The sequence below is a fragment of the Mercenaria mercenaria genome, chromosome 1 (genome assembly GCF_021730395.1).
Source record: "Mercenaria mercenaria strain notata chromosome 1, MADL_Memer_1, whole genome shotgun sequence".
NCBI classification, from domain to species: domain Eukaryota; kingdom Metazoa; phylum Mollusca; class Bivalvia; order Venerida; family Veneridae; genus Mercenaria; species Mercenaria mercenaria.
In genome coordinates this window covers 84,181,167-84,460,682 of record NC_069361.1, presented here as the reverse complement: position 1 = coordinate 84,460,682, position 279,516 = coordinate 84,181,167, and the positions used below count along the sequence as shown (strand labels likewise).

Here is a 279,516-nt window from a genome sequence, read left to right as displayed (position 1 = left end):
CTGGCATGCATTAAATCTCCTTTAAGAAGTCAGAACAGAAACACTTAATATACTAAAAGACAATTTCTAACTGACTTTTCTGGAGTCTGAGAAAGAGTATTAAAATTTGAAAGATAATATTGTAAGAGAAAATGTGAAAGTCTGGGGGCTATATGAAGTGAGAAACCATGCAAAATGGTTTGTTAAAGGGGCATGCTTCCAGATATTAGAACTTTTAAATAGATAGCAATATCTGTAAACAAAATGGCATAAATAAAAACATGTTATACTTTTTTAAGTTGAAAGCTTAAAAGTATGAAATAGATTTTAGCTAAATTCCTTCAAATTTATATGGCTTTTCACTGTGCCACTGACACTACAGTTTTTATAAATAAACATTCCAGAATTCACTTTTTTACTTAATTTTTACTTTTCATTTAAATTTAGAATGAAATGGAAGTTCTTTCTAAGTTTTTTTTTTTAAAAAAGAAACATTAAAATGGAGGCATGCACCTTTAATACATTGTGTTTCTATTATTAGAATTGCTGTCCTTGTAATCTTGATCTTGGCTTCTCTGGATTTGGAAGTTTCAATGCCAGACACAGCCATTAATGATTTCTAGTTGTTATTCCTCTAAACATAATTTCTGGCCTGGAAAGGATCTTGTCTGTAACCATTGAGGAGGCAATTCTGTATCTAAAGTCACTTTATCACAAAATGCACCATATAGATTTGCATTCGTAAATATGCATGAAATCTGTTATTGTGGGACACTCACACAGGTGGTTCTTTTGTGTTGTCATGGAGAATCCATGGGTATCATACAATGATAGATTTCTAGCATATCAAACATAGTTTTAGTTATCATGACCATGGTGTGTCTCTTTCTGATATATGCATGAATTTAATCTGAGAAGTTTATCCAGGATAGAATTTTTATACACAAGGGGTTTTTATACTGAAGGTATAGTACTCCAGGAAGATTCATGCTACTTAAGAAGTTGTGGTATCTACAGAAGCATTTTCATGCAGTACAGAAAGGCACTGAGACTATGCAAGGAAAATTCATGCAATATAGAAAGGCATGGTAACTATGCAAGGAAAACTCATGCAACATAGAAAGGCACGGTAACTATGCAAGGAAAATTCATGCAATATAGAAAGGCATGGTAACTACGCAAGGAAAACTCATGCAACATCGAAAGGCATTGTAACTATGCAAGGAAAATTCATGCAACATAGAAAGGCATGGTAACTATGCAAGGAAAACTCATGCAACATAGAAAGGCATGGTATCTATGCAAGGAAAACTCATGCAACATAGAAAGGCATGGTAACTATGCAAGAAAAACTCATGCAACATAGAAATGCATGGTAACTATGCAAGAAAAACTCATGCAACATAGAAAGACATGGTATCTATGCAAGAAAAACTCATGCAACATAGAAAGGCATGGTATCTATGCAAGGAAAACTCATGCATCATAGAAAGTCATAGCATCTATATATTTAACAAATAATCTAGGCCTTCGAGTGGTTTATCGTCTGATTTACCACGGTTCAGAGTTCAGATGCATAGGAATTGAACCACGGGGGCGTTAGCCCGAGTGGTTCAATACTGAAGCATCTGAATGATGAACCGTGGTAAATTAAACGATAAATCACAAGAAGGCCTAGATTATTTTCATTCTGACATGCTCATTGATATATTTTAATAAATATTATGCTGGAATTCATTTACGCAAGGAGTAATGTATCAGACGTCATGCGGCAATTTGATGTCATAATTGACGTCATAATGCTCTCGTGCGTCAACTGTTGTTTATCGCAGAATATACAGAGCTTGATTTCCTTCTTTGTTTAACTGTAAATCAAACAGAGTCATGTTAGAATAAGGATTTCATGCAATACAGAAGGCATGGTATCTATGCAAAGAAAATTAAAGAAATATAGAAAAGCATGGTATCTATGCAAGAATATGGTATCTGAAAAGTACAACTGATACAGACAATCACAGAAAATTTATTCAAGAAAAGTAACATAATAAACAAACAATTTCAGATATATAAAATTTCAAAGTTTGGTCTAGCTAAAACATGCACAAAACTGCTAAAAGCTTGACAATATAATATTTCTATAAAAAGAGATAAAATTCATTTCTATGTTCTACATATTCAGATTTTAGTTCTAAAACACAATACGGATCAGGCAATAATAAATAAATTGCTAGATTACAAACTAAGTTTCCCCTAGGCTGGGACTTGTTAGTTATGTTTGTGTGTTTGTAAGTCTTAAGTCGCTAAAATCTAGGGATGGCAACAGTTAACCGGTTAACCGAGTACTCGCTCGGTGTTCCGAGTATCGATTATGAAATTTAGTTCTTGAGTACTCGAAAAGAAACAGTAAAAAAAAATAAAAGAAAAAAGACTAGAAACACGTCAATTTTAACACGGTTGTTTAAACAACACCAAATTGTCTACCTGCCATCTTTTCGAGCAATTACCCAGATTATACAAACACAAAGGTGTGAATTGATGCACAATGGTCAATAATGACCCTTGACAGGTAACACGTGTTCGCTGTCAATTGTAATTATGCCGCTTATTGCAGTACCGCTTATATCATAAACAATTAGAAAATCACACCACATCTGTGTGCAAACATTAAAATTAGCAGTCAGCTCCAGAAGTTCAGCTTAGCATTTTATTAGTCGCCGAATAGTAGAATAATTACAATTTTAAATAAGCTATTAAAATTTACTAAATTTTCGCATGTCTTTATTTTGATTATCTTACATAGTAAATTATAATTTACAACTGTATCCAACAAAAAGAATGGTTTTGAAACATTATATCACTGCTTATGGGAGCCATGGTGAAACAACTAATGATTTTCACATATCTCCCTTTAATAGTGAACAAATGCTAAATACGACCGACTCTCGCCTATTCCGGTTATGGAAACCACTTTTAATGAGTAACCGAGTACTAGCTCGAAAAAATCGGCGAGTACTCGAGTACCAAAATCGGTACTCGTTGCCATCCCTACTGAAAACCTAGGTTACTATTTTTTACAGATTATAAGACAAAATAAAATAAGCATGTCTTTCCTTGGAGTTGATACTAATTAAGTGGTGGGTTTTACAGAAATCAAAGCATGGAGTATGACATTTTCCAAGTATATTCACATACGAACCCATGATAAATCTAGCAAAAGATTTATAAAAGCTAAAGAATTTTAAAAGAGAAAAAGATGAAACTAGCTATTAAAATACCTGATGGTTCTGTAGAATTTGCATAAAATACCATAGTCAATGTAAAACATCATACAAGTTAATGTAAAAACTAAAAACGTAGATACAACTATATCTTTGAAATATATTCTGCAAGCTCTCATTAGTAGGCAACTATGTAATTTAACATAAAAAATTATCAACCTCTAAAAGTTATTTTTTTATGTTACATAATTCAGAGGTTTCTTTCTCTAATTGTTTAATGTTTGGAGCCAACAGAAGATATTTTAAAGATCACGTATATTAGTACTGTAAGTGCACATGAATCTGCATATTATGCTGTTATTGAAACATAACAAGTACACGTGGTTATTACTTTATTTTTGAACATGAACATATGAGCCATGCCATGGGAAAACCAACATAGTGGGTAAGCGACCAGCATGGATCCAGACCAGCCTGCGCGTCCGCGCAGTCTGGTCAGGATCCATGCTGTTCGCTAACAGTTTCTCCAATTCCAATAGGCTTTAAAAGCGAACAGCATGGAGCCTGACCAGACTGCGCGGATGCGCAGGCTGGTCTGGATCCATGCTGGTCACATACCCACTATGTTGGTTTTCCCATGGCACGGCTCATATATATATTGTGTGTCTCCATTTTACCAATGACATTTACCTTTTCTGAAGTTTTCTTTACCTGATATAAATACATATCATATAATACCTACATACATTTATAGAATTTGCTATTTTAATTACTTCAATCCATTTGTATAATAAAACTCATTTTATCACGCTGTAATAAAACTAAAATATAAAAGAAATTAAGTAGAATGAAGGCAGGTAGTTTCAAACTGTGCATCAAATTGGAAATCACTTCAAAGTGAATACAGTGTTGTGTTGAGTAACATCTGCAATCAATGACAGTATAATTTGCTACCATAAGATCAGAAATTTTTGTACAAGCAAAATCCCTCCCCCACCCCTCCCCACAAACACACAAAATGAATAAGAGGACCATGATGGTCCTGAATCATTCACCTGTTCCCACATGACCCAGTTTTGAGTATGACGCAGTTTTTTCTATTATTTGACATAGTGAACTAGTTTTTGAGCTCATGTGACCCAGTTTTGAACTTGACCTAGATATCATCAAGATAAAAGTTCTGACCAATTTTCATGAAGATCCATTGAAAAATATGGCCTCTAGAGAGGTCACAAGGTTTTTCTATTTTTAGACCTATTGACCTAGTTTTCGAAGGTACGTGACCCTGTTTTGAACTTGACCTAGATATCATCAAGGTGAACATTCTCACTAATTTTCATGAAGATCTCATGAAAAATATGGCCTCTAGAGAGGTCACAAGGTTTTTCTATTTTTATACCTACTGGCCCAGTTTTTTAACGCACGTGACCCAGTTTCGAAACTGACGTAGATATCATCAAGGTGAACATTCAGACCAATTTTCATGAAAATCCATTGAAAAATATGGCCTCTAGAGAGGTCAAAAGATTTTTCTAATTTTAGACCTACTGACCTAGTTTTTGACCGCAGTTGACCCAGTTTCAAACTTGACCTAGATATCATCAAGATAAACATTCAGACCAACTTTCATACAGATCCCATGAAAAGTATGGCCTCTAGAGAGGTCACAAGGTTTTTTTATTATTTGACCTACTGACCTAGTTTTTTAAGGAACGTGACCCAGTTTCAAACTTGACCTAGATACAGTGAAACACCGCTCGCTCGAGGTCGCAAGGGGATGAGCAAAATGCTCGAGTTATCCATGGTTTCGAGCGACCCAAACATTGACCAACATACGAAGAAAATTGAAGTTTGTTTAACCAATTGTCATTGAGACCATTTGCAAAGGAAACGGTGATGCGTAATAACACACTCGTGACATTTTCAAAAAACGTATTACAAACGTTATTTATGATAGATCGTTATTGGCACATGTGAAGAAACAGCTAAGACATTTTTTTTATTTTTCATTTTTTATTTGAAATACTGTAATCGAATTCGCAATTTTCTTCTCCAAATTAAGATCTCATAATTATTGTCTCAATTTTATGAAAAGGCTATCTTATTTCCTTTATTTGCATGCAAACAACAGTTGATTAAAATATTAAGATCTCATAATTATCTTCTAAATCCCGCAGAAAAAGTAATAATTAATAACAATTTTGAAGGTGTGAAAAATTTTGACACCTCTGCTCGAGTTTGCCATAAGCCACAAAGAGTAAATTAATACACAGGGACCAGGTGTCATGCTCGTCACATAGAAAATAGAAGGAAATCGGCCGGGACCACATGAATTGCTCGAGCGAGCCCGGGTGCTCGAGTCATCGATGCTCGAGCGAGCGGTGTTTCACTGTATCATCAAGGTGAACATTCTGACCAATTTTCATGAAGATCCATTTAAGGGTATGGCTTCTAGAGAGGTCACAAGGTTTTTCTATTTTAAGACCTACTGACCTAGTTTTTGACCGCAGTTGACCCAGTTTCAAACTTGACCTATATATCATCAAGATAAACATTCAGACCAACTTTCATACAGATCCCATGAAAAATATGGCCTCTAGGGAGATCAAAAGGTTTTTTCATTATTTGACCTACTGACCTACTTTTTGAAGGCACGTGACCCATTTTCGAACTTGACCTAGATATCATCAAGATGAAAAATCTGACCAACTTTTATGAAGATCCATTCATAAATATGGCCTCTAGAGAGGTCACAAGGTTTTTCTATTTTTAGACCTACTGACCTAGTTTTTGATCGCACATGACCCAGTTTCAAATCTGACCTAGATATCATCAAGATGAACATTCTGACCAACTTTCATACAGATCTTATGAAAAATATGGCCTCTAGAGAGGTCGCAAGGTTTTTCTATTTTTAGACCTACTGACCTAGTTTTTGATTGCACGTGACCCAGTTTCGAACTTGACCTAGATATCATCAAGATGAACATTCTGACCAATCTTCATAAAGACCCCATGAAAAATGTGACCTCTAGAGTGGTCACAAGCAAAAGTTTACGCACGGACGGACGCTGATCGATCACAAAAGCTCACCTTGTCACTTTGTGACAGGTGAGCTAAAAATAATTGAAATATTACTTTTTGCAAGCAGAACAGAAAGTTATTGAACATTACTCTCTTACAAATATTTCTGATTTTACAGTTTTAAAACACAATAATGGAGAACAAAATTGCAAATGGAAGAAATGTCTGCAAAGAAAATTTAGTAGTTTTTGGATGTATTCAAGTTACATAGCAACAGTCAGTTAACATAACCAATGTTCCTTGATTCTTTACCAGTACTGACTTGTTTTCAGCTGTAGCAGTTTGTATATAATGTATATAATATGTCTATGATATTGATTGTCCGATTAGCTCAGTTGGCAGAGTATTTGACTTGCAGGCAGAAGGTTGCAAGTTCGAGTCCTGTATCGGTCTGCACATTTTTCCGCTCCTATTACATTGGTGCCGTGAGTGTGGTGACTAGCCCTTGAATCCTAGAGCTAGGCTGAAGCAACGGCTGGGTTAGTCAAAAGAATCTGAGTTTGTCTTTGAAAAAAAAGGTGGAAGCACTGTAGCAGTGTGTATATAATGTATATAATTTATCTACAATATTGATTGTACAATTAGCTCAGTTGGTAGAGCATCTGACTTCCAAGCAGGTCAGAGGTTCGAGTCCTGTATCGGACTGCACATTCTTCTGCTCCTATTACACTTCAAATAACTAACAACTTCCCCATATAAATTATAGATGGAGAATTACTGACTGCTACAGTCTTCTATCGAACTTTTACGAAGAAAAACATGCAGACTAAAAATGTGACCTCTTTACTACTTAGCTACATGGACCTGCAATGAAGAATTTTTTATGGGATATATCATTTACTTTCAAAATATTATAATATTATCTAATTAACAAGATAGAAGTTGAAAGCTTACCATCACCCTTCAATGTATATACCAATGTTCCATTTCTAAACAGCATATATTGTGTGATTAAACCATTTGGATAGTCTGGTCCCTTCCAAATCAGTCGCACTGCTGTAGAGTTTATAAGTTCATATGAAGGTGGAGGTTGCTGGTCTGGTGCTGAAATAAACATAAAGTGTGATAAATACATAACGTCCATTACTCATCAGACTATGTATGATGTGAGTAAACCATTATGACACTCTCTGATACCATTCATATTAGCCAAACTGCTGCCAAATTTTTTAGTGTTACAAAACAAAACCCATCTCAACAAATTTTCAAGGTTGAAAAAGTCTTGTCAATATTGTGAAAAGATATGATAAAGCCCCTCCAATAATTGACAGCAGTTTTACAGCTTTTTTCTATTGGATAAAACAGCAGAAGTGTAATGTTCAAGAAGGGTTAAGCCCGGCTTCTAGAAATGATAGTTTCTTATATATAGCACTATGGTCAAGACTTTCATTGCTGGCAATATCAACCATGTTTCCTAGGTAATGAAAGTGTGCATTTTTTAAATATTGTTTTCATGTGTTCTTTTAGTGTTTTAAAATCATTTTTGTTGACAGGTTTTAATTATTTTCCTTTCTTTTTTTTTTTTAATAGTTTATCCCTTATGTGTAAAAGTTTCTTGATTCCATTGGTTATTTATGGAATGTTTTTTTTTTGCATTTAACCTTCTTATCAGGCATTAACTTTGAAATTGCACTTTTGATATAAACTTGGTCCAGATTTCATTCACTGAAAAAGAATCTACATCTTGCAAAATATCACGTACCACAAATGTGATATGAAATTTAGTTACAGCAGCCAAATGGGTTCTTCTAATGAACACTTCATCTAGGAATGTATTTGTCACATCTTCTGCCTGTGAACTGATTACAGTAACACAGGCCACCACATGGGTCGCATGTTTTATATTTATAAATGAATTACACATATTACCTTTACTGCAACCAAATGGGTTATTCTCATCAAGAAAACTTGACCCAGAGACACACTTGTCACATCTTCTTTTGAATGTGAACTCTTTACAAAAACACTGGCCACCAAATGGGTCACATGTTTGGTTCACACTTCCTGCAGGGGAGCAGTCACATCCTTGGCAACTATAAAGTAAAGCCGATAAACATGTTCAATTATACAAAATAGGTCATGTGTTTTCTTTACACTACTAGCAGTTGGGGAGGGTGGAAGCAGTGAATCCTAATAAAACCCCAGATGAACTGACAAACAAGAGGACCATGATGGTCCTGAATCGCTCACCTGTCCTAACATGACCCAGTTTTGAACTGAGTATGACGTCGCTTTTTTTCTATTATTTGACATAGCGACCTAGTTTTTGAGCTCATGTGACCCAATTTTGAACCTGACCTAGATATCATAAAGATGAACATTCAAACCAACCTTCATAAAGATCCCTTGAAAAATATGGCCTCCAGAGGTCACAAGGTTTTTTCATTATTTGACCTACTGACCTAGTTATTGATGGCACGTGACCCAGTTTCAAACGTGACCTAGATATCATCAAGGTGAACATTCTGATTAATTTTCATGAAGATCTATTCAAAAGTATGGCCTCTAGACAGGTCACAAGGTTTTTCTATTTTTAGACCTAATGACCTAGTTTTTGACCGCAGCTGACCCAGTTTCAAACCTGACCTAGATATCATCAAGATGAACATTCAGACCAACTTTCATACAGATCCCATGAAAAATATGGCCTCTAGAGAGGTCACAAGGTTTTTCTATTATTTGACCTACTGACCTAGTTTTTGAAGGCACATGACCCAGTTTCAAACTTGACCTAGACATCATCAAGCTGAACATTCAGACCAATTGTCATGAAGATCTTGTGAAAAATATGGCCTCTAGAGGTCACAAGGTTTTTCTATTTTTAGACCTACTGACCTAGTTTTTAACCACACATGACCCAGTTTCGAACTTGGCCTAGATATCATCAAAATGAACATTCAGACCAACCTTCATACAGATCCCATGAAAAATATGGTCTCTACAGAGGTCACAAGGTTCTTTTTATTATTTGACCTACTGACCTAGTTATTGATGGCACGTGACCCAGTTTCAAACCTGACCTAGATATCATCAAGGTGAACATTCTGACCAATTTTCATGAAGATCCATTCAAAAGTATGACCTCTAGAGAGGTCACAAGGTTTTTCTATTTTTAGACATAATGACCTAGTTGTTGACCGCAACTGACTTAGTTTCAAATCTGACCTAGATATCATCAAGATGAACATTCAGACCAACTTTCATACAGATCCCATGAAAAATATGGCCTCTAGAGAGTTCACAAGGTATTTCTATTATCTGACCTAGTTTTTGACGGCATGTGACCCAGTTTCGAACTTGACCTAGATATCATCAAGGTAAACATTCAGACCAATTTTCATGAAGATCTTTTGAAAAATATGGCCTCTAGAGAGGTCACAAGGTTTTACTATTTTTAGACCTACTGACCTAGTTTTTGACCGCACGTGACCCAGTTTCGAACTTGACCTAGGTATCATCAAGATGAACATTCTGACCAACTTTCATAAAGATCCCATGAAAAATGATGTGACCTCTAGAGAAGTCACAAGCAAAAGTTTACGCACAGACGCATGGACGGACGCACGGACGGACGCTGCGCATTCACAAAAGCTCACACTGTCACTTTGTGACATGTGACTTAAAAAAAAGAACAGAAAGTGTGTTTGTGATTTAAAAGAAACAAGAGTGCCAGAATGTCACAAAATACGCCCGTCACAGCAAATTTCTTTATACTAGCACCTGTATTTGCAAGTGGAATTTTAATATTGTGGTTGTTTAGTAATTATTGTAATTCTTTTGTTTTTTTAAATCCACATAAAAACTCCTTACAAGGTAGAGATACCTTAAAATACACCTAAAATTTGAAAGTAACATCTATGTTGTTCCACAGAAAAGTGGTCTTGGTTTTTCTCTACGGTCAATTATAAACAAGAGGACCATGATGGTGCTGAATCGCTCACCTGTCCCCACATGACCCAGTTTTGAACTGAGCATGACGTTTTTTTCTATTATTTGACACAGTGACCTAGTTTTTGAGCTCATGTGGCCCAGTTTTGAACTTGACCTAGATATCATCAAGATACAAATTCTGACCAATTTTCATGAAGATCCATTGAAAAATATGGCCTCTAGAGAGGTCACAAGGTTTTTTATTATTTGACCTACTGACCTAGTTATTGATGACATGTGACCCAGTTTCGAACTAGGCCTAGATATCATCAAGGTGAACATTCTGACCAATTTTCATGAAAATCCATTCAAAAGTATGGCCTCTAGAGAGGTCACAAGGTTTTTCTATTTTTAGACCTACTGACCTAGTTTTTGATCGCAGTTAACCCAGATTCAAACTTGACCTTGATATTATCAAGATGAACATTCAGACCAATTTTCATACAGATCCCATGAAAAGTATGGCCTCTAGAGAGGTCACAAGGTTTTTTATTATTTGACCTACTGACCTAGTTTTTTAAGGAACGTGACCCAGTTTCAAACTTGACCTAGATATCATCAAGGTGAATATTCTGACCAATTTTCATGAAGATCCATTTAAGGGTATGGCTTCTAGAGAGGTCACAAGGTTTTTCTATTTTAAGACCTACTGACCTAGTTTCTAACCGCAGTTGACCCAGTTTCAAACTTGACCTATATATCATCAAGATAAACATTCAGACCAACTTTCATACAGATCCCATGAAAAATATGGCCTCTAGAGAGGTCACAAGGTTCTTTTATTATTTGATCTACTGACCTAGTTATTGATGGCACATGACCCAGTTTCGAACTTGACCTAGATATCATCAAAGTGAACATTCTGACAAATTTTCATGAAGTTCCATTCAAAAGTTTGATCTCTAGAGAGGTCACAAGGTTTTTCTATTTTTAGACCTACTGACCTAGTTTTTCGACCACAGTTGACCCAGTTTCGAATGGCTTCTAGAGAGGTCACAAGGTTTTTCTATTTTTAGACCTACTGACCTAGTTTTTGACCGCAGTTCACCCAGTTTCGAACTTGACTTAGAGATCATCAAGATGAACATTCACACCAATATTCATAAAAATCCCATGAAAAATATGGCCTCTAAAGAGGTCACAAGGTTTTTTTATTATTTGACCTACTGACCTAGTTTTTGATGGCACATGACCCAGTTTTAAACTTGACCTAGATATCATCAAGGTGAACATTCTGACCAACTTTCATGAAGATCCATTGAAAAGTATGGCCTCTAGAGAGGTCACAAGGTTTTTCTATATTTAGACCTACTGACCTAGTTTTGGACTGCACGTGACCCAGTTTCGAACTTGACCTAGATATCATCAAGATGAACATTCTGACCAACTTTCATAAAGATCCCATGAAAAATGTGACCTCTCAAGTGGTCACAAGCAAAAGTTTACGCACTGATGCACGGACGGACGACGGATGCTGCGCGATCACAAAAGCTCACCTTGTCACAAAGTGACATGTGAGCTAAAAAGTTACAATATAAGTTATTTATAGTAACAACTAAGGAAAGTAAATCTAAAAAAAAAACAAAAAAAAAACAGAAAATTGTAACTCCACACAAAAATCCTTACCAGGTAGTGATAGGTCAAAATACACCTCAAAATTGGATGTAACATGCATGTTGTACTACAGAAAAGTGGTCTTGATTTTTCTCTATGACTAGTAATGAAAAAGTTACAATATAAGCTATTTATAGTAACAACAAAGGGAAGTAATTCTAAAGAAGGGACCTGCGCATGACACTTCATCTCATGATGGTGTACAATTGTGCCAAGTTACATCAAAATCCCTCCATGCATGAAGAAGAAATGCTTCGGAAAAAGTCATTCTTGTATCTGACCTTTGGCCTCCAAGTGTGACCTTGACCTTAGACCTAGGGACCTGCTTCTTGCACATGACACTCAGTCTCGTGATGGTGAACATTTGTGCCAAGTTATATCAAAATCCCTCCATGCATGAAGAAATGCTCCGGACAAAGTTTTCCTTCTTGTATCCTTTGACCTCTAAGTGTGACCTTGACCTTAGACCTAGGGACCTGGTTCTTGCGCACGACACTCCGTCTCATGATGGTAAACAATTGTGCCAAGTTACATCAAAATCCCTCCATGCATGAAGAAGATATGCTCCAGACAAAGTCATTCTTGAATCTGACCTTTGACCTCTAAGTGTGACCTTGACCTTAGATCTAGGGACCTGCTTCTTGCGCATGACACTCCTTCCCATGATGGTGAACAACTGTGCCAAGTTTCATCAAAATCCCTCCATGCCTGAAGAAGAAATGCTCTGGACAAAGTCTGTGGACGCCGCCCACCCACCCGCCTGCCCCCCAGGAGCATTCCCATAATACGTCCCATTTTTCAAACGGATGTATAAAAATGGGGTGAAACGCAAGGTATCGGTAAAGCATTTTCATGTCAATTTAATTTTGCGATACATGTAATGCAAACTATCTGGCCCTTGAGGTATAGTTCTATGTAAAGGGCCATAACTTTGGTCTGGCTGAGTGATAAGAAGGGCAACAGGTGCACAACTTCACATGCTGAATAAATATCCTAAAATGTTTTCATGACTCAAATTATTTTTGAGATACTATGTGTCACTAATTATAAGGCCCTTCATGCATATTTTTGACCGTCAAGGGCCATAACTCTAGTGTTATTAAGTAAAATCTCAAACAAAATCCAAGATGCTTAACGTGATAGCTGAACAACAATCATATAATGTTTGATGACACTAGGTCAAATAACTATATGCACATCAAAAATACTGGCAGTTGGACAGATGGAAGGATGGATGTCCAAATAGTTGGACGATCAAGGGTGAACCTAACATTCTGAGGGTCAAAAAATGGCAACATGACACAAATGAATTTATCTGAAAAACAAGAAGAAATCACACTTCCTGTAACTTCATATTGTGATTTCCAGATGACAAAAATATATTACCAATACAAATTTTTGAAAATGAAATTTTGTGGACCTTGCCGCAACATTTATTTTGTCGGGACTTGAATTTGTAGATTTCAAACTTGGAAGACAAAATAAATAAATATTTTATTTGTGCACTGGGATTTAATTTTGTTGATTGATGAAATCCATAAAACTAATCCCCCATGAATATTAATAATTTAACAGTAATTAGTTTTTCAAGCAGGCCTGGAAGGTAGGTCTAAGTCAAGATAACTCTGTAAATCTATTTTCAAATAAAGATGCCTATGATGACGTAAAGAAAACTGGACACCGCTGTATACTAAATAGCCCACAAGCTAGAAGTTCTTAGTCCACAACATTTTCCTGCTGTTGCAAGCTGCCTTACAAAATGTTTACCATCTAAATCTGAAACTTTTTAAACAACAAGTTCCCGTATTTTGTACTGCTTACCTGCCTGTTCTTCCATCAAAGCCATAATAATGCTCTAAGCACTCATCACACGAGATTCCAGTGACACCAGAGTCGCCACCTCGGCACTCACATTGTCCAGTCTGTGAGTCACACTCAGTCAGTGGTAAGGTACCTTTTGGGTGGCACACACAGTTCAAACACCCACCTCCAGGCTCATTACTTACAAAGTAACCTAAAGAAATGCAGAAATGTATCATAACTTAAATGTTTTTCGGTGACAGCTATTGGGAAAGAAAATAACTTTCTTTAATAAGTCTGTGTTTTTCAGTATTTTAGTAAATGGTTAATAGTTGAATGTACATCCTGTTAAATATTTTGATTTCTTTATATTGATACAAGTATCATGTGAAACTGGCTAGAATAAAGTGTAGATTTTGACATAAAAAATTCTTGGTTGATAACTGTAAGTCCTTGTCTGTTGGCAACTTGTTGAGGTCACTTACGCATAGCCTTATGTTTGAACTAGCACCCAAGCGACCCAGGTTTGAATCCCACCAAAGGGAGTTGAGATTTTTCAGCATAAAAATGCTACGCTCTTTGATTTGTTACTGCTAAAAGTGGTAAGAATCTTCAGACATGTCCAAACACAGAATTAACACTTTCTAACTGAAACTACAAAGCAAATGATCTTTAATTGGTAACATGCCACTGTTTTTACAATGCCTGCATGAAGTCAGGGAGAATATTCCTAAGTTGATAACACATTTATTCTGTCTGGTGAACAGTATTTTCTTCTTCTTCTTGGCGTTTACCGCTTACACCATCACCCCTGATCTGGTGAACAGGATGACCAGGAAGCAAATTCTAATGTTAGATACAACAACATAAGTGATTTAAAAATATAAAGTTAGCAAATGGAAAAGAAATTTAGTGTAAGCATAAGAAATGAATTTATTCTTTATTCTGTTCATGCAAAATGAACTACAGCATATTATTAAAAATTAACTAAAGTGCAATTTATAGATTTGCCGATAATATTCTGTCGTTCATTTTGCATCAACTCCAAAAAATAAATTCAATTCTTAAGTTAACACTTACCAGACAAACAATCATCACACTGTCTCCCGATCCTGTTAGCTAGACAAGTGCAGGCCCCTGTGTTCTGATTGCAAGCCAAGTCCGCCATGGTGTTTATATCCCCTAATTGGGTCCCTGTAGGGTCACAATCGCATGGTATACAACCAGTATCATAATCAAGACTGAGCCCCCAAGTATTACCCTTACACTGATTACAGCTGGCTCCCTGCACATTTAACTTACACACACAGTCACCGGTTTCCTGTTAGACAAAAACAAGCATATGAATATCTGGATGAGTTGGTGAAAAAATATTTACATCTATGAATACTTCTTCAACATATTTAACACTTCATTTTAAAGAATTATTAGTGCTAAGAACTGCAGCATTACATGTTAACAATGATTTATTTTACTAACATAACTTGTCCATGAAATAAAGTCACTCACACTTTTCTGGTAATTTTGTTTTGTTTTTGCAGCCATGTAGAACCATTTAGATGGTTCTTGAAGAGAACCTTAAATGGAACATCTATGCAAAGTTTAATTGACCATTATCCAGCTATATTTCTAAAATGGGCTGGTCAATCATTCAATTTGGGCAGTACCATTTATTATTCGAAGGGGTATTTACTGAAAATTTACTGACAGAAAAGCGCACAGTGCAGACCATGATCAGACTGCATGGATGTGCAAAGTGATCTTGTTCTGCACTGGTCGCAAAGACAGAATCAATTACAGCAGGCAGGCTAAAAGTTAACTTCTTCAAAAGTATTTCAGAATGTGGAAGACAAATGAAAGATGAATAGATGCTGGAAGGTGAATTGTCACAACAGTAAAGTATTCAGGTGGACAATCAATTATTCAATAGATACCTTGTCACAAAGCATTGATCCATTTAGAGTTCCTGCAGGATTACATGTACAAAGCACACAACCAACTTCTGACGAAAGTCCAAACCCAAAAGTCTCATCCTTGCACTCATCACATTTGAGTCCCTGAACATTAGCTTTGCACGTGCACTGACCAGTCAGCTTGTCACAGGTTCCCGATGGCTCCGTGCCAATAGGATCACAGCCGCAAGGCATACAGCCATTTTCAAATGCCCAAAAACCATCTTCACAAACTGAACATTGTCTGGATGTTATGTTTAACTTGCACGTGCACTGTCCAGTAACTGGGTCACAGTATTGATTGGTTGATCCAAAAGGATTGCAATTACATGGTTCACATCCATTAGGACTGTCAGTTCTCAGACGGAAAAATCCATACTGACAGGAATCGCATTTCAAACCTAGAAAGAAGATGTTTGTAACTGGTTAAAAATCATTTGTAATAGTACTGTAAGTAACAGAAGTCAGTGAATTTAAAGAATTCCAGGATTTGTTCAGGAAATATTCCCATTTGGGGGTAAACATTAACCTAACCAGTGTTCCTGGATTCTATAACAGTACAAGCCTGTTCTCTGCAAGTAACTGCCAACTTCCCCACATGAACCAGAGGTGGAGGACGATTGATTTCAGACACAATGTCTTTTATCAAATCGCAACAGAGAACATACGCTTGCCCAGGGATCAAACTCATGACTCTGTGATCCGTAGATCTGCACTCTCCCTATTGAGCTAAGTGGGCAGCTTACAACATAGTGCTAAATAACAGCTTAGTGTTATGTTACCACATAATGCTATGTTACAACCTAATGTTAGATTACAACTTAGTGTTATGTTACAACTAAGTGTTACAGATGCTTACCTCTAACATTAGATTTACAGTTACACTGTCCAGTATCTGATGAGCACGTGATATCTCCGTGCAGGGTACCACCTGGGCTACATCCACATTCTTGACATCCTGCTGTGTTGTCAGCGGTAAGGTTGTAGAATCCTGCCTTACAAACATCGCACTGACGACCTTCAACATTCTCTTTACAAGTGCATTGACCACCCTCCTAAACATATATAAAATGTTTCATTATGATACGGGTTTAATTACCTAAAGTTGCAGTTTTCCTTTGATTCCAGTAGTCTATAATTAGGAAAGCAACAAGAACTTTAATGTTCCATCAAAATGCATTGCAAAAACCCTTCTGTAGAATTTTACATGCATGAACAAAAATCTCAAATATATTTTGAAGGTTAGGCAATTGACTAATGAGAAATCAGACATAAATCTGGAAGGATTTCATTTCTCACCTTTTCACAATCCATCTGTAGATCAAGTACCCCTAGTGGAAAACACTTGCACTGACTACACACATCCTCAGCATACATGCTTTGTCCCAAAGGCCTATAGAACCCCGTTATACACGTCTCACAGTGGTGTCCCTCGGTGTTATGCTGACAGTTTATACACACGCCTCCGCCTCCGGAGTAGTGGTCATCAGGGAAGGGGTCTAACGTTTCATTGTAAACACATTCAACAGCATGATTGTAGCACTCACATGGTTTACAATCAAAAGCATCCACTTGGTCTCCAGGACGGAATGGCTTATCATTGTACAATGGTTGACATTCTCCACACTAAAACAGATCTTGTTTTTTATATAAAAAATACTAAGAATTGAAGCAAAGAATAATTGGTCAAGTTTTATACTTTAACCACATCTTTTAGCTTTAAATTAGTACAAAAATATTTTTCAAGAAAAAAGAAGTTCTAAAGTATTAATGTAACATGTATTTCCCTTTAAAACAGGATACTATTTTGGCTACATTCATATCAAGGACCAGGAAGTCATGTTTAAACAAGAGCACCGCCTTGCGGGTGCTGACGCTCATCTGATTTTTTTTGTGTAATAAAAATATTGTCCTACCCATGATTTTCTAAGTCTAAAAAGGGCCATCATTCTTGCAAAAAGCAGGATAGAGTTATGTTTCTTGATGTACAGTGTCCACTTATGATGGTGAAAAACTGTTGCAAGTTTTAAAGCAATAGCTTTGATAGTTTATGAGAAAAGTTGACTTAAACATAATACTCAACCAAGAAAATGATTTTCTAAGTCCAAAAGGGGCAATAATTATTGCAAAAAGCAGGATGGAGTTATGTTGCTTGCTGTACAGGGTCAGCTTATGATGGTGAACAAGTGTTGCAAGTTTCAAAGCAATAGCTTTGATAGTTTAAGAGAAAAAGTTGACCTAAACATAAAACTTAACCAAGAAATCTGATATTTTCTAAGTCCAAAAGGGGCCATAAATCTTGCAAAAAGCAGGACGGAGTTATGTTTCTTGCTATACAGGGTCAACTTATGATGGTGAACAAGTGTTGCAAGTTTTAAAGCAATAGCTTTGATAGTTTAGGATAAAAGCTGACCTAAACATAAAACTTAACCAAGAAAACTGATTTTCTAAGTCCAAAAGGGGCAATAAATCTTGCAAAGAGCAAGATGGAGTTATGTTTCTTGATGTACAGGGTCTGCTTATGATGGTGAACAAGTATTCCAAGTTTCAAAGCAATAGCTTTGATAGTTTAGGAGAAAAGTTGACCTAAACATAAAACTTAACCAAGAAATCTGATATTTTCTAAGTACAAAAGGGGCCATAAATCTTGCAAAAAGCAAGATGGGGTTATGTTTCTTGCTATACAGGGTCAGCTTATGATGGTGAACAAGTATTCCAAGTTTCAAAGCAATAGCTTTGATAGTTTAGGAGAAAAGCTGACCTAAACATAAAACTTAACCAGGCAACGCCGACGCAGACGCCGATGCCGACACCGACGCCGACGCCGACAACCGCTCAAGTGATGACAATAACTCATCATTTTTTTTCAAAAAATCAGATGAGCTAAAAAGAATAAAATTTTGCTACCAGTACCTACCTGATTACCTTGAGTGTTGCTCTCAGGTAAACAATTACACTGGTATGACAGATCAGTATGATTATATCTTACAAAGGGAGATAACAGTGCTGATTACCTTGAGTGCAGCTCTCAGGTCAGCAGTTTCAATGTTATGGCAGACCAGTATGGTCACATGTTGCAAACCGGGGAGACAAACTTGCTACCTACCTGCCCTGAATGTGGCTCTTAGGTCAGTAGTTACAGTGTTAAGGCAGACTGTTGTGGTCACATGTTACAACAAGAGCACCATAATGCAGAACAATATACAACGAAAGGTATGACCTTTGACCCATAAGTGTGACTTTGACCTTGAAGCCAGCCAACTAAAACATGCACTCTGCATATCGTCTCGATGTGGTGAACATTTACGTAAAGTTTCTTCAAAATCCTTCCAGGGGTGAAGGTATGACCTTTGACCCCTAAGTGTGACCTTGACCCTAAAGCGAGTCATCCGAAAAATGCACTATGTATGTCATCTCAAAGCAGTGAACATTTGTGCCAAGTTTCTTTATAATTCTTCAAGCAGTTCAAGAGTTACAGAGCAGCCACAAACAAAGTCATATGACATTTGACCCCTAAGTGTGACCTTGACCTTGAAGCAAGCCATCCGAAACATAAGCTCTACATGTCATCTCGATTTGGTAAACATTTGTGTCAAGTTTCTTTGAAATTCTTTAATGGGTTCAAGAATTACAGAGTGGACACGAAACTGATATCAGACAGACAGATGGACGGACAGACGGCATCATGACATAATACATGTGTATAAAAAGGGAAGATAAACTTGATACCTACCTGCCTACCCTGAGTGTGGCTCTCAGATAAACAATAACACTGGTATGGTAGATCAGTATGGTCACATGTGGCTGCATGACCATGACATTCACATCTGAAGTTGTAAAGTAAGAATTTACATGTGTAAATTTATCTCAAAGTTTGTAGTTCAACATAAATTTTATACATAGATATATAATTTTTTGTGTAAATGTTTTGATTTACTGACTTTCAATCTTTCCCTTGCTTTGAACTTTGGCTTGAACACTTTGTGACTCATTTGCAAAAATTTACTGTTGAACACATATTTCAAAGTAACATCATTTATATTTCCGGGCATTTGGCTTTGTTAAATGTAGAATCTGTAACTGTTTTAAATTTAGAGTAGACAAGTGCTTTTTTATTTCAATGCACTTTTCTGCTTACTGTGCTAAGGTGATGAAATATATTACCTGAAACAGAATGTTTGTTAGCATAGTCTGATGTCTGATATATGGTAAGCAAAACAAGCACTAACCTAGCAATTACACTGTATTCATACAGTCCATAGTATTTGTGTCTCTCATTGGTGATGAAGGAGTGATCGCGTAAACGTACATGTACTTGGCTGGCCTTCACAAAACCAAACAGCTCTGGGGTGTTGTAAAAATCGTTGTACCCAGGTCGAGGAACTGGTTCAGGATTCAATATATTGAATGTTATGTTCCCTTTCGAATACTCTGGTTCACTGAAAGACCAAATATAACAACAGAGCAGTGATTTTTACAACTACAGTGTAACCTGCTCTGGAGAGGCCATTTACTAAGAATTCTGGAAAATGAAAAAATAAGTCTTCATAGAGAGGTCTATTCTCCTTGAATTTGTTATTAGTAGAGATTATACTGTAGCAATAACTTTAATTTTCTTTAGCATTCCAATCAGTGTGCACACGCTCATTCAAGAGAATACAGTTGAACTTGTGCTAAAGATCATTTGTGTACTCCGAGCCAGTCTACAGTACTGGTGTCATACGAGAAGGCATGGTCATGACCCCAGTAGGGCTCAAACCAATGACTTCTAAGTCGAGTAACCAACATTCTAAACATTAGACCACTGCTTCTGTTCTTTTTATTACCTCTTTCTGAAAGTTCTAGTGGAAAATGAAGAATAACTGACAACTTACTCTTTGTTGATCTTCAGACAGTTGGTGGAAGTAGGGGTTGGCAGTGGTCCATTGTCTACTGCATTAAAATAGCTCTGACAATCACTGGCAAACTGTTGCCAGGTCTCCCATTGTTCACTGCTACTATTTGTCTTACGTTTTATCTCTACTGCCAAAGGTATTGGACTGTAGAACAGTAGGACAACATAGAAAACCTGGAAAAAAATTTCTTCTGGAAATGAACTTATTCTTTAACCTGCTCGTTGCAAGTGATTCTGTCATTGCGACCAGTGCAGACAAAGATCAGTCTGCACATCCATGCAGGCTGACCTCCTTGGTCTGCACTGTTCGCCATTCAATCAGTAAGTTATAAGTGAACACCCCTTTGCATAATAAATGGTACTACCCAAATTGAATGATGGACCAGTCCATCTTTAATTAAAAATTTAGCAGGGTAAAGGTTAAAAGATGAACATACACATCCATTAATAGCATAAAGGATGGTGTTACTACTGTAAAATCATATGATATTGCGAGCATAACATATCATGGTTTTGACTTATAAACAGCTTTTTTGTAGGGATTGAATTCACAGATGGTTTTGACCAAAAAAGCTTTTTTGCAGGGACTGAATTCACAAATGGTTTTGACTATAAGGGCTTATTTTGTAGGGACTGAGTTCACAGATGGTTTTGACCATTAACGTTTTTTTGTAGGGACTGAATTCACAGATGGTTTTGACCACTACAGTTTCTTTGTAGGAACTGAATTCACAGATGGTTTTGACCGCTACAGTTTCTTTGTAGGAACTGAATTCACAGATGGTTTTGACCAATACAGTTTCTTAGTAGGAACTGAATTCACAGATGGTTTTGACCACTACAGTTTCTTTGTAGGGACTGATTTCACAGAGGGACTGAATTCACAGTTTTGACCACTACAGTTTCTTTGCAGGGACTGATTTCACAGATGGTTTTGACCACTACATTTTCTTTGTAGGGACTGAATTCACAGATGGTTTTGATCAAAACAGCTTCTTTGTAGGTACTGAGTTCACAGATGGTTTTGACCAAAACAGCTTCTTTGTAGGGACTGAATTCACAGATGGTTTTGACCAAAACAGCTTCTTTGTAGGGACTGAATACACAGATGGTTTTGACCAAAACAGCTTCTTTGTAGAAACTGAATTCACAGATGGTTTTGACCACTACAGTTTCTTTGTAGGGACTGATTTCACAGAGGGACTGAATTCACAGTTTTGACCACTACAGTTTCTTTGCAGGGACTGACTTCACAGATGGTTTTGACCACTACATTTTCTTTGTAGGGACTGAATTCACAGATGGTTTTGATCAAAACAGCTTCTTTGTAGGTACTGAGTTCACAGATGGTTTTGACCAAAACAGCTTCTTTGTAGGGACTGAATTCACAGATGGTTTTGACCAAAACAGCTTCTTTGTAGGGACTGAATACACAGATGGTTTTGACCAAAACAGCTTCTTTGTAGAAACTGAATTCACAGATGGTTTTGACCACTACAGTTTCTTTGTAGGGACTGATTTCACAAAGGAACTGAATTCACAGATGGTTTTGACCACTACAGTTTCTTAGTAGGAACTGAATTCACAGATGGTTTTGACCACTACAGTTTCTTTGTAGGGACTGATTTCACAGAGGGACTGAATTCACAGATAGTTTTGACCACTACAGTTTCTTTGGGGGGACTGATTTCACAGATGGTTATGACCACTACATTTTCTTTGTAGGGACTGAATTCACAGATGGTTTTGACCAAAACAGCTTCTTTGTAGGGACAGAATACACAGATGGTTTTGACCAAAACAGCTTCTTTGTAGGAACTGAATTCACAGATGGTTTTGACCACTACAGTTTCTTTGTAGGGACTGATTTCACAGATGGTTTTGACCACTACATTTTCTTTGTAGGGACTGATTTCACAGATGTTTTTGACCACTACAGTTTCTTTGTAGGAACTGAATTCACAGATGGTTTTGACCAAAACAGTTTCTTTGTAGGAACTGAATTCACAGATGGTTTTGATCAAAACAGTTTCTTTGTAGGGACTGAATACACAGATGGTTTTGACCAAAACAGTTTCTTTGTAGGTACTGAGTTCACAGATGGTTTAGACCAAAACAGCTTCTTTGTAGGGATGGAATACACAGATGGTTTTGACCAAAACAGCTTCTTTGTAGGGATGGAATACAGAGATGGTTTTGACCAAAACAGCTTCTTTGTAGGAACTGAATTCACAGATGGTTATGACCACTACAGTTTCTTTGTAGGGACTGAATTCACAGATGGTTTTGACCACTACAGTTTCTTTGCGAGGACTGATTTCACAGATGGTTTTGACCACTACAGTTTCTTTGCAGGGACTGATTTCACAGATGGTTTTGACCACTACATTTTCTTTGTAGGGACTGATTTCACAGATGGGTTTGACCATTACAGCTTCTTTGTAGGTACTGAGTTCACAGATGGTTTTGACCAAAACAGTTTCTTTGCAGGGACTGAATTCACAGATGGTTTTGACCAAAACAGCTTCTTTGTAAGGACTGAATTCACAGATGGTTTTGACCAAAACAGCTTCTTTGTAGGAACTGAATTCACAGATGGTTTTGACCACTACAGTTTCTTTGTAGGGACTGGTTTCACAGAGGGACTGAATTCACAGATGGTTTTGACCACTACAGTTTCTTTGCAGGGACTGATTTCACAGATGGTTTTGACCACTACATTTTCTTTGTAGGGTCTGATTTCACAGATGGTTTTGACCAAAACATCTTCTTTGTAGGGACCAAACTCAAGCATCGTTATTTCTGAAGATAAACTGAATTGAGATCTGACTTGGCAAAGTCCACTCAAGCTGAATACAGTATCCCAGATCAAGCTACTGTTATAACAACTCTATAGTAAGTTACACTTACAATCTCTTATGAACTATACATTTTTGGAAATTGCATTTAAAGGGCGACAACCTGAACCTTAAGTCATGTATAACTGACACCATTTATTGAACCAAAAATGACATTTCATTAATATTTAAAGATCATATCTACTGTTTTTGGTCCATTTGAGAAACATTTACTTAAGAAAACGTTGTATCTGGCATTTAGGACCTTATAAAACTGCATATTTTGTGTCATTGGATACAAAATTTATGCAGTATTGGTTTATTGGACCTTCCATTTATAATAGTTATAAAACAGCATAATACAATTGCTTGAAATACTGCAATTCAATGAATATATGACACAGGGTTCTGAGGTTGAAATATGGCTAGGAACACTTTCAGTTAGAAATTTCTAAAATATAATCAGCCTTTTTTCTTCTCAAAAGTGATGTTTTTCACTTACAATCTTTTCTTTCATATAAAGGGTAACAATTCTAACACCGCCCAAATTATTTTCCTTAAAACAAAGAAGGCTGATATTGTTACTGTGCAAAAAAATCATTAATTTTATGTCACAGTTATTATGTCATAGCATCAAACAGCGTAGCAGCACCCTAGAAAAGAAAACCACACAAAACAAGCAAATATCTGTCAGATGTCACTAAAGATGTCCATAACAATCCTTAATATCCAGTAAGAATTGAAACAGTTTATCGCAAGCAGTGACTTCATCTTGAATAAAATCATTGTTTGTCTTTCACATGTGTGCTGCTGTAACACGAGGGCACATCTGAACATCAAACAAGAGGACCATGATGGTCCTGAATCACTCACCTCTTCCCACATGACCCAGTTGATAAACATTCAGACCAACTTTCATACAGATGCCATGAAAAATATGGCCTATAGAGAGGTCACAACATTTTTTCATTATTTGATCTACTGACCTACTTTTTGAAGGCACGTGACCCACTTTCGAACTTGACCTAGATATCATCAAGATGAACATTCTGACCAATTTTCATGAAGATCCATTCACAAATATGACCTCTAGAGATGTCACAAGGTTTTTCTATTTTTAGACCTACTGACCTAGTTTTTGACCGCACATGACCCTGTTTCGAACTTGACCTAGATTTCATCAAGATGAACATTCAGACCAACTTTCATACAGATCCCGTTAAAAATATGGCCTTTAGAGAGGTCTCAAGGTTTTTCTATTATTTGACCTACTGACCTACTTTTGATGGCACGTGACCCACTTTCGAACTTGACCTAGATATCATAAAGATGAACATTCAGACCAACTTTCATACAGATCCCATGAAAAATATAGCCTCTAGAGAGGTCCCAAGGTTTTTCTATTATTTGACCTACTGACCTAGTTTTTGAAGGCACGTGACCCACTTTCAAATTTGACCTAGATATCATCATGGTGAACATTCTGACCAATTTTCATGAAGATCTCATGAAATATATGGCCTCTAGAGAGGTCACAAGGTTTTTCTATTTTTAGACCTACTGACCTAGTTTTTGATGGCACGTGACCCAGTTTCAAACTTGACCTAGGTATCATCAAGATGAACATTCAGACCAACTTTCATACAGATCCCATGAAAAATATGGCCTTTAGAGAGGTCACAAGGTTTTTCTATTATTTGACCTACTGACCTAGTTTTTGATGGCACGTAACCCAGTTTCAAACTTGACCTAGATATCATCAAGGTGAACGTTCTGACCAATTTTCATGAAGATCTTGTGAAATATATGGCCTCTAGAGAGGTCACAAGGTTTTTCTATTTTTAGACCTACTGACCTAGTTTTTGATGGCACGTGACCCAGTTTCAAACTTGACCTAGATATCATCAAGATGAACATTCTGACTAACTTTCATAAAGATACCACAAAAAATGTGACCTCTAGAGATGTCACAAGGAAAAGTTTACGCACGGACGGACGGAGGGACACTGCGCGATCACAAAAGCTCACCTTGTCACTTTGTGACAGGTGAGCTAAAAAAGATTTCATACAATGGCAAATCACTCTTTGGGATGTAATATTTTTTAAGCAAACAACACTCAAGTTGATGGGACTCATTTTTACCTGAAATTCATCACCAAGATCCATCACAAGATTGATATCACTTAGGAAGCTGGAGATCCAGATACTGTTAGCGTCTCCATCATTAACATACTCCAGTGGATGCGACTTGTTGCTGAGACGTAGCACGTGATCTTTGGTGTTGTCTGGCTCTCCGTTCTGGATGCAGTAATGAACCTAAATGGATGGAAATGCAAAGGAATGAGCCAGTATGTGACAGAACTGTTTGGAATGGCCAAATTCAACTACAACTAACAGCCAGCAAATTGATTTACTATAGAAATGGATAACTGCAAAACACCAGTGTATCTCAGTGTCTGTTGCACATAACAATAGATATCCATTTGTGGCTTTGTTTAATGCATCTGTGTGGCAAAAAAAATGCAAGCTGGATATAATATTGTAGAGCATTTTGTTATTTCATGTATCATTTGATTGTGATACAGTCTCTGCATTTGCAGGGTTTATCATGTAGACAGCCTTTCTTTAGTTATGGCCTTGTGTTAGTGAACCACATGTTATAAAAGACTTACACTTTTGGGACAATGCATAAAAAATTATAAAACAAAACCATTAAATTCTAGTTCCTCAAGGAAATAAATAAAAATATTAAAAACACCCCAACTACCTGCATGATGACCACCTTTATAGTATGTCCATAGAATGATGAATGAACAAGACCATGTTTGTGGTCTGGCAGAATGTGACTGGGGATGGACAAGAGTAATGACACGTTGGTTCCATAATGGTGTACATTTCTTGAAACCCGTTAAATGCAATTACAGGAACATAGTCATGTACAAGGAATGTAATTAGGTATGCATACAGATATGTCATTGTGAAAGTCTTTGTACTTGAGAGTAAAATACATGAAACTGATTACAGTTACTGGTACAAACCTCATTTTCTGTTATTTCATAGGAATTGGATGATTCATTCTTAGTTTTCAGATTTCAGGATATAATCTATGGTTTTTTGGTTTGTTCGTTAAAATTCAATTTTGTGAATTAAGACAACCTTGAAAACAGCTGGTCCCTCATGAAAATTAAAGATGTTACAGTATCTCTTCAGAACCAAACCAAGTACACTTAACCCTTACCATGCTGGACACGATTGGTTCTGCCTTTGCGACCAGTGTAGATCATGATCAGCTTGCACATCCGTGCAGTCTGGTCATGATCTGCACTTTTCGCTGTTCAGCCAGTATCGTTTTGGTAAGCAGCCCTTTTAACAGTTAATGGTACTGTCCAAACTGGAAGATGGACAAGTTCATTATAGAAATTAATAGGGCTGTCATCGATAGAAACGATATCGATGTATCAACGATATTTTTTTGTCGATCGATTATCGATTCCCATTTTCAAAAATCGATATTTTACAGAGAGAAAAAAACTACCCAAATAAACGCTCAGACCCTAAAAAACAACTAAAGTTCAAAAAGTTGTAAATTTGGATAAATGCAAAAAAGGAGACAAGGCAAAATAAAAATGAAAGATGTTTTAATTTTTATGTATTTCTTTTATTTCATAAATACAAATACAACACAATCAAACAGAAATATGGAAAGTAGGCAATAAAACTTAAAATAGCATTTACAGGAAGGTATATTGTATGCATATGAACAAATAGGTCGTTAATCTAACTTAATAATCAATATACCGGTCGATGTGTCGTCGATATTTGTCTTCTGATATATCGGTATCGTTGATACGCCTAAGACCCAATCAATGACAGCCCTAGAAATTAAGCAGGGTAAGGTTCAATAGAAAATGCAAACTCCTACCTGGAGTGGTTCTACTCCCTGGTATTTGGCACTAGTACGTCTGCATTTTGACTGTATTTATCATCAATAACATCAGTATAAGAAACATCGGCATCAATACCTGAATATCATTTAATATTCTATAATTTTCTAAAACCTTTCATATTTAATTGAAAATGCAAATTCCTACCTGAAGGGGTTTAACTCTTGGGTACTTGGCAGGACACCTGCAGTGTGACTGTATTCGTAAAGAAGGGAATTCCCCTGAATAGTCCAGTGCAATCTCCCGGTTAGATAATGTCACTGGATAGAAACGAAAGTCTTGTAAACGTCCCAAAAACTGGTATGTACCTAAAGAAGAAGTTACATTTTGATTTTACTAGATCTTTTGAAGAATACATATGTTAACTATAAACTTACTTTTAAAACATCATGAAATTCCTAGATTTTTTCTCCAAAGTTTTCCTGGTTATTTTTTTTTAAATCTCGGCACTCAACTAAAAAAATCCTGTTGTTCGTTTTGAGTTAATAAATGTTAGTAAATCTTTTCTTTTTTCTCAATTATTTTGTTTTGCAAAAACTGTAGTAAAACAGTAATACATGTTGATATTTCATTGTATGTTCTATTCTGGCATTACCTTTAATGCGTCTGGTACTTTATACCAGCAAAATAAATAATATGTCATTACCACTAAGTGTAAGCCCCACCCTGACCCAGGAATCCCCATCTTCTTGGACCTTGCTGACCAGCGAGACTGTGTGTGCAGCTGAGAAGCCAGGACCAACACCGCTGATGAAGAAACTCAAACTTTTATCAAACACCTGTAGGAAACAATTTATGAAAGTTATAGGTCATTTCTATAAAGTTACAGGAAGTTTAAATATAGATCTGTATATTTAGATTGATGCACTGTGAACTCCATATACAAAAAAGTCCAAGTACTATACATGTAATGATATAAATAAGAATTTACAGTTTAACTTAGTTTACTCAAACTCATCATCTGTTCTCGGCAAAATCCCTATATAATGTATTTGGTTCTATGCCTTGATATACAGATAACTTGAACAAATTTTGTATTTCAACAAAGGCTTGTTACATCTTAATAAACTACAGTAAAACAACGATCACTCAGGGGCAAACTGATTGAGCACAATGCTCGAGCTAACCAGAGGCACTGAGGGAACCATATGATACAAAAAAAAAAATTAAGGAAAACAACCGAAACCACATAAATTGCTGGAGTAAAATAAGGTGCTCATGATACCGATGCTCAAGTAAGCCCCATTTCATTGTATGCCCCAAAATTCATCCTCAAGTTCCTTTAAGAAAAAGAGTATATGCTTTCTCATTTATATACACCTTTCTTAAAATCAAATATGATTTGCCAAGGGTGAGACATACATTGTATGCTTATATTCTTCCAGGCGCCAGTTTGTCCAAGTGTTAGGCAAAGCGGTAAAGTATTTACACAGCAGTAGTAATAATAACAATGTGCTCATTCTGCTATACTTAGATCTACCAGCAATAATAGTGTTCCTCCTGCACAATTTAATACAATTTTTCAGTTTATACTGAAAAAATGGATTTTTTTTTTAAATAGTGCAGTGATTCGCAATCATACAGTTTCACAACATAACATTGGGAATTACCTGGATAGCCACATATGTCCAGGTTTCTGGTGGGATTTTATCAGGAAAGGCCACTGTTAGAAGTCCTTTGTCACTTTTGTATACGAAGTTCAGTGAAGATTCACGCACATTCAATTCAAAGATTATTTCCCCTGTCTGCTTTGAAACTTTCTGTATCAATGTCCTGAAACAGATAAAACAATCAATACAAACTCAATCTTGTTGCCAGCAGGGTAAAGGTTAATTACATTGTTTTGTATATTTCTATGTTATTAAGACTCGAGGCCACAGGAAATCAACTTTAAATTGGACCTATTCTTTTTTAATTCCCAACCATTTGGTAATCTTTCATAATTTTGTTACTTTGTATTGTAACCTTTGTTTTTTTCTTTGAAAATACCTTTTCCCCCTAGTGAATAATGATACAAAATCTAATTACATTTGATAAGGGTATCTTATGTTGATACATCATATAAAATATTCATGGAGTCAGTGTCTTATTATTGATTCTAGCTACCCCAATTCTGAAATATTGACCGAAACAATGGAATTTCGGTCATGAATGGCAAAAACTTCTGTTACCAATATAGAGTAATCATGATTAATACCTAATTAATGGCTTCTAATTTCTTTCTGTATTTTTTTAAGACTTGAACAATGCCATGAATGTCTGAGAAAAAATGTTAAGTTATTCTTGATAAAAAAAAAGTGTGAATTAAGAAACACAACTGAAACTGTTTTGAATGTCACTGATAAATACAACACTGTCTACAGCAAGAAATTTCATAATCGGCTGTCAATCAAAATTACTTTATATATAACCCTTAGATTATAAAACAGGGCCATGGTGACTCTAGACCGCTCATGTGAGTTTCACAGCTGGCTTGAACAATTTTGGTGTCTCCTGAAGGAAATCATCTGTGAAATTATTCTGAAATTTGGAAAGAGGTTCCTGTTAAGAAGTTAGAAGGTTTTTAAAGTTTCCACTTAATACACATATTGTATTATTATAGTAAAATAGTGAAAAGTGACCGTACTTTCTGGTGATTATGCTTTTGACAGATTAGAAAAATTCGATCAGTTGAAGTTGATGGTCATCTAAGGAAGATAAAGGAAAATTTGTGAAAAACTATTTCAAAATGGTCACTTAAGGAAGATTTGTATATTTCTTTTAAGTGAGGCTGGCAGTTTCTGAAAAGATTTTTTTTAAAGTTACTACTATAACCTTTAGGACAAAGTTGTTCAAGCCAGCAGGTAGCCATGTGTTTTTGATAAATTGTAATAATTTTGTACAACTTTAGGCAAACAAAGAACATTTCTGTGAATTTCGTTTGAAATTTGGTCAGAGGTTTCTGACAAAAAAATTTTTTTACCACGGCAACCATAGTTCTATATAGAATGGATTCCTTTGAACATCTTTGATAGTGGATCAGCCAAAGAATATTTAACAAAAGTTTTGTTGAAAATTGATTTAGGAGGAGAAGTTGTTTGAAGAGATGTGTGGATGAAGGAAGACAATGTGTGATAATGGTACCTCATCCCATGCACACTCTGTGCTCAGGTGAGCTACAAAGAAAGATCATTCTAAATTGTTCAAGATTGATCTATGATCCTCTCTTTGCTGTCTTTATTGTATCTTATAAATAAAACTATGGAAGGCAAAGGTATTGTTCTTATGCTGTACAATTTCTCATTTTTCAATCTATCTATTATATTCCCTTTGAACGATCTTAAGTTATTGTCTTAAAAATGTAAAAACCTAAATCTGTGTGAAAGTAGGACCCTCTCGGATTAAACCTTCAATTTGTGTGAAGAATCTCTGTGCTAGAATGGATTCAAACATGGTCATGACACAGCATGTTAACTCTCTATGTAGAGCTAGTTATGCACAACTTCAGCAAATAGGCCACATCAGGCAGTACATCACAGCTGTTGCTACCAAGTCTCTTGTGAACATTCTGGTTACATCGAAAGTAGACTACTGTAACTCGCTGCTGTATGGAATTTCAAAAGACCCATTGCAAAAACTTCAATGTGTACAAAACACAGTGGCCCGCATCATAACCAAGACTCCATGATACGATCACATCACACCAGTCTTGAAGGAGTTGCATTGGCTTCCGGTTCAGCATCGAATTGAGTTCAAAATCTTGACACTTACATACAAAGCCATGCACAATGAATCTCCTAAGTACATTGTCGATATGCTGGACATGTACAAGCCCCGTAGAGACTAAGGTCGGCAAATGGCCCAGTGTCTTTGGTTGTTACGAGGAGTCAAACAGTAAAGTAAGGTAAGCATGCAGCTCCAAAGCTTTGGAATGCCCTCCAAGCAAGCATCAGAGATTCAAGCTCACTCACACTGTCTGTATTTAAACAAGAGCTGTCACAGGAGACAGCGCACTCGACTATTTCGATGCTGAATAGTGAAACTAGGCACACCTGAGGAAACTAGAGCTGTCACTGGAGTGTTTAATGACTCCAATTGTGGATGAAGATATTGCACAATAGCCTGAGCCTATGTCAAAAATATCAACTTAAAGTAATAAGAGAGGTAAAGATAAAATGTATCAAAACACCATATAAGTATATCCTAAGCAAAAAGGGGCATAATTCATTAAATATTGGTGCCAGAATTATGCAGCTTGTGTCATATAGTGTGGGTGATGATGTTGAACAACTATTTTAAGTTTGAATCAAATCCATTCAGTAATAACAGAGACAGAGTGAAAGTGCATCAAAACTTTAACCTAAAATTCTAAGTAAAAAGGGGGAATAATTAATGAAAAATTGGTGCCAGAGTTATGCACCTTGTGTCATATGATGTGGGTGATAAGGTTGAACAACTATGTTAAGTTTGAATCAAATTCGTTCAGTAATGACAGAGACAGAGTGAAAGTGCATCAAAACTTTAACCTAAAATTCTAAGTAAAAAAAGGAAATAATTCATGAAAAAATGGTCCCAGAGTTATGCACCTTGTGTCATATGATAAAGGTAATGATGTTGAACAATTGTTTAAGTTTGAATCAGATCCATTCAGTAATAACAGAGATAGAGTGAAAGTGCATAAAACTTTAACCTGAAATTCTAAGTAAAAAGGGGCATAATTCATGAAAAATTGTGCCAGAGTTATGCATCCTGTGTCATATGATGTGGGTGATGATGCTGAACAACTATTTCAAGTTTGAATCAAATTCGTTCAGTAATAACAGAGACAGAGTGAAAGTGCATCAAAACTTTAACCTAAAATTCTAAGTAAAAAGGGGAAATAATTCATGAAAAATTGGTCCCAGAGTTATGCACCTTGTGTCATATGATGAGGGTAATGATGTTGAACAATTGTTTAAGTTTGAATCAAATCCATTCAGTAATAACAGAGATAGAGTGAAAGTGCATAAAACTTTAACCTGAAATTCTAAGTAAAAAGGGGCATAATTCATGAAAAATTGTGCCAGAGTTATGCATCCTGTGTCATATGATGTGGGTGATGATGCTGAACAACTTTTTTAAGTTTGAATCAAATCCATTCAGTAATAACAGAGGTAGAGTGAAAGTGCACCAAAACTTTAACCTAAAATTGTAAGTAAAAAGGGGGCATAATTCATGAAAAAATGGTGCTAGAGTTATGCACCTTGTGTCATATGATGTGGGTGATGATGTTAAACAACTATTTTAAGTTTGAATCAAATCCAGTCAGTAATAACAGAGATAGAGTGAAAGTGCATCAAAACTTTAACCTGAAATTCTAAGTGAAAAGGGGGAATAATTCTTGAAATATTGGTGCCAGAGTTATGGCCCTTATGTCAGATGATGTGGATGATGATGAGGAATAAGTATTTCACGTTTGAATCAAATCCATCAAGTAATTACAGAGATAAGTTGAAAAAAGAGAAAGTGCACCAAAACTTTAACACCGACGCCGGGGCGAGTAGGATAGCTCTCCTTATACTTCGTATAGTCGAGCTAAAAATCTTTGAATCACATCTCTTTCACACATGTTATATAAAATAACAAAATCTGAAATACTGTTGAAAAATGGTGTTGAACCCAAAATGAACAAACAAGCAAAAATAACAAAATCATGACAGGTTTTGTTTCATGTTGAGAAAGGGTTTGCTCTCCTTTAATAGTGTATGTAATGTGATTTAACGTTGAGCAAAATTTAAGGATGATCTTGTTTTAATTACTATTCATTTTTAATCTTTCACCAATGTATTTACAAGTATATATATATGTATGTATGTGTTTTTAATGTCTTTGTAAAGCACTTTTGAGTGCACATATTTTATATGAAAAAAGTGCTATATAAATGTGGTATAATAATAATAAGTATAAACTGGCCAGGGATAATTCTAAAATTATTGAAGAAATATAAGTTAACACTTTCATTCCAATCTATCATTATATCATGATACATATACATAAAATTCCCATCAGTGATTTCAAAGTTATTGTCTTAAATGTTCGGGAAGGATAGATGGATAGGACAAAGTGATTCAAATACAGCTCTCCTCTCAAGAATCTGTATATTAAAGGAAATTCTAATACCAACTAGAGTTGTCAAAGGAGTGACGAATTATACCCCCACAATACGGCCTTGTCACAGAACTAAGCCAATGTCAAAGTTGAACTTGCTTGACCTTTGACCTACTGACCTCAAAATCAATAGGAGTCATCTGCTGGTCATGATCAACCTCCCTATGAAGTTTCATGATCCTCAACCCAAGCATTCTCAAGTTATTGTCCAGAAACTGTTTAAATTCCCAGTTACTCTGACCTTTTGAACTCAAAATCATAGGGATCATCTGATGGTCATGACCAAACTCCCTATCAATTTTCATGATCCTAGGCCCAAGCGTTCTCAAGTTATCATTCTGAAACTGTTTAACTGTATTGGGTCATTGTGACCTTGACCTTTTATCTACTGACCTCAAAGTCTAACATGACCTGTATTTTATGATGTTACATCTGTGTACCAAAAGTTATGATCCTAGGCCCAAGCGTTCTCAAGTTATCATCTGGAAACCGTTTAACTGTTCCAGGTCATTGTGACCTTGACCTTTGACCTACTGACCTGAAGTGGAACTTGACCTGTATTTTATAATGTTACACCTGTGTACCAAAATTTATGATCCTAGGCCCAAGCATTCTCAAGTTATCATCCTGAAACCGTTTAACTGTTCAGGGTCATTATGACCATAACCTTTGACCTACTGACCTAAAGTCGAACTTGGCCTGTATTTTTTAATGTTACACCTGTGTACCAAAAATATTTTAAATCTGTCAGGCCTTTTATGAGTTATTGTCCGGAAACCATGAAAACAAATGGACCGACAGACAAGCTCACTCCTATATACCCCTATAAACTTCGTTTTGTTGGGGTATAAAAATTCATGCATGTTTCAGTAAAAACACTGTAATACTGACATCATGTCAACATATTACTTGGTGCCATACAGGCACTGAGAAAGAGTGCTACCACATTTGATCTACTATATAAAAGAGTTTCAGAATTGTAATGATTTAATAGAACTGTGTTACACTTGATTCATACACTGAATAGACACTTAGGTATGCAGAATAACTCACTGGATCTTTTAAGTCTATACTGGAGTTTGTAATCAATTACACAAGACATAAAAAAGATTTTCTTGCACAGTTACAATAAGCTTAATATCATACGCTATTGAAGAAAGAGGGAGTATAATGTTTGACTCGTCTGTCTGTCCATTAGTATACAACTTTATTTCCTTTTGGTTACTAGGGACCGCAATGGCCTACAGATTTCAAACTTGATGTTGACATGTTACTTCCCATATTATAACACTGTTAAAACACAGATCACTGTATTTATAACAATTTTGGCTCAATGGGGCAGAGTGCTTCGGACACTCGCTGTTGGTTATACTTCATCCACACTTCTCTTCAAATAAATAATCTTTTTTGACGTCTTGTGTAATTGATTACAATTGATTGAGACTTAAAAGTACATAATCATTCAGATGTACATTTTACACTTTCACTTGTATTTCTAAGCTATGTTGATCTGTAACAGCGATCTAGTTTTACTAAAATTTTCTTCTAAAAGTTTCTACAGTGGAAATTTTCAATGAGTTATAGCTCTGTAAAAGTCACTTTATACTGAATGTAACATCTAGTTATTCAATCTGCCTTTTCAGCAAGTGCAGACCAAGATCACGTGCACACATCCATAGGTCTGCACTGTTTGCTATTAAGTCAGTAAATTTTCAGTGGATACCCTTCCCAGTAATAAATGGTACTGCCCAAATTGAATGATGGACCAGTCCATTTGAGAAATTAAGCAGGCTAAAGGTTAATCACTTCATAGCTTTCTTATGTAATTTTGAATGAATTATACAATAATTACCCATCATTATCCGTTTTCTGCCAGATCCACACTGATATAGTAAACTCCAATGTTGATGAAAGGTCAGGGGTCACTGAAGGAGTCACAAAACACGTTGGTCCGCTGCTGATGAATGATGTTGAAGAAGACTGAAATGCACTTCCCGGACGAACGTTGACCGTATCAGAAAAAACACAGTTACTAAAACCTGTTGTCTGCACAAGTAGGTTGATATAGCTTGGCATGCTGGTCCTATCTGAGCACTGCTGATCACAAAAATCCTGATTGCATGCGACAACTGAGATCGGAAATATCGAACTTTTACAATAAGCAGAACGTTCTTGTACGCCACAAGTGCCTGCTGATGGTTTCGTATATACTGGGCGATACTGAGCTGCATTAAACAGTGGTGGGAACGGACGAATATTCTGATTTACATTCTGACAATACACTGATGACAAACATGAAACCAACACATAAAACAATATAAACACGCTATACAATCTTAAACCTGTATATAAAACTTTAAAATTTTGCTGAAAACAACAAATCGCACACCGCTGTTCATTTTCTTGTTTTCTGTGAACAGGCAATTTTAGCCTAAAGTCCCGAAAACCAGTGTCTTCACTTGTCATATTGGATCGAGTCATATTTTTACCCTCCTTATATAGAATTAAATTACGTATACCATCAGTTCTAAACAAATATCCTTTCACAACATTATTAGACAGAGCCACACTTTCAAATTAAATACCATTATTGTTAAAATAAACACTTTTACATAATGCTCACAACAAACATATCAGAATCGGACAAATCAATTTTTTACGTTAGGACATCCCAACATTAGTCCAATAGTGGCCTAGGCTATTCTATGAGCAATGTCTTCAGTTAGAATACCTGTTATTGGGAAATCAGTGCAGCAGATGTTGATTACATACTTATCCAATCAATAACCAGCACAGGTGTGATCCTTGCCCAAATATCAATTTATCAATTATCAGTTTTCCTATTGTTATCCAGTTCAAGTAGCAGTCTCTTCAGACTGCAAGGAATTTATTCGATACTACAATTAGGAATTTATTCTCAATAAGAAAAATTAATTATTAATCAATATAATTGCTACATGTAATTGTTTATCAATATATATTTTGTTGTTTGTGCTGTACCATGCATCTGTCCACAACAGAAAGCAAAGAAACTTTTATAAACAATATTATAGAAAAAATTTGCCGAAAAAGTTTTCAAACTTTTGCTTGAAATAATGTATTAAAACAAATATCAACTAAATCACACAGCGGGTATTAGAATTTTTTTTTTCATTTTATTTTTCAATTAGTACAGCCTACAAATAATAGCAGGGGTTATGCAGAAGTCTCGTAAAAAATCTCAACAATATATTGGTTCATGTAAACTGATGATTCTTCATACATTTCTCCAATACTGACCTACATCAAGTTGGTAACAGTGAAATCATGTTTGCATGCTTCCAAATGAACAGCAAAAATTCGATTTGTTTTCACAGCAGAAACAAAACATATGATAAAAAATAAAAACTCTTAGACCATAAATTGATGATGGTGTTTGTGGCAGTGCTGGGAATTGTACTCTTACTGATATTATGATAGTAACTTTTAGTTGTAACAGTGTTTCAAAGAGACAGTGTTGTGGGACTAGCTGTTCTTGATATTTTTGTTTTGTTCTTTCTTATTTTATATTCATTACAACTACTGGTAATACATGTATATGATAAAACAACACATCATTAAATGAAGGTAAAAGTTCACTTATGTTTTTCTGGTTTAACTTCTTATAACACAAGCATTTTTATCTATGCTTTTGCTCCATACAAAATCTTCGGGATCCGGACATTTGTCCCCCAGGACATTTGCCCCCCAATAAATAAAGTGGACTGCTGGACCTTTGCCCCCCAGTTTAAATGGTAGATAAGACATTTGCCCCCCAGTTCTTATTTCTGAAACGGACATTTTCCCCCCAATATTTTTGCCCTCTAGTGATTTTTTAGGAACTTGGTAGAAGATAATTATCATATTGTAGATAACAATTTCTTGCCTACCTAGCGGGGAAAGTATACATTTATCCGAGCACGTGCCAGGGATAGATAGTCCAGTCTTTCCCTAGGGAAATACCTTGTCTAAAATAGCATGCACTAAGGTGACGTCACATAGTACTGGCACCTTTGTGACGTCATAAACTATATAAATAATGTCAGGAATTCCCAAACCTATTTGTCTCCACGATCTATTTTGAACATGATAGGCAAGAAAAATGATCTAACATGTCTGCCTGTGTAAGACAGCTGTTTTCCCTACCCTCAGGACAGCATGGATAAAAAACCTCGCTAACGCTCGGTTTTCCATTCCACACTGTCCCTCGGGTAGGGAAAACCCTGTCTTACACAGGCAGGCATGTAAGATCCTTATAGTCTTTGTTTCTTACATCTTTCTAGTAGATAATTGCCAAATTAACAAGTTTGAGTGTTAAAAACATTGCACAAACTAAAAAATTATAACATTGTTATGAGCACTTTTATCACTCAATAATAGGCTATTATTTACCTTAACATCTGAATGTAATTAACATATTCATCAAATTTTTATCAATAAAATAGTTTGTTTTTTTGACTGAAAATTGCCTTTTAGAGTAATTTGGATAATAAAACAACATAAAACACAGTATATCTACTGGCACATAGGACAAAAATATTGGGGGGCAAATGTCCATTCTAAAATTAAGAAGTGGGGGGCAAATGTCCTATCTGCCATTTCCACTGGGGGGCAAATGTCCGGTAGTACATTTTTTCTTCATTGGGGGGCAAATGTCCCGAGGGGGCAATGTCCTACAAAATCTTCACCTTTACCGCACTAATCTCCAGCTTTTAAAATGTCAATCTCCCATTTTAACGTCTAAAAACGTTCACATGTATGATTTAAGTTGGTAATTTAAAGTGAACGATATAAAGCACAGCTAAATTCCATCCCCTTGCTTCACATCCCTATTATGTGACTAAAACTTCTGAGTGCTTTTCCATTCAATTTACCAACCAAATACTAAAGTATTAAGATTTAAACTGACATAATAACTTTACCTTTACATGTACTTAAAATTTCCAATAAATAACACTATTTAAAATTTGAAATAATTGACATAAATCTGGAGGCAAGCCCATTTAAGATATATTCATTCACAGATTGATCGGACTTTTCATAATCGTTTCTACTTTCTACCCAGTATGTAGCAAATATAATGTCCACCTAGCACTCACTGGCAATGACTGATCTGATATTTTTGAACATTTGAACATCTTGTACATGTTCATCTTGATGACTATATTATATCTGTGCACCTTTTATCAGCTATGGCCTTTTTCCACTGTACCATTTCTCCAATATGCCATTTCTCCACAAAACAATTTTCCACTATGACCTTTCTCAACAATGCCCTTTCTCCACAAAACAATTTTCCACTATGACCTTTCTCTACAATGCCCTTTCTCCACAGATTCATTTCTCCACTATGACCTTTCTCAACAATGCCCTTTCTCCACAAAACAATTTTCCACTATGACCTTTCTCTACAATGCCCTTTCTCCACAGATTCATTTCTCCACTATGACCTTTCTCAACAATGCCCTTTCTCCACAAAACAATTTTCCACTATGACCTTTCTCTACAATGCCCTTTCTCCACAGATTCATTTCTCCACTATGACCTTTCTCAACAATGCCATTTCTCCACAAAACAATTTTCCACTATGACCTTTCTCTACAATGCCCTTTCTCCACAGATTCATTTCTCCACTATGACCTTTCTCAACAATGCCCTTTCTCCACAAAACAGTTTTCCACTATGACCTTTCTCTACAATGCCCTTTCCACAGATTCATTTCTCCACTATGACCTTTCTCAACAATGCCATTTCTCCACAAAACAATTTTCCACTATGACCTTTCTCAACAATGCCCTTTCTCCACAAAACAATTTTCCACTATGACCTTTCTCTACAATGCCCTTTCTCCACAGATTCATTTCTCCACTATGACCTTTCTCAACAATGCCATTTCTCCACTATGACCTTTCTCAACAATGCCATTTCTCCATGACCTTTTTCCACAATTCCATTTCTCCACTATGACCTTTCTCCACAATTCCATTTCTCCACTATGACCTTTCTCCACAATGCCATTTCTCCATGACCTTTTTCCACAATGCCATTTTTCCACTATGACCTTTCTCTACTGTGCCATTACTCCACTTTGACCTTTCTCCACTATACCATTACTCCATTTCTCTACTGTGCCATTACTTTGTTGCTCCATTTCTCTGTTGCACCACTACTCCACCTTGGCCTTTGTCATTACTTCACTATGGCCTTTTTCCACTGAGACATTACTTTGACCTTTCTCCGCTGTGTCATTACTCCATTTCTCTATTGCGCCATTTCTCCACAATGGCCTTTCTCCACTGTGCCCTTTCTCCAGCATTTAAAGTATTCACATCTTTCCCCCTAGGTATTTACTTCATCTATATGGTTCGCATAACTGAAATACCATGGGGTGTTTTACCTTGGTGTTGATTCCCTCTGCACCAAACTCTATATCAAGATATTTCTTGTTTTAATAAGATTAAATTTTGGACATTTTGGAACATCAGAGATCTAGAATGGTACTCAAGTTTGTATAGAATCAATAACGTTCCTGGTTTACTCATTAGGTAGATCTATACATCTGCTCTGAAATTAGCTACCTCTATTGGGCCTCTGTCAGATCTCTATTCCCTTCCATTCAAAACTATGCAATCTAAGATTTCATTATTATGTGGGGAAATTTTGTAAAATAGCAGCTGCAATAAGAAATCAGTGCTGACAGCACAGAAAGGTTGAAATCCGCATTTGATGTGCAATAAACCACTTTGCTGTAACAGTTCAAGTCACTTCCATGAAACAGTATAACATTCAAACCATTTGCATCAATGTTACATTATATACTAGAAATTCTGCTCTGCCTAAACCCATCAAGTGTCTTGAAACACAAATACAGGCTTGGCTTAATTAAAATTTACTATAATGATACCAATGAGAAATACAGTGTCCATAAATATTCACAAAGAGAATATAGATAATAGAAATATTAGATTCTTGTCTTTTTTATTCAAATTAAAAAGTCATACCCTACGTCTAGCAGATTAAAATTTTGCAACCATATATTATGGGTTAGACATATGTAAAAGAAGAACTTATTACATTTTCCAAGAACACATATTTGACTACTCCGTTTTGGGCGAATAATCACCTATATAGCGTCCGTCTATAAAAAATCGCTATCCACCCAAAATTGTACAACAACTTGATAAATAGGTAAACACGAATTTCACTTATTATTGCTGGAATGTTAAGCTGATATTTTGTGAGTTGATGTTGTCTTATCAATAAATACAAGTGCGTGTAAAATAACCCAAGAACAAAGCTGCGAGGACAGCAACGCTCACAATTAAACAGCCTTGTAAAACTGAAGAATAAAAAAGGGCGAAAAAGGGGCATAATTTTGTAAAAATGGGAAAAAGAAAAAAGGGAAACCCTTTCACAGTGCTTATCAGCCCCTTAAAAGTTAACAAGTGTAAAAAAAGTTTCAACCCCATTCCCATTAAGGAAAAACTGAAAATACCAGCTTACATAAAAAAAATTTAAAACCAAAAACGAAAGTCAAAAAAGGGGGCATTTTTTTTGAAACAAGACCCACCCCTTTTCGGGTGCTAAACCGCCCCATCGATTTTTTTTTGTGTAATAGAAAAAATTGGGTCCAACCCATAAATTTTCTAATCAAAAAAGGGCCACTTTCATTTGCAAAAAGCAGGATAGAGTTATTTTTTCTTGATGTAAAAGTGCCCCACTTTTTATGGTGAAAAACTCTTGCAATTTAAAAAAAGCAAAAAAGGCTTTGATATTTAAAAGGAAAAGTTTTGACTTAAACAAAAACCCAAACCAAGAAAATGATTTTCTAAGCCCAAAAAGGGGCAAAAATTATTGCAAAAAGCAGGATGGATTTATGTTGCTTGCTTACAGGGTCAGCTTATGTGGTGAACAAGTGTTGCAATTTTCAAAGCAAAAAGCTTTGAAATTTTTAAGAGAAAAAGTTGACCTAAACAAAAACTTAACCAAAAAATCTGATTTTTTCTAAGCCCAAAAAGGGGGCCCCCATAAATCTTGCAAAAAGCGGGACGGAGTTATGTTCTTGCTATAAAAGGGTCAATTTTAAGATGGGAACAAGTGTTTAAAGGGGTTTTTAAAAGCAAAAAGGCTTTGATAGTTTGGGATAAAAGCGGCCCTAAAAAAAAAAACTTACCAAAAAAACCCCTGTTTTTTTCTAAGCCCAAAAAGGGAAATTAAATCTTGCAAAAAGCAAGGGGGGTTTATGTTTCTTGTTTGAAACGGGGGTCGCTTAGAGGGGTAAAACAATTCCCAAATTTTCCAAAAGCAAAAATTTTGAAAGTTTGGGAAAAATTTTACCAAAACCCCTAAAATTTAAACCCAAAAATCTGATTTTTTTCTAAAGAAAAAAAAGGGGGCCCCAAAAATCTTGCAAAAAGCAAGATGGAGTTTATTTTTCCCTTGCTAAACAGGTCACCCTTTTTATGGTAAAACAAGAAACCCCAAGTTTAAAAAGAAATAGCTTTGATAGATTAAAGGAGAAAAGCGCCCTTAAAACAAAAAATTTCCCCCGGCAAACGCCGACGCAGACGCCACCCGACAACCGCTCAAGTATGAAAATAACTCATCTTTTTTTCAAAAAATAAAGATGAGCTAAAAATGCAAAGAAAGGGGTTAGGGGACCTGCACATTCCCATGTAAAATTAAAAAAAAACAGTGAACAAGTTGTGAAGTTCCAATCCATTCCCATTTTGGGGGTACTGAATACCAGCTTACATAAAAAACCCTTTAAACCCAAAAAATTTCTAAGTCAAAAAGGGGCAAAATTTTTTGTAAAAAGGAAAAAATAAGTTAGGGAAAACCCTGTCCCAATGTTGGGTCAGTTTACCCCGGGAAAAAGGGGGGGTGAATTTTAAAACCCCTTTTTCCCCCCCAATTGGTTACTGGATACCCTTACATAAAAAAACCCTTAACCAAAAAATTTCTAAGCCCAAAAAAGGGGCAAAATTTTTGTAAAAAAGCAAAATAATTATGGAACCTTGCATGAAAGGTCATTTATCACTGTGAAAAAGGGTGTTTGAATTTTAAAATCCTTTCCCACAAGTGGTTACTGAAAATACCAGCTTACAAAAAAAAAACCCTTAACCCCAAATCGGGAAAAAGGGACGGGGCGCCGACGGGGACGCCGACGCGGACGCCACGCAGGGTGAGTCCAATAGCTCACTATTCTTGAAAGTCGGCTAAAAAAGGTAAAAAGCGTTTTTTCCCGCAGCGAATCGCTTGCTGTTTGGGGCGTCGTATGGGTAGGTTCTTAAGTAAAACTGTTTTGGTGATTTTTGATGTTTTTTAGTTTAAAATAAATTCTTTTTTACACAAGGTTTCTGAAGATTTTTTAACTGCTTTCATTATACTAGGTATCCCCCTTTTTTAAAACATTTAACAGTCAACATTGTTACTTTATGCAAAATATCTAAAGAAATCTTTTTTTTAAACGCCAGCATGTCAGTTTCTCTTTCTGATTTTCAAAGGAAAAATTCCCATTAGAAAGCTTGCGATCTAAAGCTTTTCAAAGATTTTTTCCCTTTTATCATGTGCATTAAAACCCCTTTGCATTGAAAAAACCTCCCCCGGGAATTTTTTTAACATAGAAATTATGTAGAGAGATAAATAACGGTAAAACTCGAAAATAATCAATAAAAGTGTGGGGAAATAAAACGGCGGATTAATCTGCTTTAGTGATTATTTATTTCGTGCTTTTCTCCAGAATAGGGTTATAATGGGTGGGTAAACGCCCGAAGGAGGGGGGAAAGGAAAAGGGTTTTACTTGAAATTTGAAGTGTTTTAACTGATTAAATTGGTATTCATAAAAAAAAAGGATCTTTTAACTTTGGGTTTTTATATCAAAGCAAAATTTCCCCCCGACTTTTTTTCCTAAAATTTCCCCAAGCCCCCTTCCCCCTTTCTTTTTTCTTTAAGAAAAAATAAACCCTTTTTGACTGGAGTACCCTATGATGTCAAACGGCAACATGTCAATACATCTAATCAGCTGTTTAGGCAGAATAGAAGCTATGATCACTTAATAGCTAAAGCTATGCAATAAAATGACAATATGCTGCATCTTGGTAGCTGCCAATTCCTTGTAAAAAACATTTAGTGGTACAAAATCTTGAAATGCTGGATATGTTAACTGACTGCTATGATATAACCTTATTTAGGTGTTGAAAAAAAAAGGAAATTAAAACTGTACAAAAAAAAAAACCCTTAAATTTGCTGACGGATAGAATCATGGGGAAAAGGGCCCGCCTTAAAATCACAGCAAAAAAATGGGGTCAAAAACACTTTTCCCTTCCCTTTTTTTTAAATTAAAAAATTACGGGCAAAGATATAAACCCTTTACAAAATCAAAACGAAATAGACAAAATTTTTAATCATTGGAACCCTTTAAAAAAACCCCGGGTTTTCAGAAATTTAAATTAAAATTATTATTTATTTTTATTTCTTTTAAACCATTTGATAAGATTTCACAGAAACTAATATAAGTAAAACTGGTTTTTTAAAAAAATTTTCCCTTTGAGTACAATTTTCGACATTTCATAAATTTTTACAAAATGAACATTAAAAATCTTTAAAAATACTTCAACAACTTTTTTTTAAAATTTGAACAAAACAAAGTTTTTAAAACCCTAACAATTTTTAAACAAAGGGCCATAACTCGCCCAATAAAACTTTAAAAAGAAAAAAACTCACAAAAAATTTTTATCTCCCCTGTAAAACAGACAATTTTTAAACTTTTTTGATACAAAAAAAATTTAATTACATTCTTGATTAGTTTTAAATCCTATTGATTATAGAAATTGTCTGTCTATTATTTTGGAAGTGATATAAGACAATATAACATGTGTTGTAACAAGGATCTTAAACAGAAAGGGGAAAGGGAAAACTCCTAATAAATCTATAATAAAACCTAACAAGCCCTTCCCTATTGAGGGGGAAGCTAGAAACCAGGGCCAGTACATGTGTAATCCATGGCCTGCTGTAACAAAAAGGGGTTTGGACTTTCCAAACCCTATTAAATTTCGGGTGATAAAACTTTAAAATAAAGCTTCCCCTGGGTTTTAACCATCCCTATCCCATTTTTTGGGCAAAGATAGCGTACGGGCTTTTTAGGTATTTGGGAAATTTGTTTTTTTCAAGGTAGATCAATCTTTTAAAATTTCATTTTTTTTAAGGTAACCCAATCTTTTTTAAAATTTTTCATTTTTTTAAGGGGGAAGATCAACATTTGAAATTTCTTTTTCCTTTTAAGGAAGATCAATCATTGAAAAATCTTTTCCCTATCAGTAAATCCTTGACTGAATACATAATGGACCGAACCATGAAAAAAAACCAACATAGGGGCTTTTGGGACCAGCTTGAATCCAACCCCCTGCACTCCGTGCAGTCTGAACAATCCATACTTTTTTGCTTTAAAAAGCCTATTGTTTTTTAGAGAAACCGTTAGAAAACATTTGGGAAACCTGACCAGACTGTGCCATGCCCAGGCGGTCTGGATTATGCTGGTCCAAATGCACAGCTTTTCCCCAATCTGGACAATGAAAATAAAAAAAAATTTAAAAAAATTTAAATTTAAAAAATTTACATAAGATTTTCCTACAGTTTGCCAAACTAGCCCATTTTTTTTCCCTGAAAAATGAGAAATAATCTATAAAGGCCAAATTTTAAAAAAGTTTTACTTTGTTTGTTTTTCCCCCGGAAAAAAATTTAAAAAACATACTTATTAAACTTTTTTTGCTTTAAAACATCCGATTTTACATTTAAATTTAAAACAGCGGGATTAACTAAATTTAAAACTGAAATCACAACTTTAATCAAATATACACATGCTAAATATAAATTTCATAAAATGGCACACAATAATTTTAATTTTATGATATATGCAACTTTCTAAAAATATGAAATATAAAGGATTTTTTTTCCCCACAACCCCCTCAAGTTTACTTTAAAAATTTAAAAAAAACATATACATGAATTAAAAAACAAATAAAAATTATTTTTTTAGTGCACATTTTTTTTGATGTTTTAAACACCCAAAACCCAAAAGAAATAGTAATTTTTTCTAAAAAAAAGGGAAATTTTGAAAAAATAAATTAAAGCTTTAAACTGACATTAAAAAATAAGGCTACCAAAATTTGACGAGGGCTATTCTTACCTTTTTTTTTATGTCATATAACTGCCCGGGAAATATTCTACCGATAGACAAATCATTTAACCACTAAAACTGTGCACTGTGACAAAAACTTTACAGTCTGAAGTCTCAATCGTGGCTAAGAAAAATCTGACAGACTTTAAAAAACTAAAGGGAATCTGAGGGGAAACTTTAAAAAGAAGGGGGAAATTTTATTTATCTTAATGAAAAAAAATAATGAAAAATTTTTTGAATACAAATATCTCCCCCAAATTTCATAAATAAAATGCCTCCAACTAATTTTTAAAGAAAAGGGTTTTAAAAAAATACGATACGCTGCTTTTTTAAAATAATTACATGTAAAATTTTTCATGACAAACCCACCCTTGCTCTTCTAAAAGGTCAATGGAATAAATGTTTCTTTTGCAGCCCCTTTTTAAATTTCCAAAGGGTTAAAAAGAAAATGCATTTTTAAGGGACAACCACAATCTCCTCAGTGTCGGGGTCAATGCCCGTTTCAATAGAAACAAGGTGGTGTCGGAAGCCCCGGGCATTGTACTCACCTGAAACAAGCAAAGCAGCTGCAAAAACCCTTGAAATCAAAAATTGGGGCCGCCATGAAAAAAACCAACAAAGTGGTTTTGGGCAAACCAGCATGGATCCAAACCAGCCCTGCGCATCACGCGGGTCTGGTCGGGACCCCTGCTGTTCGCTTTTAAATGCCTTTGGGGGAATTAGAGAAACTGTTAGTAAAACAGCATGGATCCTAAACCAACGGGCACGTTTTGGCAGGCGGTCTGGATCCGTGCGGTTCAAAGCCACTATTTTGGGTTTCTAAAGGCACGGCTCATTTAATATTTTTGGGGTGGACTAAATTTTAGGGATTTCATGTTTTAGTCCTTTCCAAAAAGTTAAATCCAAATGGAAAAATAAAATTCCCAACTCTTTTTCCTTCCCTGTAAAAGGTGAAATCCGCATTTTTTCACTCCCCATAAAATGCTTTTTTAAAGGCCAAAACCAAAAAATTTTTTACGCCCATAAAAATTTTCACAGAAGTTTAAAAAGTAGGGTTTCCCAAGGGATATCCGGATATCCCGGTTTAATTCGGTCACGGGCCCCGAATTTTCCCGGATCAAATTTTAAGTTTTCGAAAAATTCGGTAGTACTAATCAATTACTAAATATTTTTTTATGTTCTTTAGCTTTAAAATTTTTTCCCGTCACTAAAGCGGGTCAAAACATAATAAAACAGCCCGCCATGGGATGACACCTACCCGACAGGCGTGCGAAACATACTTGTCTTTCTTAGCTAGCCCCTTTTTTGACAAACAATAAAAATTATTGCAATTAATAATTAGCATTTTTTAAAAAACACTTTTTCCCAAATCGCGGCAAATATTGCAGACAAAAAAAAAGATCCCAAAGAGTGAAAAAGGGTGATAATTAGTCCCACGGGGGCCAATTTATATGCTCTTTTATTGACCCCGGGCTGAAACAAAAAATTGTCGAAAAATATCGGGCTGCATTTGATAAGGTGTTTTTGTAAATTAAAAGAAACACTTTCCTTCTTTTCTTACTGAGTTTGCAATTATATAAACCCTTTTTTTTAAAAACAAAAAAATTTTTTTGGACCCGGGACTGAAAAAAAATTTAACATATAATTGACAAAAGGGGATTAAAAATCGAAATAAAAAAAACTAAACCGAAATTAGAAAAATTTTGCCCAAGTTCCCTTTCCCCTTTTTAAAAAATGGGGGACCGCAAATTTAAATTGAAATATGACGGGTCCTGGGAAAAAACGTCATAAGCTTTATAAAAATACTTTTAAAGGCCCATCAAAAAAAAGGGGTTTATGTGGGGGAAACGAATACCCGGGTTTTCCCGTTCGGATGGTTGACCGAATATTGGGGATACCATTTTTGGTATTCTTTTGACTTTCCCAATTAAAAAAGGTGATATGCAAAAATCTATAGGACATTTTTCCCTTTAAATTTTAACAATGACTGCACTCAAATCAAACCTGACCCCTTTTTTAAAAAATCAAACTAGGGGGGCCCCATGGGTTGCCCCTATAGAAAAACCCCATGGTCAAAACCTTAAGCAATTTTGTTTAAAAAAGCAAAATACGACAAACAAAACCATGTCAAAAACAGCTACCAAAAAACATGATATTCCATTCAGGTGAGCTAAAATGTAACTACAATTACTTATCATTTATAATTTATATCAAATAAATACTAAATTTAAACTCAGCATCATGAAAAATTACGTTCCCACCTTTGGGTAGATAACCCCAGCACCTATGCTGGCCCACTTCTCTGATAGTACGGGTTAAACCAGTAGTCGCCCCTTAAATTTTTTGCATAAAATGGGATAAAGACAAATGGTCTTTGCCATGCAGATAGGGAAATCATTAAACCCCTGAAAAAAAACAGAAGGGAAAAGTTTTTTTTTAAAATAAAAAGAAAAATATAAAATTAAAAATCAAAATTTATGCTCACTCAACATGGATGCCTTTTCTTAAACTGGCCCAAAAAACAAAAACCTACGAAACCTTTGACCTTATTTTTGAGTTTCAAACTTGATTTGGTGTGGGACATCCCTGTTTTTTTAAAACCAACCCGACATTTGTACCAAGCATGTGAGTTCTTTTAGTCAAAAAAAGACACAAAGACAAACCCTCCTATAAAGGGGATGCTTAAGGTAGATCAAAATTTTTGAAACAAATATTGCCCTTAAAATGAAAAATGTGAATTTTATTAAAAAATTTTTTTTTCTAAGAAACACCCTTTCAGAAGAAAATTCAGCCAATAAAAAAGAGAAATGTATTTATTTTTTAGACTGATTTTAAAAGACTGTACTCCAGTCAATTTCCACAATAGGTTTCTAGGGAAAAACTTTTGATAACTTTTTCCCCTCGAACGGAAAGGGTTCCCACCCCATAGTTTTTAAAAACGTTACTTTTCATATTTTTTAAAAATTCCGCAACAAAACTTCAAAAAAAAAGTGTATTCCTTTGTGCTTAATTTTCACAATACCCAAATATCAACAAGAGCTTTTTTTGGGAAAAAAGCGCATGTCCCCCAAACAACCCCCAACCCTTTTAAATAGAAGTCAGCCCCTTTAAAATACTGTTTTACTCACAAACCTTGAAGAGAAAAAAGGGGGCTGTTTTTTGGGTAATTAAAGGCCATAATTTCAAAGTCCCTTTGGCCAAATTTGGCTAATACAAATTTTGGCCGGGGAAATTTAATGGTAAAAACACATTTTTTTTCATGCTTGACGAAGATGGGAATGAAAAAAAGTTCGCTTAGAGCCGGACAAAAAGAAAAAAGGGCCTTTTTTCCCGTAATTAAAAGAGCCAAAATTTCGAAATGTCTGGGCAAATTGGGCTAGTTTTTGAATTTGGGCCCCCGAGGATTTTAACAGTCAAACACATTTTTTTTAAAGTTTGGTAAATGGGAATGAGAAATTTTCGACTTAGAGCGGGGGACAAGAGAAAAAAGGGGCCCAATTTTTCGGTAATTAAAGGGGCCCTTAATTCCGAATTGCCTTGCCGAATTGGCTATTTACCCAAACCCTTGGCCGAGGACTTAGGTCAAACATATTTTTTTTCAATTTTTGGTGAAGCCCCCCGATGAGAAATGTTTGACTTAGAGTGCAGACAAAGAAAAAAGGGTCCATTTTTGGGGTAATTAAAAGGGCCCCATAACTCCTTTTTTCCGGGCCGATTTGGCTATTTTATCAAAATTTGGGCCAAAGGGATTTAAAGGTCAAAAAATTTTTGTTAAAAGTTTGGGAAGATGGGATGAAAAATTTGTTCGACTTAAGTGCGGAAAAAGACTTTGACAAACAGACTGACTTTAAATCAAAAATTGTCCCCCCACCCCAAACAAAGTGGGGCCCTTTACGTTGCTGCTTATTTTATTTTTTAAATTTTAAAAACCCTTAAGAAAACAGCAGCCCTGACAAAACACTTAATAAAATGGGTGAAAAAAGTTTAAACGGGAAAACTTTTTGGTTTCCTCCCCTTTAAACAATGGCTACCAGGCATTATTCGGGGTTTTACCCCGGAAAAATTGCCCTTAGCCATCACTTCGGGTTAATAAAACATCAGAACTACCCAAATTCTGATATAAAAAAATTTTTAGCCTTATGGTAAAGTTTTGGCCCTTTGCAAAAACAAAAGTTTTTCCCTTTCTTTCTATTGTTCCTTTTAGCCAAAAAGTGGTATTTGTAAGTACAATTTTCTTCTACAGCAACTCAAAAAAATTACCTGTCTTCTTATCTATCAACGGGTTCCGAGCTTCGGGTTTGATGCAATGCCGTCTGCTCCTTAAAATCCCCTCGGGCGCAATTTGCTATCTTTTCCCCCAACGGGCAACTCCCAATTTACAGTTTTTTTAACAGTAAAAATTTACAACTCTTTTAAGTCTGGGGGAAGATATATAAAACTCCGTAAAATTTTACTAAACTTGGGAAGAAAACTACATAGATAACAAATGCCCCCGCTTCGAGGCAGGGGGTTGTGGGTTCGATCCCTGGATGTGTCAAACCAAAGACGTAAAATTTGGGTTTACAATTTACTCTTTGTTTGGGGCCGCTCAGCATTAAAGGAAGTGCTGGATTTGGGTAAATCCCGATGTCATTATAATGTGCCCTGGTGGGGTTTCATGTCAAAAGGCTATGGAATGATATCCGGGTGAGGCGCACTTATAAATTTGGGCAGGGGGCCACTGCAACAAGGGGAAAAAAATTGCTGAAAAAGGGTTAAACCCAAACACAAAACGGGTAACAAAGGGAAGTAAAAAAACATAGAAAACAACAAACCGGGTGGTTGAAGAAAAGGCACTATGCTTAGTTCATCCGCAAGTTTTGCTTTTTTTTTTGAAATTTCCCCAGCAACAAGCAAAATCAATTAAATTCAATTAAAAAAAACAAGAAGCTTATTTTGTATTTAAACATAAAGAAAAAATTTTTAACTCTCATAAATCCCCCGGGAATACAACAAACCGGTACCTTTAATGAATTTGAGGAAAAAAAATTTTTAAAATTGATCAGACGACTGTACTAAATTTTGGACAAAAACTTAAAAACTAGGGGGCCCCTAAAGGGTCCAATATTAAATAATAGGTTTAGAGAACATTTGTTTGAAGAAATTTTTGCCGTGTAAAGAAGGGGGAAAGTAATCACACACTCACTATGACCTTTTGTCCCTATTTAAGCTTAAATCAATAGAAATTTAAAAAAAATTTCCGAATATTTAACGGGATTTTAAACTAAAACCCTTTCAACGCTATAAATGCCCCCCAAACCCCCCTACAAAATGAGTTTAATTTTATTTACAGAACATCATAAAGGAACTAATTTGCTTTTTTGCGGCAACTCGTCTACCTTTGGAAAAGGTCTACACCCCCCTTTCCCCCCCGGGCCCCTTGGTTACGGGGGGGACAGCAAAAAATGCCCTTTTTTCCAGGGCCCAAAACTTTTGGCCCAGCTCCTTCTTTTGTTTGTGTGTCAGTTCGGAAAAAGAATACATGATTGAACTTTTGGGTTTTTTTTTTTTTACAAAAACAAAACAATAATTACGGGAAGGACAGATACCTCTTTGTGTACAGAGCAAATACTGAAAAAAATAAATTCAATTTTGTTGAAAAGAAGATTAAGTTTTTTTTTTAAAAAGGCTATTTTTGGTTTTTAATATGGATTTGTAGAATTTTTTAATTTAAAACACTAAAATTTAAATTATTAAATCCACATTTTTTTTTTTTTAAAATTTCCCCTCCCCTTTAAAATCTCATAATTTTTTGAAAAGTTTAAAAAAGTATGAAATTATACATATTTTTTTACCTGAACAAGAGCTTCATGTTTCAAACATAAAAATTTTTTAAATTAACCTCTGGAAAATGCACAAAAATAACGAAAATTTTTTTCTCATTTTTTTTCCCTAAACCCCTTTTTAAAATTTTTTCAAAAATTTTTAATACCCAAAAAAATGAATAGTTTTACATGTATCCCAGAAAAATATTTAGATTGCCCTTCCTCAAAAATTTTTTCATTTTTTTTTTATTATTAATTTTAAGTTTACAAAATTTAAAATTTAAATCAAAAAATTTTTTAAAACCAAATTTAAAAAAGCTTCTTAAAAACAACATATTTCTTTTTGATATTTTTCATAAATTTTAAAAATCAAACCAGATAAACAAATCTGTAAGCAAAGTTAAAACGATGGGTTGGAAATGGCCCAAATTTTTTTTAAAAATTTCAGGGGGCTTTAAAAACCCCACATTTAAATCAATGTGGCATGGCATAATATTTTTTATTTTTAAATTTGATTATATTTTGGGCAATATATTGTGTAAAAATTTAAAGGGAAATTTTTCGGGGTATTCCCAAAACATCTTTGAAAAGCAAATCTAAATTCCCACATTTTTTTTTTTGGGGGGCTAAAATCTTTCAAAAATTAAAAATTAATGTAAAATTTTTTCTTTTTAAATTATAAACAAAATGTTTTTTTTTTTTTAAAAAGGGAAAAGTTTTTTTCCATATTCTGAAAGATTTTTTAGAAATTTTTCTTCAAAGATCCCCAAATTTTTTGCCTTGCCAAGTTTTTTCAGAGTCCCCGTTTTAAAAAACAGTACAAACTCCCCAAGCGGCCCCCTTGAGCAAAAACCCTCTTAAAAAACATCAAACCCAAAAATTTCCCCCAAGCTGAAATATACTATCAAATTTACCTCTCCAGAACCAAAAAACCCCTACATAACAGTCAATATTTTTATCTTCCAAAGAGTGTTTTTTCCCACAGAAGGGTTTCACTGTTTTCATAAAAGAATACAATTATTTAAAAGGCTAAAGCAAGCCGATAGTTGAAAACCTAAATGCTAGGTTGAAGGACCAAAAAGGTTTAAATTTTTTTGACTATTTAAAACCCGGCCCTGTAAATTTTCACCAGTAAATGCCCTTTTTTACATGACGTGATGACAAAAAAAATTTAAATTTTCTGACTTTTTTCCCCTCTGAAGTTTTGGGTTCAGCCAACAGTGATTTTTTTTGGGGCCCTTTTTTGGGGCCCCCTTCCCCTTTTCCAAAAAGTAATTTTTTTTTCTCCTTATTTTTTAAAAAAAATTCCCTCCAACCCAAAAAAAAAGAACTGCGTTTTAATTAAAAGCTTGATGCCCCCGGGGCATCCTTGTCGATTTCAAAAACAACCAATCCCCAAAAAGAGGCAAGTTCAAGGCAAGGTCCCAAAAAGAGGCAGGGGAGTCCCGAAGATAGGAATGGGCCAAAGGGTTTCATCTGCATAAGGGATCAATTATTCTATAAAAGGGGGATTTTGATTCAGAAAAAATGGTTTCCCATTTGGGGTTTTTCCAAGAGATGGCCCCCCTATAAAACAACCCCAAGTCCAAAATGAGATCAAGGAAAACAAGGGCAAACTGAAGTCAGGTGATGCTTAAGTGAGGAATGCCACAGGTTTTCTTCCCGCATTTTTGTAACAAACATTTTTAAATAAAGGGGGATTTATGCTAACGAAACGGGCCCATTTGGGTTTAACCCAAAAGATGGCCCGTATAAAACAAACCCCAAATCCAAAATGAGGGCAAGGGCAAGGTAAAAAAGAGGGCAGGTGATGCTGAAAAAGAGGAATGGTTACAATTTTTCATCCCGCAATTTGTAAACAAGTCATTTTAGGAAGGGGTATGGGGGGGGGTGCAGACAAAACGGGCCCCTTTTGGGTTAACCCCGTACAGACGGGCGGAAAAACGGAAAGGCCCGGGCAATCCTAAAATTCCTCCCCCCCCATCCCGTAATGCTTGGGGGGATAAAAAACCAAATATTTTTTTACAAAATCCCATCCAGCAAAACCCTTTTTAGATGTTTCATGATAATGTAAAATGAAACCCCTTTAAAACATGAACAAAAAGTGTTTTTTTAAACAATTTTTTTTTTATGTAACTTATTTATTAAAAAAAAAATTGCGGTTTTTTCACAACCCAATTTTTTCCCTATTTTTGTGGTTACGGCCCCATTTTCTCCTCCCAAGGGGCCCCGCCACCATTTTCCCCCAAAAAACTGACCGTTTTTGAACTATTAAACTGATCCAAAGCAAACCCGTCATTTAAACTATCAGAAAAGCCTAGATTTTTAAAAAAGCCCGGGGCCCGAAGGATAAAATTTTTGTAACATTTCACATATTTTTGAACTTAATTTCCCCCCATTTTTTCATAATTACCCGCCAAAAATTTCAAAAAACTTTTGGTTTTTTTCTTTCTAACAAAAACCATGATTTGGGCCGAATCGCTCACCTTTTTCCCACAAAGATCCATTTTTTAGTATGACGTCGGTTTTTTCCCATTATTTTACAAATGACCTAGTTTTTGAGCTCATGGACCCAGTTTTGAACTTGACCTAGATATTATAAAGATAAAAATTCTGACCAATTTTCATGAAACCATTGAAAAATAGGTCCCCTAAAAAAGGTCCCAAAGTTTTTCTATTATTTGACCTACTGACCTAGTTTTTTTTAAAGGGACATGACCCCGTTTTTCAAACTTGACCTAATATCATCAAGGTTTAAAAAATTTTGACCAAAATTTTTATGAAGATCCATTTTAAGGGGAAAGGCCCTAGAGAGGGCCCCAAAAGGTTTTTTTAAATTTAAGACCTACTTTACCTAGTTTTTTTATCCCCCGTTGACCCATTTTTAAAAAAGAAACCAATATCATCAAGTTTAAAAATTTCAACCAACTTTCAAAACAGATCCCATTAAAAATATGGCCTCTAGAGAGGGCACAAAATTTTTTTTTTATTATTTGACCTACTGACCTACTTTTTGATGGCACGGACCCAATTTTGAAAAATTGACTTAGATACCATCAAGGTGAACATTTTGACCAATTTTTATGGAGATCCCTTTACAAATAGGCCTCCAAAAAAGGCCAAAAAGGTTTTTTCAATTTTTTGACCTCTTTACCTAGTTTTTTTACCGCACATTAACCCCCGTTTTTGAAACCCGACCTAGATATCATCAAGATTAAAAATTCAGGGCCAACTTTCCCTGAAGATCCATTTTAAAAATATGGCCTTTAGAGAGGTCACAAAGGGGTTTTTTTATTTTTTTGAAACCCATGACCCCAGTTTTTTTTGGGACTGACCCATTTTTTCCCAAAATTGACCCAGATATCATCAAGATGAACATTCAGACCAACTTTCATACAGAAACCCTAAAAATATGGCCCCTTTGTTAGGTCACAAGGTTTTTCCAAATTTTTTTGAACTACTGCCTAGTTTTTGAGGCAAAGGGGACCCAGTTTCGAACTTGACCTAAATATCATCAAGGTGAACATTTTGACAAATTTTCCCTGAAGATTTTTATGAAATAATGGCCTCTAGAGAGGTTCCCCCAAGGTTTTTTCTATCTTTGACCCATGACCAAATTTTTTATCGCAAAAGGGCCCCCCTTTCGAACTTTACCTAATACATCAAGATGAAAATTCAACCCCCCTTTCACACAGAATCCCATGAAAAATTTTTGGGGTTTAGAAGGTCACAAGGTTTTTTCTAAATTTTGAAACCCACTGACCTATTTTTTTGAAGGGCACAGACCCATTTCCCAACTTGACTTTTGAAAAATCAAAAAGGTGAACGTTCTGACCAATTTTCATGAAAAATCTTTTTAAAAATATGGCCCCTAGGGAAAATCACAAGGTTTTTTTTTATTTTTAACCCCACTGACCAAATTTTTTTTCGGCACGTGACCCAGTTTCGAAAATTGAAACCAGATATCAACAAGATAAAAAATTCAACCAACTTTTATACAGTCCCATGAAAAATATGGCCCCTTTTTAGAGGTCACAAGGTTTTTTTATTATTTGACCCACTGGAAACCCAGTTTTTGAAGCATGGAAACCCCGTTTCGAACTTGACCTAATATCATCAAGGGGCCCCTTTCTACCCAAAAATTTTTTGAAATCTTGGTAATATATGGCCTCAGAGAGGTTTACAAAGGGTTTTTTTATTTTTAGCCCAAGACCTAGTTTTTGACCGCACGGGGACCCAGTTTCGAACTTGGACCTAGATATCATCAAAATGAAAATTTTTGACCCCAAATTTTATGAAGAAACCATTTTAAAATTTTGGGCCCTAGAGAGGGCACAAGGGTTTTTTTATTTTTAGACCTACGGGCCTAGTTTTTTTACGGCACTGACCCAGTTTCGAACTTCCCCAGATATCTTCCCAAAAATGAACCCTTTTTTGACCAAATTTCATAAAGATCCCTGAAAAAAGTGCCCCTAGAGTGGTCACAAGCAAAAGTTTTAAGGGGCGGACGGGCCGCACGCACGGATGACGGACGACGGACAAACCCCGCTATCACAAAAGCTCACCTTGCACTTTGTGACCGGGAGCTAAAATGAACCGAAATCCACGATAACCCGACTAACGAAGAAAACCTTTTTAAACTTGAAAAAATTTTTTTCCTTTTTAATTTTTGGTCAATTCCACCCTGTGGTTTTCCCCGTCTGAAAAAAAATGACTTTCATAATACTGGTTCTTGCTCATGATTCCCTATAGTGGGGACTGCATTTCATTGTATAGAGCCTGAATAAGACAAAATTTAAAGGGCCGAAACCAAAAAAGATGGCTATGAAACGGCAAAAACAGCCCAAATAGTGAAAACTGCCGGGAAAGGAAAATCCCAAAATGTATAGTTTAAGGTGTGATGAAAGGCGGCACGAGGGATTTTTAACATTTAAAGCCTTCATCCTAAAGTAGCAATGCAGTTTTAAAATGAAAGCAACATTAAATTTTTCACCCGACATCAATTAAAAAGAAGAAAGGGCAAACGGGATCAAAAACAAAAGCCATGCTCCACCCTGGACAGATTAGATAAAAAATTTTCCGCAATACTGGGCAAAAAATGATGTCCTTCACGATTCATGAATTTTTAAACCAAACAAAAATTTTTGTGGTTGTACGTGAGCCGTTGCCCGTGCAATGTCTTTAGTACCTTTAAAAAAATTTATTCTAATTTCCCCATATTTACCCAAAGGGAAAAACTTTTTTAAGAAGCAATTACACGTAAAAATGGAAAAGATTGACACCAAAAGTCCCTTTTTTTTAAAATTTTTCGAATTTTTGCCAAATTCTTTAACAAAAGGCTGCAGTATTTCCCAAACGGCCCCAAAACCTTATTATTTATGGAAATAACTTCCTGTTAATCCCGTTTAAAAAATTAGGAAGACAGAAAGAAACTTAAATTTGACATCTTACATTGATAGAGATATGTTTATTTACAACAAAGATCGTGAAATTTACTGCATAAAATCAAAATGTGGTGCTGAGTACTGTCTTCCAGAGGGAAAGGGCAGAGATCATCCAAATATAGATACCAAAGTACTACAAAAACTGAAAGAACATTTTGATTCCCCAAAAACAAGAATTTTTTTAGAGAAATAAAAAGTTTTTTAAAAAAGGTGAAAAAAAAACGAAAAAAAAAAAAAGCAACAGGTTTTAGTTTGTGAGTTCAAAAATTTTCCCTTTACCGTATTTAAACTCGAAAAAACAAGAAATTGTTGAAATTTCTTTATTCAAATGGGGAACTGTGTGTTTTTTGAACATTTGAACTCAAAGCAAAAATATAAAACAATGCATTTATTTACATAGGGGTATGAAAGAAATTTTTTTTCAATTAACTTTTTAGCTGGGCCCCTTTCTTCTACACAAAACTTGTACACAACTGTAATAAAAAACTGAAACGCAACCCCTTTTTACTGAAGGGTTTCGATCCCAACAACCCCTTTATTGAAAAAAACCCTTTAAAAACAAAGCATACAATCCCAACCCCCCTTTCTGAAGCCCTTCAAAAAAAGGCATACAATTTCCCCAAACCCTTTACTGAAGCACCTTCAAAACAAAGCATACAAACCCAAATCCCTCCACTGAAGCACCTCAAAAAAGGCCCTACAATCCCAACCCCCCTTTACTGAACACCTTCAAAAACAAAAACATACGTCCCCCAACCCCCCTTTACTGGGCTCCCCCCAAAAACAAGGCATACAAAACCCAAACCCCCTTCCCCGAACACCTTCAAAAACAGGGGACAAAAAAATCCCAATTCCCCTTTACTGAAGCACCTTCATAAACAAGGCGTACAATCCCAATCCTTTCACTGAAGCACCTTCATAAACAAGGTATACAATCCCAACAGGGCATACAATCCCAACCCCTTCACTGAAGCACCTTCAAAAACAGGGCATGCAATCCCCAACCCCTTTTACTGAAAACACCTTTACAAAAAAGGCGTACAATTTCCCCAACCCCCTTTAAATAAAAGGGCCCCCCAAAAACAGGGCATAAAAATCCAAATCCTTTTACTGAAAAACACCTTCCTAAACAAGGCAAACAATCCCAAAAAGGGCATACAATCCCAACCCCTTTCCCCGAAGCACCTTCAAAAACAGGGCATACAATCCAAACTCCTTCACTGAAGCACCTTCAAAACAAGGCATACAATCCCAACCCCTTCACTGAAGCTCCTTCAAAAACAAAGCATACAATCCCAACCCCTTCACTGAGGCACCTTCAAAAACAAGACACACAATCCCAATCCCTTCACTGAAGCACCTTCAGAAACAAGGCAACAATCCCCAAACCCCCTTCCCCTGAAGCTGCTTCAAAAACAAGGCAAAACAATCCCAACCCATTCACTTTAAACTCCTTCAAAAACAGGGGAACAATCCCAATCCCCTTTACCTGAAGCACCCTTTAAAAAAAAGGCATACAATCCCCCCAAACCCCCTTTACTGAAACAACCCTTTAAAAAAAAAAGCACACAATCCCAACCCCTTTACTGAAGCCCTTCAAAAACCCGGGGAAAAAATTTTCCCCAAACCCCTTTTAAATGAAAGCACCTTCAAAAACAAGGCAAAAAAATCCCCCCCCCCCTTTACTGAAAAACCTTTTTAAAAACTAAAAACTATCAAATAAAGGGGATGAATGTAAAAACCCCCCTTCCCCCCCCCAATTTTTACGCACACAAATTTCAAATTATGTGTACTGTATTATTTAAAGTTTGTAAACATAGAGTAACAAAAAATAAAGTTTTCCCTAACCCATGCCGGGAAAATTTATCTAAAAGAACATAACACCCCCAGGGACAAAAGGGGTTTGGGACTGAACACTTGTGTGAAGTTTCATTTTAAAAATGTGCAAGGTTTCGGAAGATTAGGCGCCCCAAAAATTTTCATATTCAAAACTGTATGTACATACTATTTAAACCAAAAAAACAAAAATCCCCATAACCTGGGAAATTTTTTTTTTTGAAAGAGCCTATCAAAGCCCCCAAAGCAAACTACTTTTGATACTGATTTTACTTGGGGGAAGTTTTTAAAAAAATTGTGTCCCAAAGGGATGGGAGAGATGGGGCGCACAAGATTTTTTTTTAAAGTATAAAGTAATTAACCCAAAAAAAAAAGTCCCCCAAATCTGCATTTTTTTTTTCTGAAAGAACCTCACATGCCCCAATTGGGACAAATACTGTTGTTACGATCACCAGGGCTCCGGAAATTTTTATAACTCATCTCCAAACGAAAACCTGATATCGGCACAAACCCCACCCACCGCATTCCCCCCAAATTACAACAATTTTTTAAAACGTGATAGGGGGGGGGGAAAAAAAATAAGCATTTCATTCATTACATATGATTTTCCAGTCCTTTCGCGAGTTTTCCATACAATTTAAAATGAAGCACATTAAAAAAAAAAAGGGGACAACCACAACCCTTTTTAAAGAAGCACATTGGAAAAAAAAAGACATAAACCACAACCTCTTTTAATTAAGGGACATTTTAAAAACAAGGTTTTACAACCACAAAACCTTTTTTAATGAAGCACATTGAAAAAAAAGGTGTAAAACCACAACCTCTTCAATAAAACACCTTGAAAAACCAAAGGGTACAACCACAACCCCTTCAATTAAGGCCCCTTTAAAAACAAGGTGAAAAACCACAAACCCCTTTAATTAAGCACATTGAAAAAAAAGGTGAAAAAACCCCAACCTTTTTCAAAAATTTAAACACATTGAAAAACAAGGGGTACAATTCAAACCCTTCAATTAAGCACATTGAAAAACTAGACAACAAAACCCCAAAAACCCTTCAATTAAGCCCCATTGAAAAACAAGGTGTACAACCAAAAAAACCCCCTTCAATTAAAGGGACAATTTAAAAAAAAGGGGTAAAAAACCAACCTCTTTCAAAGAAGCCCATTGAAAAAAAGGGGTACAACCACAACCTCTTTAATTAAACCCCATTGAAAAACCCAAAGGGGTACAACCCCAACCTCTTCAATGGGAAACAAAATTGAAAACCAAAGGTTTTACAACCCCAACCCCTTAATTAAGCACATTTAAAAACAAGGTTTACAACCCCCAACCTCTTCAATTAAGCACATTGAAAAACAAGGTGTACAACCACAACCTCTTCAATGAAGCACATTGAAAAACAAGGTGTACAACCACAACCTCTTCAATTAAGCACATTGAAAAACAAGGTGTACAAATTTCAACCTTTTTAATTAAACACAAATTAAAAAAAAAGGTGTCAAAACCCCAAAAACCCTTTTTAAAGAACAAACCCTTTAAAAAAAAAGGTGTACAAAAACGCAACCCTTCAATGAAGCACCTTTAAAAACAAGGTGTAAAAATCGCAACCTCTTCAAGAAGCCCCTTGAAAAAAAAAGGTGTACCCAACGCAACCTCTTCAATGAAGCACCTTGAAAAACAAGGTGTACAATCGCAACCTCTTCAATGAAGCACATTGAAAAACAAGGTGTACAATCGCAACCTCTTCAAAGAAAACACCCTTTAAAAACAAGGTGGGACAATCCAAAACATCTTTTAAAAAAGTGTACAAAACGCAAAATTTTTTAATGGAAGGGGACCTTTTAAAAAAAAGCAATTTCGATGAATTGGTATCCTCCCCCCCCGAAAGGGTTTGTGGGGGGAATGGCAAAAAAAAATTTTACCCCGGGAAAAAGTTAAGGATTTAAAAAAAGGGAAATAATTTCATTAAATAAAACCAATTTAACAGAAAAAAAATGTTTTTAATTAAAAAAAATACATAAAAAAATGAAACTTTTGTCCGGGCTAAAAAAATTTTTTTTTTAATGGGGTTAAAGCTTACTGGAAAAAAAGCTTAGCTTTTAAAAATTTAAATTTAGTTAATTGAAATGTGAGCTTGAAGTTTAACTGGAAGAAATATTGTCTTTTAGTGGTTTGGCACCAAAGGGGTTTTCGTTTTACATGTACATTTGAAAATTAAAAGATCAATTTTCCTTTAAACCAGAGTTTTTTTTTTCTTTTTGTTTTAAAAGGGAGATTTTTGAAAAATTAACAGGGGGGGGGAAAGGGGTAAAAATAAAAATAAAAAGCTTTTAAAGGGCAGGGATCTCGGAAAAAAATAAAAATAAAAAAAGAATTTTTTAAAAATTTTTTTTTTTTTGATTAACTTTTGTTTCAAGTTTTGTTTACTTTGTTTGTGTCCAGTATTTAAAATTTTTGATGTTTTGTTTTTGTTTTTAAAACAAAAAAAGGGCCTTTTTTAAAAGGGTGAACCTTGAATAAAAGTTTCATGCAAAACTTGTGAATAAACTTCGTCAGGCACTGTAACTCACACTGGCCCGTCTTTTAAAATTCAGAAAGTTGTTTTAAATTAATTTTAAAAGGAAGGGCCAAAAAATTTTTTTAATTTTGTTACAAAAAGGGCCCCAGTAAATTTCAGTGACAGCAAAATAGGACTAAACACTTCCCGGAAAAAAGGGCCTTTTGTTGTATAGTAGTTTTTGGGGGTTTGGTTTGGCCCTTTCCAAACTTTTGCTTTTTACCTCTTCTTTTTTATACATAATATTTACTTATTGAAACTTTCCCCAATAAACATTTTTTAACGACTAACTTTTAAATTTTTTGCCAGCTCATAATATCCCGGATTTTATCACAAAATAAAGTATTTAAAATTTTAATAACAGGCAAAAGGCGAGGGAAAAATTTTTTTTTCCCGTGATAAAAACGAAAAAATAAACTAGCAAAAAGTAATCTGAAAATTTACCTCATTTGCCCCTTTTTATAATACACTTAGTTCAAGTACTGAAATTCTTCGTAATTTTCACCTTTTTAAAACTACACAAAGGTTTTAAACCGAAGTTGCAAACCCCTTTTTGTCAAAATAAAAAAACTCCAATAAAAAGTATTCTTTTTTAACCCTTTCACTTATTAATTCTATGAAGTTTTCAAAAGAAATGGGACCCTTTTTCCCGAGTTTTGCCAACACTACCAGCTGCTTTTTGCCCAGAAAAGTCCCCCAAACCCGTGTAAAGTGTGAAGGGGGCCAAACCCTTTAAAAAAAAGTAAAAAAAAATCTGCTTTTACAAAAAATTTTTTTTGTTTCTGCAAACAACAAAATTTTTTTTTTTGAATAAAAATTTAAAGTCCCAAAAAACCTTTGATATTGTATTAAACCCTTTTTATTGGGAAAAATTTAAGTTTTTTTCTATTTAAAACAAAAAGTGGGGGTAAAGGGCAACTTTTTTGAAAAATTTAATACTTTTAAAATTGGGCACTTTTTTAAATGAAAAAAATTTTGGGACCAAAAGAAATTTTTTCCCCCAAAATAACTATTTTGAAAAGGTCTTTAAAAAAATTTTTGGGCACAATCATCGGCCAACCACCCGTGTAGAAAGAGAGAAAAAAAAAAACTTTTAAAAATTAAACGTAATTATTCATGAAAAACCAAAAATAAAGTTTACCTTGTTTTTCAGATCAAAATTTAAAACCCCCTTTTTAAGAGGGGAAAAGAAATGTGTCAGTAAACTTGGGAAAACGAAGCGGGAATCAAAGCGGGAAATTTTTGCTCGAAAATTGCAGGCATTTAAATTTATGTTTTTTCCCCCCCATGTGCATTTATCACTGTCTGATCGAAACCCCAACGGGTTTTTAAAATTGCTTAGAAAAAGAAATAAAAAAAAAATTTCATCTTTAACTGTTATCAAAAACAAAGTGCCTATTCCCCCAATAAAAGGAAATGTCCAAAAAGATAGTTAAAAATAGTGGATATCCTACCCTGTGACCTATTTGCCCTCGAGGAAAATTTTCATTATTTTTTGACAAAAAAAAACTTTTAAAAAAGTTGGAAAAAAAATACAGTACCAAAAATTCATTTAAAAATTATTTAAAAAAACCCCAATTTACATCACATTGCTTTATTTTAAAATCGTATTTCTACTTTTCTTCCCGAGGTCAAAGTAACCTATTTTTGCCCCCACTAAAAAAAACTGTTTGCCAAAAAATCGCCCTTAAACCCCTGTATTTTTTAATCGCAGGAGCCTTTTTTTTCCAAATTTTTAAGATTTTTTTATTTTGTTTTTTTTTTTACTTTCTGGTCAAAAGTCGAAATTTTTAAGGCCCCCTAGTATTCTCATTTAATTTTTCTTTTTGAAAGAAATAAGTAACTAAGATCGCGCTGTTTGAAAATTTTTCAAAGAAAAAATGAAAATTTTGACCGTTTTTTTTAGAATTTTGCCCACATTTCTGTCCCATTTCTTATTAAAAAAACAATTTTAAAAAATCAAAAATTAAATTTTTTCTCATGGGTGTTGAAAACTTGAAAGCGAAAAATAAATAATGATGCCCTACGCAAAGGTTTTTTTGTACTGTCGATGTAAATTAATGTTTTCGATACTAAGGTCCACGTTCTTTTTGGAATGGAAAAAATTTCCGCAAAACGTTTTTTATATCTTTTTTAATTTTGCGGTAAATTCCCGTCAACCGGGAAACGACTGGAAAACCCCTCTCAAAGTTTGTTGAAAAATTTTTAGATGAAAAAACCCGAATTTTTTGGGAAAGTAAACGTAAAAAATCCACCGCCCCCCAATCCCACCGAAATCCCCAGCGAGGTTTCCCATCCTCCTACTCAACTTTAAATCGCCAATGCAGCAGGGGGAGGGGGAATTTTTCCAAAAACCCGGGTTTAAAGCCGAAAAATGTGCCGGGAAAACACGATATTTTGCACCCCGTTTTAAAATCCCCGTTAAATTACGTCCAGGTGAAAAACACTATTTTATTTTCCCTTTTGGGGCTGTAAAAAAGCCGACCGGCGGAAAAAAAAAAAATAAAAAATCGGGAAAATTTTTTTTTAAAATTTTTTTTTTCCACTTTTGCAATATTTAGGACCGGCGCTCCCGTAAAACGAAAAATAAAAAAACTCTGGCCTAAGAGAACACAGATAAGATATCTTGAACATGGCTGAGGGCAAGGTTTGTGCAGTCACAACTTAACATGTTGAAGGTTTGAACATTTAAAAAAAAAAAAAAGGAATGGAAATATATATATCTATATATAGATATATGTATATATTTATTTTTTTAGGGGGTGGGGGTGCAGGGGAACGGGAGAGGAAACAAAATTTCACATGCTGATTATAAATATTGATTGAAAATTAAAAATGAAAAAAAAAAAAGGTAAAAGGGTGAAGTTGGAGTGGGGGGTGGGGTGGGGGGGTGGGGGGCAGAGGATGCATGATCAGTGGTGGGCATGACTGGGTGGAGAAGTGAGGTGGGGGAATAGTACAACTTGGAAGGTTTGAAAAAAATCTAAAATAAATGAAAAAAAAAAAAAAAAAATTGGGAGGGGGGGGGGGGAGGAGGAGTGCGGTTGGGAGGGGGAGGGGGTGTGACCAAGGCAAGTGGGTGACCAGGTGTGGGTGCGCAACTTCACATGTTTATAATAAATGTTCACAGAAAAGAATGAAAGAAATTTAATGAAATTCTGCCAAATGGTAAGTTTGTTATGTACAAATATGTGGATTTTTAGACAATTAAAGGGCAATAACTCTGAAGTTACAAAAAGAAATCCGTACAAAATTGTCTGTGCACAACCACATTATAGTGCTCTAAATTCTGTTAAAGTTTCATAGTTCTAGGTCAAATATATCAAAAGTTATGATGCAGAAATTGGCATATCTATAGATCTATAGTACCCTATATAGTTAACACTAGAAACTTCTAAGGGCCATAACCCTGGTGTCACTTGGGCAATCTGTCTGAAACTTGATGGGCCCTATAACCTCATAGTGGTGAACATGTATATGAAGTTTGTTTGAAAAAAATCTAAAATAAGGAATGAATTTTTTTTTTTTTTTTTTGAGGGAGGGGGGGGTCGGGGGATAGGGGGGAAGGTGTGTGATCAAGGTAAGGGGGCGACCAGGTGTGGGTACACAACTTCACATGTTTACAATAAATGTTCATGGAAAGGAATGAAAGAAATTTAATGAAATTCTACAAAATGGTAAGTTTGTTATGTACAAATATGTGGATTTTTATACAATTAAAGGGCAATAACTCTTAATTTACAAATAAATCCAAATGAAATTGTGTGTACACAACCACATTATGGTGATCTAAATTCTGTTTAAGTTTCATAGTGTTAGGTCAAATGTATCAAAAGTTATGATGCAGAAATTGCCATATTTATAGTACCCTATATAGTTAACACTAGAAACTTCTAAGGGCCATAACTCTGGTGTTACTTGGGCAATCTGACTGATACTTGATGGGCCGCAAGAACTCATTGTGGTGAACATGTATATGAAGTTTTAAATAAATATTCCCAACCATTTCCTAGATATGGCTCCGGACGGACAGACGGACGGAAAGACGGAAGGACGGACGGACGGAAAGACGGACGGAAGGAGGGACGGACAACGCCAAAACTATATCCCTCCGACTTTGGTCGGGGGATAACAAGGTGTACAATCGCAACCTCTTCAATGAAGCACATTAGAAAATGAAGCATATAACAATACTCACGCAAATCCATTGATTGCAACAACTACTGGAACTCCAAATTTGTTGGCATTCTCGGTCTGTTTCTGCAGGTTGGAGAAACCCTTCTCTAACAGCTCCAAGTTCTACAACAAAACATACAAACATTACTCAAACAGGAACATTACAATTACACAGTATGATACACATTTGTGTAAAAAGGTATAGGCGAAATAGTGGCAACAACTTCTACATAATTTCAACTACATAATTGTTTCTGTGTCTGTGAGACACAATCTTACAAGGTATTACATTTGGAATAAGTAAGAACAAAATTTCACCTCTTCAACATATTCCTTAGGTAGGGGTACCCCTGCAACAACAGTTGGTCCTCCTCCATGCATCTTCAGAGCTCTGATTGTAGCAACCAGGACAACAGCATTGGGTACGAGTCCTGAGTAACGACATTTGATGTCAAAGAACTTCTCCATGCCAATATCTGCACCAAATCCTGCCTCAGTCACTGAAATAAAGAGTTCTTATTACAAAATGTCACAAAACAAAATTTTATTTTAGCACAATGAACAGGAGTTAGACATTGTAATAATATCAGAACAAAACTAGAGTTGTCACAGGAGTGATGCATTATACCCCCACAATATGGCCTTGTCACAGAACTAACCCAATGTCAAAGCTGAACCTGCTTGACCTTTGACCTACTGACCACAAAATCAATAGAGGTCATCTGCTAGTCATGATCAACCTCCCTATGAAGTTTCATGATCCTCTGCCCAAGCGTTCTCAAGTTATTGTATGTAAAAGGTTTAAATGACCTTTGACCTTTGGAACTCAAAATCAATATGGGTCATCTTAGTAAAGGCCATTTATGGCCGAAATGCCAAATAAAAGAAAAAACTCGCAAAGAATTGATTTTTTGTGTAAGTAATTTACAGGATGTATGTAACAACATACTAAAAGTATAGGAAAGTATCATGATGCAAAATGTCTATTTTGGGGTAAAAATATTAAAAAAATAAATGAAACTGTGGATTTCTGGAATCGACCCATAGCAACAGAATTATGCATCTTAAGAGATCCAAATCTGGCACAACATTAGATTACTGTGTTGTACAAAACGTAGATTAATTAGAAATTTTGAAAAAAAGCAAGATGGCGTCCTACATCCAATATGGCCGCCATAAAAAACGACATTTAAACCAGAATTATCATTGATTTTATGTCAAATTGTCTCATATCATTGCTTTTACATACAATAAGTTGATTATTGTTATATGCAGCTTAAGATGGAAAACATACTGCCATAAGATTCAATACGGGGCAATAGTGAAGTATATAGCCAAAATTTTGAGTCATTCAACAGTAGAAATTGTCGTTAAGCAGCGATAACTTCCTTATTTATTAACAGAACATATATGAGTACAAGTATTTGTTTTCTTAGTAGGATCAATTCCCATCTTTTCTTAGTAGGATCATTTCCTATCTGATAATCATGTTTTTGGGAAAAATTACATTGAAATTGTTTACAGTTCTGTTTTCACTGTTTTCAATAGAAAAATGGCGCGAAACAGATGATAGTTGCATAATGGCGGATTCAAATAGTCCCCAGGTTTTGTTTCATTATTTTCTTTTCAATTCTTGCTGAAATCACATGACAGATCTATGCTTGATCTGTAGGTAGCCTTTTCATAATGAAATAATAACATTACAGAATTTGCCATGTATACTTAGATCATACACCACCTCTACAATCTGGAGTCTCGATCATTGTTAGCTAATTTTGTAGTTTGAGTGTTTGACTGAAAATATTTTCCCGCATCAAACATGACCCCGACTTTTTACATATCTTTATTCAGAACTGACAATATTCTTTAAGAAAATGTAAGTTACAGACATTTAACATTTTAAATTGGTCCTGATGTGTGCTGCGGCCATTGCAGATACGTGAATTTTACATAGAATAAAGAATAACAGCTATTTAGTGTGTTGTGTGTGGCTAATTACAGTGATAACTTGATTTCATCATCACACATGATGTTATATACAATAGTAAAAGGGAACCAACTATTTTTGATTAGAGCAAGTACTCTTGTTCTTGTTGTAAAATATGTTAGAATTTGGACCTATCAGACACAAGTTATAGCTGCAATTAAAATACACCTCTGCTAGGTAAGTTGATAAGACAGATTACAATGAAGTCATTTGATGAAAACACATTGAGGATTCAACTTATAATTTATCCAAGTACCTTAAATGAGCTATTGCAGCTACACTGAAATGGCAGATAAATTACATAAAAGAAGATGCGAGACTAAAAAAGAGTTGCAGTATTGTAAATAGGTTTCGAGCTTTAGGGTCAGCACATAGAAATTATACCTTTATGGGATAGACGATAGCAAATACAGGCTGAGCATTGGAAAGCTGAGACAGAGACGTTTGATTTGGTAATCTTCTGAGTCAGTAAGAGAGTTCCAGCTCACAGACGGAGTTCAACATTCATACCAATATGGTGGTTTAATGCTATATGTTATAGCATATAAACACTGAGCATCCAAGAGTCAGGGCAATCATACTGAGTTGAACTTCAAGGAAGAAAACAACGGCTGAACATCTATGTGAAAACACATCTGTGGATGTCTCTGAATTATTTTTTGTACTTTTAGCACGTGTATATGTTGAGTTCTGCTCAACCCGGGGCTATAGGGCGTGGACGGTAGCATGCATTTCCACTACCGTCCATGAACAGGCTCAATCAAACCGAGCCTGCAACATTTTCGTGTTTGTTGTGTTGAGCAACCTGTGGAGTTTCCATTTTTTTCTATTTTTGTATGTTGTCCATTCAAAGACATTGTCTGACGGAACTTCAACACAAAGACCTGTCAAATATAGCATCCCCAGCATATAGAAGTTTGAGCTGATTATCATTAGTTAAAGGTTGTTAGTTTGAAACATTGAGTGATTTTTGCCTGATCCCTGAAATTATCTAGCTCATAACCAGGGATACAAATTAGCAGGGGCCCAGTAGCCCATGGCTATATAGATTTTAGGCTGGGCCCCTAAATTGTTTGAGAAAATGCCTATATACCTAATGTTAAATATTTATTTTTGACAGTTTGGGTCCCTAAATAAAAATAGCTAGTTTATATCCCTGATAACTGCAATTATTTATGAAATATTGGAACACCAATCATTTAGGCGAGATAGTCAGAGAAAAAAAATATATATGAGGTATATGGTTTCACTAGCTCTACGTGTTTTAACAAAAGACATTCTACATAGTTTGTCAGTTAGTCCGAGACATTGTCACCTTAGTGATTGGACCCATTACAATGTTTAAAATACTAAAGGCATAGGCACTCTCCTGGGTCATATAACTCTAATTTGACATACATAATATTGATATATATATATATGCTACGTGGAAGTGTTGTTATGATATAGGTTTCTTTGCTTTTGCAAAGCATATTTTTGTAAAATGTTATCAATTTATGTTCTTGGTAAAGGTTATAACACACTATAGCCGTTCTTCTTTATTCTTTACAAAATTCATATATTCCAATGACTGTAGCACACATCAGGACCTATCTTAAATTTTTATAACTCACATTGTTTTGCAGAATATTGTCAAATACTAAATATAAAGAAAAAGAAAAAAGCATGAGTCATGTTTGATGCAGAAAAAATATTTTCAGTCAAACACACATTTTTTAAACTGCAAATTTTTAAATCAGCTGAAGAATGAGACCCTTAAATTGTAGAGGGTAGTGTATGGTCTAAGTATACATGACAAGTACTGTAGTGTTATCATTTCATTAAGAAAATGCTACCAACATGTCAAGCATAGATTTGTCATGTTAAGGAAAATAGTTCTACAGAGCAAAAAATAAAATCGAGGACTATATGAATCCGCTATTATGCGACTATCATTTTTCGCGCCATTTCCCTATTTAGTGTCTTTATGCCTATAAGATAAACTTGTTTCTCTAACATTGTGCAAGTTTCATTTGAAATGTACAAACAACCCAGATGCATGTAAAAAACACAAGGTTATAGTCTGATACCAACAGGGTCTAAGGTTTTATGGTAATTTAAGTAACGTATGACAACTCGTCAAATTTTGGCAAAAATAGCTGTCACAACATAATTTTCAATCAGTTATCATAACTGTAGCCTACTTATGCCCTGTTTTGTAATTTTCTACTTGGATCTGTATACAAATTACACATTTAAGCAGTAACTGTTAAATATGTTGGTTGTACCTCTGACTACTAGAAATCAGTAATACTTAGGATACCAATGTGCAGTTTTTGAGAAACAATACTGTACAACCAAAACATTAAAAATGTGATATTTTTTGTGTTGTATCAATATTTAACGCAAAATTGCAATAATTTTGTCATTTTCTATCAATTGTAGTCAAAGAAAACCTTTCCCATGTGGCCAGATTTCATTTTTTTACCAATATGCCCTTGTATGTTACAGCACACTAAATAGCTGTTCTTCATTATTCTAGATAAAGTTATCATATTTCCAATGGCTGCAGAACACATCTGGACCTACTTTAAGTGTCTGTAACTTACATTTTCTTGAAGATGTCCTAAGTCCTGAATAAAATTCAGATGAAAAGCGGGGATCATGTTTGATGCAAGAAAAATATTTTCAGTCAAACCATTTTAGAGCCATTTTCCTATTCAGTGTATGTATTCCTAAATGATCTTGTGGCGGCCATTTTGGAATCGGGAAGCCATCTTGAATTTGTTTAAGACTGAAGTTTGTGCGTTTTGAAATAAAATGTATGTATGTTCTATGATGCTGGTCATCTTTCGCACTATTTGAAGTTTTTGAAATACTTAAACGGTTTTCCTGTATAATGAAAATTTAATGGCGGCCATCTTGGATTTTGGCGGCCATCTTGGTTTTTTTTAAATAATCTTGAGCTTAAAGTTTTTTGTGTTATAATTCTCTACTAACATGCAAAATTTCGCTTTCTTAATTAAAACAATGAAATTATTTTGGGTCGATTCCAGAAATTCATAGTTTCAATTATATTTTTTAACATTTTACCCCAAAAAATGCATTTTGCACCAAGATACTTTTCTATACTTTTAGTATGTTGTTACATACGTCTTTTAAAATGCTTACACCAAAAATCAATTCTTTGCGAGTTTTTTCCCCTATTTTCATAAAAGGCCTTTACTATCTGCTTGACATGACCAACCTCCAGATTAAGTTTCCTGATCCTAGTCTCAAGCATTCTCAAGTTATTGTCCGAAAACTGTTTAAATGTTCCAGGTCACTGTGACCTTGACCTGTGATCTACTGACCTCAAAATCATTAGGGGGTCATCTGCTAGTCATAATCAACCTCCCTATCAATTTTCATGATCCTAGCCCCAAGCATTCTCAAGTTATCATCTGGAAACCGTTTAACTGTTCCGAGTCACTGTGGCCTTGACCTTTGACCTACTGACCTCAAAGTAAAACTTGACCTGTATTTCATGATGTTACACCTGTGTACCAAAATTTATGATCCTAGGCCCAAGCGTTCTCAAGTTATCATCCGGAAACCATTTAACTGTTCCGAGTCACTGTGACCTTGACCTTTGACCTACAGACCTCAAAGTCGAACTTTACCTGCATTTCATGATGTTTCACCTGTGTACCAAAATTTATGATCCTAGGCCCAAGCGTTCTTAAGTTACCATCCGGAAACTATTTAACTGTTCCGAGTCACTGTGACCTTGACCTTTGATCTACAGACCTCAAAGTCATACTTGACCTGCATTTCATGATGTTACACCTGTGTACCAAAATTTATGATCCTAGGCCCAAGCGTTCTCAAGTTATAAACCGGAAACCGTTTAACTGTTCAGGGTCACTGTGACCTTGACCTTTGACCTACTGACCCCAAATTCGAACTTGACCTGTATTTTCTGATGTTACACCTGTGTACCAAAAATTATTTAAATTGGTCAAGCCTTTCTTGAGTTATCATCCGGAAACCATGCAAAACCGACCGACTGACCGACCGAGAACCAAGCTCACTCCTATATTCCCCCCCCAAACTTCGTTTTGTGGGGGTATAATGAATTATCACAGAGTGCTGGTGTGTCTGAAAGTTTTACTATTTTATTAAAATAATCCTTTCCTTCTTATCTAAGGTATTTTATGTGTTCAGTGTTGTAAATGGCTGAGTTAGGGTTAAAATTCAAAGCAATAAGATCTCGTAAGATTAAATAATTTAAAATTACAATCTTTGAAAACATGTCTGCATCAAAAATCAAATATTAAACAATTAGTTTATTTAATTCCAAAGCAGAGAATTAAGAAAGTGAAATTTTTACCAACAAATCCATTTTCTCCCACAAGTTTAAGAGCAATCTTGTCTGCCAGTATGGAAGAGTTACCATGGGCTATGTTGGCAAAAGGTCCAGCATGTACAAATACAGGGGTACCCTGGAATTAACAATATCAGTAGTTGTCTAAAGATTTGACTAATTTCTTAATGTAACAGCATCTACATTATCTTCAGCCTTTCTGCGCACGGCAAAGAATTTTGTTTTTTTACATTTTAACATCTCAAGTGGTTCAAACTATATTACCAAATTCAATTTTGATAATGTTATTTTTTAATATAAAAATTATGTCATTATGAAGCAATTTCTGTGTACTTGCTTTTAAACAAACTGTAATTTTGACTCTCATTATTATCAAAAAAAAAAAAAAATTGTCAACTGCATCTTTTAATTGATTAACAAGCAACAGCTGCTGTCCAATAATTAAACAAAGTTTTGTTACCTCAAGTGTCTGCATCAGATTCGGTCTAATGGCATCCTTCATCAATACTGTCAGTGCACCACTCACACCCTGAAAGGTCAATAAGGTCAGTATAAGTTATACAAAGTGCTAGGGATGACCTGTCTAATATAGTCAAATATAAGCATCAAAATATAATAGAAAATAACCTTAAATTGAGCCGCGCCACAAGAAAACCAACATAGTGGTTTTGCAACCAGCATGGATCCAGACCAGCCTGCGCATCCGCGCAGTCTGGTCAGGATCCATGCTGTTCGCCAACAGTGCCTCTAATTGCAATAGGCTTTGAAAGCGAACAGCATGGATCCTGACCAGACTGCGCAGATGCGCAGGCTGGTCTGGATCTATGCTGGACGCAAATGCACTATGTTGGTTTTCACATGGCCCGGCTAAATTCTTCTTGTCAAATCTCTGTGGCCACTGTTGAAGGACTGACTTTAAATGACTTATCACTGTCACTGCCATTTCTAGGTCAGGGGTCATAATTCTGATTTAATCTTTCTTTACTTAGCAAATCATCAGCAGTGATTGGAACTCCCTCCTTACTACTGGCTACCACTGTATTACCAAACCTTTCTTTACTTACCAAATCATCAGCAGTGACTGGAACTCCCTCCTTACTACGGCTACCACTGTATTACCAAACCTTTCCTTACTTACCAAATCATCAGCAATGACTGGAACTCCCTCCTTACTATGGCTACCACTGTATTACCCAATCTTTCTTTACTTACCAAATCATCAGCAGTGACTGGAACTCCCTCCTTACTATGGCTACCACTGTATTACCCAATCTTTCTTTACTTACCAAATCATCAGCAGTGACTGGAACTCCCTCCTTACTATGGCTACCACTGTATTACCCAATCTTTCTTTACTTACCAAATCATCAGCAGTGACTGGAACTCCCTCCTTACTACGGCTACCACTGTATTACCAAACCTTTCTTTACTTACCAAATCATCAGCAGTGACTGGAACTCCCTCCTTACTATGGCTACCACTGTATTACCCAATCTTTCTTTACTTACCAAATCATCAGCAGTGACTGGAACTCCCTCCTTACTACGGCTACCACTGTATTACCCAATCTTTACTTACCAAATCATCAGCAGTGACTGGAACTCCCTCCTTACTATGGCTACCACTGTATTACCCAATCTTTCTTGACTTACCAAATCATCAGCAGTGATTGGAACTCCCTCCTTACAACCGGCTACTATTGTATTACCAAACCTTTCTTTACTTACCAAATCATCAGCAGTGACTGGAACTCCGTCCTTACTATGGCTACCACTGTATTACCCAATTTTTCTCTACTTACCAAATCATCAGCAGTGACTGGAACTCCCTCCTTACTATGGCTACCACTGTATTACCCAATCTTTCTTTATTTACCAAATCATCAGCAGTGACTGAAACTTCCTCCTTACTACGGCTACCACTGTATTACCCAATCTTTCTTTACTTACCAAATCATCAGCAGTGACTGGAACTCCCTCCTTACTATGGCTACCACTGTATTACCCAATCTTTCTTTACTTACCAAATCATCAGCAGTGACTGGAACTCCCTCCTTACTACGGCTACCACTGTATTACCCAATCTTTCTTTACTTACCAAATCATCAGCAGTGACTGGAACTCCCTCCTTACTACGGCTACCAATGTATTACCCAATCTTTCTTTACTTACCAAATCATCAGCAGGGACTGGAACTCCCTCCTTACTATGGCTACCAATGTATTACCCAATCTTTCTTTACTTACCAAATCAGCAGTGACTGGAACTCCCTCCTTACTACGGCTACCACTGTATTACCCAATCTTTCTTTACTTATCAACTCATCAGCAGTGATTGGAACTCCCTCCTTATAACCGGCTACCACTGTATTACCCAATCTTTCTTTACTTACCAAATCATCAGCAGTGACTGGAACTCCCTCCTTACTATGGCTACCACTGTATTACCCAATCTTTCTTTACTTACCAAATCATCTGCAGTGACTGGAACTCCCTCCTTACTACGGCTACCACTGTATTACCCAATCTTTCTTTACTTACCAAATCATCAGCAGTGATTGGAACTCCCTCCTTACTACTGGCTACCACCATGTTACCAAGTCTCTCTCTCATATCTTGTAGACTGGTTGTCAATGCAAGAATTGCCATGATTTCACTGGCCACTGTGATGTCAAACTGGCACTGTAATGGTAATTTCATTATTTTAATATTACAGTTAAATTTCTTGTGAAAACAAGAGCTGCTGTATGACAGTCAGATTGTTTATTTTAAACCCTCCAACAAAATATTGTTGAATACAGTGTTTTACCGAATCAGAATATAGGATTACAAATTTGTTTAAGAATTTCCTTTTTAAAAAAGTTTCAAATATTTGGTTTGTTTTAACAATACAAGTACATTATAAAATAAAATCATAACTATTCACGGGGACCTTATTTTCGTGGACTCCATGGTTGAGTGAAAACCAAGAAATTAAATTCAAATGAAAAAGAATAATTTGCATTCATTTTACATTCAGAATTTGAAATTCATGAATTGATATCCCCATTGAAAAGCTTCTTTAGAAACCTCTAGGCCCAAACCACAAAATTCTGTGCTCAAAATATTAAATGATTTCATAATATTTGTGTATGGGATTCGGAAAATCTGCGTTCAAGAGAATTTCTTAGCAGTAATAACTTTCAAGCTAGTAAATTACAACTTCTACGTAATGAACAGAGCTAAAAGACGAGTGACTTTTTTTTAAATTTACGGTGCATACCTGTCTTGTTTTGCCTTTCTCTTGTGGTCCCTGGCCTATTGTTATACTTCTTAAAAACCTGTCATTCGTGTCCATCACTAAAAGATGTCAGACATGTAATCATCTTAGTTTATATATTTATTAATTATAGAAAAATCAAATTCATAAGTACATTTATGGAGCTTGTTGGCATTTTTTTTTTCAAGAATTTTTACCAGGTTCAGCAACCATCTGTAGTCAAATTCCACTTCTGAAAAGATTTAAAGTACAAACACCATCTTAACCTACTGGCCTGGGATTCTGACTAAAATACATGCCTGAAAACCTTTCTAAAGTATAAATGTCCTTTTTCAAAACAGGTTTACAGGGAAGTTCTGGTAGTCAAAAGCCTTAAATAAGAAGCTGTCCTGAAATATCCCACACCTTATTAGTAAATAATTACTTTATAGCTGTGATTTACCTCCATGAAATGGACTTATACCACATGCATTTGAAACCTAGCTAAAATATTTTAGGAATAGGTTTACACATTATTCAATGTGTTGGTTTAAGTATTATATCTGGGATTGCTTTAGGCATTATTCTAGGAATTGGTTTAGGCATTATTCCAGGGATAAATTTAGGCATTATTCCAAGAATTGGTTTAGGCATTATTCCAGGGATAGGTTTAGGTATTATTCCAGGCTTTATTATGTTTTAGGCTTTATTCAAGGGATTGCTTTAGGCTTTATTCCATGGATTGGTTAAGGCATTACTTCAGGCATTAATCCAGGGATTAGTTTAGGTATCATTCAAGGGAATGGTTAAAGTATTATTCCAGGGTCTGGTTTTGGCATTAATCCAGGGACTGGTTAAAGCATTATTCAGGAATTGATTTAGGCATTATTCCTGGGAATGGTTTAGGCATTATTCCAGGAACTGGTTTAGGTATTATTCAAGGGATAGGCTTAGGCATTAATTCAGGGTCTGATTTTGGCATTAATCCAGGGACTGGTTAAAGCATTATTCAGGAATTGATTTAGGCATTATTCCTGGGAACGGTTTAGGCATTATTCCAGGGAATGGTGTAATATTATTCCAGGCATTTACAGGCAAGCACTTCAGTAGTCCTCAACATTTCTAGCTCATTTCTCATATAGAGCAACTTTACATCTAAATCTGGATTCTGGACCCACGGAAGTGTATTGCAAGTGACTTGACATCAACCTCTAGGCCTTACATGCCCGTCAAAATAATAACCTTAACCACTTGGGTTAGTGGGAAAAAAACACACAAAAACAAAAGTAAACTAAAATCCCTAGATAACTGTTCACACATACTTCTTCAGGACATTATGATGTACTTACCTCTCTGCCAGGTAATGGTGGCCTGATCAAAATCAAGCCTCACAAATTTCTTCACTTCCTCAGGTGTCAGTGAGTTTGGATCTGTCTTGTCTATTCCAAGTTTCTACAGGTAACATATGAAAATATTTACACAACACTTCAGACCAATCCATGTGCTATATGTTAGCTTGAGGATTTCCATGCATTATACAAAAATGCAGTGTTTTTTTTTCTATTTCCTTTTGAGCATTATATTCCAGGACATTTACAACACAATTTTTAAGTTTCAGGGTGATTTTCATTTTATGTTAAAACAGATAAAGCAGCTATTCAGATTAAGAACATGCATTATTACTTGGTTGAAATGCACCACTTTCTATGTTGCACATGAACTTATACTGTCAGTCATAAAGGGAGGTAATAAATAAAAATAAATGCAATAATACATTCTACTTTGTTTATCAAATATTCAAAATGTTTGTTTTGCTTACCTATAACTTGGCAATCTGTGTATCAATTTTAAATGTGTATGTGAAAATGAATACAACATTTCCACCCTTCTACGCATTTGCAGCACTTAAATTGTCGTATTGTAATTCCAACACTCGATGCTTTTTAATTCCAAACAGCATAAATAGTATGCTGTGCAAATTTAATTCAAACTCTGAACAATTATCTATGTGATTGGAACTAGAATTGTGTCCATAAGACACGGATGCCCCCACATACTGCATCATCCTCTAAGTAGCAAAGTTTTTAGTAAAGACCATCTTCATTTGAAGGCTGTTTGGCTAAAAGTTTGAAGCAAATTGTATTCAGATAACATCTGAGCAACTTTAAATCCATTCCTTCAAAAATTGCACACCAAATATCTTCAATATGGTATCTTTTGTGAAATTAAGAAAGGGCTGTAATTCTAGATAAAAATAGCCACAGAAAAAAAGTCCATTATTTATGGTCATCTTCACATGAAGGTACTTCATCTATGAAACTTTCAAGCATATTGTTTCAATAGTGTTTGAGGAGTTGGACAAACATGATTTTTCTCTACATTCTATATAGCAAAACTATCAAAGGGCCATAACTGCCGTAAAAATGTAAAAGATTATGAAAGTCAAGATCAAGAAACCAACCTTTAATCTTCTAAACTGTATCTTGGAGAAAGCTCTTTTTCCTTTAGACTCTGGTACAAGTCTCTTGTACAATGCCTCGTCTGTCTGGGTGGCTTCATGGAACATACGGGCATCAATCTGGGCAGCTAGCAGGTTGTTGGCTGCTGTGATGGCATGGATATCTCCTGTCAGATGCAGGTTGAACTCCTCCATTGGTATTACTTGAGAGTAGCCTCCCCCTGCAGCGCCACCTATGATACAGAAATACTGACAGGAAGATGCAAGTCTACAGCATAGTATGGATATCATCTTATAGATGCAAGTCAAACTACTCAATATAATTTTATTTATCTACTTATTTTTTTGATGTTTAACATCATACTGACAAAATTGTAGGTTATATGGGGACTTTTCAGCTTTTCATGGTAAAGGAAGACTCTGAGGAATCCCTCCTTGCAGTATTTCAGGCACAGGCTGGCACCTGGGTACAACCTTCTGTAAGCCTGCTAAATGGCTTCCTCACATGAAAGAATGCCACACCACAAGCAATGTTTCAACTCCACAACAATGACATACAAGTGACCTATATTAGCAACCTTGATCTCTCAGTAACTGAGGCTCCTCTGAAATCAGATAATACTTGGCGAACGAAGAAGGAGAAGAAGATAATGCTAGACTTTAACATAATAATGGATTCATAGTTTAGATCAGTTACTTTCCCACAGAAAACAAAAGTTTTAAAAGCAATTAAAGATGCATATGGAAGCCCAGAAATCAGCTTTCTTTTCTGTACACTGGCACAAAAATACTGTAACACAATTTAGTTTTACTGACCTTTGATACCAAATGTGGGTCCCTGTGATGGTTGTCTTACACAAGCAAACACATTCCTCCGTAAGTGTGCACCAATAGCTTGAGTGAGACCTATAGTGGTGGTACTCTTCCCTTCACCAAGTGGAGTGGGGGTAATTCTGCAAATATAGTTTATTCATGAAAAGAGGGTACCTTTTCTGATGCAAGTAAAAAGAAATAGTGTTGTTGTACTGGAACTTACATCAGTGAATCTAAATTTGTCTAAATTGCAGTATTCCCCTTAAGTTATAAAGAATTTTACTATAATTTTTGTCCATATCAGAATAAATGTCTAAAATTTTGTAAAAGGACTCATCTGCTGATGAACAGATGGACAGGCCTACTAATACTTACAGATACTTATGCCACAAATTTTGTCACTTTCTTTCTGTTCTCTCTATTATTCATTTTGTACACATTGGAGAAATTTAGCTTTTTAAGAGCATTAGAATATTACATATTCTGTGAAAAGCTAACTGTATATACACTGTTAGCTTGGACAGATGAAGTCAAAGGTACTGCACTAATGGAACAAATTTACCCTGTAACAACAATATATTTCCCATCAGGTTGTGCAGATAATCTGTCTAGGACACTCAGAGATACTTTAGCCTTCTTTTTCCCATACAGATCCACCTCCTCTGGCAGGAGATTGACTTCATCTGCTAACTTGTTGATAAATTTAGGGGTCTGTGCCTGGGCTATATCAATATCACTTGGAACAGGAGTCTTCAGTTTCAGCTCTAGTGGTGTGAGCCTCCAGGTGCTGGATTCCTATAAATAGATCAATCCATTATTCAAACATTTCGATTCAGATGAAATTCAAAATTCAACTGCAGGCATGATGAGGTTATCTGCTATTAACTTGGCAGACAAATCAAGCAAACATTTTCCTTAAATCATTCAAGCCATATAACATTATATATATATATACTTATGCATCTGATAGTTAATGTAACCATACACAAGCTATTTTATTCTTAATTTTAAATTGATCAGAAACTGTTTTCGATCTCAAGGTTACTATAACCTTAACCCTTGAGGTGCTGGCCCTGAAACAATAGAGGAGACCACACGCAATCCTTCTGTGAAATTTGAAAGGCCAACAGTACTTCAGATATTAATCAGAAATCATTTTCAGTCATCTACTGACCACAGGCAATATTCTATTCATCCTTTGAAGTTTGACGCCTATGGGCCTAAGTGTTCCTTAGTTACTGAAAGGAAACTGTTTTCACCTTCTGACCTAAAAAGCGATCATCCTATGAAGTGTGACGGCCAAAGTGTTCTTTGCTTATTGTACAGAAACGTTTTTAGTCTTAATGTCACTGTGGCTTGGACCTTTAACAACTGACCCCAAATACAACAGAGGTCATCTTCAGACCACAAGCAATAATCCTATGAAGTTTGACAGTTGTAGGTCAAAGCTTTCTTAAGTTATTGAGCAGAAACTATATTCAGTCTCAAGGTCACTGTGAACCTTCAACTTTGACCTACTGACCCAAAAAAACAATAAAGGTCATGTTCTCTAAGCATTCATCAGCATCTAAATGGTCTACCAACTGACAGACAGACAGACAGACAGACAGATAAAACAATATTCTCCCTCTTCTTCAAAGGACTGCATAAAAATAACAATGTTATTGCTGTCACAGAAGTGATGTAACAATTTACCAGAACTGTATTAAGGGCACGTTTAGCTTGTTCCAGCGTGTTCTTGAGTAACATGGCCACAGTCATAGGTCCAACTCCACCAGGTACTGGTGTGATCCAGGATGCCACAGTCTTCACTTCATCAAAATCAACATCACCAACCAATCGTTTCCCTGACTTCTTTGTTGCATCTTGAATAATAAATTAAACTGGTACCAATATAAATATCAAATCATATAATCCTAGATGCTTTCAACTGTTTTCCCATTTTGCAGTTTATACATAAAAAAAGTCTTTTTTTCTTTTCCTATTCTTAACTGTTCAATTAACAGATTCCCTGAAACTAAATACAACAAGTGAATGAAGTATTGCCATGCAATACAAAGTCCCCTACTGGAAGGCACCTAATTTTCTCTACTGCAGTATAACATAATGAACTGATATCTGTCAATGATGTATAAACAATATTGTACTATATATACAATATAATATAACAAAGCACTTGGATTAAAATTAGCGTATATAAAAACGTACAGTTGTTTTCATTTGGATTTTTTTTTGGTCGATTATACAAAAAATTATCATAAAAGTTATTTATAGTAACAACAAAGTGAAATAAACCCTAAAAAAAAAAAAAAAAAAAAAAAAAAATCTATAAAATTTAAGTCCACAAGAAACTCTTTACCAGGTACAGATAGATCAAAATACACCTAAAATTTGGATGTACCGTGCATGTTGTACCACAGAAAAGTGGTCTCAATTTTTCCCTACGGCCAGTAATAAAAAAGTTACAATATAATCTATTTATAGTAACAACAAAGGGACATAATTCTAAAAAAAGTGTGCCTCATAGTGGTGAACATTTCTACCAAGTTACATCAAAATCCCTTCATGCATGAAGAAGAAATGCTCTGGACAAACTCATTCTTGAATTTGACCTTTAACCTCTAAGTATGACCTTGACCTTAGACCTAGGGACCTGGTTCTGGCGTGCGACAATTCGTCTCATGGTGGTGAACATTTGTGCCAAGTTACATTATAATCCCTCAATGCATAAAGAAGAAATGCTCCAGACAAAGTCATTCTTGAATTTGACCTTTGACCTCTAAGTATGACCTCGACCTTAGACCTAGAGCCGGGGCTTTGCGCACAACATGTTGTCTCATCCAGGGAAATGTTTGTGCCAACTGATATTTAAATCCTGTTTTGCATGACAAAGTTATAGACCGGACAGGAAAAAAATCTTATTGACCTTTGATCTCAAAGTGTGACCTTGACCTTTAAGCTAGGGTTCTGGGTGTTGCGCATGACACGTCGTCTCATCATGGGGAACATTTATGCCAAGTAATATTGTAATCCTTTGATGGATGACAAAGTTCTGGAGCGGACAGGAAACAAGAGCTGTCAGAGGACAGCAACGCTCGACTATTCAACAGCCTTGTTGATTGAATGAATACGAGTCGAAAAAGGGACATAATTTAGTAAAAAAGCAAAATAGGGTTATGGAACCTGCATAGTGCTTATCAGCTCATGACAGTGGACAAGTGTGTGAAGTTTCAATCCATTCCCATTAGTGGGTACTAAGATACCAGCTTACATAATAGGAATTTAACCAAAAACTCCTAAGTCGAAAAAGGGGCATAATTTTGTAAAATGCGAAGTTGAGTTATTGACCCTTTGCATTGCAAGTCAGATCATGACAGTGAACAAGTGTGTGAAGTTTCAATCCATTCCAATTAGTGAGTACTGAGATACCAGCTTACATACAAAACCTTAACCAAAAAATTCTAAGTCGAAAAAAGGGGCATAATTTTGTAAAAAAGCAAAATAGAGTTATGGAACCTGTGCAATGTAAGTCAGTTTATCACAGTGAATAAGTGTGTGAAGTTTCAATCCATTCCCACAAGTGGTTACTGAGATACCAGCTTACATACAAAACCTTAACCAAAAATTTCTAAGTCGAAAAAGGGGCATAATTTTGTAAAAAAGCAAAAAAAAAGTTATGGGACCTGCTTTTTGCATGTCAGATCATGACAGTGAACAAGTGTGTGAAGTTTCAATCCATTCCAATTAGTGAGTACTGAGATACCAGCTTACATACAAAACCTTAACCAAAAATTTCTAAGTCGAAAAAGGGGCATAATTTTGTAAAAAAGCATAACAGAGTTATGGAACCTGTGCAATGTAGGTCAGTTTATCACAGTGAATAAGTGTGTGAAGTTTCAATCCATTCCCACAAGTGGTTGCTGAGATACCAGCTTACATACAAAAACTTAACCAAATCGGGACGTGGACGCCGACGCAGACGCCGACGCATGGGCGAGTCCAATAGCTCTACTATTCTATGAATAGTCGAGCTAAAAAACCCTATTGACCTTTGGCCTCCAATTGTTACCTTGACCTTTGAGCTAGGGGTCCGGGTTTTGCACATGACATGTTGCCTCATAATGGGGAACATTTGTGCCAAGTAATATCAAAATCCCTTCATGGATGACAGAGTTATAGACCGGACAGGAAACAGACCCTGTTCATGCCATGTTAACATTTGACTGCTAAGTGTGACCTTGACCTTTGAGCTAGGGGTCTGAAAGTTGTGCACGACACATCATCTTATTATGAGGTTCAATTATGCCAACTGATATTAAAATCCCTTCATAGATGGGAGAGTTATGGACCGGACAGGAAAAAAGCCCTGTTGACCTTTGACCTCAAATTGTGACCTTGACCTTTGAGCTAGGGGTGCGGGTTTTGCGCATGACACATCGCCTCATCATGGGGAACATTTTTGCCAAGTAATAATAAAATCCCTTCATGGATGAAAGAGTTATGGACCGGACACGAAACAGACCCTGTTCATGCCATGTTAACATTTGACTGCTAAGTGTGACCTTGACCTTTGAGCTAGGGGTCTGAAAGTTGTGCATGACACATCATCTTATTATGAGGTACAATTGTGCCATGTGATATTAAAATCCCTTCATGGATGGGAGAGTTATGGACCGGACAGGAAAAAAGCCCTGTTGACCTTTGACCTCCAATTGTGACCTTGATCTTTAAGCTAGGGGTCTGGGTTTTGCGCATGACACGTTGTCTCATCATGGGGAACATTTGTGCCAAGTAATATTAAAATCCCTTCATGGATAAAAGAGTTATGGACCGGACACGAAATTGCGGACGGACGGAATGACAGAATGACGGAATGACGGAAATGACGGAAAAGCGCATTCCTATAGTCCCCGAAACTGGTTTTCAACCAGTAGGGGACTAATAAGGAGATTGCAGACATCAGTCAAAAAGACGTCCATTGTGTACAAAAAATCTCTGATGAACTTCTGTTATGGTTATCATCATGTTAAACAAGAGGACCATGATGGTCCTGAATCGCTCACCTCTTCCCACATGACCCAGTTTTGAGTATGACGTCGTTTTTTCTATTATTTGACATAGTGACCTAGTTTTTGAGCTCATGTGACCAAGTTTTGAACTTGACCTAGATATTATCAAGATAAAAATTCTGACCAATCTTCATGAAGATCCATTGAAAAATATGGTCTCTAGAGAGGTCACAAGGTTTTTCCATTATTTGACCTATTGACCTAGTTTTTGAAGGTATGTGACCCTGTTTTGAACTTGACCTAGATATCATCAAGGTGAACATTCTCACTAATTTTCATGAAGATCTCATGAAAAATATGGCCTCTAGAGAGGTCACAAGGTTTTTCTGTTTTTATACCTACTGGCCTAGTTTTTGACCGCACGTGACCCAGTTTCAAAAATGACCTAGATATCATCAAGGTGTACATTCAGATCAATTTTCATGAAGATCCATTGAAAAATATGGCCTCTAGAGAGGTCAAAAGATTTTAATAATTTTAGACCTACTGACCTAGTTTTTGACCGCAGTTGACCCAGTTTCAAACTTGGCCTAGATATCATCAAGATGAACATTCAGACCAACTTTCATACAGATCCCATGAAAAGTATGGCCTCTAGAGATGTCACAAGGTTTTTTTATTATTTGACCTACTGACCTAGCTTTTAAAGGCATGTGACCCAGTTTCAAACCTGACCTAGATATCATCAAGGTGAACATTCTGACCAATTTTTATGGAGATCCATTCACAAGTATGGCCTCTAGAGAGGTCACAAGGTTTTTCTATTTTTAGACCTACTGACCTAGTTTTTGACCGCACATGACCCTGTTTCGAACTTAACCTAGATATCATCAAGATGAACATTCAGACCAAATTTCATACAGATCCCATGAAAAATATGGCCTTTAGAGAGGTCACAAGGTTTTTCTATTATTTGACCTACTGACCTAGTTTTTGACGGCACGTGACCCAGTTTCAAAAATGACCTAGATATCATCAAGGTGTACATTCAGATCAATTTTCATGAAGATCCATTGAAAAATATGGCTTCTCGAGAGGTCAAAAGATTTTAATAATTTTAGACCTACTGACCTAGTTTTTGACCGCACATGACCCTGTTTCGAACTTAACCTAGATATCATCAAGATGAACATTCAGACCAAATTTCATACAGATCCCATGAAAAATATGGCCTTTAGAGAGGTCACAAGGTTTTTCTATTTTTATACCTACTGGCCTAGTTTTTGACCGCACGTGACCCAGTTTCAAAAATAACCTAGATATCATCAAGGTGTACATTCAGATCAATTTTCATGAAGATCCATTGAAAAATATGGCCTCTAGAGAGGTCAAAAGATTTTAATAATTTTAGACCTACTGACCTAGTTTTTGACCGCAGTTGACCCAGTTTCAAACTTGGCCTAGATATCATCAAGATGAACATTCAGACCAACTTTCATACAGATCCCATGAAAAGTATGGCCTCTAGAGATGTCACAAGGTTTTTTTATTATTTGACCTACTGACCTAGTTTTTAAAGGCATGTGACCCAGTTTCAAACCTGACCTAGATATCATCAAGGTGAACATTCTGACCAATTTTTATGGAGATCCATTCACAAGTATGGCCTCTAGAGAGGTCACAAGGTTTTTCTATTTTTAGACCTACTGACCTAGTTTTTGACCGCACATGACCCTGTTTCGAACTTAACCTAGATATCATCAAGATGAACATTCAGACCAAATTTCATACAGATCCCATGAAAAATATGGCCTTTAGAGAGGTCACAAGGTTTTTCTATTATTTGACCTACTGACCTAGTTTTTGACGGCACGTGACCCAGTTTCGAACTTGATCTAGATATCATCAAGATGAACATTCAGACCAAATTTCATACAGATCCCATGAAAAATATGGCCTCTAGAAAGGTCACAAGGTTTTTCTATTATTTGACCTACTGACCTAGTTTTTGATGGCACGTGACCCACTTTCGAACTTGATCTAGATATCATCAAGGTGAACATTCTGACCAATTTTGATGAAGATCTCATGAAATATATGGCCTCTAGAGTGGTCACGTTTTTCTATTTTTAGACCTACTGACCTAGTTTTTGACCGCACGTGACCCAGTTTCGAACTTGACCTAGATATCATCAAGATGAACATTCAGACCAAATTTCATACAGATCCAATGAAAAATATGGCCTTTAGAGAGGTCACAAGGTTTTTCCATTATTTGACCTACTGACCTAGTTTTTGACCGCACGTGACCCAGTTTCAAACTTGACCTAGACATCATCAAGGTGAACGTTCTGACTAATTTTCATGACGATCTCATGAAATATATGGCCTCTAGAGAGGTCAAAAGGTTTTTCTATTTTTAGACCTGCTGACCTAGTTTTTGACCGCACGTGACCCAGTTTCGAACTTGACCTAGATATCATCAAGGTGAACATTCTGACCAATTTTCATGAAGATCTTGTGAAATATATGGCCTCTAGAGAGGTCACAAGGTTTTTCTATTTTTAGACCTACTGACCTAGTTTTTGAAGGCACGTGACCCAGTTTCGAACTTGACCTAGTTATCATCAAGGTGAAAATTCTGACCAATTTTCATGAAGATCTTGTGAAATATATGGCCTCTAGAGAGGTCACAAGGTTTTTCTATTTTTAGACCTACTGACCTAGCTTTTGAAGGCACGTGACCCAGTTTTGAACTTGACCTAGATATCATCAAGATGAACATTCTGACCAACTTTCATAAAGATCCCATGAAAAATGTGACCTCTAGAGTGGTCACAAGCAAACGTTTACGGACGCACGTACGCACGGACGGACGACAGACACCGCGCGATCACAAAAGCTCACCTTGTCACTTTGTGACAGGTGAGCTAAAAAGTGCTACCTTTTGCAGGAAGCATGTTCAAAGTAAGAAAACCCCTTAATTCTAATTCTGTCATATATTAAGTACATTATTAATTTCAGTTTATTCAGAATAAATATCATAAAACATAGAGACATTAATGATTTCCTAGATGGAATTATAAACTATAGCAAGTTTTTTTGTTTTTTTTTGTTTTTTTTTAACAAATTTACCTAGATAGCCTCTTCAAACAAGACCACAATCTTTGTTACTGAAATTACTGTAAATTCATCAATATTATTCGGGGATATTTTTTTGCAGATTTTGCACCAGCGTCAATCCACAAAAATAAAGCCCAACCCTATTCATTTCATTTGTAAAATTTGAAATATACAAATTAAAATCTTCAAAAAGTAACCATTTTGGCCAAAACCACAAAATATTTGTCCATGTAATTAAATGATTTCATAGTGTAACAATATCCAGTCGTATCATAACAGTCTATATATTTATGTAAATTCAATGCAAATGCTATGTAAATGAAACATAAATGCTATGCAAATGCAACATAAATGCTATGCAAATACAAAGAAAATGTTATGACAAGGTGTGTACTCCAAATAAACCCAAAAACCACAGAGATCACTCCCAATTTGAATTATTATTATTATGTTTGATTGTTGTTTTGTTTGTTTGTTTGGATTTACTACAGTATTTCTGTTATGTCATAGTGTATAGTTAACCTAACCTGGATTTTGTACCTGTACTAACCTGTTCTCCACAAGTGACTGTTAATTTCTCCACATAAATCAAAGGTGGAGGACAAGTGATTTCAGACACAATGTCTTCTATCAAATTGTCACTAAAAGCATACACCTTACTTGTGGTTCAAACTCTCAACCTTATAATCCATTGATCTGTACTTTTCCTATTAGGCTACACAGGCAGGAAAATGTCATTTTTTGAAATGGTTAGATTTCCTGTATCCAAAAATTATGGAGAAAGTAAAGTTATTCTGAAGTCAAGCCTGAACAGAAAAATATTAAACTGAATACAGATCAATTAATACTGATATCCTAGATTAACACTGGTGTACCCTTAAGACAGAAGTTTTTTCAAACCCATAAAGTAAACTGTATATACAAAGATTGTTTGTTTGTTTGTTTTGGGTTTAGTACCATTTTTCAACAGTATTTCAGTGAAGTAATGGCAGACAGTTAACCTAGCCAGTGTTCCTGGATTCTGTACCAGTACAAATCTGTTCTCCGCAAGTAACTGCCAACTTCCCCACATGAATCAGAGGTGGAGGAGGAATGATTTCAGACACAATTTCTTTCATCAAATCGCCACAGAAAACATAAGGCTCGCCTGCGGAATCGAACTCACAACCACACAATCCGTAGATCTGCGTTCTCCCTATTGAGCTAAGTAGGTGGGCTGTATAAACAAAGAATTTAAGAAACTAAAATGTAACCGTTTTGTACCTTTTTATAAAAGATATATCATTATACAAGGGTAAAAACAATCAATAAGTAACTGATACACACTAACTAATTTAGTAAAATGATCCTGAATATATACATGCACATAAAATATCTCTATCTTATACACACTGAACAAACTTAATTTCAAGCATGAAAACATGTTACAAAATCAATTTGCAACAGCTAACACATTCAGACACACTTATTATAGCCACACATCTATTAACCCTTATCACGCTGGATACAATTGATTCTGCCTTTGCGACCAGTGCAGACAAAGTTCAGCCTGCACATCCATGCAGTCTGATCTTAACCTGCACTGTTCGCCATTCAGTCAGTATCTTTTTGGTAAGCGCCCCTTTTAACGGTTAATGGTACTGTCCAAAATGAAAGATGGACAATTTCATTACAGAGCATGGTAAGGGTTAAAGCCACTCAAATGAATGCACCCTGTAACTAGTTTGTATGTTATTTTAAGAAATGAACTGAAAGCTCTGTAGTTTACTAACACCCTTCTTATCTTATATTAACATTCTTTTGTATTCCCTCTCATTTACACTGTATTTTCAAGTTATAAAATCTCTGAAAAGACAACAACAACAGTCATTGGAACAATAAATGAGCCGCACCATGAGTAAACCAACATAGTGCATTTGCAACCAGCATGGATCCAGACCAGCCTGCGCATCTGCTGGTCCCAAACGTACTCATGGTGCGGTTCAAATGATGTAAACATAGAAATGTTCTACCCTAAATGTCAATGTAAATCATAGTAGTTGAAATACAATCACAGTTTTTATAGAAGGAACACAAATTTGAATTGTAAATATATAGGGTGTCAACTTGTCAACACTAAATCAATGGTTAAATATTTATCAGTTGCCATAACATACTAAAATCCTATCTCATTAGTTTTAGTTTGTTCTCCACAAACAAGTTCCAACTTCCTCACTCTAACTAGAGGTGGAGGTTACCATTCTCCACAAACAACCTGCAACTTCCTCACTGCAAGCAGAGAAAGTGGTTACAGGACTGACAGGATATTTAAGCCATGATATATCTGGCAAGCTTCTTTAGCTTAGATATTATGGTAAATTTCCCAGTTCACCTGGAGTACTTCAAATAAGACCCTTGAAAAAGACAGCTTGTTTGCTCCATTACATAAGTTTTTCTTTTAAACCAAAGGAGGAGGGACAAGTGATACCAGTTCAGTGATGTTCCCCATCATACATAAACAGATATTAGTCCTGCCTGTTTCACCAATGTCATGCTCATTTTTTTGTTGTATTTGGGGTTAATGCTCTACTGATACAACTATATGTCATAGAGCATATTCCATCTTATGATGGTGGAGGCAAACCCAATGTGCCCCTCCAGGCATTATTTCTACATGGACAAGCAACACTGGGTAGAACCACCAACCTTCTGTAGGCCAACTGCAAAGCTTCCTAACATGAAAGAATGCTACACAACTCGCAAAGTTTTGAACCCACAGTGGTGAGTGGCACGTCATTCAAAGTCAGCAACCTGAACCACTCTGTCACTGAGTCCCTGTCATGTTAAGAAAAGTAAATGTACTTTAACATTGCAATATATGAATCTGAATATATAGTTCAAAGCAACAAGAGCTGTTTGTAACACAAATGCCCCCATGATGGCCTCTGTCAGAAGTAGATATGCAACTTTCTATGCTGTGACCTTGACATTTCAATAAATGATCTTGAAAACAACAGGAGCATTGACTGACTTCAGGCAACCATCCTATAAAGACTGACAGCTAAAACATTCCTTAATCATTGAGAAGAACAGTTTTAGTACAGAAGTTGCTGTGTCTTCGACATCTGACCTACTGATCCCCACCAAAATAGGGATTATCCACCTGCAATCATCCTATAAAGTTTGACTGCTGTAGGCAAAAATATCTGTCATAAGGTCAGTGTGACCTTGACCTTTGACAATGTGACACTCCTAGGACAAAAAAGGTCAACTACTGACCACATGCAATCATCATACAAAGTTAAATGACTGTAGAAAACACTTTCAGTCTCAAGAACACTGACCTTGACCTTTAATCTACTGACCCTCAAAATATAATAGGGGTCATCTCTAACCACAGGGATTCATTCTATGAAGTTTGATCATTGTGAGACCAAGTATTCTCGACTTACTGATCAGAAATCAAATGGTCTACTGACCAATAAACCGACAGACAGACCAACAATGAGCAAAATAAAATACCCTCTTTTCTTCCAAGTGGGGCTTAACGATAAAATTAGCACAGCTAATATACTCTAGTGCTTTTTTTAGCCTGATAAAAAGCATTTAATTTCAAGAGTAGGAATACTAGCAACATCTGAATGGGAACAGGTGTACATCAGGGTGTAATGATCGCAGGAGATGAGGGAATGGATGGGAGGTCATGGCAAGATGCCTGAAGCAGGTAATTAGCAAAACCTGAAATCTTATCACCAAAATGATTAGACATTCAAAATTATCATTATTTACATGTATATGTTACATTCCAGATTTTACCTTCATCCATTTCTTCACAATAATCAGACTCTAAAAATAACAAAATCAATACAAAAAATTATATACAAGATAATTTCATCAATAACTGAAATTAAATCATAAATTATTTCTGATATTTAAGGTAGCTATTCAAGAAGTATGGCATAGTATCACATCTCTAGGATTATTCATGATTAAAATCTGCATCTTTGCTTGTTCCCAATCGCAATTGCATCAAAAGGATTTTACCCTTATCATGCTGGACATGACTGATTCTGCCTTTGCGACCAGTGTAGATCATGATCTGCCTGCACATCCGTGCAATCAGATCATGATCTGCACTGTTCGCCATTCTGTCAGTATCCTTTCAGCAAGCACCCCTTTTAACAGTTAATGGTACTGTCAAAATGGAAAGATGGACAAGTTCAATATAGAAATTTAGCATGGTAAGGATTAATACTGAAGAGAATAACTACCTTAACTTAAAGAGCATTTCAGAAGAAACACAATGGTCACTACATTCAATGTCATACCTGGATTTCTCACCAGCAACACATCAATTTAAGTGTGATATTCTGCAACACATTTTTTAACTATGAAATATTCCTTCCTACCTGGAATACTATTTATGCCGCAGTCAATGACGACAGCACCTGGTTTAACCCAGTCTTTCTTCACCATCTGTGATTTACCAATGGCTACCACCAGAATATCTGCTGTACGAACCTTGAAGGAAGACCACAAATATATTAGTAAAATTCTGATAAAAAAACGAAACGCTCTGCTACAGTCAAACTCGACGGAACCAGCAAATTTCTTTGAGTTATCGGTAGTTCGAGCCATGAAACAAAATTCATTAAACTGGGACATTGCCAGGACCTGACGAGGAGTTTGAGCAAAGGGTGGTGTACGAATTATCCAAGTCTGAGCAAACAAAGTTTGACTGTATATGGTAACATTTTATATAAGGACAGCTTGCAAATTTTGATCAAAGCACTTCTGAATCTTGCATTTCTGCAGTTTTTTGTTAGATCTGACATTACATGGACAGGACAGGTCACATGACTACTTTCCAACTTTAGTAATGAAGAAGACCCAATTTGATGCTCTCAGCATTATTTCTGGTATGGACAGGCACGGTCAAACTTTTACTGGATTGCTTTGTCACAAGAAAACTTTCAACACCCTGAGTGAGGCTTGAGCCGAAAACAGCATGGGGAAAGTATATCCAAGACAGCAACCTTAACCACTCAGCCAAAGATGCCCAATATTTGATATAATACAATTTCTAGAATCCTCTAGTAATACAGGTCACAGTAGCTTTACCAAACTCGAGTCACAATCGCCCTCGAGTTTCACTTCATCATGATTTAAAGAAGCTTTAAATTTGATGGGCCTAAATTAGTAAATGCAAAAAACAGTTTAAATGACTTACAATATCTGGTAGATTCACTGTCTTGGAATGACACACAGTGACGGTTGCATGATTCCAGGTTAGCAGGTTAGACATTGGTGCACCTACAATTTTGCTTCTTCCAAGCACCACTGCAGTCTTACCAGCTACATCAACACCTGCAATTAAATACGTAACATACTAGGTACAGATTAGACATTGAAATCTTGTTTCTTCCAAGTTACAATGCAGGTTTACCTTCTATATCAACATCTGCAAAATATAATGTTTTTCTAACCATCAATCAGAAATAGTCAACACCGTTTTACTAATTTCTGCTGTGTTGTGAAGTAAGCTGTAATTACCCAAGCAGAGACACAAATTTGACATTTAACAAACAAAATTTACATGAATTTAAGTACTAAATTACCTGTTCTGCTGATGAGTTCGAGACACCCCCGTGGAGTACATGGTATGATACAGTCTGCTAGGTCACCTCTCGCAAGTTTCCCAGCATTCTCTTGATGTAACCTGAAAATATATATTGTTGGTTTCAAAACGTACGGTAAGTAGAGATTAGTTTTGATAATAGTTCAAGCCTCCCCAAATCACCTTTTTTCAGTGTAATATGATAATGATATAAATAGCTTTCCCATAACTGTGCATTATAAATTATGTTGCTAAGGACGAAAGGTTTTAAAACTGATGTTTGAAAACAGTCTGAGAACCCTGCAAGTTTGTTTTGTTTTTGTTGGGTTTAATGTAACATCAGCATGACAGTAGGGTCATATGGCAATTTCACAGCTTTTCATGGTGGAGGAAGACCCCAGGTTCCCCTCTGGCCATTATTTCATCACAGGCTCTTATGTAGAACCATCAACCTTCCGTAAGCCAACAGGATGTCTTCCTCACAGTGAGGCTTGAACTTGTATCGGTGAAGGGCAAGTGATTTGATGTCAGCGATCTTAACCACTCTGCCACGGAGCCCCCCATCCCCACTACCAATCAGATGCTTATGTTTTGCAACTGGTCTCCAAACTTTATATTCAGTTTTATAATCTTGGTTCCATATTTTTTTTAACCCTTACCCTTCTACAATGAACTCGTCCATCTTCCAATTTGGACAGTACCATTAACTGCTAAAAGGGGTGCTTACCATAAGATACTGACTGAATGGCGAACAGTGCAAATCATGATCAGACTGCACAGATGTACAGGCTGATCATGATCTACACTGGTCGCAAAGGCAGAATCAATCGTGTTCAGCATGATAAGGGTTAAGCAGCAAAATATTACTTAGAATTGAAACTGGAGTAAGATGGAACGGATTTATTTTAACCTACCCATCCACATCTTTCTCTGGTCTGATGGCATTTGTTACAAGGTGAGTGTCAACTTGGTTTGTGGTATCTAATGGCAGCTGAAATATTTAACAGAAATTTCATTTCTCCAGTATCTAGATTTAATACATTCTTATGCACCTTTTGAGAAAAACAAGTAAAGGATTTTGATAACGCTTCCCCAATGATTTTGTTTGTTTTGGGTTCAACAGTATTTCAGTTATGTAACGGCAGGCAGTTAATCTAACCAGTGTTCCTGGATTCTGTACCAGTACAAACCTGTTCTCCACAAGTAACTGCCAACTTCCCCACATGAACCAAAGGTGGAGGACTAATTAATTTAGAGTCAGTGTCTTTTATCAAATCCTCACAGAGAACATACACATTGCCTAGGGTTCAAACTCATGACCCCGTAATCTGCAGATCTGCGCTCTCCCTATTGAGCTAAGCAGACTGGCTGCTTCCCAAATGAGAAGATAAAGTTTTACCAATATTTGGCCACTAACTTCAAAGTCATTATTTGTTATACTTCTGTAAGTAATAATGTGGCCAGCATTTTCTGCAGATTTAATCAGCAAAAAAGAAATTGTGTAGAAATATAACACGAGTAATTATTTGACCTTGACCAATGCAATGCTTCAAAAGGCAAGTAAAATCATCTTAAAAAGTTTCCTTAATCTTTCATTCCCTATCAATTCTTTTAGTCTAGTCAGGTGAAACTTTTCTTATAACTACAACACAGTTATTTATAGATGCCATAATTACCTGAACAATAATTCCATGCACTGCCGGGTCTTCATTCAGTCTCTGTACTGCTTCAAGTATCTGAAACAACAGAACTATGAGATAACAATAATAAAACAGGAAAAAAGGAGTTCAGACAAAATGTAAGTGAGAGTTATGATTCTTGGCCTACTTACTCATTTAATGATGTTAAACAAGTGCACAAAAGTTTCAGAGCTAAAACTCCTGTAGTTTTCAAGAAAATGTTAACCAACACTAATGCTGAAGATCAAGTAAACAGTTCCAACAAATCATGTCAATGGACAGACAAGCTATTAACTATTACTTACTTGTATTTAATTCATGTAAACAAATTTGATTGCTTCCCCTTTTTTTATCAGATCACATTACAAAAAGTAGCTGTATAAACAGCTATAATTCTACAATAAAGCTGGTAATTCAATCTAACCTCTTGCTGAGTGGCAGTATTTGGTAACTTCACATGTCTGGCATCTACCCCCACTACAGCCGCATTCTTCACCTTCTGACCTATGTAAACATTGGAGTCTTCTCTACCTCCAACCTGTAAAATTTATAAAATAATTGATAAATGGCTATTTATAGACCAAATTTCAGATTTCAGCATCAGATATGCACAATGCAGTGTTTTTTTCCCCTATAAATCTACCTTTGGTAAAAGGAGGCAGTCCCAAAGCAAAAAAGTATGCTTTTTTCCCCTGGAATTCTGAACTTAAAATTTGCAAATGAATGTCACAAACTTTCAGTGTTTTTGCTGCTTTACAAAAGTTTTGCCAATTTATCTGTTTATTTTGGTTCTGTAAACAACACTTATAACATACTGTTGAACAATTATTAAAATGCAACCCCACATTTTCCCAATCCACCTGTGTTGGTGGCATTCCCAAAATGATGGAAAAATGCCTGGTTTGGTTTGACCCATTTGTTTTTGCAAAATGTTCAATGTATTCTACTCAATATGCCGCAGACTACATATATGAACTTATACCATATATGGTCCTGTTACAGTTTATTTTCCTTGAAATGCCTTATTTATAACCTTGTTACAATGGTTACAAAGCGTAGACTTATAAGATCATGGAAGTGAGTAATTCCATGTGCACATAATTTGTAACCTGTTTTTTATCTAATCATAAAGTATAATTATACATCTTCCCCATCTTCCAAAGGATTTAATTTGAACACATCTTCAGGTTTTGGAAAAGATGGACTGCTCTTCTCAGCAGATTGCAAAAATGGAAAGGGTTAAAACCTGATAGCCGAAAAACAGCTGGTTACTTTGAATATAAGAGGAACTGAGACATGCTTAAGTTTACATTTTTAACTAACAAAAGGCAAATATTTTAGGAGAAAATTAAAAGAAGACCACAGTTTGCTTTATAGCAAAATACCATTTTTCTTTCAACCTAACCATGCACATATATAGACAGGGAGGGACCTATAAGCATTACTCCTAACCTAATGAACATTTATCTTCAAATCTAAATATTTGGAATACTTAAAAAGCTTTTTCATTGATTTTACAAATGAATAATAATGGATATCATATTTAAAGAATAACAGCAAAATAAATATAATACAGGATATCTAAATATTTTAACTACAAAATATGTCAGTAATTCAGTGACCAAACATTACTAATATAATATTCTTACAATAATATACAAAATGTATTTGTTTTACATCAAGATACTGTAATCTTTAACAAATCAAAGAGGTAATTCATTAAAAAGGACAAACTTAACAAATTTTGCAAAAACAAAACACCATTTAAACAACTTGATAAACTGTTCACCCTTTATCTCATAAAATTTCTGTGGTATATAATCAAGATATTTCCCAACTCAAGCATATACCAGTTATCATATAAGTAAATATTTGATTTGATACTATTTTTCATACCTTTCTTAAAATTCAAGCCCTATTAACAATTCATACTTGGCTACAGAACATGTTAATGTTACAACATTACATAAAAATGTATGGCCACGGCATTATTTAATCAACTAATGTACATTAAGTGACAGACAAGACAATGTTTAAACTGTGAGGTTATGTATAGGTAAGAGGTTCTGATAACCGGGCGAAGCCCAGTTATCAGAACGTCTTACCTACTTATTGGCAAATATGTGGGGGTGAAGAAATCTGACCTTCCTAATTAACCATGAAATTGCTGTTGTCAAACAAATTTGTGTCTTCAGAGGTAAGCTGAGTGCGAATTACATCATTTATTTTGTCTGTAATTTGGAGCCAAAACAGATGTGAATGTCTAGCAAAATGACGGACTGTTTTCAGTTTGTTTCAAAGGTTATGTTGAGCAAAGAATTAAAAGAGTCATTTGTTCCACAGCTAGCTCTTATAGTGAAATGTTTAATTAAATATTTTCACACTTCATAACATCAGTATGTCACTGCATTCATGAAAAGTACACCACAAATAAATGAGTCTGATAAATAAATTGCCTTTATCACTTGATTGTGGTCTTATCATGACCTTCCCAATTAAATCCGTCAGTTAACAAGAGCACCGCCTTGCGGGTGCTGACGCTCATCTGATTTTTTTTAGTGTAATAGAAATATTGTCCTACCCATGATTTTCTAAGTCTAAAAAGGGCCATCATTCTTGCAAAAAGCAGGATAGAGTTATGTTTCTTGATGTACAGTGTCCACTTATGATGGTGAAAAACTGTTGCAAGTTTTAAAGCAATAGCTTTGATAGTTTATGAGAAAAGTTGACTTAAACATAATACTCAACCAAGAAAATGATTTTCTAAGTCCAAAAGGGGCAATAATTATTGCAAAAAGCAGGATGGAGTTATGTTGCTTGCTGTACAGGGTCAGCTTATGATGGTGAACAAGTGTTGCAAGTTTCAAAGCAATAGCTTTGATAGTTTAAGAGAAAAAGTTGACCTAAACATAAAACTTAACCAAGAAATCTGATATTTTCTAAGTCCAAAAGGGGCCATAAATCTTGCAAAAAGCAGGACGGAGTTATGTTTCTTGCTGTACAGGGTCAACTTATGATGGTGAACAAGTGTTGCAAGTTTTAAAGCAATAGCTTTGATAGTTTAGGATTAAAGCTGACCTAAACATAAAACTTAACCAAGAAAACTGATTTTCTAAGTCCAAAAGGGGCAATAAATCTTGCAAAAAGCAAGATGGAGTTATGTTTCTTGATGTACAGGGTCAGCTTATGATGGTGAACAAGTATTCCAAGTTTCAAAGCAATAGGTTTGATAGTTTAGGAGAAAAGTTGACCTAAACATAAAACTTAACCAAGAAATCTGATATTTTCTAAGTCCAAAAGGGGCCATAAATCTTGCAAAAAGCAAGATGGAGTTATGTTTTCTTGCTATACAGGGTCAGCTTATGATGGTGAACAAGTATTCCAAGTTTCAAAGCAATAGCTTTGATAGTTTAGGAGAAAAGCTGACCTAAACATAAAACTTAACCAGGCAACGCCGACGCAGACGCCGACGCCGACGCCGACAACCGCTCAAGTGATGACAATAACTCATCATTTTTTTTCAAAAAATCAGATGAGCTAAAAATTATGAAATAAGAACCGGGTTCTTACTGAATTTTTGGGGAAACATGAAGAACGCACCATTAAGAGGCAGTCTGCCAATAAGATAAAAAACTTCACCTTAAATCTACTCACTCAAGCAGGGGAGAATTTTTTCAACATGTACATTTTTGCAAAGTCCAGCACTGAATGTATATGTAGAATGTATATTATAATATTATGAGAATGAAAAATGATGAAGTGACTGAGAGTAAGTGTTACTAGATATCTGTAAAACAGCCAGGAGAATGCTGATTTTCTCCATTACTTAAAAGAGTGTTACAAAAGGTTTACTCCATTTTGGACAAAAGTTTTGGTAATTTATTAGGATATCTGATATTCTGATGGAAAATGAGATAAAATGATACTGTTTTCAACTGAGACCAGTTTCATTTATAGCTATCATTTATGTAAGATTAAACAAGAGCTATGCAAAAGGGAGAAATATATGCCCAAAGGTATGACCTTTAACACGTTAAGTGTGAGCTTGACCTTGAAACGAGCCTCCCAAAACATATGCTCTGCAAGTCGTCTCGATGTGGTGAACATTTGTGCCAAGTTTTTTTTAAAATCCTTCAAGCAGTTTAAGAATTACAGAGCAGACATGAAAGAAAGTCATATGGCCTTTGAGCCCTAAGTGTGACCTTGACCTTGAAGCAAGCCATCCAAAACATGCACTCTGCACATCTTCTCGATGTGGTGAACATTTGTGTCAACTTTCTTCGAAATCCTTCAAGGGGTTCAAGAGTTACAGAGCAGACAAGAAATTGCTAACGGATGGACAGACAGATGGCACCGGCGTCATAATGCGTTCATGACCCAAGGTGAAATATTTTTAAGATATATGCAACATACACTTTTAAGTACTTTATATGTACTTTTAAATAAATCAAAGACCATAACTCAGGAATGGCTGAGAGAAATTCCAAACAGAACCCAAGGTGCACAACTTCACATGCTATATATAACAATATTCTGATATTTTACGACTCCAAGTTAAATACTTTTTGAGATACATGTGACACAAACTTTCGTGCCCTTAATGCATATTCATGACTAAGTCAAGGGCTATAACTCTAGTCTTGCAGAGTGAAATCCAGAACAAAACTCAGGTGCATAAATTCACATACTGAATAATATTCTTACATATTCGATCAAATATTTTTTTAAGATATATGCAACACAAACTTTTGAGCACCTAATCTTAATTTTTCACTAAGTCAAGGCCAATTACTCTGGTCTGGCTGAGTGAAATCCCAAACTGAACACCAGGTGCACAATTTCACATGCTGAATGACAATCCTGTGATGTTTGATGACTCTGGGTCAAATACTTTTTGAGATATACACAAATTAAAAATGTGTGAATGTGTCGCTATAAAATTCTTTTACTTACACAATTATGCTGAAGATGGAGTACTTATTTTGCATCCTCTTTTATTTTGTAATTGAATAGACGACAGTATTATTTGCCATTTTTGGAATTTACACTTTTGCTGTGGGTTATATTTTTGTAAGCAATATTGCTTAAAATATAAAAATTACATGTACAGTAGCTGGCTATATTCATTCTCATCCATCTGATGTTCGTCAAAATCCGAGACGAACCTCTGATTTATTTCTGTCGTTTATTTGGTGAGCATGCGCACTCGTAATTACTACCGGCAGAAGTTTCAGCCAATCAATGTTCGCCACTATTTGGCACGCCGAATTGAAATTTCAAACAATATGTAAGCAAGGTAGTTGCTAACGATGGATAACGGCGATATTCCATGATTGCGATTAATAAAGATTTATTTCTGTTATTCGATGTTAAGAAATTTACCTGAAGAAATAATAATATTCCTCGTAAGTCGGCATCGATATGAAAGGACGTGGTCACGCTTTTCAAGGACGATTTTGATTGGTTCGCTACATTTTGTCGCGAAACGACGCTGATTGGCTGAAACGTTTTACCTGTAATGTAACCAAACCACAAGTATCGGCGAAATGTGCCAGAGGTTCATCCGGGGAACCACGGTAGACCTCTGGTATGCGAGAATGGCTATATTAGGTTTGTAGACGATTGTTACAATTAACTGTAAGATAGCTTTAGCAAGCTTTCTAGATTTTCATCCCAAACCTACTAGTCTACAGTATTGTCTGGCTTACAGTAACGTCAGCTACTGTACATAATTGTTGTGATTCTTTTATCATACATTTCAAACATATGCCTTTTTGGCCAATTTAAAACAGAATTTATACAAAACACAGGAAATATACCTATTGCAACAGAATGAGGTCATAACGTTTTAAAGATGACTAACAATATAGAGTTCCGGTTTGGATTTATCATCTGTAGCGTAACGTTATCTATTATTCTTTTAATTATGGTGAATTGAGAAATATACCATAAGGGACAGAGTGTAACTATAAAGGTATTAAAGTATACGTGTTATTTAAAACACAGAAAAATGATTACATAAATCTACTACCCTGACACAGCTTGTAGTTCAATGCTGTATTAAGCAAGTATGTAGCTATAAAAATTGCACAATAAAAACTATTCACAACCAACCTGAATTCATGAGGGTCATCACAAACTGTATTTGCTTCTGGTTTACAAATTACCTAAACACCACCAAAGCCTGACATATGCACCTTATGTAACATATTTATTTATTTGGGTTTTACGGCGCACCAACACAGTATAGGTTATATGGCGCCAAACAGGACTACAAATTTTGGTTCCACATCTCATTTACATCAAAATAACAAGAGGACCATGATGGTCCTGAATCGCTCACCTATCCCCACATGACCCAGTGTTGAACTGAGTATGACGTCGTTATTTCTATTATTTGACACAGTGACCTAGTTTTTGAGCACATGTGACCTAGATATCATCAAGATAAAAAATTCTGACCAATTTTCATGAAGATCCATTGAAAAATATGACCTCTAGAGAGGTCACAAGGTTTTTCTATTATTTGACCTAATGACCTAGTTTTTGAAGGCATGTGACCCACTTTTGAACTTGACCTAGATATCATCAAGGTGAACATTCTCACCAATTTTCATGAAGATCTCATGAAAAATATGGCCTCTAGAGAGGTCACAAGGTTTTTCTATTTTTCGACCTACTGACCTAGTTTTTGACCGCACATGACCCAGTTAAGAATCTGACCTGGGTATCATCAAGCTGAACATTCTCACCAATTTTCATGAAGATCCATTGAGAAATATGGCCTCTAGAGACGTCACAAGGTTTTTCTATTTTTAGACCTACTGACCTAGTTTTTGACCGCACGTGACCCAGTTTCGAACTTGACCTAGATATCATCAAGATGAACATTTTGACCAATTCTCATGAAGATCTCTTGAAAAATATGGCCTCTAGAGAGGTCACCAGGTTTTTCTATTTTTAGATCTACTGACCTAGTTATTGACCGCACATGACCCAGTTTCGAACTTGACCTAGATATCATCAAGGTGAACATTCTGACTAATTTTCATAAAGATCCCATGAAAAATATGGCCTCTAGAGAGGTCACAAAGTTTTTCTATTTTCAGACCTACTGACCTAGTTTTAGACGGCACGTGACCCAGTTTCAAACCTGACCTAGATATCATCAAGATGAACATTAAGATCAATTTTCATGAAGATCTCTTGAGAAATATGGCCTCTAGAGAGGTCACAAGATTTTTTTCTATTTTTAGACCTACTGACCTAGTTTTTGACCCCACGTGACCCAGTTTCGAAACTGACCTAGAGATCATCAAGGTGAACATTCTGAACAATACTCATGAAGATCCATTGAGAAATATGGCCTCTAGAGAGGTCACAAGGTTTTTCTATTTTTAGACCTACTGACCTAGTTTTTGACCCCACGTGACCCAGTTTCGAACTTGACCTAGATATCATCAAGGTGAACATTCTGACCAATTATCATGAAGATCTCATGAAAAATATGGCCTCTAGAGAGGTCACAAGGTTTTTCTATTTTTAGACCTACTGACCTAGTTTTTGACCACACGTGACCCAGTTTCGAACTTGACCTAGATATCATCAAGATGAACATTCTGACCAACTTTCATAAAGATCCCCTGAAAAATGTGACCTCTAGAGTGGTCACAAGCAAAAGTTTACGCACGCACGGACGGACGGACGGACGGACGACGGACGCCACGCGATCACAAAAGCTCACCTTGTCACTTTGTGACAGGTGAGCTAAAAACATGAGGTATGGAATCAAAATTTGCATACCTGCTGGAATCACAGAGTTACTGCAAAACCAAGTGTTAAGACCCTATTAGTCGCCTCTTACGATCATGCAAGGGTAAGGCAGTGGTTCCAATACTTTTCATACACAGATCATCCCAGAACCACATGGGGCAGTCAGTAAATATATTTCACAGGGGCCTTTGTGGCCGAGTGGTAAGGTTTCTGCCTTTGAATCACTTGCTCCTCACTGATGTGGGTTTGAGCCTCACTTGGGGAGTCAATTTCTTCATGTGAGGAAGCCATCCAGCTGGCTTATGGAAAGTCGGTGTTTCTACCCAGGTGCCTGCTCATGATGGAATAATGCACGGAGGGGCACCTGGGGTCTTCCTCCGCTATCAAAGCTGAAATGTCGCCATATGATCTATAATTGTGTCAGTGTGATGTTTAACCCCTCCCCCACTAAAGACAAGAGCTGTCGGAGGACAGCAACGCTCGACTATTCAACAGCCTTGTCGACTGAATGAATACGAAAGTCGAAAAAGGGGCATAATTTAAAAAAAGCAAAATAGGGTTATGGAACCTGCGTAGTGCTTATCAGCTCATGACAGTGGACAAGTGTGTGAAGTTTCAATCCATTCCCATTAGTGGATACTGAGATACCAGCTTACATACAAAACCTTAACCAAAAAATTCTAAGTCGAAAAAAGGGGCATAATTTTGTAAAAAAGCAAAACAGAGTTATGGAACCTGCTTTGTGTATGTCAGATCATGACAGTGAACAAGTGTGTGAAGTTTCAATCCATTCCAATTAGTGAGTACTGAGATACCAGCTTACATACAAAACCTTAACCAAAAATGTCTAAGTCGAAAAAGGGGCATAATTTTGTAAAAAAGCAAAATAGAGTTATGGAACCTGTGCAATGTAAGTCAGTTTATCACAGTGAATAAGTGTGTGAAGTTTCAATCCATTCCCACAAGTGGTTGCTGAGATACCAGCTTACATACAAAACCTTAACCAAAAATTTCTAAGTCAAAAAAGGGGCATAATTTTGTAAAAAAGCAAAATAGAGTTATGGAACCTGTGCAATGTAAGTCAGTTTATCACAGTGAATAAGTGTGTGAAGTTTCAATCCATTCCCACAAGTGGTTGCTGAGATACCAGCTTACATACAAAAACTTTACCAAATCGGGACGCGGACGCCGATGCGGACGCCGACGCATGGGCGAGTCCAATAGCTCTACTATTCTATGAATAGTCGAGCTAAAAATATTTTAATGCTGACCCGGGACCTCTCATAACTAAGGCAGACACTCTACCACGTCTCTATAAAAGCTAGCTCAATAGCAAGGAAGTATAAATGCACCCTTATACTCTACCCTTCTAACATACACCCCCTCCATTTAGAATTTGTCCTAAAATTCCAGGAGTTTGAACCTCTGTTGAACGTTCCAAGGTATCCATTCATATCGTCTCATGAGTTATTTATGTTGGGTGCCAATGTAACAGACTGAAAATATTTCAGCCCTGACTGGGAATCGAATCTTGGACCGCTCACACCTAAGGCGAACTCTCTTATACTCTACCCTACTACAGTTATTCAATAGTTTAAGTACAAGGGCTTGAATGCTTGGTATTACCTTACCAATAGTCAAGTCTGGTCTGAACACTTTATAACACCTGAATAACAGCGAAGTCTTGTCTAAGACAATAAACTACCTAAACATAGTTGAATACTATAGACAACAGCCAGGTCTGGCTTGAAAGTCACATGCATTCCCTGAACAATAGTCAAGTTTTGTTTAAAATCTACATGTATTATCTAAACCTAGTTGGACCTAAACAACAGACAAACCTTGTTTGAATTCTAGGTATCAGCCTGGTTTGAATGCTGGTATTACCTGAACAATAGCCCAATCTAGTTTAATGAACAATAGCAAAGTCTGGTTTGAAGAACAATATCCAAACCTGGTTTGTTGAGCAATAGCCAAGCCTATTTTGGATGCCCAGTGTTGCCTGAAAATAGCCAAGCCTGGTTCAAGTGCACAGGGGTTTCATTATTAAAGGTGGAAGGGGTCTGGGGGCTCCTCCCATTTGGAACTTTATTTGCTACAGGGAATGTAGCTTGGATTTCAGACAACTATAGCATGGGAGAATCCACCACCCTCTATCTAACCCCAGTCATTAATGAAACCCCAATGTATTAAGCCTGGTTGGAATGATGAGTATCTTTACCTGAAATGTAGCAATACCTCAGCCTGGTTTGAATATTTGAGTATTACCTGAACAATAGCCAAGCCTGGTTTGAAGGCTGGGTATCTCTTTTGTAGATGTTCAATTTCACTCTTTATCTTCTGTCGGATATCTCTGTGAAACAATAAATGAGCCGCGCCATGAGAAAACCAACATAGTGGCTTTGCGACCAGCATGGATCCAGACCAGCCTGCACATCCGCGCAGTCTGGTCAGGATTCATGCTGTTCGCTTTCAAAACCTATTGCAATTAGAGAAACTGTTGGCGAACAGCATGGATCCTGACCAGACTGCGAGGATGCGCAGGCTGGTCTGGATCCATGCTGGTCGCAAAGCCACTATGTTGGTTTTCTCATGGCGCGGCTCAAATTAAGATCAATAATAAGCTACTAGCGAAAACAAAAAACAACACAATGTACACCCCTATTTATAAGCCTTGAAAAGAAATTGAAGATATTTTATTTGCTTTGCTGACCTACATATACATAGTCAAAAGTTCTGCGATCTGTTAAAATAAGAGACTTACAGGAACTTTTCAAATATGTATAAAATTCAGTACAACTTTTTGGTGTAGGAGGTTGAAGAAAAATTAGAAAAAAAAGAATCATGGAAGAATTGCATAAAAGTTTATATAAAAATAAAGAAAGAGGCAAACAAGTTTCGTTTAAAAAAAGAAAAATTAAAATTCATTCATTCACTCATTTATTTACTCACTCATTCATTTGTTCACTCACTCACCCATTTATTCACTCACTCACTCACTCACTCACTCACTCACTCACTCACTCACTCACTCACTCATTTATTCACTCACGCACTCAATCAATCAATCAATCAATCAATCACTCACTCACTCACTCACTCACTCACTCACTCACTCACTCACTCACTCACTCACTCACTCACTCACTCACTCACTCACTCACTCACTCACTCACTCACTCAATCAATCAATCAATCAATCAATCAATCAAAAGTCCTTTCCAAAACTGTATAGGTTTATACATTTACTGAATATAACAAATATGAAACAAACCTTTGAACAATCTAATAAATAAAATTTCATTGTTATATGCCATCTTAAAATATTCTTTTATAAAGCTGTTGCCTTTGGTGTTCTTTTCCATGTCAATGTGTTTATGTATTAACATTATTCGGTACATTATCATTTTAAAGTAGAGGAAGTCACTTGATGTTTAATTAATTCTAAAATATAATGTTTACAAAGTGTAATAAAGTACATATCTTATTTACTCTCATTCAATGATGTTTAGTTCAAGGTTAACCTAACTTAATCTGAACTTATCAAAAAGTCCAAAGTCCTACAATAACCTAGAAAATGACCATTTCATGATCATGTACAGATTTTTTCATATACTGTTCAAAAGGATATACGTAAATTATCAATTACCATAAACAGAAATCGCAGCATTTGTATCATTTATTCACTTATTTTTATTTTTTGAAAAAAGGATATTTATTTATTTATTTATTTTGTTGGGTTTAACGTCGCACCGACACAATTATAGGTCATATGGCGACTTTCCAGCTTTGATGGTGGAGGAAGACCCCAGGTGCCCCTCCGTGCATTATTTCATCACGAGCGGGTACCTGGGTAGAACCACGGACCTTCCGTAAGCCAGCTGGATGGCTTCCTCACATGAAGAATTCAACGCCCCGAGTGAGCCTCGAACCCACATCGATGAGGGGCAAGTGATTTGAAGTCAGCGACCTTAACCACTCGGCCACGGAGGCCCCTGAAAAAAGGATACTTTTGTTACTACTTCCTGAGTGTATCTATAATGTTTAACAAGGTCAAAAATTAGGATCAACCATAAATACCTACATTCATTAAAACCTTCTAGACCGAACATCAGTAATACATACTAACATCACTTTCTTTACATACCATATTTCATGTATGTTGTAAGTTGTTGTTCTGTTTGAAAATGAAATCAGTCAACCAAATCTTCATAAAAAATATCTTTATGTAAAAAACAAAACAAAAAAAAACTTGCCTAAGGGCAATTTTATGCTACATCAAATGCATTAGTATAGATCTACACTATACATGTATATAAACACCAAGACTCCGAGGTTTGAGTCCCAGTCTACCAGCATATTTTCTAACGCTATGACAGCAGCTGCTGATGTCAAACATGTGACCCTGTACAACAACATCAGTTTTCAATTGCTTCAATGGGTGTGGGAATTTAGCCGGAGCAACCAGAACAGTCAGAGTAGCCAGAAACCAACCCTAACACTAATCCTAACCCTAACCCTGGCTACTCTGGCTGCTCTGGCTAAGTTCATGCACATTGCTTTAATGACAAATAATCCTGAATTTGAAAGACACATCCTAGTTTTTAAGGTGGTTATCAGATTTTGATCAAGTAATGGATATATTCAAAAGTTAAGAAAGTGATTATTTACACATAGTGCTTTTCACTTGAGGTATTTTTGAAATCTGACTTTCCAATCAAGGCTGCTCAACCAAGATATACATATATGTATAAATTTAATAAACATACTTTGGTTCAGGAAATATATGAATAGGGGAACTACTATATTACATATGTCAAAGAATTATGTTGACAAATATAGATTTAGCCAAAATACATTAGAAATGTAAGTTTGTTAAATTATTTTTACCTCCCTTTACCTATCTTGGCTGTGCAACAATAAATCATCTTCTACATAGCTTGTTTTTTTGTTTGTTTGTGTTGGGTTTAATGCCGTTTTTCAACAGTAAAAGGGTTAAGGTTAAGGTCTTGTTTTATTATAGTGTCACCCCTATTGAAAGGGCCAGCCAATTTGGCTTATGAGACACCTTTATTGCGTACCAAATACCTCCCAACTCTTACCACTATGCCAGGCGCCAGGCGGATAGAAGTCGGTAGCCATTCATTTAACTAGCTCGCGGCTCACGAACCGGCCTTTTCGGAACGAGTCCCATGACAAACATCCCACAGACGAACGCTCGCCATGGGGCTCGAACCTTCGACCTCCCGATCCCGAGGCGGACGCCTTAACCACTGTGCCACGGTGACCGGTTCAGTCATGTAATGGCTGGCAGTTAACCTAACCAGTGTTCCTGGATTCTGTACCAGTACAAACCTGTTCTCCGCAAGTAACTGCCAACTTCCCCACATGAATTATCAGAGGTGGAGGACTAATGACTGCAGACACAATGTCGTTTATCAAATAGTCACGGAGAACATACGCCCCACCCGAGGATCGAACTCACGACCCCGCGATCCGTAGACTGATGCTCTACCTACTGAGCTAAGCGGGCGGGTCACATAGCTTGTAGTTACATTTGTCTTTTCGATTTATACTGTGATTCTTTTACTGTGATACTTTTTTAAACTGCTGAAAACTTGCTCAAGTTACCACCATTTATTACAAAGTTGTTGTACCTTGCTAGGACATGTCATCATTCATCCAGGACCACAATGGAAATAATGGGTTTCACATTCCCCTTTTTTTGTGTCATCCTGGGTATATGAATACATGTCCTGGTACATTTTTTTCTGCAGTTATTGGTATCTTATGTTAGTAATGATTCTTAATTGTGTTTCAATCCGTTTTAATTCCTAGTCATTGTATATGTCATACTTAAAATTTGTTTTAACTTGTGTTGTACCATACCATGTGTTTTATATACTGAAATCAATCAATCAATCAATCAATCAATCAATCAATTCAGAGTTAACACTCTTGTTTTATTACTTGACTTTTGGTTCAGGTTGTTTCATATGCAGATGTAAAACTAGAAATGAGAAATTATATTTAATTCAAAATAAATAAGCCACTTTTTGAATACTTTAATACTAAAGGGGAGTAATTATAAAATTTCATAAAAATTAATGGACTCTGAGACTTTTTTCCTAATTTTATGAGAATTTGTATTAATCTTTTTGTTTTGATGGCTTTTTTATTCGCACCAACTTTGGCATAATGGTCTCTTTCAAATGTTTTAATGGCTGATGAAGGCTTTTGGTGCTTTCAAAACACTATTTCAATCACAGACGGGTAATAAAACCGTGAGATCTTCATCCAGGCATGATTTCAGGCACAGTTGCTTATCTGGTAGAACAACAGATCTACAACCAGGCAAAATTTCAGATAAAGTCAACACCTTGTTAGAAAAGCGTACCTCCATTCAGGGATGATTTCAAGCAAAGACTAGCACCTGGATAGAACAAGTGACTTTCTTCCAGGCAATATTTTTAGGCACAAAAGGACACCTGGATAGAAAAAAACTAATAAGTGACCTCAATCCACACATGATTTCAGACACAGACAGACACATGGATAGAACTAGTGACCTTCATCAAAGCAGGATTTCAGACACAGACAGGCACATGGATAGAACAAGTGACCTTCATCAAAGCAGGATTTTAGACACCGACATGCACCTGGATAGAACAAGTGACCTTCATCAAAGCAGGATTTCAGACACAGATAGGCACATGGATAGAACAAGTGACCTTCATCCAAGCAGGATTTCAGACACAGACAGGCACCTGGATAGAACAAGTGACCTTCATCAAAGCAGGAGTTCAGACACAGACAGGCACCTGGATAGAACAAGTGACCTTCATCAAAGCAGGATTTCAGACACAGACAGGCACCTGGATAGAACAAGAGAACTTCATCAAAGCAGGAGCTCAGACACAAACAGGCACCTGGACAGAACAAGTGACCTTCATCAAAGCAGGATTTCAGATACAGACATGCACCTGGATAGAACAAGTGACCTTCATCAAAGCAGGATTTCAGACACAGACAGGCACACATGGCCAGTCAGGGGTGTAACTGTTTCAAGTTATCGCAGTTTATAACCCATTTGAGTTATTGCTTAATACTTTCGTAACTTGTCTCAGTTATCATAAAATATTACAATGCCCTTCTGTGCCAATTCCTCATTTTGAATGAGACTAATGCAATTATTTCCTGAATCCTTGAACTTTTTATCTTTCCAGCTTTGCAGTAAATTTTTTTACGCAAGGCTAATAAAGTTTTATGCAAAAGTTTTAAAGCTATAAAACTCTTAACATCCCATTATGCTTATCAGGTCATGATCAGACTAAAAGAGAATTTGATTAACCACAGTTTGCTACTAATTTCACTTTAAAGGTCACCATGTGAGAACAGCAAAAAGACTTTTTTTGAATAACTTACCTGAGTTAACTATATTTTATAACTAATTCAGGTTATAAAATGCTTGAAAAAGTAACTGAAATAGGTTACTAACTTAAAACAGTTACACCCCTGACTGATGGCGAGAAGAAAAGACCTTCACTCAAGCATAATTTCAGGCACAGGTGGACACCTGGATCTAGGCAATTTCATGCAGACAAGTACCTTAACAGAACAACAAACATAGTATATCCTGATATAATTTCAGGCACAGGCAGGAACCAGGACAGCCTTCAACATGAGACCTTCATCAAGGCATGATTTCAGACCTAGATAGAACAACAGACTTTTAGCAAGCTAGCCGAGTGGTTTCCTCACATGATGAAGAGGGCAGTGCTTTAACCCACGGAAGTATATAAAGACAGCAAGGTTCCTCAATCACTCTGACCTGGAGGCCCACAAGAGTGATGACAATAAACAATATTGCAACAAAAAAATCTTAGACCTACTCTTCAAAACTCATATGAGACTGATTTCCTTTCAACTTAAATGTTTATTTTGTTTAAAAACTACATTTTTGGAGAAAAGAAATGCATCCATGGACATTGTTATGTTGTGATGCTGTGCAGACATCATCAAGTTACCCAGACCTCATGAGGTTGTGCATGTTACCTGGGCAAAAGTGTAAATCATTAAAAATAGCTTTGCCTGTTTTACAGATAAGATCAAAATATCTATCTATCTATATAATAATGTCAACTCCTCTTCCGAGTGTTATAGACACAAGATTTCATGGCATCATTATTCTGGTCCTACAATGACACAACTGAAGAAATGATTATGTGCATTTGATTATTGTATTTATTCCCAATTTCATTTATGTGATAGCCTTCAATGAGAGCCTTCGCACTGAAAATATCTGAAACACGCTACTTACAGTGACAGAATAATTCAGATCATTGTACAACACATATATTATCTACAATCAACAATTATTGTAGAAATGACCAAAATTACTGCACACGATCCGGTTTTCCCATCTAATAGACAGTGCCTAATTTCAAAGTATGCATCATATAAAAAACTTAAGAGCTGAATGACATAAAATCATTATAAGCATTATCATTATAAACATCATAAGTGATCACTGATGCACTTGCAGTTGCACATGTTGTCCAGTAATTTTGAAAATTCTGTAAAATAAGAAAATGTCACAGATTGTGAAGCATAAAGTTCAATCAATAGAAGGTTCATAAACAAAATCATATTACTCTGACACTTCTTTTCCGCTTAGAAGTTGAGCCATTGCGAAATTGAACAGAAAAACTTTTTTCCCAAACTCCCGACTTTAACAAAGGGCGACTACTCTTAAAGCTGTGGAAATTTGAACTGGGCAATATTCTACATAGACACCGAAAATGGCAGCCTCCATGAGCAAGAAAATGTCTTTGAAATGTCATTTGATTTTCAAAGAAAAGTTGTCTTTAAAGAAGCAATGTCATGTGATAAGATGTTTAAAGAAAAGTAGTATAGTTAATTCTTATTCTACAAAAGCCAGTCCAACACAGTATTGTCTTGATTTAGTGAAGTAAGTAGATTTCTAGATAGACCCTAAAATTTACAGTGATAGTATTATAATAGTATTATATTAAATGAAGTCTAGAAATTGATTTCCAAGTCCTTGAAATAACCAAAAATAATTTCACAGATGTGAAGTTTATGATAGTTTTGTTAATATCAATAACAGAAGTTTTAATTTTTAATTTAAAGTTGTGATCCACAAAGAATGACAACTCTTGCCTTGGACTAGTACTTATAAGTAGAGATCTATTAGTTTACTCCCCTTGCAATTACACAATTGAGTGGAAAATGAAAACTGTTTTAGACACAATATCATACTTTTTTGCACAACAAAATCATTTAGGATTTATTCATTTGTGTTTTATTTACCCCTCAAGACATGGTTCCTCTGATTCTGTGAACTTACATATGGTAAAAAATTAACTTTTAACAAGCCAATAATAAAATGAAGTACCAGAAGGTAAATAATAGTGCAGATAATACAGTTTTGCTTGTATCAAAATGTCACAATAGAGCCACTTTTGTCATACAGAACACCTGGTAAGATTAGTAAAGGTGCAATTATATTGATCTCTATTTCCTATGCCTACATACATACAGAATCCTGTTGGGGCCATTTGTAATGATGTCCGATTTTAATAAATGATACCTTAAAATATGAACTTGTCAGAGCAGCCAAGACGGTCCTGAAAACCCAAGCACTACCTTCACTGAGTCCAATGGCACCATTGGAGCAATTCTCTCGGCTCCCCGGGTCGGGTCAGCTTAGTCTTGGCCAGCACCCTACTGCATATAACACCCTATCGCATATAACAAATCATTTTCTGATACCTGTCCCGAGCTCTGATGGCATCATATGGACTTGTAAGTAGCTTAAATGTAAAGCCAAGTCATCTACGAACATATTCAAATATATATAGTATAGGTAGGTACCTGGGGTGTAGAGACTCGAACAAGGGTCAAAATCTAAAAGTGTCATTATCAACTGAAATTCAGTATAAATTACAATAATAATAATTTAAAAAATAGGACAGGTATCAGAAAATGATCAAACTTGTTATATGCAGTAGGGTGCTAGCCAAGACTAAGCTGACCCCATGAAAATTGCTTTAATGGTGTCAATGGACTCAGTGAAGGTAGTACTTGGGTTTTCAGGACCGTATTGACTGCTCTGACAAGTTCATATTTTGAGAATATTACCGGAATTTGACCTATGACCTTGACTCCTAGCCGACCGGGTTCGAACCTGACATGGCCTCTTTTCTCTAGGTACTGACTTGTCCTTTGCAACAAGGTATCATTTATTAAAATCGGACATCAGGTTATGAAGATATGGCTTCTCAGACAAGGACCACCCCTCTATTTAATATATGTACATAGTATGCATATTTTCACAAAAACTGATACATTTTGAGATGGTCCTCCGACGAAACCGTCAGCGGTAAAATTATACAAGTTACATATCCCTTTAGACAATGTTTGAATTTAATTTATAAAAGTTATTTCATTAAAATATCTTGTGTTTTGAAAATTCTACAATTATTTGAAGTTAATGAAAAACACGGACATTTTCCATACGGAAAAGTACGGAATTACAGCTTTTATCTTTAATTACGTACAGACAGACGAACAGATGTTGTCTTTTTTGTCACAGACATTCAGATTTTGTCATTTTCTATCAAAACAAGTTTTTATTTGCAGTTATTTACCCAAAATAAATATTTTATAAGCACTTTTTCCTTATTTTACTGCTAATATTTTAAGCCAAAAATGACAAAGTTCAGCAAATGTTCCCGACGGCATGCCCGTCGGGGAAGAACATTGTTTTTAATATTCAATTAGGCACTACTACTTATTAAAAGAAATTTCACTTTGATACCTTACTTTTTAACGCTTTTAATAATAAAATGAAATTGATGAATTTTTCGAAAAAATGCGACCAAGATTAGCCTGTATTTATTCAAGTGAACACTGGTCGACGCACGACAATGCAAAACGACATTATGAAAATGTCACTTCATATTGTCGAGTGTCACTTCGCATGTTGTGTATCGTTTGGAATTGTCGGGCGTCGACCCTCACCCAAACCAGCAACATACGATACGACATTAGGAAAATGTCACTTCGTGTTGTCGAGTAGTGATGGGCAAATCGGTTAAATTTGCCAACCGATTAATCGGCATAATCGGACAAGCCAACCGATTCGATTAATTGGATATAATCGGATAATCGGTTACTCTAACTGCATATCTATTAAGTTCATCTCACAGTGTATGTTTTATGTCATTACTTAAGAAATGAACCACAAAAACATCAAATATCCTATTTCTGTTGTATCCATAAAAGTAAAATATTTGTGAAGATAGCAAACTTCAAATCAGGTACTCGTCTTAATTTCACCAAGGACTTATCCAGTGATATTGTGTTATTAAATTAAAATTATTTTGAGCAAAAAAGTATTAACGATTTTTTAATTCTTAGATAAACCTGGAATGATTTCAATCCCACATAATAAAAAATTAAAATACCCTTGCTAATATGCTTGCCTAAGTCTTACGGCATGCTATGCATACTGCTATACTAATGTCAAGAGTTTAGGTTGATGGTTTTCCCGGCTTAATTTTGTAAAAGCCATATATTTTCCAAAATCTGGGTGATCACAGATGAGCTCAATTTCTGTCGAGGGACTTTGGAGGAAGCCATTTTTACGTAGAGTAGTTTTCCTTGGCGTATTTGCCCCAAAGAATCGTAAATACCAGAAAGAAAAAGGTCAAAAACAACTTAATTATCCCTTTAGGGTGCCAAGTAATTAATCGGTCAGGGAAATGTGAAGTCGGCGATCGCGCTCATAAATGCAACGCCGACGATTATTCGATTGTCGCCGATTGTCGGGCCATCACTATTGTCGAGCCTCGTTTGAGATTATCGCATGTTGTTTGATAATGTCGTCATCGCGTTTGCAGGGTCGACACACGACAACGCGGTGACATCGCGACATTACGAAGTGATATAGGGACAATGCGAAGTGACATCGCGATATATCGTGCTTTTGAAAGGCGACATTTCAAAGTGGATATCGCAACACTGTCGTTTAGGATTGTCACCGTCATTTGCGATTGTCGGGTGTCACTTCGTAATGTCGCTATGTCACTTCGCGTTGTATGGCCCCAACAGGATTCCATACATAATTTACACAGATATAATTATATTGTACAGTGTACTGCCTACTTGCTAAAGTCAGGTCCCAGAAAAGTCACGAATTAACTATATAGTAAAGGTAATTGCAAACTTTTGTAATTTTCTTTCAAAAATATCTTTTTAAAGGGGATTATGAGCATTTCAATTAATAGGAAGCCAGTCTTGTATGATTTTTGGAAGTATCTAGGGATATGGATCCGTATCTCTAGAATCTGATTCTAGAGGTACGGATCTGTACCTCTAGACAATCCTGTTAGGGGTTGTCTAGGGGTATGTATCTCCTTTTCCCACATGTTTTAGGATTTATTTATATTTTATATTTTGTTGAAAATGAAATATTAGATACAATTTAACAAATATTCACTTAAAACTTAAATCACAGATACCAGCATTCACCCGATTGTTAACATTTTCTTTTGAAACATAAATAACCGGAGAACACCAAACTTTGATAAATCACGAGGAATCAAACTAGCACAAAATAGATTAGACAAAATAACGTTAAGTTACGTTTTGACAAATCATTTTTTAAAATGATGATAAGGTATTTATTTTTTCCGCATATTTTATAACCATGACAAGAAACATTGAAGATTTTCTTTCATTCGTGTATGTTAATTAATTATGAAACAAATTGTTTTTTGCCAATTATTTATTGTGAAATAATAACATAAATAGGTTCATATGCCAGTCATGTCATGAAGTTTGTTTTTTAAAGTTGTTTTTTTTTTTCTGTTGAATGTCCAGTATAATTCAGTTACATTCGTTAATCTGTTATCAACAGTTTATTTTGATATAAATTAATCAGCACGGAACATACTTTCATTTTGAGTTCCTCGGTCATTTACGTTTCAGAAGAAAATGTAAACAATCGGGTGAAAATCTTGTATCTGTATACCATTTAGATTAAAGTTTTTGGTTAATATTGATTATGTTTTATTTGATATTTCATTTCAACAAAATCTAATACGTAAATAACCCACATATCAGGAACAATGAGGTCCGTACCCCTAGACAGCCCCTAACAGTCTTGTCTAGAGATACAGATCCGTACCTCTAGAATGAGATTCTAAAGGTTCAGATCTGTACTCCTAGACACTTCAATGATTTTTGAGGAGTAGGCCTAAAGCAGTTTTATTTTCTTGAATGTCATCTGGAAAACTATTTGCTTAACTGCCTTGATAGCCTAGTGGTAGAGCATCCGCCTCGGGAGCGGGAGGTTGTGGGTTCTATCCCCGGCAATGTCATACCAAAGACGTGAAAAATGGTACCAGTAGCTCCCTTGCTTGGCACTCAGCATTAAAAGGGAAACTGGCCTCTTCTCTCATACCCTCGTGGCAATGGATTCCATCAGGAATGAGGTGTCGAGAGTGATTAATATAAGTTGTAGAACTTCCTTCACATTCGCCCTAAAATAAATTATGTATAAACTAACTATTTGCTTCAAAGCATCAGGTCCAGAAGGAGTGAATCTTGGGTAGAACACAACAACAACATAATTGGTTCTTAAGTAGAAAATATATAAAAGTTGTACAAATTGCTTTGACATGTATAAGTATACATTAATTATGGATAGAAAAACCTTCAGTTTTCTAGTAGGAACCAGAGTGGAAACAAATTTTCATATTTTACTTTTATTGTTTTCTCAAAAATCATTTGACACAAATGAAATGCATGTACATCGTTGCCACATAGTGACATAAAATACTGGTTTCCTAGGTGTTCAAATGGGAGTCAAAAAACTGGTTATCTTTAAAATGTAGTAAACCAGTATTTGTAATAGTTTTACAATGATTTGCTGTAAATAATTAAAATATTTTAAGCATTTCTTTATGATTAACCACTCCAACAGTTTACATTAAAAATAACCTGATGGTCAAAAGCAAGTGCAGCTAACTCAGTAAGTAGAATTTCGTATTACACAAATTCTTGAAAATTCAAATAGGTATACTGCTCAGAAGAATAAAATTGGGACAAAAACAGACAACTTTGATCAGGGTTTAAGAAGAAGAAAATCTCAGACATTGCTCCTTGACTCCCAGACAAGTAAAATCAACCTGACCCTGAATGAATTTTCATAAAAATTAGCATAGATTTTTACCGCGTCAGTGTCACACTTGGAAGTAAAAGGTTGAATAGCTTTATTTTATGTCCTCTCCAATTCATCTAAATGGCTGGAAAGATTTTCATAACACTTTTATCATTTTTCTACCTGATCAAGATTAATCGTACAGAGAGCTTACCTTCCTGGTATCTATCTATCTATGGCGTCTTGAGGTATTAAATTTTAGTCTGCTGTCGTCAAATGATTTTGCCTTTGCGACCTGTGCAGACCAAGATCAGCCTGCACTGTTCGCTATTCAGTCAGTAAATTTTCAGCAAACACCCCTTCAAATAATAAATGGTATTGCCCAAATTGAATGATGGACCCGTCAATTTTAGAAATTTAGCAGGGTAAAGGTTGATCACCTTACGTGGAATTTCTAGTGTCCTGCTATTTCACTGTGATACAGTATAAATAAAAGGTCATTATCTTAAACATTTTGTTTTTTCATTCAGGAAGAGTGATTATGAAAATTACCTGTGTACATTGTTGTACCACAAAGACTACAGGACGTCAGCAATTGCTCTTAGAGCTCTGTATATAGAACTTGCTCAGGTAAGATTGTTTTTTCTTCTATCACATATCTATTATCATTTTAGCATGATCATACTGATATTACAGTTTGTTTTATTAAAATCTGACTTGTCATCTCTAACCTATCTCTAACTTGTGCTCTCCTGTTACGGCAAATGCAGTTTAAATGAATTTGAAGATCTCTGAAAAATTAATACTGTGAAATAATTAATATTTGTGGGGGACTTATTTTCATGGATTTCGTGGCTGAGTTAATCCACGAAAATTAATCCCAACGAACAAGTAAAATTCCCATTCATTTTATGTTCAAAAGTTGAAATCCACGAAATTATATCCCCACGAAATTGCCGTTTTGACCAAAACCACGAAATTTCATGCCCATGAAATTAAATGATTTCACAGTATGCTATGATTGATATGTTTAACCCTTAGCCTGCTGGCGGCAAGGGATTCTGCCTTTGCAAACAGTGCAGACCAAGATCAGCCTGCACATCTGTGCAGGCTGATCATGGTCTGCACTGTTTGCTATTCATGCAGTCACTAAATTTTCAGTGAACACGCCTTTGAATAACGAATGGTACTGCCCAAATTGAATGATGGACCATTCCATGTTGGAAATTTAGCAGGCTAAAGATTAAAGTTTCTGGCTCTCATTTCAAGCATATTTCCTTACTTTTAGACTATTGTCTACAATATGTTTTACAGTATAGTGGTGATCATTACAATGCTGCCCTGTTGTGTTTGAATAATAACAGACATTTAAATAATCAGCACAATAGAACAAAATATTAAAGCAAATGTACTGCTTTCTTATCAGTATGAAATGTAAAAGACTATGAATGGTACAGAAGGTAATTTTTCAGTCATTCCACCTACAGGTTGTTGTTTAAAACCTCCTTGGTCATCACTGTACATTCACATATAACATCATCACTGAGTTTTTCAGAAAATAGACTCTTAAGCAGGTTTCAGGTTCTCTAAGCAGGTTTTCAAATGTATGTTTTTTACCATTACAAAGGTTCAGGATGTAACAAGTGACAAGATGCGCGCCATTATGAGATTACAGTTTTGGAAGGATACCATTGACAAAATGTTTAAGGTAGGTTTTAATGTTTCATTCAATATCAAATTTGAACCTAAAACTGCTAAAACAGTAAATAATGTCTCCCCTTTTATGTTTGCCTGTACCATCTGTCAGTCATTCCATCTGCATTTAGATTGTACTGCTGATTCTCAAAACCCATGGCTGGATTTCAATGAAACTTTGTAGGAGTGATTGATATGAGGCAGATTTGTGCATATCATGCATATCTTCAGCAAATAATGCTCCAATTACTTTTGTAGAGTTAGGCCCCTTATAGCTTATTAGCTCACCTAAGCACGAAGTGCTCAAAGGTGAGCTTTAGTGATCGCCATGTGTCCGTCGTCCGTCGTCAGTTGTCCATCGTCAGCAATTTGACTGTTAACACTCTGAGGTGACAATTTTGGCCCAATCTTAATGAAACTTCTTCAGAATGTTTCTCTCAATAAAATCTTGGACGAGTTTGATATTGGGTCATCTGGGGTCAAAAACTAGGTCACCAGATCAAATCAAAGGAAAAGCTTGTTAACACTCTTGAGCTCACATTTTTGACCCAGTCTTAATGAAACTTAGTCAGAATGTTACCCTCAATAAAATCTTGGACAAGTTTGATATTGGGTCATCTGGGGTCAAAAACTAGGTCACCAGGTCAAATCGAAGGAAAAGCTTGTTAACACTCTAGAGGTCACATTTTTGGCCCAATCTTAATGAAACTTGGTCAGAATGTTACCTTCAATAAAATCTTGGAAGAGTTAAATATTGTTTCATCTGGGGTCAAAAACCAGGTCACCAGGTCAAATCAAAGGAAAAGCTTGTTAACACTCTAGAGGTCACAGTTTGGGCCCAATCTTAATGAAACTTGGTCAGAATGTTACCCTCAGTAAAGTCCTGGATCTCAAGATCCAGTTTGAATCTGGGTCATGTAGGATCAAAAACTAGGTCACCAGGTCAAATCAAAGGAAAAGCTAGTTTACACTGTAGAGGCCACATTTATGACCATATCTTAATGAAACTTGGTCAGAATGTTATTCTTGATGATCTATAAGTCAAGTTCAAATCTGGGTCAGTTGGGATTAAAAACTAGGTCACTAGGTCAAATCAAAGGAAAAGCTTGTTAACACTCTAGAGGCCACATTTATGACTATATCTTCACGAAACTTAGTCAGAATGTTAATCTTGGTGATCTTTAGGTCAAGTTCGAATCTGGGTCATGTCTGGCCAAAAACTAGGTCACTGGGTCAAATCGAAGGAAAAGCTATTTAACACTTCAGAGGCCACATTTATGACCATATCTTAATGAAACTTGGTCAGAATGTTAATCTTGATGATCATTGGTCAGTAGGTCAGGTGAGCGATACAGGGCCTTCGTGGCCCTCTTGTTTTTTAATAAAGTCAGTCCTGGCTACAACTATATTTGGTGGGATTTAATGACCTTATAAAGTTGTGTTCGTGCGTTACAAGCTTTGTACAGCAACATTGCTGGGAGATTGTATAGTGGTCTTTTCTCATGAGAATTTTTTTAACAAACAAGGTCTCCAATTAGAAAACAATATTTTGTTTGTAGGTGTTTGCTATTCATAGGTGTCATTAAAAGATTTTTTTATTTAGACTTTGCAGTGGCATTTGTAAAATGCTCATAGACTTTTTATAATATCTTCCTTCTACAGTACTTCAGGTATTCCTGCCAAAAGATACAGATAAAAAAAAACAGACAAAATTGAAATTTAGGGGTAATTGTTTTGTTTTATGCACAATCAGCAATCATTTGTAACATTATTGAATATTTTTCAGGGTACTCCACCAGAGACCCCTGTAGCAATTGCAGCTACAAGAGTAAGTTCTATGTGATAGAATTTTTCATATAAAAGTTTTGTAGAAATTAAAGCTAGGCAAATGTTTTACTTGCTGTTCATGATATGTTGTGTTACTTGAATTGATAATGCAGAAATTCTGAGTATATTGTATGGTAATTAGTTAAATTATCATAACGTGTAGTGTCATTAAAATATGTTAAATTATGTATTTCTCATTACTGAGAAACCAGTTCATTTCATTGGCATGAAATTTTATGGGGGAATGATTTTTAGGATTTCAATTTTAGAAGATAATATGAGGTGAAATTTAATGTGTTTATTTTGATTTAATTCAACATCAAAATCCACAAAAATGATTTCACTGTATTTGAGAAAATGTATATTACATTCTTAATTACCTCAGGTCTTTGTTTTAAAGATATTTTGTAACATTTTTATGCCCCCGGCATCTACTGATGCGGGAGGCATATAGTGATTGTCCTGTCCGTTCGTCCGTACGAGGTTAACCAAATATGATCGTTTCGTCTAGTATCAATACCCCTTACTAGAATGACTTGATACTAATGCAGATGTAACCTGTGACCATTCCTCATCTTCAGACATCACCTGACCTCAGTTTGATCTTGACCTTGACCTCATTTTGGACTTAGGTTGCTTTATATGGGCCATCTCTTGGTTAACCAAATGGGACCGTTTCGTCTAGCATCAATACCTCTTACTAGAATGACTTGATACTTATACAGATATAACCTGTGACCATTCCTCATCTTCAGACATTACCTGACCTCAGTTTGACCTTGACCATGACCTCATTTTGGACTTAGGTTGCTTTATATTGGCCTTATCTTTGTTAACCAAATAGGACCATTTCGTCTAGCATCAATACCCCTTACTAGAATGAATTGATACTAATGCAGATGTAACCTGTGACCATTCCTCATCTTCAGACATCACCTGACCTCAGTTTGACCTTGAACTTGGCCTCGTTTTGGACTTAGGTTGCTTTATATTGACAAGGATGCCACCGGAGGCATCAAGTGTTTATTGAACGCAGCTTCTTGTTGTTACACTGATTAAGAAAGTTAAAGTCTGCTTACTTGTTATTACATTAATCTATTGCTGGTTTTCATTTGCAGGCTATCATGAAGCACAAACTTTCAAAAATTTGGTTTACTAGAATTCTGGAAGAAAGGGTGAGTTATGTAACGAGCATGTACAAAAACCTTAGAAAAAAAGGTATGTTATGTTATTGGCATATACAAGAATTTTGAAAGAAAGGGTAAGTTATGTCATGGACATTGACATGAATTCTGAAAGAAAGGGTAAGTTATGTCATGGACATTAACATGAATTCTGAAAGAAAGGGTAAGTTATGTCACATGCGGTGACTAGCATTCTGGAGGAAAGGGTAAGTTATGTCACATGCGGTGACTAGCATTCTGGAGGAAAGGGTAAGTTATGTCACATGCGGTGACTAGCATTCTGGAGGAAAGGGTAAGTTATGTCATGGACATTGACAAGAACACTGGAAGAGAGGATAAGTTATGTCATGGGCATTACTTGTAAATTTGATTGGTTTTAAGTCACACTGACCATCTTCTGGTTATTGTGCAAACATGACAGAAGACACAAGTTGCCCTTTCATGCATTATTTCGGGCTAAGGGAACAACTGGGATGAACGATCAACCTTTCATTAGTTGGCTGGATGGCTTCGTCACATGGCAATATAAGCAGGGCTTAAGCTCACAGAGGTAAAGGGGCAAGTGACCTTGCAAATTCAAAAATGAAATGAATAATAATGTGATTTATGTATGATATAGAAGGCATGGACATTGACAAGAACTCTGGAAGAGAGGATAAGTTATGTCATGGACATTGACAAGAACTCTGGAAGAGAGGATAAGTTATGTCATGGACATTGACAAGAACTCTGGAAGAGAGGATAAGTTATGTCATGGGCATTACTTGTAAGTTTGATTGGTTTTAAGTCACACTAACCATCTTCTGGTTATTGTGCAAACATGACAGAAGACACAAGTTGCCCTTTCATGCATTATTTCGGGCTAAGGGAACAACTGGGATGAACGATCAACCTTTCATTAGTTGGCTGAATGGCTTCCTCACATGGCAATATAAGCAGGGCTCAAGCTCACAAGGGTAAAGGGGCAAGTGATATATAATCAGCAACCTTAGGCATTCAGCCACAGTGACCTCTTCACTAACACTAAAACAAAAATGGCTTACTTGCAGCAAATTCAAAAATGAAATGAATAATAATGTGATTTATGTATGATATAGAAGGCAAACAATTCTGTCTTTTAAGTGTCATCAGCATAGAATGATATTGTCATGATTTTTAACACTTCTAAGGCTATAACTGTTACAGTTTCAGGTTAAAGTTTTAACTAATGTCACGGGATGAGGGATGTTCACCCATTCTGACTGCATGATAGTGAAAATGTAGTGTTTATTTGCACATGCTAGATTTTTTTAATCAGTCGCTCTGTTCTTTATAGGTAGGTAATCTCTGTTCATGGATGGTTTTCAGCATAGATTTGATTGTATGACTGTATTGCAGGTACGACAGGTGAACCAAGATATGAACAGAACAATAAAAGATGTAGAGGACTCAGCTGAAAATACAGTTTCGGCCCTCACATATATCATGTTGGAGTCTGCAGGTATCTGTCTCCTTCTGTATATTTAATTCTACAAGTTAATTTGCTGTCCTGTGTAAGGAAAACTTTCACTTCTGTAGTGTAGCATTGAATTTCCTCCCTTGATCCAATCATGATTTTGCCACTTGCAAGTTTAAAATGTTTGTGAATATTAATCTGTATTATGCCCTAAAACACAACACTCCCGTTCCATCAATTCTTCATTGCAAATGAGGATGCTAACCATGAAGTCACTAAATAAAGCCTGTATGAAAATTACTGGAGCTAACATACTAACACAACTTCTTTGTCTTGTCACAGATAGTCATCAGTCCTTATTTCATTGAAATATTATTCAAGCGCATATTGCATAAAGTTTAATGCAGTGTACTTTACATTTCTATTCATTTCAAGGTTTCATATTTATTAGCATATCAACAATATAAATTGGCTGTTTGAATTCACAAAAAAATATGACAAAGACATCTATTGTTGAAGAGTCCTGCATAAAATCTGTACCTATCATTTTGGCAGCATTGCTGTCAAGTGCAAAGAACATTTATAAGAAAAAAAGCTTTCATAGAAGAGGGAATTGCATCAGTTAATGACACCTCTGAAGAGCAAAACATCACTACAAAGACAGATGTTTCCTTTCCAGATTGACTAGTTTCTTAATTTAGTAAATTAGCCTCTCTAAAACACAAAGAACGTGTTTCAGATCTGTCGCTGTACATAGGAGTTTTTTCTTTAATTAACAAAATGTTTATTCCTTGCATAAACATTTGTAGTTCTCTCTCACTTTGATGCATTGTCAATATGTACATTTTGATTTTGTGCTGTCCGTCAGTCTGTCTGTATGTCACAAAGTTTCTCAAAGCAACTTTTCCAACACTACTAAATAGTTTTACACCAAATTTCACAACAGTGATCATCGTTAAGCCTAGTTGTGCATATCATTAGCATTTTCTGGTTTGATGATTTTTGTCCCTTGATTCATGAAATTTTGTTATGTTTTTAGCCACTTCTCTTATATTATTGGGCATATTTCCACGAGACCTTACAGAAGTGATCAGTGCCAAGTCTAGTATACATTTCATCAGCATGTTCTGGTCCAGAGTTATAGCCCTGTATTTGTAAAAGTTTATGATATTTTGGCAACTTCCCTTACACCATTGGGCAGATTTCAAGCAAACCTTACAGGAGTTATTGGTGCCAACCTTACTTATTTGAGCCGCGCCATGAGAAAACCAACATAGTGGGTTTGCGACCAGCATGGATCCAGACAAGCCTGCGCATCCGCGCAGTCTGGTCAGGATCCATGCTGTTCGCTTTTAAAGCCTATTGGAATTAGAGAAACTGTAAGCGAACAGCATGGATCCATGCTGGTAGCAAACCCAGTATGTTGATTTTCTCATGGCACGGCTCATTTAGTTATTCATATCATCAGCATGTTCAGGTTGTGTGTTTAGCAAAGTTATGGCCCTTGATTTGTCAAATTTTGCATTGTTTACACTACTTGCTGTACACAGGCTGAATTTCACCAAACCTCGCAAGTGGATGGTGGGAAGTGTAATTGTGCATATTATCATCAAGTTCTGATTATATGATTTTCAGTAGAGTCATGACCCTTGATTTGTCAAATTATTTGATCAGTGCTATTTCTTGTATACCACTGGTTGGAATCCCACCAAACTTCATAGTCCTTTCAACTGCCAGGCCTAATTGTGTATATTGGTGAAATGTTATGGTTCAATCATTTTCCCTGGAATTATGGCCTATGACCCTTAATGTGTGGCATTTTACAATTTCTGAGTGGTAAGTGGTGGGAGACATGTTTTTTTATGCCCCAGGGCATATAGCAATTGAACCATCCATCTGTCCATTTTTCCATCCATATGAACCAGATTGCCTACAGCACACATTAATGATCCAATTTAGTTCATACTCCCACTCAACACTCCTTGTGGCAAGATCTACAAACTGACCTATATATAGATGATCGTAACCATCATATAACCTAAAACCTTAATAAACAACATTATTTGGTCCTACAGCCTACATAATTGACCCAATTTAATTCAAATTCACACTCAAGAAAACTTGAGGCAAGACCTTCAAAATGACCTATATATAGACCTACATTGACCTATGATCTTCACCTTTAAACTTATAACCTCAAAACACAACATCTTTTGTCATACATGTGATTTTGCATTTTGAAAAAAATCACTAGTTATCCATTTGATTGGTCAATTTTCCTTAGAGTTATTGCCCTTGATTTAATGAAAAATTCCCAAAAATGTCCGTCTGCAGCCATTTCTCAGTAACTATCATTAAACTTGAAATAAACATGCACCAACATACTGTGATGATGCCCGTCAAGTTTTTTTTTTTTTTGATTGGTCAATTTCCCTTAGAGTTATTGCCCTTGATTTAATGAAAATCTACGTCTGCAGCAATTTCTCAGTAACAAGCTGGTAGAATTTCATAAAACTTGAAATAAACATGCACCAACGTACTTCAATGATGCCTGTCATTTTTTTTTAATTGGTCAATTTTCCTTAGAGTTATTGCCCTTTAATTGTTTAAAAATCTACAGATTTGTACATAACAAACCAACCAATTGGTAGAATTTCATTTAACGTCTTTCATTCTTTTCCATGAACATTTATTATAAACATCTGAAGTTGTGTACCCACACCTGGTCACCACCTAGCCTTGGTCACACCCCCTCCCCATCCCCACCCCCCCCCATCCAAAAAAAGATTAATTACCATTCCTTTTTATTACTTTTTTCAAACCTTCCATGAATATTTATCAACATGCAAAGTTGTACCATTCCCCCACCTCACTCCTCCACCCAGTCATGCCCCCCCCCCCCCCCCCCCCCCCCCCCCCCCCCCCCCGCCACCATGTTTTTTTTTTTTTTTTTTTTTTTTTTTTTTTTTTTTTTTTCATTTTTAATTTTCCATCAATATTTATAATCAACATATGATGTTTTGTACCCTCACCCAGTTACCCTTGCTGCCCCCCCCCCCCCCCCAACAAAAAATAGCATTCATTTTCTGTTAAATTGATTTTGACTAATGAAATTATTTGCCTCTTATTAACATCCTTAACTTTTTGCTGGATATACTGTTTTGCCGTTCCTCACCACAAACCCTTTCGGCGGGGTATACCAATTTATTGAATTTGCTTGATTGTTTATGACAGTCCAGTCAAGCCAAAGTAAATGGTCACCTCTGTTAAGCAGTCACTTGTCTTAAGTAGCCACATTCGCTATTTCCCATCTCTACACTTTCATAGTAAATTTCCCTGTTTTAAAAGGATACACTTTTGCTCCTTCCCTTGACTGGCTGCTTGAAACAGATTTGAATGTTATTGAATATTTTACATGTGTTACAGGTATAAAAGATGTGAATGCCGATCACGCTGCTAGTCATGTAGGTAGATGTCAAGGTTTGGTGACTCTGCTCAGAGCAACAGCCTACCATGCCAGCAGAAACAAAGTTTACACACCTATAGAACTTCTTATAAAGGTACGACACATCTCTTTCTTCAGTTTCTTTCTTCATCAGTGATTGTTGCAGTAACCATGATTCTGTTAGCTTATGTGTTAAATAACGCTTTTTGAAGTCTTTTTATCGATGTGGGTTCAAGCCTCACTTGGGGCGTTGAATTCTTCGTGTGAGGAAGCCATCCAGCTGGCTTAAAGAAGGTTGATGGTTCTACCCAGGTGCCCGCTCGTGATGAAATAATGCACGGAGGGGCACCTGGGGTCTTCCTCCACCATTAAAAGCTGGAAAGTCGCCATATGACCTGTAATTGTGTTGGTGCGACGTTAACCCCCCCCCCCCCCCCCCCCCCCCCAAAAAAAAAAAAGTCATTTTCTGACACGTTATACTTGAAACTGTTTTTATGATAGTTATATATTTTTTGTGCTATGCTTCATTTTGGAAGAATATTGCTTTCATGATTTGACAGAAAAAATAAAATATATTATGGTAAGAAATTCATTGTTTTCTTGTAATAAATAAAACATTTTGATGTGGCTTTATAAAATAATCTGCCACATTTTCAGCACATGAACCCTGTGATCAAATCAGTGATTGTCTGGACTGTTAGTCTAACTTGTTCATGAGAGAAAGATAAAGGCTTATTCTGGTTCATGTTGAATATTTTTATTTTGAAAACTGTTGTGGCCAATATATGACATAGTTTAGCCAATTTTGTGGGTTTTTTTAGCCCCTGTTTGAAGGTATTGTTGTTTTTCTGTTCTCCGGGTTCTGGGAAAATTTGGGCAAAAAATTAGTAAAATTCATTTAGGCAAACTAGTGAAACTAATTCACGGAAATAGCCAATATCATTGTTTGGTTTACACAGAACAGAACAATTCTCAGATGCATAAGAAGTTTCACATTTACAGTATTTAGACTGAGTGTTGTGATAATGTTTCAGCATAATGTATCACAGGAACAGATATTACGATGTACGGATGATCAGAAGATTAAAGATGTAATGTATGATATAGCATGTGTGGCACACTCACATTTAGAAACAGTAAGTCACTTATCATTATGTATGTACTAGGAAAAAAATCCCTATCATATAGGTATCAGTGCAGCTACTTGAAAGTTTTACTATTAATTGACACAGGATTATATTATCAAAAAAAATAAAAGAATTATAGAGAATAAAACTTTTGTTAGTGTAATGTTCTTTTATGTAAATTGACTGCAAAAAAAACTCATCACAGATCAATTATGCGAACAATTTGATATCGGCTCTTACCAAATTATGTTAAAGAAGTGATTTTTTTCTGCATTCGAAGAGAAAGTATGTTTATTTTCATAAATATTCAGCATTATGCACAGATTTTAAAGGAACTTCTCATTTCACCTTTCTTATACATTTTGTATTCTTATTATCTCTAGGCAAGAGTGATAAAGGATGTTCCCAAACAAGCGTACCCAGTGTTACTAAACACGGTAAGTTGATGTATCACTGATATATGTATATATTGAGAAGTCATTCAATTTCATACGCACAAAAATTCATTGTTTTAAACAAAACAGCTATTTCATGAGGATAGGAACTCATGAATATAAATTTTTAACCCTTACCCTGCTAAATTTCTATAAAGAATTTGTCCATCTTTCAATTTGGACAGTACCATTAACTGTTAAAAGGGGTGCTTACCAAAAATATACTGATTGAATGGCGAACAGTGCAGATCATGATCAGACTGCATGAATGTGAAAGCTGATCATGATCTACACTGGTCGCAAAGACAGAATCAATCCTGTTTAGCATGGTAAGGGTTAAAGACAAAATACATGGTCATTCTGTTTGCTTGTTGCTGGGCAACCATGAAATCTTTGAAAATAAAATTCTCCATAAATATAATATGATATCAGTATATGATTTCATAGTATACTTCAAGCTGATCCAATTGATAGATGTCCTAATTAGATCCAGATGTATTTGCTCGTTATGTAAAATTTAATGATATTGGTATGTCTAAAACTGTATTAGTTGTAAAATCTCTGAATGTCTGAATCAGTTTAATTTTTGATGGTTTTTAAAGTGTTGTTAACCTAAGTTAGTTAATGTATCATCTTTCTTTCTTTTACACTAAAGATTAATGTAACCAAGAAGTGTCTAAGCTTCAAATATAGCATTTTCAAGTATTTTATGCAAGTACCATAATTATTCACAAATATTCAGGTCAGTGTTGCCGGCTAAGTAGTAAGTTTAGACTACCTTTCTTCAGATCCCAGATTCAAAACTTCCTTCTTGACAATTGACCCTGAAGACATTTACCCTTACCCTGCTAAATGTTTATAATCATCTTGTCCATCTTTCAATTTAGACAGTACCATTAACTGTTAAAAGAGGTGCTTACCAAAAAGATACTGACTAAATGTCGACCAGTGCAGATCTTGATCAGACTGCATGGATGTGTAGGCTGATCATGATCTACACTGGTCGCAAAGGCAGAGTCAGTCGTGTTCAGCATGATAAGGGTTAACTCTGAACAAGTCAGTCTTCGCCTTCCCTTTTTCACTGATAATAAATCAGCCATTTTCCTTTTCCTGTTCATGTAAGTTTTAAGTAATTTTGAAAACAAGGAAGTGGTACATGCAAAGAAGTTTATCTGATTTACACAACTATAAGGCTGTTCCTTTATAAGATGGAACACTGCGAAGTTTCCCTTTCTGTGTCATAGGGGAAATAAGATAGTGAGGACAGCTAAGTAAATGAAATATATTAGAATTTGGAACATCCAAACTAACAGATTTAAGTGTGTCAGACACTTTGTATTTTAGCTCAACTCTGTGTCCCTTTTGGTAAAGTGTTTGTCTCTAAGCTTGTATTTCATTTACCACTAGCAGGAATGGATTGAAACTTTACACACTAAGTCTTGTTAACTTGGATGATACTCCATAAGCTATTGTTACCGTACACATTTACACTGTGACGTCACGCTCTGTGCACAGAATGAACAAATTTACTAATGCAGATTTTTTTTTATTTCAGTATATCTGTGATACCTACTTGAAGAACCTTCAGTTAGTAGACTTTAATGTCTTTGATGAACGACTGCATGTTAGAAACCCAAAACTAGCTTGGCAATTATGGAAACAGAAGAATATACGAAGAACATTTAAGTGAACAATTTTGCGTTTTGTGTCTTATTTATCTTATACATTTTTGCATTATTTATGAGCCATTTCTCCACATACCGGCTTTTAAGGAAACAGCTCTGTTCTTCTTGGACATGATCACAGACACTCAGGTTTATTTACAATTATAGTGAGTGGTATAATTATAAATTTACATAAATTGGAGCAAAAGTGCTGCAATGTTGTATGTACATATTATATTTGAAGAAGTGTGTAAATGTTTGAGTTTTTTCAAGCTAGATATTCAGTTGATATAATACCATAGCGGTGAATCAGCTTATATGAATCATAGCATATGAAAATCAGATAAAAGTCTTCTTAGCCCACCTGGGAAATGGCCCCCTACTTAAACACTATGCCAATTTCAACTAAAGTTTAAAGGAATGTTCCATCGTTTGACCCCTTTCAGACTTCTTCAAATATAGACAATCTGTATATAAGGATATATTTTTAAAATCTCCTAAGAAACCACTGGCCCAGTTTCAAAATTATTTCACAAGCCTTAAAGTTACCCACAAGCACGTCATGACCGTGACCAGTTGAGCAAAAAAAAAAAAAAAAAAAAAAAAAAAGATGCGCAGGCTGGTCTGGATCCATGCTGGTCGCAAACACACTATGTTGGTTTTCTCATGGTGCGGCTTAAATCATGTTGGGATGATACATGACAATATTGCATTATATTACTCAGACACTGCATAATTGTAGCTAAGTTTTCATTGATTGATACCAGGACTTTCTTGTTTTCTAAATTTTCTGACATATTGTAACCATGTACATTCTGTGAAAGTTTCATGAAGATTGCTAGGAATAGGTCATGTCACGTTTTAACAGATGTAGCTATAGTATGTAGATTACCCTGTTTTAGGTGTCAGATCGCCAACATAGAAGCTGATCACTACCTGTAGAATGCTTTGGCCTACAGCTGTAAATCTTTGTATGATGTTTGCCTGTGGTCAGTAGATGACACCAACTGTTTCAGGTCAACATACATCATGTCCAATGGAAATGGATTGTAAAATAACAAAGTTCCTTTGAGACAAGTTTCTAGCAGTTACTGGTTACATCATTCCATGAAAATAAATTTTAAGTTCAAATCATTTTATTTTCAAAACAACTATGATCAGTTGTAAACAGACTGTTACTCTGGATGTAATATATATATGTACTAAAGTCTGGCTATTGGTACTTTGCGAAACGGAACGAGGGACACCATACGGGAGAAAATAAAAAACAAATTTAAATTTTAAAAATCAAAATATTATAGTAAATTACACGAACACGTATAAACATCAGTTGTCGAATGATGTATAATGTCCAATGAAACTAATGATATGCAGAACATCAAGTATGACACATGTTTTGTCTTATTTCGTTCCGTTACACGAAGTACCGTTAGCCACACAGGTATTGGTATTTTGCAAAACGGAACGAAACAAAAATTAAAAGGGGTTAGATGTATCGGTGGAAAGGAATAAAACCCTATTTTTTCTTTGATATACATACCGGATATATATAAAGTCTTGTAAACATAAACTGTCGAATGATGTATAACGTCCGATGAAACTCATGATATGCAAAACATAAAGACATGAAATAGATTTTGTCTTGTTTCGTTCCGTTTCGCAAAGTACCAATACCAACACAGGTATTGGTACTTTGTGAAACAGAACGAAATGAGAAAATATTAATTTATTTATATGAAATATTTCAGAAATTCATATCTAATAATCAATTATGTTTGCTTGTACAATAATGGTCGAGCCTGGATCTGCAAGTCATTATTTTCAAGTAATTGGTGACAGCTTAACAAAGCCATAACTGGAAATTACTTGTACCATGCAACTATGTACATACCTACGTACCTTCATAGATACATGTACCATTAAAATATACCTCGACATGCAGTAGAGCCAGACATATCAAATAATCACTTTTGGTTGTATGTATGTATAATTGCCGAGCCTGGATCTGCAAGTTGCCTTTTTAGCTCGACTATTCATAGAATAGTGAGCTATTGCACTCGCCCATGCGTCCGCGTCCACGTCCGCTTCCCGATTTTGGTTAAGGTTTTGTATGTAAGCTGGTATCTCAGTAACCACTTGTGGGAATGGATTGAAACTTCACACACTTATTCACTGTGACAAACTGACTTACATTGCACAGGTTCCATAACTCTATTTTGCTTTTTTACAAAATAATGCCTCTTTTTCGACTTAGAAATTTTTGGTTAAGGTTTTGTATGTAAGTTGGTAACTCAGTAACCACTTGTGGGAATGGATTGAAACTTCACACACTTATTCACTGTGATGAACTGATCTACATTGCACAGGTTCCATAACTCTATTTTTGTTTTTTACAAAATTATGCCCCTTTTTCGACTTAGAAATTTTTGGTTAAGGTTTTGTATGTAAGCTGGTATCTCAGTACTTACTAATGGGAATGGATTGAAACTTCACATACTTGTTCACTATCATGATCTGACATGCACTAAGCAAGTCCCATAACTCTACTCTCTTTTTTTTCAAAATTATGCCCCTTTTTCGACTTAGCAGTTTTTTGTTAAGTTTTTGTATGTAAGCTGGTATCTCAGTATCCACAAATTGGAAAGGATTGAAACTTCACACACTTGTTCACTGTCATGATAGGACATGCAATACAGAGGTTCAATACCTCTACTTTGCATTTTACAAAATTATGCCCCTTTTTCAACTTTTGTATTCATTCAATTGACAAGGCTGTTGAATAGTCGAGCGTTGCTGTCCTCCGACAGCTCTTGTTAGCTCACCTGTCACATAGTGACAAGGTGAGCTTTTGTGATCACCCTTCATCCGTCGTCAGTCCGTGCGTGCGTGCGTCCGTCAACAATTTCTTGTCTGCACGATAATGGTTTCATTTATGATTTTATTTTAACCAAACTTGCACACAACTTGTATCACCATAAGATCTCGGTTCCTTTCTTGAACTGGCCAGATCCCTTAATAGGGTCCAGAGTTATGGCCCCTGAAAGGGCCAAAATTAGCTATTTTGACCTTGTCTGCACAATAGCAGCTTTATTTATAATTTGATTTTTACCAAACTGGCACACAACTTGTATCACCATAAGATCTTGGTTCCTTTCTTGAACTGGTCAGATTCCATTATGGGTTCCAGAGTTATGGACCCTGAAAGGGCCAGAATTAGCTACTTTGACCTTGTCTGCACAGTAGCAGCTTCATTTATGATTTTATTAACCAGGTTTTCAACGAAAACCTGAGTTATTAGATTGGGGTAGATGTCGGTCGGGTGGGCGGGCGGTGGCGGCGGCGGCGGCGGCGGTAAACTGGTGTTTCCGGTCAATAACTTTTGTTTCGGTAAAGATATTTGAATAAAACTTGGTATGTATGTAGCTTATATCAAGACAAAGGCTGGAATTGATTTTGGGGTTTCTGGGGTCAAGGTCAAGGTCACTGTTACTTAAAATAGAAAAAGGGTTTCCGGTCAATAACTTTTGTTTCGGTAAAGATATTTGAATAAAACTTGGTACGTATGTAGCTTATATCAAGACAAAGGCTGGGATTGATTTTGGGGTTTCTGGGGTCAAGGTCAAGGTCACTGTTACTTAAAATAGAAAAAGGGTTTCCGGTCAATAACTTTTGTTTCGGTAAAGATATTTGAATAAAACTTGGTACGTATGTAGCTTATATCAAGACAAAGGCTGGGATTGATTTTGGGGTTTCTGGGGTCAAGGTCAAGGTCACTGTTACTTAAAATAGAAAAAGGGTTTCCGGTCAATAACTTTTGTTTCGGTAAAGATATTTGAATAAAACTTGGTATGTATGTAGCTTATATCAAGACAAAGGCTGGGATTGATTTTGGGGTTTCTGGGGTCAAGGTCAAGGTCACTGTTACTTAAAATAGAAAAAGGGTTTCCGGTCAATAACTTTTGTTTCGGTAAAGATATTTGAATAAAACTTGGTATGTATGTAGCTTATATCAAGACAAAGGCTGGGATTGATTTTGGGGTTTCTGGGGTCAAGGTCAAGGTCACTGTTACTTAAAATAGAAAAAGGGTTTCCGGTCAATAACTTAACTTAGGAATGAGCTATCATGATGAAACTTGGTGTATAGAAAACTTACATAAAGTTGTAGCTTGGGATTGATTTTGGGGTTTCTGGGATCAAGGTCAAGGTCATTGTTACTAAAAATAGGGTTAGGTTAGGGTTAGGGTTAGCATATCTTCTACATGCATGGAGGGATTTTGATGAAAGTTGGCACAATTGTTCACCATCATGAGACGGAGTGTCATGCGCAAGAACCAGGTCCCTTGGTCTAAGGTCAAGGTCACAGAGGTCAAAGGATACAAGAATGAAAAGTTTGTCCGGAGCATATCTTCTTCATGCATAGAGGGATTTTGATGTAACTTGGCACAATTATACACCATCATGACACGAAGTGTCTTGCGCAGTTCCATTCTTTAGAATTACTTCCCTTTGTTGTTACTATAAATAGCTTATATTGTAACTTTTTCATTACTAGACGTAGGGAAAAATCGAGACCACTTTTCTGTAGTACAACATGCATGTTACATCCAATTTTGAGGTGTATTTTGACCAATCTCTACCTGGTAAGGATTTCTGTGTGGACTTACAATTTTTTTTTTTGTATTTTTTTTTTTTTTTTTTTTTTAAGATTAATTTCCCTTAGTTGTTACTATAAATAACTTAAATTGTAACTTTTTAGCTCACCTGTCACAAAGTGACAAGGTGAGCTTTTGTGATCGCGCGTCGTCCGTCGTCCGTCCGTGCGTGCGTGCGTGCGTCCGTAAACTTTTGCTTGTGACCACTCTAGAGGTCACATTTTTCATGGGATCTTTATGAAAATTGGTCAGAATGTTCACCTTGATGATATCTAGGTCAAGTTCGAAACTGGGTCACGTGCCATCAAAAACTAGGTCAGTAGGTCTAAAAATAGAAAAACCTTGTGACTTTTCTAGAGGCCATATATTTCACAAGATCTTCATGAAAATTGGTCAGAATGTTCACCTTGATGATATCTAGGTCAAGTTCGAAACTGGGTCACGTGGGGTCAAAAACTAGGTCAGTAGGTCTAAAAATAGAAAACTTGGACCTTAAGCCTATTGTGATCTCGATTGGTCGATTTCCTGATGATATCAGTCAGTTCGAACTGGTAGGGGTCAAAATAGCAGTAGTTAAATAAAACTGTGACCTCTTAGAGGCATTTTGTCTTCATGAATATTGGTCAGAATGTTCACCTTGATGATATCTAGGTCAAGTTTGAAACTGGGTCACGTGGGTCAAAAACTAGGTCAGTAGGTCTAAAAATAGAAAAACCTTGTGACCTCTCTAGAGGCCATATTTTTCATGAGATCTTCATGAATATTGGTCAGAATGTTCACCTTGATGATATCTAGGTCAAGTTTGAAACTGGGTCACGTGGGGTCAAAAACTAGGTCATTAGGTCTAAAAATAGAAAAACCTTGTGACCTCTCTAGAGGCCATATTTCTCAATGGATCTTCATGAAAATTGGTCAGAATGTTCATCTTGATGATATCTAGGTCAAGTTCGAAACTGGGTCACGTGCGGTCAAAACTAGGTCAGTAGGTCTAAAAATAGAAAAACCTTGTGACCTCTCTAGAGGCCATATTTTTCAATGGATCTTCATGAAAATTGGTCAGAATGTTAACCTTGATGATATCTAGATCAAGTTCGAAACTGGGTCACGTGGGGTTAAAAACTAGGTCAGTAGATCTAAAAATAGAAAAACCTTGTGACCTCTCTAGAGGCCATATTTTTCATGAGATCTTCATGAATATTGGTCAGAAGGTTCATCTTGATGATATCTAGGTCAGGTTGAAACTGGGTCACGTGGGGTCAAAAACTAGGTCAGTAGGTCTAAAAATAGAAAAACCTTGTGACCTCTCTAGAGGCCATATTTTCATGGATCTTCAGAAAATTGGTGAGACTGTTCAGCTGATGATATCTAGGTCAGGTTCGTAACTAGGTCATGTGCCGTCAAAAAACTAGGTCAGTAGGTCGAAAAATAGAAAAACCTTGTGACCTCTCTAGAGGCCATATTTTTCACAGTCTTCATGAAAATTGGTGAGAATGTTCACCTTGATGATATCTAGGTCAAGTTTAAAAGTGGGTCACGTGCCTTCAAAAACTAGGTCATTAGGTCAAATAATAGAAAAACCTTGTGACCTCTCTAGAGGCCATATTTTTCAATGGATCTTCATGAAGATTGCTCAGAATTTTTTATCTTGATGATATCTATGTCACATGTGCTGAAAAACTAGGTCACTTTGTCAAATAATAGAAATAACGACGTCATACTCAGTTCAACACTGGGTCATGTGGGGATAGGTGAGCGATTCAGGACCATCATGGTCCTCTTGTTTATAATTGACCGTAGGGAAAAACCAAGACCACTTTTCTGTGGTACAACATAGTTGTAACTTTCTAATTTTAGGTGTATTTTAAGGTATCTCTACCTGGTAAGGGGTTTTTTTGTGGACTTAGAAAAACAAAAGAATTACAATGATTACTAAACAACCACAAAATTAAAATTACATCTGCAAATACAGGTGCTAGAGTAAAGAAATTTGCTGTGACGGGCGTATATTGTGACATTCTGGCACTCTTGTTTATTCTTATGAAAAGTGTTGAAAACCTGGTTTCGTGGCATTGACGCGTTTCTTGTTTTAATCAAACTTGCACAAAACTTGTATCACCATAACATCTTGGTTCCTTTCTTGAACTGGCCGGATTCCTTTATGAGTTCCAGAGTTATGGCCCCTGAAAGGGCCAGAATTAGCTATTTTGACCTTGTCTGCACAATAGCAGCTTCATTTATGATTTGAATTTAATCAAACTTGCACACAACTTGTGTCACCATAAGATCTGAGTTCCTTTCTTGAACCGGCCAGATCCCATGATGGAGTCCAGAGTTATGGCCCCTGAAAGGGCCAAAATTAGCTATCTTGACCTTGTCTGCACAATAGCAGCTTCATTTATGATTTGATTTTAACCAAACTTGCACAAAACTTGTATCACCACAAGATCTTAGTTCCTTTCTTGAACTGGCCAGATTCCATCATGGGTTCCAGAGTTATGGCCCCTTAAAGGTCCAAAATTGGCTATTTTGGCTTTTGCAGCCATATAGAGACTTCATTTATGGTTTTATTTGATATAAATTTCCAAAATATCTTCAACAACAATAAATCTTGGATTCCATGACAAATCAGATCCATTCGTAGGTTCCAGAGTTATTTTATATCTGATTACCTCCCCTGATTGTAATCAAAATGGATTTATATCAGTAACTACTTATAGGACTTATTTGAAATTTCATTATTGTCATTAGTTGGACTGAGCCAATCAGGGTAGATAACTATGGACTGATTTTATGTCAAATTACCTCCCTTTATTGCAAATTAACATGGGTATATCTCCGTAACTAATGAAGATACTGATCTGAAATTTCATTTATGTCAACAGATTTATTTGGCAGATCCTTCTTTTGTTCACTTACAATTTTTTTTTTTTAATTACTTCCCTTTTACTTTACTATAAATATCTTATTTTTAGTAACTTTTTTGTTATTGGCCATAGGGGAAAACCGAGACCACTTTTCTGTGGTACAACATGGATGGTACCTTTAATTTTTAGGTGTATTTTGACATATCTGTACCTTGTAAGAATTTGTTTTTCTTTTTGGTTAAATTTCTTCCCTTTGTTGTTCCTGTCCTTTGGATTTAGATATTTTTTCTGAGGACCTTCTTGTCCTCAAGTGCAATGATAACAGGTGAGCAATATAGGGCCATCATGGCCCACTTGTTATGTTTAGAGATGACAGGACAGTTTGTATGTTTGTGAAGGAAATACTTTTTGCATATTTCCTTGCATGTAACTGTGTGTTATAAAATTTGATTCTTCTTCAAACTTTTTTTTTAATTTGTAGTTGTCAGCATCTTTAATTACATAATACATATATATAAACAAATTAGCCTTTCTTCTCTCGTTTCGTTCCGTTTCGCAAAGTACCAATACCTACACAGGTATTGGTAATTTACGAAAGGGAACGAAACAAGAAAAGTTTAATTTGTTTACATGAAATATCTCAGGAATTTATTCTAATAATCATTTATGTTTACATGTACAGTATGGTCGAGCCTGCATCTGCAAGTCATTATTTTTCAAGTAATTGGTGACAGCTGAACAAAGCCATATCCGGAAATCACTGGTAACATGCAACGCACTATAACTATGTACATACATACGTTCCTTCATAGATACATGAACCATTATAAGGTACCTTAACATGCAGTAGAGCCTGACATATCAAATAATCATTTATGGTTGTATGTATGTATAATTGCCCAGCCTGGATCTGCAAGTTCTTACTAAAAGGCATAAATAATGTTTCAAATCAATCTCATTAGAAGCTCCTAGGTATATTCATTTACATAAAAAATAAAGGGAGGTAAATTGTCATAAATTCAGTCGATATGTATCTTCCCTGATTGTCCAAGTCCATCTGATGGCATAAGTGAAATTTCAGTATCTCCATTAGTTATGGAAATATATCCATTTTAATTTGAAGTAAAGGGAGGTAATTTGACATAAAAACAGTCCATAGTTATCTACCCTGATTGTCTCAGTTACACTAATGACAATAATGAAATTTCAAATGAGTGTCATAAGTACTTACTGATATAAATTCATTTTGATTAAAATCAAGGGAGTTAATCAGATATAAAATAACTCCAAAACCTATGACTGAATCTGACAGATTCATCATGGAATCCTAGATTTATTGTTGTTGAAGATATTTTGCAAATCTGTATCAAATCAAACCATAAATGAAGTCTCTATATGACTGCAAAAGCCAAAATAGCAAATATTGGCCCTTTAAGGGGCCATAACTCTGAAACCCATGACGGGATCTGGCCAGTTTTCAAAAGGAACCGAATTACAATGCCATTACAAGTTGTGTGCAAGTTTGATTAAGTTGATTGGGAAATGTTGTATCTATCATGTTCACAAGCCAAAAAGAGCAAATTTTGGCCCTTTAAGGGGCCATAACTCTTGAACCGATGATGGGATCTGGTTTCAAAAGGAACAAAGATATAATGCCAATACAAGTTGTGGGCAACTTTTATCAAAGTTGATTACAAAATGTGGTTTCTATCATGTTCAAAAGCCAAAACTGGCAAATTGTGGCCCTTTAAGGGCCCATAACTCTGGAGCCCATGATGGGATCTGGCCAGTTTTCAAAAGGAACCGAGATATTATGCCAGTACAACTTGTGTGCAAGTTTGATTAAGAGTGATTGTAAAATGTGGTCTCTGTCGTGTTCACAAGCCAAAAATAGTAAATTTTTGCCTTTTAAGGGGCCATAACTCTGGAACCCATGATGGGACCTGGCCAGGAACTGAGATATTATGCCAGTACAAGTTGTGTGTAAGTTTGATTAAAATTGATTGCAAACTGTTGTCTATCGTGTTCGCAAGAAATTGTGAATGGACTGATGATGGACGGACAAAAGGCAATCACAAAAGCTCACCTTGTCACTACGTGACAGGTAAGCTAAAAATACCAGAAAATAAGTCCAGTCTTTGTGACCTTAACCTGTAAACCACTGACACCAAAATCAATGTTCCTCCACTAATATTTAGTAACTCTATTTTTGAAAGCCACAGCTGTTACACTTTATACTGGTAACTTACAGTCTGGAAGCTTTTTTCAGTCTCCAGGTCACTGTGACCTTGACGTTTGACCCATGATTTTCAAATTTGAAAGGCACATTTCATATAACCTCACAGAGGTGCTCTTATTAGCTCATCTGATTTTTTGAAAAAAAAATGATGAGTTATTGTCATCACTTGAGCGGTTGTCGGCGTCGGCGTCGGCGTTGCCTGGTTAAGTTTTATGTTTAGGTCAGCTTTTCTCCTAAACTATCAAAGCTATTGCTTTGAAACTTGGAAGACTTGTTCACCATCATAAGCTGACCCTGTATAGCAAGCAACATAACTCCATCTTGCTTTTTGCAAGATTTATGGCCCCTTTTGTACTTAGAAAATATCAGATTTCTTGGTTAAGTTTTATGTTTAGGTCAACTTTTCTCCTTAACTATCAAAGCTATTGCTCTGAAACTTGGAATACTTGTTCACCATCATAAGCAGACCCTGTACATCAAGAAACATAACTCCATCTTGCTTTTTGCAAGAATTATTGCCCCTTTTGGACTTAGAAAATCAGTTTTCTTGGTTAAGTTTTATGTTTAGGTCAGCTTTTATCCTAAACTATCAAAGCTATTGCTTTAAAACTTGCAACACTTGTCCACCATCATAAGCTGACCCTGTACAGCAAGAAACATAACTCCATCCTGCTTTTTGCAAGATTTATGGCCCCTTTTGGACTTAGAAAATATCAGATTTCTTGGTTAAGTTTTATGTCTAGGTCAACTTTTTCTCTTAAACTATCAAAGCTATTGCTTTAAAACTTGCAACACTTGTTCACCATCATAAGCTGACCCTGTACAGCAAGCAACATAACTCCATCCTGCTTTTTGCAATAATTATTGCCCCTTTCGGACTTAGAAAATCATTTTCTTGGTTGAGTATTATGTTTAGGCAACTTTTCTCATAAACTATCCAAGCTATTGCTTTAAAACTTGCAACAGTTTTTCACAATCATAAGAGGACACTGTACATCAAGAAACATAACTCTATCCTGCTTTTTGCAAGAATGATGGCCCTTTTTAGACTTAGAAAATCATGGGTAGGACAATATTTCTATTATACAAAAAAAATCAGATGAGCGTCAGCACCCGCAAGGCGGTGCTCTTGTTTTTTGTAGGAGTTAATTGCTGTACTGTCTTACAGTGTTGAGAAAATTATACAAAATCAAGACAAACTACATGTACGGTACTTGATTTTAATAAACTTGTATTTTTTTATATGTTAAAAACTTTGTCTATCATTGCTGTCTTCTACACAGATACCATGGCATAGCATTGAACAAGAGCTCATCGAACAGGAAATGCCCCCCTTGATGCATTCAGTAATTGCACAAGGAACAGAAATTATATGCTCACGGTAAACAAAAGTTCTACCATTCTGGTTAAATCTGACCTTGACCTTTAACCTATTAACCTAACAAGAGATTACAGAGCAATCTTTACCCCATCCACTGAGCTATTTTTGAATGTTCCAAATGTTGTCAAAATCAAGGTCAAATTTCGGTACAAAACAATGTGTATGTGGTCCAAATTTGAAAGCTGTGGCTTGAGAAATGTGAAAGCAGATCACTAGATCAATTCCAAGGTCAAAGTTCATTTCGGTAGACAGAACTATGCATGTGCTTCAAATTTGGAGGCTGTAGCTTGAGAAATGTGAAAGCAGGTAATAGGTAAAAATCAATGTCAAATTTCAATTCAGAACACAAAAATATGCATGTGGTCCAAATTTGAAGCCTGTAGCTTCAGAAATGTGAAAGTAGGTCACTAGGTCAATCTCAAGATAAAAGTTCATTTCGGTACACAAAACTATGCATGTGGCTCAAATTTGAAGGCTGTAGCTTGAGAAATGTGAAAGTACACTAGGTCAAAATCAAGGTCAAATTTTATTTCAGAACACAAAACTGTGTAAGTGGTCCAAAATTGAAGTCTGTACCTTCAGAAATGTGAAAGTAGGTCACTAGGTCAAACTCAAGATCAAAGTTCATTTCAATACACAAAACTATGCTTGTGGTTCAAATTTCAAGGCTGTAGCTTGAGAAATGTGAAAGTAGGTCACTAGGTCAAAATCAAGGTCAAATTTTATTTTGGAACACAAAACTATGCATGTGGTCCAAATTTGAAGCCTGTACCTTCAAAAATGTGAACGTAGGTCACTAGGTCAATAACAAGGTCAAAGTTTTTTTTCAGTACACAAACCTATGCATGTGGTCCAAATTTGAAGGCTGTAGCTACAGAACTGTGAAAGTAGGTCACTAGGTCAAGATCAAGGTCAACTCATGTCAAGGTTCATCTTGCCACTCAAAACTATACATGTGGTCCAAATTTGAATGATGTAAGTTATGGACATGAAGATTCTAAGTTTTTCCCTATATATAAGTCTATATGAACCATATGACCCCTGGGGCGGGGCCATATTTGACCCTAGAAGGATAATTTGAACAAACTTGGTAGAGAACCACTAAATGATGCTACATTACAAAATATCAAAGCCATAGTCTTTGTGGTTTGGACAAGAAGATTTTCAAAGTTTTTCCCTATATAAGTCTATGTAAACCATGCGACCCCCAGGGCGGACCATATTTGATCCTAGAGGAATAATTTGAACAGTCTTAGTAGAGGACCACTAGATGATGTCATATACAAAATATCAAAGCCCTAGGCCTTGTGGTTTTGGACAAGAGGTTTTTCAAAGTTTTTTCCTATGTAAGTCTATATAAACCTTGTGACCCCCGGAGTGGGGCCATATTTGACCCCAGGAAAAATAATCTGAACAATCTTGGTAGAGGACAACTAGATTTTGCTACACACCAAATATCAAAGCCCTAGGCCCTATGGTTTTAGACAAGAAGATCAGAAACCGTTTAAATGTTCCTGGCCAATGTGACCTTGACCTTTGACCTAATGACCTCAACATCAATAGGGGTCATCTGCTGGTCATGGCCAACCTAGCTTTCAATTTTCCTGACACTATGCTCAAGCGTTCTTGAGTTATTGCCAGGAAACCATTTTACTGTTCCTGGTCACTGTGACCTTGACCTTTGACATACTGACCTCAAAATCAATAGGGGCATCTGCTGGTCATTACCAACCTCCCTATCAACTTTCATGATCCTAGGCCCAAGTGTTCTTGAGTTATCGTCCGGAAACCGTTTTACTATTCAGGGTCACTGTGACCTTGACCTTTGACGTACAGACCTCAAAATCAATAGTGGTCATCTACTGGTGATGACTAACCTTCTTATCAACTTTCATGATCCTAGGCCCAACCGTTCTTGAGTTATCATCTGGAAACGGATTGGTCTACATTCCGACCGACCGACCGACCAACATCTGCAAAACAATATACCTTCTTCGAAGGGGGGCATAATAAACATTCGAACATCATTCAGGGAACCCAGATGAAGTGGACTATGTAGTCGGCCATGTTGATTATTGTAATAAGTATCTATTGCAAATATTCAGTATGTTCAAGTGTTTCAAAATTTGGCCATTATTCATTGTGCGAAAACTCTATGCTGGATTTCATAGTGAACAGGAAGCACTGGGTCTATGAGAGATGCAGACACAAACTGCAGAATATTCAGAATTGGCGGTCACTTTTTTATATGGTGCCAGTACTTCTAGGAAGGTTTACAGATTTGTTTTAAAAAATCAGTGTCCCATTCTTACTGACTTTAGTACAATACAAGTCTGATGGATCTGCTTGTCTTGAACCCTGACTTGACAAAAATGACAAAATGCCAGAACAGGATTCAAAACACTTAGTATTCTTTGACCACCTTTGAAGCTATGTAACATATCCTGCAATATATGTCTATTTAACCCTTACCATGCTGGACACGATTGATTTGGCCTTTGTGATCAGTGCTACACAGTTCGCTATTCAGTCAGTATTTTTTTTTGGTAAGCACCCCTTTTAAAAGTTAAATGTAATGTCCAGATTGAAAGATGGACAAGTTCATTATAGAACTTTAGCAGGGTAAGGGTTAAACACTCATAGTGTAACACCATTAGCAATACACTATCACAAGTAAATCACAAACTCCTCATTTGAATTTTTTCAAGAATTTTATTGGACAGAATTTATGGGGAAAGACAGAAAAGTTCAAAGTAAAATGACAATGATAAATGATATCAACAATTCTATCACGAACATTCCATACATTTCAGAAAAATTAATATTCTAACATAAATCAAAACTGTGTACAAAATGTGTAGCGAATTAATGATAAAGTAAAACATTTTAGCATAGAATAAAACAATTACTTAAGATCAAAAAAAAAATGTGTCAAAATGATACTAATTTGTGCAATCATAACAATTACTGTATAATCATGAATATTCGTGGTGGAATATAATTTTGTGGGTTTCCAAACTGTGCCAATACACGAAATTAAATCCGAACAAACAAACAAAGTTCTCATCAACTTCATCTCCTGTAGCTGCAATCCACTAATTTATTTTGGTTTGGCTGGAACCACGAAATTTCATGACCATGAAATTTATGATTTTACAGGGTACCAGTATGTACAAGGTCATTTTAACAGAGGTGAATGCTTGGTCTTCTGTAAACATGTGATTTACATCGAAAATTACAATTGAGCCGCGCCATGAGCAAACCAACATAGCGGCTTTGCGACCAGCATGGATCCAGACCAGACTGCGCATCTGCGCAGTCTGGTCAGGATCCATGCTGTTTGCTAACAGTTTCTCTAATTGCAATAGGCTTTGAAAGCAAACAGCATGGATCTTGATCAGACTGCACGGATGCACAGGCTGGTCTGGATTCATGCTGGTCACAAAGCCACTATGTTGGTTTTCTCATGGCGTGGCTCACATCAGTTCAAGCTAAACACTGAACTGCAAGAATTAATGCATAACTATGTTTAATGTTTACAAGGAGTATTAATATACTGTTTTGAGTAATGCTTCACGGTGTTTAAGAGGAAAGCTAAATGGACTTAAGGCCTAAATTATTTTTTGTCAAAAAATGATTACAAATAAGGGGGTTATGCATTTAGAGCATCAGTAAGTTGAAGTTGATTTCTAACATCACTGGCCATGTTAAAAGCATAAAAAGTGCAGTTTTGCATCTTTTTGTTAAAAAGTTGAAAAAAATATTCTCCAAGGCCATAAAAAATTTAGGCATGGGCAAAAATTAGGGTAGTGTCGGGATACCGAACAACAATTTTTTTTTACGCCTAATAAGTAGTAATTCAGAACTGTGTTTGTGAATTTCTTAGCAAATGAATGTTTAAAAGAGAGCTTATCTATTAATTACACTTAACACATTGAAATCTATAGAAGAATTAATTAATTAATTATTAGCCAGTTATCTGTTATATTTACTATATTAAGACATGTATAAACACACAATACCTTTCTAACATTCATATGAAAAAGAGATTTTTTTTTTCTTGGTCATGAAAGAAGGACAATGGATTCATATACAAACTTACACATAAAGATTTCTATTTCGAGAATACAGATTGTGTACAGGCCATTGCTAGAAAAAATAAAGAACTTTTGAACTTTGATAATGTCACTGCTTTCTGAAAGTCTTATCTTCATCTGCAGGTCTGCTCCTTTAATAAAAAGGTAAAAGGTTTCTTGTTTGACGTGGGTAGTCGATGAAATCCCCACCTGGAATGGATGGGACAACTTATTTCCAGCTGAGCCCATGGTAGGCATCATCTTTACCTCCCCAGCATCCAGTCTAGGCCGATACTGCTGGAAACAGTACCAATTTAAGTAAATCACCCAGCACTGAACACTAGTCTGGATATCAGCCGCGACTGGGAATTGAACCCAGACCACTGGCGTTGAAGTCAACCTGCTAACCACTGTGCCGCTGACTCACATTTATAAGTGAAATTTTATTATAATTTTAATGTATAAATCTACCAATTAAACATGAATTGATATATAAATGCATTGTGATTCTAGATGTCATCTTCAATGGGTCCTCTTTGGAGGTTCCACAGCAGTATCCAGGTACTGAAACTGGTGCAGGCAAACCTGGACTGCCATTGACTAGGACTTCATTCCTCTGTAAGATAATGTTTGAAAAAAGGTTATTGTCTTAATATGAGCCGTGCCATGAGAAAACCAACATAGTGGCTTTGCGACCAGCATGGGTCCAGACCAGCCTGCGCTTCCGTTCAGAAACAGGGTTACTCTTTATGTCCTTAAATGCTGATGTTGTCTGCATTCAAGCATAATCTAAACAACTTAAAGTGAGAGCACGGATTCTCAAATTTTATGATTTCCCCTGTTACATCCCAATTTAAAGTAAACAAAGTACTTCAGTATGTACATTATTAAAATCATGAAAGACAATCTGCTAATTCAAATACTCCTGTTTTTATTGTTCTTAGATAAGAACTTGCAGGCAAAAACAAATCAGATTTCCTACCAGAAACACTTACCTGTGCAATTAACTCCATCGCCAATCCAACCGTCATTACACACACACTGAAAATTGGCAGGAGTGTCTATGCATGCTGCATTCTCATCACAACTGGCTGAACTCTCACACTCGCATAAATCTAGATATCCAGTGTGAAACCAACCGTCGTTACACAAGCACTGGAAATTGCCAGTAGTGTTTACGCATGCTGCATTCGCAATACAACTGTTTGAATCAATACACTCGCATGTAACTCCATTGCCAGTCCAACCCGAGTTACACATGCAGGTGAAACTTCCATCAGTGTTTGTGCATTCTGCATTTGGACTACAATTGTCTGTTTCAGCTGCACACTCGTCAACGTCTGAAAATAATTGACAGATCATGATTGTTTCATTCAAGTAAACGTTCCTTTAAATAATACAGATTAAAATTGTTTAAACTGGAGTCTGAAAATTCATCTTTATCTGAAACAAAAGTCATCAGCTGTTATACAATCACCTTCCGAAGTGATAAGATAAATTTTAGATTTCAATGTTACCTTTGTTTTAATTTAAGACTATGTTCAGAAACAGCCTATTAAATGCTAATGTTTTGAAACTGATATTGAAGTTGATGTTGTCCACTTTCAATCATAATTTAAACAACTTAAAGTGAGAGAACACTGATTCTCAAATTATTTGATTTTTCACTGTTACATCCCCATGTAAAGTAAACACTGCAATTCAGTCTGTATCTTATTAAAATCATGAAAGACAATCTGCTGATTCAGATACTCCTGTGTTTTTTTATCTTAGATAAGAACTTGCAGGCAAAAAAAAGTCAATCAGATTTCCTACCAGAAACACTTACCTGTGCATATAACTCCATTGCCAGTCCAACCTTGGTTACACATGCACGTGAAACTTCCATCTGTGTTTGTGCACGCTGCATTCGTATCACAATTGTCTGTGTTTGTTGCACACTCGTCATTGTCTAAAAACAGTTGCAAGATTGTATTTCATTCAGGTTATGTAAATGTTCCTTTAAATAATACAGATATAATTGTTTAATTCAACTGCAGTCTATATCTTTATCTGAAAGAATAAACCTTAAAACAGGTTTTAAGATAATGTTCAGATACAGCCAATCAAATTCTAGAGTGATATTCAACCTGATTTCAAACTTAATTTTTTCCTTTATAGTCTTTGACACTGATGTTGTCCACTTTCAATCATAATTTAAACAACTTAAAGTGAGAGAACACTGATTCTCAAATTATTTGATTTTTCACTGTTACATCCCCATGTTAAGTAAACACTGCAATTCAGTCTGTATCTTATTAAAATCATGAAAGACAATCTGCTGATTCAGATACTGCTGTGTTTTTTTTATCTTAGATAAGAACTTGCAGGCAAAAAAACGTTAATCAGATTTCCTACCAGAAACACTTACCTGTACACGTAACTCCATTGCCAGTCCATCCTTGGTTACACGTGCACGTGAAACTTCCATTTGTGTTTGTGCACGCTGCATTTGTATCACAATTGTCTGTGTTTGTTGCACACTCATCAATGTCTAAAAACAATTGTAAGATTGTATTTCATTCAAATGTTTGTTTTAACAAAACAGGAAAAAACAATTTCATTTTCAATAATTTAATAAATTAAAATAACTAACAAGTTTTTTTATATTTATTATATACAAAAAAGGTACATGAAGGTACAAATGTATAATGACAGGTGAGATGGTTCACATTTGCGCAGAAATATGACTTTTCAGTTGAAATTTGTGTAGAAATAATTGCGGTAATCATGAATATGCGGGCTGTCGATCACCGCGAATGTCGCGAAAATTTGAAGCCTGCGAATATTTTTACACTTACAGTATTTGAAATTGGACATACATTTATATGCTTGATATCCCGACTAGCACTAGTTGTACATGTACAATGTATCAGTCTTTCTGACCTGAATATTGTATGATGTACTGACCTCTCTGATGTACATATAGTACCTTATATTACAATGAATCTATCAATCTCTATCACATATAAATGGTACCTACAAGTAAAATGTACCAACCTCTCTCACGTAGATATAGTACCTACAAGTACACTGTATCAACCTCTCTCGCGTAGAGATAGTACCTACAAGTACATTGTACCAACCTCTCTCGCGTAGAGATAGTACCTACAAGTACACTGTATCAACCTCTCTTGCGTAGAGATAGTACCTACAAGTACACTGTACCAACCTCTCTCACGTAGATATAGTACCTACAAGTACACTGTACCAACCTCTCTCACGTAGAGATAGTACCTACAAGTACACTGTAACAACCTCTCTCACATAGAGATAAGTACCAAGATAGTACCTACAAGTACACTGTATCAACCTCTCTCACGTAGATATAGTACCTACAAGTACACTGTATCAACCTCTCTCACGTAGATATAGTACCTACAAGTACACTGTATCAACCTCTCTCACCTAGATATAGTACCTACAAGTACACTGTATCAACCTCTCTCACGTAGATATAGTACCTACAAGTACACTGTATCAACCTCTCTCACCTAGATATAGTACCTACAAGTACACTGTATCAACCTCTCTCACCTAGATATAGTACCTACAAGTACACTGTATCAACCTCTCCGACAAAAATACAGTACATTTTGTTACGACATATCAACCTCTCTCACATACATATAGTACCTACAAGTATCATGTATGTGTCAACCTCCCAAATGTAAATAATTATAATACCTTCATGGCATGTTTCACCAGTGAATCCAGAGCCTGTACAGTTACATACAAGTTGATCTGGTCCTGGCTGACTAACCAAATGACATTGAGTCAAGATAGCACAATCGCCTACACAAAACAAAGTAATACAGATAAATACCGGTAGAAAGAAACAAAACAAACAATATTAAAAACACTACATTAAAAGGTAACAAAATATTTATATATTTACATTAATTAGTATAATACATCTATGTAGCACTGAAATAATAGCATATATATAGCAATAGATTAAACACTGTAAATCTAGTGTAGCCTGGAGATTCCTGCAGAACAGTCAATTAAACAGTAGGCACAATATTCACAACAACCACCAAATGTCACATTCAATGTCATTGTTAAAAAAACAACAACATAGAAATGTCTGATTTAGTTGTGCCAAAATTAATAGTGTCATAAAGGATAAATATACTGGACTGGTTCAGTTCATGCATTGTAAACACCAAAGAAAACATAACAATTAAAAGTATTCTGAATTCATGTTTTAACCCCTCCTGGCCCAAGTGACGTCTAGTTTAAGCTTTCCATAAACTTCTTGCAAAAAACAGTGATATTTATATCAAATTTAATTATCCTTTTGTTCTTACTTTAAACACTAGTTGAAGCATGCAAACTGTCATTTGATAAATGCTATTTGCCAACAGCTACGGTAATTGTTTGGTTCTTTTTTGCAATCTGCAGGTATATAGCATATAGCAACTGAGCAATCAACAAATGGCAACTGGCCAATAGCATTTAGCAACTGAGCAATCAACAAATTTAGCAACTGAGCAATCAACAAATGGCAGCTGGCCAATAGCATTTAGCAACTGAGCAATCAACAAATTTAGCAACTGAGCAATCAACAAATGGCAACTAGCAAATAGCATTTGGCAAGTGAGTAAATGGCAAATAGCATTTAGCAACAATGGCATCTGGCAAAAAGCAATAGCATACAAAGGAGCAAGTTTAACAATTTGTTAGAACAATAGAAACACAATTAAGCTAGAAGTTGGCTAGATGTAAGCATGGAAAAGATTTCAGAATATACATTTAGCCATGCTGATTGCCCCTAAAGATGCTAAATGACAAATATTTAATGCTAAACGCCTATTTCTTACTGTTAAACCCTACATACAAATTGCCATATACTTTACGCTAAATGTCTGTGTTAAACATGTTAAACAGGAAATGCTAATTCCCAAAATGATAAAAGCTAATTGTCAAATTGAGTTAATGACCTGTACCACATAAACTAATGAATTCTAATTACTAACATTTTTACCTTCAGTGTTAATTAATAGTGGTTCAGTAGTGGTACCGGTATGCAATTATTCATTTACTTACAGGGTTTGCATTTGAACTGGCTTTTAGGGTTGTTCGAATTTCCTGCTGGAAGGCAGACCATACCAGGTGGGCATTCCTGTCAAAATACATTACATCCTTTAAACACAAAACCAAAAACAAACAAACAGAAAAATTCTCATGGATGTGCAGGTCTGGCAAAGTCAACTCAAGCCAAATACAACACTGCAGATCATGTTACTGTTATAGTAACCAGATCCTATTGCAATTAGAGAAACTGTTAGCGAACAGCATGGATCCTGACCAGACTGCGCAGATGCGCAGGCTGGTCTGGATCCATGCTGGTCGCAAACCCACTATGTTGGTTTTCTCATGGCACGGCTCATATCATATTGTCTAATTTATCACACAACTCCATGTGGAGGATGATACCTTGGTGCAACATGATTGAAAGCACTATTACTACTTTTACTACTTTTACTAGTATTTAGAAAACCCATTTACAATGTGAATTATTATACTTCAAAGGAAAATACCACCATTATATGGTAAGATGAAAAAGTCTTTTAATCGGGTACTGTGAAAAATGCCATAATCATATAACAAATTCTAATCAATCAAAACATATGCCAAGACAATGTTTTTGTAAATAAGTATGAGGGCTTTAATACTTACATCAGGAAAATTTTTTTTACAGTTGCTTTTCTGTTTCGCCCACCATGGTTTTGCTTTTACCACAGCAACTACAACTAAAAGGAGTACCTGCAAGAACAAAACACTCTAGTAAGATTTACTATAAAGAAACTAAAAAGAAACTAAGACATATTCTTTTGTTTGTTTTTGGTTTTAACGTCGTTTTTCAACAGTATTTCAGTCATGTAACGGCGGGTAGTTACCTAACCAGTGTTCCTGGATTCTGAACCAGTACAAACCTGTTCTCCGCAAGTAACTGCCAACTTCCCCACATGAATCAGAGGTGGAGGACTAATGATAAGACATATTCTGGAAGTTAATTATTTGCAGACCACTAACTGGATCACAGAGAGATTCAGTGGTGTGCCATGTTGAGAAAGGAAGAGTTCAATCAACTTAGTACAGCTTAATGGGGGGTGGGGTGGGGGGGGGGAGGGGGGTGAGGGCAGAGTGCAACAAAGATGACATTATTTCATCATTTCAAACTTGAGATGTATTTTACCTTACATAAAACATAATTTCATGACTATAGTTCCATTTCAGAGTTGCTTCCTCAAAAAAAGAAAACTGCATGTATATTATCATAATTCTATGGACAAATCTTAGGTCATATGGTGACTTTCCAGCTTTTGATGGTGGAGAAGGACCACAATCATGTGCCCATCTGGGCAGTAGTGCAGACACAATCTGGTACCTTGGCAGAACCACCAACCTTCCGTTAGCCAGCTGAATGGCTTCCTAAATTGAAAATATCCTACACCCCATGCAAGATTTTGAACATGCAGTTGTGGGGCAAGTAATTCAAAATCATCAGTCTTAACTAGTCAGCAACCTAGGTGTCTGATTTAAAAGCAAATAAAGTAATAATTTTACAGAATAATTCACAAGTTGAAAACATTCAGCTTGATTATTTTAAAGACATTCAGGTTTCAATTAAATAATTTAAATATACTAGTGATGATGATGACGAGGACTAGGATGATGATAACAAATTATAGTTATAAAAATTACAGTTCTTTTTGTCAAAGAAAACTCTGTTCTGTGACCATGCTCTGAAATTTCAGCTTCGTTACATTAAACATAATGAGGATATATTCTGTTTTATAGGTTTTTTTGTAAGTACCTTTCAACTTCAGTAATAGAATTTTAAAAGGCCTGCCTCTAGATCGTTCGACAACAAAAAACAAAAAAAAAGTTTTCTTAGATATCTGGGAATATATGCTATATTTCTTAAGAAGGCTTTAAAACTTAATATTACTGACACACTTTGCTGGCTTTACTAATTTATTATGAAAATCAAAAAGTGTTTGTAACGGTTTTACTCCAGGTTATCTGTCTCGATTATAAATATCTACATTTTGAAGTCATAATTCACTACTTTCGCCATAGCACTATTGATTACGACGACGGGAAAATGTCTTTCATGCTGCGGCAGTCCGGAGTTCGATTCCCGACACAGTCATCTTTTTTTCTTGATTTAGAATTTTTAAAATATTTTAGAAATAAAAACTCATATTCTAAAGTTCATAATTTGAACAAACTTCAATTTGACAGAAAGATTATTTTTTAGCCAAATCTGGAGGATAGTGCCTTTAAGAATCATTTTTAGCTGTATCATGTGAGGTGGAAGGATATAATATTGAGCTTTAGAATATCTCATAAATCATTTTGCTTTAATTTTATCACTTCTTAATTGCAAGAACTGTTATCCATTAAAAAAATGCATTTTAATGCATAAACTTTTTTTATGGAAGATATATTATGTGTCATGTGTGAATGACTTTTTGATGATAATGTCGTATTTTACAATAATTTAAACTTAGCTGGTTATCATGAATTCATAGAATTAAAATCCAACTTTATCAATTCTTTTTAAAGTTTGGTTTAACTGTTCCAAATTCTTGAGAAAATTATGTGTTTAAGAAATAAAGAAGCACAAGTTCACGTAAATGAAATGTGTATTTAATTAATTAGGTTTAAAACAGTTGTACTGTATAGATAAATAAGAATGGATTTTCTTTTAACAAGCAATGCATGACAACTAATTATGAATGTAGCTCCACTTAGCTCTACATACATAATTACAATGTACTTTATTTATAAATTTCGTAAATCTAACTTTAGCTACATTTGAAGAGAACATCTCAAGATTAAATATTTTATTATTCTTAAAGTATTTTTTTCGGCGACACCGTCTAAATTCGTTTTCGTTACCTATGCCACGTGACTTCAGTTTGCAAATCAAACTGCTTGATAGCGCATCATAGATAATTTTTTCAAAATGAAAGATTTATGCAACACTCTGCCTGATTGGACGAGAGTGTCAATTTCTCTCACTGTGTTGATTGTGCTACGCTGAGTGAAATGTAGACATAGCGTTTATCCTAAACGACGCTGTTTACAGTTTTAAAGCTAACTTTGGCTCAGTATATTTAGCAAGAATATTGATATATCTCAAAATGATAATTAAGTTTAATAAATATGATAACAACCTGTTCAAATACCAACATACATCAAATTAAAGAAAGAGCTGAATACGGTCTGCGTATCACATGAATAAGGGTGTGATAAGAGTCTTTCATGTAGAGAAGTGCTTTTTAAAAGAGTTTCCTTGTTACAATTGTCGTCTGTATATAAAAAGGTTTCTGCTTTTGTGACTTTAGTATGGTATGCAAATAATGAACTCAGTTTAAATCTGTTTCATTATATATATATTCTATATAATGACTGAATTTCATTACACTGAAATGAAGGTACGCTGCATACAGTTTATCTATGTGATATGACTACGGTCAAACTTTGCTTATGAAACAGAATTATTGAAATTATTACAGTGGTATGTTTTGCTTAACCTTCACTTTTTTATAGGTGTGACGTCATTGTCCAGAGATTCATGAATAACGAATATGCATTTGTTAAAGCGGGATCAGTTGACCTATTTTAGAAATAAATAAAAATAATAAATAAAAAAATCCTTTAATTGATTTTTTTCTCATGTATTTTTTTCTCATGTATTCTAATCAAACTTGATTTGTAGCATCTTTATTAGGCCCGCAGCCAACTTTGTTCAGCTGGGACATTTGACCCCTTTTAGGGGCTGCTAGAGCTAAAACTAGAAATGCCTTTGACTTCATCTCAGTGTTGTAATATTTTCTGGTTCTTCGGGATCATTGATTTCAATTCATTTAGATTTGAAGATTGAATACCGCTTAAGCCGGTGCTAGTGGGCGTGGGCAGTGTTGCATTTTCCATTACTGCTCATTAACAGACTCAATCAAACCGAGTCTGCAATTTTCACTGTTTGCCTTGTTTTCGGTGCTTCTGATGGATCTACTTTTCAGTTGTTATTTATACAGCGTCTCATGAACAGCTTGGTGGATCTTTGTCATACTTGGTCTGGAGCATCATTATAAGGTCCTCTTCCAAATTTATTTATATAGGAACTTGGGCCCTATTAGGGACCACTATAGCTAAAAGTAGATATGCCTTTCTTCGCATTAACCACTAAAATGTAATGGATTTTTATCAAACTCGATGTGTAACAATATCGTAAGGTCTCCTGCTATTTTGTTACAAATGGGGATAGGGACCAATTTAGCTAAAAATATAAACACGTTTAATGACCTCTTCTCATGAACCGCTTCATGAATCTTCATCAAACTACTGCTGTAATTATTCGTCTAAGGATAAACGAAACAAAATTGCAACCCTACGAAACCTTTGCGAAAAATTAAAAGAGAACCATTTAAATTGTTAAAGTGCGTTGTTTAGTTTTGCAATTTGAAAAATGTTAAATGAAAGATGAATGTTAGATGAAAAATTCATAAACTTCTTTCCTTATTACAATTCGCCGACTATCATTTTTAAAGATATTTCTTGTTCTAAGATACCTTTCACTTCAGGTGATTTCAGTTATTACCAACTAGTAAACTTTAAAGTGAGAGATGCAGTTAAAAAAAATTTAAGTGGAAATAAAATAAAATTACTTGAAAAAAATCTAAATAAAACAAAATCAACACTCACCCCTTTCAGTATGATATTTCCTCCTGCCATGATGACAATGAGATATGTCTTGTATTTGATCAACAGCAAAATCCAAAGTAGTGAAAGATAGCCAGGGCTAGTTCTCACCTGTAATATATACTTACTGTTAGTGAGCACATGTTGTTATCATCAGAAAACATCTTATTTTCCAGACAGTTTTGCATATTTTCCAGACAGTTTTGCATATTGATCAAACTGAAATCATCAAAAGACCTCACATATCACCAAAGTACATTGTATCAGAATGTTAAGTTCAAAGACAAAAGATTTCTCAAAATAGTTATGCAGATTCTAAAAAAGTTGAGACCCTGGAAACCGTACAAAAGGCCATGTAAAGAATCAAAATACAGACATACCTTGGGCATCAAACACTTACATGTAAAAGGTAGCCAAATGCTAAGTCTAGATGTCAAACTTCATACCTGGATGGAAACAGATTTGGTTTGACTGATTGGTAATGTAATATGCAACCCCACTCACCCCCTTGCACTGGCTTAAACAGTACTCTAATATCCATTAACATTTGAGCCCACCATGAGAAAACTAACATAGTGGCTTTGCAACCAGTATGGATCCAGATCAACCTGCACAGTTGCGCAGTCTGGTCAGGATCTATGCTGTTTGCTTTCATAGTCTATTGCAATTAGAGAAACCGTTAGCGAACAGCGTGTATCCTGACCATACGGCATGGATGCCCCGAGGCTGGTCTGGATCCCTGCTGGTCACAAAGCCACTATGTTGGTTTTCACATGGCGTGGCTCAAGGTTACGGAGGTCACTTGATGTGGAGATGAAGTTGCCCCAACACATGCTGAGAAAATTGTTTATACCCAAAACTTTTGTTATTAGGACACATGTTTCATACTGGAGAGTGGGGCAAAATAGGCTTTAAAATTTGAAAATTTAAAAGAGAAGAGTATTCAGGAAGAGTTCAAGTTCATATTTCACAATGCTTAGAAGCATTTTAATGATTTCTGGAGCATCTTAATGATTTCAGGAAATTATCACTCACATCCTATCCATGTACTACCTGGACTAATATTTTACATCAATATTGTTACCAACTTACAATAAAATATATGAATCAAATATTGGAAAATCGTGTGATCTTACTGTTTCAGTTTGCAACACTCTCTGTTCATCATTTCTTATGCCACACCTCTTCAAACCTCATACATTTTCCATTTACATCAATCTTGTTTTCATAAACCAGGCCTCTCAGTTCAAAATATATGTTTAATGTATTCACATTAGCCGAGCCTTTCAACATTAATCTCCACTGGGCAATCCTTTTTTTTATAAGCCACACCTCTAGGACATCCTCTTGATTGATCTACAAAACAATACTACGCATTAGCCTGTACTGAACAGTATAATTGAGGAAAATTGTCAGCTCTGTACTCTCAAATAGGGTTAGTGAACTTTCTGTTCTCAGCTGGGGTTAGTGAACCTTCTCTTACAGGATCTGACATATCATTCAAAACAAAAGTGATATTTAGATCAATATTTAGACTTACAAGTCTAATCAATATTAAGCCTGTCTGCTTAGTTAAATAGGGGGAGTACAGATCTAAAGATTTGGTGTGTGTGTGTTGGGGGGGGGGGGGGGGGGGGGCGGTGGTGAGCTATGAGTATGATCTCTGGGGGCAATGTGTATGTTCTCTGTGCCCACTTGATAAAAGACATCGTGTCTGAAGTCATTTTGTCTTCCACCTCTGATTCATGTAGAGAAATTGGCAGTTACCTGTAGAGAACAGCTAAATATTTGTGCGGTTGTTGGTGGTGCAGTTGTGGAGAATCTTGGTAAGCAACATGAGCACCGCTGAGCAAATACCGATGTTATGGCTCTATAACCAGCGGTATCTATATCAGTGCACATCCATACTGTATGTTTATTCCAATGCATCTGAAGAATAAAGATTAGACTGTACGGATGTGCACGCTGATCTGGATCCATGCTATATACGAAGTTATAGGGCTGTCTTTTTGTATAGCAGCACTCAAATATTAAACTGGCAGATCAGTATATTCAATACCGGTTCAAACCGGTTCATACTAGTAGTTTCTGATTTAAACACAAGTTATTTCAACATTTTCACTATGTAACAGGTGTAATACTATGAGTATTCACAGTCATTTTACTTCACTAGCTATAGTATACATGTATATGGATAAGAAAACTTTCTACATAAAACGAAAATGTTGAAAATCAATCAAAGTTAGAAAAATACCAATCCCTACATGCACTGCAGTAAGATTTCATCTAGTGGAGGATGAGTTCTTTGATTTCGGCTATTCCTATGGCTTATCTTTATTTCTTTTTACAATTTTTCTTTTTTTTTAAATTTTATACATTTTTAGTATACTTTACTAGAAATTTTCTCAAAAATGAAAGTTAAAAAAAAAATGCATGCAAAGTTTGGAATTTATATAATTATTTATATCAGTGATATATAGTATTATAAAAAAAATTGTACTGAAGTAAAACTTTTCAGGGAATTTGTCAATAAATCTGATTTGTCATAAAACTGATTTAGTAAGTCTGCTTCAGTTATTGATTCTCACTGAATACCATTTTCAAATCAGTCATTTATTTAGGCGTAAAAAAAAATGTTTGTTTCTGGTATCCCAACCTCCCTAAATTATTGGCCTGACCCAAGATGTTTTTATGGCCTGGGAGAATTTTTTTCTCAACTTTTTAACAAGAAGTTGCAAAACAGCACTTTTTATGCTTTAAACATGGCCAATGATGTTAGAAATCAACTTACTGATGCTCTAAAAGCATAACCCCCTTATTTGTATTAATTTTTTTTTACACAAAAATAATTTCTGAAAAGTCTCCCTTAATAAAAAAAAAATCCAAAAAAAAATTCCGACCTACCTACCATAATTTTTTTGAGCATGTTACCGGAAACAAAGAAAATTTTTTTTAGGCCTTATCCTGTGCATAACTTAAAACAGCCAAGGTGACATACCTTTATGCTCACTGAAATTGATAGAGATATATCACGGCCTGTAAACACTGGCTCGTCCTCTTTAAGGAGATGAGTTGAAAAAAGAGCCAATGATACTTCCGAGGAGGCACTAATGACCGGAACTTTATGCAGAATGTAAACAAAGAAGAAGGTCGAGTAGATTGTTTCCTTTCTCAGATAAATGTAAGGCCCTATGTCAAAAAATAGCCAATGTAGTTCCACTCAGAAATGATTATACTTTTTATATATGCAGGCCATTTTGCAAGGTAAATGCATTCCTTGACGTGAGAACTTTTGAAAGTTGGAAAATGGGGCAAGTTCGAACCAAAAGTGGAGATTTACCCATATATTTCGTCCCAATTTACACATATAAGAGTAAATATACATTGTACCAATTTTTCCCATAATGGTATGTTAAATCTGTATTATTTATGTGTTTTAACGGCGGGTTTTACCCCTCTATGCTCAATTTTGGCTAAGAGGAGGAGCCAAAGCCTTGGAGGAGGTGCAAAAGTCCAGAGTCGGAGCCACTGACCAGTTCATTTCCTAGGTGATGAACACTCGTATAAAGCGTTTTCGTTCTCGCAATGTAATATCTATTCCGTTTTAATGTTTATAATTTGATGCTTGAAATTGTATTATACTACCCAAATGCACATAATCTACCTAAAATAACAAGAGCTGTCCATAAGACAGCCCACTCGACTTTTCTCAGTACTTGACTCTGAATTAACTTTGCCAGTAAAACTTTATAAAACTTAAAACTCTAAGTTAAAAAGGGGCATAACTCTGTCAAAATTCAATCAGAGTTATAGAGATTGTTTCTCCTGGTGTAGACTTTGATAGTAAATAACTGTTTTAAGTTTCAAGTCAATAGCTTTGATAGTAACAGAGATATTTGACTTTATAAAAAAACAATTTCCAACGGCGACGCCGACTCCGACTGCGACGTGAACACAATATCGTTTTGACGATTTAAGCATTGCTGGTCATGTTAGAATGTACACTTTATTTATAAAACTCCCTCGATATTTTTGCTAAATTGTTTTTTTTTTTTTTTATCTTTTCAATATATTTATGTCTTTTCTGATTCATTTAGAAACATTTTTTTTTAAGAGTTATTTGAAAGCATAAATAAAATCGAGAAAGACAGCGATACTATATAATGTAAATATAAGAAATGATTTTTTTTTCGATATTCCGCAGAATAGGATCGGCAAATCAGTGAATCGCGCTAGCTGGAAATTAAGTATCAACATACATGTTTCCTTACAAACGTTATTTAAGTAAAATTAGAAAACTGTATTTATAATTCTGTAACTGTAAGCTCAGTAACGGTCAATACCCATTCTTACTACGTAGCATTAATTAAAAACAAATCTGACATCAAATATTGCCTCAACAGATGGCACCCTCCCAGTACTAAATAATAACTAATTAATATGACTTTGACTGCAGAACGACGACTGACAAACGGACAAGGATAAGACAAAAGCTATATGATACATGCGGTTCGACAGGGGAATAAATATATAACGTTTTCAGTTTCTTTGTTATCGTTAGAACATCTGGGAGAGGTATTTTGAGTGTTAGCATTTTCATATACGTATATGTAATCGAATTAAGCAATTTACAAGTAAACAATTATATTTATTTAGCATGTGTAAATACCTAGTGAAGCACATATTGCAATTGCATTTCAAGACTACCACAAAGTTAACACTAACTATTAAAAAATCCAAAATGCGTTGGACATGAAAACCGTTGTGCATTAGGAAATGTCCCTTTCACAGAAAATATCATAATTATACAACTTATAACGCCATGATAGCCCATCATTAGATAAGTGCAAAAGAAAAGAGAAGTGCAAATATCTCGTAATACATTCTAAGGAAATGAATAGGATGTTGTTAAAACATCATCCATCAGATGTTTGTCACAATCCAAGGAAATCATGATAAAGATCTGGTATGTGAGAATTGATGACACATTAAAAAAAAAACTAAATTTCAAAGTGATTTGGCTCCCACTCCGGTTCTTAGCGCCTCCTCTGCGGCGTTGGCTCCTCCACATGGTGATAAATGCACGTGTACGGGATAAACACGCTAGTAAACCACGTAAGTCATGCAGTAGTAAGATATGCTTTTCAGCAAGGTTGATGCAGGGACTATAAAATCTTAAATTTGTGTAAATTAGGGTGAAATATATGGGAAAATGTCCACTTTTGGTTTGGACTTACTGTATTTTCCAACTTTCAAAAGTTCTCACGTCAAGGAATGCATTTACCTTGCAAAATGGCCTGCATATTTAAAAAGTATAATCATTTCTGAGTGGAACTACATTGGCTATTTTTTAAAATAGGGCCTTACATTTATCGGAGAAAGGAAACAATCAACTCACCCTTCTTCTTTGTTTACATTCTGCATGAAGTTCCGGTCATTAGCGCCTCCTCGGAAGTATCATTGGCTCTTTTTTCAACTCATCTCCTCAAAGAGGACGAGCCAGTGTTTACAGGCCGTGTATATGTAAAAGAAAATTCTTTCAGTACAAAATAATTCGAGTCTCCACTGAAAGTAAACAACAACTTCTCCACTGCAAGTAAACAACAATTTTATCCACTGCTAGTCTCCACTGAAAGTAAACAACAATTTCTCCACTGAAAGTAAACAACAATTTCTCCACTGCAAGTATGTGTATGTGTGTTAGGGTTTAATGTCTTTTTCAACAATTTTTCAGTCATACAAATGATGGTGTCTACTGGTAGCAGTGAGCACAATGCCCAACCTTATAGTGTTGCCTCACTGGAATATCACACCATAGACACGTGACATGATACCCCAACCAGTCACATTATACTGACACCGGGCTGACTAGTCCTAGCACTACCCTCTTAATGCTGAGCGCCAAGCTGCTAGTACCATTTTTTACGTCTTTGGTATGATGTGGCCGGGGACTGAACCCACGACCTCCCGCACTCAAAGTGGACACTCTACCACTAGGCTACCAAGGCGGTCCCACTGCAAGTAAACAACAACTTCACCATTGCAAGTAAACAACAACTTCTCCACTGCAAGAAAACAACAACTTCTCCACTGCAAGTAAACAAAAACTTAAACAACATCTCCTCCACTGCAAGGAAACAACAACTTCTCCACTGCAAGGAAACAACAACTTCTCTACTGCAAGGAAACAACAACAACTCCACTGCAAGTAAACAACAACTCTTCACTGCAAGGTAACAACAACTTCTCCACTGCAAGGAAACAACAACAACTCCACTGCAAGTAAACAACAACTTCTCCACTGCAAGGAAACAACAACTTCTCCACTGCAAGGAAACAATATCTTCTCCACTGCAAGGAAACAACAACTTCTCCACTGCAAGGAAACAACAACTTCTCCATTGCAAGTAAACAACAACTTCTCCACTGCAAGGAAACAACAACTTCTCCACTGCAAGGAAACAACAACAACTCCACTGCAAGGAAACAACAACTTCTCTACTGCAAACAACAACTTCTCCACTGCAATGAAACAACATCTTCTCCACTGCAAGGAAACAACAACTTCTCCACTGCAAGGAAACAACAACTTCTCCACTGCAAGTAAACAACAACTTCTCCACAAGAATCAGTGGAGGATGAAACAAGTGCTAAGGTATGCCAAACTGTTAATTAGAATACTGTTACTGTCATTTTGCAATATACAGTATAAAGTTTCATGTCAGGGGAAATATTTTAACAGTCTAGAAAGTTATAATGTCAACAGATCCTAATAATAATCCATTTTGAAAGAAGCTTTGAACATTATACATGGTGAAACTTGTTGTTCTGTGACAGATGTGAGTTTTCATAACCATGTACCGTGTATGAAAATTTCCCTTTGTTTAAACCGTTTTAGTAAATGCTAAAAATGATCTGCAATATAATGAATGATTGCAACTTCTTTTTGGTCAGTTATCAACAGTATTTCCTTGTTACAATCAGAAAAATGCTTTAGTTGGCAAAAAAAAAAAAATAACAAAAAAACTCACATATAGTATGTGTTGTAGCAAATTTAACAAGAACTTGTAATATCTTGTTCCTAGCAATGATCACAATAAGAATAAGTACAAGGGATACATTTCATTACTCTATGTACTTGAAGACCGGATATTAAGTTAACCAATAAACCAAATCCATGACCACTCACTGATCAAATCCTTGACCACTCATGGTGCAAATCCTTCACCACTCAAAGACCAAATCTGTGACTACTCACTGACTTAATTCATGACCACTCATTGACCAAATCCTTGACCACTCATTGTCCCAATCCTTCACCATTTAAAAGACCAAATCTGTGACTACTCAAGGACCAAATCTGTGATTACTCATTGACCAAATCATTGACTACTCATTGACCAAATTCTTGACCACTTATTTACCAAATCCTTGACCACTCCTTGCAAAATCCTTAGCCACTACTAACCCAATCCTTGACCACTCATTGTCCAAATCCTTGACCACTCATTGAACAAGGGGCCTCCGTTGCCGAGTGGTTAAAGTCGCTGACTTCAAATAACTTGCCCCATATCGATGTGGGATCGAGCCTCACTCGGGGCATTGAATTCTTCATGTGAGGAAGCCATCCAGCTGGCTTACGGAAGGTCGGTGGCTCTACCCAGGTGCCCGCTCGTGATGAAATAATGCACAGAGGGGCACCTGGAGGCTTCCTCCACCATTAAAGCTGGAAAGTCGCCATATGACCTATCATGTGTCTGTGCGATGTTAAATCCAACAAAAAAAACCCCAACCCCCCCCCCCCCCCCCCCCCCCAAAAAACCCAACTCATTGAACAAATCCTTTACCACTTATTGACCAAATCCTTGACCACTCATTGCAAAATCCTGGACCACTCCTTGACCACTCATTGACCAAATCATTCACCATTCATTGACAAAATCCTTTACCCTTCATTGACCAATTCCTTCACCATTCATTGACCAAATCTTTGACCACTCATTGACTACTCACTGACTACTTATTGACCAAAACCTTGACCACTCCTTCACCGAATCATTCACAAATGATTGTGCAAATCTTTGACTTCTTACTGACCAAATCCTTGACCACGCATTGTACAAATCCATGATCAATCATTGATTAAACCTTTTACCACTCATTGGCCAAATCCTTGACTAATCATTGACTACTTACTGACCCAAGCCTTGACTACTCATTAATAAAATGTTGACCCCTCATTGACCAAATCTTTCACCACTAATTATCCAAATCCTTAACCACACATTGACCAAATCCTTCATTGTTCATTGTCCAAACCATCGACAACTCATTGACCAAATCCTTGACCACTCATTGACCATTCATTGACCAAATCAGTGACTACTCACGGGCCAAATCCTTGACTATTCATTGAACAAATCCTAAACTACATATTGACCAAATCCTTTACCACACATTGACCAAATCCTTCATCAACCAAAATCCTTGACCGCTTATTGACAAAATATTGAGCTACATATTGAACAAATCCTTCACCACTAAATGACCAAATCTTCACCAGCCATTGTCCAAATCCTTGTCCACTTATTGACCAAATCCTTGACAACTAACTGCCACAATCCTTGACTTCACAATGTCCAAATTCTTGACAAATTCCTTAAGTATTCATTGACAAATACTTGTCCACTTGTTCAACAAATCCTTGACCACTTGTTCAACAAATCCTTGACCACTCACTGTCCAAATCTGTGACCACTCATTGACAAAATCTTTCACCTGTCAGTCATTGTCCAAATCATTGACCACTCACTGACCAAATCCTTGACCACTTGTTCAACACATCCTTGACCACTCATTGTCCAAATCCGTGACAACTCACTGACAAAATCTCTCACCAGTCAGTCATTGTTAAAATCCTTGACCACTCACTGACCAAATCCTTCACCACTCATTGACCAAATCCTTCACCACTCATTGTCCAATTTCTTGACTTCTTATTGATCAAATCTATAACTACTCATCGTCCAAATCCTTGACCACTGATTGAACAAATCTTTGACCACTCATTGACCAAATCCTTGACTACACAATGACAAAATCCTTGACTACTTATTGACCAAATCCTTGACCACTTATTGACCAAATCATTCATTACTAATTCTCTAAATCCTAGGCTATATATTTACTGACCACTCCTTGACTGAATCCTTTACCATTGATTGTCCAAATCCTTGACTACTTATTGACCAAATCCTTAACCATTCAGTGTATAAATCATTGACCACATTTATCACAACTTGTTGTCCAAATCCTTGACTACTCATTGACCAAATCCTTCAACACTTGTTGACCAAATCCTTGACCTATCATTGACCAAATCCTTGATGACCAAATCCTTGACAACTCTTTGATCAAATCCTTGAGCACTCATTGGCCAGATCCTTTACCACTCATTAATCAAATCCCTGACAACTCATTGACCAAATCCTTGACCACTCATTGACAAAATCCTTGAACACTCCTTGGCCAAATCCTTTACCACTTATTAATCAAATCTCTGACAACTCGTTGACCAAATCCTTGACCACTCATTGTCAAAATCCTTGAACACTCCTTGGCCAAATCCTTTACCATGCATTAATCAAATCCATGACAACTCATTGACCAAATCTTTGACCACTCATTGTCAAAATCCTTGACCACTCCTTTGCCAAATCTTTGACTACTCATAAACTAAATCCTTGACCACATGTTTAACAAATCCTTGACCATTCATTGTTCAAATCCTTGACCAATTTTTGACAAAATTTTTCACCAGTCATTACCAAACCATTGACCACTCAATAACCAACTCCTCAAATATTCACTGACCAAATCATTGCCTACTCATTGTCCAAATCCTTAACCATCCATTGACCAAATCCTTGACCACTCATTGTCCAAATCCTTGACCACTCATTGACCAAATCCATCACCAGTCATTGTCCAAATCCTTGACCACTCACTGACCAAATCCTTGACCACTCATTGACCAAATCCTTGACAACCCACTGACCAGATCCTTGACAACTCACTGACCAGATCCTTGACCACTCACTGACCAAATCCTTGACCACTCATTGACCAAATCCATCGCCAGTCATTGTCCAAATCCTTGACCACACACTGACCAAATCCTTGACCACTCACTGACCAAATCCTTTACCACACACTGACCAAATCCTTGACCACTCATTGACCAAATCCTTGACTACTTATTGTCTAAATCCTTGACTGTTTAATGTCCAAATCCTTCACCACTCATTGACCAAATCCTTGACCACTCGTTGAACATCTTTGAACTTAAGAACTTATAAATGTGAAAGTAGCATCTGCCTTGCTGCCGAGTAGTCATTTAAAATAAAAACATTATCCCACTGTTTAAAAAACAAAAAAACACAAAATTCCCACACATTTTGGTTAATAGTACATAAGATTTCTTCTGCTCAGGTCAGGCATGACTTTTGCACCTAAGTGCAAATCTTACGTAATGTGAACAGTGCTTTACAACAATTCTTAGGAAAGGGCAAAAAAATCTCAAAAATTTACAACAAACCATATAAATGAAAACACAAATTTATGTCATTTTATGCTAGTCACTTTATGTTATATATGTTGAAAAAAGTATCTTTCCAAAAATCAAGAAAGAAGAAACCATTTCTTAACCTGTTTGACGAAATCCACAATGCATAAAAAAAAAATGTTTGTTTCCGTAACATGCTCAAAAAAAGGGTAGGTAGGTCGGTAATTTTTTTGGGGGGAATTGTTTTTTTATTAAGTGTGACTTTTTGGAAATTATTTTCATGTCAAAAAATGAATGCAAATAAAGGGGTTATGCCTTCAGAGCATCAGTAAGTCGATTTGATTAAAGCAAAAAAATTGAAAAAAAAATTTCTCCAAGGCCAAAAAAAACATTAAATTTTAGGGTCGGGCCAAAATTTTAGGGTAGGTTGGGATACTGGAAACAATTTTTGTTTACGCCTAATGGGCCAATGGGAAAAGGCTGATGAGATACCACCTTCAAATTTTAAACATAAAAGACTATTTGTGCCCTACTAATAAAAATACATTTGTTAGTCCATTAAAGTGACATGCTAGTAGGAATACACTATTTTTCAACAGTATTTCAGTTATGTAACGGCGGCCAGTTAACGTAACCTGTGTTCCTGGATTATGTACCAGTACGAACCTGTTTTCCGCAAATCACTACCAGCTTCACACATGAATCAGTGGTGGACAAATGATTTCCGACATGATTGTCTTTATCGAATCATCGCGAAGAACATAACCCCTCACCCAGGGATGGAACTCATAACTGTGCAATCCTTTTATCTGCGCTCTCCCTATTAATGAGCTAAGCTAGCAGGCTTGTGACACGTTGTGTTATAAAAAAAAAATTCAGACAGTGTAATAATCTGGTATCAAAATCTGTTTCTAAGTAAATGCTTGTATCAAAGGTATCTTAATAGACAGGTCTTAAAACACTATTTTAAAGCCTTAAACATAAAACTTTTTTTCCCGATGTATATGAACATTTCAGGATGTATGTTTTAATAATTTTTTTACCCCAGGAAAAGTGTCTTCATTACCACCAGACTTGTCATCAGGGGTTGTTTCATCAGCTCACAGCTTACTCTGCAAATTACTGGACTGCATGAAATAAGGCTGGTCAGTCAGACTCTGGCAACTAAATTCTGCTGGTTCAGCTCAATACCTGAAAAGAATTTTTTTTTTCAAGTTTTTATTTCTACTCCATTTAAAATCATTTTCTAAAATTACATCTAGAAATTATAGCCCTTTCTTCACCTACATAAACCAAGATCGCCTGCAAATGTTTTACCAATGAATAAGTTGTTTTCCAAGACATATATAGAGGGTATCCGTGGTTTCAAAAATCATGCAAGGAAGACATCTACCTGGACTATGTATGGTCAGTGACTCTACCGAGGTGCCTGTCTGAGCCCGAGATAATGCCTGGAGGGAACCTCCATTAAAGCTGGAATATTACCGCATAATCTAACTTGTACTGTGTGACTTTAAAACCAATTAACCTCTAGCCTGCTAAATTTCTAAAATGGACTGGTCCATCATTCAATTTGGGCAGTAACATTAAAGGCAGAATCACTTGCGGAGAGCAGGCTTAGGCTAAACGAACAAATAAACTTCAAAGACAAGGGCAAATTTTCGAGACACACACACGCACACAGACACACACACAATGAGAATCAAATGAACAAGAGATCACAGAGTGATCTTGGCGCCCACCAATGTGCCATTTTTGAGTGTTCCAAATTTCAAGACTTAATGACTAGCTCAAGGTCAAATTTCATTTCTGTACACAACACTGTGCATGTGGTCCAAATTCGGAAGATGTAGCTTGAGAAATGTGAAAGTAGGTCACTAAATCAATTTCAAGGACAAAGTTCTTTGTACACAAAACTATGCATGTGCAAGTTTGAAGGCTGTAGTTTGAAAAATTTGAAAGTAGGTCACTAGGTCAATCTTAAGGTCAAAGTTTATTTCGGTACACAAAACTATGCAAGTGGTCCAAATTTGAAGGCTGTAGCTTGAGAAATGTGAAAGTAGGTCACTAGGTCAAAATCAAGGTCAAATTTCACTTCACAACACAAATCTATGCATGTGGTCCAAATTTGAAGCCTGTATCTTCAAAAATGTGAAAGTAGGTCACTAGGTCAATGTCAAGGTCAAAGTTTGTTTTGGTACACAATCCTATGCATGTGGTCTAAATTTGAAGCCTGTAGCTACAGAAATGTGAAAGTAGGTCACTAGGTCAATCTTAAGGTCAAAGTTCATTTCGGTACACAAAACTATGCAAGTGGTCCAAATTTGAAGGCTGTAGCTTGAGAAATGTGAAAGTAGGTCACTAGGTCAAAATCAAGGTCAAATTTTATTTCGAAATACAGAACTATGCATGTGGTCCAAATTTGAAGCCTGTACCTTCAAAAATGTGAAAGTAGGTCACTAGGTCTATGTAAAGGTCAAAGTTTGTTTCGGTACACAAAACCATGCATGTGGTCCAAATTTGAAGGCTGTAGCTTGAGAAATGTGAAAGTAGGTCACTAGGTCAAAATCAAGGTCAAATTGTATTTCGGAATACAGAATTATGCATGTGGTCCAAATTTGAAGCCTGTACCTTCAAAAATGTGAAAGTAGGTCACTAGGTCAATGTAAAGGTCAAAGTTTGTTTCAGTACATAAAACCATGCATGTGGTCCAAATTTGAAGGCTGTAGCTTGAGAAATGTGAAAGTAGGTCACTGGGTCAAAATCAAGGTCAAATTTCATTTCGGAACACGAAACTATGCATGTGGTCCATATTTGAAGCCTGTACCTTCAAAAATGTGAAAGTAGGTCACTAGGTCAATGTCAAGGTCAAAGTTTTTTTCAGTGCACAAAACTATGCATGTGGTCCAAATTTGAAGGTTGTAGCTACAGAAATGTGAAAGTAGGTCACTAGGTCAATATCAAGGTCAACTCATGTCAAGGTTCATCTTGCCACACAAAACCATACATGTGGTCCAAATCTGAATGTTGTAGGTTATTGACAAGAAGTTTTTATAAGCTTTTCCCTATATATGTCTATATGAACCATGTGACCCCCAGGGCGGGGCCATATTTGACCCTAGGGGGATAATTTTGACAAACTTGGTAGAGAACCACTAGATGGTGCTACATTACAAATATCAAAGCCCTAGGCTTTGTGGTTTGGACAAGAAGATTTTCAAAGTTTTTCCCTATATAAGTCTATGTAAACCATGTGACCCCCGGGGCGGGGCCATATTTGACCCTAGGGGGATAATTTGAACAAACTTAGTAGAAGACCACTAGATGATGTCACATACAAAATATCAAAGCCCTAGGCCCTGTGGTTTTGGACAAGAGGTTTTTCAAAGTTTTTCCCTATATAAGTCTATATAAACCATGTGACCCCCGAGGTGGGGCCATATTAGACCCATGGGAAATAATTTGAATCTTCTTGGTAGAGGACCACTAGATGATGCTTCATACCAAATATCAAAGCCCTAGGCTCTGTGGTTTTGGACAAGAAGATTTTTGAAGTTTTTCCCTATATAAATCTATGTAAATTATAGAAATAAACAAAGGGCCATAACTTACTAAAAAATTGTTGAACCAGTCTGATTTTCAGGGGGACACAACTAGGGTACCAATACATCATTCTGACAAAGTTTGGTCAAAATCCCCCTAGTAGTTTCTGAGGAGATGCGATAACGAGAAATTGTTAACGGACGGACGGACGGACGGACGGACGGACGGAAGGACGCCGGACCACGGACGCAGAGTGATTTGAATAGCCCACCATCTGATGATGGTGGGCTAAAAATTGAGTATCATGAGAGATTAACATCAAAATTATCACCAAATAAAGGGAAACAACAAAAGTGAAAAACACTAAGGGAAAATAAAATATGTTTGTAACAGTAATGTCCTGACGTTTAAATCAGGTCCAGGCATTAATTTTGGTTTGTACTGCAATGATACAACAGGACTGTGACTTTAACCCTTATCATGCTGAACACAGTTCTGCCTTTGCGACTTGTGCAGATCATGATCAGCCTGCACATCCATGAAGTCTGATGACCTGCACTGTTTGTCATTCAGTCAGTATCTTTTTAGTATGCACCCCTTTTAACAGTTAATGGTACTGTCCGAATTGAGAGAAGGAGCAGTTCATTAAAGAAATTTAGAAGGGTTTTTAAAGGGTTAAACCCCACAAAACAATCAAACTTCATTGGCAAACTTCCACACACACAAATGAAGAAATGAATGTGAAACAAATTAAAACTTAGTATTGTCCATATTAAGTCAATAATCTTTGCCAATATTTTTGGGCATTTTCATTACTTTCCACTACATTTGTATCCTGAAAATATCTACATTAACTAAAATAACCTTTTTGTCTTTAGATCTAAGAGGTTTTAAAAATTTTAGTTGACAGTTAAAAACTGACATACAGGTACAGGGTACGTAGGAAAATGTTGAAAAATAGTATAATATTTCAAAAAATGATAAAAGTGACAATTCTCCTGCCTGTTAAGTTTGCAGATGAATAAAAAATGATATAGTCAGACAGACTACTTGAAGCCACAACCCTGAGACAGCTGTCAACTGAACATTTTGTCCAAACAGCTATATCTGCACATGCAACATGATAACATATATTTTGCATTGGTTTTTCAATAGCTTATCAGACATTAACCTTTACCCTGCTAAGTTTCTAAAATGCTCTGAACTATCATTCCATTTGAGCAGTAGCATTTATTATTCAAAAGGGTGTTCTCTGAAAAACTTTCTGATTAAATATCGAACAGAGCAGAACATGATCAGCCTGCACTGACCTTGGTCTACACTGGCCGCAAAGGCAGAATCACTTGCCACCAGCAGGGTCAAAGGTTAAGATTCTGACACTGAAAATTAGTTTATGGAAACATAAAGATAAAGAACATTCACAGGTGCCGGGTCAAATCATAAGAAACTAAACACTGAATATTAGTTTATGTATAGATACAATGCTATTTTAGCAAATAAAGGGAGACAACAAAGTGAAATATGGGAAAATATGTCCTGTGAATGCACTCAGTTTAAAGTGTTTATTGTGTACGTCATTTTTGTGGTAGTGAACTACCTCGAATCTAGTCACACTATTTGGTGCCATCTACAAATGTCTAAGTCAGAACTAGAGGTGAACCAGACCAAGGGAGAAGTACATGTATCAACTTGATGATATTGAATGTTTTATAAATTAAAACATGTAAACAACATTCATCTAAAACAGCAAGTAACTGCCAACTTCCCCACATCAGAGATGGAGGAAGATTCATTTCAGACTAAATGTCTTTTATCAAAATTGTCATGGCAAACATATGCCCATGGATCGAACTTGCAACCTCGCCATCTGTAGATCTGCGCTCTCTCCCTATTGAGCTTAACAGGCAGGCAAACATATTTTAAGATATTCTTCAATAATTTAATGATTACATCATATGTATTTTGTTATATTCTTAAATGATTTTAAATTCTAATTTGTGGTATCATTTAATACAAAATATTTTAGCATAATGACATATATCATATTAAACAGCTGTGTTAGTATAAACAATATATAACAGGTCAAGTGTCAAGACCAAGTTTGATGACATTCTGGTTTAAATCTCTTGCTAAAAAGTAAATGTGTTACAAAATTCTGTAGAATGAACAAAAATTTACTAAATAAAAATCGTAATTCAAAAGTTATACAAAAATCTAACAAATAAATTTCTTACCTCGATGGAGCAAAATTTCTACCAAGAAAAATCAATGTGACGTAAATTCGTCTAATGTCGAAAATGGTGTGCACTAGGCATATCTAGTCCAGTCTATTTGTAGGGTTGTGTCCCGCCAAATATTGGATTTCATGGGACTCATGACATAGGCGTGAACTCTATTAACATTTTCACGGGAATCACAATAGAGCCGGGAAATCTGACTACTTTGGCGCATTTTCTCTCATTTTTAAACAACTATGTATAAAAATAGGGGTTTTCAACGGCTTCAGTGCCATTCTGTTAAGGACCAACATTTCACAGCTTAGAATACGTACAGCAGTACCCCTCGTCTGCCATTTTTCATGGAAAAATCGTTCAATGTGCTGCTATTATTCTCATGGATATTGTTGAAATGAAAATAAAAAGCCGAAGCTATGTTTCTTAAATAGACCAGTGTCAATGCTTTTGAATTTTACATTTAGATACATAGGTCACGGGCTTCGTTTCCATGGTAACAACAATTCAATTCAAGAAACCACAATTTTCTACAGAAATCTGAACAATTTTAGATCTTAATTTTAGTATATAAGTAACAAATTATCAAAGGAACCTGCAAAATAGGTATTACAAAACAAACTGCTAGACTTTTTATTTAAAAATGGCCGTAACAAGTAACCTTTCACCCAACTATATTCCAAATAACACTGGTTGCCATCATCCATTTTCTTACATTCCGTATAACTTTTCAATATAACTACATGAAAGAAGCAAAATATTGATTATTATTCAGAGCAAAAGACTCATAAAAATATTTCAGCAAATAATGGTTATTTGAAAATAGCTAAAATAAAGAAAATGTACAGAATCATGTACTTTCGAGATAAAGGCTATTAATTTTGCGCGGTAACTGACATGTAACGTCATGACGTCAATGACGTCATTTTAAGGCAACATTGTTTTGAAGCGTTTCTGCGGCAATTTATTCATTATTTCTGCATTATTAAACCATAAAGCATCAGATCGAAGACAGGTTCATGATTGTCAATGACGTCATTTTAAGGCAACATTGTTTTGAAGCGTTTCTGCGGCAATTTATTCATTATTTCTGCATTATTAAACCATAAAGCATCAGATCGAAGACAGGTTCATGATTTGTTTTCAGAAGAATGAATATACAAACACATTTAGTTTGTCGTAAACATACTCGTAAACCGTCACGTTAGCTTCCGGTTTGACATGCGCACATACAAATATGAAGGTAACCTACCTCCTTAAGTTTATAAAATATCAACTTTCTTATTACTGAACCAAATTTAATAAAATTTACATGGAATTTAAGTTACGAAATACAGAAAAACATGAGAGGTATTTTATGCGTAAAATCAGACATTTACCTCAATAACTCAGAAATTTACAAAAAGATGATGCGATACCTGCATTTAAACTACAGATACATTGAGGCCCGTATGTCAGTTTGTGACACCTTGACTTGTCGGAAAAATTGCACTATATATTAATATGGACTACATTCAAGTAGACCACGGTGGCATTTCTGGCGAATAACTACCTTCATGTCTTTAATACCAGCTACTGTGAAAGTGAAGGTTATATACACACTTCTTACCAGAACAGCATGTTTTTCTTCAGATTATAATTTGTTAACAGTATATCGAAAGGTTTCTACCTTTCTGCGCTTTCAGCGCTTTGATGATACAATCTTGCCAGTCATATGTATGTTTTTGACAACAAAGAAAATGATGTCGGACGACCTTCAGCTTTTTCCGGAAGTAAAGAAAATGGAAGTTAACAGGCTAAACCATAGTCAAATTGTTCAAAAGGTCTTTTTTTAATGTTGAAAGTGTAAGTATATGCCTCGGATGTTAGATATTTCCATATTTGAGAGCTGCATATAACCTAAACTTTTCAGAAATAGTTCTAAAATGAATTTCATTTAATAAATGTTGATTCTACAGGAGCATGAAAGGGCCATCAGACGCTAAAACATTTTATTACTTTACAAGCGCAGAAAGGATAATTATACAGATTTCCAAAACTGCATATTTATAGCTATTTTTGTCTATAACGTCTATTTTTATACAAACTTGTAAAAAATGTTGAAAACAAAACGCTCATTTTTAGAAAAAAGTCCTAATATACGGAAACCTAGCCCTGCCCCTGGATGCCAATTTTTTTAACGAAAGACAATGATTTGAAGGAATTTAGTAAAGGGTTACCCAAGCAACATTTCTTCTTAGCAGAAGACTTTTGGTTGTCATGGAAACCAGAATTCTGCACAGATGACCTTGACTTGAAGGAATCTGAAAGTGGATCATCCCTGTGAAGTTCGAAATTGGCAGAGCATTTAGCTACAGAATGTGATGTTCTTTATAGAAATTTTGGATGGCGATGGACAATTGATGGAAATCCAACAAGCCTATAAGTTGCCCACAAGCATGTCATGACCATGACCAGTTGAGCAAACAAAGACTTAAAAATAGTCTTCTCATAAATTGCTTGATAGATGTTCATGTAAGTTGGTCAAAAGCAAGATCAGAAAAGAATTTAGGACCATCTTGACAGTCTGGTATAAACTCTTCATAACTGTCTTTTTAATGTGAATTTATTGTTTTAAGACCCTGAATTTGTCTGTTCTGTCTGTTAAACTCCTTACGACATTACCTGTATGTTAGGAATGGATGGACAAATTTTGACAGAACCTCCAGCACAGTAACATGGACAATTATTTCTGCTAAAAACTTCCTAAAAATTTCTTAAATCATGTTTTGAAGATACAATGTCATGACAATATTGCATTATACCTCTGTAATTTTAGCTAAGTTTTCATTGCTTATGTCATGTTTTAACAAATTTTCTATAACAGATAACCCTGTTTTAAGTGTCAGTATGTCAAAAGACGAGATCACCAATATACAGGCTGGCCACTAACTGCCGAATGCTTTGGCCTTCAGTTGTCAATCTTAGTATGATGTATGCCTGTGGTCAGTAGAAGACACCAATTGTTCCAAGTCAACATACATCATGTCCAATGGAAATGGACTGTAAAATCATCTGGGCGACTTAATTTTCTAGCAGTTATTTGTTACATCAATCCATAAAATTAAATTCAAAGTCATATTCATTAAATTTTCAAAATTTAAACTACCAAGAATTTTAATCTCCACAAAATGTCCACTTTTGCCAAAACTACAACATTTCGTGCCCTGATGTACTCATTTATAAGATATATACTGTGAAACTAAGTAAAATATTGTTGATTGTTGAAAAGAACAAATTCGATCAGTTGTAAACAGGCTGTTACTCTGGAGGTACTGATATACATGAACTAAACTCTGGATTTAGGAGGAAAGAAAAAATCAGAAAATATCAAAGGAAATGGTTTATTTCAGGTAACCTCTTAACATCATGTTTACTGTTCAACAAATTAAATAGCACACTTATATATGTTATTACAAATCACAATTTCTAAAATAAAATCCTGTTCACTTATTTGTTGATATGTCTAACAACTGATTTAAAAAGAAAAATCACTTTATCACTAAAAATGTGTACATACTCTCTGTACATTAGGCTGGTAAATCAGTTATCCCATATAAAATTAAATTGCCCAAGATCAGAAAACTCCATACCACAACATGCATATATAATCAAACCAAAGAAAACAGGACTGCTGCATTAAATCATCTAAAATATATTTCAAGACTTAGTGTTTTTCATCTTGATGTTAAAAATTTTTGGTAGAACTGACATGCTATATAATTTCTTGCAAGGAAAATCTGTAACAAATCAATGTATAACGACAGATAAAAATAACATCAAAATTTAATGTGAACAGCATTCAACAAAACTTGAGAAAATTACTGAAAATGAGGAACACCTTTGAGCGCTTTCCTAATTAAAGTAGTAATTTTGGAAATATGAGGTTATTTTTTCCCTGAATACAATTTAGTTATAAAAAGCTGAACAAACTCTCACAAATCTACAGTTTTCCTCTATAAATTGCACCTACAAAATAATAGTCCTAAAAATTTGGAAACTGTATGATTGTTGGAAGCTGTGGTATTAGAGCTGGAGGGCAGATCAAGGATTATGGGAGGGTGGACACAGTAGTCCAGCGTAAAACTCTCTGACTAGGGGTTGGGGGTCTGAGCCCCACTCCAACTAAAAATCACACTAATATTGGTATACAAGTCTTGTATATACCGGGTAGGTCCTTTAGTTTTAAAAAAGCATTTAAAAACTTCTCCACATGAAATAGAGGCGGAACACAATGACTGGCAAAACTGTTCTGAAAAGAAAGTGTCTTGCACCAATATCATCTCTTTGTTTCTTCCGACCAGACTAGCTTTGAAATAAACTGGGTCATAGCACTAGAACTGGAGATAATTTATAGTAAAGTCACAAAATGCTAAAAAGAGGGCCATCATGACCCTACATTGCTCATCCAAGTTGCACAGTTCAAACAGGTTCTAAAGAGAAACAGTTCTGCTTTGAAAACTTGCCTGCAAATTCTGAGGACAAGATTTTTTAAAGTTTTCTATAGAGCCATATAGGAAAACGAGATCCATTCCTGGCAGCCATTTTTTTTTAAATAAAGATGGATTTTAACACTGCTGTCCAGCAATTCCTGAAAGCCATGTATGTCTGGAAAGAGATCTGAAAGGAATTTTCTGTAAGTGTAAAATAATTTCAAAATCAGATCAGTGATTTGTGATGTGGCATTTGAACATTTTTCTATATTAAGCACTGGTGGCAATGCATTTCTTTGAAAAATCAAGGTATTATGAATATTCTCGGAAGATGGTCACCCGAGGATTATTTCTGTGAAATTATTTCGAAATGAGACCTGTAATTTTCAACAAAAAGAGGTGTTAAAAGTTTCTACAATATATATATATATATATGCTCCATAGTGACCATGTTTCTTAACAAACAAAAGATTATTTAAGATTTAATAGTTTTAGCTGTAGTGGCTATGTTTTTGAATAATTTGAACTTGCTTAGAATTTCTATGAAATTATAGATGTTTGGTTGAAGAGGTTTCTGTATTTAAAGGTCCATTACTAAGGGAAAGTGAGTTGGCAATTTTTTTCATAGCCAGTGTATAGACTTCTGCAAGACACTAAATAATGAAGATTGGCAGGTCAAAATTTACAGAAGGTCTTTGGAACTCAAAGAAATGTATGTGTATTATGTTGAAATTTCAAGGAATCGACAGAATGACCCCCCAGGTCTTTTTAACTTTCTTCATACTTCATAGAAAAATTATTGTACATATACTGCGATTTATTTCGAATTTCTACATACCAACTTTCATTTTCCAATAAAATGAAATAGTTTCTGTGCTTTTTAAAAGAAATTAAAATGTTCACTTTCCTTAGTATTGGACCTTTAACTCTGGTGACCATGGTTCGAGGGCTCAGATTCAGAATAATTTCAACAATCTAAGTAAAGGGTCACAAAAGGAACATTGAATAAGATTATTTTGTACACAGGCCAGCAGTTTCTGCCAAGAATATTTTAAAGTTTTCACTACATGCTCAAACGGAAAAAGGACCCTGCTTTAAAATGTTTTTAATGATCTTGGTAGAGAGTCACCCAGTAAGATTTCTATGAAATTATTTTAAAATTGAATCAGTGTTTTTGAAAGAAATGTGTAATTTCAAGCAGAATTATTTGAACAACTTTGAAGTAGGACCACCCAATGAACATCCTGGCCATCTTTATAATAATAATTCCAACTAATGGTATCAGAGATGTGGCTGGAAGAGAATGCTGACAGACAGACGTATAACAGTGAATAATCGTAATAGCCTCTCTTCAGCACGATGTATCCTCGTAAGCAAAAAAGAGTAACTATCTCCCATAATTCTAGGCAATCTAATTATACAGCTACAGATATTCTCACATCATTTTTCACTCTAAGGTGCCTTAAAAAATATACTTACAGACTATAGGAATCATAATTTACATTTAATTAGGAATATTTACATCACTAATTATCACCTCGAAGCATTTACAAAATTATCTAAATATAATAAACGCAAAAGTAGGCTAACTTAAACATACATTTACTTTGTCACATTTTACAATTTTCAGTGCGCAGCTCATCTGTTAACAAAAACAAGCACAGTAACGTAAAATATGAAAACATTTTGCATAAATTTTTCTTTAGATGAAATGCATGACAGTCTGCTACAGCTTGAAAGAAAAATTTTTGCCTACGTTCACAAAAGTCGAAACCCCTAGAAATTCCTGCTGGAATCTCGTTCTGAAAGCTTGGCCTGTGCAAGCGTACTAAGACCAATCCAAAATAGGAAAAATCTTGCTTCCCATACAAAAATATTGAAAATTCAAATTGTCCAATGAAATTTCAACTATGTACAGGGTGCTGAAATATATAGATATCAAACGGATATCATCTGAGTGTCCGCACATTTGCATGCATTTTTTTGGTATACATAGAGAAAAATATTCTATCAAAATTACACAAAACCGATAAAAATTTTAAAACTTAACATGATATTACACGGTATATTCAAAAGAGTTTTTAAAAATCATTTGATATTTTACATCTTGAAACTTTGGAACTCTAAATATTATCCAAATATATGTATTCTTAAAGGTAATGACTGTATGACAACCGTGTCTTCATAATTTGGTAAAATATTTCCGCCCATGCCACACCAAGAAAACAATGCACTAAGTAATGTCTGATTTATGCATTCTCTAACTATCAGTTCCTACATGTTCTTCAAAGCCTTCGCTTTCTGTGACCAAGGCACGTTCCAGAATCACCCGACCCTCCTTATAGCGCTGGTTCTCCTCGTTGGCAAATTCATAAATCCATCCAAGCTTCTGATCACAGTTTTTGCACATGACGTCCCGGACCATATGGCGTCCTGTAAGCATCACTCTGTCTTGAACTTCACTGTAGGTCAAGTTGACAACTTTGTTGAAGAGGAATGCTCTTCCTGTGGCACCTGAAAGTTAATCAGTTGCCTGTTTACCTAGAATTTTACACTTCAAATGTACACTTGCATGGACATGAAAAAGTGTATGAATCATCATATAATAAATTACAATTTACACCTTAAACATGTTGCGTTTCTTAGAAATTAAGATTCACTAAGTATTGAATTCTCTATGATCAATATGGTTCAATGAGAGTAAGAAATGCATCCGGGTTTCAAATCTTGTCGCCACCATACTGATTCTTGTACATTATTATCAAACACTGTCCAACTGGTTAGTTCAGTTGGTTCCACTTAACATTCCAGTGAGGAGGTCATGGGTTCAAATCCAAAACCAGGCAAAATTTTTACAAGTTCTCCCTGATGACTGACTGAAGACAATGCATCTAAAGATCATGTGCCCTCAGCCACTTATTTATGTGGGGAGTTGTCAGTTACATACAGAGAGCAGATAAATTTCACTGTCCATGGTCTTTAAATCTTCATCATGCATGATGTTCATTGTGACCTCACAGCAATGATGTAATGAAGTTTGAACTAGAGCTGCTTTTGAGAAAAGCGAATGTCTCCCACAACTGTCTAATCATGTAAATAGCAAGTCAGTCTTTATATACTGTTTACTCACTACAATTCAAGGGCCAGAACTCCAAAATGAAAATGCCTGGAATGATTTGGCTAGTCATCGAACTTGGCTGAGGTCTCATGGTCAAACACATTTTGTTCAAGTTTGGTGAAGTTCGGATCAGAAATGTTCGACTTAGAGTGCGGACAAGAGTAAAAAGCCCGATATTTGGTAATTCAAGGGACATAACTCCAATATGCCTGGACCGATTTGAATAGTTATCGAACTTGGCTGAGGTCTTATGGTCAAACACATTTTGTTCAAGTTTGGTGAAAATCGGATGAGAAATTTTCGACTTAAAGTGCGGACAAGCTTTGTGACAGACACACACACACAGACTGGAGTAAATCAATATGTCTCCTACACCACTGTGTGGTGGGAGACATAATAACTAACCTGTAAATCTTGTGGAGATAAGTTCAGCCCTGTTAGTGAGGGGCGTGTCACAGTTTGAACAGGAAAACAACCTTGTACCGCCTATATGTGCCAAAAATATACGACCCATCCTGAAAAGAAAATAAACAGGACTGTCACAATAAACCTGTAGCTGTGAAAGGTTTGGCATTTTACTATTATCAAAGTTTATGAGTCGCTATGACCATGACCTCTTACCCTAAAAAACAAAAAAGAGTTACTGTCTGACCACAGGCAGTCATCCTATAAAAATTGTAAATCCTTTGCAAAAGCATTCTCCAGTTACTGATCTTAAGTTGTTTTCAGTCTTAAGGTTACTGTAACCTTGACCTTTGAAAAACTAACCCTGAGAACAATAGGAGTCATCTAGTAGTGACCACTGTAGGCCCAAGTGTTCTCCAACTATTGCTTGTATACCACTTTCAGTCACAAGGTCAATGTGATCTTTACTGAAAACAATACTGTTCATCTAGCAGGTGCCTGGCTGCCAATACCTAGATACACAGCTATAAGTGACACAGCTGTGTAGTGAAAATTTGACAAGCAAACAAATTTGACTGGCTTTTTTCAGAGTGTTCACAGTATTGGTAAGGATCCTATAAAATGCTATAGAGATGACCCGCAACTGAAGTTTTGAAAACAACTTTCAAAGTTTCCAAAATTTTCAGAATATTTATACAAATATGCATGTATATATTTAATGGCATGCCAGTGTCTATGGCCTCAGTTGAGATATGCCCCATGTAAAGACATAGCTCAGGGCTACCATGTCAACCAAATAGGCTAACTGACCTCATGGTCATAATCATATACTGGGTGTTCAAAAAATACACAGGCTGGTTGTGACAACATTTCCCATCATATTTATGAAATAGTAAATAATTTATTATACATGGTATGTACATTATAACCAGAAACCTTTTGGCTACCTACTGTAAAACTAGCTTGATATAATGCAGGCACGTGTCCAGGTGGGGGGCCAGGGGGCCCGGGGCCCCCCCCAGCTGGCTTGCTAGTTACGATTTTTATTACTATGGGCCCCTCAATTAACAAATTTATACATCAGTGCAACTGGCTTGATTTGACAGCAATACACAGGCTAAAGAGCCATAAAACCATGTCCGGTAGTGGAAATTAGCCCCAGGCATGTCACAGGTAAAAGTTTATCTGTGCATGCTTCATTGATCGCTTGATCGGTACTTGATAGGGTAGTGGAGAAACTATTATGTTTTTTACTCTTTGGAAGTGTTAAAAAATGATCATTACATTGTTGGTTTTGCTAAGTAAATCATAAAATGAATCTGAAAATTGAAACATTATTATGGTTGTATTTTGTTTTTACATTAAGGCACATTCCCCAAATTTATTAAATTGATAGATATTTATCCTACCTTTTTATTTTACAACAATTTTGAATTTGAAACTACTGTATCAATTTTACTCTTTTGGGTCCACTAACCTTACTGAAAAACTCTCATAGTTTTAAAAGTAGTTTCTCAGTAAATCTTACAAAATGCATATAAAACTTGTTACTTATAAGGGGTTTTATACATAAAAATATCATTTAATATTTGCTGTGATGTTATAGTCTGTACAGTCAATGAAAGAAGTATAAAATACACTTCTGTTTATTTTTATAGATCTTTGGTACAGTTAAGAGTTCATTGTCATTTGAAATCTGTGATGTAAATAGTAAATGTGATAATACTTCGTTCGTTTTGTTGGAAATCTAAAAACATTTGGCCATTTTGCAAAATAGGATACCCTTAATAATTAGACTAGCCACTAGACTGATAATTAAAATATTTCTATGATTTTTTTTTCTTTTTTATGTTCATAGAGACAAAAGCCAGTCTATTCTAGAGATTTTCTAAGAGAACTGGTGTTAAAATTGTAATATTGGACATAGTATATAGACTGGCTCAGTTCACTAGATGAAATCATAAAAATGTGAAAAAAAATCATCATAGTCTATGAGCTAGTCTACTTAATAATCATCTTAAAACTTCAACATTTTTTTTAAATGGGTATCATACAGAAAAATAAGTCCATACACTATGACTGTGCAATCATACATACATTGAAAAGGCTTGATGAAATGATTAAAAAGTAGACTTTTTCTTAAATATATAATACATTCATGCATCCTTAAAGGTGTTTCAGGTAGCAGGAAAATGCATCTATTCATGTGCCATATTAAAACAATTTCACAATCGGGTGGGGATACCCCTCCTGAACCCACCCCAGCTTGCCCCCCCCCCCCCCCCCCCCCCCCCCCCCCCCGCCCCCAGCAAACAAATCCTGCACACGGGCCTGTAATGTTCTACAAAATTAGCGGTTATAGAAAAAACTTAGCAATGTGCTATAGACTCAGTCAACGTCTTGACATCAAAATGCAAAAACATCAACTGAAATGAAGTAACATCAATATATGCATCTGCGAAAGGAAATTACCACAACTCTGTTTTATTTTGAAACAGTCAAGTAATTTCAATTACAGTCTGAAATATACATCATTTTCTCAGGGCAGTCATTATACCAACTCTCAAATTAAAATGACTTCACTAAAATGCCTAGGAATTTGAGCAAACTTCTGAATTACAAAAGCAGAAAAGGGTTCTTGTAGACCTATTGTGAAAGCCAACCTTATCCTTGATTAATAAGACACTAAATACCATTAAATAACTTGTTTTATGATTTCCACAGAAATTACAGTCTGTTTATTTTCAATGGTTAAATGTAGTTGATGTCTTATCAAAAATGAACCTCATGGTTATTCAACAGGTGTTCCACTTGTTATTCATATAAACAAAACAAGCTGTCAGTGGAGAGTGTATTTGACTATTTTCATGCTTGATAGTGAAACAGAGCAGTGCTATCACTTGAGTGATTACATGCAATACCCTAAACAAGTCTAAGTGTGAGTCAAATCCATTTTTAGAAATGACAGAGATCGATACAGTAAAATGTGCACTGATAATCTTTAACCCGATATATTCCAAGTAAGTACGGGTACAATTCATGAAATATTCATGTCAAGGTTATGGCTTTGTGTCATATAATATGGGTGATGACTGATGAGGATGACTGATGAGGAAGAAAAATATAATAATGGAGATAACTGATGAGGATGACTGATGAGGAAGAAAAACTTTTTTAAATCTGAAACAAATTTAATTATGTATCAAGTAAATAACAGAGATAAAGTGAAAAATGCATCAAAACTTTAAATAACCAAACTATTGATGTGGAGGCCAACTTAACTGGGATAACTCTTCATATACTTTGTACATTCAAGCTAAAACTTTCAGGATATTTATATATAGTCAATATACCAAGAATGCCCTATAACTATGCAACTTGCTATATAGCACTGCCACTGCATGTAGTCCAAATAATAGGACATGTTGGGACAGTGTGATAACTTTTGACTGCCGCTGTCCTGTTAGAGAGATGACAAATATAAAATATCACATCATAAAATAAGTCATCGGCTCATCCCGATAAGCCAGATGAGTAAGGCTAATTGCCACTGGCTATGACTGGGTGTAATATTGTACAGATTTATATAAAAAATTATACATTATTTAAAGACAGTCTTAACAGTGTATTCAATTTATCATCAATTCAACCCACTGTCACTGAATATTTTCAGTTGACCACAGCAACACTAAAGTTTTTAGTATTTATAGCTGTCAAATTAGACCTTGACCTTGTATACATGTATAGATATCTCTGTTGATCTTTTTCATTTTTATTACAATATACAAACATACCTTCAAAAAGTATGTTTATTTGAATTTTGACGTCACATGAGTTATGAGCTCGAGTAAAATAAATAAAACAGTCCTGCCACTTCATACAAAGACAGTGGGTTATGATGTCATTTCACCAACAACATTCAGTCCGCAGGATAAACCTAGATTTACAAGACGAAATCCACCAAACACTTCCGCATACGTCAAATTAAACCATGTATTCCGATAAATTATACCTTAATTTCGCTGTCTGCTTCTTCTTTTTCCAAAGAAAACTGCAGAAGTTGATTTATTTTAGTAAATTTGCAAAGACCTCCGGTTGCTCAGCTGTGCCAATCTGCAATCAAAACATTACTTTACGTCAGTGACACGTATCTATATTTAGAAAAGGTCAAATGCAAGGGTTACTGCAGCTGCGCAATTCATATCGAACGATTTCCGGTGGTGAATCGTGTACACTCCCATGTAACATTCAACTGTCAAAAACTAACTTATTCTGAATTGAGTTGGAATTTATTTGAGTCAAAATGTTGAGGTGGTTATCAGGGGATGACAAAAGACGCAAGGAACCGGAGGTATTTCAAACGGTTGCTGAAGGTTTGAAGAAAATATATAGGACAAAGTTGCTTCCACTGGAAGAAACCTACAAATTTCATGAATTTCATTCACCAAAGCTTGATGATCCAGATTTTGATGCTAAACCAATGATTTTACTCATTGGGCAATATTCCACAGGAAAAACTACATTTATTCGGTATCTCCTAGAACAAGATTTCCCAGGTATACGCATAGGCCCAGAGCCTACCACTGACCGCTTCATAGCTGTGATGGGAGGCGATCAGGATGGTGTAATCCCTGGTAATGCAGCTGTCGTGGACCCGGCCAAACAGTTCCGACCATTGACAAAATTTGGAAATGCATTTCTTAACCGATTTCAGTGTTCGTTATTGGACAACCAGGTATTGAACAGTATCACTATTGTTGACACTCCAGGTATTTTGTCTGGTGAGAAACAAAGGGTTGATCGCGGATATGATTTTCCTGGGGTCTTGGAATGGTTTGCAGAAAGGGTAGATAGGATTATTCTTCTGTTTGATGCACACAAGTTGGACATATCTGACGAATTTCACCGTGCTATTGATGCTATTAAAGGGTATGATGATAAAATAAGGATAGTTCTCAATAAAGCTGATGGCGTAGACCATCAGCAGTTGATGAGGGTTTATGGTGCCTTAATGTGGTCACTAGGTAAAGTTTTGAATACTCCAGAGGTAGCAAGAGTGTACATAGGATCATTCTGGGACCGTCCCCTACAGCATGATATGAATAGAAAGCTTTTTGAGCTGGAAGAGAAAGATTTGTTCACTGATCTTCAAGGTCTTCCCAGGAATGCGGCGCTACGGAAACTAAATGACTTGATCAAGAGAGCAAGACTGGCAAAGGTATAAAATATAATTGTGTTTTTTTGTTGGGGGTTCGGGGGGGGGGGGGGAAGAGGGGGAAGAGAATACTAACTTCAGCTTATTAAGGAAGTGATATGGCTATCTTGAGATTTCATGATGCAGGGCTCCAGATAAGATGCGTATTAGCGTAAATTACGCTTTGAAATAATGCATATACGTATGTCTGATAATTTTTAAGCGTATAAAAACGTATATGAAATTACAGAAACACACGCAATGACTTTTTACTAGTGTAAACAAAATCTGAATCGTCTGAATGCTTTATATAACAGAGCACGGTAGGTTTTATTAACTTTTAATTCTCCCACATTGAACATACACACACATTGAATGGTACTCAATAAATCTTGGTTAAACTGAGCCACAACATGAGAAAACCAACTTATTGCATTTTCGACCAGCATGGATCCAGACCAGCCTGGGCATCTGGGCAGGCAGACTGGCCAGGATCCATGCTGTTCACTAACGATTTTTAGCTCGACTATTCATAGAATAGTAGAGCTATTGGACTCGCCCATGCGTCGGCGTCCGCGTCCGCGTCCACGTCCCGATTTGGTTAAGTTTTTGTATGTAAGCTGGTATCTCAGCAACCACTTGTTGGAATGGATTGAAACTTCACACACTTATTCACTGTGATAAACTGACCTACATTGCACAGGTTCCATAACTCTATTTTGCTTTTTTACAAAATTATGGCCCTTTTTCAACTTAAAAATTTTTGGTTAAGGTTTTGTTTGTAAGCTGGTATCTCAGTAACCACTTGTGGGAATGGATTGAAACTTTACACACTTATTTACTGTGATAACTGACTTACATTGCACAGGTTCCATAACTCTATTTTGCTTTTTTACAAAATTATGCCCCTTTTTCGACTTAGAACTTTTTGACTAAGGTTTTGTATGTAAGCTGGTATCTCAGTACTCTCTAATTGGAATGGATTGAAACTTCACACACTTATTTACTGTCATGATCTGACATGCACAAAGCAGGTCCCATTACTTTATTTGCTTTTTTTCAAAATTATGCCCCTTTTTCAACATAGAAATTTTTGGTCAAGTTTTTGTATGTTAGCTGGTATCTCAGTATCCACTAATGGGAAAGGATTGAAATTTCACACACTTGTTCACTGTCATGATATGACATGCAATGCAAAGGGTCAATAACTCATCTTAACATTTTACAAAATTATGCCCCTTTTTCAACTTAGGAGTTTTTGGTTAAATTCCTATATGTAAGCTGGTATCTCAGTACCCACTAATGGGAATGGATTGAAACTTCACACACTTGTCCACTGTCCTGAGCTGATAAGCACTATGCAGGTTCCATAACCCTATTTTGCTTTTTTACTAAATTGTGTCCCTTTTTCAACTTCCTTATTCATTCAGTCGACAAGGCTGTTGAATAGTCGAGCGTTGCTGTCCTCCGACAGCTCTTGTTCTAATTGCAATAGGCTTTGAAATGGTGCGGCTCAACTATATTATACACTCAATGCGTGCGTAAATCAAATAGTTAGGAATTAATATTTACGGTACAGTAGAGTATTATAAAGTGGTGTCGATTTAAAATGTCAACTTCCAGTGCGGAGTAAACAACAAAAATGTCTCTTTCTAAGAATGTAAAAGTGAACAAACATTCTAGGCATTTTTAAACCAAACAAAAATGAACCCAAAAAACATACTATGTTGCCTCAATGCAAAACTAGTCTATGTTTATATAGAAATTGAAGCAGATAGACTAGTTTTGCGTTGAGGCCACGATTTTAATTTAGTCTAGTAGGTAAAGGTATATTGAATATTGGATTCAGTAGTGAGTATGAAGCTAAAGCAAGCCAAGGGAGAAAAATGAAGCAAAAACTTTAATATTGAATTGGAACAGAACTGCAAACAAATTCATGGGTATTATGTCCCCAATAAATATGTTATAAAATTTTCAGAGTAAAATTACACCTGGTCAATTTCAGATTGTACCATTTTACTCATTCACAAAAAATATGCTGAGTAAATACTCAGGCCAAAAAAATTACCTGGAGCCCTGATGATGTCATCAAAACTTCTTTTAAAGTATCAGTGGGTACAATTTAAGGGCTTTCACTTGCCTGCCTAATTAACTTAGAAGGTAGAGCACTATAGTTTGATTTTGTGAAGAAGATTGTTCTTGTGACAATTTGACAGACACCAGTTTCTCTGTTGTCATTTGCTTAAACTGGACTAGTTAAAATTTTTATTGCCATTTTGTTCATTATCAGTTTTGTTCATTATCAACTTGACTTTCCAAATACTGTCTCATTTAGTTACAGTATGTTAAAAAAACCTTAATCAGCTGATACATTTTATAATCTTATCCAGGGATTTTCCATAGAACTTTTTAGAATTTGCATGTGTTAAAGGTGTTACCTGAAATGAACATTACTTTTTCACTTTGGGCTTTAGGAAACATCCATAATATCATCATTTTCTTACCATGTTTTTCTTTTGACTTTTTTTTACAGAACAAACACAAGATATATGAATCTGTCTTTTAAACATGTTATATATTGTAACAGATAATTCTTGACATTTATACTTCCTGATACTTTTCTGAAACTTGAAACATTTACAACTTGTCATTTATTACCAAAGATGTAATTTCTTGTAAGTGACTCTTAGATTAGACACTTGAATGATATTGAAATACTATGTCGAAAAGGAAATTCTTGTTTAAATCCGGATAAAATGTATTGTCTTTCACATTTATATTATAGCCAGTATACCTATATAACTCAAATTTATGCTTTAACCTCCAAACTCTGCCACTGATGATGAAATCAAATACTTTCCAATATCATGCTTATATAATAAATTCATTATAAGGCCACACCAAATTGATAAGTTGTTCATCGGATTTTTTTCTGAAAAATTTGAGGCGGCGAGCGAAAAAATAATTTAAATATTTTTTTGGGTTTTTGAGAAAATCACATGCGAGCGAAGAGCGAAGAAATATATTTGTCTTCATTTAGCTCTCGACTGACTAATAAATACCTTAAAATAGAATGTATAGCCCTTTTAAATTAAAAAGTAAGTCCCCAGGAATTGAGAAAATCTGACCTGCAGACGCACAACAAAGCGAACTCATGAAAAAAGATAGTAACATTGTCATACAGTTCACTGTAATCAAATAATGCATGCTTTTGAAAATGCTGTTAGAAAATATGTAATTAACAACAATGCATAACCTTATACTATACTTATCACATACATATGTGACTTGATTATTTACTGCTATGAAAATGTAGCATTCTTAGCTGACTTTACAAAGTTTTTGATACATCAAATATCTATGTGAGTGTTACTAGATCTATTAAAGCTTCTGATTTGAAACTTAGAACAGTTATTTACTGTCAAAGTCTACACCAGGAGAAACAATACTCTTTAGTCTGAATCAAGACAGAGTTATGCCCCTTTTTAACATAGAATATTTTTAATTAAGTTTTATATAATGACCAATAGCTCTGTACTTCAACAGCTTCTGACTATTATGCCCCTTTTACTGGCAAAGCTCTGATTCAGAAAAGTCGAGCATGATGTCTTATGTACAGCTCTTTTCTAACTTTAAACTTTCATAACATATTAAATTTGTTGAAACAAAGTCTCAGTTAAAGTCTTAAAAGGAGATAAACGTGCATTAACATTAGTCTACTAAATGACTGGAAAATTTGAAAATCGAAACTGTTCTGAAAACAACTCGTAATGTAAATTCCTTACCCCCACCAACTTTCGTATGCAAATGCTGATCATTTGGACAGGAAAAAACAGAAAACGGATATGTGACATGCATCAACAAGTATTTACCCTTACCAAAATAATGTAGATTGATGTTATCAAATAAATTAGTATGTTTTTCTTCATCCAGTTTTCAATGAAATAAGTCAATTTTTGTAGCATGTAATTTGGTAAACATTTGAAGAAAATGGCGTAACTGCATAAAGGGGAAATAACTTTAATGCAACTAAATATAAGTGTTATGATTTATTATAGACGATGTGTGCGTAGTATGTATTTATTTTGATTAAAATCCATTTGAGAACAATCTGGGACTGGAATTATAAGCATTTATACACTTTAACGTCCGTAAAAAGTAGCACACCAAAAAATTTTGGATTGATTTTTTTCAATGGGGCGAGCGCAAGCCAAAAACAAAAAAAAATATTTTTTTTGTGTTTCTGAAAATATACGAGCGGCAAATCCGATGAACAACTTTTTAATTTGGTGAGGCCTAATGTATGATTTCCAGTTTCTTTAGCTCTAGTTTAGATTCTGGAAAATTTATCAATTCTGAATTTGCACTTTCATTCATTATCATGTGATAATATTGTATGTGTATAATATACATTGTAGTGTAGATAAAAGTTATAAAAACTTAGTTTTTCATGGTAGGATTGATGACATTCTATTTACTGTTGTAAGTAAAGTATGTCAGACCCCCCAATGCTATAAAAATTGCATTTAATGGGAAAGTCATTGGTATATTTTGTTTCAAGGTATCAAATTTGATGCTGGAATTCAAAATATTCATAATGGTGTTTACAATTTAGTAGTAGTAGAAAATCTATGTCAGTGCATACTATCATAATTATATTTAGGTGTGGCAACATGCTATACATTTTTTGAAGAGATAATAAATGAGTAAGTTTTTATAATTAGATACAAATAGTCATGTGTTTGAATGTTGCAAAAGAGATCCGCAGTTACTTTAACAAAAAGATAACAAACATCTAAATTAGCGCAGACTTCACAGACTACAGTACACCAATAGAAATTTATGTATCTTAAGATCTTATGTTTTATTTTCTGTTTGTTACTGTTACAAAATTCTTAGCAGGATCCACAGAGTTATGCCTCCTAATTTATAAATGAAAATTAAAACTGTTTTGATATTATGAATTAAACCTTCACAAATTGTATCCTATAAACATGTTAATATCCTCCCCATAAATTATCACTGAATGCATAATTTACAACTCATATTATACAGTAGATACCAGTTTGTGTAAAATGTTCATAAAATTGTAATTTATGCAAGACAACAGACAATACTGTTGAGTGCCTTCTTTAAATATATATCTTGATCCTGATTTATTCTGAATTGTTATGTGAACTGAAGGCTATTTGAGCAGTGTCATGAGAAAACCAACATAGTGGCTTTGCGACCAGCATGGATCCAGACCAGCCTGCACATCCGCGCAGTCTGGTCAGGATCCATGCTGTTCGCTTTTGGAGCCTACTGCAATTAGAGAAACTGTTAGCGAACAGCTTGGGTCCTAACCAGACTGCGCGGATGCGCAGGCTGGTCTGGAACCATGCTGGTCGCAAAGCCACTATGTTGGTTTTTCTCATGGCGCGGCTCATTTCATTATCCACTTATAAAACTACAACATTTAATAAGTCAGACAAGGTGTTGATTACCAGACCATTCAAAATACATGTACATGTATGTGTATGTTATTTCTATCATCCATATTTGTATGCAAATGCAAGCACTGTTGCAAGACATTACATGTTTTGTAAACATTACATTGAATATTTTTACAGCAATTTACCAAGTAAATTTCAAAATTTAAATGGATTTTTTTTTGATTAAATGGTAGGAATGGATACACTGCTTGATATAGTTAGTTTGTCCTTAATTCAGTTATTTCATTAGAAGTTGTGTAAAAGGTGAAAAAAGACCGATAATTTCAGGACATTATTAAATTTAATTGCTGAAGTTCCAGTCCACAGCCAGTTCCATGCCTAACCAGATATGCTGCATGGTTAAAGGTGGTCAATCACATTTAAACAACATTTAATGACATTTTTTACTTTTTGTATATTCTGATAGAGATTTATTTAAGGAACAAAAAGGCCGATTACATAGAGTTAGATTCCTATTTGAAATGTATATTTTATTATAAATTTTTATAAAATTTTATAATTACTCCCCTTTAATATGAAAGTATATAAAAAGCTGGGTATTTCTTTTTATTTTGATACAATGTCTAGTTTTACATTTGCATTTGATAGACATACCAACTATTGAACAATCTGAACCAAAATGCAAGTTTAAAAGCTGTGTGTAGCTTCTGAATTCATTTATTTCCAATCTATCTTGGTTGCGCAACCAAGATAGGCAAAGGGAGGTAATAATAATTTTTCAAACTTGCGTTTCTAATGAATTCCATCTAAATGCATAATTTTTAATGCAAATATTTTACAAATATATTACAATATTTCTAATATTTATACATTTCTTTAGGCAAAGTATGTCTATCAAATTTATACTTATGATAAAATAACTCTATCTTGGTTGGGCAACCAGGATAGGAAAATGAAATTTTAAAAATACCTCCAGTGAAAATCTAATTTGTATTAAGTGTTAAGTGAACATAAATGAGTGTAAATGATCAGATGCTAAAGTTTCGAACAAATCCGTTACATGGCCAAAATCTGATTATCCACCTTTAAATGATTGCCTTGTATTAATTACACACAACACATTTTGAATATTTTAAGTATTCAGATATTTCAAAAGCAGGAGTATTTTGGAAAAAATCAGAGACTTTATTATACTGAAAGTAAAGATACTGTCACATTTTGTAAGGGTATTTCCATAATTATGGTTATGTTTACATATCACATCTACAGTAGATTAGCACATATCTGTAGGTAAGGAAACAGGTGTTGAAATTAGTCACTATAGAAGATTTATGCTGCCAACTTGCCAGCAGATATGAGCTAAGACCATTTCATAATATATCATTTGGCTACTGACAGAAACAATGTATTATTGCATTGCAAAAGCTGCTTTCAGAGAGAGTTGAATTATATAAAATTTGATGTATATGTATATGAGATTATTATTATCAATTCATATTTAAGTTATTATTCTTGTATTAATGATGAAAATAAAAAAGTTACTGTTGTCTGAATTTGTCTTTTAGACTTTTACATGATGCACTAGTATACACTTACATACTGAATGCAATTGACTGAATGGCTTACCGGTCAATAGTCTAAACTATTGCCTGAGGTCAGAAGGACTGAGGGCCAATAGATTTGACTATTGAATGGTAAGCCATTCAAGAAATTACTTTTGTTCTTTAACATGACATCAGAAATTAATTTTCTCAGTTTTATTTTTAAATTTTTGACTGATTAGCCAGTACACTTGTGCTGAATATTGTCTGGTCAAATAGCACAAATTATTGATCGGCGATTACATAAGGAGAAATGTAATAATTAGCGATATTGTCTTGTGCACATACTTGTATTAATGGATCCCGATAATTTTATTTTAACGGTACTTGGTAAAGTCCAAAAACAGGTAAAGCAGGTGCATTATCCTATAATTGGTGTTCATTTGTATATTATAGTTTTCTTAACTCTAAATACGATGCGTTAATCCATAACAGATTTGTAGTCGAGTGGATAGTGTGTTGGACCTCTATTATTTTTATGTTTGTATGGTGTTTTTTTATATCGTCTTTTGTATTTAGTATTTCTTTCATTCTTGCAAGAGTTTTCTTTATTCATGTTAATAGATTTAATGACTATTCTGATATGACATCCTCGATCAATAAGTACTAAGTATAACTGCACGAGAAAATCATAATACAAATAGTTTTACCTGTATTCTTCTCCAGGTAAAAACATGTTAGAAAATTAAAAAAAGTAGCTCGTCCTGTATTCGAACCAGCACCGTAAGCTTACAAATCATACGTGTTAACCACTAGACCACGCCGCTACTTACATCGGTTTTGCGATATAAGATATTTGTCATGTAATGTGTCCACCTGATTCCCTATTTCATTGTTATGGGTTGATCCGGTATTAGTAAATAAAGGCCACAGTTATCGCGTTTTGTTAATAGAACTTGTAAAAGTCAGTAGTTCAGATGTAGTATAATTATGTAATTATTTGTTTTACATTTTGTGCTGTAACATACTTGAAGTGTGTCAAATATTACACAAGGCAAAATGTCCTCAACTTTGTCAGAACTGCCTCTTTCTAACTTTCTCAGTCAAAGAGGTGTAGGAAATAGCTACATTTGGTATGACTATACCTTAAAAGGAATATACTGTATGATGTTTTCAGACCAAATTCACCAATATTATTGATCAGGTGTTATGTGATTCATTGTCATACAATAAATTGTAATGCTGTTTTCGGTGACATAGGAATAATCTTATCTGATAACGGTTGAGGTTAAATAATAATAGGTTTCACAACTTAGGACATACATAGTGTCCATAATGCCTTCCATTAACTTTCAAGATGCATTTAGATAAAAGGAAACAATCGATCCTTTAAATGTTAGTGTCAGCTGTGATACCCGAGTTGTCATATTAAATAGGAAAATCCCACCTAAAATAGAGAGACTCAGTGCGGTAATGATGCATTTTTGTTGATAATCACCCTTGCCATTTGTAAATATACCGTTAATGCCTCGGTGTTATTAAACAAATTGTAAATTCACTATTGATCCAAATGTTTCAACATAAAAGTTCTTTTCGTAACCCTTATTTCCATATATATCTAATATGTAGTCATGTGAGTATTAATTTGCCTCTTCGGTGGTGGATAACACTATAGATGTAGGATGATAGTTGGATGATTACATGTGTGTGGAACAGTCGAAGAAAAGAAAATTTTAAATGTTTATTTGGCATCATTTAGTCACTAAATTATTTTTTTTTTTTTATCAATCCTACATTTCTAGCTTGCCTAAGCACAGAGTGCTCAAGTAAGCTATTGTGATGCCCATGTGTCCATTGTTAAGTCTTGAGGTTAAAGTTTGGACCAATCTCCATGAAACGTGGTCAGAATGTTTAAGAAAAAAATCTCAAGACAAGCTTAAAACTGGGTCAGCTAGGTTCAAAAACTAGTTCAGTAGGTAAAATCATAGAAAGTTCTTTTTAACACTATAGGGGCCGTATTTTCTTTCGGATCTGTATGAAACCTGGTCAGAATGTTTGTCAAAATGAAATCTAGGTCAAGGTCAAAACTGGACCATTTGGACTAGTTTACTAAAATAAATTATAGAAACACGTTAACACTCTAGAGGCTACATTTTCTACTTGATGTAGGTATACAAAATCTTGTAAGAATGTTTGTCTCTGTAAAATCTTGCTTAGATTCAAAATTGGGTCATGTTGGATAAAAAAGCATGTCACTTGGTTAAGTCACAGAACAACCTTGTTAACACTCTTAGGCCATATTTTTTTTATGGATAAATTATACCCATCACCACTCTGAAATAAAATTGTGTCACAATCTGTCTAAATGTAAGAATAGTTCACATATTGAATAAGTATATGCAGATGTCAGGGTGTATTTCATGATGAATAGTAAAAATTCTACTTTTACTTGCAGGTCCATGCCTATATCATCAGTGCCCTGAAGAAGGACATGCCTTCTATGTTTGGAAAAGATTCAAAGAAGAAAGATTTGATCAAGCAGTTGGGAGAAACCTACTCTGTTATTCAACGAGAGCATGGGATCTCACGCGGTGACTTCCCAGATTTAAAGCGCATGCAGGAGGAGCTCCAGCAACATGATTTCACCAAATTTCATCAATTTCGACCAAAACTTATCGAAACTGTAGATAAAATGTTGGCAAATGATATCGCTAAATTGATGGAAATGATTCCACTTGAGGACCAAAACAGTCAGAATGAAAAACCAAATGTAGAAGGTGGCGCTTTTGAGGCGTACAATGAGAGTCCTTTCGGATTTGGACGAGGGGAGGGAGCAGACGCAGGGAAAGGTGAGCATGAATGGATCGTTGGTCAGGAGAAATACAAGTATGATGATGTGTTTACTAAACTGAACCCTGTGAACGGTAAAATCACAGGAGCAGCAGCCAAAGCAGAAATGGTGAAATCCAAATTGCCAAACTCAGTACTTGGTAAGATTTGGAAGTTGGCGGATGTTGATCGTGATGGTATGTTAGACACTGATGAATGGGCACTAGCCAATCATCTCATACAGATTAAAATGGACGGACATGATTTACCAAATGAACTTCCGGAACATCTAGTTCCGCCATCAAAGAAAAACGGCTTTGCTGATTGATAGAACTTACATATACTAGAAATTAAGCAAAGTGTTACCTACAAAATGTGTTTCTGTGATTACAGAATTTGAGAGAATTAAACAGGGAGTTAAAAAATGTATTCATTGTACCAGACCATAGTGTGACATGTAACATAATTTTGCATCTATCATTAAAATCTTGTTGGTGCAGATGTGCAATCTCAGTGTGCTATATGGCTTCAGTTCAGTGCATGTTTTACAGTAGCAGTGCATAGACTGTAGTTTACAAGAAGTTGTGTTTTCGTTATTTTCTGGAAGTTTAAGAATTTTAATTTCTGTGGAAATGGGGCTACTGTATCTTGAACCAAAGGAGTGTAGTCTGAAGGAAAAAAATAGGTACATTTGTACATGTTCTGGAGAGCATTGTACTTATAAAATATGTGTTAAAGTGTTCTGCTTTATAAATTGTTCAGTCCCCATTGAGGCATTGTTGCAAAATTTGTTTTTAATCAAGAATATTCTATGATGTTACAAATTGCATAATTTTAATCTAGAAAATTGGCAAATATATGCTCTGGTTTCTACATGAAAGCCATTTCTTTTATTGCGTAACACTCTTGTTATTATTACCTGGTATTCCGTTTGTAAAAAGTTTTTTATAAGCCTGTACAACATAATAGTGCTTTAATAATTACACATTATTTGAATGGAATCTATCAAAAGGCTGAAAGTGTTTCACATATCATCACAAAAGTTTCACTGTAATTCAGCATTCTAAAGAAAGTGCTTAACCATTGTTAAAAAAATTGAAAAATACAAAATTATTGTGGCATTAAGTTTTAAACTAGTGGAATCAGAATTTTCCGTGCTGGTCTTTGCATTGATTACAGTTGAAACTGTATGAGCCGCGCCATAATGAAAACCAACATAGTGCATTTGCGACCAGCATCCACGCAGTCTGGTCAGGATCCATGCTGTTCGCTAACGGTTTCTCTAATTGCAATAGGCTAGCGCAGTCTGGTCTGGATCCATGCTGGTCGCAAATCCACTATGTTGGTTTTCTCATGGTGCGGCTCGTATTAAGCATGCAGCCAAGGGAGCAACACCATCTGACTGTTTAAGGCAGAAAGGTTATGTAAGTCATGTTGAAATAGGAACAAAAAGTCCTGTTGGTAAGCTAACTGACTGACTGACTGACTGACTGCTGAAGGCAAGTAGCTGCTAACAGAGGTTAACTTTATACCACTATCTTGAGACTTGCTTGTTAGACATTTCATGGTAAAATGCGTTGAAACAGAATTTAATATCTTAGATTTTTGTTCAGTGTGAGAAATTTTTGATTGAAAACTGAAAAGAAATCTGCCCTCCCCTAAATGGCCTAAATCATAAAGTCATGTCTGGCATGTTTCTTCAACAAACTTGGTGCAGTCAAATTAAACATTATTTTAGTCTTTACCATTCTTTAACTGGGGTAGTTAATTTAAAAGAAACTAGTCAGCTTAAACATTGCCTTTTCTAGGATAATATGAAATTGAAGTTTAATGTCTGTGGTCAGCTCAAATCACAGTAGATCTTTGGACTGAATTGTATATGTATGCATAATGTTGTTGGTTGTAAATTTCAGTGATAGCCCTCCATTTAATGAGTGCAATGTAGAATTATATGCTATAGAATGTAAATGTGAGAGCTTTAGTTATTCATCATGTATAGGTCACACAGAACTGATGGTCATTAGAGTTCATTTTTGAAGCATGTCCCTGCATATTTTATAAATGAAACATGATATGTAAATTATAGTGTGTATGCTTATTTGTAAGCCTCACCCTTCATGATTTGAATAGCCAGTTTTTAGCATTAAAACATTTAGTTTAATTAATTTCATACATGTTTAAAGCAGCTTGTCTGCAGATTTACTTCAGTTATTGAGAAAGTAAAAATGCACAATTAATGCTTTTTAATCAGATTTCAAAAACGAAATTTTACATCTTGCAGTGTATCTATAAGTTTAGTTTAGTCACATGTACAGTCATAATGTGAAATAATAGTACAATGGATAGTACAATGGAACTGCGTCCACTCAAACTCGACAAGAGAACCAAAATTTGTTCTTGAGCCATCAAAAAGTATACATTATATAGATAGTTTGCTGGGACCTGACAATGAGTTTGAGCTAAAGGTGGTGTATGAATTAACTGAGTTCCATTGAACAAGGTTTCGACTGTAGTTTAGCCAACTTCTTTACCTTACATCTAAACTACCTGTCTATCAGCTTGAGTTATATTCATTGTTGGTAGTATAAGTTTTTCAAAATGGGTATTTTAAAGTAAATCTGGAGGATTCTTGCTCACATTGCAATTCAGTTGAAAAAGTGAAACTTCTGGTTCCAAGATTTTATAAAATAGAATTTGTTGACCAGTCTCACATTGGAGCCTTGTCATTTGTCAGTTTGGAGATTGAGCGACTGGTATCCAATCTCTGTTTTATAACTTTTAAGTACACCAGATAGCAAACACCAAATATCAACATGTTTTCTCTTTTTATCTAGGACACTGTACATGTAGATACAATGATAAATACTTTGATAAATGATCTATGATAATTATGTGTTATGATAATAGGTCTGTAATAGCGTACTGTAAAATGAGGGGTTTTTTTTGGTTACTTTCTGCTAACTGATTGTATTTGTGAAATACTCTTTTTAAGAGTCATATTATTGTATACAGGAACTTACAAAAGTTGGCATTAAAATGTGAATATTCTACCATGTGCACCAAGTCAAATTTTAAAAACGGTTTTAGGCTTGCTAAATAGTACTCTTAGAGTCTACATGACTGTACTTGTGGGAAATTGACTAACTAGTTATTTTGTTGAGTTGTTAATTCAGCATATGTTTTACATGTTTAATTGAATATTTGTTCCATTCATAGAATAAGCTTATCTTAAAAAAACACCTGTTTATATCCGTTATTGAAGTGTAGCACAATATTTTAAAGTTTTAATTTTGTGACACTGAACTTATTTATGAAATCAGTTATGCAAACCACTGTGTATTTTTTACTGCTGGCTTTATATGTTTCATTTATTACGCACCTGTCAATATTTTGCCCGCCCGGGGGAGCGGCAGGCATACACGGGACTTTAGACAGAAGGCCATTCCCGACAGGCGGGAATTAGACAAACATTTGATGTACCAACCAGGCTCTAGGGTGGGATTTAGACAAAAAAGGTTGCCTCTAGGGTGGGGATTTAGACAACAAATTTTTTTGAAATGTCAAATTCTCCTGGGTCAGCCCGCCGCCCCGGTGGGCGGGCAAAATATTGACAGGTGCATTATTACTTATGTTAGTAATTTATATATTATGATGTGTTCTTTTGTAATTTTTGTTGTTGATATGCTTGTTATACCCCCACAAAAGGAAGTTTGGGGGGTATGTAGGAGTGAGCTTGTTGGTCTGTTAGTCTGTTTGTTTTCATGGTTTCCCGACAAGGACTCATGAAAGGTTTGACAGATTTGAATTATTTTTGGTACACAGGTGTAAAGTTATAAAATACAGGTCAATTGACTTTGAGATCAGTAGGTCGAAGGTCAAGGTCACAATAACCTAGAACGGTTTCTGGATGATAACTTGAGAACACTTAGGCCAAGGAGCATAAAGTTTAGTAGACGGTTGTAACATCATAAAATACAGGTCATGTTTGACTTTGAGGTCAGTAGGTCAAGGGTCAAGGTCACAATGACCCGGAACAGTTAAATGGTTTCCGGATGATAACTTGAGAATGCCTGGGCCTAAGATCATGAAAGTTGATAGGGAGGTTGGTCATGACCAGCGGATGACCCCTATTGATTTTGAGTTCAGTAGATTAAAGGTCAAGGTCACAGTAACACGGAACAGTTAAACTGTTTCTAGAAGATAACTTGAGAATGCTTGGGCCTAGGATCATGAAAGTTGATAGGAAGGTTGTTCATGACCAGCAGATGACACATATTGATTTTGAGGTCAGTAGGTGAAAGGTCAAGGTCACAGTGACCCTAAAGAGTTAAACCATTTCCGGAAGATAACTTGGAAATGCTTGGGCCTAGGATCACAAAAGTTGATCATGACCAGCAGATGATCCCTATTAAGTTTGAGGTTTGACTTTGACATTGGCTTACTTCTGTGACAAGGCCCGATTGTAGGGGTATAATTTGCCACTCCTGTGACAGCTCTAGTAGAAGCATTGGTGTCAGCTAGTTATACTTTGTTGCCATTTTTGCCATTTTGTGTTTTACAGTATGTTTTTTCTTTATCAAAAAATGAAAAAGAAACTTTTTTGGGAAAACTTGTGGTCAGTAGCAAAAACTGTTTTGGAGAAATTAATATATCTTCGTTTTTCAGAAATGTTCTTCATGGTTCTTCTAAGGCCATGAAATTACTTACAGAGAGGGTAGTGTTGACAGTAAAGAGTCTGTTAAGACCAGAAAAACTTAACACTCATTTCATTAGCTAAATACTTTGTTTACATTTTGAAATGTTTTACTATTGTACATTTATGAGAAACAATTAAATACATGTACACAGATATTGGCTGCAGGGCTGTACTATCATGTTTCAGTCTCAATTTAAATGTAATTATATGAAACCTAATTATAGTGTTGCAATAAAGTTAGATGAATTTCATCAGCAGTACTGCTAGGAACTGATAGTTAGGCAGGGTATTACACAAACATCACATAGTAACTTCTGTACTGTCCAGTTATTTAGTAATATTTTACCTCTTTTTGAATATATTTTTAAATATAATAATTAAGATAGATATCTAGGAATAAACATATATACAATTTAAACTCTTTTACATTGTTTTGTTTTACGAAAATATTTGCTTAACTTTGTCAGAAATTTTGTCCTTCAGACTAGATTTAGATATTAAGATAATGTGTTTGTTTCATGCTATATAGCCAAGAATGGAGTAACTTGTATACAATTAAAACAAATGTGAATGGGTGTGCCAATTTTTAAAAAAAATACACGAGTATATACATATATATACAACAAATCACTTCAGTATGTTTATACAATTTTCCTGGAGCTTAAATTTTTTTACCAGATTGCTGAACATTATGAAGGTACAGTAGAACCAGGTAGGCCCGTGAATGGTTTTTCAGTCAGTGGAGAAGGAAGAGATGATATGACGTGTTTTTGTTTTTTTTGCCTAACCTTGAAATTAATGGCTTTATATTGCCTACACATACATGTAATGCTTAGCAGTGTGTACATGGAGCAGTATTAATAATACATTTTCCATAGAAAAAAGTACATTCCATAAATGTTGAAATACCACCTTAGCTTCTAAAATATGTCTTTATTATTAAATCTATATATAAAGTCCTACCCAGTTGGTCTAAAGAGAGTCCTAGGATTATAGAGAAAAAAAGTCTGACTCCTTCATATGATTATTGATAAAAAGTCACATTCACTCAGGCAGAGCTAAATACACAAATTGACCAGCTGTGATGTCATAACATTTTGATATCAACAAAATTTGACATCATATATAATTTACTGGAAATAACTACCAACCACTACAAAATTAATGTTTGCATTTGATATTTCTTTATTCAGTTAACCCTTTAGATTTTGTGTAGAAGACAATCATTGTATATCACAAGTGGAAACTGATACATTGTAACTGTTTTATTTCAATTTGATGGCTGTTTTGTCAGAAAAAAATTAATAAGTGAAAAGACACACCTTAAGATTGATTTGTATATTCTGTTTTCTATCATTTTTTCCTGAAATATAAAGGATAAGCAGGTAAAGATTTGATAGATCAAGAGTTTTCATTTACCTTTTAACAGATGAGTGGTCTGTTTATGTATTACTGACAAACTTCATCATGCATAATATAAACAATAATGCTGTATATCTAAATTCACATGATCTTTGTTTATTGTAAACCAGTGTATGTAAACCTTTGTTTATTGTAAACCATTTTTGTATTACAATAGTTACATATCTTGTTGCTTTGGCATGTCACCTTTCAACCAAAGGGATAGAACTGATACGGATAAAGTGTCATTAGATATGAAACAAATTCAGATTTTTTTCAATAAAGATAATTTTTTTTTTAATTAAAGCTTACCATATTTAATGTTCTTAAAAATGCACCGTTTCTTACATTTCCTTGAAGTATGCTATACCTTATGAAAAAACAAGGATGGACAAGTCAATTTTTACTATTTTTGTTAAGTAATACTTATAGAAATGTGGGCATGGACAAAGCAAATCAGTTTTACTATGTCATCAGTCCATTTGACTTACTTTCATTAATTCAATTAGCATTTCTCATTCTTGCCAAGCAGCCAGATTATTCCTCGGTAATATGTTATTTTGTACTTGCTTTCAATGTATTTGCTTTTAGGTAGATGTTAATCTTCTAAGTAGAGAAAGTAAATTGATTCATCCTATCTCTGTAATACTGCTTGATTTGATTGTCAGTGAACTGTAAAACTGTTTTGGGACTAGTCTAAAATTCCTGCTTAAAATTTGTCATTTCTTTACAACAGTTTCAAAATTAAGTGAAATTAATTGAATTTAGAGATTGGTTTCAAGAGAGAAAGGAAGCTTGGTGACATTTTGTTCCAGAATTTTTAATTATTAATTGAAATAAGCTTTTCTGAAAAGTCTAGGAGATATACTTAAAATTTATTTACATGTATTTGCTGGTGTTAAGCTTGTTCCCTACATCACATTTTGAAATCTTGCTTGTAGCAATACCCTGCAGTTCCTTCCCCACCTGAGCAACTTGTGCCCAACTGGATCTTGTGTTAAAAAAGTTTGTCTCGGCCAGGTCAGAATGTGAATTGACATATATTCAATTTTCTATGTTGGATTTACAATGCAGAATTGGGTACTTTCCATGTTTATAAAGGTTCTGTTGAACTTTTTCCACAAGGACAATTTTCATTAAGAGTCCTGCAAGGTTTCATTTGTGTGGTAACATTGGAAAATTTTATGAATGCTTGAATAACTCAGCATATTATTATTTTAACTCTTGTTTTGTACAAGGTTTACTTGAGTAATGTATCTTCTGTTGTCCTCATATCTCTGCTTTTATTTACTACTTAGTCAAGTTACATTTGTGAATGCGTGTATATTTTCATAAATTTCCTTTTTATATGTAAATGTGGAGATAAAAGTATTCTAAATAGTAACCAAAATATCATAAAAAATAAATTTTGGCCTCAGTTCCACATACATTCTAAAGTCTTATTCAAGGTGCGTTTTTTTCTGGTACTAGTGTAAGACAGTGATTAAGAGAAACTTGTCGAGACAAGAAAATTGGTGTTATATTAGGTTACATGTATCTGTCATTTTTCTTCCTTCTGCCTGGTTCAGATAAAAGGCTGGATGTGGACAATACATCATCTGTTATGTAAACATTGCACTTCATTAAGAGAAAACAACATCTTTTTCTTTCAATGCAGTTATCTCTAGAATGGTTGTCTACAGTAAATGCTCTGGTTTTTTTTGTCCTCTGTCAGAAGATCTGTGATAACAGTGGAAACATAGGCTGTGAGTATTTCATTAAGTAAGTGCTAATATGTACTAAGTTGATGTAAATGGATGTCATGTTGATACCTATAGCACAATCCTCCGGAGCATCTAGACTTCCATTGCATGCCGTCTTAATCAGTTTCATCACTCCCAATATGTCCAAGTTTATTTTCAACTTGAACTTCTGTCTTAGTGTTGGAATGATGTCACATTTTTATGCAGAATTTATTGGCACCAGCCACATAATTTTGATTTATAGCCACTATGAAATTTAGTTAAAGCCAGCTGAACCATTCAGTTCGGTATACATGCATACATTATAAGAATATCACTGTACAATTACTTTAAAAGCTTTTTCCAAGTACATGTTTCTGCCATTATTTGCTTAATATAATAATTATTAGGTATTTTACAATATAGTTTGCTTGATATTTCATAATGCATGAAGTCATAATTATTTCACTTTGTGTATTTTAGTGCTTCAAATTGTAGGAATTTATCAAATTGTAAATGGCAAACCACTGTTCATTCCTTCAATCAGATTTTCTTTGGATAAAAGGTTACCATACAATTAGTTATTTCTGGTGCCTAATGTAAGGGAGGTAACTACAGTGGATATTGACATATATTATTATGCCTCCTTTTGTTATTGACCTTCTGTACTCTTAATATGTTTCAACAATTGTTTTCCTAAAATAGCAAATCAAAATCAGATGCATTTTTTTTTTTGCTGTCTGTTCAAATTTCAGAGCTTCAGAGAAGTATGCTTTATAGAAAGGAATGACATATTAACCTTAAGCCTGCTAAATTTCTAAAATGGACTGATCCATCTATCAATTTGGGCAGTACCATTTATCATTCGAAGGGGTGTTCACTTATACTGACTGAATAGCATACAGTGTAGACCATGATCAGCCTGCCCGGATGTGCAGACTGATCTTGGTCTGCACTGGTCACAAAGGCATACTCACTTTCCGAATTGTGCATTATAAGCTGCAGAAATAACCAGTTGTGTGGTTACAGAAAGGATTAATAAAATGGCTCATTGTTTTTGAGTATTTGTATTGTATCGTTAAGGTCTATGTTCACAGTACGGCTTGTTAATGTATGTACTATTATATTGTCAATACATGTATTCTGTCAATAAAATATAGTCTACTTTAACAAATATTTGTGTTGTGAATAAACTTTAGTATTACTAGAGTTAAAAATGTGAGAAAACAAGAAGTGTCTCTAGCATATCCTATGTTGAATTCATTTCTTACACAGGACCCCTCCAAACAGATCAGCCTTCGAACCAAAGGAAAAATTCAGTTTAATAGGTTCCAGTTACTCTCTTGCGGGTGTTTCAACAGAGTAGACTTACGGGCAATGTGGAGAATATGAATATTGTTATATCCCCACCAAACATGTTTGGGGGGAGCTATATAGGAGTCAGTTTGACATGTCCCGTCCCGTCACGTCCCAAAATCTATATGCCTGGAAGGATTCTAATTCAACTTCACATTATTATTCCTCAAGACCAGATGACATGTTGAACACATCCCCTTTGCCTAATGGTCAAAGGTCAAGGTCACAATTCAAGGTCAAAGGTTAGATATTTAGTTTTTGCTCCATAACTTCTGTGCCTGGAAGGGTTTTATTACTAAATGGATTTGATTCAATAAAAATAGTTCCTTAAAATAGTTGTTCAACATCATCACCCATATCATAACACACAAGGGCCATAACTCTTGCACCAATATTTCATAAATTATTCTCCCCTTTTTACTTAGAATTTCAGGTAAAAGTTTTGATACACTTTCACTTTATCTCAGTTATTACTAAATGGATTTGATTCAAAATGGATGTTCCACCGTATCGCCCACATCATGTGACACAAGGTGCATAACTCTGACACCCATTTTTCATGAATTATGCCTCCTTTTACTTAGAATTTAAGGTTAATTTTGATGCATTTTCACTATATCTCAGTTATTACTAAATGGATATGATTCAAACTTAAAAAAGATGTTCCACCTTATCACCCCCATCTTGTGATACAAGGTGCATAACTCTGACACCCATTTTTCATGAATTATGCCTCCTTTTACTTAGAATTTAAGGTTAATTTTGATGCATTTTCACTATATCTCAGTTATTACGAAATGCATTTGATTACTAAATGGATTTGATTCAAACTTAAAATAGTTGTTCAACATCATCACCTATATCATATGACACAAGGGCCTTAACTCTTGCACCAGTGTTTCATAAATTATGCCCCCCTTTTTACTTAGAATTTTAGGTAAAAGTTTTGATTCACTTTCACTTTACCTCAGTTATTACTAAATGGATTTGATTTAAACTTAAAATAGCTGTTCCACCTTATCACCCACATCATGTGACACAAGGTGCATAACTCTGACACCAATTTTTCATGAATTATGCCCCCTTTTAATTAGAATTTAAGGTTAATTTTGATGCATTTTCACCATCACAGTTATTACGAAATGCGATTCAAACTTGAAGTACATAGTTGTTTCACATCATCACCCACATCATATGACACAAGGTGCATAACTCTTTCAACAATATTTCCTGAGTTATGCCCCCTTTTTGCTTAGAATTATACTTGTATAGTGTTTTGATACTCTTTATCTGTACCTCTCTTATTATTTGATATTTTTTAACACAGACTGGAGCTATTGTGCAATATTCATCCACCATTGGAGTCATTAAACACTCCAGTGAAAGTTTCGACTTTGGCTACAAACCACCAATTTTTTTGTGTAGTTATGGCCTCTTTCCAACTTAAAATTTGCCAAACTCGTGGTTGCCAGACAAAAACTCAAGAAAGGCTTGACCGATTTAGATAAATTTTGGTACACAGGTGTAACATCATGAAATACAGGTCAAGTTCAATTTAAATTGCACCTTGGTAGTTTCTTTTTATTAATGACCAACAGTCTTGTTTTCAACACAAAGAAATTATTTTGGACAAAGACAATACAGTTTATGCTTGTCAGAGGTTCTGATTTATGAGACTCCACTGTGCTGCCTTCTTGCTGTAGAGTACACTGATTTTTTTTAAAAAAACATGTACATTTTCATTAAAACACAGCAATAGTGACGCCACGTTGGCATATTATTTTGTGTCATACAGATGCCAAGAAAGAGTATTACCACATTTGATCTAATATTTTATCTAAAACACCTCTCAGAATTAAAATGATATAATAGAACCGATTTACACTTAATTCACACACTTGAATACATTATTTGGTGCACAGAATGTCTACACACTCCTAATGATTGTGTAAATTTCTGTATTTTAATTTTTACAGGAAATATCAGTAAAACTGATGGATGCTCCTGAAATTTGCACTTATCCCCATGGATAATAAAGAAAATATGTGCACCTCCTCTTGAGAGTGAAGCGTCATATGAATTTTAGCTGAATTCCAGGCAGTGGTTGCTGAGATATACTCCTGACTATGATAGCACAATAGTTTACTAATGTTGAATAATCAAAGGGTAATAAATCAGCGAAAAATCATCCAACTAAAACACGAAGATAATATGCGTATCTCCTCTTGATAGTAAAGCTTCCTATGAAGTATGGCTAAATTCCAACCAGCGGTTGCTGAGAAATAATCTGGACAAGAATAGTTTTATAATATACTACTATTGAATAATCTAAGGGCAATAACTCGATGAAATATCATCCGGCTGGAACACAAAGATAATATGCCCATCTCTTGATGATGAACCTTCCAATGAAGTATGGCTAAATTCCAACCAGTGGTTGCTCAGAAATACTCTGGACAATAATTGTACTACAGTATACTATTGTGGAATAATCAAATGGCAATAACTTGGTGAAAGATCAATCAACCGGAACATAAAGGTAATATGTAGAGATTGACCCTAAAATTTACAGTGATAGTATTACATTAAATAAAGTCTAGAAATTGATTTCCAAGTCCTTGAAATAACCAAAAATAATTTCACAAATGTGAAGTTTATGATAGTTTTGTTAAGATCAATAGCAGAAGTTTTAATTTTTTATTTAAAGTTGTGATCCACAAAGAATGACAACTCTTGCCTTGGGCTAGTACTTATAAGTAGAGATCTATTAGTTTACTCCCCTTGCAATTACACAATTGAGTGGAAAATGAAAACTGTTTTAGACACAATATCATACTTTTTTGCACAACAAAATCATTTAGGATTTATTCATTTGTGTTTTATTTACCCCTCAAGACATGGTTCCTCTGATTCTGTCAACTTACATATGGTAAAAAATTAACTTTTAACAAGCCAATAATAAAATGAAGTACCAGAAGGTAAATAATAGTGCAGATAATACAGTTTTGCTTGTATCAAAATGTCACAATAGAGCCACTTCTGTAATACAGAACACCTGGTAGGATTAGTAAAGGTGCAATTATATTGATCTCTATTTCCTATGCCTATAATATGCGCCTCTCCTCTTAGAAGTGAAGCTTCCTGTGAAGTTTCACTAAATTCAAACCAGTGGTTGCTGAGAATTACTCTGGACAAGAATTGTACTATAGCATACTATTGTTGAATAATCAAAGGGCAATAACTCTACGCATCTCCTTTTGATAGTAAAGCTTCCTATGAAGTATGGCTAAATTCCAACAGTGGTTGCTGAGAAATACTCTGAACAAGAATTGTATTATAGTATCCTACTGTTGAATAATCGAAGGGCAATATCTCTGTGAAAAATCATCCCACTGGAACACGTAGACAATATGCGCATCTTCTCATGATAGTGAAGCTTCCTATGAAGTTTCGCTAAATTCCTGAGAAATATCGCAAGAAATGTGGAACAGACAGACGGACAAAGCGGCAACTATATGCTTCTCTTTCAGGGAAAAAAAAAATCACAGTGAACCTCATCCCTTCCAGCCCATATCAACCTCGACCTGATAACATTGATACCAAAATACAGTAGCCTATTATTCTCTATATATCAAAACGTGGTTCTACTATATATAAATCAGTCATGACATCTAAAATATAAACTAAATGTAAAAGCCTGGCAATAGAGTGAAGAGTGATGTCAAAGCATAGAAGCTAGAGTGATTCAAAAAGTATAAGCCCATATTTCATACTTGAAAAAAGTTTGCAGTAGATTGACGAAACCGTTACTGTGCTAAAATTCTAGAATGGACTGGTCCATCATTCAATTTGGGCAATACAATTTATTATTTGAAAGGGTGTTCACTGAAAATTTACTGATTGAATAGTGAACAGTGCAGACCATGATCAGCCTGCACAGAGGTGCAGGCTGATCTTGGTCTGCACTGTTCGCAAAGGCAGAATCATGTGCTGCCAGCAGGCTAAAGGTTAAAGACAAGATATCAGAAAAATATATCATCTAACCTTTCAATTAAAAAAAACACACTCCTAGGAACAAATTAATTAAAAACAAATATGAAGAAGACAAATGCATGATCCTATTTTTCTGTGGGTTAGATGAGATCAGAATCCTTATATAATACCACTGTTACACACAGTACAACATTCAACAAGTGGGTTTTGTTTTAGTCTTCCATGACCATGTAATTCATTAAAGAAAGTGCAAAACAAAACAAACAGGTACTATCTTTTCAACTTTTTACCAACATTTTAAAACACAAATATCATGTAATGCAGAAACAAAAAACGATCAGCAAGAAAATTAAAAACTATTTGCATGTTCTTTGAACTAAGGGAGACAACTGGGAACACGTTTAGATGAAGATATATTCAGTTGTCTGCAACAATGATCCAGAGATACCTTCATGTCACATGATATATTAACATGCAATATTCTGTTAAAACATTTAAAATTGCAGTTCAATGCTTTACAGCAAACAATGATATTTTATACATTATAAAATAACAAAGGCTTTGCAAATTATTGTTAGGTGCAACTACCAGTGATATGGAGATTTATAACCATACGAAAATGACATAATTCAAAGACAGTGAAAAAAATGAAAATTTTAAGGGAATGCTTTATTCACAACAAGTGCACTGTAACTGTTGTGTTTCATAAAAAACAGACAATATTATAAGAAAATACATTAAATTAAACTAGAACTTCACAGGAGTGATAAATAATACCCCCACAATACAGCCTTGTCACAGAAGTATGGCAATCATAGAAAGAAATGGCCACAAGGAAAAATTAGTTGTCCAGGCCATGGATCTGGCCATTTAGTGGCAATCATAGAAAGAAATGGCCACAAGGAAAAATTAGTTGTGGCCATGGATCTGGCCATTTAAAAGAAAGTGCCTGCACAAGCGTAAAAAATTAGTCGTGACCATGGCTGCAACTATGTGAAAAAGAGCTGTCGGATGACAGCGCGCTCGCCTGTTCGAAAAATTGATTGAAGAATGGGGTCAAAATATTATCATAGATTTTCAGAAATAAGAAATAATGGATTAAACACAAAAATGTTCCTGTACTTGTGAATTTTGATTAGTCTTGCACTAAATGGCAATGTGTGACCATGATGGCAAGTATGTTATGTTATATGTTAGGCAAAATACGGACTTGTATGAAAAATTTAACCAATTTCTAAGTCCAAAAAGGGCCATAATTCAGTCAAAAAAGTTGACAGAGTTATGTACTCTCGCCTACATATGGAAATCATGTTGATAAACTAGTGTTAAAAGTTTCAAAGCCACAGTTCAAATAGTTTTGACAAAACGCGTACTTGTAAGAAAACCTGAACAAATTTCAAAGTTCAAAAAGGGCCATAATTCAGCCAAAATAGTTTTCAGAGTTATGTACTCTTGTCTACAGATGGAAATCATGATGGTACACAAGTGTTTAAAGTTTAAAAGCCATATGTCAAATAATTTTGACAAAACATGGACATGTACGAAAACAGAACCAATTTCCAAATCCAAAATGGGCCATAATTCAGCCAAAATTGATGAAAGAATTATGTACTCTTGTCTACTGATAGAGACTATTATAATGAACAAGTTATAAAAGTTTCAAAGCCATATGTAAAACACTTTACACAAAATATGAACTGGTACAAAAAATTTAACCAAGATTTCTAAGTCAAAATGGGCCATAATTCAGCCAAAATCCTTGATGGAGTTATGTACTCTTGCCTATAACTGAACATGGTAATGGTTAACAAGTGTTGAAAGTTTCAAAGCTTTATCTCAAAAGACTTTGTCAAAATGTGGACTGGTACGAAAAACTTAACCAAGATTTCTAAGTCAAAAAGGGGCCAAAGTTCAGCCAAAATCCTAGATGGAGTTACGTTCTCTTGACTATAACTGGACATGGTGATGGTAAACAAGTGTTGAAAGTTTCAAAGCTTTATCTCAAAAGACTTTGTCAAAAAGTGGACTGGTACGAAAAACTTAACAAGGGTGTGACGCCGACGCCAACGCCGTGGTGAGTAGGATAGCTCTACTTATTCTTTGAATAGTCGAGCTAAAAATTTGTGGTTTGTATCCAATGTCAAAGTCGAACTTGTCCTATATTTGATGATGATACACCTGTGTATCAAAAGTTATTTAAATCTGTCAAGCCTTCCATGAGTTATTGTCTGGAAACCATGAGTTTGGCAAATTTTAAGTTGGAAAGGGGCCATAACTATGTCAAGAAATGGTGGTTTATAGGCAAAGTCAAACTCTACCTGTATTTTATGATGTTACACCTGTGTACCAAAATTAATTTAAATCTGTCTAGCCTTTCGAGAGTATTGTCCGGAAACCGTGAAAACCATTGAATGGACTGACAGACAGACCCGACCAACAAGCTCACTCCTATAAACTCTGTTTGTGGGGGTATAATAAGGTATTTAACACTTTTTTTATTTTCATTTAAATTATAATAACGGTTTGTAAGAACAGCTAACATTAACAACACATCTTAAAGACTTTTAATTCTCTTATGAAAACAGCTCTAGTGCACTTTGAATGGTTTTATCACTTCTTTCCTTGGTTCTCAGATCCATTATGCAGTATGCAAGGCACAAATGCATTACCAGCCACATTCTTCAGCTTTTAACTGTACACATAAAAATCTGAAAATAAAAGCTATCAACATGAATAGTTTATCATGAATAATTATCAATTCAATTTCCAAATAATACTAATGTTAAATATGTTGCACTTTGTTTATACTGATAAAAGTTACACTTTTTTATACCTCTAACTTAAGCTTTTGAGTAACCTGCTTTAAATACATGCAAAACACTAACCTGAAGTTAAAAAAAGATTTAAAAGCATTTGAACAAGTAGCTTTAATAATATGAGAAACTTGCATATATTATATATGTCATTATCATAATTTATGCAAAACTTTAATCTGAAATTCTGTGTTAAAAGGGGCATAAACCAGACAGAATAAAAGAGCTAGAGTTATGGACTTGTCCTGCAAGGTCACAACATAATGAAAAGTACATGTGTGAAGATTGAAAACATTAGGCCAAGTAGTTTTACAGCAACTTGCTTACATGCAAAACTTTTGTGATACAGAAATGGGTGACAACAGTAACTCTATTTTTGAAAAATTTCAAATAGTTGAGCTATAAATCACTGACACATAGAAAATTCCACAAGACTGGTTTCCTTTTAATTTAAACCATTACATTCTCTAAAAGAAACATTTTTGAAAGGGAATGGCCAAGTAATTATTCATTTTTGCCATTATGAAAATTATGACCTTGTGATGTGCTGTACACAAGACATTATGCTGTATAAATTTATAAAGTTCTATTAAAATGACTTAAGACGTGAAACACAAAAACTCTGTTTCTTTAACTCATATAGATATATTGATCCTACAATGATCCAGTTGAAAAACTGATAACTAGTCTGTATATTTACTTAAAATTATTTTATGGAGGACTTGCATTTATTCCTTTATTTGATTTTAATATGCAAACAGTGGCCATGAGCAAATGATGTTGCGTTTTTACAGAAAATACCTGAAAGAAACATTTACACAAAGAGTAAGGAATGACCCTTTTCAGTTGAAACAAATGACATAAACATTTATACAAATTTCTATGGAAAGGTCCACAGTTTCAACACAAATACTTCCTGTCCAACTGGCAGCACATTATTTCATGTAACTTACAAAAACAGATGGAATCAACTTTTAAGATCTTTCTCAATATTATCAATTTGTTTGCTTGGATTTTCAGCATCTGGCCTGAAGACTCGGATATGAACTGCAGAATTATTTCTAGACAAGGTATCAGCATCTCTTTCATCTGTTAATGGCTCAATATCATCTGTCAGTTCCACTGTTGAAGTATGCACTGAAACTTCTACTGTTCCCATTCCACCATCTCTCAGTTGAAGACCTAAATTTATTGCTCTGTTTATTGCTGTACCAAGACCATGAATACAAACTAAGTTTCCGTGGTCAAGAATCTTCTGACACCTTTTTAATTGTTGTTTAAAGTCAGTTTTTCTTGTGACATACACATCACAGTCTCTTTTTGGTAGTTTCCTTGGTAAACGTTTTCTGAGAACACATTCCTCATTGTCAATCAAGTCCTTTATGGCAGAATATTTTGATTTACTATCATCTTTTGTTTTTTGTTCTTCTTTATTGGAAGCCATCCTCTGATTTCTATAAATCTTGGTAAATTTCTAACAATGTTGTTACTGGCCGATTTTGTTATCTTGGACAAGGTACATTCTATGATAAAATCCAAAAAGAACCGAATCGACCGGTGATTTATATTATTACTCATTCATGATTTGCGAAATATTTGGTTATAAGGTCACAGTGAACTAACTCATTTTCCGTAGGCCAACATTGTTATGTATTGTGTTACGGGTCTATCTAAGGCGTATCATAAAACTGCAAGAAATATACATGTTGACCATCACTTTTTGGGCACTTTTTTCCTCTTTAAACTTGGTTACCCTAGTCCGGCAGTAATTTTTAAAAATATTTTTCATGAAAATGCTCCAACGGTAAAACATGCATATATATCACACAAAATGCAACATTCAAAATAATTTTAGCCAGAAATCATGGATTAGAATTTTAATTTATGAAATTAGATAGTTTTCAAACATATTCAACACATATTAGACCAATGGGACACCATTTTACATGGAAATATACACCGCGAAATATACACCTTATACATTTTCAACCAATCAGAACCCTGTGTCTTGCTTCACTCTGACCACAAGCCATAATTCCACTTTCAGTTGTGCTAGCGTTCACTATTCTTTGACAAAAATAAATCAGACTAGTAAGACCAAAGAGCTATAAAAATAAAAGTATTTTATACTTCTTTGGTAAGACCCACTGTAAACATAACATTTTCTACTAATTTTTAGAACACTACCTGTGTTGCAATTTTAAGCCCCTGTTGCTTATGTGTACAGCTAAGTGGAGCAAGGTATTAAAACACTAATCAATTTTTGTTGTCCATATTTCTTATAAAAGTATTGCATTATTACTTTACCAGAACTGATAAAATAAATCTCATTTCCATATCTTAAATGCTAACACACATATTAGTTTGAACTCGGTACTTTTAAATACGTGTACATGTATCTTATCAACATTTCTTCTAACTTAAAGATATTTGTCTTCAAGCAACACTTCCGTTGTTTGTCCTGAATGGTGTAAATTATCAGAAATTTGTGCAATAGAATGTGGCCGACATCCTCAAAGCCATCTGTTTCGATTAATAGTAGACAGGGGCGCAAAACACCGGGCAAATACATTCAAGACAAGACATAAAATCGAACATCTGATGAGAAGGAAGTAAGGATAACACTGGGGAGCAAGAAAATCATGCTTAAAAGAAATCCTACGGATTTGTATATTGTAATTTATTAGATCATGGATTTACTTGAGAGGCTATTCACTTGTAAAGAAGGGGGATATATACCACATTCAATGGAGGGCTGATTGACCGAATATATATAGGAACCTCAGAAAAAATCACAACCATCAACAAAGGAATTGAATATTTTATGCAATATGTTAAAAGTAGCCATATGACTTTTTTTAATACATATCGAATTTTTTTTTATTTACTTTGACAGTTTTGTAAATTACCTGAGACTGTGTCTTATACAAGATACAAATTTTATTTAAACTAAACTTAAAATTCGGTGTTATATATATAGACAACATTAACTATGTATAGCTATTGACGGACATAGATAACAAAAGTATATTTAAAAGCAAAATAAAAGTGTACCTATTAAATATAGTTACAACATTAGCAAATCACAGTGAATGAGTAATACATACAAATTTGATTAAAGGGAAAGGCAATGTTGTTTTGATGTTAATTCCATCAGCTGGGATTTCTTTAATCATTTAAAGAAGAGAAAGAATTTTCAAAATCAACTTGAAAAATTGTTGAGTATTTAAATATTTGATTAAAAGTGGCGGCCATTTTGTTCCTATGGCAACAGAAAACAAAATGGCAGATTTATTAAATTTCTATATTTACATATTTGAATTGTATTTACTTGTTCCTGTAAAATAATTTCTCTACTTTTTTCCAGCTATAATGATAGAAATTTCCATGTTTTACATATTACACTCAAGAAACCTACATAATTAATCTATTTAAAAGGTTATTTGCTAAATTAAGAATTCAGCAGTATGTAAATGACGTCATAAACACACAAAATGGCTGCCTCCGTGATCAGCAATTTCCTTAAATTTCAAACTGCCATATCTTTTTCAATAGTGGACCGATTTTAAAACTTCTTTCAGTGTTATGAAAGGCTTGAGGATGGCTTTCATATAAAATCAACTTATTGTCAGGCTTTCCTTGTCCTTTAAACCTGAAATACATCTGTAAATCTTGGCCTAGGCCTAAAAACTAGTTAAAAGCAATAGAGGTTAAAACACTGAACTTCGAAAAAAGAACTCTAATGCGTTTTTAGAAAAATGGTTTAAGACATCTACCACATCAAATCAGATTTGTTATGGACTGATTAACAGCTGCATTTCAGAAGTCAATAAAAGAACTACCACTTAAGACAAATCATTCTAAAAGGTAGTTACAAACTAAAATATAAAGCAAATCAATGAGCAACTAAAACATGCATAATACAAGCAACAAGCAAATGCATAATACTAAGCAAATTAAAAATACCATGGTTGAAAGAGGGTGGAAAAAAAGCAAGAACTGAACATAGCAAAAATAATTTAATTAGAGCAACAAGAGCATCTACAATCCTGCCCGTCCCACGAGCTAATCAGACTCCGGAACTGATTCAGCCCCGTAACATCTCTAAAATGCTGGGGTAATGAGTTCCAGAGTCTGGGAGCTGCAGAACGGAAAGATTTGAGACCATATCTTGTGCTTCTTACCTGTGGGACTTCAGCCGTGTTGGTGTATCTAGAAGAATAAGAATTATTTGTTTTATTTCTGAAAACCACTTTATCAAGTATGCGTTATCACGTTCTAGGGTAGATTTAACTGTGTCTAGATCATGATTTGCAAAGGGTAAGGTATTATCACCAGTATAGTTGTAAAGCTGACTTGAAAAAAATGAAATATGTCATTAAGGAAAATGTTAAAAAGTACAGGACATGATATTGAGCTTTGGGGAACCCCTTTAAATATATTTCTTGACAATCACTTTTGAACTGAGCTAATTTGACACACTGTTTTCGTTCACTTAAATAACTGACAATCAACTTCAAATAATTTTCAGATACATTTCAGAGTGACTAAGTCGTGTGGCTGAACAGCTTTAGAAAGGTCCATTAAAACTGATGCTATATATTTATTTTCGTCTAATGCCTGTTTCCAGTCCTCAATTAGTCTAAGTAGGGTTGCCTGACAGCCATAACCTGATTTAAATGCTGACAGATATGTATTGAAATGTTGATAAAAACTGGGTTAATTGTGTATTTATTGCTCCTTCAAATATTTTAGATACAGCAGGTAGTATACTGACAGTGCGGTAATTTCCATTACCTATTTATTTATTTATTCGGATCTCATCGGCATTACGTAGATATGCACATTATATTAAAAACACAATAAAATACATGTATATGCATTGCCTCCTCTCTAGCAGAGTTATGAGAGATCATTAATTGTATATACGTAATGCTTCATAAAATCACTTAGATCTAAAATCATAATGTACAAATTTCAAGAACGAAAATTTGTCATATTGTCCTTAGAATAACCGACGTTCTCAAATATGAAAGAGATGCTGTCAAAATAATGGTTAAACTTGTCTAGAAAAAAAACTTATGAGCTTGTTACCTTACTGCTAACACATCGAGTTATCACAATCCAGTGCAACTTGAATCAATGTAAAAAAAATAGGCAAGCTTCCGTTTTATTATCTGATCACAGAACCCAACCACAAGACGACCGCAACCAGCACAGGTGCAGAGTAAATCAGCCACACCAAAGCCCAGCCCGACCCGGACACCCACTATTTGCCATTCAGCCAGCACTGAGATGCCAGGCAAACAGTATGGATCCCGACCAGACCACATCCCAGCCGGCAAACCAATCCGCACCCCAAAAAATTGCAGTCGTGTTATAGTTGGTTTCCACTTGACACTGCTCATGTCACAACTTTAAGATAAATATATACTAAGTAATTACTATACACTTAAGTGTTAATATGAGAAATAGAGTTACTTCTTTTCTTCCAAATCCATTAAACAACTGATCTGCTTTATCAAGAAGTGGATTTCTTAGCTCTGTGTACAACAGACACTCCAAAATTATATCCTTTTCATCCTCAACAGTATTACAAATCCCAATATTTTGGCAATAAATACAATGCCTTTGTTCAAATGAAACATTGTTATAACGACCCATTTCAACATTAATCGGAGCTGTACCACTTCTAAACATGGCGATTGCACCCCTATTAAAACAGTTTTACTATACGGTTCAGTTTCAAAATTTTCTTTAAAACATCTATAAAATCTACGTTTGTTTCTACCATCTCCTCTACGAGCATTCACTCTGTCAACTTCTGATCTCCATGTTGCAATATATTCTTCTAGCAATTTAGGCAAAAGACCTTGACAAACAAGATGTTTGCTTGAGTACAAATCAGTATTAAATTAATGTGTCAAATCATACTTTATGAACAAAATCTCTACTTTATAATCCCAGTTCTTGAAATTTCTACCTCTAACATTATGTGCCCATGTAAAAACTTTTTTATTCAATCTTTCATCAGACATATTAACAAATCTAGACCACTGACTGACAATAGCTTTCTTAGTTTTACATATCATAGGACTCCAACCGATGTCGCCATTCACCGCAGCATTTGGTGTGTACTTGCCAACCTTTAAAAAGTATCGTGCTGCTCTATGTTGAACTGCAAGCTCCATTTGTTATAATTGGAACAATAGTAGGTTCAAATAACGTAGTGAATGCCTGATATGGAAAACCGCCGACTGACTTTGCTCTCGCAATAAGTAACCCCAAAGCTCTTCCAGCAGACTGTGCTACAAATTTAGCAGTGACAGCATAATCCAGATGTTCAGACAAAACATACTTAAATTGAGAGGCATATTTAATCTGCGAGTTTCCACATCTGAGCAAATGGTCGCATCTACCAACAGAAGGATTTTCTAAAGTGTACAACATTGGATTTATCAACATTTATAAGCATTAAGTTTTCTGGACACCATGAATCTAGTTCATCAACTAAACATTGCAAATTTTGTGCGTTCTCCGTTATTAATACGATATCATCTGCAAATAATAGTATGGCACAATGCTCACCATCAATATCAATACCTTTGCCTAGAGCATTTATTCTAATGGCCAAATCGTTAATATATAAATTAAACAACATTGGCGATAGTGAACCATACTGAGAAATTTTCCTCACTTATCAGGGGAAGGAAGTGTGCAAATACTACGATTAAATCAGTTTCGCTGTTAGCGTTTTCTCCCCTTAGCGCTTTGATAACTCTTATCTCAAACAGTGATCAAGTAACAAGACATCATCTCTTACATGCTTGATTGTCTATATACATTCAATTATTATAAATGAATAGCATTCTTTATTCGGAATGTGAATGTTGTGACTGATGTTTTTCTGTAAACAAAATAATTTAGCAATTTATTTTCTGTGCTTTGCACGAAACAATGGATACTTTTTTGCACCTAATACCTAGTGTTTCATTAGAAATTTATTCGTTTTATAGATTTCTGATCTGAAATTATAATCCAACAAAAGTATTTAAACTGTACGAGAGGAAAACATTTCAATACAAGATAGTGATATGTTTTGTGATAGTATTTATTATCAGATCAGAAATTCAGATTTTTTTTAAATAATTGATGTATTCTTCAGACTGAATGACAAGCGGATAGATCTATCAAGTTTACCAAATCTATTCAATAATTTCATTGCACATCTTTTAATTATATCATGTATTGGTATTCAAACAATTCAAAGTATAAATGTGTATGATGTATGGATGAATGGCTATACCCTGTTTTAAATGTAAGCATGCAGCTATGATAAAACATAGAGTTCTTATGAAATTTGATAATATTGAATTAGGTACATTATATGCAATATCTGCACATCTGTTTATAATATATCATCTCCAACACCATTCCCCTTATTTTCAGAGTCCTTATCTTTGCATCATATTAACACACACTTAATAAGCATCAGTAGCTTTGCGGTGTGGTCATTTCAGTGGCGGGTTTTTCATTTTCTTTTTCAAATTGCTTTAAAGATATTGTATGGTATATAATTAGCATTTCAATAGTTATATCGTTGTTTAGGTTCGGACACCGAAAATTTATTTACAAAAACATACGGAATTATTCATGAGTGCCAGGTCAATACTTACGGACAATACGTAATTATATTATATAGTTTAATTTGAGAATTATTTTCTTTCCTTGTTACTTATTACTTTTAATAAAGGGTAAAACATGAAAAAAATAATAAAACCTAAAATGTTGGCCCAAATGAACACAGGTGGTAATTATTAGTTGTCGATTCTCCATTCATTATGAAACACATGTGCATCTGTCCACTGTTAATTACATCTAATTAAGAGATAAACATCTTTTTGGCGTAAAACGGCACGCACTAGAAAACTGCTATCAATTTTGTAATCTCATATTAATTCTTTGAAAGGCATTTAAGTTTAGTACTACATTGTCAAAAATTATAGCCATTTAGATTTCGAAAAATGTAGGAACATTTCAACTCTTTCTTTGCGAGATTTTTTTACAATTGGTTATTCCATTTAATTATTGGAACATTTTACAAGGTGCGTATAAAAAAAACCCCTACAAATCATAGCCAATATCTTGTCAATTGTCTTTTAATTCTAATTCACTGATACAATCCGCTACTTTGACATAAACCACGCATTTAAATTCAAATACTTATGTCATACATCGGCACGTGTCACGATGTTATACCTTTCATTCATACATGCAGTGATTCGGATGGCAACATACGTGTCCCTTTAGAATATAATTAACATAATTTAATTTCTGCGTACACTGATTTAAGGCATATGACCATAAAATTTATAATGCTAATATTTTGTCAATACAATACGCTGTCCCGTGCCACGATGATATACATGTATACAAGAAACAGGATGCTACCTGACCAAAATGACACTTTAATAAATAGATAAGGTTTAAATAAACTAATTTACTGAAACACCCAGTCATTTTGTCAAAATAAGTCATAATAAATATATTGTATTATTATTTTGGTTATTACTGTAATGCAACTACAGAGCTGCTTTCACTTTTATTTTCGAATTTTTAAAAACATATCTCAGTATTTTCAAAGGAAATGCCACGAAAACTTTTAAAAGAACATTTGTCAGACGGAACGCACATCAAAATCATGCTTAACTCTGTTAAATAATTACACAATCATGTATTCCTATTCCGACACGGCTCTATCTTATCGTAAAACTTACCACGTTTTTGTCAATATACAGAAAGCGTTGAAACTCTGTTTTTAAACTAATTTAGAAGCAAGAAAGAAATAACTTATTTTATAATAAAATATATGTCTAGAATATGCATGGCGGGAACTTTCTAAATATATCAGGGATGGAAATTTAACTTTAATATTTCCATCAAAAATAATCAGTAAAAACAGGGTTATCGTGTAATTCTGCCAAATATATATAGGGAGTAAACATTGAATTTGACAGACTTTTTTTCAAACGAATTTAGAAGCAACCAAATATTGACTTATTTTGAAGAAAAATATGCCATCGTAAAGGTATTGAATTGTTTTTTAAGGAAATATCAGGGATGGTATAATAGAATAAATAGAAATGTGTAATTTATAACATTTTCTATGGTAAATGTATCATTTTCCTATATAAATCAATGTAAGTTTAGGAATAGGATTTATCAGTTGCGCTGTCTGGTGGCTTATCAGAATATGTGCCGTAGATGTACTGATAAGATCGCCAAAGAGGAGAATTGTTCAACATGAGCCCTGTTTTAAACCTGTCTTCGCATAGAACCAATCTGTGAAGAAGTTATTTACTTTGACAGAACACATTACATTGTTATATAAACTTTTAATTGCCCTTAATAGCTTATTATCTATTACATGGTTAAGTTTTCCCCATAAAATATCTCTGTTTATCGAATCGTACGCCTTCTTTAGATCAATGATGGCACAAAAGGTAGACAGTTTCTTTTTACGCCGAGTGTCGATAATATTCGCCAGGGAAGACAAATGATCTATTGTGCTACGTCCCTTACGGAACCCATTTTGTCCTTCAAATAAAACATTATTTGACTCAACCACTGAAGTTAGCTTATTATTCAACAAAGAGCAGTATATTTTATAAACTACTGGTGTAAAAGCAATACCTCTATATGACATATCTGATTTGGGTTTTACGGCGCACCAACACAGTATAGGTTATATGGCGCCAAACATGACTACAAATTTTGGTTTCACATCTCATTTACATCGAAATAAAAACATGAGGTATGGAATCAAAATTTGTATACCTGCTGGACATAGGATCTCTTGCATTCGCTTGGGATTGGATTTATAATATCCCCCCCCCCCCCTCCCCCATATCTGAGGTACTTTACCTGTATTATAACAATAGTTAAACAGTCTGTGCAAATAATAAGCAACATTTCATTTTTAAAAACATTTGCAGGTAGCTCATCAACACCGATAGCTCTGTGACACTTTACATCAAAAATTGCTTTTCTAACATCTGTTACAGTAAAAACTTCTTCGGTGGATAGTGAAGAATCAGGTAAATGCCCATTATGGTATTGATCATCATTGTTAATTACATGTATACTACTAAAAACATTTAACAATGAACAAAAGTCTAATTTCCATTTATATTTCCTTCTATATCTTCTACCTCATATGGGACAGAATTTTTCCTGTTATCTCGTATTCCCATTCTACCAATATTCTTCCAAAAATCAGGCTTATTATTCTCTGCATAAAAAATCAACTCATTTTGTAGTTTAAGCCAGTGCTGGCGTTTACATTTTTGCACCCCTTTATCAAAATGTTGCCTTTCCATTACAAACATATTCTTAAAGTACATTTTTCTAGGACCCTTTTCTTTGACCCATCGATTCTCTGCTTTACACATACTATCCCATAACAGTTGTAAGTGGTCATTCCACCATGGTTTCAGTGTACAATGACGCTTCTTACTCTTACCAAATACAATACTAACAACTTTTTTATTAAGTTTACATGACGTTTCATGTTTCATACTACAATAATGTATCATAAAACCTATCTACAACATTTTGATGATCAAGGTCAGATTCAAATAACGATATCTTATCATCTACAGATGATAAAAATACATCATCATTAAAACAGTCATCTGGTAAAAAACTTGTATCATATTTTACAATTTTTCTACTTGGCAAAATTTTAGCCTTCTCATGTATTTCAAGCTTGCTATTAAAAATTTTTGATGTGTACATACACGACAATAATGAGTGATCCGGAACAATTCTATTTTCTATACCATTCACTATCAGACTCAAAACTCTTTTTACTTCGAATTCCGAGTACAATTCCAAGTCCTCAAAAGGAACTATAACGTAATCTACAACTGACATGCCCCTAGTTGATATGCACGTAAAATCATTTTGTTTACACTGTTTACCATTGAGAACACAACAGTTACTATTTATCAAAAATTCGCAAAATAATTCACCATACAATTTTTTTAGTAAAATCAACAACATCTCTATGTGGAATATGGTCTACACCTTCAATAAAATCAGGCATATCAGAAATTCTGGAGTTAAAGTCCCCAAGTATACAAAATGTACCCAACTTTTGGTATTCATATACACCATATAATAAATGATCAAAAAAGTCATTTGCATTTCCGTATCTTGACGAACCCATTGGAGGCAAATAGCAACAACATACAATAAAACAATCATCAGAGTTCTTTGACTTAAAAGATACACATAAAATACCTTCATAATTTTTCTAAAATTTCTATTTTAAAAACCTCAGTTAAAAATGTTTTAACTAAAATGCACACTCTGCCTGATCCACTCCTAGCATTGATATGAATGTTTTCCGATTATTACCATAAAATACATTTTATATCAATACTGTATACATGAATTACTCTTTAAATGTGTTTGGCAATGATATCAAATTCCTGACTATTAATACAATTTTCTCTAAAATTAGAATTATCAGAATCTGAGGAAGCACACCATCCGTTAACATATCAAAGACCTATTTAACCCAATAAAGTCCATTCCTATCATAGTGTCTGTAACTGGCATAGCTGTGGTCGCCATATCTGTGGTTGTCTCTGGTTGTTCTTCTGCTTTCTTCTCTGTATGTATCATCTCTTCTGTGATCAGCATCCCGACGACTGCTTCTATAATTATATCCCTCCCCCCACCCCAGTCTATCATTTCCATATCCTCTACCCCCAATCTATCATTTCCATACCTCCCCCCCCCCCCCCCACCTAGTCTATCACCAGAAACATTCCTTCTGTGCCTTGTCCCCCCGGACTATAGTTATCACTATTTCCCCTCACCGTCTGACCCCATTTGCCAGATATCCGTCCGGAGTAACCGGAGTTACCCCCTCCACCGACACGCTGGGCGTCATTCCTGGTTTCAGTTCCATGCTCGTTTGGAAAACGCTTATTGGTTCGATGGTCGTAATCAGCTTGCACCACAGATGGTTCGGTCTGAGATGTTGTCAAAAGTTTATTTCCACGAACCCTGATATCTTTCACCCCTAGAGTGTCTATGAGCATCTTGAGGTTTCTGGTGTTCATGCGTGACTCCACCGACTGATTTGCATTTATGTATACATTCTCGTACTTAGCACATTTTTTCAGCCCGCTTTTCTTTTTCATTATAACACTTTTATCATCTTCATTGCGCATAGTTGCAATAACAACGCCCGGCTTAGCATCATGACTAGTCTTTCTTTCAGCATCCTTACATGTGATACTTTCTATTCTCAGACCCTCATAGAATAAATCGTTCACAAGTTCTTTAGTATCTTCAGATTCCCGGTACGGCAAATTTCTGATACAAATATTGTTCATTTTGGGATTAATCCTCTCATCACGGATCTCGTCGATATATTGCTGCAGACACTTCACATCCTCTTTTAGGTCTTCTCGCACTGCTGATATGTCTTTCTTAACCTGTTCTTTAAGACGGTTAGATTCAGTTGTAACCTTTTTGTCCACAATTTTATTCAACTTATCTGCAAGCCTTTTTTCCACATCAGAACTGACCGAATTATGCCGATCAGTCAATTCGGTTCGCATGACTCAGATTTTCTCTTCTGCAAATTTACTAAGCACTGCTAAGATATTACCAGATTCCTTTTCATTTAACACATTTTCACTTCCAGTCTCCCTAAGTGTGCTATTAGCATAATTTACATCATTTGTTTCATAGTCATATTGTGTAATTGTCCCAGTAGTTACATCTCCCTTCTTTCCACCCTTTCCACGTGATTTAACAGGATTCCTTTTGGCTGTATTATTTACCTTCCTAATCCTGGACCATGTCGCAACTACTTTCTTTCGACCATTGTTTATTACCCGTTTCACCTCTGTAGAATCACTATCTATTACACTTTTGACGTCCGTGGAATCACTGAGAGTATTGTCATCCACAATATTCTTCCTTACCTCCACCTCCACTACCTAACGTACTCTTTTTTCTTATGTAAAGGTGTTACTTGCGCTATTTTCAAATTTTCTGGGAATACTGATGTTTCAAAAGACTTATTCACCATAGAGGTAATATGGCTTGAGGTAGTTTGCTTTGATAATTTAAGTAACTTTGGGGAGATACCATCAATGCCAGTACTTAATTTATCTACATTGTATTTGTTTATCTATGAAAGAAGAAGCAAAGTTCTGTTTGAACATTATTTTTTTTTTTTATTTTATTGATGTTATACAAGTGGGATTTTCATCTACAGGTACTGTGTTATTTCCAATATCTTGAGCGACATTTACAAAGAACTGATTAAAAATAGTACATACTTCTTGTTGATCTATACTGAACAGCAAAATAAACTATCCATGTGTATAACTAGGGTATTGTTTAATAAAAAACTTAAATTTATAAATTTGACTTGTTTTCTTCATACAACATTACACTTGAAGAACTTCACGTGGTAAATTTAAAAAATCAATCAACCGTGAAGTCAGTAGTCCCACAATAGTCGTTTTGCACGAAATTACGTGCGCGTGTAATTAACGATATTCTTTGTGGAATTTTATTGTCATTGGAAACATTGATGATTGACTCAGTCGAAAAAACAGTAAATGTTAAAAAGATATTTTTGGTTGCAAGGCACGACTGAATCAAATTCAGCGCGAGCGCGCAATTGTGGTGTTACAATGCCACTGTCGCGCAGAGGATATAGCCAGAATTTCGTGCAACTGTACCGACTTCACGGTTGATTGTTTTTTTTTTTAATTTAACATGTGAAATTCTTCAGGTGTAATATGGTATGAAGAAAACAAGTCAAGTTTATAAATTTAAATTTTTTATTAAAATACACCAGTTATACTTCTGGTTAGTTTCTTTTGCTGTTCAGTATATAGAATCTAATCATATTTCCTTCCTCACTTAAAATAGTATCTTTTTGAATTGCGTTTCCCTTACTTGTCTATAAATATAAGGCATTGAGCAATAGTCTGTATACCAGCTTTTATACGTAGATATATCTCCAATACTTTCCTAGTTTTCAAATTTTCATTAGACTGCGGAATAAAACCACCAGATGCGAGTAGCAACTGACCGCTACCAGTCAGTGTATTGCCAGCAGCACCGTTCCGGTGGGTGATATTTTTCTTGTGTTTCCTAGACGTTTGGCGACGTGTCCGCAAAAATTACCTACCATCTTAAGCGTGAAACGGACAGACTGACAGACTGATGGATAGACAGATACGACTTATACAATGTAATAATGTAGATGTCAACATAAATTTACCGGTACAGGGGACTGACTAAAGCTTTACATCTATTTATTTTATGCTCTTCAATGAAATACCGAAAATTATCAAAATATATTTCACTCGTGAACACCATAATTTACATTTTCACTCGTGGCTGCGCCACTGTTGAAAATATTGCATTATAGTGTTCACTCGGTAGAATATATTTCGATCTTACACTGAAACAAACAAATATCCTCTATATCTTATTTATTAGACTAGCCACTAGACTGATAATAACTGTATTTCTATATTTTTTTCCTTTTTTGACGAATTCAATTTCATAGAGACAAAAGCCAGTCTATTTTAGAGATTTTCACACAGGACTGATGTTGAAATTATATGATATTGGACATAGGATATAGACTGGCTCATTTCACTACATTCAATCATAAAAATGTAAAAAGATATATCATAGTCTAGGAGCTAGTCTACTTATTTATGTATTAACTTCTTTTGTACAGCATATCCGAGTTATGCCTCTTTTATGTGTGAGTAAGCTTACATATTATATATGTACTAAGTTACTAACATCTTTTGTACAGCATATCCGAGATCAAAGTGCATTTATGCCACTTTTATGTGTTTAACTGTTTTAGACACTGTCAATGTCATATTCATTTAAGAAATAATTTATATCAAAATAGTGCTTTAACACTATTTTTGCACGATGGGTGGTTATACGTCGGGCGTAATAATTTCACGAGGGCGCGTTTCCCCACCCGAGTATATAAATAGTGTTAAAACAGGCTTGTGCTATAAATTATTTCGATTCTAATTTTTTTTTTTTTAATTTTTTTTTTTATTTCAGGTTTTTTTTAATTTTATTTATTATGGGTTTTGAAAGTATTGTAAAAATAATAAAGTCATTCATGTGATATTTAACAAGTGTTTTGTTAGTGATGTCAGGTTCCAATGTAGTACTGCCTGTAGCCTACAGTAGTCAGTAGATAAAACTTTTTTTTAAAAAAAGGTTTTTGGATCAAAATTTACAGGCACTGAACTGTGAAAAGCACAAAATGCTCTTCTCCCTGTTAACATATATTTCATCCACAAGCTTAAAAATCACTGACCAGAGTTTATTACTAGGAAAAAAACTATTGACTATGAATTATCAATAAACATCAAAAAGGCTCCTACTAGTAACTACCATTCCTAATCTGTATCAGTTGTGCTAAAAGATTAACCATAAAAATGTTAACTTCGCAGTTCAGTAAATAAAACAGAAGTTTTCGAGAATTTCGGCAAAAAAGTGATTGTCTCTGGGTAAAATTCTCATCATTTACATGTACAAAGCTAGTCTTTCGGTTTTTAAACAAGCTTTGTACTTGTAAATGATTTTCATTCTCCCATACCAGAGGTCTATCATAGCAGTATTTTGCCTTAAAGTTGGACACATTATTCTTTCTAAAAAGAACTGTAACTTTCTTTAGATTTAATCTTAATGCATTCTAAGACATTCATTCAGAAATCAGAAATTATCATTAATTCATGAAAATTTTAATAGATCTTAAAGAACATAAACTTCCTAAAATGGATCCATACTTCCAGGTCATTCCAGCAGCACTCCTTTAATTTTCAAGGGGCACTGGTGATTTTTCAAGGGAGCTCTGCCTTCTAGGTAGCACCTAAGTTCATATTATGCCCTTAATCTAAAACAGTAGATAAAATATAGAAGCGCTCTTTCTTGGTCGTAACAAAAACGTTGACGTCACCGCACGTTAATGTGACGTCATTCTAGCGTAAAAGTGTTTTAACAGAGGCAAGCATATAAGAATTAAAATTCTAACATGGATCGAATTGATTTCCAGTTAAACAAAGAAGAAAATCAAACGCTGTATATCCTGCGATAAACAACGGTTGACGCACGGACCGGTAAGAGAGCATTATGACGTCAATTATGACGTCATGTGGCCGTCTGACGTCCGATACATAACTCCTCGCGTAAATGAATTCCAGCATAATATCTATTGAAATATATCAACGTGCATGTCAGAATGAAAACAATCAAGGCCTTCTTGTGATTTATCGTCTAATTTACCACGGTTCATCATTCAGATGCTTCAGTATTTAACCACTCGGGCGGCCTTGATTATTTGTTAAGTATAGAACGCTGCCGCGCAAAATATAGCAGATAGTTTGTTTGATCTGTTCATGAGAGGTTATGAAATGTACAACACCTCTCAAGTCTCCAGCATCAGCTTAACCCTTACCCTGCTAAATTTGTAAAATGAACTTGTCCATCTTTCAGTTTGGACAGTACCATTAACTGTTAAGAGGGGTGCATACCATAAAGATACTGACCAGATGGTGAACAGTGCAGATAATGATCAGACTGCACGGATGTGAAGGCTAAGCATGATCTACACTGGTCGCAAATGCGGAATCAAACGTGTCCAGCATGAAAAGGGTTAAACAGAATTCTACTATACAGAAAGATTGCATAGACTTCAAAATAGAAAAAACGTTTGTAATGGGTTACCGGAGGTACTCTATGTGAACCATATAATTTTATATATAATGGATTCCTCCGTAGTGTACTGGTCAAGAAGGTAGGAATTGTTTTATTGCCGAGTCGGTCCGGGTTCGATTCCCGACTCGGGCATGTTTTCTCTTCTTGATTTTACACTTTTTAAAGATTGTTTTAAAACAAAAAAACGTATCCAGTCCCTTTAACCCTTATCATGCTGGACACGAATGATTCTGCCTTTGCGACCAGTGTATATATCATGATCAGCCTGCACATCCGTCCATTCTGGTGAGCACCCCTTTTAACAGTTAATGGTACTGTCCAAACTGAAAGATGGACAATGGACAAGTTCATTATAGAAATTTATCAGGGTACGGGTTAAGGCCAACTGAAAGCCAGCTGTGTAAATCTATAAATTTGTTATAGTAATGCAAAACAAAGTTAAAGATACTTTGAGACACTTAAATGCTTCACAGCACTTTTGTTTGTTATTAAATTCGTTTTTAAAATATAAATTCTACAATAATGATTGTACTACCGGAATTTTAATGGAAATGGTTATAGAAAATATTATAACTCCGATTACCTATTCATTGCGAATTTGACAGGTGCTTGTCAGAACATGAGATGGTGTTTGAACTTTTGGTCGTCGGGCGATACCGTAAAGAGTGACACAATTATGATAAATACAATAAGAAAGTAAAAGTATACAGATTATGTTATGTCAAAGATATACCACCAAAAACTGACAGCACAAACTTAAACGGCTAAACAGTAATGATTGGCCAGTCTATTCATTGTCATAATAAAAACAAAAAAAAGTTTTCTGATATGTCGCAGTTAAATGAAATGACACTGATCAAAATTTTGTTTACTCAAGGATCAAAAACATTGACATATTGGAAATGCGATTAGCAAATAATAAATATAGAGGTATGGTGAAAAGAAGGTGTCATAATTAGGGAAAACTGCAGATAAGAAGAGCGCTTGATTAAAGCGGCACTTTCAAATATATTTGGAAAAATGATAAGGTCTAATATTGTAAAATTGCGATTGTCATTACCCTGTTGACACATGTATTTACGAACTATTCTTACGCTGTGCGGATTTGTGCGAATTGTTCTGCCAAAACGCATTCTTTCTGCGTCGAATTTTTTTGGGATATGCATTAAAATACTACACGTCATGGTATCCTGGAGTTGGATATGTACTGAATGTTGAAGAACAATTCATTTTCCATTAATTATAAAATTCTCCAGAAGTGGACTCTGAATAGGTACTTACGATATGGTACTTACGGATCCTTACTGTTCTTTGATAAAATATACATGTGTGTATACATAATTATCTTATTTCGGACTATTCAGAAAAGTTGACTAATAAGCTTAACTTTAGCCTGCTGGCGGTAAGTGATTTTGTGACCAGCGCAGACCCAGGTTGATCACGGTCTGCAATGTTCGTTATTCAGTCAGTAAATTTTCAGTGAATACCCTTTCGAATAATAAATGGTACTGCCCAAATTGAATGATGGACCAGTCCATTTTAGAAATTTAGCAGGCTAAAGGTTAATGTATAGCCCAGGAGCTTTAACTAACCGGGTTGAAAAAATATCACTTTCACAGTATATCAATTTCTAAATTTGTCGTTTCGTCGTTTTGTACTACCTTTCAATGCTATCTTATTATCTATATGTTTAGCGTCACTTTCCGATTATACTATTTTTGTGGGCGTCAACCCACATTGTTTTATTTAATTTGTTTAAACAATTAACATTTCTTATCAAAACGATCATTTGATCTTGTATTGTTCAGTATATCAGACAAGTGTCTATGTAAAAGTTTCACGATAATGAATTCGTTCTCTGAACGACAATTCACTTGTCGTCTGCTATTTTTATGAATGGGTCTGATAAAAAAAAAAGATAACTGAAAACAAACAATAGAAAAAAAACCCCTCTTTCCAACAGGCAAAAACAAGTCAAATTAAAACAATGGGAAACAAGATGATAAAACTGTTGATAACTTTTCTTACATAAAGGCTTGAAAATTCGTATACAGTCAAACACGTTAATATAGACCACTTTGGCAAATGAAAAGGTGGTCTTTGTAAATAGGTGGTCTCCCATAAAGACTAAAATGTACTGTGTGAGGCAGATACTGAGATAGGAAAGGGAAAATGGTGACCCTTAAAGGCAGGTTGAAAAGAAGAGGTCATTATTCGAAGGTGTTGTTTTATACAGGTTTGGCTGTATATGGTTAAAAGATAGCATATGATAAATACGCGCATACCTTTATTACGTTAGAGTTATATATAATACCAACTGCACTCTTAAAGCATGGGCTAAAATCACACTTCAAAGGCTCATGAATTAGATAGACGAGTCGCGTTTACTTTAAGCATTTGTTCATTTATATTTGAATGGTTAATTTAGGATAATTTCGAAGTAGGATTTGTATCAGTGTCAGTTAAGTAAATATTTAATGAGCAATAGATTGGCGAAAATCTCATCTGATAGCTTTGGTTTTAATGATGTAGGTTATAGGCCGCATTTCTTTTATATTATAACATAAGAATGTCAAATTCTTTCCTATAGTAAATGTATTTGAGTGTAAAGTGTATGTTTTGATATGGTTTAATACCGGTAAATTGGCTACGGTTATGACTGTTTTTCATTTTAAGTATAGAAAATCCTAAAATAAGATTACATGACTTGTGCATATTTTGTAACGTTTTACAACCATTAAACCGAGGTCTGGTTTAAGAGGGAAATAAATAGTGACAAGAAAAGGAATATAACAGTGACAAGTTTTCAGATGAATGGAATATACATACAAAAATGTCTGACTGTGCATATTTAACCTGTTTTAGGTGCGGTGAGATATGGAAAAGTGATTACCGCGTATCTGTTTTACTGACAAAATAATCTGCATGTGAATCTATACGATGTATTTTGCGCTAGTGTCTTCAAATTCTGCGGATGATGTAGATTCCTTACAGACGGGAGGGGCGCCGGAAAAGGGGTCTCGCGATGGATTAGAAAGGGGTCAAAGGAATTCGAGTAGTTCAAGCCTAAATGGACCTGGGACAAGATTGTCAACAGAGGTATGTAACTGCTTTAAAACATCACCTGCTTGTTTAACTTTGGTTTTTATCGACTTAGTACGATGTCTGAAACCTAGTTTCAAAAATATTCCATTGATTGTTTTTTCTCTTAAATTTTTTATACTCAAGTTATTCTTCATCTAAAATTCAGTGAAGACTAACGCTTTTTACTATGTATAAAATCTTTGTAAGGAGCAACAAGGTGTGAAACACATAGTCGCAAATAGCTTGATAGCTGATCATTTTCTTAATTTTATGTGATCTTCAAGAAAAAAAGGCCACATTGAAGGGAATCTGTGAACATGTTAATGTAGAACAAGTGCTATCTGACCATTTCTGCTTCTCGTGCCAGTGGAATGTGGCCTTTGTATCCAATGTCATTTTTAATATGGGGAATATAAATATTCCTGATTATACCAGCTGATACATAACGAAACACGATTCTTAGCTGGTATATGAGCAGGTTGTGAGATCTTGGGGAGAGGGGATGAGATTTCGAGTGGGGGTTGATCATTTTCATTCGCAGAAAAGCAGTTGTAGCATATGTCTACACACCGTCTTATAGCTGCACATACTTGCTGACAAGATATAATGTAAATATAAGTTGTGTTAATTATCAGATATTTTGGCAAACAGAGCTTCAGTGAAATTTATTCACATCAGGCAGTTATATATATACCGACAATGCATGATGCATGCCACACTCTTAATTGTCTATTTGGATGAGAGTCAAAAAAGTCAAACTTACTTGTCATTTATGTACATGCAAACTATTAAAATCTATGCGGTTAGTGCTGTACGAAACAAGATAAAAGAGTTAATCTTAAAATCCTAATCTATTTTATGCGGTAATACAAAATTATTTTACACAACCATTACTAGTATTTAATGTCACTTATCATTGTCCGGTTTGCGTTATAATATTGATTTATTTTCATTATTGTTCTGTTGGACAACAGTGGTCAGTTAATCGATCTCAAGTTCCGTACATGTAGGGTCAGTCCTAGTCTGAAATGTAGACTGTCTGATTTTGTTCTGTCTATGATAAACTGTGCCTCCGGCTCGGCATATTTTCAATAGTTTAAATTTACGTGGCAATTAAATATTTGGCGTTCTTTTGGCGAATAAGTGCCTCTGGCACTTTCCCGCTATCTCTAGAAGGAAAACGAATTGCCCAAACAAGCTTATCAAGCCTTGGTGGATTCTTACCGAGAACTAGGGTCCACTGGAGTTCGAATTAGTCACTCCAGGGCATGTAATCATCAACATTTAAACTGAAAGTTGCCATTAAAATGCTAAATTTACCTTTTGGTGTGTCGTTCTTAACCCTTACCCTGCTAAATTTCTAAAATGCTCTTATCCATCTTTCAGTTCACCAACTGTTAAAAGTGGTGCTTACTAAAAAGATACTGACTGAATGGCGAACAGTGCAGATCTTGATCAGCCTGCACGGATTTGCAGGCTGATCAAGATCTACACAGGTCGCAAAGGCAGAATCAATCATGTCCAGTATGATAAGGGTTAAATTAGAACTGATTGTGAGGAAACTTTGCAAGAATGTGCATATCTCTACGACAGACAGCTCAGCAAACGTGTCAGAAAACAAGAGCTGTCACTAACGATGACAAATGCCCCCGCAGCGCCTTGACCTTTGACCTGGTGACCTTGACCTTTGACCTAATGACCCCAAAGTCAATAGGGGTCGTGTACCCAATAAGTACTATTAGCATGTGAAGATTGAAGGTCCTTGGTGCAGTGGTTCGCGAGTAAAGTGCCTTCATGCAAAAAGTTAACGTTGTGACGAACGAACGAACGAACTAACGAACGGACGGACAGTTGAAAACTAACATGCCTCCCTTCGAGGACATAAAAATGGTATAGGCAAAGTATTCGAACATTGAATATTTGCCGTTCTCAAGTCTAAGATTTGGACTTTAAACATTGAAGAATAGGGCATCGGCTTCTCTAGCCGATGTTATACCGAGTTTAAACTAATAAGACTTAAAATTCAGTGTACTTTTTAAACATTTGCGCGCTACTTGTGGTATGTTTTATTGATAAATCTGTGTGAAATAATCATTTCATTAATGAAATATTAATGCTCGAACAAAAATACAGACATTTCATTCATATTAAATACTTTTTCAAGGCGACGTGTCAGGCACGATTATGGTAAATTACACCGGTATATTGCAACCCATAAAAATACTTTAAATTGTATGAATTAGCAATAAAAACAGATATACATTTTTTGTTTGTTAAAAAAGAATTTTAATGTATGTCTAGATGCGCGATGTCAAAATATATTACATTTAAAACCTTTGTAGAGAAAAATGTGGTTTTGATTATTAAAGATCTAGACGCTTTTTTCAAGTTTAGTTTAATCGGGAATTAAGTATATCACCTTTTAGTTGTACGATTCAAACGCTGTGTACCATGGTCCAAATGAAAATGAGATAAGAAAATATATATAACACGAATGTTTTCAATAATACAGCCATACGAGGTCAATTCAGCTTAGACCCTGTACCAATATTATGATCTAGAATTGACATAATAATATATAGGGTAGGGATAAATCACACGAGGTCACACCAGTCTTGAGAATTTTCCGTGTAAGCATAGGATAGGCGAAGAAAACACGAGGTTACAACAGCCCATATGTACTGGTCCTTTTATCTGAAATTATAGAGCAGGATTGAGGCACACGAGGTCGCTACAGACAATGACCAAGTACCGGTCCTTAAGGTCATAACTTTTCACTGGACAATACAAGGAAAATAAATACGTGTCATGAAATTTGAGTAGGACTCGGGCACGCGGGGTCACAACAGACAGGACCCAGCACCAATCCTCAGAGTCTTTTATGGGAGCGGTGGTCTAGTGGTTGGTGTGTTGGTCGCTCATCCTTGAGGTCATGGGTTCGACCCCGTTTGGTGCATGACCACACTTCCTATTACACAGTTCTGTATTTTCCAGAAGAGTTATTAAAATAGCTTCAAGTTTTTACCAGGATCGAGTTAAAGTGAATTGGTGTAAAATCATGTGGAAAATATAAGGTATACTAAGATATAAGCACATTTGCTGAGACTCTTAACCGAAGGTCTTGAAGGCACACGGGAAAATATAGGATAGGGAAAGTCATGAAAAGTCAATCAGCCGGAAGGTTTTGAATTTTGACTGGGAAAATAGGGAAGGGAAAAACACGAAATCACATCAGCTGTAAGACCGTGTACTGATCCTTAACGTCTTTTATTTCCATTTGAAAATATAGGGTGTGACTCAAAAGGACACGATGTCTTATTAGCCAACACCTTGTATCAGTTCATAAAAATAGTGTAGGGATAAGGGATATAATGTCACATCAGCATAGACGTTAATTGACCCATATACCTCGTCTTTTTAGTGGAGTGAAAATGGTGACATGTTTGCTCGAGCCACAGGCTTTCGCTTTCAAAAGTACGGGATAAAAACGACACATTTGGTCGACCAATAGGTCTTGTGTTTTCAGTGGAGAATACGGGACAGGAACGATACGTTTTATCGACACGTCTAGGTCTTGTGTTTTCAGTTTAAAATAAACGATAGCGATGATGCGTTTGATCTACCTAGTATGCCTTGTGTTTTCAGTGGAGACTGACACGGTGTATAGCGACAATCTAAAAACTCAAACAAGAGTGCCAGAATGTCATAAAATACTCCCTTCTTAGAAAATTTGATTTGGTCATTGGTATCTACATGTACTCTAGCCTTGTCTCATTATGAAGCATGAAAATACAACCATGAATAATTGTAAAAGTTTAATTTTCTTCTATGTGCCTGTATAAAAAATATAGCAATGGCAAACAATATATTTACAGTCTCAAGTTAAAATGTATCAGCCTTACGGAACTGGAAAAAAATCCATGACAGAGTTAACAGTTAATGTATTTGGGAGTTATTAAATTTGTTCTCATGTTTAATACATATTGCAGTCCAACTCCATTAAGGTAAAAAGCATCTTTTTTACCGCCATGAATCAATGTACGACCATGAATCAATGTAATGATATATCCGTAATTACGACCATGAATCAATGTATCGATATATCGTTGATCCCATTACCCTGTCTACATTTTAATCAATTACAACCCTAGTTTTTTTTTTCGTAATTTTGGCTAGGTCAAGAACAATTACTCCCAAGATATCTGTCAGAATATCTTCTGTAAGCAAGTATATTTTTCTTTTAGCTCCAACATTATTGAGCAGACACTAACTTTTGGCCGCACGCCTTGTAGGAAGGGCAGCCAGCAGACTCTGACGTTCCATATTACTAAGTTCGTTCGAACTCGTATAATTCGAGTACCACCCTTCGCTCGAACTCATTAACAAGTCCTTGAAAAATCTCTAATTAATGTCTATTGTTTGATGACTCGAACTATTGGTAACTCGAACAAATTTATTGGGTTCCGTCGAGTTTGAGCGAAAGAAATTCTACTGTTATAATCATTGTTCTTTCCAGACCAGGAGCGGCCAAATAACATTCAAGCTTTCTTCTCAACGTAGTCTAAATAAATTCATATAACTTAATAATAAATAAATGCATACTTCAGTGCTTATATGTCCTTAAACTCTGTTTTACGTTGCACTTTTCTGTCAAGGCGAAAACATTTGCATTTGACGTGTCAAGACGGATTATAAACGAACATTTACATTATTATCACATTAACTTCATAATTTTGGACATTAAGTAATGTAATATTGCGCTATATATACTTCCGCGGAATCAGCATAAATGGTTATAAAAAGAAAAGACTTGCTTATAAATGTTGAGAAAATCATTGTACTGTGCTGCCGTAGCATGAAAAAAATAATAATACAAAAATGCTTTACATCACCTTTGAAGCACTGTAGATGCGTATCTTTTTTTAATTTCTTTGTTTTCTTTCCTTTGACAAGTGTAGCCTTGGCGTAACGAGTATGTACGTCTGTTGCATGCGATTATATGACTATTATACCCCTACTCGTATATCCGCCACGAGTATTTCACATTCAATATTGGCTTAATTAACTAAACAGCGATGCCGGCGAGCTATTCCCGGAAGTCGTGAGTTCGAGCATCTCAATAATCACTAGTATAGTAGTTGGTGTTAAAATGTGCAGCCAGTTGTGCATCTCCTCTCTCTCTCTCTCTCTCTCTTTCTCCCCCCGCCCCGCCCAACCCCCCGCTCCCTCTCTCTCTCTCTCTGTGCATGCATGCGTGTTTCAAGCTCGAAATCTGGCTTGTTTTTAAATCATAAGCATAAATGGTGATGAAAGGGGAGGATATAAAACGTCAGGTAACTGCAAAAATGATAATATGCCACTTGCTTTAATATAGTATTGTTTTTCAAACGTGTAGCGGAACCCTGATTTTAGGATGCGAGGTTGAAGAGGGGGGGGGGGGGGGGGGGAGGACGGATGTACAGATGTTTGCTTGAATATGTGCCACTTGTTCCTATGAAAATTAATATTGCGTGCCTACAGTCGCTCCAAAATGGCGCAGTCTTGAAATGTTGATATGAAGTATATGCAGTATGCTACGGTCTAGACATTGACTATACTTCCGCGATGGTCATTCAGATAGCTATTATAATAATGGTTGCGAATACTGGTTGGGCGTAACAGGCCATGAGAAGTTTATATGTCCTGGTCAATCTAATTGAAACATATGTCATGTCACGAAATACAACGTACCTTCAGTGCAGTATGTGAAAAATCTAGTTGACAAATTGTTGCATGGAAAACATCACGTTTGTTCCTTTAAAACTGAATGTAATTCAAATGCGACTGCATGACCATCACAGGTGCTCGTAGAATCTTTGTACCCATCCATGTGCATATCATTTGTAAATTTTGAAAAATAAAATAAAAATGTTTACTTCTGTAAAAATGTTTTAAGGGGTGGATGAGCTTACTGGCACACATACTGGACGAGCACCTGTCACTTAAACATCTTTATATATTTATATAGACACTACTGGAAAGTAAACTAGTTGAAGACACTCCTGGGATTCTGGCACCACCGACACGTCCAGCCACCAAGGATGGTAGTGAAGGTAAAACCGTGTTTACTCCTAAGACTCTTCCAGTCGCTTAGGTTTATTTGTTATTTTGAAAGCACGCATTTATTTTTATGGTTAAATAAAAGGTATTAATCAAAGTTTGTCCTGTTTAATGATAAAACATATGTGCAGTTTATGAAGTGGAGCATTTTCATCACAGTATTACGCTTTGCAAGTCTTATGTATTTATCTGTTTGCAGTTATTTCTTGACTGGCTAAACTTCCTGTCATTTTTTTTTCAGACGGGAACCTTCAGAAAGACCTCAGTCTATTAGACGACGACACTGACGAAGGTTTGTACAGTAAAATTAAAGTATTTTGTGCATAACATAAATTCCTCATTAGAAAAAGAAGTCAATGCTGTCAGATTGCGACTTTGGCAAAGTATTTAGGTTCTTAGCAGAATTAAAATCCTGGTTGCCCATATACGAATGTCTTGCGGTTGTTATGACTAGACGTAAATGGATCTGCGGTCATAGTCAACTTTCTTGTTACTTCTGATGTTTTGTGTAAACAAAGACGGCCTTATTCGTTTTTGTATCTATGACGTTTATGTTATGTGACTAACATAAACATAATGCGAATAGCCAAAACTACATTTGCGGATAACTCTTTACTGACTGTATACACATAAGCTATTTGCTTTATCTCCCTTTTAATTTTATTATCAAGGCCGTATGAATTATTTCCCTTGTATCTTCGGAAAATAAGAGTTTCAGCGGTCCAGCGCAACAGAGTGATACCCAGTCGTGTCGTGTTCACAGACACTGAAAGGTTTATAGGAGATCCTGCCAAGATCAGGTAGATATTTAAGCTAGTTTGAATGTTTTCTCGCCAATGAATTTAAATCAACTTTTGTTTAAATGGTATCTTAATTTAAAAAAAAAACGTGATGCCAAGTGCATTGAAGCATTCTAAAGCTTTTATGCGTTAGCAAAAATTGAATTAACAATCTATGTTGATTTTATAGCGACAGTTATTACAGTGAGTGCCTTACTAGTTAATTAACGAATAGCATGACGTATTTTGAATTTCCTTACCGGGTGACTGGGAACTATACATATTGGTATAAAAACATTTACCGATATCTCAAATCATCAACGTTTTTTTTTGTTTCACCCTTCAATGGTCCCAACAAGTACAGTGTTTGATGCAACACAATTGATGGTCAGAGCATACAAAATGACATAACCCGTTCAAGATTGGGCAGGAAGAAAAATTCCGCTCCAGAGGAGATTAGCTCTATGGTTCTAAAAATCGAAATTAGTACTGGTCTATCTTGATAAAAAAAGTCAAGGACTTAGTTTTAGATTTATATATTAACAATGCGCAAAAACTAGATACAAAAGATGCAGCGGCTATTTTGACGTTAGAATCGAGAAGGTGACCGTGTAGTGATGTCGATAAAAACTTTTATGGTGAAAAGAACGTACAGGTCTGTGATCTTCGAGATGTCAGTTTTAACAACTGGCGAGGGGTCGACAGCTTTGTGCGGTCGGTAGCGGAATATACACACATTGGTGATGTAAAGTTTGACAACAAAATGTAGGTTTTCCACGTGAGTTTAAACGCCATAAGTGACAGTTCCAAAAGTTTGCGGAGACTTATGGCGTCGGCGTGGAAACGGACCAAGAGAAGTATATTAATTAAGCAATGCAGAAGTGAGCGTCAAGTTGGCCTCTTCTATGACGGTACTTGTAAACCGTGTAAATCTTAATGCTTGAAGAAAAGGGTTTCCTTGTTAGACCAACAAGCCCAGAAACAATGTTAAAGATTATTTCATGAACGACAAGGAGCTTAATAAGTCAGTTACTCCCGGTGAGCTTGTGGCATTTGGTGACGCAGTCTGTAGGCTGTGACCAATAATATCTTATAATTCTAGACGACGTTACCCCATTGTTTCTTGGCCACAAACGTCGCAGACTTCTACAATATACTCTGAAAGCCAGCCAGGGGTTAGTATATTTGTTTGAATGTGGACAGTTATGACAAAAAATAACATCTTTTGGACGGTTCTATCTAACAGACATTCCGCGTTGCATGCCTGAAATTAACGTCACTTTTGACATCGATGCTTGCAGGCAGCACACAAAACATCACGGTATATGACACGAGTAACGGAAAGCTTAATAAAAGTAGTAGTGAAAGAAGCGAAAAGAATAGAAAATAGGATGGATGCGCGAAATAAACGTGAAAACTACGTAGTAAGCTGAAGAGGAGCAGATGAAGAACTTGGAATAGTTTATGCGAAGACTATGTTAAAAGGACGGAAAACAATACAATTTGGGTAAAACTTGAGTTTGAATACAAACAAGAAAACAATCCGAAAACTTGAACTCATCAAAAGAAGTGTTTGACCAAGAGTGCTGAAACCAATACAGGAATAATATCCGCAAGTGACATTGTGCACCTGCGGTTTCACTCCGCAGAAACAGGGTTATATTATGGCTTTTAACTTAGTCAGAAATATGCATTAACGGCCGATAGTTCACGGAACATACTTGACCCGGAGTCCTGAAACAGTATAGGAATGTTGTCCAGCATGTGAAGCAGTGCCTCTGGACTTTTATTTTGAACTTATCCCCCACACCGCCCCACTCAGAAACTCTTCGGTTTCTATTGATGATGCTTGTAGTATCCATACCTCGCTCCCATCCCCTAACCCAAGGTAATATAAAAGTTTTCTTAGTCTGGCATTGTCAGCAAATAACATAAGGCCTGTACAGCGACAATAAGCGGGTGCACCAAATGAGTGGACACACCTCTAGTCATGTTGTCATTTAATCATTTGTGTTTGAATATGTGTTTTCATTTATATTCTTTTATGATATTTTTTGTTATTTATATTGTGCATTCATGTGTAAAATTTTCAAAGCCAAATGAGGAACAAAAATGCCTTTTTACTGGAAATGATGAATTTTTCTTTGAAAACAAAAAAGAACAAAAAAAAATTCTCGATTTGTTTTAACTTGATGTTTGATTGCGATTACATGCGCTCTCGCACCAGCGAAGTTGTTTTAACGGCAAAATAGTTTCTCATCTTGTATTCACCAACAATAAAATTATTTTATTGACAATGAATTCAGCCTAGTGCGAATGAATACTTAATGAATATTTAATATTGCATGTTTATAAAGCTCTTACTCACGTGAATGTTATTGCGGAATGGAATTCCCAGTGTCAGCACGCAAAATAAATCGTGTTTGTCATTATGCCATACTAGTAAAGGAGTCAGTGTCATTTACTGTTTTCAGACATTTAACAAAATTTCAGGAAATCATGTTAGCTAAACTCTAAGAGACGAAGGGTGCTACTCATACTAATATAGCTATATAAAAACCTTTTACTACAGGCTTTGATACTTATATAGTTCATATCATGACACATATACGAAACTTTTACATGATTATGAATTTACCCCCAAGATGTCCAGTTTCTTTTGTGATTAATTTTAGGATTGACCAAACGGACGCCCACGTTTATGACCAAAGCTGATATGTGGAGCATTTTCAATAAAACAAAATTTTAGAAAAGCCGGACAAATGAAAACAAGTTTTCATGACATATAATAATAACAATATCTTGTACCGTCCATGTAAACTTCATGAATCATTTCTGTTTGACAATATCGTAAACTACAATATATTTCGTTCAGTACAATTTCATTCAATATAAACTTAGTCCACCGATGTTTTTATTTGTCGCAAGCAGGGTGTAATGCGGTCAGAGTCGGTTATCTCAAATCTTCGATAATGTTACCAATGGACAAATGAAGGCATGTGGATTTTACGTTCAAATAACGATTTCAGGCCGATAAGGCGGCTGTTTATTGCGACACCGCGGGGATAGGTCGTCATTTTGAATTTCTCGCGCAATAAAAGTTTAAAATCAAGTGGGATGCTCAAGTTGGATTACTTTATCTTATTTTGACTGTGCATGACTTTGAATATAAAAGCGAACATTTTGGACTTAAATTTGCATTGTTAAAATATTGCATTTTGGAAAGGATGCGTCCAGGTAATATACGTCATTATAAAATGAATATGGTTATAAGATATAGTCGAAAATTTTTATAACATTACAGCTATTCTATTATTGACTTTTTTACTAATTTTCTAAAATGGCATCGTAATATGATCATCATACTTGCTGTCTTTAAAGTGACAGTATTTTTTTTTTAGAAAACTATGACCGAAATTTTCGTGTCTTTGGAAAATTCAGACTAGTGATCGTACCCAAATGACAATTTTTGAAATATTTCTTTTCTTTTAGATCTTGCCGACTTAAATCTTATCTTACACTCGCATTAGATTCGATTACTGTAATATCAGGATGCAGATTCTGCAGGTTACAAATATAGCTACCGTCCAAGTTTAGTCTAGATTTGATGCTATTATTCATATAGAAAGTGCGAAAAAGACCTGCTTGAAATGTTAACCTGCTACTTTCTAATAATTAAAAGGCTAAAATGAACACTTTGACGCGAATTGCTCGGTCATAGACTGTCATGAGCAAATGTCACATTTAAGATGCAGCCTTCCTCAAGATTCTTAAATTATTTGTAAATAAACTAAATAATTAACACAAAAATTTAGCGAAATACGAAGGAAATCTGGATGAAAGAAAGCGCATTTTTGACATTGTCGTTAATATTACATCTGATAATAGTTCACTGGAAATCCGTTTTGTTCACAAATCAAAGTATATTAACTATATACTAAGTAGATCTAGTTGTTTTAAAAAAAAATAAAACAAAACATGTCAGTATATGTCAGAGTTATGTTCTATGTTAAGCATTTATTAGTCCCCTACCAGTTGAACATCGGAGGGGACTATAAAATGCTGTCCGTCTGTTCGTCCTGCAATTGCACAAAAAGTCATAAAACTTTGTGAACAGAATGCAATATGTAGATTATGCACGTATGACTTATGCTCGTAGGTCATGTGTCAAGGTCACTATTGCAGGTCAAGTAAAAATAGTCTAGATCTATATATTCGTCCATCTGTCTTTTCATCTGTCTTCCTTTCTATCTGCAAATCTGGATCCTGCAATTATTCAAACAGTATCTGTTGCCAACAACCACAACTTCCCATCGGAACTTCACCTACTCCTTTGCATTAACTTGGTTTCCGATAGCCCGAGTTACTCCCCTTGGTTGGTAATACGCCATTTGCATGCAAAAAAGGTAATATACTCAAATATGACTCATTTTGGCTGTAAACTAGGCTTATTTGCGAACTAATACATTGACATTTAATCTAGATGTAATATGAAATTAGGCGCTGCCTATCTGACGGGAAAACCTAGTCATACGGATTCTTTCTTTTTTCTGCATAAATTGTTCTTTCTGGCTTTCAGTTTTGACAGTAAGCCTGATGGTTTTGCTCTTGTTATAAAAATTAACAAAGGAAAATGTTTTAAAATGTTTTGTTTAAATGAACATAGATATAATCATTTCTTCAAATGTGTCAAGACTAGACAGACAATGGAAAATAGTGTTCATGAGTTAAAGATAATAGTGATATTTGAGTGCACAGAATCTAGTCCCAAAATGCACCCATACTGGTACTGATGATAAACTCGGACAGAAAATGAGGTTTTTTTTACCTGTAACTTTTTTTATTTCAGCAAACTGTTATCAATGGCTGGTATCAAAATAATGCTTAACATTTGCTGAAAACTTTACATAATTCAAATTTATATTTAGTAAGCAAACTCGCATGAAGTGAGGGTCTGAAAGGGGTATGTAAAATGGGGACTGTACGAACGTTGATAAATTCGACCACTTTGTCATTTACAAAATTTTCCTCATAGTATTATATTGAAACTTTCCCAGAAATGCTGCAACAGTCATTCTGGATCAAATAATGAAAAGTGACCCAATGTCAGGCCTTTATTTGTTGACAGTGAGCATGCGTAAAAAACACCCTCTTACCCAGTAATTTTGGATAAATATTTTATTATACAGATAAATGTAAGTCATTTGTTTATACAGAATATTAGCAAGTTTGTTTTTGTTTACACCAGTTGGTGCTGTAAGTGGTTGCTATTACATGGTGTGTTTAATTATATAAATAACCGATCAAATAATTCCAAGGTGGTCGACTTTATCATCTGTCCGGGTTTATCATCAGTGTGGTCGACTTTATCATCTGTCTTGGTTTAACATCAGTACCAGTCGGCCACCAGTTACATACGTACAAATATTTAAAACTGTTCAGTATACCCTCTTCGGTACATACCTACACTTGGCGCTATGCGCCTCAACGATCATGCCTTTACTGTCAGTTTCTTTCTCTAATACAAATTTCTGAATCTGGGAATGCACAGTTTCTTTTCAGTTCATTTGTTACTTATAGTTTTTAAAAACGACCAAAAAAAAAAGAAAAGAAAGAAACACAAGGATTTACACATTAAGCCGCAGAGTAAAATCACGCACAACCTCATGTTCTTCTGATATTCTTTTGTAGTATGGATACTGAAACTTACATAATCCTGCTATCCTAAACACTGACTATTTCAATTCTTTTAAATGCCATTATTGTCAAATGACACTCTTTTAGGACAAATTGTGGCCCACTAATACAGCTATGGTTAAACTCTTGTATTTGAGAATGACAAACAACCATTTACATGTAAAATTCTTATTTCAAATTCATTCTAAAAAGTTCTTGACCAGAATGTTATCTATAACACAAACATTCTTGGTCGAAACTCAAGAAATCCAATTTAATTTACCTTACTCCTAACAGTCTGGGGCCATTTTTTGAATATGATTTTAGGTTGATTTCTTAGCGCGATAGAGATCGTAGTTGGGGCCTCTCAAGTTTATAGCCAACATTTTTTCCAAGTGTATAACTAGTCAATGAATTAATTTTTTGAGAAAGTAATTGCAATGTATGTGAAAGACTGTGGAAGGTAGGGGAGATAAGCAATATCGACATATGCTTTTCCATGCCTTCGAATTTTTTGTTCAAAATTTACAGGCAGAACATTGGTTAACTATACACATTATTGATTTCTGTTCCAATAATTGCAAACATTGTGATAAATATCAATAGAAAAATAAAATTGGGCCTAAGCAAAAAAAAAAATATTTCAAGTAACTGCCGAGATTCGAACTCGGACCTCGCGCATGGAAAATATGTACGCTTACCACTGGACCACGGTGAAGTGTTACGCAATTTGTTGATAAAATTATGTATTTAAATAAATTTTGTTAGGGCGGCGTGTCTAAATTCGTTATACTTTGAAATTTTTTAAATTATTGGCTTTTCTACATTAAAAAAAATAAATAAATGATGATTTTGTTATTCAAACACTGCTGTAATGTAGCCTACATTATTATTCAATATTGGAAACAAAAAGGGGGCCGCTTGAATCATCCATAAACTCGCTACATGAAGAAACCCGAATAACACGGATTTCCATTAATACCGCGAATATTCAACTCGATAGAATAATTTGTTTTGATAATGTGGCGCCGGATCGTTCATAAGCAATTTTATTTTATCAAATGTCGTCCTGAAAGTTATTTATTGCACAAACTGCACGGCAGCAGTTCCGGGAATTATGGGTAAAAACAACAACAACGAAACATTGAAGGTATAGAACATATTCCCAAGTTGAACGGTATATAGGTTTACTTTGACATATACACGAACACATTATCTATAGACGGAAAAACCTTCGGTTTTCCCGTACTACTTATTTGAAATACACGAGTGCGAGAGCATGTGCAAGTGTCTGAGACCTTTTCACAAAATTTGACCAACGTCGTGTATTTCCGAACATTCTGGTATCACTGTGTTATACATAGTAACAGTCCATTACAGTATATCTTGTAATAGGTTAATACATTTATCATATGTGAATCACTTGAGTACATTATTCATTTGATACAAAAGTCAACCAAAAAAGTCTGACTCCGAAATAAAGTAGAAAATCAAATGTGGGACCATTTAACCGTTTAATGGTATACTATAGATCTATTAATGCCAGCCAGTCTATCGTGGTTACCAGTATGTGGCAGTTGGTCTTACGAGTACCGGTATTGCGCCATTCCCTTGACTCAGAGTTGTGTATCTACCACCGATTCACAACCATGCGATTATTTTTGCCGGTGGCGGACTTGGATCAAATACTTTTTTATATTGATTCAGTTTAAGGAGAGTTTAAATACTTGAATACCATTAAAATTTTATTCATTTTGAGTGATATATAGATCTTCTAGCACACATTTGATCCTTGATGACCTCACATGTTCATTGATATGAGGGCTTTTTCGGACAGTCCTGTACAGTGTAAGTGTGATTTGTACATTCTAAAACTGCCTATGCCTATACTGTATATAACTGAGAAATCACCATTATAATTATTACATCATATAGCACATTTTGAGCATAATTTATCCAATAACGAGTCTCTTTCATTTTCAGGACGCAGACGTCATGGAAGTTCAGGGAACTCCAGGGAAGCACAGAAGTCCTCACCGAGTCCATCTGTAAGTTTTTATGATTATTCAAAAGTTATAGAGAAAGAATACTGGGTGTGGATAGTTTCTATTGATTCAAAGGCACCTCCGTATCAGCTTGTGCTAACAGTAGTCATATTCCTAATTAAGACCTGACATAACTTTTTTTTTTCATTTTGATGTCTTCCAGTTCTCTTACAATGCAAATGAAAACAGAAATGTAGAATAATAAAATAATGAATGTTGAAGGTAAAATGAGCATGTACATGTCTAAGCAACAGAAACTTAAGATCACATTTAAAGTGATAGCTACATCCTAAGCTGTGACACACATAAGGCAACACCACAGAATTCATTGTTACCATTTACAGAAGTAATAAGGGTCGACCTCTGAGGCACTAGTCACACATGCTTCCTTGCAGACATTTTCAGCTTGACTATTAAAAGAGTAGGTAGAGATATTGTTTTGTTTGCCCTACGTTTTTGTACGAAAGCTGATATCTCCATATAAATTTAAACCACTGGCTGGAATGGAGTGAAACTCCGATATATACTAAGTATGAGCTAATAGGTCTCTAGAAGATTTTCAGAATAGATATCATTTTCAAGCATTAAAATTGTAATTATACAAGAACAATCTTTGCAAGTTTGCCATAGTATTCTTTTTTGAAGTGTTACAAAATATAATAGTCCTTTTCTACTTAAAATCTTAATATTGATGTAACTAAAGATCTCAACAGATCTAAACAATGCAAATTATGACTTCAATATTTCAAATTTTCTCACTATTGTTGTACCAATTGTGTTTGTACTACTTGTACAATTGTTTATCTTATTTTGTTATTAAAGCTAACAACTGATAGCATTTTGTATACACAAATAACTTGAATCTGTTCCAAAAGTTTTGTAGAATTTACTAAATATGCGTATACCAAAGTGTCGAACAATGATGTTTTATACTTAATTTTGTGGTTTAAAGCCAACATTTGACTAATACTTGTAACTGACATTACAGATTGGGCGTATTAATTCAACTTATCGAGATTAAATTGTTAATACTGCTCTAATTCAGGTTTTATGTGGATTTGAATTAACAAGAGCATAGTAGGACACGTAAATTGAAACGAAACAAATTACAATAGTAAGCAAATCTTTGAATTTAAAATGAATTTTTGTTTGGTCCATTGAGAGATGAAATACCGATATAATCTGAACACGGCTCTATTTCCTTATTGTATACTATCTTAATACTATGAATTAAGTGATTTATGCGATTTGAATATGTTCGTAATCTTTCAGTCGCTTTTCCCATGAACGTTGATGGGAATGTTACCTAAATATCTTTATAAATTTATATTAGTTAAAACTTTTCAGCTGAACTTTCAGAAGGAGCACGCCGAATTATAACTTTCAAACTTTAAGTCATTGGATAGAAGAAATGTCCAAATCTTTACAATTATATTTCAGTATATAATATTTTGATAAAACTATAGCCTTTGAACTTCTGACCGATATTACTGATACAACTATTCATAAGTAACGTCATTATTTTTTATAACTTGTAAAGGATTTGCTTGATTATGTGAATGTTTGGTTTTAAGTTAAGCCATTTTATCCATTTTAATCCTGTATTGGCTTGTGCCATTTGTGGTTGAATGAGGTGTTTTAATTCGTATTAACCCTTATCATGCTGGACACGACTGATTCTGACTTTGCAACCAGTGTAGATCATGATCAGTCTGCACATCCATGCAGTCTGATCATGATCTGCACTGTTCACCATTCAGTCAGTCTATCTTTGGTAAGCACCCCTTTTAACAGTTAATGGTACTGTCATAATTGAAAGTATTGGACAAGTTCATTATAGAAATTTAGCAGTGTAAGGGTTAACAGTCACATAAATTTGCAAGGGCAACAATTTTTCGTGACAAAAAGATGCAGGAAACTTTTTTCTAAGCTGACAATGTCAAATTATTGCATCATAACATTTTGTTATATTTTTTCTATATTTTTGGTGATTTTTTTTATTGTTGTTAGATAATCAATAAAAGAAAATCGTTTCAAGTTATTTTAATTGCCGAAATCTTGATTAGTTTAAAGACACAGGTGCATTCCATGTTAAGAATCAATAATATTTATTTGGCATGTAAGATAAACGTGACAAATTGCTACTAGTCACTTAAACTTTTACGATATAATTAAAATTGCCGATTTTTAGATGGATCATTACTTTCATCTGACATAGATTTTATGATTACTCGTTATCAAGACTTATCTTAATAAAATTGGCAAAATATTTTGCGTATTTGACCATCAAAATCGTTATTGTAAGCTCTTCAGTGCACAGCGGAATACCAACGTCTCAAAGCTATCTTTGCTTTAAATCTTGTTTGCCATTAAAAAATCTAAGGTGAGTCATTTTTGTAGCGTCAAAGCTTTTTTTATTCGCTTCCCTAGATTTAAGTGTAGAACATCGATGATCGGCACGATTTAGATGTCGTATGTACAATACGAATAATGACATTTGCAGAAATTCTATTATTATGTCATGATTGACGATTAGCATATATCAAAGGATATGAAGGTTCAGACAAGCGACAAACTGTAGTTCTTTATTTGTTCAAAGTAATATAAATATTTGACGAGCCAGCAACGGATAATAAACTTTGGTGTTTTATTTTATAAAAGTAATGATGGAAAATTGGAAATATCTTAGTGTGAAGATTGTATAAAAAAGTTCAGGTATTTCTAAAATTACTATTTGTAATGATTTTTGTCACCATAATTTTGTTGTCTAAGGAGTCAATTTATTTTTTAATCGGTTAATAAAATTTCTAAATGGTAACTTATAGATGAAATACTGTTCTGTTAAATCATATGCCTATTCAGGAATCATTTAAAATTTGTTAGGGAAATATTTCTCATTGATTTTAGGGTTCCATGAAATAACAACAAATTCGATTCCAGTGAAATTAAATGATTTTATGGTATACGGCCAAACCCTTGCTAAAAACTGAGATCACCTGTCTTAAAAGACCACACATTTCGTTTCTGATTAAAATAATTTACAGTAAAGTTCTACCTGTGAGTTTTAACAGGTCTTTTTACACATGTTTGACTGTAGCTGTACTTTTAAGGACATTTTTGGTCATTGATCTTCAAGCTTCAGATGTGACAGGAGCTAAAAGTTTAACATTGATTTAGATTGACAGGACATTTTTGAATACAAGGAATTCTTATTTAATGTATGTCAATAATTCAGAGGCTTTTCATGAAAATTATACTACCACATATTCTAAAAAAGCACCCTTTATATAGAAAATTGTTAATGTAAAAAATTTTTATGAGTTTCAAAGATGTGTAAGTCGGAGGTAATCACATACATTAATTAACTTTATATTTAAATCACAAACTTTTTTTTCATTCAGAATGTTCTTTTTTAAAATGAAATAATAATAGTTCTAGGAATTAAGGAACAATAATAAAACATAAAAAAATCTGATTTTTTTTTTATATCTCATCTTCATTTGTATTTTAGCTGCATTAATAAGCATTTAAAAGTCAAGCTTTGAAACCACATCATTATGTGTGTACACACTCCTATGTGTAGAATTTGGTATTGTTTCAGAAATGTTATCAGCTTACATGTAAAATCTACTGGGGATAACCTTCGGCACATTTGTTTGGTCAATAATGATGCTATATATAATAAAAAAGCATCAGTATATAGACAGTCCAGGACACAAAAATAACTCCGACACCAATTTATTATATATTGATTGATTGAAGGTAAACAATTCGGCAGTGCTGCTTTTCGTGGTGACCTTCGTTTCGCACTCTGTCATTTTTCAACCAGTAAAGATATGGCCAAATATCTGCATGCCAACAACACCCTAGGCATATAATTATCTTTCAGTTCGTGGGTAGATAATTTTCATGTCATCGCTCATATCTAAGAAATATTTTTTTTTAAAATTGACAGCTGCATTACTAAGAAACCATTGTGGCTATGTGAATGTTATGACTAAACAGCCATTTAAAAGCTTCTACAAATATAATTCAACCAATACATGCAAGTTAAAACAAATAATTATAATTTACAGAAGTTAGATATTTTGGCATACATTAAATGTATGCTTGTTGAGCATGAATGGGAATACCTAGATATTCCAGCTTCTTTAAAAATCAAAAGAGATACATACATTTTTATCTGGTCTGATTTTTAGAAAAAAATCCACAAGGTATTTTTTCACTTGATCAGCAGCATCCATGCTGGTTAAGATGTTTGTTTAGGTTCATTTTTTTAAAGCCATAAGAGCTATAGCTTTGAACCTTAAATGTATCATTGCTGGTCATCATTAGATGAGTAAGATGGCCAAGAGCTACAACTCAGCCTTGCATTTTGTCAGAATTATTGTCTTTATTGTTTTTTTCTCTAAGAAAATGGAAATTTTTGGTCTAATTCTTTGGTTAATTTTTTTGTTTAAGTCCACTTCCCTTGAATGCCAAATGAGCTATAGCTTTGACACATTTCATTGTAGCGTGCTAGATGAGTAAGAAGGTCAGGAACCGTAACTCATTTGTTGCATACTGCCTGATGCCAAGCTCTTACAGAGGAATGTGGCATCTGTAGGCAGTGCCTTAATTGATATTTTTGTTTGAATATTGATGATCAGATGGTGAAATAACTTAAAGGTTTAAGTACCATTAATTAACTTGGTATGGTACTGGTAAGTCGGAGATTTGACCGCATTAGAGCATCAAATACCTTGTCAGTTAAATTAAATGTTGAACTGTCAAGCATGGTTAACTGAATAACAGGTACCTCAAATACTTTGATACCGTAAGTAAACATTTTAGTAAACAACTATACTACCGCTTTTGTAAACCGCAGGTAAAACTATTTTCCCAGGGATGAATAGATGTTACGCAGTTGAAAAGTTCACCTTGTTGACATCTTTTAAAAGAAAATTGGTGTTGCGATAATTTGAGAAATTGTGAAAAAAATCTAAATTACACCAGTGGCTAATTTAACTGCATTTAATGAAAAAAAGCTTTTTATGGTATCAGATATAGGCGTAAATCGTTCTATTTCCACATGAACTTGAATTTTAGAAAAGTGAATGAAATGCTACAGTTAATTTTTCTAAAAGGTAAAACTAGAGTAGTGTCATACAAGAGTCTTCATCAGGAAAACAGTCTAGAGATTGTGTTTGATTCTGAGCTTAGCCTGATGTTGCCTTGACATTATTGATCAAAGACAAAAATCTTAAAACCAGTCATTTTTGACATGAAAAGCTATTTTTCATTTGAAACTGTAATTATGTCAGTAAAGTACTGATGAAATCTATTCATTCAATTGACAAGTCTGTTGAATAGTTGAGTGTTGCTGTCCTCCAACAGCTCTTGTTTCATTTGGATTGATTTCGTGGATTGACCTTGACTAGCTCCTAGACTATGATATATCTTTTTTACATTTTTATGATTCAGTATCAGTGAATTGAGCCAGCCTATATCCCATGTCCATATCATAATATGATAATTTTAACTTCATTCCTCCAAGAAATCTCTAGAATTTCTATGAAATGAAATTGGACACAAAAAAAAAACGAAAAAAAAACCCATAGAGAAATATCTTAATGATCAGTCAAGTGGCTAGTCTAGAATTGACACGACTTGGAAATGCATGAAAATTCGTCCCCCACATATATTGATTGATTGAGGGTATATCAAAATGTATGTAAATGAAGATTTTGTTTTTTTCTTCTCTGTATACTGCAAAATCCAGTACTGCTTCAGAAATTTATCTGGTTGGTCCTAATTGTATCCGACATGTTGCTGACCCAGGATGAACTTTGTGGCGGCTGCTAGATAAAGACAATAGGCTTATCCCCTAATACCATTGATAAAGCAGTCTGGATCATGTCTCAGTGTATTAACCAATGAAATATTTATGTGAAATTTCATCTCTCCCATCCTTTTCTAACACTAAAAGCATAAGGTTTCTTTTTGTTTTTTTAACAATAAAAAGGCCAATAAAAAAACTTCTGGAATTTTAATGTGTCTAGCATAAAAAAAAACCAAAGAAAAACAAACAAAAAAACATATTAAAAGTATTGTAATCATGCAGGGCAAAATATTCAGTTAGGATTGTCAGTTGCAACTTTATTTAGAACCTCCACGCATTCTTTAGTTTGCAGTATGGTGTCCTATTTGGCACCGTGTAAAATATGGAGTGGAGTCATGGAGTGGAGTGGAGTCTGGAGTCGATTTTGGAGTCAAATTTGGAGTCGCTTTTGGAGTCATTTTTGGAGTCAAATTTGGAGTGGAGTCAAAGTTGGAGTCAATTTTGGAGTCTAATTTGGAGTCAAAATTTAATAAAACCTAAACATTTATTAAAAGACCCTACGTTTATATGTCACCTCCAAATAATTATCCACATACAATATTTCACACTTACATTTACTAGTAAACTGTTGAATCATGGGCTCAATATCATACTCCTCTAGAAATAACAATAACAGTTACTGATGTTTTATCAAATGACCCTTATCAGATTGGTAAGAATAACTTGTCATTACATTGGAAAGTTAATTACAACAAATCACTCTTTACTGTATGACAGATTTCTACAATTCCGCTGCTGGAGAAGGTACTGGTACAGCACCTCAGCATGATATCTCATTCTTATCAGGACTTGACCCCTAGTTCCTTCATGGTTTGTTATTTATGATGTTGGGCCAGATGTTGCCTGAAGATTACTCAGAGAGAATTGATAAACATTTCAAACTTGAAATGTTAAATAATGAGAAAGTATTGTTTTAAAATTTTAAAATGAATCAGGAAAATGAAAACAAGAAAAAAACTTGGGTAATTAAATATTTACTATCTACTACAAACAGCATAATATAATAAGACACATAATAAGACATGATAATACTTGATGAAATTAATGAAGGATAGAATACTGTGTGTTATGCATATGTTTATAATAGACAATAGTACAGTTCACAAAAAAAAATACATTTGCACTAGTCTGGCTCTTGATTTGTCTTTTCATTCCATACAAAATTTGCTTTTAAACCATATTCGAGTAAGACAAATTGTTAAGAACTATATGAATTCTGATCAACTTCGTGCCTGTGCAGGCCATTCTCGCATACAAGAGCTCTACCACGGTTCTCGGGTACCATGTCGAACATCAGATGAATGAGAATAGTGCAGGCTGATCTAGTTCTATGCAAATGCAGTAAACTATGTAGGTTTTCTCATGGCGGGCTCAACTATGAATAAAGACAAAACATCTGCATTTTTTAAGATTTGCATTTTGTAAATTTTAAGTTCAGACTGTTAAATAGTAAACAGGTAAATAGGTCTGCCTTCTGTGAACAATGCAAACCATGACCAGCCATGGTCTTTGCTGGATAATATTCAAAATTTATAAATGATACCTATATTAAACAGGACCTTATTCATAGTACGCAGGGGTGGTGTTGGGGGTACGGGGTTATCCTCCCAAGAATTTTTTTTTTAATGAGAACAGCAAATGGTGCATTTTTGGGTATTTGAAGCAATACAGTGAACGTAAACCTTGTTCTTTTTTTTTGTTTTGCTTTTAATAAATTTCATACAAAATGTATTATTTTAGTAGACCTACACGCAGGTGAAAAATATGCAGCAGGTCTGCAAGTAGACTAAAGCGACATTTTTATTACAGATATTTTTCAGTACATTCAATAGGATCGAGCCAACATTTACCCTAAAACAGAGCAAATCACATAATCCCTTTTCTATACAAACTGATCGATCATTTGAACAAAGTAAATGGTCAAATCTCTAAAAACATTGGTTTAAAAAACACAGGCTTTTGTTGTAACTTTAAAATAAATCAACAAAGACATATTGAGGGGCGATATCGAAAAATGTTCTAAGTGTTTATTTAGAATTATTTCTATTACGTTCCTTTTCACGTTAACTGCAATAACCCTCGGTTGTTTTCAGTAGTTTGGAAACTTCTATGCATTATTTAATGGTTTGATCAGATTTCTACAGACATTCTTATGAAACCAATGCTAAAGACTGAACAAAATTTGTAGAGAGGCTGATAGTTTTGAATTCTTTCTTCGTGAAATAAATGCTACTTGAAATTATAATATCCAAAGTGTTTCTGTGACTTTAATACCCTTGGTAAACCGTAATATTACCAATAATGACATGACCATTGTCTTAAAACACAGGCTCTAACAGAAATTTTATAACTAGGAAAACTGTGATGAAAACAGTTATAACCAGTGTTGTTGTGTTTTTCTTCGACCATAAAATTAAGGAATTCCATTCCTAAATTCACCACAAAAATGACAATAATGATTAATATAGACCAAACATTTCAGTAACATTAAGTATCAATGAGACTCCATTCACAAAATCCTTTAACATTTAAAAAAATCCTGCTTGAGAGGCCGCATAAAATTAGAGACCATTTGTCTTGAGGCCCATTTTATCAATCAAGACTGTTTCATTAGAGATAATTACATATATTTAGTGACTACAGGCCTGAGAGAAATTACACCATGCCTCCAATCCAAAAATAGCTCCAAAAAAGACTCTACTCCAAATTGACTCCAAAATCAACTCCAAATTTGACTCCAAAAAAAGACTCCACTCCAAATTTGACTCCAAAATCAACTCCAAAACTGACTCCAAAAAAGACTCCACTCCAAATTTGACTCCAAAATCGACTCCAAAGTTGACTCCAAAAAAGACTCCACTCCAAAATCGACTCCAAATTTGACTCCAAAAAAGACTCCACTCCAAATTTGACTCCAGAATTGACTCCAAAAACGACTCCAGACTCCACTCCACCACTCCACTCCACGACTCCACTCCATATTTTACACGGTGCCGTCCTATTTCTGATGTTCTTTTGCCACTTGGAAAAAGTAAAAGCAAGCTGATATAAAATAAAGAATACCATATTGGCTGTTTCCTAAATAAATGCTCCCCACCAGTCTAGAGTTGTTCTTTAATTTCATGTTGTTAATTAAATAATGGCAAGGAGTATTTCAAAGTTAAAGTCTTTGCAAAATTTAATCAAGAAATGAAAAACCGAAGCATCAGTTCAAGAATGTCACTGAAAATTATTTATTAGCTCATCTGATTTCTTGAAAAAAAAAATGATGAGTTATTGTCATCACTTGATTAGTGTCGGCGTTGCCTGGTTAAGTTTTAAGTTAAGGTCAGCTTTTCTCCTAAACTATCAAAGCTATTGCTTTAAAACTTGCAACTCTTGTTCACCATCGAAAGCTGACTCTGTACAGCAAGAAACATAACTCCATCCTACTTTTTGCAAGAATAATGGCCCCTTTTGGACTTAGAAAATCAGATTTCTTGGTTAAGTTTTATGTTTAGGTCAACTTTTCTCCTAAACTATCAAAGCTATTGCTTTAAAACTTGCAACTCTTGTTCACCATCGAAAACTGACTCTGTACAGCAAGAAACGTAACTCCATCCTGCTTTTTGCAAGAATTATGGCCCCTTTTGGACTTAGAAAATATCAGATTTCTTGGTTAAGTTTTGCGTTTAGGTCAACTTTTCTCTTTTATGGTCAAAGCTATTGCTTTAAAACTTTTATTTTGTTATTCGCCATTAAAAGCTGACACTGCACAGCAAGTACCGTAACTCTGCAATGCTTTTTGAAAGAATTATGGCCCCTTTTTGACTTAGAAAATCATGTTTAAGTCAATATTTCTATTATACAGAGACAAAAAAAATCAGATGAGCGTCTGCACCTGCAAGGCGGTGCTCTTGTTTTACTTCTGTATTATGAAGTCTCAAATATGCCCCCTCCCCTAAAAACGTTCAGCCCCTTAGGGCACTATTTATGGGTATCTAGTAGAATTTAATACTTAATAGTGCTTATTATAATTAGGTGATCTGGCTAAGAACAATTAAAAAGAGTTGAAAAGAAAGATAATCGTTTGCCATTTCCTGATGTCTTCGTTGTTACATTGTGGTAATATTGTCGGGGCAACTGTTCGGGTGATACAACTATTTAGAAAATGTATTTTTAAACTGAAAATGCTCCCTTGGAAGAGATGTATGTGTCAAACCACTGTTTCGATAGATTGGCAGTTTAGATTAGTGAAAAAATACATTAGAGTTAAATGAGGCTTGCATTGAAACAACCTTTCATGGCTGTTTTTAAAAGAAAGATACATTATTGTGAATGCAAGTTTAATACTGACAGCCGGAAAACTTCTTGTTTAGTTGTTTAAAGCAAAATTTTAGAAAAAAAATGTATCAACAAAACTTGAAGAAGAAAAAGAAATCATAGAATCAAAACAGTTTTCATTGTATTTAGCTATTTTTCGTGCAGTAAATGGATATAATTGGTATATAATAATAATAATAATAATAATAATAATAACTTTATTTATGTATTTAGTATTGCTAGCTATTAAACAAAGACTCCTGTACATGCTGGAAATTTTCTGCAATATTGTCTCCCCTCCCTCACCACACATACACAACCCATCCACCTCTCCCCTCCCTCACCACACATACACATCCCATCCACCTCTCCCCTCCCTCACCACACATACACATCCCATCCACCTCGCCCCTCCCTCACCACACATACACATCCCATCCACCTCTCCCCTCCCTCACCACACATCCCATCCACGTCTCCCCTCCCTCACCACACATACACAACCAATCCACCTCTCCCCTCCCTCACCACACATACACAAACCATCCACCTCTCCCCTCCCTCACCACACATACACAACCCATCCACCTCTCAACTCCCTCACCACATATACACAACCCATCAACCTCTCCCCTCCCTCACCACACATACACATCCCATCCACCTCTCCCCTCCCTCACCACACATACACAACCCATCCACCTCTCCCCTCCCTCACCACACATACACAACCAATCCACCTCTCCCCTCCCTCACCACAAGCACACAACCCATCCACCTCTCCCTTCCCTCACCACACATATACATCCCATCCACCTCTCCCCTCCCTCACCACACATACAAAACCCATCCACCTCACCCCTTCCTTACCACACATACACAACACATCCACCTCTCTCCTCCCCTTCTTCCACCACACACACCATCCTACAACATATACACATCCCATCCACCTCTCTCTTCACCGCCTTCCACCACACACACCATCCTACAACACATACACATCCCATCTACCTCTCTCTTCCCCTCCTTCCACCACACACACCATCCTACAACACATACACATCCCATCTACCTCTCTCTTCCCCTCCTTCCACCACACACACCATCCTACAACACATGCACACTTCAGTACAAAGAATAGACTGTTCAACTTTTGTCACAATTAAAGACTGTTTTTGTTCGGCTAGTTCATTTAAATATTCCTCTTTAGTGCTAGATTTTACCTTGTAGTTAGCCATTCTTGTATTTAAATGCCCTTTCTCAAATAACACTCCAGTGAGATGACCCTTTGATTTGTCAATGTACTAATTGGAAACCATCTACCTAATTAGGCATGCGTGGCTGGGTATTTAACATGAAACAAATAAGTTAACAAGACAGGCCTATATTAAAGTGCATTATTTGCCTGACTTTTCTGGCGAACCGCCAGGTATATAGTTTGATATGATAGTGAAAACTGTAGGTATTGTACACACACAGATAGATGCCAGAATTTCGCGGCAGGAGTTCTGCCAGAATTTAGCAGCTGCAGTATTTGAACAGTTCGAAAACACCTTACTGTGTGTACTTAATGTAAACATAAAATGTAAATATACAAGCTATTTAAAGAACATAATTTTATTGTTATGGACTCTGTTTGGATAAAAACGCATAAATGGCACTCGTCTTAATTTTTTTCGGCGCTGCAGTTTATTCAGAAGTACCATATATTATGGAACACACCTGGAATTAATTCTAACCTTTCATATTTTCTGGAAATTTTATGTTACTTTTCTGTGGAACCTATTGAGCATTAATTATGCAATAAAACCTAGAAAAACTCTGGCTTATTGAAGACTTCCATTCATGTGTTTCATCGTAAAATTATTTGAAGAATTGTAGGAATTTGCTTTGTTTTCAAATAATACAAAATATAGTTTAAGGAAATTACTTTTTTTTAGAGGAGACGGTTGAAACAAAGTGTGTTTATAAAGAGATCAACTACATGCTTGAAAGTTTAAACATTTATCTAAAGATTGGGAAGGTGCCATAATTATGTTGGCTGAATTGACGTAATTATAGACATTGTATATATATATGTACAGTTATTGAATTTGTATTAAAATTATAATGCAGCTTGATTAAATCATGATCAATACGGAGTTATATTCTGGAGTTGTGTGTGGAAGAACACAGGAATTTTAACACGTTTCAGAATAGTTGAATTTAAGATAAAACAAACAAGTGTTCTTGGATATTATATTCATACAGGGCAAAAATGGTAAGAAATCTATTGAATTCTTGAAATAAAGAGGTTTTTCAAGTGTTGTAAATGATAAATCGAACATGTTTAAAAGTGGCAATGAAAATATTTTTTGAAACAAAGTATATCTTCTATCTCTTATCTACTTAGTGGGTACAAATATAAATGTACTTAAGTAATTTATCAACAAGTTGTCAAAATCGTAAAGAATAGAAATAAATGGCTTTCTTTTGGGAGATTTTCAAGATTTTTACTTCAGGGTTACTTATCAGATGTGTCAGAATGTTGATAATGCTGTCTCATTGGGGACTCCGTAGATTTAGAGATCATGCACCTATTGGTGGAAGTTCTGGATTTTATAGGGAATTGTTTTTCATTAAATTTATGTAAAATATTTTAATCTCGCAGATCAGATATTTGTAACAGTGTAGATTTTATACAAGAGAGTGTTGCATGTTCTACAAGATAACCATCAACAGGTTCTTATAATTTTAATGTGATGTCATTATGCAAACACAATCTTGTGCGGAATATTTAAACAAAAATTTGCACATGATTTTTAACTGTTTGTAGAAACAAGCTCTTAATGATTGAACTTTTTGGCTGTGTTCTTGTAACTTGTGTCTGAGTTATAGACAAAACATTTCTTAAATTTTTGAAGCAGAGGTGCGGGGTGTGTGAGGTGAGAAGGTGAACATTTTTGGAAGTCTGACATTTAACTGCAGACTTTATTACGAAATTAGACAAACATCTGTTTTTGCTAGTGAAGAACTTCAAGGCCTTCAAAGTGCTTAAAACTGTCAGTTTCTTTCCGCCTTTTGCAAGTGAGCATTTGTATTTCTTGATTTGCGGGTATTTTTGATTCTGTAAAGTGGTGTTGGTCTTGATTAGGGTTTTTGCGGAGCACTTTTAGAATCTGTCCGTAGGTAAAATCTGCATAATTTGCAATATCCAGTACCTGTATGGTTTAAATAAAGGTAAGGCTTTTTTAGTTTGTATATTTCATAATTGGGGGGCTGCTGCCCCCCACACCCCCCGCATTTTCTAAACCTGGCGAGGAAAATATATCCATGCTACCATATCGATAAATAAAAGAATGCCCAAATAACGAGAATAGCTACGGACAGATTCTAAAGTCTAGCCGGTTTTTGCAAATTAAGAACAACATGTATATTTAATCTTGTAGTGGTAAAGCATGAAAAAAATATAAATTTCTTCCATTTGTCAAATGAGAGCCATAAAAATCTCTTATTTGAGAGTGGCTTTGTGTGTATGTTTAAGTTTAGCATTGTGACTGCAAAAATTTAGTCATTTAATTACTTAAAGCTTTCTTATGCAGGGTCTGTGTAAGAGTGTCTGTTTGATTTATTCAGGGTTAATGCAGAAAGCTAAGTGTAAAACAAGGTCTTTTTCCTATATAAGGTTAGTGCAGAAAGGTTTTTGGTGTAAAAAAGGGTCTTTTTCCTTTGGTCTTTTTGCTATACAAGGTGAATGCAGAAAGCGCTTTCTTACTCCTTTTGGGTGTAACAGGAGGTTATATGTGTGATACAGGGTACAAGCCAGCAAATACCTACCAGATCATCCCATGAAAGCCAAACTTGAAGGGCTTACAAAAAATCACTTAAAACAGGATCATAAGAAGCATTTACAGAAAATCAGCTAGAATTGACTCCCTGTCAAAAAATTGCTAAGATAATTACCATAATCGGTCAAATTATTGGGTGGGATACCTGCACACTGTGGTGTACCTGGAAATGAGAATGCAGACAGATTAGCCAAGCTTGGAGCTACAGATAACCAGCCACAAAATGCCACTACTCACGAGGAGAAGGTGACAATGATCAAAGCACTGACAAAGCCAAGGCCAAACAAGGATGACTACCACCTACTAGACAGATGGGAACAAGTCATCATCTTTAGGCTCCGCACAGGACATAATAGCTAGGTTAAATGCCCACATGTGCAACAAAGCTTAAATTGTCTCCTTCCCCGATATGCCCTTTTGGCCTGGAACAGCAAACTGCTGAGCACATTCTGCTGAGATGTCCACGTCTGGAGAACCAAAGGAAAAGTGTGTGGCCAAACAGCACCCCAATGAAAATCAAAGTGCATGGCAAGATGAAGGACCTGAAGAAGACGGCATCCTTCATTGCTGGATCAGGGGTGATGGTGTAGGCGGTGAACTCCAAGAAGAAGAAGAGGGTGAGAGCAAAAAGCACGCTTTCTTTTGCAAGAGGATCTAAAAAACTGTTGTACATTGTGAGTGCAGAATATTTCTGACACCTTTTGGAATAAGAGAGGATCTTTCAGTTCTGCAGCATAAGTGCAAAATATCTTTCAGTATACACAGTCACATGTGAGTAAAAAAAGTGTTCTGTCGATTAATAGGACACTAAAAAAATATTATGTTCAAAGAACTCGTTTTTGATATACAAGTGAAATATCACAATTGGTGCGAACAATTTCTCAAAAGTCAAATTGTGAATCTTTCTTCCTTATTTATTATTATAGTGAAAATATATAATTATATTAAAAGATAGAAATCTTCAGGAATGCATTTGACCTTTTTATTTAGTGCATTTATGACATAAATGTCCAGGATATTGTGTCCTGCAGGGGTTTGTCACTTAATAAACCTGTGATAGTTATGCACTTTATGTAACTAATTGATAATTATATATTTTCTATTTTTAGATGATATAGCTGTAAAGATTATTAATGAAGTCTTCAGTAAAAGTGAAATATGATTTTAAACTGACCCAATTGTAATTTTAAATGTTTTTGAAAAATTAGTCTTTAAAATTTAGCGCTCGCATACATACAAAATGCAGGGAGCTAGAGGTTTTTTCTTGGAATTGCTTGCAAATTGTTTCAAATGCAAAAATTGATTAATGTACAGCAGTTTTCAGTCACCTGTAAACATTGATTGATTGAATGTAACTATATTCAATCACGTTAAATAGTGTATTTCTTTTGTTTACACAAGCTATAATTAATCTATATGAAATTCAGTTTTGAACTTCATTCCATTAAATTTTGTTCACATTATTATTTCAGTTCTTAATAAATTGTTCGCTAATTTTATCACATCTAAATATTTCGGGTATGAATTTTTCATCTTACATTCAAATCTTTGATGTTAAGCAATAAAAGTCTATATTTGTACCTGATAACCTTTAATTTGTTTATATTAACTCTACCTACACCATTGTCACAGTCTATAAATTACTTAATATTTCGGCAGTAAACAGTTTATAAGGTCTAAACAAGTTAACGCTTTAAGGGGGATAATCCATTGAGAAATAATTTTGTTTGTACTCCTGATATTTTCCCTCCAGGTGTGCTCTGATTACTCAGCCATGCAGGTATTTCAATTATGACAGACTGTGTTACTGACTATTTTTCTTGTGAGAGTATGACAGTTTTCAATAGGTGACAGTACAAAATGTGACACAGTCTACAGGTAGGATAAAAATAGGTCAGGTAGTGATTGGCTCAGGTGTGGGAAATTGGATTTTTATCAAAAGATCAAGTCAATTTTCGAAATTGGAGTATACAGTGACACATTTCTGACTTGAAATAAATGAATTAATTGGAGTAAAATTGGATTTTAATTTGTGTGAAATTAGAAATTTATTTTGGGTGTGATGTTTTGTGTTGGGATTTTTTTCTCATCAGTTTTACCTGTGAAACGTTAAAAGGGACATGAATCATGTATAGTAGAACGGAAGAACATGGCTACTACCTTTTCGTTTGATAGTGCGGAAGAAGACTGGGACCTTAATACACTTTATCTTCTTAATTCACAACTAGAATCATACCTTAAAATGGTGGGTTTATATTACTGATGTTGTAGCAGGTCTTTACATCATGTTTTTTCGTATGTTTTTCTTATATTTTGTATGATATGATGGGATGCTATGAAGCATAAATGATTTATGTTTGCAGTTTTATCCTTTGAGGTTTTTATGATGATTGAACATTGAATTTTGATGTTTACAGGAGTAATAAATGTTTTTGCTGATCGATTGGGAATTATTTTTTTATTTAATACTGTCACCTGTGTGTAATATAAAACATTATTTTGATAATATGCCAGTTGATGCTACTCACCTGTAGTTTGAAAACCACTTGATGTTTTATGTTAATATTTTTATGCCAAGACCCATGAAACACATCCTTGTTTTTCTGACTAAATTCCAACTGATTTTGGGCTAAGTTGGTTTTGAATGACAGATTGGATTCCTCTGTCCCACAAAGTAGCTGTAAATTATAACTCCTATTTATGTACAAATATATCTTTTTATTATAATGTAACACCCTTAGAGCTTTGTATGTGGTATTGGCATGTCTTTTTTTTTTCAATCAAGTCTGTTCAATAACTGTGAAATTATTGATAGCCTTATCAAATAAGTTGATAAATTTCCTTGTTCAGAACACCTGTCAAATTGAGATAGAAAAATTATGATAATTATAATATCAAGAGTATAGAGTTTAATCAAGAATTTAAGGACAAAAACCCCCATCAAGTAGTTATTTCCTGTTAAAAGCAATACAGAAATAGAACAAATCTAAATTTATAATAGATTAAAAAATAAACGCTCTTTGCCACCTCATTCGTATAATTATAGCTATGTATATGTATATATAGGTAATGCATGTTTGATCCTCTAATTGGGCATGTTGACCAAAAGATGTGGGGAAGATTTGTTCCTTCGTAGTGTATTTTCTTGATTCAGAAAAAGTGACACAAGATACTTAACTGGAACATTGACGAAGAGTTTCTATGTTTTGTTGAAATAGGCTTCTGTAAGTGAATAATGCTGTAAAGAAAGTCCTGTGTTTAAATGTAATTTTTACTGCTATTATTTGAATTTGTTGTAGGTGCAGATGTGAATATCAGCTTTTTGTGTGACAGTTTAGGTCTGGTTAATGAGGCTCTGTTGAGTTGAAAGAATCTTTCACTTGTCGTATCTGCAAATGGCAATATCCAGCTAGAGGGTCAGATATTGCCATCTCCAACTACCATCAGTGAAAGCTTCTAATGTCAGAGCCTACTTATGTATGTATTTAGACCCTATGTTTTGTTCACAGAACTTAGTGAAGATAATTCCTGAGGCTATTCAAATTTTGTATAATTATGTCCCTTTCTTCGTCAGAGTCAAGAAAGATTAAGTAGGAATATGTAAATGCCAAAAAATTAAAAAGATAATGCAGTCGGTAGAAAGAGTAAAGCTTACTATGAACCATAATGAGGCATCATTATTATTATTATTATTATTATACCAGATTTATATAGCGCCCTTTTCATGATCAATTACACGTTCAAAGGCGCTTTACATAATTCAAATGCAGCCACATATGCAGGGCGCATAATTCATCCTCTACTAGTACAGACACAGAGCGATCTGACCAGAGGGACAGAGTGAGACAAAGCCCCCACGACAGAGAGATCAGAAATCAGATACAGGCTTATCCGGCTAACTTAGCCTAGCTCGTTGCGAAATGACAGCCTGGTTCTTTAACGTGCCCAGTGTATAGCACTAATACACGCAAGGATTGCCTGGGTTCCTGACCAGTACACCTCTAGTTGAGTGGGAAACACTGAAAAGCATTTCTGAAAATTCCCGAGTAGCTGCCGGGGATCGAACCCCAACCTCAGGATTGGAAGGCCAGTTTGCAAACCACTGAGCTATCCGTCCATCATAGGAGATGGATTTTTCCCAGCGCAGTCAGTAAAGTTTAAATCTCATGGGTTCAGTCTGAACAGTTTAAGAGCCAGTTTAATAATATTCATATTGTAGGCCAGATAGATTATAAACTTTGATCATTTGACACATCTATCAACATGTCTCATTTGGCAGTGTCACAGTAGTCCCAAAAGTAATTTTAAAACAAAGTGGAATCCTGTTAATGATGCCCTACAGATAGACTTTTTAATTAAATTAATTCAGTATTTTGGCATTGTATGAAATATTGATAAATATTGATTAGTTTTAGAAATATTAATTTCATGGATCACATGGCTTTGAACAACTTTCCCAGAGCTGTTGGCACTGTTTGTATTTTCACAACTTTATTCATTCCCACAGGAAGTTTACATTTTTTACCTGCATTTATGACATTCTTATCACGATAAGGTACTAAATAAAGTGTAAATAGTTTTTAGATAGCTTATTCTTGAAGTTTGGAAAAGCACTTGAAAGTGGGGAAATATCTGAAGTGCTTTTTGATGTCGAAGTTCTTTAGCCCAAATGAGGGTATTGAAATCTGTGTTTGGTTTGTGTTTCTCGAATATATTATTAACCGAATATATTATTAACCGTCTGTTCTCTCCTTGAATCGGCTCAAGTACATACATGAATTCTGCATTAATAAATGTCATATTTCAATAGAAACAGCAGTCAGAAATTATTCTGGACAACATTGTTATTGTAAGGATACAAGTTATCTTAAAGTAACAGTGTGTAATAAAGTACCATTTAAAAATGGTTAATTAGCTTCAGAATTTGACATCTACTTAATAACTTCTGGGATCATATACCAAACATTAGGGGGAGTGGTGGTTCAGGCCACTTGTGTAGGGACTGAAGTTTTCACTGTTGTAATCTTTCAGTTCTCTAATATGGCAGCAGATGACTTCTCGTCTTGAGGTTCCTAATTCAATTCCAGGTTTATATTTTTTTTGACCATTCGACTGAAGATAGCTCTAGTGTGGGGAAGTTATCAATTACTTGTGGAGACCCAGATAGAACTCACCATTTTAAATGACCCATTTTAGACTGAAACACTTGAAAAGTTAACCAAACTTGCCGAAACTGGTTTTTGTTTCCAGGCGTTTGTTTGTGAATGTTGAACATAAAGTTTAAAAGAGAAGGTGAAGAAAATAAGCATGTTAAACATGTACGAGGCTAAAGTGCACACGTTTTTATGACAGTACATGTAGTTTGGACAGACACATGTATTGTTTTACTCCTTTGAAGATATAATTGCGAGAAAATATAATTGCGAAGGGAAGAAATAGAAATTTATGTTAATGATGAAGAACATGTTATGTATTTTCAGTTGCCAGGAGGAGGGGTTGACATGACCTTGAGTGAGCTGCAGGAAATGGCAGCCAGACAACAACAACAAATAGAATCACAGCAACAGATTCTGGTAGCAAAGGAGCAGAGACTGAAATACCTCAAGGTAACTGCGATTTACACTGATTTTCACTTGTAGATACAATTGTAGTTGATGCTGTGGAAATCCTGTTGAAGAAGTCGGGTCACATGTAAGAAAATCTCAGAAGTGCTGTCAGATGGGTGTAGCCCAGGCAGGCAGCATAATTAGGAAATCAATTAATGATTGAAGCATCGAGACTAATGCTTAAATTGGATCGAGTAGCTATAATTGTGTCATACTGGTGTTTACTTGTACTTTGTCTGAAAGGAATTAAGTATTGTGGTCATTTAGACATAACTATCTTCCATAGTCCCCTGTCTCTCTTCCTCCTAGTTAAGAGTAAAAATTTCCTTGTTACTTACACTGTATAATGTCCCTTTAGGGAGAAAAACATTTATGTAATGATAGGAAAGTCTGTTACATGTACTTGTATGTCAGCAGTGTAAATATCTGCTTATTTCTTCATCTGTTAAATCAATTTGTTATGTTGCTCTGATTTGATATCCACACAGACTTATCTGTTTAGCAAGACTTTCCCTGGGGTTGTCTGTTTTCAGATATAAAATTTTTCATATTTCTATGAAATTATGCCTCTTTGCTTATCAAAACATTGGTTAGAGTAAAAGTTACTAAATGAACTACTAAAAAAATTATTATCAAATTATCTAGGTTGTAACTGGACTAATCCTTGTTTAACAGTTAATGGTACTGTCCCAATTGAAAGATGGACAAGTTCATTATAGACATGGGTATGGGTTAATGAACAAAATGTCTTGAAATATCTTAATCAGTACAATAAAACTTACACAATGCAACAATATTTTCAGCAACAAGAGCAGAAGCAGCAACAGTTGGCATCAGAAAACGACAGGTTGAGAAAACTGAGGGATAAAGTCGAGGCTCAGGAGATGAAACTAAAGAAACTGAGGGCTTTACGAGGGCAAGTTGAGCAACAAAAAGCCAGTAATGGAAACCTAAGTAAGTTGTCTTGACCAAGATCAGATAAGATAAAAGAGGACTTTTTAAGTTAAGATCATAAATTATGTAATATTTTCCCCTCATTGCAAAAAGGGTATAACTGCATTGTTGTAAAGAAGCATGTATCCATTTGCTTTTTTTGCGTCCAGGAGACAGTATGTCATTTATATAGGAACATACCATAAGTAACCCCCAAAACAATATGGAGGCAGAACTTGCTTTGCAGACAGGCAAGGAGACGCCCAAGTATTTTCATATTTCCATTGTATAATTTTGTTTTTCTTATTACTTCATAAGGTAATGAAATTGGTTGCCCTAGTTTTCTCAACAGTATTGCGTTGTTGGTATGAATGACCTATTTTCATCTAGATTCATGTGCTTTACAAAAAGAAATGTTTTTGTGGACAAATAAGCTTTTTATCATTGAATTTCATCAAAACGCCATTTTCATTTCATAATTTTGGAGATTTTACAATGAGATGAATGGATGAATAGAACTAGGACATTAGGCAAACCAAGGGTGAAAAATTTAACTTGAAATGTTCATTGTAAAAGCAGAATTGAATAGAATTTAATTTAGTAAGGTGAAACAAATTTAGAGGCATTCATGTTTATTGCTGTAAACTAGAGACTATGGGGTCAAGAAGACTTTTCAGTAAAGCTTTATTGTATTTTTGACATTTTGTCATCTGAATTGTGACTGTAAAATTCGGATTTTATTGCCAGCTCTCCAGTGTTCAAAGAAATAATTTACCTTTAATACAAGGAAAGATGAAAAATTTCTTTTTATGTTTTGTTTTACATCAATATAAAATAAGCATAATAATTGACAGAGTAAATTTATTTATTTGAAAAGTGTGATATTAAATGTTGAAGTGTTCCTCTGTAGTCAAGTGTCATTGAAACATATTTCTTGTCCCTTCTTCTATTGGTTCAGGTTATGCCAAGATCTGAATATATCTACTTAGGTTCTAAAAAAAAAATTGGCACATTAGGTCTACAGGGCATAAAAAATGAAAACGGAACAATTCCAAGTATTGCTAAAACTCTTGCCAGACTCCAGTGTTATATAAAACTGAGTTTTAGGGTCCAGTCTCCAAATTCTAGCATCTGATTGGCTGATTCTGGGCTCTATTTTAAAATTGACCAATGGAAAGGCTGCATTTTGAGACTGGTCTTCAACCTTGGATCAAGGTGATTTATTGTCATACTTGTATATTTTATATAGATTGACCTGTGAAAAACCTAGTATTACACTAGTATTACAGAATAGTAAGTGGTCAAGTTTGACAGGTTTGACCAATTTACTGACTCTTAAATTAGGTCAGGGCGGGCAGAGAGATGTCAGAATTTGGCAGGTGGAGTAGGAGCTTTTAAGTAATTTCTTTATAAAAATTGGAGAGATTAATCAAATAGATGAGAAGACGTGACAGTTGGTTGGGCCACACATGAGGTCCAAAATAATTTATTTTGGTCGTCATGAATAAATTAATGCATAAGAATGATTTAATTTTGATTACTGTTGAACTGCTAAGTGTGAAAGGAAGACAGATTTTATAGTCAGGTTTAACTGATGACTTTAAGCTGTTTTGGAGAAAAAATATTTTAGTACTGATGTCATATAATATATCCTCTGCCTCTATCTGATTGGTTAATTGAACTTTTTATGCAATATTTTTCTACTATGAGGGTGGTTTAGTAAATATTTATGATATACAATTTACATACAACATAGAATGAATCACTGGTATTTAAACGTGGATCATTTTAAAGACTTATGAATGCTCCACTTAAATGAATTAGTTAGATAAATATATAACCTAAACTTAAACAGGAGTTGGACTTCAAATAATGCCATTTATTTTAATTAGGGAATTTTAAGTTTAAATATTATTTTCAAATGTTTATTTTCAAGCATTTGCGCATGTTTTGTCTAACCAGTGATTGAAAACTTTTATTGAAAAGTAAGACAGTCCTTGAAGCGATATGATCTTTTGCTACTAAGTCAGTGTAGAAGATCATAGTCTTCATAGACAGGAAGGCTTGGTATTGCATATCATTGACTGCAATACGATACTGCTACACTGAATATCAGTTTGTTGTTCTTGTTCATATTTGCAGATAATACTATCTCTAATGAATAAGAAAAGTGTTATTGTTTCAATAACATGGAAGTGCTTAGTTACAGTGACTAATTTTCAAGTACAAAGGTGGTCTTGTAAAACGTTCATAGATGACATTTAGTAATAAACTTTTACAATGAAGCCATATAAAACAAATGACAGACCATGTACTTCTTTAGAAGGTGGTTTAGCTTATTGTTTGTGTTTGGTGGAGGGGTTGGGGGCTAGAAGTACGTCTTTCTTTCACAGTTTGAGTGACCCGAAAAGGCATGTATTAAGAAATAGTAAATAAAAGATGTTTTGATGTAATGAAACAATTAGAAAAAAGATATTTAGAAAAAAATTTGTTTAGGAAATTGAGTTTTATGTTTTATAATAGTATGTGTATAGTTAATTAGGTCCTATCTTATTGGCAGTGTAACATTTCTTCAAATTTCAAAAAAAGATAAAAATAAATTATTTATTTTATCACATTATTTGTAATTTTTCGCGTTTCTAAATTTAATGGAAAATGAAAATAACGTAAATAAGCTTTTGTGTAACAGGCTTTCACAGATCAGAACAATAGCTGAAAACTTGTGTATTATTCATACATTTTCAACGCTTTTATTGTATGAAATATACAGACCTAGGAATGTTTCATCTTTAATTGACTGGACTGCTTTAAGTCCTTTTGTTTTTTCCTCCCTTAACATTTCCATATTATAACAAATATTCATACAAACATAAGTTTTTATATCTCTTGGTCTTTACTCTTGGTGTAAACAGGATCTATTTATGATATGTTGACAAGACATGAACATGAAATGTGACCATCGCCTGACCTCTGCCTATTTCAGGTATTTGTTGATGGTATCTTTTTGCCTGGAAGTGTTGTGTTTCTTTACATTGCATTTTTGATCAGTGAGTCGGAACAGAAAATGTAGATGAGTAAAATGATGCCTGGAGGGGTTTGATTGATACTGTTTAATAGTAATTTTGTCATTTGTAAGTGAGCCGTGCCATGAGAAAACCAACATTGTGGCTTTGCGATTAGCATCCGCGCAGTCTGGTCAGGATCCATGCTGTTCGCTAACGGTTTCTCTAATTGCAATATGCTTTGAAAGCGAACAGCATGGATCCTGATCAGACTGCGTGGATGAGCAGGCTGGTCTGGATCCATGCTGGTCGCAAAGCCACTTTGTTGGTTTTCTCATGGCATGGCTCAAGTAAATAATACAGCTCTGTCAGACTATCGGTTGGCGATCATTACTCAAGAATCATAAAAAGTTAGGCCTTTCTTGGGAGGTAGGAGTGATCCATTCACTAGAGTGCCCATAAATGATATGGAGTTTCATTAGGGTAATGAAATGTTTAATTTTCCAAAATAATAGACTACATGGTGTTAAAACTACAACATCGATATCTCCATCACAGAACAGGCTTACTATGCCATCCTGACATGTTCGATTTATGCATGGGTGTATCAAAGGAACTGTATTAATACTATGATCTATAAGATGACACAGTATGCAAAACAAATGTCAATAAAACATCCTGTTCTGAGCCATTCCTTCAGTACCTTCTCCAAACACTTATCTCTACATATCTTTTGAAGAATCTGATAGGCTTTCTTCTTTCCTAATGCTGTTGTGCTTTTTTATGTCAAACAAAGAAATTGTTGAGGAGTCGTAAAAATTCCAGATTGATTTTCTGTAAAAATAAGATTGATTAAGTAGGGCAGAGCTGATTGAAAGGTAGTTTTGATTGCCATTATTCAGTCTTTGATCCTGTATAAGTGTGATTGATCAATTTTAATACGTTCAGATTGTTCTGTTTTGTTGCCACACACGTTCTCAACCAGATTAGACAATAATTATGTTTTGATGTAACTATTCTTAAAACAACAGAAATCAGGAAAGATCTGCTTAAGCCATTTTACAGCCTATCTCTGATTTACTCGTGCTTATAGTATTTTTATTTGTGATTATTGTCAGCATTGTACAGAATTCATTGAGATATCTAAAAGTAAATAAAATTTAATAAAGACCTGAGTCTTCATGCCCATTTAATAACTGATTTCGAAGCATTTAGTACATGTACAAGGATACATGTACAAGGATGTCCTTATATAACAGTAGACAATAAATCATTTGAATGCATTGTTGATGGTGGAAGATAGATACTTTGACAGATTAATTGTTTTGTATATTTTCACTTCCTTGTGTAATGTATGTAACAAAGGACATTGTATATATATCCTTTTAGAGGAGAGTCATACCTTGAACATGTACATGACAAAAAATGATGAATGTATTGTAGAGGTAGAGTGGGAAAAAACATGTAAAATGTCACTTACCAGTAATTTAGTTTGTTTGTTTTTTCTATCAGAGGTCACATTTTGGGTTATATATGTAAGAAATAAGTAACAGTGTGTTTTAGTTTTAGGTTTTATAATAATTTTCTTAAAGACTTATGAATGCGCCCCTTAAATGAATCAATTAGATAAATATGTAACCTAAACTTAAATTTTCTTATAAATCCATTGAAATCGCTTATTACATAGGTCCTTTAACCCTTTTCATGCTGGACACGATTGATTCTGCCTTTGTGACCAGTGTAGATCTTGATCTGCACTGTTCGCCATTCAGTCAGTATATTTTTGGTAATCACACCTTTTAACAGTTAATGGTACTGTCCAAATTGAAAGATGGACAAGTTCATTATAGAAATATAGCAGGGTAAGGGTTAAAACAAGACATATTTATATTTTCAGATTATGAGTTGGAGTCAATTAAAGCATTGTTCAATGAGAAGGAGAAAGAGCTGGCGATGGCGGCTGCCAAGGTGGAGGAGATGACACGGCAACTGGAGGAGATACGCAGCGGCAGAGTCAAGGCCAGCACCAATACCCAAAGTCCTGCAGCACTAGCTGAACTCGAGAAACTCAAAAAAGAACTAATGGTATGTAACTACATCATCAGCAGTTCTCTGTCACAATTCACTGTGAAATCATTAACATTTGTAGGGCACTAATTTTCATGGATTTCATGGTTTTGCCAGTCCACAGACATAAATCAAAACTAACAAATAAAATTTCCATTTGTTTTATATTCACTTTTATTCAGAAGTTGAAATTCACAGATTCATATCCCCAAGATAATCATTTAAGACAAACACGAAATTTTATGCCCACAAAATTAAATGGATTTATGTTTGATATACATATTCTGTTGGGAAATCATGATATTAATATGAAAAAGTTCTCATTTCAAGTCAAAAGTGACAAACTGCCATTGTTATCGGACTGTTAACAATACATGAATAAGAAGTTATTTCGAGATGATTTAATAACCTGTTACATGAAAAGTTTGATATAACAATCCATTGTCATATTTTATTTTTGACTTCCTGCTCTGAGGAAATCAATATGAACTAGAACATATCCTTATTTCATTGATATATGATGCCGCTGTTATCTCGTTCGAGGAAGGAACAGAATACTATGTATGAATAATGACACGTTTGCTATTAATTAATATTTAACAAGATGTTTGATCATCAAGTTGTCTGTGTTTGTCATTCAGATAAGTTATAAATGATGACATTGGAGCAGTATGAACTGGATCTTTTTTTGCAGCCTAAACTGAATCATTTTTTTCATTGATTAAAATAGAAATGTGATCAGGTTGTTTGGTTGTGACTAATATTACATGTACAATCAATTAAATTTCTTTCCCAGATACGTAACAAACTGAATGAAAACCAGAATAACAAAATGGCTGGAAATCGGGAATTGTTGGCGAAACGAAAAGATGAATTGGCCAGAATGGACAATAGAATACATGAACTTCAGATGAGGTTAAAGAAAAAACGAGCAGTGAGTGCGGAAATGGCAGAACAGAACAAAAATCAGATGAACAAAACAAATCAGAACAACAAAGTTATAAATAGACCACCCCCAAACATTGCTGCTGTTGAACCATTTGTACAAGATCCTCAAAATAATGTAGCTGGGTTTGGGAAAAAAGATCCTAAATACCAGTCATTGCCCCCGAGTTCGAAGTTCTTGTACCCAGAGAAAGAAAATAGACAAAGGGAGACAAACAATAATAATGTGAATTTCAACTCTAAACAATACGATTCAGATAAATCTGAGGAGTACACGATTCCATTGGTAGTTTCGGTAGATAGTAACAATAAACCTATGCAAAATGGTTTGCCTTCACCAAAGCAGAGTCCTGTTGGTGAGCCCCAGGTTAGTCAGGTATACCCACCATATTCAACCCCTAGCTCTCTTCAGATTCCACAGTCCATGCCTAGCAGCTTGGCACCAAACAACACTCGTTATGGAAGTGCTGTTACATCTAGGTCAGGAGTGTCACATTTTACACCTAAACCTTATGGAAGTACGTATAGTTCATCAATTTTACCAAACAGAGGCATTAGTGGTGTACCAAATGATCAGAATGCCTATGATCTGCAGGATGAGATACGGCAGTCAGGTAGTGGTCAAAGTTCACCTGGCTCTGTTGAGAGTACAAGTAGTGGAAGTTCAAAACCTTTACCGCCATATCCTCACAGAGAAGGACCACCTCAACCCAGTAAGCCTCAGGGACAAAGAGATGCCTTTGCAAACTCCAAAGGACAGGCTCCAGATCCCCAACAGGCCACTAAGGCTCCACAGAAAGATAACATTTCACAAAATAAAGGTCCACCTCCTGTTCCAAATAGATCAGGAAATCGGCCAGAAAATACGCAAGTAAATACAGGTTCAGTTCCAAACAATTTAAGATCGCAGCATAGTTCAAGTAACTCACCAGAGAATTTAAGTGACACTGAACAAACAAATATATCTGTTTCTAAAGGTATACAAAAATTTGCTGGGCTTATAGCCCAGCAAGAAGGGCCTAAACAACAAGGTGCTAATAATAACTCAGGTGGATTTTCAAATCTCAATCATGCCTCGGCACTCGGAGCTGTTACAGGCAGATCTGTTCCTTCATACAGATATGCCTCAAAGAGTGTTATAGCAAACACATATCTTGGTAGATTAGACAATGAAGCCTTAGAGAAATATCAGAAAAATGTGCTAAGTTTACACAGAGATTTAAGTGCAAGTAGTAAAACAGACGATGGTAGTCCAACTGAAAAAACTGTTTCGAATAATCAGAACGAGAAATTAAAAGATGAAGAAAAAGATTCTTTGTCACCATTATCAAGTGTGAGCTCACCAGCAGGATCGACCCCTTCGCCTTCAAGTCCGTTACGACCGCCAAACTATCCTTTCGACTTCCCATCAACTCCACCTCATGCTGATGTAGCTTCGGATAAAGTTAGTTATAAACCAAACACTCCGAAAAATATTCGTAGAAGACATTCTGATAGTGATAACGAAGAGGTCGGTAAAGCATTACATAAATACGGCATTAATACAAATGCAAACAAAAATCCACCAGCACAGGAAAACCAACTTATTTTATTGGAAAACAAACAAGGACCTGTGGAAATTCAAGCTACAACTTTTAGTGATCACATTCCAGAAACTGTGCTTATAGACAATAAAGGAAATATTGTTGAAGTTATTGATAACGCTAAAGAGACAAATAATAACAAAGCAGAAGACAGTGCTGATACTGTTAAAGCTTCGCCAGTGACGATAGAAGTTAAATCTAGTGAACCCAAAGTGAAGAAAAAGACAAATTTGAAAAATAGTAACTCTAAAAAGAATGGAAATCGTGTCAGTTTCGACCCATTGGCCTTGCTGCTGGACGCATCCTTGGAGGGAGAATTGGAGCTTGTCCGGAGATGTGCTGTGCAGGTGAGTGCTATTTTGAAGAGCTGATTTTCGGCACAAAATTTCAAAGTGTAATACAGTGTATAACTTGTTTATTAAAAAGAGCTCTTGGTTAAGTGAGAAAATAACAATTCATTCTATTTGATATACAGATATAGAAATTCTGTTCAATGACGAACTTGTATTTGATTTCAGAAACTTGAAATTCATATGGCCTTTTATGGTGTAAAACTACTTACTTAGAATTTAACGTGTTAATTTTCCCTGAAACGTGAGCGAGATGATAAATATCTGTTTTCATAAATGTAGACATTTACACTAACTTTAATGGTTTTACAAATTAAAGTGAGGCATTGTTTGGTGCTAAAAGTGGATAAGTGCTTTTAAGTTAGCAGCATTTATGAAGTATTTCGTTTTGTAATGTTTTGAGAAGAGTAAGACATTCTTTTGAATGGTTGCATTACAGTATTAAATTTCATGACATGTGCAGATTTTGTTACATGATATTGTGGTGAAATAAGGTGATATGCACTGAAGACATGCATTTATAGGTGTTTTATTGCATTTAGAAAGTTGATAGAATCCATTTTAAATTGAAATACTGTTGACAAAATGTATTAACTTGAATGAATACAAACTAGGATACAACCAGTCTAACATCCCTAGCATCTCATTGGTTGTTTCAGAGCACAGTTTTGAAATTGACCAATGGAAACAGCGTGTACTGAGTGAGAGTAGTCTCCAAACTCTGGATTGACAGATTTTGAATTTTTCAGTGTTGACATATTTATAAAAGTTCTTGGGTATATATAGAGAATATAGGAATCATGCAGCTGGTCTAATATGCACAGATGGCTTACAAAGTTTTATGGAATTCCAATGAAATTTTATACACAATCACAAAGTGCAGATGTGCATAATGTAATTGTTTCAGCTTCAGTCCAAGGGCACGTATTTCCCGAGACAAAAAAGTAGTTCAGGGGTACAAATCTTCTACTGTTGAATTTACTAAATGAATATAATGACTTATTATGTTGTATGTATATTTCAGGTGGACAATGTGAGTGCATCGAATGATGAAGGTATAACTGCTTTACACAATGCAATCTGTGCTGGTCATTATGATATTGTAACATTCCTTGTAGAGTTCGGCTGTGACGTCAATTCACCTGACAGTGACGGCTGGTTAGTAAATTTACATATTCATATTTATGTATTATAATAAGAATATTCATTGTATGAAATTTAACAATGATGAATAATTAGTCACTGAAAAGTTATCTAAAACATTTTTATGATTCATCAGAAGAATTGTGAAAGGCAAATATAGATTTACTTCCTTTGGATATTTAACCCTTATCATGCGGAACATGATTAATTCTGCTTTTGTGACCTGTGCAGATCATGATCAGCCCTGCACATCTGTGCAGTCTGATCATGATCTGCACTGTTTGCCATTCAGTCAGTAACATTTTGGTATGAACCCCTTTTAACAGCTAATGGTACTGTCCAAATTGAAAGATGGACAAGTTCATTATAGAAATTTAGCAGGGTAATGGTAAAAAAAATTACCATATTTACCTGACTATAAGGCAAATAGACTCGGTCATATTTGCTGCAATAAGTCGGTTTTTTTTTTTCAAAACTATTTTGTTGTCAGTCCCCTGTGTAGGATGAGGAAATGACTTCCAGTGAAATATTACTACACCTTTAGTATTAAACCAGTAAGTTGAAGATAAACAAAACTTGACATTGTTGGAAATCGATGTATCCTTTGGATGTTACAGGACACCTCTACACTGTGCTGCCTCATGTAACAACCTTCCTATGGTGAAGTTCCTCGTGGAACACGGTGCTTGTATATTTGCTACAACGATAAGTGATCACGAGACAGCCGCCGAGAAATGTGAGGAAGATGAAGATGGTTATGATGGCTGCTCGGAATATTTATATAGTAAGTAAAGTATAACCTCTCAGTGTGAACATCACAGGGAAGACAGAGATATGTTTGTTGTGCAGAGGTTATGGTTTGGACCGAAATTGGTATTTCGTAGGGAAATGAAGTTGTTGATCTCAAATTTTGAATATAAAATAAGGAGAATTTATTTTGTTTGTTTGGATGTACAAAGACTGTTGATTTTCTCTCGCTGGGACCAGCAAAATATGTTTGAGTTATCGATAGTTTGAGCCGTTGAAAATGATACATTATAATAGCATTTTGCTGAGACCTGACAATGAGTTCGAGCGAAGGGTGGCATTTGAATTATCCAAGCTCGAATGAACGAAGTTCCACTGTATTAAGGATTTCATGGTTTCTTCCTGTTTCATGTCGATGGTTGTCACTGTTAGTCTTGTCTGTAGACAAAATATTCTCTTCATTATTCATCCTAGACTGTTTTAATATTCTACAAAGACAATAATTTATTACCTATTACAGTTTCTGAGCTTCTGCATTGATAGCTTTCATGAAGACAATAATTTATGATTCGCTTTGAACTTGAAACCACAGATGCTTCTGATACGAAACCATTGTGTCATTATGCAACAGCAATTTTTAACTACATATAATAAATCTTACTTCATAAAGACAGCATATAGGAATGAAAATGTCAAAGATACATGTTTAAAATGAGACAGGAATATCTTTTTGATATTGATTCATGTATTAGCAGCTTTATCATTTTGGAAAAAAGAAACAATTAGCAGATGGTTCAGTTGATGAGAAAAGTATTGATAAATAGAAATTAACAGGGCTTGTATGCTACATGTATATTCATATAATTATTGACAGCAGAAAATATGCTATTTTTATAGGTTATTAGCTTTGTATCGGGGAAATATGCACAAGTTCTGCAGCGGAAATATGCGCGACTTTAGGTGCGCAATATTCTTCCGCTAAAGAACAAGTGGATATTTCCTGATGCAAAGATAATAACCTTTTTATTGCACACGTATCTTCACATATAAATGTAATGTAAACGTTATGAATTGATTCAATAGCCTGAATAAGTTTGACAATAAAGAAGTAAGTAAAATAATTAATGCCACGACACACTTTAAAGTACGTCATGCACCCGATATGAAATTCAGGTGTCAATGTCTGGAAAAATATTGACGTTTCTGGTACCATTGTAACTTTACGGAGAATAGAAACAAGTATGTAATAAGTAAAAGATACTGTCTTGCAAAGAAAGAATTGGCTTGACTTTGTAGTCTGAAATCTCTTTGCTTCTAATCCAAATTGAAAATTTGTACCTAAAAGTCATAAGTGTAAAGTGACCAAGTTTTCCACTATGATAAAATATACATTACCGGTATCATCAGTGCCTTACCAGAATTGATATCAGTCTCAGATAAGGTTAACTATAAAAATTATGCCATGTATTTTAATTTTGTGATATGAACTTGAGAATCTGAAAAGCGATAATGTCTTGAGGTTACACTAGCACTTGGAATTATTTAATGTGTTTTACTTTTCTGCGAGTCAAAAGCTTTGGTATGAAATGGTTTAATAATTATAGTATTATTTGTACTAGATTTCCTCTGGTTATTTCCACAGTGAAACTAATCACAGTATTTGTATTCTAGGTATTCAGGAAAAACTTGGCATTATGAACAACGGTGCTGTTTACGCAGTTTTTGACTACGCAAAAGAGAACTCTGACGAAGTTGACCTTAATATCGGGGACAAATTTACCATACTGAAGAAAGGCGATGAACACGAGAAGGAATGGTGGTGGGCAAGACTGGATGAGAAGGAGGTGCAAGGATATATACCGCGGAATCTTTTAGGGGTAATTATTTTAAAATTGATTGATTAAAGGTTTAATTGTTTAGCCGTAACTGCCACTTAATTTCCAAAATCAATTATATGTCATTTAATTCTTAAACAAAAATTAAATGAGCTTGAATTTGATACTGAAGTCTTAAATGTTGATCCCAGTTAATGCTGTATGTAAAGCACAAGACTGTGAAATACTGGGATGTTGAATTTTAAATATTTGGGTGAGAAGAATGTTTCCTGTGAGGAATGTTCAGAGTAGATTTATGTAGGTGTTCATCCTCCACCGCGTATGCATGCTGCAAGTTGTCAGTTTCTTGTGGAGAACAAGTTAGTACTGATACAGAATGCAGGACTGCTGGTTTAACTTATTATCTGATACAGATTTGAAAATGGTGCTATGCACAAAACAAGCATATTGAAACGTTTATACAGCTACCATGAAATCATTTAAATTTCAGAATTATGGCCAAAATGGTTATTTCCTGGATATATGAGCTATATATATGGATTACAACTTTTGAACATAAAATGAATGGGAATTTTACTTATTTTGGATTTAAATTTCATGGATTGCCTTGCCTCAGTCGCGAATTCCACAAAAATTAATCCATCAATAATTATGAGTTTAGTGCAGTTTGTCTATGCTGTGTATTTGACTTTATTTGATGTAACAATATTGATAAACTATATGCAATTTCATACATAGAATCTGTTGAAAATTCCATGTATTCTTAAATCTTAATTACACTATAATTTGTTTTCTTCATGGTGTCTGCTTCAAGCTTTGGCTAAAAATTGTTAAAAGGACTTGGTTTTTGCCCAATAGTGACACATTAGTATACAAATAAAATTCACTTATAAATCTTAACATAAAAGAAAGAGTTGCCAGTAATGTGTGTCAAGAAGTTTTAAGAGTAAAAACATTACACAGAGAAATGATAGCTTTGATTGATCAAATTATAGACATTGAATAAAGAGAGGTAACTGTCAGTTTTAAGGAAACTTTTCAAAATGTATAATTTTATATATTTCAGCTTACACCAAGAGTCATTCCTAAAGTTCAACCAAATGGTGACGTGTAATGGCAAGACATCGTACATATCAAAGCAAATGTGATTGAAAAGGGTGTATTTACAAAGAGACTATATTTGATGTAATTCTTATTTTTGAAACAAATTTTTATGTGTTGGTTTGAGGGAAAAATGAGATTTATTTTCCAATTTTTATTTTGAAACTTTTTTTAAATTAACTTTTTAGTGTATTGTTTTTATGTCTGTGCTGTGATTAGTTCTCCATTCGGTCTTTAAAATTTAATTTAACGTTTTTCATGAAATATTAAATGAAATAGTTCATACGTATTGTTAATTTTCCTCACATGATGGTATAAAGATATAAATGATGGTCTAGTTCAATCATCTACTGTTTTTAAGTATAGTTTACCTGTTGTGGCAACAAACTGTCTCTAGGTAATAAATTTATGGATGTGACAAAAATTTAGATAGTATGTCAACTTGCACACGGGCATGGTTCCTCGAGCCTCAAAATGATGGAGAAGTAAAAAAAAAAAGTGTTGACAAAGGGGTGAATCACAGCATTTTCAATATTTTGTTTGCATTTACACGTTGGTTTATACTTGCTATTAAAATGATAGCTGGAACACATGAACTACTGGGGAAATTGTCTACTTCGCCAAAAATACAAAACAAGAAAATGCTAGAGAAGTTTATGTTGGTGCTGTCTTTTTTTTGTGGAACTACTTGTTTACCTCCCTTAATAGAGAGCAAGTGTGCTCCACTGTAGTTGAAAGTAAAGTTTGTTTATGCACATGTGCAGAAACAGTTGTATTTCTTACTATACTGGACTATAGTTGGTGGTTAAACTAGGCCACATTTTATTTTTCACTGTAATGTTACAGAGAGGTTGAGGTTGAATCTCGTAACTCTGCAGAGTTGAAATGATGCAGTGAGAAGTGTATATTTAAATGTAAGAAGACATTTTGTTGATTTATCAGTCAGTTTTTAGTAGATGTTTGGTAATATGATTTTCTACATATTTCGGTATACAAATATTGAAATTTCAACCTCGCCTTTTTGATATTACTCTGATGTATGAAAGGTATCAATGACTGTGGAAAGTCAGAGAAGAAAGGTTGATTTAGTATTAATTGTTTTGATACAGTTATGTTTTTTTTTTTTACAGTATTATGTGCTAATATGATAAATTGATCCAGATGAAGCATTTTATGTGTTATGCAAGAACTTCATGAATATAAAGTGTAAAAAATACAGATATGAAGCATTTATAAGTATTTTTGACATCCACTATTGTTATATTTACAACATTTTTAGCTATATGTCTGCATGTCTTTGTGTGCATGTCGTTTGAAATAGAAAAACAAGAAGTACTGTAAACTGCAGTCAAACCGAGAAATTAGAGATTTTAAGAAGTTTAAATGATTGAGGGGATATGCGGAATTCATGATCATGTTGCGGAATTTAAGGGGTTGGTACACACTGATGGTCAAAGATTCAAACATTAATCTTAACCCTGCTAAATTTCTGTAATGGTCTGGTACATCATACAGATGGGTAGTACTAATTATTATTTAAAGGGTTGTTCACTTAAAATTTACAGACCGAATAGCGACCAGTGCAGACCAAGATCAGCCTGCACGTCAGGCAGAATCAATTGGTTAATTGAAATTGGTCATGAAGAAGTTTTTTGAACTTTTACACTTTTTCACATGTTTTCAGATAAATAACAGTGTGTTTGAAATCTTAATTTGTTTGATACTTCGCATCGCCATCTTAGGCTGTAGATTGTATATTTGATTTTTGAAAGATTTAATTCCCCTTTAGAGTTAAATATTAGCTTTAATATAAAAACAGTTTACCTGTAGTTAATGTAGATATTTGATTCAATATTATATTTTCTACAATTACGGTACTTTCTTATTTGAAACAGTTTTTAAATGAAATTTTCAAATAGTAAGGCAGAATATGAATGTGTGATAAAAATTTGATGTGAATGTTTAGTTAACACCAATTTTAAAAAAAATACATTACAAGGGGGTCTCTTTTACAAAGTGGTTTATGTTGCTGAATTTGAATCATTTGATTTTCACAGATATTTATTCAGAACCTAACTGTGAGGAAGTCATCCAGCTAGCTTGCTATATGTATAGTTGGTACTTACAGCATTTTAGCGGGAAAGTAGCTATAACTTAAAACACAAACTTTTTTGTAGGGGCTTGAAATAATTTTAATCACCCCAGAATCAGCTTTTTGTCTTAAACCATGAGATCATGGTTAAGCAGCCATCATCTTGTCTAATATATATGCTACCCCTCGAATTAATTCTGCTTAAACGTCATATCATAAGATTTTAGTTTTCATTATGAACATTGCAAATCACACATTTTTATTTGTAGGGCCTTTATTGTGCTACAAAGTTAGCTGTGCAATACAGTAATGTGTACATACTTCTGTACTGTATATTAATATGAACAAGTAAATAACAAAAACTTTATATTGTCTTTTTCATTTTTTTAAGTCAAATGAACCCTAAAGTTCAGTGGGAGATGTTGACGGAAAATCATGTTGCGTTGTTACCTTACCTGAACTTTGCTGAGGGTGAAACATCAATATTTTAATTAAAACATTTTCTCCACCGAAACTTCTGGTCTGAATTACACCAAATTTGGTCCTAAGCATCATGGCAAGGTTCTTTCTTAATTTTCATATGCCTGTTTCGGAAAAACAGGATGTATTATGTGATGGAGTGTGTGTCTGTCCGTCATAATTCGTGTCTAGAGCATAACTTTATAACCATTAAAGATACTGATTTAATAGATGGAGATGACATGATGTGCAGATTGCTTGAATCAGCCCTGTTGGTTAAAGGTCAAGGTCACAAATTAAGCTAAAATGTGAAAATTGGCCATCGTATTTCGTGTCCGGAGCATAACTAAATAAGCATGCGAAGTGTTGACTTCAATCTTTGCATGTAGGTAGGTGGCGACGAGACAATGTGCACATGAGTCGGATCTGTAGGTCAGAGGTTAAGGTCACAGATTGA

The 279,516-nt window shown here is 35.1% G+C and overlaps 8 protein-coding genes and 1 long non-coding RNA gene across 17 annotated transcripts; 3 read left to right on the top strand and 6 right to left on the bottom strand.

The window, feature by feature from the left end:
- Window positions 1-7,353: 7,353 nt before the first annotated feature.
- On the bottom strand, window positions 7,354-17,398 carry LOC128546097 (usherin-like). The gene is made up of 7 exons (XM_053521965.1): window positions 17,381-17,398; window positions 16,877-17,203; window positions 16,437-16,632; window positions 15,560-15,978; window positions 14,706-14,946; window positions 13,647-13,839; window positions 7,354-8,314 (listed from the first exon to the last, which is right to left on the bottom strand). The coding sequence occupies exons 1-7, from the start codon at window positions 17,396-17,398 to the stop codon at window positions 7,897-7,899; spliced, it is 1,812 nt and encodes a 603-aa protein (XP_053377940.1). The 3' UTR covers window positions 7,354-7,896.
- A 1,912-nt stretch (window positions 17,399-19,310) lies between these two features.
- LOC128546045 (uncharacterized) lies at window positions 19,311-20,641 on the bottom strand. The gene is made up of 3 exons (XR_008372756.1): window positions 20,452-20,641; window positions 19,807-20,016; window positions 19,311-19,404 (listed from the first exon to the last, which is right to left on the bottom strand). It is a non-coding gene; the product is annotated as an uncharacterized LOC128546045 (long non-coding RNA).
- Window positions 20,642-44,849: 24,208 nt separating this feature from the next.
- On the bottom strand, window positions 44,850-110,197 carry LOC123564691 (C-1-tetrahydrofolate synthase, cytoplasmic-like). Its single transcript, XM_053521907.1, has 22 exons — window positions 110,067-110,197; window positions 103,681-103,765; window positions 94,064-94,177; window positions 93,637-93,696; window positions 92,875-92,951; window positions 91,962-92,062; window positions 91,574-91,710; window positions 90,753-90,864; window positions 90,160-90,189; window positions 79,928-80,097; window positions 78,795-79,027; window positions 78,236-78,372; window positions 77,423-77,652; window positions 76,311-76,413; window positions 74,986-75,062; window positions 74,265-74,405; window positions 72,186-72,254; window positions 71,732-71,843; window positions 65,712-65,893; window positions 65,416-65,516; window positions 51,023-51,081; window positions 44,850-44,959 (listed from the first exon to the last, which is right to left on the bottom strand). Exons 1-22 carry the CDS (start codon window positions 110,099-110,101, stop codon window positions 44,850-44,852), a joined length of 2,475 nt encoding a protein of 824 aa, XP_053377882.1. The 5' UTR covers window positions 110,102-110,197.
- Window positions 110,191-128,663, top strand: LOC123564700 (NADH dehydrogenase (ubiquinone) complex I, assembly factor 6-like). The gene is made up of 10 exons (XM_053552898.1): window positions 110,191-110,383; window positions 116,134-116,233; window positions 117,231-117,311; window positions 119,085-119,126; window positions 120,244-120,300; window positions 121,687-121,789; window positions 125,171-125,304; window positions 126,224-126,325; window positions 126,700-126,753; window positions 128,306-128,663. Exons 1-10 carry the CDS (start codon window positions 110,214-110,216, stop codon window positions 128,438-128,440), a joined length of 978 nt encoding a protein of 325 aa, XP_053408873.1. The 5' UTR covers window positions 110,191-110,213; the 3' UTR covers window positions 128,441-128,663.
- Window positions 128,664-143,387: 14,724 nt separating this feature from the next.
- LOC123532012 (adhesion G protein-coupled receptor E1-like) lies at window positions 143,388-165,500 on the bottom strand. Of its 4 annotated transcripts, none has more exons than XM_045313349.2 (11): window positions 164,996-165,500; window positions 154,525-154,744; window positions 153,789-153,834; window positions 153,392-153,499; window positions 149,351-149,437; window positions 148,718-148,793; window positions 147,353-147,460; window positions 146,037-146,159; window positions 145,455-145,577; window positions 144,622-144,966; window positions 143,388-144,242 (listed from the first exon to the last, which is right to left on the bottom strand). In XM_045313349.2, the coding sequence occupies exons 4-11, from the start codon at window positions 153,419-153,421 to the stop codon at window positions 144,235-144,237; spliced, it is 900 nt and encodes a 299-aa protein (XP_045169284.1). In that variant the 5' UTR covers window positions 153,422-153,499; window positions 153,789-153,834; window positions 154,525-154,744; window positions 164,996-165,500; the 3' UTR covers window positions 143,388-144,234. The 4 variants fall into 4 exon arrangements, with proteins under 4 accessions (XP_045169284.1, XP_053408854.1, XP_045169296.1 ...); XM_053552879.1 differs by lacking the exon at window positions 164,996-165,500 and adding an exon at window positions 155,156-155,552; XM_045313361.2 differs by lacking the exon at window positions 153,789-153,834.
- Window positions 165,501-173,095: 7,595 nt separating this feature from the next.
- LOC123532041 (protein yippee-like 5) lies at window positions 173,096-181,878 on the bottom strand. Its single transcript, XM_045313381.2, has 3 exons — window positions 181,734-181,878; window positions 177,722-177,831; window positions 173,096-176,712 (listed from the first exon to the last, which is right to left on the bottom strand). Exons 2-3 carry the CDS (start codon window positions 177,828-177,830, stop codon window positions 176,459-176,461), a joined length of 363 nt encoding a protein of 120 aa, XP_045169316.1. The 5' UTR covers window position 177,831; window positions 181,734-181,878; the 3' UTR covers window positions 173,096-176,458.
- Window positions 181,879-181,922: 44 nt separating this feature from the next.
- LOC123532032 (EH domain-containing protein 3-like) lies at window positions 181,923-201,712 on the top strand. The gene is made up of 2 exons (XM_045313371.2): window positions 181,923-182,939; window positions 192,347-201,712. Exons 1-2 carry the CDS (start codon window positions 182,025-182,027, stop codon window positions 193,046-193,048), a joined length of 1,617 nt encoding a protein of 538 aa, XP_045169306.2. The 5' UTR covers window positions 181,923-182,024; the 3' UTR covers window positions 193,049-201,712.
- A 7,955-nt stretch (window positions 201,713-209,667) lies between these two features.
- LOC123545421 (ribonuclease P protein subunit p20-like) lies at window positions 209,668-210,144 on the bottom strand. The gene has a single exon (XM_045331741.2). The coding sequence runs from the start codon at window positions 210,142-210,144 to the stop codon at window positions 209,668-209,670; it is 477 nt and encodes a 158-aa protein (XP_045187676.2).
- A 17,705-nt stretch (window positions 210,145-227,849) lies between these two features.
- On the top strand, window positions 227,850-278,967 carry LOC123564708 (apoptosis-stimulating of p53 protein 2-like). 6 transcript variants are annotated; one of them, XM_053552819.1, is made up of 13 exons: window positions 227,850-228,028; window positions 228,366-228,599; window positions 234,592-234,676; window positions 234,925-234,975; window positions 243,122-243,186; window positions 262,677-262,802; window positions 263,606-263,756; window positions 268,635-268,822; window positions 269,601-271,679; window positions 272,707-272,840; window positions 273,443-273,609; window positions 275,244-275,449; window positions 276,474-278,967. In XM_053552819.1, the coding sequence occupies exons 2-13, from the start codon at window positions 228,441-228,443 to the stop codon at window positions 276,519-276,521; spliced, it is 3,459 nt and encodes a 1,152-aa protein (XP_053408794.1). In that variant the 5' UTR covers window positions 227,850-228,028; window positions 228,366-228,440; the 3' UTR covers window positions 276,522-278,967. The 6 variants fall into 6 exon arrangements, with proteins under 6 accessions (XP_053408794.1, XP_053408804.1, XP_053408814.1 ...); XM_053552829.1 differs by lacking the exons at window positions 227,850-228,028; window positions 228,366-228,599; window positions 234,592-234,676; window positions 234,925-234,975 and adding an exon at window positions 238,457-238,699; XM_053552839.1 differs by lacking the exons at window positions 227,850-228,028; window positions 228,366-228,599; window positions 234,592-234,676; window positions 234,925-234,975; window positions 243,122-243,186 and adding an exon at window positions 245,666-245,898.
- Window positions 278,968-279,516: the final 549 nt, after the last annotated feature.

Excerpts from the sequence above, each read along its gene's own strand:
- LOC128546097 (XM_053521965.1), bottom strand. Across the intron at positions 15,979-16,436 it reads CTGTAAATCTAATGTTAGAG|GTTTGAAATGCGATTCCTGT; the intron begins GTAAGCATCTGT and ends TCTTCTTTCTAG. Across the intron at positions 14,947-15,559 it reads GATCAATGCTTTGTGACAAG|GAAACCGGTGACTGTGTGTG; the intron begins GTATCTATTGAA and ends TTTGTCTAACAG.
- LOC123564691 (XM_053521907.1), bottom strand. The coding sequence starts at position 110,101 with ATGGCTCAACTTCTAAGCGGAAAAGAAGTGTCAGA. Across the intron at positions 93,697-94,063 it reads ATACTGCCACTCAGCAAGAG|ATACTTGAAGCAGTACAGAG; the intron begins GTTAGATTGAAT and ends CTGTTGTTTCAG. Across the intron at positions 78,373-78,794 it reads AAATATATTGTTGTTACAGG|AATTACCCCCACTCCACTTG; the intron begins GTAAATTTGTTC and ends CTATATTTGCAG.
- LOC123564700 (XM_053552898.1), top strand. The coding sequence starts at position 110,214 with ATGGCAGCCTCCATGAGCAAGAAAATGTCTTTGAAATGTCATTTGATT. Across the intron at positions 110,384-116,133 it reads TATTGTCTTGATTTAGTGAA|GAAGAGTGATTATGAAAATT; the intron begins GTAAGTAGATTT and ends TTTTTCATTCAG. Across the intron at positions 117,312-119,084 it reads CCATTGACAAAATGTTTAAG|GGTACTCCACCAGAGACCCC; the intron begins GTAGGTTTTAAT and ends AATATTTTTCAG.
- LOC123532012 (XM_045313349.2), bottom strand. The coding sequence starts at position 153,421 with ATGGCAGGAGGAAATATCATACTGAAAGGG. Across the intron at positions 147,461-148,717 it reads CCAGTTCAAATGCAAACCCT|GCGATTGTGCTATCTTGACT; the intron begins GTAAGTAAATGA and ends TGTTTTGTGTAG. Across the intron at positions 146,160-147,352 it reads TGGTGAAACATGCCATGAAG|ACATTGATGAGTGTGCAACA; the intron begins GTATTATAATTA and ends AATTGTTTTTAG.
- LOC123532041 (XM_045313381.2), bottom strand. The coding sequence starts at position 177,830 with ATGGGTCGTATATTTTTGGCACATATAGGCGGTACAAGGTTGTTTTCC. Across the intron at positions 176,713-177,721 it reads TATCTCCACAAGATTTACAG|GTGCCACAGGAAGAGCATTC; the intron begins GTTAGTTATTAT and ends ATTAACTTTCAG.
- LOC123532032 (XM_045313371.2), top strand. The coding sequence starts at position 182,025 with ATGTTGAGGTGGTTATCAGGGGATGACAAAAGACGCAAGGAACCGGAG. Across the intron at positions 182,940-192,346 it reads AGAGAGCAAGACTGGCAAAG|GTCCATGCCTATATCATCAG; the intron begins GTATAAAATATA and ends TTTTACTTGCAG.
- LOC123545421 (XM_045331741.2), bottom strand. The coding sequence starts at position 210,144 with ATGGCTTCCAATAAAGAAGAACAAAAAACAAAAGATGATAGTAAATCA.
- LOC123564708 (XM_053552819.1), top strand. The coding sequence starts at position 228,441 with ATGTATTTTGCGCTAGTGTCTTCAAATTCTGCGGATGATGTAGATTCC. Across the intron at positions 271,680-272,706 it reads TCCGGAGATGTGCTGTGCAG|GTGGACAATGTGAGTGCATC; the intron begins GTGAGTGCTATT and ends TGTATATTTCAG. Across the intron at positions 275,450-276,473 it reads TACCGCGGAATCTTTTAGGG|CTTACACCAAGAGTCATTCC; the intron begins GTAATTATTTTA and ends TATATATTTCAG.